Below are 288,358 nucleotides of genomic sequence, written 5' to 3'. Positions count from 1 at the left end.
CGGACGCGAACCTTCTTGCACTATATGACACCATTCTTTCGTACAAACCTGACTCCTCAGAGCCCACGACTTTATCTCAAGCCGCTACATACGCTGAATAATGCCGCCAACTGGCAAGATCATTCACAACCCAAGACCAAGGACGCCAAAAGCACCACTATGACGCATCAAATCACACTACTTCCTACGATCCAGGTTCACTCGTCTGGCTGCATGTCCCTTCTGCTACAACTGGCCTTTCTACCAAGTTGGTCCCCCAGTATCACGGCCCATATCGTGTGCTACAAAAAAATTGCCCGCAGCTTCCCTCGGGGGAACACTGAGGAGGATGCGGAGCATATAATTGATTAACGGGGTGTTAAAGTGCGACTTACTTGGGTCGATGGCTAAATTGGTTAACGTGGTTGTGAAATGGGGTGTTAAATTGCGACTTACTTGGGTCGATGGCTAAATTGGTTAACGTCGTTGTAGGAGGGGGTGTTAAATGAGTGAACACGTACACACGTATGCGAAAGGGCGGCGCTGGTCGAAGGGACGTCGATAATTGTGTTTGTGGATTCGTTGGAATTCATTTCACCGCGACCTTGGACGTCGACGCGCCGTACAAACCAACCGACGAGCGGCAACTGAGCGAGCGAGCGCCGACCTTGAGTATATATACAGCGCGACGGCGCATGCACTGTCAGCTGTTGAATGTTCTCGAAGCGCGACGGCGCATGCGCGTCCACTGGAGAATCAGGAGAATTGTAGAATGTTCTCGAAGGGGAGAAGCGCGCGCGGCACAGATGGTGGGTGACGGTGCATGCGCGCGTCAGCTGTCGAATGTTCGAGAAGGGGGAGAAGCGCAACGGCGCATGCGCGCGCGTCAGCTGCCGATGTTCTCGAAGCGTGATGGCGCATGCGCGCTACATTATACAGCTAGCGAATGTTCGTGAAGAGGAGAAGCACACGCGGTGTGTAGAGGAGGAAGGGTGCACAGATGGTGGAGGAGTGAAGCGCGCGCGGTGTGTAGAGGAGGAAGGGATGCACAGATGGTGGAAGAAGGAGGAGGAAGCTTGCGGACGGCGCCGCACTACAAGCCTCGAGTATTAGATGCTCCGCATCTAAAACGTCACTGGTGAATTACCTCATCGAGCCACTAGAATCATCTTCTTACCAACGTTGTCGTGGCCAGGATATTGTCCACGTCTCGAGACTTAAGCCCTGCTACCACCCTCCCATGTTTACTTGTTCATAAGTCGCCAGGATGGCTCCTTAATTCGCGGGGAGTAATTGTAATGAATCTGAATAACGGACGCTCTGCTGGTTATGAAGAAGACGATGATGATCGGTGGCTGTAGTAGTAGCTCGCGCACGCCGCTCGCCGTTAGCCAGACCTTCCTGATAAAGCACATTTTGCCAAGCTGCGTCTGAACCTTTCTCGACGTACAACACTTGTGTTTCAATATATATATATATATATATATATATATATATATATATATATATATATTGTAGCGAAGCCTCCGAACTCTGAAATGGGTCGTACTCTTGAGTACCTTCTAGTGGGGCTACCCAACAAAAACGCCGCTCGTGCTGAGAGCCCGTGCTTGGCTGTGACTGTCGCCATTGTATATTCTCGCTCGTTGCCGGCTAATAAACGCCTTAACAATTTGGTGGAGGTGCTGCGATCCCTGTCTATGCCTTCGGAACTACGATCACGTACCCTGCCATCTACTATGTACCACGACGCTTCTCAGCAAACGCCTCCTCCAATGCCACCCCCTTGTCCCGGTGTTCCCAGAATTCGCGATCCACCCATCTTCACTGGCACTGATGGCACTGACGTGGAGGACTGGCTCGCCATTTACGAGCGCGTGAGCGTCCCCAACAAATGGGACGAGAACGGCAAGCTGACCAACTTGGTATTCTACCTTACGGGTGTTGCCAGTTTGTGGTACAACAACCACGCGTCCGATTTTGCCCCCTGATCCGATTTTAAGACCGCAATCATCAACGTCTTCGGCCACCCTGCTGTTCGCTAGCTGCAAGCCAAGCTGCGCTTACGTGAACGTGCTCAGGAGGCTGGTGAGTCATTCACCAGCTATATTGAAGACGTCCTGGACCTATCCAACAAATCTAATCCCACCATGTCCGAGTCTGACAAGATCCGGAACATCATGAAAGGCATTGACGATGATGCCTTCACGATGCTGCTCGCCAAAAACCCCGGCACAGTGGCTGAGGTCATCACACTGTGCCAGAGCTACGAGGAGCTCCGCCGGCAGCGTTCGATGACCCGACGCTCTCCACCACGAGCTGCAACGCTTGCTGGCTTGGAGGCCAGTTGTGACTAAGTGGCGTTGTTGGCAGACCTGAAGTCCTTCATCCGTGAGGAAATCGCGCGTCAGTTCTTGCTCCTGCCCTTTGCCCACCAAACGACTGTTCAACAATTGCCTACTACCCTTCTCCCTCCCATCCGTCGAGCTATTGAACAGAAAATAGCGGACGTAATGCCTGCGTACCGCCCCCCACAGCCTCCGGCTCCTGCGCCCCTGAGTTACGCGCAAGTGGTCGCCAGGCCGCCCCAAGTCGTTCCAGCAACCGCCCCTCTGACTTACGCCGAAGCTGCCGCTCGACCTCCGTCCTTTGCAGCGGGTGTGCCCGCTACGTATGTTGACGTAACCCCTCAGCCTCAGCTTCAGTCCACCATGCAGCCACCGTTCCGTCCATCAGCCCTTGCAACATGGGTGAGACCTACTCGGTGAACAGATGACGCACACCCGACAACCGGCCTATCAAAGTTTGCCTGCGGTTACGCAGGTCACGTGGCCCGTTATTGCCATCGCGCACAGCCGGCTCCAATTTCTTCACCTGTTGCTGGCCAACTCAGCCGTCCTTATCGCGAAGAACCGCCGTCTATGCCACCTCGATCTCGCCCAGGTCCATCTCGAAGATCGCCGTCTCCACGACGTCGTTCCTTGTCCCCCATGCGGCCAAGTGCGGCAGCTCATGAGCGGGAAAACTAGTCGTCGCAGCCCCCGAGGCAAGGACTGCGACGCTATCGCAATGTGAAAGCCCTCAGAGCAGCCCCTCGAATGACATTGACGTGCTTGTGGACGGTGTTTGTGCATCGGCTCTTATTGACACTGGAGGTGCCGTATCAGTGATGGACGAAAAACTCTGCCGCTTACTTCGAAAAGTGACGACGCCACTTTCTGGGTTATCCCTCCGTACTGCAAGTTTGCACGGCATTCATCCTACAGCAGGGTACACAGCTCGCGTTGTCATCCAGGACGTTCTGTATGTCGCCCAGTTCATCGTCATTCAGGCATACTCTCATGACGTCATCCTGAGATGGGACTTTCTCTCCCGCCATGACGCCGTCATCCATTGTGCCGCCGCCGAAATTGAGCTCTCACCCTTCTCGCATTTGACGCCAGAAGACAGTCCCCCGACACTGAGCAAGATTCTAACGAAAGACGATACAACAGTGCCTCCAAACTCGACGACGGCTGGTCTGTCTACTGCGCTGGTCTCTCCGACACCATTGGACTTGTTTCGCCATCTGACCGCGCTTGCAGCAGGAAAGGGTTGCTAGTACCTTTCGCGACCGTGCAGGTCAACCAGGGCAACACTGCTATTTTTGTAACCAACCCGTCCCCGTACGCTGTTACCTTGCCTCGAGGGGAATGTCTCGGCAGAGTGGAACCAGTCGACGACGCACAAGTCCTGGACGTACCCGATGACACGCGCGGTCCCAGGTCGTGTACCATCAATGCTGTTTCCACTTCTGATTCGTCATCTGCTGATGTATTTGGCCCCTCCATCGCTGACAACCTTACGGCCGCACAGCGTTCTCAACTTCTGGACCTGTTGCAAGAATATCGTTCTTCTTTTAATGTCGGGCGAAGTTCTCTCGGTCGCACGTCCATTGTTACGCATCGCATCGACACTGGGGCCCATCCACCTTTACGACAACGTCCATATCGCGTGTCGCCTGCTGAACGTCGAGTAATTAATGATCAGGTTGACGATATGCTCCGACGTGACGTTATTCGGCCCTCGGACAGTCCATGGGCGTCTCCTGTTGTTCTTGTTGCGAAGAAAGACGGTTCTGTGCGGTTCTGTATGGACTACAGACGGCTCAATAAGATCACTCGCAAGGATGTTTATCCACTGCCACGCATCTTTGACGCGATTGACAGCCTTCATGGAGCCGATTTTTTTCTTCTCTCGATCTGCGCTCGGGGTATTGGCAAGTACCCATGGCTGACGACGCTCGACCAAATACCGCCTTCGTCACGCCAGACGGCTTGTACGAGTTCAACGTCATGCCGTTTGGTCTATGTAATGCACCTGCGACCTTTGAGCGCATGATGGACACCGTTCTGCGCAACTTGAAATGGTACACGTGCTTGTGTTACCTCGACGATGTCATTGTCTTTGCTCCGGATTTCTCCACGCATCTCCAACGTCTGAAAGAAGTTTTCGCACGTGTGAGGAATGCCGGCTTGCAACTAAATCTGAAAAAATGCCGCTTTGCAGCACGGCAACTCACCATACTGGGGTACGTCGTGTCCAAAGACGGCATTCTTCCTGATCCTGCCAAGCTTCAGGCCGTGGCCGAATTCCCCAAACCTGCATCTGTTAAAAAACTGCGTAGTTTCGTGGGCCTGTGCTCATACTTCTGACGCTTCATACGAAATTTTGCCACGATCATAAGACCGCTGACGAAGCTCCTTGAAAGTAACGGGCCTTCAATTCGTGGTCATCCGAGTGCGACGACGCGTTCGCGAAGCTCCGCCATTTGTTGACGTCGCCTCCCATTCTACGCCCCTACGACCCTACAGCCCCAACGGACGTGCACACGGACGCCAGCGGTGTAGGCCTCGGCGCTGTCCTGGCGCAGCGAAAACCCGGATTCCCTGAATATGTCGTAGCTTATGCAAGCCGTACGCTCACGAGAGCCGAGAAAAACTACACCGTCACGGAGAAAAAGTGCCTGGCGATCGTCTGGGCTCTTACAAAGTTTCGACTTTATTTGTATGGTCGCCCATTCGATGTCGTAACCGACCATCATGCACTATGCTGGCTTTCATCATTGAAGGATCCATCAGGCCGTCTCGCCCGTTGGGCTCTTCGCTTACAAGACTACGACATCCGCGTGCTGTACCGCAACGGACGCCAGCATGCTGACGCCGACGCCCTCTCGCGCTCCCCTCTGTCTGAAGGTGATCTGCTCTGCTCAGTATCCTCGGCTGCTGTTTCTGCCATTGATGTTGACATCATCGCTACTGAACAGCGAAAGGATAATTGGATCGGCCAGCTCATCGACATGCTCTCTGATCCATCCGCAACGCCATCCACGCGTGCCTTGCGTCGTCAAGCTCGCCATTTCGTCATCCGTGACGGCCTTCTACACCGACGCAATTACGACACCGACGGCCGGCAGTGGTTACTCATGATACCCCGCAGTCTGCGGTCAGAGATATGTGAATCCTTCCATTCTGATCCGCAATGTGCGCACTCTGGGGTATTCAAAACCTACCATCGCATTCGACAACGCTACTTCTGGCGCGGGATGTACCGCTATGTGCAGCAGTTCGTTCGCTCTTGCCTCACTTGCCAACGCCGTAAACCGTCAGCCCACATGTCGCACGCCGGTCTGCAACCGTTACCTTGCACTGACCGTCCCTTTAGGCGCGTAGGTATCGATTTGTATGGACCACTTCCTCTGACGTCGGCTGGTAATCGCTGGGCCATCGTTGCCGTTGACCATTTAACGCGATACGCCGAAACCGCCGCTCTCCCTGCGGCTACTGCGCGCGATGTTGCGTCCTTCCTGCTGCATCGATTTATACTGCGCCACGGACCACCCCAAGAGCTTCTCAGTGATCGAGGCCGTGTCTTCTTGTCGGAAGTCGTCGAAGCCATTCCGACGGAGTGCCATTCTGTCCAGCGCAAAACTACTGCTTACCACCCACAGACGAATGGCCTCACCGAACGCTTTAACCGCACCTTCGGCGACATGTTTTCTATGTACGTCGCTGCCAACCATACGAATTGGGATAATATACTGCCCTTCGTCACCTACGCCTACAACACCGCCCCTCAGAGCACGACTGGTTTTTCACCTTTCTACTTGCTGTACGGAAGGCACCCGTCACACACCATGGACACAATGCTCCCGTACACGCCGGATCCATCTGAGTGTACACCTATTTCCGAGACAGCCAGGCTTGCTGAAGAGTGTCGGGAGCTTGCCAAGACTTTTACGACGCAAGAGCAAGAGCGGCAGAAGAGTATTCGTGATGGCTCCACCACTTCTGAGCCCACGTTCCTTCCTGGTGCGCTTGTATGGCTCTCGATCCCGACCTCTGCAGCTGGCCTCTCTTCCAAACTACGTCCCAAATACAAAGGCCCCTACCGTGTCATCGAGCGCACCTCACCCGTCAACTATCTGATCGAACCCGTTGAACAATCTTCGGACATGCGCCGCCGTGGGCGAGACATCGTCAACGTGGAGCGCCAGAAGGCTTATTATGACCCGCTCATAGTAACGAGCTGTTAGGTCGCCAGGCGGCTCCCTCTTCGACCCCGGGGTAATTGTAGCGAAGCCTCCGAACTCTGAAATGGGTCGAACTCTTGAGTACCTTCTAGTGGGGCTACCCAACAAGGACGCCGCTCGCGCTGAGAGCCCGTGCTTGGCTGTGACTGTCGCCATTGTATATTCTCTCTCGTTGTCGTTGCCGGCTAATAAACGCCTTAACAATATATATATATATAATATTACTGCAGCCCATCTGCAGTTATAAATGGTGCCAGTCCTTTCAGATAATTATTATCCAAGTTAGGTGTTAGCGTTCTGTGTAGCTGCATCATCATAACTGTTGTTACGAATATCATGCTAAAAGCAAAAAAATATGAAAGTTTTCGAAACTAGAAAAACTGCTAGTTAGTTAACGCCTAATATTGTATCGGTTGTTGCTTTGTTTTGTCTTTTTGCTTTTTGTTTTTCCTGAATGCCCGGTCATCGACAAAAATTGACCATGTAGATAGGTGTGTCTTATTGATTGTTTGTGAAATAACCATGGATGTATTATCGGGAAAACCATATACCTTGAGGATTGCGGCGTTAGGAAGCCCGAACTAATTTCGGGTCCCTATTATTTCACTAACGTTCCTCTATATACAAGTGCTGCGGGGTGCTTTGCCCTTCCCAGCGAAAAAAGGAGTAAAGAGTGGGTTGGGAATAAGGTTCGGAATAAAACATAGCAGCAACTGCGAAAAGAACCCGCACGGTAATGCAGTCGTTGCTCGAGCACAATTTCTCTCTTACCAGCAAGGCCTTTTAGCGCACATCAATTTTTTTTTTGCAGCGTGTGTTTAGGCAGAGAAGAGGCAAATGTTGCCCACGATGGGGAAGTTTCTAGGAAAAAGCATGAGCAAGAGGAGACGTGTAGGAGCTGCTATCGTCTCTACGCTCTTCTTCCTGCAATTAGCACCAGTCATATGCACACACAATTTGCGACGTTGTTTGCCAATTAGGCTGGTACAACCAAGCTGTTTTTCTTTCGTCACATTCAGCACCACGAACAATGTTTGCTCTATCGCTGCCAGTGTGTTCGACGCGTATTCTTGCCTCATTCTGCTTGTTCGTTGCAAATAAGGCAGTCTACCATGTACACGGACAGACTGAACACTTTCGTATATCCACGCTGTTTCTTATACTCCTCGTACACGTAAGCTTTTATTATATTTGTTCCACGAAACGCGCCACTGGTTTCCGTGCCTAATAGGCAACGTGTATTTTACGCGTCCTGCAACTTTCACCCAAACACATCAACAAGAGCCACCATTCACATAGCGTCATTGTTAGTGGAGTAAAACGACACGATACTCACGCTTGCACGCATGTAACCCGAATAGATGAACTACGCATCACATCAAGGCTATCCATTTATAGTTGTTGACATTTTAGGAATGCGTGAAGCTCTAGGAACTATTTAAGAAGTGAGGTCATTCGTATGGATAAGTGAAATAACAATAGAGCATAGAGTGACTCTACTGTCCTACCTGCTGCAGTAAACGACAGCTGTTTACTGAGTTTTCGAGCTCGAGATGAGCCTTGCCGAAACAACGCCAACGCGAGTTGTCGCTGCCACAACATCGTCGCACAATATTTTCAGTGGTGCAATAGCTGCTTGCTGTTTTCATTATTATCATGAGCGAAACAGCTGCCAAATGAGAAATAATTACTTGATTATGAGGGTGCTCTGCAGCCCATTTATCACTCAACTTTGACACGAAAGTTTAACTAAGGCAGCACTTGGAGGTTTTCATCTCATTACACTAAGTAACTGAAATTTGAACACCTAAACACTTTATGCAGTTGAGTATGTTTGCTATTTGTATCAATCGTTAGGAGTTCTCTTCCCACTACAACCGTCTACGCCTGGTATACATGAACGCCATACGATTCACACCCCTCAGCTCTTTATAGGTGATTGATTTTTTAGGGGCGAAGCTCCTTAGGGCGTGGGCTGTGCGTCCCCTGTAGCCTGTATGTAGCCACTTCTAGTTTAGTTCTTGCAGTGTTCACTAGATGGCGGTACCGTCCCCTGTATGTAACCACCTCTAGTTTAGTTCTTGCAGTGTTCACTAGATGGCGGTACCGTCTCTTGTATGTAGCCACCTCTCGTTTAGTTCTTGTAGTGTTTACTAGATGGTGGTACTTGTAGCTGATGATGAAAAGATGCAAGATGTTATAAACTAGAAAGCGGTACTTGTAGTTGATGAAAGACGCAAAATCTTATAAAATAGGAATGATGTCACATATGGCGCGTGTCATTGGTTGAAGGCAATCGTTCGATTTAGTGCGGCGACGTACGCTAGGGGGAGCGATGTAATAAAATCGAGTGGGCAAAATGTACAGAGGATTCATGGTTTACCAGGTTTACCTCCGGAGCTTCGCCCACTCATCATCATTCACTTCGTGGATATGGCGGAATTTTTTCCTACAGCATGACATCTAATAAATAAAATTCTGGAAGAATGTGCATACATCTTTCGTATGTCACGCGCTCCTTAGCACTGCAGTGTTGCTATTTTCAACGTTATCGCACATTTCACTGCTCCGGTGGAGTGAACGCTATATTAAATTTCCGGCAAAGTGCTCTCGTTGCAGAGCAATGTTCTGTGCTTTTAGGCTGCAGATCGCTTCGTAACTCAATCTTGGTGTCCACTACAGCACTATCTGCTTTCTTTTGTTCAGCTATATATGTTTTTGTCTCACTGACGTGAGCGTGCATCTGTTTTTTAGGGGCGAAGCTCCTTAAAGCGGTACCCGTACGTCCCTCGTCGTAGTGCGTAAACAGTCTTACGTTTTGACCTGAGGGTGATGCCGGTGGGAGATTTCTCCTGTGCGTTGTTGAACAATAAAAAATTTGCTGCATGCGCATTTATTAAAAGCCAAATTCTCCTGCCTCTCATTCCCCATTAGCAGCCATTGGCATGAAGCACTATCTGACAAGAAAGGGTTGCTACGTTATACTCGCTGGGCGTTATCTCCTTGGTTTTAGAATGGTTTAGCGAGCGTTGGACCGCAGTGCCATAAATACAGTGAGCTAGTATATACCTCAAACACGAGGAGGTTAAAGGTGGAAAGTAGACACGAAGCAAAAGCCGAATTCTCCTGTCTCTCATTCTCCATTAGCAGCCATTGTCATGTATATTGAGCACTATCTGACGAGAAAGTGTTACCACGTTGTACTCACTGGGCGCAACCTCCTTGGTTCTAGAAATGTTTAGCGAGCATTGGGCTGCAGTGCCATGAATTCAGTGAACTAGTCTATACCTTGAACTCGAGGTGGCTATAGGTGGAAAGTAGACAGGAAGCGCAAGCCGTAAGAAAGTGCACGTGTGCCACCTCTCGTTTAGTCCTTGGAATGTCCGCTGCATGACGGTGCTTCTATATGGAGAATATATGATGAAAAGATGCGAGATGGTGGTACTGGGAGTGTTGACTAGGTGGACGAACGGACACACAGACAGATGCATGAACGTATGCACGGATGGCTGCACGGACGGGTGGACGCATGAACGGACGCAGGGGCGGATGCATGGACGAATGCACGCATGGCCTGACGGATGGACGCATGGACGATCACACAGACGCACGCATGGACGAACGGAAGCAAGAACGAATAGACAGATGGATGCTTCACCCCACTCTCCATCATTCACCCCGTGGATCAGCTGCCATTTTTTTTTTGTACCTCATAGCTCAGAAAGCGACTAGCCATGCCTGGCATTTAGGCTAACGCTTCGTATCGTATAGACAAAAAAAAAATGGGCAGATCCGACTAGAGTGTGAATCGATGATATGCGAAGCATGAATAAGAAATGTTGATAAGTCACTTTAAAATCAGCACAACAGTACGAGGTGGAGTTAAATGATGCCATGCAAGACTTCCATGTCATGATTATCATGTTTGGATGTGTCGTTTATCTTCGTCATCTATTCACGGCACGTGATACCAAATTTAGTATATGTGCGGCTAGCAAAACGGCCGCGAGCATGCTATGAGCGTGGTGTGTTGTCATGTTCTTACATGAATGCGTGTCAGGATTATCATGTTTGTACCAGTCATATTTCGTCATTCATTGATTGATATGTGGGGTTTAACGTCCCAAAACCACTATATGATTATGAGAGACGCCGTAGTGGAGGGCTCCGGAAATTTAGACCACCTGGGGTTCTTTAACGTGCACCCAAATCTGAGCACACGGGCCTACAACATTTCCGCCTCCATCGGAAATGCAGCCGCCGCAGCCGGGATTCGAACCCGCGCCCTGCGGGTCAGCAGCCGAGTACCTTAGCCACTAGACCACCGCGGCGGGGCTTTCGTCATTCATTGACGTTCCGTAACACCAAATGTGGTAAATGTGGAGCTAGCAAAACGGTCACAAGCGCATCATGAAGAGCCCAATATACTACAATGTAGCGTTGACGCGCGGACACGCTGGCACTCTATAGACTGACGCCAGGCGCGACCGGCGCGACCAGCGTCCGTCGGCGCGGCCAGACGGCAACCGGCGCGAAAAGCGACACGCTGCATTTCGTGCCCATGCGTTACCCAGACAACACTGCGTTTACCTCTTTTCGCGACGGAGGGACGCCGGACGCGCTGAAATGCGCATGCGTCCAAGCAACGCAGCGCGGCGCGCGCCTGCGAGTATATGGCAGCACCAGTGCATGGAGTGGCAACGCCGGCGTAACGCAACGAAATGAACGCCGGTGAGCACGCGCACCGCCTCACGTTGAAATATATTGGCGCTTTGACTGTGGCATGTAGTCATGTTCTCACATGACGCGCATCTCATGATTATCATGCTTGCACCAGTCACGTACCTTTGTCATCCATTGGCGTGACGTAATGCCAAATTTGGTATAAGTGATGCCAGAGAAACGCCCGCCAGCGCATCATGAGCGTGACATGTAGTCATGTTTTTACATGACACGCATTTAATGATTTCCATGTTGGGGTCTGTCGCTTGTGTTCGCCATGCAATCATGTCATACCATGCCAGTTTTGCGACATGTCATGTGAACGAAACCACCGCAAGAGTTGCAGGACCATGAAATGTAAATGATGACATTTATGACATACATGTCATGATTTTCATGTTAAGACTAGGTAAATATATTCTTTATATAGTAATGTTATGCCATACCAAGTTTGGTATCGATAGCATTATCGAAACGACCAGGAGGGCTACAAGTCGTAGTCGGCTAGATAGATATATAGATTGATAGATACGCTCAATGTCGCCGAAGCTCGCTAAGAAATGCTTCACATTTAAAACCCTGGAATAATGGGAAAGGACACAGTTTCTGATGCATTCAACTGTATATTTCTCACAGGAGCGTCTGTGCAAGCAGGCGTTTGGTGTGTGGCAACACCACGGACCCGAGACAACTAGGGGGTTTCCACTCCCTCCCACTTCGCGCCATGCATGGCTGAGCCGTGTCCGGGGAAGAGGGGATTCTGGGGGTTGAGCTGATGCTGGGAGATCGGACCTTTTGAAGCCACCCGGCAGAGGCAACACACCTCTTTGGCCCCGGCCCCACGCAGCCGGCACCCCTGGTACGCCTTCAATGTGATACTTTGTATAATGCAGTCATTCTCAGTTTTAGGTGTCGTTTCACTTATTTTTATGCGGATTTATAGTTACAGATAAGGGTATCTGATCTGGATTTTGTCTTGATTGTAATTACCTTTCAGACGGGGCTTCATATTGTAGCCTTTGTGTGTCTTGGATTCACCATTTATTATCCTGCTTGTGTGCCTTTACCCCTGCCAATGACATTGATGACTAATGATTTCACATGCAGTACTTTGGCTTTGCCATCGTTTCTTAGCTTCGCAGGTAATCAATACATTTATTGGCATGTTAGACATGGTCCACACGCGTTCAAGAAGAAGAGGAGAAATTAGAAAAATTACCTGGCACAATGTACCACTATATAGTGAATGGATGGTGTATCAAACTATACTAACCGGACTGGCACTGAAATACTGGTGTGGGTGATATTATACGATTTCTTTGTGATTGACGCACAATATGCATGATACAAGGTCTTGTTATTGTGCGGAACAGCAAGCTACGCAAAAATATTTCTAATCTTCAAGTCTGAGAAACATGAGCAACGAACACAGGGATTCACCTCTTCACTCTAAAAACTAAGGGAGTGCTTGGAACTCTTTTTGGGGGAGTGCTTTTTTGTCCCATGTTTCGCTCTCTTTTCCAAACTAAATCACCTATTTTTGAGGCAGAGTATAGTGATTCTCACAGTGGCTCAAAGAACTTCCCCTCAACATGATAACATAACGCTTTCCGAAGCAGAGTAGCATGACCCAATCAAAGAGATTGGTACACCTCACAAAAAAAGCAGCGACAATTGTGCCGAAATATGAATTTTCAATTGTTTTTGACAGATTTCCTCACGTAAAGAATGTAAGAATAACTTAATGCGAGTACTAGCAAAAAACAAAAGCTGATAAAAAAGAAGACTGGACTTGCACTCGAACTTTGCAGCTCAAGACGCACACCAAACTGTGAGCCAGGCGCGCTACCACAACAACATACCGAAAGACAATACGCGAGCATTTATTTCTTCATCATAAGTAACGTTTGTGATGTATCGGCAATTTCTTTTTTTGAAGCGCAGATATGAGGGCCCCCGCGTTTGTGACAACCAGCCAGATTGTCATGTCTTTGATGTGTTTGATTTGTTCTTCATTAGACGAGAACGTCCATCCGACACGTTTACAGTAGAAATAAGGAATAACGCAACCGATAAAATAAACGTCACTTTCTCGGACCCGCTAAGCGGTTAGTCATTTCTGTGTACAAAACATGAAACTTCTGAGGTGTGCACTGAGCAATTCAGATTTTGTCTCATCTTTGACCGTCTTTTTGGTAATTATTGTTAACGTTCACAGCAGAAGCCAGAATACTTCACTGTAGCCGTACCGTACGATAGGCTTACGGTAGCATCACCCTTGTGTGACCTCCGTAGCTAAAAACATTAATGTTTGTATAAGGAGAATGCAACAAACGTTCGAATTCAGTTTCGAACGTGACCGATTCAATAAGGTAATATTCGTTTACTTAACTCCACAGATCGGAAGCTCAAAACGTGCATATTAAGAGTTCCAAGTGCCTTCCAATCACTCACTGGCACGCGTAGGCAATGCTGTTCTTTTTGTTAATCGTCTGTAGCACCACAATCTACATATGCAGTACTTTTCACTGCATATACGTGTGGTTATTAGGTAGTGCTAATCACTATTGATGTTCCAGCGCATCGATATGCATATAACAGAAGCAGCGGTATAACCATGTTTTACTCTCTCATGCCTGAAAAGTAGATGGACATTTCACTTTTTCATGGAGAGGTAGAGTAGAAAGCAGTTTAACACTCTCCTTTCCCACGGAGTGAAAGTAAAATTAACTGAAAGTAAAATTAGCGAAATCAGTCTGCCGAGTTGAGGGATGGGCAACTAATGCCATGAAAGTGCATAGATAGCGGCGATAATTAACAGAAAATATTTTCAAAATGGCATCGTTATGCACATATTTAGTTCCTGAAATGTGCACATAGATGCTTGCTGAAAAGTCTTGCGCTGGTGCTTGAAGCAGTCAATTTACCAGCATGTGCGAAACGCTGAATGTGATGTTAGATTGTTTTAGGAAGTAAGCTTACAGCTTACTCAAATATTACGACACCTGGTGTAGCTCAAAGGAAGCACTGGCGTAAGAAACTGCAGATGCTGCAAAATGTGAAGTGTCTTGACTGCTACGGGCGTCTTCAAAGCAATATTTGCGATGAGAACTTAACGCGTAGAAAGGTACGAGACGTTGGCTCACTCCGAGCAAAAATACGGTGACCAGTCCTGATTGGTCAAACAGGAATTTGCCGCCGGAACCACGCCACATCATCTCTGGCACCCGACCACGCACATTTCATACGACAGAACGACGGAGATGATGGGCTTATTTCATCTCTGCTTATAAGGACGAAAGATGAAACGATTACTCAGTTTCTATTGATAAGCTGTACTCTGCAAACTCTCATGCCACAAGTTTAACTGTCAATGGTTCATTATTTGCGTAGAAAATCAGGGTTGAAGTTTCGTTTTTAAGTTTCGTGCCTCGCCCTGATATCTCCAGGCGTGACGTCACAAATTTCAAAATGAATTTTTTGTGTTTCTCCGCATAGGATGGATGCCGTTTTTTGAAGATTCGTATGTTAACTCTGTGGCACCCCAGGATGTCAATTTACCTGATTTTTATTCATTAGAAACTACGCAGATCCTTGTACACGCCTTTAAAATCTATGAAGTCAAGGTGTAAAGTGTGGGAATATGAAAAGGGCGCCTCCAACCGCATTTTTTTATTTGATTGATTGATATGTGGGGTTTAACGTCCCAAAACCACTATATGATTATGAGAGACGCCGTAGTGGAGGGCTCCGGAAATTTAGACCACCTGGGGTTCTTTAACGTGCGGTTCTTTAACATTTTTTTTATTTCTCCCAATGTCTCGCTTGCCAAGTGATTCATGGCTGTGAGAGCAGTGATTTTGGCACTGTGAAATTGCACATTACTGACACGCGGGAAATCGATTATCTCTACACTTATCCTTTAAGTCGCGTCAGTCGGCTGTTCCTACAGGCATTAATTTGCACATCGAACATGGCAGCCTTGGCAATGTTATCGATTTATACTTTATGGGGAACATGATGGCTGGAGCATTCCGGTGATAATTATCACTATATATATAAAAACTAGGCATCCACCAGTGTAGGAAGATAAAAAACAACTAAGTTGGTTAGGCCTAAAAAAGTGGTGTGGCACACGTGTTCATCCACGTCTTTCCAGGCACCCCGCCATTATTTACATGCACCTATATTGGAAAGCCTACCTGGGCTCTAGTATCGGAATGACGCAGCATCTCTTGAATATTTAGATCATATCGGGTTATGCGATGACAAAAGGTCTATTTGTAAATGTGATACACTTAACCATCGATACGTGGAGAGGGGATTCTTCTATAAGATGCTTCTAATGATGTACTCTATGTTTAATCCCTGGGATTTGCTATGTGTACTTCAAAATACACCAAAGAAAGAAACGCTTTGACGAAAAGCAAGGAAAGTACCAAATGACCGAGGAGGCCACGGTTGCGCTCGAGTGCTGTAGCCCCCATTGATGGCGGACACCAGTGAAAGAAGCCATCGCCATTTGTGCGCCCTGTGTCAATATGTATAGATACCCATCCTAAGTATCGACTGAATGGGGGTTGCAAAGCGGCCCAGTGAGGATCGATACGTGGCGTCAGAGATGGAGCGGAAATGGCAACTGAGCATGGACAGCAAAGAGGACCGTAAGACACGGAAGCTCAAAGACGAAGCACTGGGCTGGGACTTTTTGGCTGAGGGCACTTGTGCTGTAGGCAGAGATCGATTAGACAAGAGTGAGTTGCGGGAAGCCATACGGCGATTCGGGTCAGTCCACTCGGAGAATTGCTGTTGACAGCTGTGGCTGCAACTGCGTCTCCATGTCAGTCCTAACAAAATAATATTGAACAATATGTTGCAGCATAAATCTGAAATAGATGTAGAGCATTTGCGAGAACGACACGAGATGTACGGCCAGGATAGAATTAGTGTATTGATAGAAAGGGGTGATATTTATGTACACGTGTTCTCGAAATCTTGTTTACTTGGTCTCATTAGTAAACACGTAGAATTTGTCTCTTATCTTTTTTCGACTTTCGTCCCACTGCAAATTTTGCGCGAAATTAAACCTTGAAAACTTGCCCAAACTTCTACGCTGCTCATCCATCGTTGAATGATGCACCTAAATGATATATTTTTGTGTAGTCACTTGTAAATGTGATCACATCCTAGAAAAATATCACCACGAAACTGCTTTTCTTGACAGCTAACGAAAGTAAACAAGTTGAAGTGCGTTTCTATTTGACTGGCTCTAGCTAAGTAATTTTATCTTATTTATTTGAACTAAATTTCTTTAAGGCTCAATGAAATGATAATTAACAAGTGTATAGATTTGTGTTCTATTAATCATGTTTTGATGAAACAGAATAAATAATTAATGAGATTCGTGAAACAGGGGGTCTTCAAGTTTTGAAAAAATCAACACGAAGGTAAAGTCACTGAAGCTAACGTTCCAGCAACGTGAATCCTGCAGTTACCTTCTAAAGACAAATCAGCACGGTCTTTTTCGGTGATTGTACTTCTACTTGATGAAGTGTTGACTGCAGCAACAATGGCCAGGAATTTCCTTCTTCTGGGAAGTTTCATTAATTCTCTCTGCACATCGTGAAGTTTTGTCCGCGCAAAAGTTAGAATTTCTCATCCACATGTTAGAAACTCGGTGGGCGTACAAATCCATCGTCATGTGCTTAGTTTGTAGGGAACATGAACTATTCCACATACAGAAGTTTGTACCTTTCCGGCCACAACAGAACCAAAGGTAACAACGATGCATGAAAACACGGATCGCGACATGTAAACGTAGTGACTCAACAAGAACCAATCTGATGGATTGAGGAGGTGTGAGGAAGTGTTTTCTGACGAATGGGAGAATGGAAAGACATGGGATATGGGATGCATGACCGTTTCTCTTCATTCATTCGTGCGTGCCTGTCTTGCGGTTTTGATGGCAGTTGGAACAGAAGCTTTTTTGGGGCTGTGCTGCCTTCCAGCGGATGCTCTGAGCAACTTTCGGCACGAACATAAAACAGCAGCCAAGATAACAAATTTTAGGTGGCATATTTTAGGAAAACTCAAATTTTAGCTTTAATAGTGGGTACTTTACTTGGCAAGCAATGTGACTGCTTTAAAAAAAAAAAAAAACATGTACTCAGAATTTGCAAGAATACACTGCTGCTGCGTCTGTGGCTTTTGATATTATATGACACTTTGTTACGCTCATTTCACTCAACAAATATCTGCCTAATTCATCTTCACACTTGGGCGACCGACATAACACGAACGGACGACATATGCAAAAGACACATCCAAACAGGCTAATCATGACATACGTGTCATGTGAAACATGACTACATGCTACGCTAAGTATGCGGTTGCCGCCTTTTAACTAGCTGCACATATACCAAACTTAGTATCACGTGACGTGAATCAACAACGAGGGTTAATGACACCTCCAAACGTAATAATCATGACATGGAAGTCATGTACGGCATAATATATCTCCACATCGTAACGTTGTGCTGATTTTAAAGTGATATATCAACTTTCCTCATTTGTGCTTCACATATCATCGATTCCCACTGTACGTGGGATCTGCCAATTTTTTTGTGGTTCTAACGCAACAAATTTATTGATGTCATGGTGTTACTTTTATGGTATCAGATTGCACATTTTACTTTATGAAATCGTGAATCTGAAGACATTGCTTATGCTTGTAGCTGGTAAGAACAGAGAATTAAAATATGCAAAATATTTCGTACTATGAATTATATTTTGCATATGCTAGTATAAAAATGCCTCTTCATTGGAAGATAATGATGATTAATAAACTTTATTTACTGATCTGGCATAACAGTAAAATTAATATCAGGAAATCTGTCAAGCGACATTGAAAAATAATATGCCAGTGTTTCATAAGGCTCTATGAGTACACATGTCTTCTTCAGAGCAGATTACGTTCAGTATTAACACTGATAACACAGAATTTCGCCATGAGTCGACATATTGTAAGAGTACGTTATGTTGTGCCAGTTGGTGCATAGGTAAAGGAAAAACTTTGCACAAGCTCAAGAATCGAGAAGAACGAAGAAGCACTTTTTCTGTGTCTTCGTGTTCTTCTCGGTTTTAAAGCTTGCGTTACGCCTTCCAAATAACGGCATTTTGTGCTGTGTGATGCGTTCAACATGTGGTCGACGGCGCACAATTTGAACGTAACAGTTAATCTCTGCACGCAGTGAGAGATTGCGTTTCCTTTTATTTCTCGAATAAATGCCCCGATTTCCCTTAAGGATGAATGTCGGTTCATTAAAAACGTGTTCCGAAGCAAAGAGGGACAGGCTTTTGCATAATTGATACGTGGCGGAACGAGTACAAAGCAGAAAACGTCATCATGGCTAGAAACACGCGCGTTGTGCTGAACAAACAATTTGCCCTAACGACGCGCCGAGGCCTTGCCGAGTCTTAACCAGGAGAATCGCGATAATTAGAACGAACCGCAAAGGTAAATGAGGTAAGATTAGAGAGACGTGACCCACGTCGTGGGGGTACAATTCCTGCGACTGTTGATTCGCTGAGGTGCCGCGAGGGATTCACGAGATTCACCTCATTGTGTTGTTGCGCTAAATCAGCGGACTTAGCGGGGCGACACTTCCTGAACACTTTTGTTCACAACAACGGCTTGTTAGACTAGACCTCTACTGAGCTCTCCCCCGTTTATTCCGGTATTGTTGTCACTGGTGTTTTATGATAACTTGGTCGGGCATACGGACGCGAATAATACGGACGATACGTTTTCAGGCAGATAATACTAAAAGCTTACTACGCTTAAATTTACTGCCTTTGCTTCTTTCATTGCCAGCTGAACATTTTGTGACTCTCTCGACAGATAACTCTGTTTTGAGGTCATCGCACCTACGTAGATAATTGATATGATTGATATGTAGTGTTTAACGTCCCAAAACCACTATATGATTATGAGAGACGCCGTAGTCGAGGGCTTCAGAAATTTTGACCACCTGGACTGCCACTGGACTGCCATGGCGGAAAATAAAGCAAATTGTGAGAATGAATGAATAGAAATTATTTAAAGTCCGGCAGTTTTAGCGGGCGAGGTGGGAGAAGAGACGATAAACTCCTGTTCCTTCCCACTCTCCGTAGATTATGATGGCGGTACCTCAGGTGAGATTAAACAAAAAGCCCAGTGGAATCTTAGTCGACACGCGCCATGGTACTTTCTAAAAGTAGTTCCACCACGTAAAGTGATAACCTTTTTCGTATACCTCATCGCAGGATAACGTTTCGCTTATAAGCCAGTGTAAAGAGTTCTACAGAAAATATTTTATAAGACGTCGACGTGCTGTAGTCCTAAGGTGACAATCAAAAAAGGAAGGATTCGCTTGTGAAGTCTTTATTGAGAAATAATCTTTCGCAAAAGCATTAGAAGAATAATATCTGGGGTTTTACTTCTAGAACCATGGTAAGATTATGAGAGATGCCATAGTGAAAGGCTCCATAAATTTTGAACCATTCGTTGTGTTTTATCAAGTACTGACATCGCTTAGTGCACGGGAATCTCCGAAACTAAGTATAAAATACTAATAATTGTACATTTTTTCTCCAAACGCGCCCATTACTGCGCTTTGGCTCGCTCGCAAGTACGAAGTCTGTGTAAACATTCCGACATTCGCCACCATTTTTTCAAATTTATCCGACAAAGACTCTCCGCTGGTAACACAAACGCTTGTTACAGTGTGAAGGCGAGTTCGCTCGATAATTATTTAGCTCCTGTGCCCCAGAAAAATTTTTAGCGCTTCGCATTTGACAAACCCTGGCCTTGCCACTACGCAGCGAACTGTCACTGACGACGCCAGTTCACTCTTCAGCAGACTCTGAGAAAAGCCACCACGCTGCTAATACAAACTACTATTGGCATAGATAGGCTAGCATCAGAATTACACCCATAACTTCTTGAAACTATTAAAAACACCCGAGAAACGCGATGTGGATAATGCAGAATTTCGGGCCTCATTGTTTTCGGCTACTTATTTGCCTTTTCTTTTGACTTGCCTTTCATTAGCTTTCGGAGTAGCGTCACTGTAAAACCAGTTGATACCAGTAGAGCGAACTGATGTTCAAAATTACGCTTGCATGACGTGAATGTAGCTCATCAAAAATGGGCAGATCCCACGTACAGTGGGAATCGAGGATATGCGAAGCCCGGATAAGGAAGGTTGATATGTCACTTTAAAATCACCGCAATGTTACGAGGTGGAGGTAAATTATGCCGTACACGACTTCCGTGTCATTATCATGTTTGGATGTATCGTTTACCTTTGTCATCTACTCACGTCACTTGATGCCAAATTTAGTATATGTGAAGCTAGCGAAATGGCCCGGAGCACGCTATGAACGTGATATGTTGTGATGTTCTTACGTGACACATGTGTGATTATTATCATGTCTGCATCGGTCATATACTTTCGTCATCCATTCACGCCACGTACCACCAAATTTGCTATATGTAAAGCTATAGTGGAACGACCGCAAGCGCATCAGGACTGTGGCATGTAGTTATGTTGTTACATGTCACGCATGCCATTATTATCATGTTTGGATGTGTCATTTACTGATGCCGTCCGCTCGCGTCACGTAATACCGAATCACGTAATAAGGGCAGCTAGCGAAACTGCCGTGAGCGCATCATGAGCGTAGCATGTAGCCATGTTAGTCCATGACACTCATCTCATATTTGTCATGTTTGCACCAGTCTCACATTTTCGTCATTCATTCACGTCTTGTAATACCAAATTTGGTATAAGTGAAGCTAGCGAAATGGCCGCCAGTGCATCATGAGCGTGGCATGTAGTCACGTTGTTACATGACACGCGTCTCATAATTATCATGTTTGCACCAATCACATACCTTCGCCTTCCATTCATGTACCGTAACACCAAAGTTTGTATATGTGACGCTAGCGAAATGGCCGCGCTAGGATCATGAGCGTGGCATGTAGTCATGTTGTTACATGACACGCATGTCATGATTTTTATGTTAGGGTCTATCGCTTGTGTTCACCATGCAATCATATCATACCAAACCTATTTTGCAACATGTCATGTGAACGAAAACCACAAGAGCATCAAGATGATGAAATGTAAATCATGACATTCATAACATACATGCGATGATTTTCATGTTATGACTAGTCAGATATGCTCGTATAACAGTCATGTTATGCCATACCAAGCTTGGTATTGATATCATTATCGAAACGGCCAGGAGAGCTAAACGTCGTAGGCGGCTAGATAGATAGACAGATACGCTCAAAGTCACCGAAGTTTGCTAAGAAATGCTTCGCATTCAAAACTTACTCGAGCATCCTTACTAGGACACACAATGCTGTCAATTAAGGTCATGATCTTATAACGTGAATATTTTCTATATTGGATGTACATCAGGTATTTTGGCGCAATAAGTTTTTAGCAGTAGTTCATTATAACAGTCTATTTTGGCTTTGGTCAATGAAAGACGTACAATCTGACGACAAATAAATCTTGACAACTGTCCACAACGAAGTGTTTGATGTGCATTGAAGCTCATCTGAAGATATATACCTCTTATCTACGAGGGTTAGTGTTGTTAGTCTCTCTTCGGTATTGAATTATAAATTTCAAACTGATTTCTCTGACTGGCGCTGCGTTTATTTCAAATAAACGGAAGAAATGTATTAAAGTATTAGGCCAACAAAAAAGGGAGGGTTGCTACCAAACTTATCGAATTCTCTAATTACGAACCGATCGAAATATTTCTTCCTCATGAGTAACTAGCATTTATATTTTTTCATTTCTTAGGCTGAAATGAAACTGGAATGACTGGTAGGTATTTTTGTGATATTCTAGCGTTGCTTTTACATCTGTATAATAAACATTCGGTAGAGCGGATGCTCTGTAATACTTTTGCATCTTTCATTAGTGCAGATTGATGGTGCAACTCAACATCGCGCGTTGTCATGTGACTGGCGCCCTCTTGAACTCATCGCCAATAAACAAAGAGTGGTAAGCACTGTACATAGAAAGTTATTGTAATGTTAAAATGTTGGGTGGTCAATGTGTGCAACTGGCTGGGGCGGCTGTATATTAAATGGAGGCGAAAATGTTGTAGGCCCCCTTGCTCAGATTTGGGAGCACGTTAAAGAACCCCAGGTGGTCGAAATTTCCGATGCCATCCACTACAGCGCCTCTCAAAATCACATGGTGGTATTGGGACGGTAAATACCACATATCAACTAATCATCAAGCAATGTGTGCAATTACAATGAAAAATTGTTCCATGAGAAGACACAAAAACATAGGGAAGCAAGTGTTTTCAGATAGCAATGAGCAGTTTGCTCCCTCGCTTGGATTAGTTACTCAACAAGGCTTGAAACTGAGCTTGTATATTTCCACATAGTCTTTGTTATGGAAACTAACAGAATAAGTCTTGTAGCATACGCTTTCAAGTGAATCTCACAAGAAAATTGTCCACAAGTTACAAAACTCGCAAGGTTTGACACGTATTTGTTCAAGACGACACACCAGCCAAAGCAGTCATCTTTATTTCTTCCTTGTAAACAACGATGTATTACTTCTTTCCAGCTCTCTCCGATAGCTTCCTGCACTTCACTTAGATGACCTCCGGGATTGGCACACTTTAAACTATAGCGATGGTTTTGTGTTATGACGTCATTATGTGACGCTACGTTATGTGAAGTCACAATTATGACTCAATTTTGTACAGTTTTGGACGTCATACACTGTAAAAAATATCTGTCTATCAAACGTCAAAACCGACTGTTAAAATCACAGACTGTGAACTGTTTATTGAAAAATGGCGGAAGCAGACGTACAACGACGTTCTTGCGCTGCGTTTTTAGTAAAACGGCGTGGAAGACAGTGAATGAGCTCTCCAAGTTTCCGTTCTTTTGCTCATTCTGTAAAAGAGGGGAAAAGAACGGCAGTCTGATGTATTTTGTCACGAGGTGCGCTAGCATCCGGGAAGCCGGAAGAACGTCATTGACGCTTTTTGACTCGTCTCCTGCACTCGTGGGGCATCGTGCGATATTTTGTAGTTCTTGTTAGCGCGTAGCGATTCATTACCTTATACATGTGATTGCTTTTAGGCATGGTGTGAGCCAGGCATCATCACGGAGAATGTGGCTGTGTGCTCCCGAAAGTGGATACATCGAGTCTCCGCCATGCCGTGGCGGTACATTGTGCGCCATTGGTGGCGGTCAGTGATCCTGTCATCCCGAATGCTCCAGGCAAGTGCTCGATTTTTTTTTCTCTTTCATGAATGTTTGTTTCTCTTGTGTCAGGTGTTATCACTGTATCGTTACGAAGAGAGAGGTCCCAATGGTCTCTTGGGTAGCGTGTCGCGAGGGCCAATGCCGGGCAGGGAGCATCCAGGCGGCAGCCAGACGGAAGCAAAACGCTTAATATATTTACAACGTATGTACTGAACGTAGAATTTGACGAAGCCCCTGACGTTCAGATGCACTTGTTTTTTACAGGCACTGAGACACTCGAGGAGAAGGGCGTAGCTATCACGGTTGCGTGTTTCGCATGAATTCAGCGAGATTCCTCTCCTCGTCTTCGCGTTGGTCGCGTATTATACGACTACCGGTCTGGTGCCGCTTTCACCCGCCGCGTCGGTGTTACGGCGCTCAACTACTGACCTGAACTTCGCGGGATCCCGGCCATGGCGGTCGCATTTTGAATGGAGGTGCAAATGCTCGAGTCCCATGTATTTAGATTTTGAGTGCACGTTAATGAACCCTTAGGGTCCGTATTTAAACGCAAGCAGTTATTATTACGGCTGTCAAATATGGAACAGCACTTGCGCAAAGGATATGCCGGGGTCACTTCGAGACCCGAGACACTATAGGTGAAACGAAGCTTTTAAATTTTTATTTTAATCAGCCGTAGGAAAGACAATGTCGAAAGCGCTGAAACACATAGTTACGAGCGTAAGTGAGAGTGTTTCTCAAGTGTTCTGCTCACAAATAACGCAGATGGTTTCAACAGTAGCAGTACCGATAGCAAGTCGGCACCTGGCGCAGCGGAAAAGATGTATTTTAGCTCCATAGCGGCAACCCCGAAGAGAGGAAACCCCAATTTTATCTGAACCTTCTACCTCAACCCACGCAGAGTATCAGAATCAAATGGACGCATGCCAAGGTTTCAGGGGTCAGAAGTGCACTGAATCTTCAGTTAATATTCGTTGCCAAGTTCAAAAAATAAAGAGCCACTTTAATGTCAGTTCACTTACCAAAAAGAGTATTTTAAACGCCGGCGGCTGAAGTGATTTGTTCGTCAACATAGATACCTTGCAAGTAATACAGTGAAATTGTCGGTCTTTCATTTCTGCTTCAACTGAATTAGTTTGCTTAATTAATCAATTATATCCCCGTATATTATTTATGCAAAAACTGACCTAAACCCTGCTAAAATTATCATGCCAACAGTTTCAGAGCCTTTTGGCTATACTGTTCATACTGTCCATCAATAATACTGTCCATCAATAATAGGTGGTTTAGTTATAGTAGTATAAAATTAATTTTGCCACACAGCGAGCATAGCTTTCCAGCTTATGTCCTCAGACCGTGAAATTTGAGCAATAGAACTCAGTATGCCAAGGAACCACCCCTTTTCTATTATAAACACACGTTTTCCTACGGGTGTACATTATACTCAATAATTATCTGCTGCTTTAGCCAGTTGCAAGAATGAATTTTTTCTGACAGGCAAGTTCAACTCAAACCATGTTTTGTGGAGATCTCGAACACATTCTTCCGGTACTCTTTTATGAGACTGGATGACTGGGATAAACCTTACCTGCTCTAATGGAAGGCAGGCCACGTTTATTCTCGGTTGGACATGATCAGTGTCGGATCTCACGTTTTGCAGCTCAAGTGTTTGAGTAAAATCTTGGAAAACAATTGATTTTTCTTCAAATAGTGACCATCTTTCTGTGCACTTTGAAATCACATGTCCTCTAAAATCTCTTGAAAGGGTAAAAAAAAACATTGGTCAAAATAAAACATTTAATGTCTGCTTACGTTATAATATTAGGGCAGTGCCTAGTGGTGAAAATGAAGACCTCAGCAGAAATATCTGTTCCTCTTGAAAACCACCAAGAACACTTCAGAATTCATAATTGCTTCAGCGTCAAACGATAGTGCTCAGTATTCCACCATCTGCTAGGTAGCAGATGGTGAAATACTGAGTGCACACGAGACTATAGAAGAAGAAAAGCTGTATGGAAAAGTCTTATATGTAATCAGAGTTCACAAAATTGGAAGGATTATCAGATCACTGCAGCAACCTTCAAACGCACTGTATCGCGAGCGAAAGAGAAATATGATTAAGAATATTTTGAGTAGCTGTCTAAATCGAATCACTAACGTGCCTTATTTTATTTTCTTCGTGGCAGGAAAAGAATCCCTATACCAGGAAACATTGACTCAGTAGTTCACACCTCACAAGAACTACAGGAATTATTAAATCAATTAGCTGAAGGATTCGAAAACAGGTTCTCAACGTATCATCCCAATTCTGTTTACGCACCAGCCATATCTGACTATACAGCAATATCGACTTCCGAATGAAATCATACTAGATGCAGCGCGAGGCCCCGATGGAATAACAAATACAATGCTAAAAGTACTACACCAGGAATACCCAAATGATTTTTAGGTCTCGTAAATTATTTCCTTAGAAGAGCATGGATACCTTCTTAATGGAAGGTTGCGAAAAGTATACCATTGCTTAAGAAACAAGGGGCAGGCTATAATCTAGACAACATACGACCACTATCCTTCCCATCTAGCGTAGCTAAACGTAATGAAAGGGTAGTTCATTGCCACATAATTAGGTTTCTTAATGAAAAACTACTGTTGAGTTCTTCCCAAATTGGTTTTAAATCTGGATATTCCATATGGCATGCACATGTAGATCTGGAAAGTCGTATTCACATTGCCCGTCACAAAAAGCAGTATGCAGGTTCAGTAACGTTAGACATATGTAAAGCTTGCGATAGTGTAGAGTATCCTATCTTGACTAATCAATTATAGAGTGATGGGTTCCCACTTTCTATTGTAACATGGGTGACAGAATTTTTAAGTGGAAGATACTTTTATTGTTTCCAAGCCATTTTTAAAGGTGATGGTCTTTCTTGGGACCTTCGACGCAAAAATTTCGCCCTGTCCTCCTGCCTGCCTGCCTGCCTGCCTGCCTGCCTGCCTGCCTGCCTGCCTGCCTGCCTGCCTGCCTGCCTGCCTGCCTGCCTGTCTGCCTGCCTGTCTGTCTGTCTGTCTGTCTGTCTGTCTGTCTGTCTGTCTGTCTGTCTGTCTGTCTGTCTGTCTGTCTGTCTGTCTGTCTGTCTGTCTGTCTGTCTGTCTGTCTGTCTGTCTGTCTGTCTGTCTGTACAATTGTCGGTTTGTCCACTCTTAACGGCGCCGAGTACTTGAAGCGGCCGGCCCCATCCGCAGCGCCCACCAATTTTGCTCAAGATTTAGCGTTCATACTTGTGTGATTGTCAATTAAAAAGAAATTATTGCGCATGCCTGGGGCATCATAACAACACGTATATATTCTGCGTGTGCGTCTTTTACTAGAAAAGGCATACAAAAGTCATTATAAGGACCGTAGCGCTTATCACGCTGTGCTCACCACGCAACGCTTGCACGAGAAGGCGAGTGTTTCCAACGCTTTGATAAGACGAGACAGTGGTGGCCCCTACCCAATGCCTTGCGTTTTACATCTTATCCCCTCTGAGACGGGTGCGCACACCCGTCTCAAAGTCATGCGCTTTGTTTTCTAAAAAGCTGCCAGATGGTGCTTATGTCCCAAGTGTGACGTGACTTGATGCGCTCGTTCGCCTCCGCTGCACGCTCGATGCACTCTAACGCCTCCAGAATACCATTCGCCGATTTTCTTGCACAGAACATCAAATAAATGTTTTGTTCACTATCTCCACACGCAAGACTATCGTCTTTCGACGACATTTGCAGATTAACATGCAGATACGGGGCCAATTTTTTTCTTCCTGTAAGCACAAGTCTGCCAGACGTGTACTTCATGGTCAGTACTTTTTACCGTATTATTCAACATATTGGTTAGTACCATCCCCGTTCAGTCGTATGAAAAAAAACCTATGTTTATGCCGACGACGTTGCTTTCTTTACCATGCCCGTTCAGTCATGTGTGATAATTTATCTTTATACTGACGACATTGCTTTCTTCGCAAGAGCAACAGACATCCAGTGTCTTTACAATATCTTGTAAACATGCCTAATTGAGCTGGAACATTGGCTGGATGGCTTGATGTTGAACCTGAATACCAATAAATGCTCTATTCTTGTTTTTCCTATTCAAGAGCCTGTGTATATATCTATTATTTATAAGGTGCAAGATATCCCGCAAGTATAATCACTGAAATACCTTGGAGTTATGGATAATGAAAATCTCAACTGGCACCCTCAGATTGCGGAGGTTGAGCAGCTGTCGATCTGCGGTGAGAAGGCAGGCACTTTTGATGATATATAAAGTGTATGTCCGACCTGTGTTAGAGTTTGGCTGCGTTTTTTTTTGTGTGTGTGTGTGCTCCAGCCTACAATTTTCGGCCGTTCGTTCCATTGCAAACAGAGACTTTACGGGTCTGCCAGACACTTCCAAGGTATACTTCTAATGCAGTGTTATACTTTGAAGCAAAAATGCCACCTCTTTTGTGTCGCGTTAACATTCTTAATGTGCAGACGTTTTTTACTTTTATACGAAGCAACATTTTCCCCCGAAGAAATTATTTTTGTTTCCAATTCTGACTTACTTTTTTCGGTGCATTGGCCCAGATACACAAACAACAAATAGTATTTGTTCAATTGTTCATTGAGCCTTAAAATATACAGTTTCGTGATCTGCTTCTCTTAACTGCGCAACGAAATTCTCCAGATATTGTTTAGCATGATGTCTTCCTAACTCACGCTAAGGCAATACCTACCAGCATCTTAAATGGTTCACTGCAGGAACAATTAAGTACTCTGTCAACGAATATCATTATTTTGACGGACGCATCGCAATCACATGAAAAATCAGGCGTCGCAATTTATTACCCTGAACTTGATTGGTCGTTTTCACTGCGTTTACTAGATATTCTTCCTGTATTTGTGGCTGAATTTATGACAGTTGTGTCAGGTTTGCGCAAGGTAAATACTTCGTTTACAGTTGTAGCAATCATAACTGACTTATTATATATGTGCTCTTCTCTGTTCACATTCGGTTGCCCACTCATACAGAAACTTTTCAAATCATTGGTTACCTGTCATCTTAGAAGCATTCAGTTATTCTGGCCACCAGGGCAGAAAGGTTTATTGCTAAACAAAATGGCTGATTCTCTTGCTAAATCATCGCTGTCGCCACCGATTATTCTTTTTTACTCCCAGCAGTACACAGTACAGTGGTGCAGTTTCGCACGCTTAAAACCAGGCAAAATTTATCAGACCCTGCACTGACGGCTTCTTCGGAGTACGACCACCCATTTCCCTGGCGCAGCAAACTGTCTACTTCAAGGATGATGGAAGTTGTCATCACAAAATTTTGTTGCCGCGTTACCTCTCAGTTTTTTAATTGCATATATCAGGTTTATTGAATTCCGCTATTTGCATTTACTGTAATCATGAGAAAAGGATTAGTCTTTTTTTTATCTTGTCGCCGTTTCCGTTTGTTCAAGGAAAGCATACTAACACCACCTTTTCAAAAACTGGGCTCGCAATTATCAGAACTTGCTTTTCTTTCTTCTCGAGTCTACACTGTGGTACAGCCGCAGGGATGTTTTATTCACCGTTCACCGTTATACACCATTGCGACTAAACGATTCTCTTGCTGAATTGTGGGCTCACTACACATTTTCAAATTCGCAATTGGCACTTCAAATCATAACTAACTAACTAGCGTTCCTAGGAACGAAGCGATGCGGAAAGTATCGGGAGAATTTACCTTATAATTGGCCAATCTCTTCTATTAAGTACTAGCCATGTGTAAAGGAAAACGAGAACGGCAACCTGGATAAGGTGCGGCGTGCAAGCTCGTCGGGTGCGAATACCCGGGCGTCAAGGCATTCACCTAGCCGGCGACTGTTTTCGTGGGGTCCTGGTGACCATTTAACAGCCGAGGCTATTGGTGAGTCTCGAGCACGGCCTGGTTCTGGTGTTCGAGCAAAAGACAGCGCCGCAGATGACGTCATCTACCGGGAGTGGGAGTGAGCCGTCAGACTACGCGTCAGAGCTTGTGCACTCCCACCACGACGGCTTCCTCGCTGAACTGTTGAAGGGCATGAACCGCTGGTGAGCTGTATCTCTGTCTTTACGTGTCCGGACTCCAACACAAAAACTTTGCGGCACTTCAAAGAACGTTCAGACTCGGAAAATCTTTGCCCTCGTTAACGAGAACAGCGTACATATTCCGTTTGGCCGGTGGTTGTCAATTTACCTTTTGTTGATTCTATAATTTTCTTGTCATATTTTTTGTGTTTGTGCAAATGCATACTTTCGCCATGCAAATCGAACGCTCCCCTCCTCCTCTTGCCCAAGAATAACGTTTCACCCCAATAGCCCGACTGGCGTTATTTACCGAATCTGTTACATATGGTGTTGTGACCGGCGCCGGAGCTGAAGAGGGAGCGGCGCTCCTTTAATCTTCAAACCAAACCGAACGACCGGCTGCCTACTGTTAGGACCGGCGCCAGGTCTGACAGTGGATCGGCGTTCCTTTTGATGTTCCTTTTTAGTCGCCAAACGGGTTGGCGGCCTGTGTCCGCCATGTATTGTTCCCCCCTGGCCGGAGGGTGCGGCGTCTTGCCGCCACGACACCGTGAGCAGTTCGGGAGACCACAAGTGCAGCTTCTTCTTTGGAAGATGACGGCGGCGGCGGCGGCCGGAAATCGTCCCGCTAATTGAACGAGTCGTTCGGCGACCATTTGAAGCTTGTTTACGGCGGCCCTTTCGATGGATGCAGTCATCAACTTCAGACCCCTCGCCCAGCGACACCCCTTGACGAGGAGGAGCCACGTTCGTGCCACATGGCCGTGCAGTGACCACGCTTCAATTTTTGAACGTTCACGTGGACCGTGCGTGCTCGTCACCCTCGCGGGTAATGTGTGATCCGTGGTTGGACGGTGCCCTCTGTACGCGGTCCCCGATCTAGGGATCTGGGGAGGACAGACCCTTTATAATGAGCCCCCACGGCTCATTCGGTGTGCTTTTTTTCGAGAAGAGAACCAGGCAGAACAGAGCAGAACCGAGCAGAACCATGTAGAACCAAGCACCATGGAGCGCTATGTTAGGAGTCATGTAGAGGCCTGCCACGTTTGAGGGCTCACCGTGTAGGGAGTTCGCAATGTATATATTGTAAATAAACCCTCTTCAAGTCTCTCTTCCTCCTGCCTCGACAACTTCATCCCGGACCCCCGGTGTCTGGAAACCCCGGTCGCAACAACTGGTTGGCAGCGGTGGGATACGAGTCTGCGACGGAGAGCGACATGTACCGGAGGCCAGCCGAAAGCCCTGGAACTCGGCGGGATCGAAGCAGCGTACCACCACCGCACGTAATGGGGTGAGTGCCTGGCTTTGTGCTTGAGATATATCGAGTCTTTTAGCCTAGATTCGTTAAAAGATAGATATAACCAACAACTGCCTGGCCACTGTGGTTGTTATCTCAGCACAAGGCAGCACTGGATGATTACCTGAGCAAGTACGCTAAAGCAGGAAAGCTTAGATGATTCAATAGGAACAAGTGGTAATGTTTCAAAATTTCTAAGGGTACGTTGCGGATTAAATTTTAGGATGTTGTAAAAAGCAGGAGTGAAAAATTAACAAGAAAAAGTAGAGAGGGATGTTGGCCACGTAGTGCTACTTGGGTGCTTAAGCTTGTGGTCTCCGCTGTGAGATTTGCCAGGCTTCAATTTCTCTAGACCCAGAATTGAGACGCTGGTGGGTTTGTGTTTTGTCACAGCTGAGCCAAAGCAAAGTAGTCGCCATGGATCTTACGAGATTGACGAGAGAGGACCTGCTGAACCTGTGTTGGGATCTGGAGCTAGATTTTAATGATGATATGCCTGCTTCTAAACTCCGCGAAGTGATTCTCGAAAGCAATAGTGACAATGAGGAAATCGAGCACTTCGGGAATATGTACTTATTGGACCAGGAGGAGGAAGTACAAAGGGCGCAAAGAAAGGAAAGATGGCGCCAGGAGGAATTGGAAGCTGAGCGCAGGCATGAAGAACATATAAAAAGGATGCAGGAATTAGATGAAGAGATAGAAAGGCTTAATTGTGAATTGGTGGCATTGCAGCAGAGTGGTCAATCCATAGATGTAGCGCACGAACGGTGCGAGGTAGCGGCGGTGCCATTTAAGACCGAAGCGAAGGCTACAGGTCAGACATCTGTAGATGAAGTGCACGAACGGTGCGACGTAGCGGCGGTGCCGATTAAGGCCGAAGAGAGGGCTACAGGTCAGAAATTTGCAGATGTACCGCACGAACGGTGCGTTTCAGCAGCGGTGCCGTTTAGGGCCGAAGAGAGTGCTGCGGGTCTGATATCTGTAGATATAGCGGCGGTGCCGTTTGAGGCCAAAGAGAAGGCTAGTGCCTGTAAGGGAATGGAACAGGTTTTAACCCATTCTGAGGGAAAAGAGCTCGCGGTCACAGCAGGGTGTGAGGGTTCCGTGGTGGTGGAAACGAAGTTAAGATTAACAGAGTGTTCCATCGAACCTTGCAGCCCTGTAGACCATGTTGATGAGCGTCAGAGGCGGACGAAAGGCTCCAGGTTTGGCACCAAGGAATGTGCCAAACGGAGAAAGCGTCCGAAAAACAGAAGCGCGGCAAGGCTCGCGATCAGCGCGGCGCGTTTGACGAGGACCTTCAAACGGCGTGGCGGATTTGCGAGAAAAGGCCCGTTGTCTTCTCTGACTGGCTTAAATCGCATGCGTCTGAGCGGCCGGAGAGTAAGGAACAGAAGTGCGCAATCTACGCGGCCGCGGTCTAACGATGAACTGATAGGCAATCATCAGGACTGGGCGCGCGAGATGGCGGAGGAGCATATCGGTGATGAAGAACGTCAGAGTAGGACGAAAGGCTCCCGGGTCCGCACAAAGAAGCGTGCACAGGGGAGAAAGCGTCCGAAGGGCAACAAAAAGGCAAAGCTCGAGATGAGCACAACGCGTTTGAGTAAGGGTTTCAAACGGCGTGGTAAAATCGCGAGAAAAGTGCCGTTGTCATCTCTGACGGGTCTGTATCGTATGCGTCCGAACCGCCGGAAAAGAAAAGCGCATCGTACGCGGCAGTGTTTGAAGGATAGATTGCTAGGCAATTATCCAGACAGTCCGCGCGAAAAATCAGATGAGCATGTGGGTGCTGGTGAGCATCAGAGATGGGCGAAAGGCTCCGTAGACGGCACCAAGAGACGTGCAAAACGGAGAAAGCGCCGTAAAAACAGGCAGGCAAAAATCGCGACGCGTTTGAGGAATGTATTCAAATGGCGGAGCGAAATTTCAAGAAAGTTGCCGTATCGCAAGCGTCCAAGCGGCCAGAGAACAAAGAAAAGAGAAGCGCATCGTGTGCGTAAGTGGTCGAGGGGCAAGAGACCCTTCCGTTGTTCTCGCGGTGCATTGGACGGGGTGCGGGGCAAAAGAGTCGGTGGTTTTCGAGGGGCAGGAAGCGACAGCAAGTCGGCTTCGAGGAACGTCGCGGGGTTCGGTAGCAGGGCGATTGACGCGTGTTGTAGACCCCGCTTCTCGAGAAAATCGTTCCGGGCGCGACCACCGCGAGTTCGACTCAGAGTTGTTGCGAACAGCGGTTAGCCTCTCGGAAAACGTCGACTCGGGACTGTTGAAAGGAACATTTTGTTTGTTTTTGTGATTTTGTAAATAACTCGTTTGTACTTTGTTTTCGTTAGCGCTCTATCATTTTGGTAGCCTATATGCGTTGTATAGATCTATTGGAAGGATAGTGACACGCATTAGAGCGTACAGAATTAGGCGTTTGTCATCGGCACCGGAGTTGGTTTGTATGCGTCCGAGCCGCCGGACAAAACGAAAAAAAAAAAAAGCACGTTGGGTAGAAAGGCAGACCCTTTCGTCGCTCTATCGACGGCATGTTTGATGGACTGCGGGAGTGCGAGGTACTCAGCGAGAGTAAGAACGCAGGTTGTCCGCGCAGAGCTTTGCGGGGGTCGGAGGCGAAGCGAATGGGTTTTGCCATTGTTCCATTTCCCGTTCGCCTAGAAAGACCCACAGGACGCGACACCGCGCGTTAGTCCCAAAAAGGAGTAGACATCCGTGAGCTTTTGACGATGGTCATTAGTGGATTTATTTTGTTTTGAAATTTGCTTTTGACTGTTTAAGTTGTTTTGGATTTTAATGTGTTTTTTAAGAATCTCGTCTACCAAATAGTGTTTAGGTAACACATTTTTTGGTTTTGTTCATTTCTTGGGCGTTGTACGTTTAGCTAAGGTAAGCGTTGTGCGATTGCATAAACGACACGCATAGGAGCCTGCGTCATGGTAGATACGTGTAAATGAGCAGGAGCAACGTTATGAACTAATTATGACTGAGCGTAGAGACGCAAAGTTATTGCTTGCGAGATTTTTCAGGATTCATGCGAAACTTTTTTTGTTGTTCATTTAATGTTTTGTTCGCATGTGTCCGGGGTGTAAGAAAAGCTAGCTCGTGAGTTTATATGTATGCTTTGTGAAAGTGGCAACAGCAAGGGAACGGTTAGGTGGTATCTCCTCCAGGCAGGCGCACTGTGATGTGCGTTTGCGGATGTATAATAAAGAGGTTCCTAATGCAGGTGCAGCACGGCAGTTATGCTTTCGTCTTCTCAAGAGGAATTGACGACTGGCTTTGGCGGCACTAAATTTCGGGAACTAAAAGATAGCGTGAAGTAAAATGCTTCATTTTATGAGTATGATACCTGGTGGGTTACGGCGGATTACTCACGCAGGCACTCGGGTATGCCACGGTGAGCGCATCACTTGACAATTAGTTTTCTTGAAAGCAGTTTGATGGGAAGATTATTATCGGATCGGGATTAGGAGTTTTGGTGAAACCTCAGAGAAACGTCCCGATTGCTGCTTTGTGTTTGGTAATACTGCTTACGTAGGGTTGCTTTTGGATAATTTGTCGGACTCGACGTGTCTCAGTGCGGGCAGGGTGCTCTCCCGTGCCTGTGGTGGTGTGTATGAATGCTTTTCCCAGAGGGGAGCCACAAGGAACGAGAGGGAAAGAGTCCTTGGCTGAGCGTCATCAGCAGTGGCCTGGAAGACAGCACTACACAGCGACACTTCGAGCAACCTGTGCAGCTGGTCACCCTCAGGTCGCTTCTCCCGCCGGCGGACGAGCTGTTGTGACCGGCGCCGGAGCTGAAGAGGGAGCGGCGCTCCTTTAATCTTCAAACCAAACCGAACGACCGGCTGCCTACTGTTAGGACCGGCGCCAGGTCTGACAGTGGATCGGCGTTCCTTTTGATGTTCCTTTTTAGTCGCCAAACGGGTTGGCGGCCTGTGTCCGCCATGTATTGTTCCCCCCTGGCCGGAGGGTGCGGCGTCTTGCCGCCACGACACCGTGAGCAGTTCGGGAGACCACAAGTGCAGCTTCTTCTTTGGAAGATGACGGCGGCGGCGGCGGCCGGAAATCGTCCCGCTAATTGAACGAGTCGTTCGGCGACCATTTGAAGCTTGTTTACGGCGGCCCTTTCGATGGATGCAGTCATCAACTTCAGACCCCTCGCCCAGCGACACCCCTTGACGAGGAGGAGCCACGTTCGTGCCACATGGCCGTGCAGTGACCACGCTTCAATTTTTGAACGTTCACGTGGACCGTGCGTGCTCGTCACCCTCGCGGGTAATGTGTGATCCGTGGTTGGACGGTGCCCTCTGTACGCGGTCCCCGATCTAGGGATCTGGGGAGGACAGACCCTTTATAATGAGCCCCCACGGCTCATTCGGTGTGCTTTTTTTCGAGAAGAGAACCAGGCAGAACAGAGCAGAACCGAGCAGAACCATGTAGAACCAAGCACCATGGAGCGCTATGTTAGGAGTCATGTAGAGGCCTGCCACGTTTGAGGGCTCACCGTGTAGGGAGTTCGCAATGTATATATTGTAAATAAACCCTCTTCAAGTCTCTCTTCCTCCTGCCTCGACAACTTCATCCCGGACCCCCGGTGTCTGGAAACCCCGGTCGCAACAATGGCTATAGTGCCTGAAATACCTCGCAGCTGCTGGGATGTTCTGTTTTTGATAACTTAGCTCGAGGATTCACCGCCGGGTTTGAGATACGCGCATTTGATTGGAATGCACCCTTGCTGCTTGTGGCGGAGGCATGCACCGATGCTTGAAAGCGCGGCAGATGGATGCCGACCTCTCGAGGAAAGAGAATTCAATCTCCTCCAAAAGTTTGGGAAAGTCGACCCTCCAAGGAGCAGCACAATGCAGGCTCCCCTTCCCTTCTGGCGGCTTCTTTCATTTTCAAGACTGCCGCGGGCCTGTGCAGCTGACATTTTCCGAACAGCGCTGCTTCTGAAAAGATGAGATCAGCCCTTTCTGTCACGACTCCATCTTCTCACATTCATTCATGCAGCTGCTTCTTCTGCATCTTCAACGTTTAGAAAAGCATCCAATATGGCGTTTACATACACAGCCAGCTTATTTGGTTGCCCTGTCTTTTCCAAAAAAGAATAAACAAGTCAATATGAACGGGCTCTTAGTAGAAGCACCACATGATAAAGTGTGAGCGCGCTTCTAAGATAAGCCAAATAATTCTTTCCCCTTGAAAGCCTAAATTGATTTTTTTATTATATTGAAGTTCACGCGAGCACATTCCAAGAGTCGCTGAGCGCGAAAGCCAGCGGGCATTTTGATTGAAATGTGCGTAATGCTGACGGAAGCATCTCTTCAATCACATTCTTTCACTTCGCCTTCGTGAGTACTGCCGGCGTGATTATTAACTTAAGTGTATTGGCGTTCAAGTTACGGCTAACTTTCTAAATGTAGTAAAATTAAGCCGATTGTGTATGTCTCGGGTATTGAGCTTTAAAACCTACTTTGTTTAAGTAAACGACTACTCCATAGGTTTTGTGGCGGAAAAGCAAGTCACATATCTGGAAGCGTTACTTACCTGACAGAAATAGGACTGGCAAAATTAATCTTAGGAGCTGCTTTGCCCTAGTAAACCACTATTTTCTAATTTTCACATAAAAAAACAAACAAATTTCTGCTATATTAGTTTCGATGTCGAAAAAAGCATGAGCAAAATGTTCTGTGATAGCTTAAAAACTGAAGATGGCGGTGCTTTTCTGCTGGTCAATCCTGCCTCAAAACGCACTCGTGCGTAAAAGCATGAGCGAATGAGCGTAGTAACTAATTCTAGGAGTTAACTAAGGAACATTGTTTATTCATCATTGCAACTTTAGCATCGTTTATCGACGATGGCACCTGTTTTCTAAAGGAGTTACCGCGAGTTCTAGAAGAGCAAATTCTTTGTAAAAGCATATATGTGCGCTTTCGTGCGTTTCGCACGTCATTCACCAGCAGCTTTTGGTAAAATAATTCTACGTGCTGCTTGAATGATTTTACCCAGGCAACTTTATATTCCGCCACTGGGCTTAGCGCTTTACTTTTCAAGAGATTCGCCCACATACATGCCAATCTCTGGTGTCTGCTTTATTTTGATGTCCGTAGTTGCCAAGATGTTACAGATACGTGAACTTTCTAGGCGAAGACGGTACGACTCGCGTGTGAGACGTTTTACGACCGCCGTGGCTCTAAAATCCAGAGAAGATAAGGCTGTCACGCGTCTCCTCAAAATAAAGAAGCCTACCGGTGGTTGTATACGCAGACTTCTTTTTCTTTTTCATCTCCCGGCTGTCTCATAAAACCAGCTTAAAGGATTCAGCTTGAAGTCCTGTCGAATCGTAAGCCTCCATCCATGTTGGCGGGAAATGGTGACACCTTGCAATCCAAGCGCTCTGAATTCAGCGAGAGATCCGTTTCAGTGCTGTTTGCATTTCGAAAAGTAAAGTTTTGTGATGCCTACCAAAGTTGGAAAACGCACAACGGGATTTGCCAGGTTTGAGTAGATTCTAGTAAAGTAGACACGGTTGAATACAGTTGCTTCGTCCGACAGTCTTACATTGGCTGCAAAAGCTTGACGTTGCCTTTTCGAGAACGCCTGTTTGCGCAGGTTATTCGTCAGAGTGATTCTCTTTCTGAATAAACACAGAAACATAAATTTTGTTGTTTGCAAGAACATAAAAGAAGGCACACGCGTGTCTGTTTACTGCGATGCAGTGTGCGTTTACAGAAGTCAGAACGAGCCAGAATCACTTGCGGGATAGGTGCAACAAAATGACTTCGCGAAAAAAAAAACCGCACGAATAAAGATGTTTTTCTGTTTCCTGAAGGCTATGAAGTAATGTTGACGATATGCCATGTAACTTGGAGAACGCATGAATTGTGTTTTTTTCTTCAAGTTATTTGGCATCGAGATAGTGTTTAGTCAATGCAGTTTTTTATCTTGTTTTGCTTTCATCAGCGTTATACCTAAATAATTGGCTGAGTTCGTGAACGACGTTAATAAAATTAATCATTTCCAGAATGGGACCGCGGGACAGTCGTAATTTATTTTTGGTATCACAGCACTGTGGTCTCAGACGTGGGCACAAATCCGTCTTGGAGGGATAATTCAAGTTACCATTATTGATATATATATTCGCATTGTAGCTAGTTATTTATATATTGCGACGTTGACAAAACTTGTTACAGCTGGTTATGGTTTCAGAATATACTTTCAGTGCACGTATATCAGTCGGAAAAACTTAGATAACATACACAATTATTAAATAGTTGTACATCTCATAATACTAGACCTTCAACAAGGCCTCACAGTATGATAAATAAATGAATAAAATATGAGTCATACCAAATACCAGACATTGGTACGCCTTACATCTATTGAAACTTTCTCTTACACAAAAGGAAGGCATTCAATGCGTCGTGATATTCAATGGGGACTATTCATACAGGAAGCTGACATCGCTTGTTGGATGTACATGATCCATACACAATTGAAACAAAGAGAGAGATAAAGATAAAACAAAAGACGGAGAGTTTCACGACAAGAGCATTCTGGTTAGGAAGTTCACGCAGAGTAATTTATGTAGCAAGCACTTCAATTAACAAGGTTTTAATGCATCGTAGGCTGTGCCACAGGTAGGCTTTACTAAAGCTTTAGCTTCCACAGAAGCAATGTTTCTGACGTCTACTCTCGCATGTGGGCGTACTTGTGATAAAGTAGCTCAATTGAATCAATATCAGTGGTTGTTTGTAGCCATTTGCCAAAGGATATCAAATTCGGCTTTGTTTTCTAGAGGAAAATTTTCAAATTTCTTATTATCAGACTGACTGATAACGGGTTAATAATTATCACAGTGAAACTTTCTGGAATAAAGCAAGAAGTTCCCTTTATAATGCAATTTGGATGATGACGATGTTGATGGCGGTGATGGTTATTAAAATTTTCTTTTGATTCAAAGAAGATGTAGGAGAAACCTCGTGCCATCCGGTTAATTCCACGTAGAGACCACTCAGCTGAGCTTGGCGGCCAGTTCACGGGCACTCTGGACGACCAGGATTTGATCGTTAAATTCGGGGCTTCGCAAACGGTGATGATCCACAATTTACTTTTTTGAAAACATTTTTTTTCTTTTGGCTGGTAATCTTGGTTGAGTCGGAGCGCGAGTGATTCTTTTTTCGGAGCGGGCGAGACCGCGTGTCTGTGCTGTTCCTATGAAAGCTTAAAAAAGGCTACCGTAATTATGAGTGTGTTCTTCCAGGTGCATTAGGCAGAACCAAAACGTTTCTGGGTCAGCGTACGCTTGGCTTTGCCTTAAGATAAGCGGACAATTAGCTCATTGTGCCAGCTTAAAGCCGAGCACCTAATAAATAAGCATCTTAGTACATAAGAAAGGAGATGACAAGGCTTGAAGAATTATAGGCTGAACAGCTTGCTCTCCAGAGGATACAAGCTATTTAGAAACGTCATTTCTAACAGAATTAGGTTAACATTGAAATTCAATCAACCGAAGGAACAAGGAGCACTTCGAAAGGGCCAACTCAAGAATCGACAACGTTCATACTATCAATCAGGTAATAGAAAAATGCTCAGGACAAAATCAATCACTATTTACAGCCTATAAAGTAGGAGAAGGCAATTAATTCAGTATAAATATCAACAGCCATGCAGACACTGTGAAATCAGGGCACTGGCAAAGCATATTAAAACATCCTGGAAGAAATCTACGCAGAATCAACTGCCACCATAGTGCTCCATAAAGACAGCGACTGAATAAGGGTGCAAGACGAGAGGATATAATCTCCCCAATGATATTCACCGCGTGCTTAGAGGAGGTTTGCAGAGCTCTATAGGGAAGAGTTAGGAATAGGGTTAATGAAGAGTACCTTAGTAACCTGCGCTTCGCATTGCATTGCTGAGTAACTAATATCTTAAAATTAATCTGCAGAAAACAAAAGTAATGTACAACAACGTCGAAAGAAAACAGCGCTTCAAGATAGGTGATTGTTCACTTGAAGTTGTAAAAGAGTGCGTCTACTTAGAACAGGGAATAACCGCGGAGCCAAACAAATACAATGAAGTAACGAGAAGAATTGTAAGAAAGGGGTGGAACACATTCGGCAAGCGCTAAAAAATCATGACTGGTGGATTGCCCCTATCCCTCAAGAGGAAGGTATATAACAGCTACATATTGTCGGTACTTGCCTATGAAGCAGAAACCTGGAGGCTTACAAAGAGGGTTCTCTTATTGAGGGCGACGCAGTGAGCGATGGAAAAGAAAATGATGGGTGTAATGTTAAGAAACCAGAAGAGAGCAGAGTGGATCAGGGAACAATCCGGGGTTAAGGATATAATAACTGAAATCAAGAAGAAATGAACTTGGGCCGGACATGTAGCGCGTAGGCAGGATGACAGCTGGTCATCAGGGATAACTGACTGCATTCCCAGAAAAGGCAAGCGGGTTAGGGGAAGCGTCAATTCAGCTTATGAAACAGAAAAGCTGCTTTGAAAAATTACAGCATATCCATGGAATGAATGATGATAAGTGGGGCGAAGCGTCTCTCAATCCGTTCGTACTGCGTCCAGGCGTCAGTCCATCTGTACGTGCGTCCGTGCGTCAGTGCGTCCGTACGTGCGCCTGTTTGTGCGTCCATCTGTGCATCCGTCCGTCCATGGGTCCGTCCGCCCATCTAGTGAGCACTTCAAGTACCACCATCTCGCTTCTTTTTATCATGTATTCATTATATACAAGTACCACCAACCAGCGGACAATCTAAGGGCTAAACGTGAGTATGTACCACATTTCTGCTGTCAGCGCTTTCACACCGAAAGCATGATAACGACGCCGTGCTACGTTTTTCGTAACATGTGGACATGCAGATATGTGCCCGAGAGTGGGTATGTGCCATTGTTATGCGGGTATGGGCCACAGGTTACGTACTACGACATCGGGACGCACAAGCCACGCCATAAAGAGCTTCTCCCCTAAACTTCGGCAAATTCGGCGTACCTTGTGAGTCAACTTTATGCGAAGCATGAGGAGAAAAAGTGACCGTGTTGAAATTTTTGTTATTGAGCGACACGTTGTGAAATTACGCTCTATATGTGTAAAAATGTTGTACGCCCAAACATGTTGAACAATCACACGTGTTTTATATAAGCGGTTGCTTACACTTGCGCTACGGTGTCAACATCAACATGAATATTAGCAACACGAGAAGTGGTAAGCTGATGTCTAACGCTTGCAGATCGTAGCCCTGGACAATGATGCTACACAAATTAGCTTAAGTGGATGGTCCTTAACTACAACTAAATTTAACCCAATGAGACGGCTGTGTCATAGGAGTACATATGTAATGTTGATTAAATTGAGTAGCCAGCCTTGCAACCTCAATTGACGTTTCACCAACAATGTGCCTGAATAGCGTACTCTTCCAAAGCAGGGCCGAAACTTGGCGTGGTCCGTGGTAAACTATTTGATTGTCCTGCACAATCTTTGAGTTCGATTCCTGCTGGCATCATCATGTTCGTCGGATGAACTCTGAAAATGTCAGTTTTTCTTAACACTCTTGTTGAATCTCGTCCAGGTCAGTGTTCGACTTGTCCTCGCAGTAGTCCACAGACAAAACGATCCCGCAGCGCTTCGTCCAAATTTGCTCCAAACTGACAACTCTGGGACAACTTCCGAAGTTCAGCAACATATTCGGGCAGAGACTCGCCTTCGTGCTGTGCTCTGCGGTAAAACTTTGCTCGTTCCCCGATTATGGACGGCTTTGGGGCAAGATGTGCATCCAAGAGGCTCTTCAGTTGCTCGAAACTTTTTCCCGATGGTAGGTCCGGTGCAGCCAACGACTTCAGCAACCCATACGTACGCGGTCCGATGATGCTGAGGAATGCGTGTACCTTGTCGCTGTCGGGAACCTTGTTGACAATCAGAAAAGAGGTCAACCTCTCCTTGTATGCCGTCCAGTCGCTTGCAGTAACGTCGAATGACTCCATCTGGCCCAGCTGCCCACCAGACCGCATTGTCGCTTCTTCACCACACTGCTCGCTACTCTTCATTTTTCATCCCATCCTCGTCGCCAGTGTTGAATCTCGTCCAGGGACTGACAAGGCCAAGGGTCCAACGGGCAAACAACAGCGTTTATTGCCGAAGCGTACGACTGGGGTTACATCACGGGAATGGAGGACAGTGCTTTGAGCGTTACCATTTAAGCACTAGTGGGCGCATGCGCACTAACGACAGTTCGGTTATCAGGTGTGCTATCGCGAACACCACACTTCCTCTGCTTTTATTCGGAAGCTAATAGTTCACGTTCCCTCTCAGAACCAATCAGGCGGTCGGCGATTTCGTAGCGGGTAGCGCCGATCCAGGTCGCCTCGAGAAGTGTCTGTCAGCAACGTCGGTGGTGAAGGCGAAACCCTAGCTGCAGGCAATGAAGGTGCTGGCTCCGGTTCGGTGTCACTCTGTGGCCACACGGAGAAACCGTCGTCTTGCGCGACGTCTTCGGCAAGCCCTGCCGTGCCTTGAAGTAGCTGGTTCTTGTGGCGCCGCCACTCGAAGCATCCTGAAGATGTCGACGCTCGTACCCTGAAAGACACTGGTCCACTTTGAGCCATCACCACAGCTGGTACCCATTTGGGCTGTCCCCTGTAATTTCGTGCAAGTACATGATCACCAACACTCACGTCACGCACACGACACTGTCGGTTCACCGTCTGTCTGAACTGATTGTAAGCCACCCTTTCCCCCACGGCGGGTTTGAGTACATCGAGGCGGGTGCGCAAACGTCGCCCCAACAACAAGTTGGCTGGTGCCTCGTGTGTCGTAGCGTGGGGCGTGTTGCGATAAGCGAGCAGAAACTTGTTGAGCTTTACCTTCATAGGTTGATGCACGTCATCCTTTTTTAGCGCGTTCTTCAGGGTCTGTACGAAACGCTCCGCAAGTCCATTGGTGCTGGGATTGTAGGGGGCTGTTTGCACGTGTCGGCAACCCATCTCCCTTACAAACTGCTTGAACTCCTCTGACGTGAACTGTGGGCCGTTATCCGACACGATTGTCTCAGGGAACCCAAAACGAGCGAAAACATCTCGTAAGCACTCAATTGTTGCATCTGCAGTAGTTGAACGCATCATAAAAACTTCGGGCCACTTCGAGTGAGCATCGACCACTATAAGAAACATTGACTGTTGAAATGGTCCTGCAAAATCTATATGTATGCGCTGCCACGGCGCTGAGGGCCAGGCCCAAGGGTGCAACGGAGCTTTGCAAGGGGCACTGCGCTGTTCTTGGCAATCTGTACATGACTGCACCATACGCTCAAGGTCCCCCTCGATGGACGGCCACCAGACGTAACTACGCGCAAGCGCCTTGCTGCGAACTATACCTGGGTGACCCTCGTGTAATTCGGCCAGAACTGCTCTCTGCAGCTTTGCGGGAATGACTACCCGCGTTCCCAGCAAAATGCATCCTCCATGCAATGTCAGTTGATTGCGTCTGGCGAAGTATTGTTTCAGTCTATGGTCATTGACAAATATTGGCCAGCCTGTGCTTATGCACTCTTTTACTTTCGCCAGATCGTTATCCTGCTCTGTGGCATGGGCAATTCCTTTGCTCGACACTGGTAGGGAGGCCAGCCGCAATGAATAGAAAGTCTCTTCCGACTCCTGCGTTTCGTCTTTCACACATGGTAGCGGCAAACGGGAGCAAAAATCGGCTTCTGCGTTATCGGCTGATTTTCTAAAAAGAAGGTCGTATCTGTATGCCGACAACGTCACAGCCCACCGCTGTAGGCGCGCAGCCGCGATAGGCGGAATACCTGTTGTTGGCCCCAAAATTTGCTGTAAGGGTTTATGATCAGTGATTAAAGTGAATGCGCGGCCATAAATATAGCAGTGAAACTTTTTTATGCCAAAGATTATGGCCAGCGCCTCTTTTTCAAGCTGGCTATATTTCTTCTCTGCCTCGGAAAGCGTGCGCGAAGCAAAAGCAACTGGCCTAGACTTCCCGTCCTCAAAAACATGGGAGAGCACTGCACCTACCCCATACTGCGATGCGTCACAGGCCAGCTTTAATGGCCTATCCGGGTCGTAGTGGGCCAGCACCTGCGGCGATGACAGCATTCTTTTAACTTCGTTGAACGCGTCTCGGCAGCAGTCGTCCCAACACCAAGGAGCGTCTTTCCGTAAAAGCTGGTAAAAAGGCACAGCCATTGTTGAAAGATTAGGCACAAACTTTCCATAATAATTAACGACACCCAGGAAAGACTGCAGTTGCTGCTTGTTTGTCGGTGCGGCAGCGTTTATGACTGCTTCAATTTTCTCTGGTGACGCCGATATTCCTGCTGCAGTAATTTTGTGCCCCAGGTAACAGAGCTCATTTTGAAAGAACGCGCATTTTTCTTTCTTTATTTTGACGCCTCGCTCCAGCAACCGTTTCAAGAGTGCGTCTAGGTTTACCAGGTGTTCTTCAGCGTTTCTTCCTGTGACTAAGATGTCATCGAGATAACAACAAACTCCGTTTAGGCCCTTCAGCATTGTGTCCATTATTTTCTGAAAAATACCTGGTGCTGACGCTATTCCGAAAGGTAGCCTGTTGACTGCAAACAGCCCTTTCCGCGTGTTCAAAGTCAAGTACTTCTTCGACTCTTCCGACATGAGTACTTGTTGGTATGCCCTGTTAAGGTCGATCTTACTAAAGTGCATTCCCCCGGCCAACGCAGCTAATAGGTCATCAATTTTAGGTAGCGGGTAGTGTGTGATGTCCAGAGAGGGGTTTATCGTTGTCTTATAATCCCCACAGAGACGTATGCTTCCATCTTTTTTTATCACTGGCACGGCGGGCGTGGCATATTCTGATGTATTCACGGGTGTGAGTATTCCCAGCTGCACCAATTTTTCTATCTCTGCTTCTACTGCTGACTGCAGTGCGAATGGCACATTGCGTGCCTTCAGGAACCTCGGCCGGTGATCGGCTTTGAAGAACAGCTCGGCCCTTTCGTCTGTGATAGCGCCTAGCTCATCCTTAAACAGCATTTTGTATTTTTCGAGCAACGATTCTAGCCTTTCCTTCGTTCGCGAGGACAAGTCGAACACTGACCTTGAGACGTGGTTGAGGCCCCAAATCTGGTTCCAGTTTAGCCGTACTGTGCGCAGCCATTCACGCCCTAGCAGTGGTGGTCCTGCTTGATCGACGAGGTAGAGTGGTAGTTTCGCCGTCTGTTCCCCGTGCTGCACCTTGACGACCGCCACGCCGCAAGGTTGGACGAGTGCTCCGGTATAGGTGCGCAGGACGATGTCTGTTAGTCCGCATCTGGCTGAAGGGAACTGCTGCTTGAACTGCTTGTAAGGCATGATAGACACCGCGGCTCCCGTGTCAAGTTCCATTTCCACCAGTGCTCCATCTATTTTCAGTCCAACAAAAATAGGAGTGCGGCCGGACGCCACTTGTTCCGAAACGCCTATGGGTGGCACCTGCGTGACCACTTTCAGCGTTTTCACTCTCCGTTTCTGCTGATACCCGCCACAATATTGCCCGTTGCTGCGACAGGCCCTTTGAATATGCCCTTTCTTTCCACACTTATAGCACGTATTATTAACGTGAGGGCATACTGAATGAGTGTGGCTCGGAGAACCGCAGCGATAACAAGCCAGTCGCTGCTTACCGGAAATCGCTTGCGCCTCGTACAAATCAGCAGGGTCATAATTGCATTCTCCCTCCATTTTGTGCAGCTGTGTGGCCACTGACTCTACGACTCTAGTCTCGGCAACATTCTTCCGGGCCGCTTCCATGGCCAGGGCGCGCTCGACTGCTTTCGGGAACGTCAGTTTGTCGTCCTCGGTAAAGAGTACTCGCTGCACGTCCTCTCGCAGTAGTCCACAGACAAAACGATCCCGCAGCGCTTCGTCCAAATTTGCTCCAAACTGACAACTCTGGGACAACTTCCGAAGTTCAGCAACATATTCGGGCAGAGACTCGCCTTCGTGCTGTGCTCTGCGGTAAAACTTTGCTCGTTCCCCGATTATGGACGGCTTTGGGGCAAGATGTGCATCCAAGAGGCTCTTCAGTTGCTCGAAACTTTTTCCCGATGGTAGGTCCGGTGCAGCCAACGACTTCAGCAACCCATACGTACGCGGTCCGATGATGCTGAGGAATGCGTGTACCTTGTCGCTGTCGGGAACCTTGTTGACAATCAGAAAAGAGGTCAACCTCTCCTTGTATGCCGTCCAGTCGCTTGCAGTAACGTCGAATGACTCCATCTGGCCCAGCTGCCCACCAGACCGCATTGTCGCTTCTTCACCACACTGCTCGCTACTCTTCATTTTTCATCCCATCCTCGTCGCCAGTGTTGAATCTCGTCCAGGGACTGACAAGGCCAAGGGTCCAACGGGCAAACAACAGCGTTTATTGCCGAAGCGTACGACTGGGGTTACATCACGGGAATGGAGGACAGTGCTTTGAGCGTTACCATTTAAGCACTAGTGGGCGCATGCGCACTAACGACAGTTCGGTTATCAGGTGTGCTATCGCGAACACCACAACTCTCGCATCTGAAACACCAATTTGTGCGGTCACTGTTCTTGACTACATATAACCTGTCAATCACCTGTGGAGAACCCGCTTACCAGTAGCACATGCCCGCCCGCAAGTATGTGCCGCTGTTAGGTAGAAAGTGTTTGACGGCATACACGACGCCATTGTCACTATATACATGTTATGACCAGCGGGCCATATTCATAAAAGCATCTTACAATTTCATACTAATTTTGGTTCACCCCAAGCTAAGGGGGAGAGCACGAGCACCCCCTGATGTAGCCGACTAGATAGATAGATAGATAGATAGATAGATAGATAGATAGATAGATAGATAGATAGATAGATAGATGGATGGATGGATGGATGGATGGATGGATGGATGGATGGATGGATGGATGGATGGATGGATGGATGGATGGATGGATGGATGGATGGATGGATGGATGGATGGATGGATGGATGGATGGATGGATGGATGGATGGATGGATGGATGGATGGATGGATGGATGGATGGATGGATGGATGGATGGATGGATGGATGGATGGATGGATGGATGGATGGATGGATGGATGGATGGATGGATGGATGGATGGATGGATGGATGGATGGATGGATGGATGGATGGATGGATGGATGGATGGATGGATGGATGGATGGATGGATGGATGGATGGATGGATGGATGGATGGATGGATGGATGGATGGATGGATGGATGGATGGATGGATGGATGGATGGATGGATGGATGGATGGATGGATGGATGGATGGATGGATGGATGGATGGATGGATGGATGGATGGATGGATGGATGGATGGATGGATGGATGGATGGATGGATGGATGGATGGATGGATGGATGGATGGATGGATGGATGGATGGATGGATGGATGGATGGATGGATGGATGGATGGATGGATGGATGGATGGATGGATGGATGGATGGATGGATGGATGGATGGATGGATGGATGGATGGATGGATGGATGGATGGATGGATGGATGGATGGATGGATGGATGGATGGATGGATGGATGGATGGATGGATGGATGGATGGATGGATGGATGGATGGATGGATGGATGGATGGATGGATGGATGGATGGATGGATGGATGGATGGATGGATGGACGGATGGACGGACGGACGGACGGACGGACGGACGGACGGACGGACGGACGGACGGACGGACGGACGGACGGACGGACGGACGGACGGACGGACGGACGGACGGACGGATGGAGGGATGCCAAACGTTCCTGCAGTACACAAACAAATGATTCACATTGAAAAACATAGGAACAGCAGAACTAAGTTGTCATCCCCTGCCTTATTGCCACACAGCCTATGCCATAGTTGTACGTAACGTTCAAAGTAAATACGGTACAGATAAGAGCTGAGTGTACCTGCAGATTTTTTTTGTAATCCAACATGCAGGTACAGCTCACACAAAAACTCACCTTGTAGAATGCATGTGCTCGAAAGTTCAATCGTCGTTCGAATCAGGAAAAAGACGAAATAAACTCGCCTGCGCAGGAATGTACTACATGTGCAAAGTAGATTAAAAACTTTGATCAAGTTTTTAAAGCACCGTCAAGTGGGCCCCTATGAACGGCACCAGTGAGAGGTTCCAGCATGAGCAGCGCGAGTTGTTTGCTCTGAAAGCACTGACCCGCACTTGTCATCGCGGAAATGAGTGGCACCGTCGCTGCGTGCGTCATTACTTACCCTCTCCCCGGCCGCGCCTAAGCGAAGCCGGGATTGATGGAGGCGAGCCTCTCGGGTGTTTTGTCGGGCACGCGCGCTACTTTCGGGCAGCAGTGCAGGTCCAAGTAGGCACTGCTATCACACCGTGTTGGTCCCGCTGATGTGTCGAGAATTAACTGCAGTCTCGACACGGAATGAAGACGAGAAGAGGGCTGCTGGCGTGTTTTGAATAAGGCACGTTCAGGCGTGTTGGAGCGGTTCGTATTTGCCGCGATCAACTCTTCGCGAATATTGTGGTGGCCAGATTGGTACTACCGAGGTTTCTCGAAGCTCTGGTGTTTGAACATTACAGTTGGCCTTTTGAGCCTCAAGAATTTTCGACGTGTTCTTGGGATATTCTGTCTACCTCATACACAATGTTCTCTGGTACTTCTGGCGAAATAGCAAATAACTAATCGAAGCTGTATGCGTTGAAACTTTCTAACTTGAGCCCCGCCACGGTGGTCTAGTGGCTAAGGTACTCGGCTGCTGACCCACAGGTCACGGGCTCGAATCCCGGCTGCGGCGGCTGCATTTCCGTTGGAGGCGGAAATGTTGTAGGCCCGGAGGCGGAAATGTTGGAGGCGGAAATGTTGTGTGCTCAGATTCGGGTGCACGTTAAAGAACCCTAGGTGGTCAAAATTTCCGGAGCCCTCCACTACGGCGTCTCTCATAATCATATGGTGGTTTTGGGACGTTAAACCCCACATATCAATCATTAGCTTTAAGTTGAAGGTCCTAACGACTCAAATTCATGTGTGATAACTTTGGAGTGTGAATATAACTGCCCGACCACATTGTTTTCTTTATACCTGACCACCGTGGTGCTGTAGAGCTTATGGTGCTTGACTGCTGACGTTAAGGTCGAGTGATCGAATAGCGGCCTTCAGAGACCGCATTTTGATGGGGACCATTGGCAAATGTCCGCATGCTTAGATGCATTCGAACGTCCACAAATTCCAGGTCGCCGAAATTTCCGGAGCCCTCCACCAAGGCATCTTTCAAGATGATAAGAAGTTTTAAAACGTAAAATCAAAATTGTTTTCACGTAATAAAAGTTGTTTTTTTTTCGTGCTCAATGAATGAGTTCTAGAAGCGTACGCTGGGGAGCTAGTCGGTAAAACATATAAAACATGAAACCGCTGAAACATTGCATGCTTTCCTTTCAAAGCTTCGAAAAGAAGACTGGGAAGACGTCAGACGTAGTGAAACTGCAGATGCAGCTTACGAGGCATTTATTTCCATTTTTAAACGTATCTACCATGAGCATTTTATCCTAATAACGAAGACTATAAAACTGGGTAAAGGTCGTAAACCATGGGTAAACCGTGAATGCATAAAAAGAATTAAACAAAAAACGAGATTGTTCAAAAAGTTTCTTAAGAGTAGACTGGATACTGACTTTGATATCTTTAGGCAATATAAAAATAAGCTAACCTCTTTCCTTAGAAGTGAAAACAACAAATATCTGCATGACCAGTTCCGCAGGGAATACTGTAATCAAACAGGAGATGTATGCAAAAAACTAAATAAACTGTTAAACCGTACGCAACCGCCATCGACTGTCGATGATCTCGTTATAAACGGTAAGCGCATATGCGGAAAAGAACTTGCTGAAGCGTTCAATAAGTTCTTTCGGGATGCGGTTAGTATCGGACAGTGCATCCCTCCTGCAACCTATGGTATTAAAGAAAATAAGCACAGTATTTATTTAGAGCCAACGGATGAACACGAGGTGCGAGATATTTATGCGTCTTTCAAAAACAGCAGAGCTTGGGATATTGACGATATACAGATCGAGCCGGTAAAATTTGTGCTTGACGTCATTGCTCCTTTGCTTGCCCACATATACAACCTTGCAATAGCAACAGGCTGTTTTCCGAAAATGATGCAGATCTCTAAAGTTAGTGTCCTGCACAAAAAGGGCGATAGGAATGAGTTGTCGAATTACAGGCCGATTTCTATATTGCCTATATTTTCAAAGGGCCTTGAGAAGATTATTCATAAACGAATAACAAAATTTATTCACGCTTTCAATTTAATTATTGAGTCTCAGCATGGCTTTCTCCACGGCAAATCAACTGAATCTGCACTACTAACCCAGAAAGAAATCATTCTTAAGGCTTTTGAATTAAAACAGATATGTGTAGGCATTTACATAGATTTTTCTAAGGCCTTTGACCGGATTCAGCATGCAACCTTGTTAGAAAAACTGCAACTATATGGTATTCGCGGCGCGCCACTGCTTTTGATAATATCCTACTTGAAGCATAGGTTTCAATGTGTCAGCATAGGAACGGCCGTTTCATCGTTACAGCAGGTAGTCACTGGCGTTGCGCAAGGAAGCATATTGGGTCCTTTATTGTTCATCCTTTACATAAACGACATAAACACTATCAACAAAACACCAACCTATGTAATTTATGCTGATGACACCAGCCTATTTTTCACTGGAAAAAATTTGCAAATTTTAGCACCTGAAATAAATAACGCCCTTGAAGACATACAAAAGTGGAGTAAAGAAAACTCGCTGTTGATCAATGATAAAAAAACAAAGGCCGTTCTTATTCATCCGCGTCAGCTTTCAGTCACCATTGATAGTTCCTTATTTTTAGGCACGGCGCCTATAGAATTTGTGAACTCAATAAAAATTTTAGGTGTGCTGTTTCAAAAAAATATGTCCTGGGACGATCATTTTGACCACGTTCAATCTCACGTGGCTAAAAGTGTGGGTGCTATTGCAAAATTTCGACACATTCTTCCTGTATCGGTAAAACTCATGCTGTACAACACGCTTTTTTTATCTCACATAAATTATTGTTTTTTGGTGTGGGGAAATTCCACACAGAGAAATAACCATAGAATATTAATGTTACAAAAAAGGGCTCTTCGGTCCATAGCTAACGTTGAATATCATGCGCACACAAAGGATTTGTTTCATCGTTTTAACGTTGTACCCATAGAAAAATTTTATAATTTTATGATTGGAAACTAGCTATCAGATATAAAAAGGCTGTTTATAAAAATCAGCATGACCTTCTAAATCTTGCTAATCTAAGAGGAAATGCTCCTTTCTATTCTCTCCACAAACAAGACTTCTGGAACATCCCCTTCTGCCGAACTGAATACGGACGACAAATGTTACAGTATTGTTTGCCTCACTTGCTAAATACTCTCCTCAGAAGCGAAATAGAAGTAGAGAAACGCAGTATAAGTCATATTAAAAAACACTTCCTGTAACCAATCACCGTAAAAAAATATTTGCTGTACTGTATGAAGAGAGATATATTTACATTGCTTTTGTTTGTTTGATGTTTGCCTGTTGTTTTGAATAAATTGTTGGGTCAAATCACTATCTCTATCGATTGACTATCGGCATGAACATTTACACATACCCTGTATCATTGTTGTCATAAATATTGTAGAAACAAAGGTTTAAAGTGTCACATTAAACATTTTACTCCTTTCTCTCTTTTTTATTTTTTTCTCATGTAACGCGCTGGTATGATTCCGTGAAAGTATCTGTGTTAGTATTTTTTTCATGTATGTAACGCGCTAGTTTGTTTTCTGATAGCGTTTTCACATCCTTGTGTGTCTCTACTGTATGCCTTGTATATGGGGGCTTGGGCTTTCCTCAAGCGAATTGTTTCGCTTTTCGCCCAAGCTTGCCCACATCTTCAGGATGTAAATAAACTTTGATTTGATTTGATTTGATTTGATACGCCTACATGCGGGACACAGAAGAAGGATGTGGATGGGACCAGGGCAGACTAACATTTGACTCATTTGACTGACGCCTCTTTCCACAACCGCAAAGCTCATGTGCACCGTCAAACATTTTGTATGACAACTTAACCCGCCACAGTGTTCTAGTTGGCTAAGGCACTCAGCTGCCGACCCGCAGGTCACGGGACCTAATCACGGCCCCGGAAATCCCATTTTCGGTGGAGGGGAAAATGCTTGAGGCCTGTGTGTTTATGTTGAGGTGAACATTCATAAATCCCAGCTGGTCGAAATGTCCCGTGCTTCCCACTACGGCCCCTCACATAAACATATTCTGGTGTTTGGGACGTTGAAACCCAACATTTATTTATATTAGTTCATGACAATTAGAAAAAATTCATATTCTCGCTTGTATAGGTGCAACGAAGCATCACTGATACCCCTATGAGGTCTGTATCGTATAACATAGAAGGCTTCGATTATTTCCCGTGCCTCGATCTCTTTTGCATGGCCGATGATCTTGGCCTGTCTGAAAAGTAGCTCATGGAATACGCGGTTTTCCAGTGTTCGAGGAGGGATTGCCGCACTTATGGCGCGTGACACTTTGAAAACCGCACGCGTTTTGCAATCACACTCACACGGGCGTTCACCGTCCGTTTGAAGTGGCTACAAATACGGTACCGTACAACAGCCTTGATGCGACTAGAACTACTGTCATAACTCGACTATTAAAATTCGATTGGCTGTTGACGACACGCATTTCTATTTTGATCGGCTAGATGGCACAACGCGTGTGGAGCTCGTTACCTACGCACGTACTAAATGGAGCGCAGGATGAGTACGTAGCAGCGTTGCGCAGAACTAAAACATTCTACTTATTGTAAAGAAGACTAGTGAGCATAAAGGTAAGGTTTTATCTAGAGACAATGAGTATAGACGTACATAGCTGTTAATATCATTAGTTATTCAAGTCAAAGGCTCCTTGATTACGAGTGATAGTGGGAAGCACAGCAACTTGCCTCCTAAATATTGTTGCACAGAAAACAATACCCAGATAACTTCAGTTCTCCATCTTTGTAGCTTGCGTCAAGCAAATTTTGAAGGAGGGCGATTTCCGTTCCTCCATGACAAACTTGGGAACTTCACATATACCCCAAGATCTAGTTCGTGCTTGTAGTGGTGCAAGGCATCCTTTGTATGAGGCCCTTGTGACGTCCACAACAATTTTCACCTTGCACCGCATACCGTGTACGTGCTTTCTCTGTAGGCGCGTGTGATTGATGAGCCGAAATGAAGTTGAGCCACCTTGTTTGCCCGCAGAGAACAGGGTTTGAGCATAGCGGCACTTCACTTTGTTTTTAGTCATAGCTCAGAAATGGAAGCCTCTCGCTTAACGCCCTTCTCATTCCGTTTCCCTGTTTTCCGGCTGCTCGCATTGTTCTTTTATTTTCGCTTGCTTCACCAGATGTAGTCGTGCTAATGCTTAGCAGTAACCGCGCTGCTTCTACGTGATAGCTAGAAGTGCCTTGTTCGTCTTTGTTTTGGTGTTCATCGGCTTGGTATATACGTTCGAGAGGTCACGATCACGTCGCCGTCGAGCTTCGTTTATGTGTTACGCACACACATTTGTCGGCCAATGGAAACCTTTGATCTCTGCTTCGTCTGTATTGGGACGTGAGAGTTCCCGCCACTTTCGATGCGCTCTCCTTCAGCTTTGACGTCGGAGTGCTCCATATTGTCTAGATTTAACCGTTGCGCAGGTTGGGGGGCATGGAGTTTCTTACGCTTACCTTCAGGTAAAAGTGGTTCAATACGAGCTGTTGGACGCAAGAGAATGCCAGGATATGTCAGGTTTGAACTTGACTCACATTTGTATTGTTCGCATAGAGTCCGGACACATCGAAGACTTGTCTAGCTTCAAGGAGTACTTTGCGTCAAAATAGCTGATATCGTACTGAAAGAGCACGTAATGAGCTTTTTATGTTTTAACATTGCTCAAAAACGAGTTTTATTGAAATGAGCTTTTTTGTTTTAATATTGCTAAAAAACAAGTTTTGTTGACCATAAATAATTTGTGCATCGATGCACAATTTCAGAAGCGTAAAAGGTAACTAATAGCTGCTAAACTTACCCGACAGACAACAAAGCCAGCGTTAACTCTATCACTGCTAGTCGTCTGTTTCTTTCACTGTTTGTATATGCCGTAGAGGTGAGTGTACTTTTATTTTGGAATATAATACGTGTAAAGAGGATCTGCTTATCAATGTTTTGTTTTAGAGAAGCTTTATTCGCGCAGTTGTAACCGCAGTAAAACTTGCGTTGGGTCTAGTTGGGCTCAAACCGCGTTTCGCCGGTTCAAACCGAGGCTTCGGCTCAAACCGCGTTTGAGCCGAAGCCTCGGTCCAACCCAGCCAACACAAGCCTCGCAGACACGTATACCGTCATTCCTAGCGCTTCCATTGGGCCCCTTAAGAAATTCGCATAGGCGGTAGTGCCATATGTTTTTTAGGTATTTTTGTGAGAACCTCTATGGTACGGGTGTGTCACAACAGATAGAGCAGAAGTTCTCAGGTGATAGCTCATAATGTTTTCTGACTACAATTGTTCTGTGTTGTGAAAACACTATTTTAAAATTACATGTTGAATTACATGAAGCAAACCAATTAGATCATACAAATATTGGGCAAGTTTCCTGCTTATGTGCACTGTACCACGCATAACTATACTGTGCATAGGATGTGATGAACTCCAAGACATTCAAACCTCTGAAGTACTTTGAGTGTAGTTAAATTGTCTACATTGAACCAACACTGAGCTTATAGGGGGAGTTTTGCGTCTCATTATTATGCAGTCCCTATCAAGCGTTATACAAACCAACCTAAAAAAATGTACTATTGGATATTGTTGTGAACTCCACACTGTGTAAGTGATCAAATTTAAGCAAAGCAAAATAGGTCCCTAATATTTCTCTCCAAAGCAAGTTTAAACTTCTTCCAAAATCAATACAGCGTGGCTTAGGCGCACTCTGCTACAAGATTCAAGTTTCCTTTCTTCTTTAGGCTACTAAAAATATTAGCAACAAATCTTAGCGTTAGCGCACGGACTTGTGGTTTTCAATATATTTAGGTTGCTGTCATTATTTGTAGTCTAAACTATACAGCCGTTCTGTTTGCATAGTCATCAGCTACCCAACATAGTGTTACGTGGAAATAAAATAGGCTGGAAGCTGTTTGCATGGCACTTGTTTCGTGCTGGCAAACATTATAAGAAACAACCTTCATAAAATAGGGTGCGTCGCTCTCTTCGTTTTTGACGGACACGGCTATGATTCAGTCCACAACATCAAATTCTGCATTATTGAATGTTACGTAATGGCACGAGCAGCTGCAGAATCGCTGCAAAAGCGGGTCAATGAGGCCACACTTTTTTAATCATTGCTGCTGTGTTCATTGGCAAGTACGCATCTTGCCACTGATTATAATTAATGTGAAACAGGATAAACGCGAAAAATATTATGTTCAGAGGTTTAATTTGCGAAGCTGCACAGTGAACTGGAATATGGTGGGATAAGCAATCGACACATTGCTGCAGATTCTCTTGTATGCTACCATGGAAAGAACGTACTTGCCAGGGCCGTACACAGTAGGAAGTATCTTCGTAGAATCTTTAAAGCGGGATAGCCAGAAGCATATGAGACGACTGCAAAAGTCCGGCTGAATAATTGAGTGCGAAGGTGTGTGACCGCCCACTCGAAAGCTATCCATTAATTGTATATGATAGTGTATTTTTGCTCTGATTCAGACAGCCACCTACTTACATAAGTTATCACATTGTTTACCCCAAATTAACCTGTGGCCAATATAAAGCCTATAGCATACTCATTGACATCAGTCCGAACTTACTTAGGGGCTAAGAGGTCGATGAGGACGAAAATCGAACACATTGGGAATAAGTAGCAAAGTAAGAGAAAACGAAATCTTGTGGAGAACTCCACGAAAAAAACAAAAACAAACTTGGTTGATAAACTCTGTGAGTGGCATCGCATTAGCCATAATATTGCTACGTAGCTGACATATCAGGGGTCAGGAGACGGCAACGCGGAAGTGGTCTGTCGGTTGTGCGTGCTGTCCTCCATCTTAGTCGACGCTATACGCATCAGTTTCAATATATATTCTAAATAGACACGCCTCGCGTCATTTTTACGTAACAATATTCTTATCAAAGCAAGCAGTCTACACGAATCCCGGAAACGCATAAAAAACAAAGACTTTTGAGTAATAAAAATAAATCTTGCATGTTTATTCGTGTTCGGGCGTCTCACGTAGTCTAACTTCGTAAGCTTTTTATCGTGAAAAAGTCATGGGCTGCGTTCACCGCACTCTCTGCTTGCCACTTTTATTATGCATTGTCCAGACAGCTTTGCGCATGATACATCAAGTATACAATGGCTTTATGCAGAATTATTGTGTAATACGCATGTATGAATAGTCTCTTTTAAGACTTAAAATATGCTTTATCTTCCTATAATACTTACGACACGCTGTATGAAATGCTTTGCCTTACTAAATTTTGGGCACATTGTAAATTATGCCATATCATATATTTTTACCCATAATAAAATATGCTTCATCGTATCAAATTTCTCGACGCATGATAGAATATGCTCCGCCACACTGAATTTTTAAATGCGAAGCATTTCTTAGCGACCTTCAGTGACTTTGAGCGTACCTATCTGTCTATCTAGCCGCTTACGTTTGGGCACTCTCGTGGTCACCCCTTTAACTTGGCATGAACCAAAATTAGCGTGGAAGTGTAAGATGGTTTGATGAACATGACGCGCTGGTGAAGACATGAATAATGTCACAATCCCGTCGCGTACGTCGTCAAACACTTCCCGCCAGACAGTTGCAATACTTTTCAAATGATCTGCCACAATTACCAAAGAACAATCCAACAAAGTTTTTGAAAACATTGAGTCCAAATCAAGGAAGTTCACAAATCGTCTTGCACAATGGCAACGCAGTTGCCATTTATGAGAGTGAGTGTTCTGCGTCTTTCAATTCCTTTTCACGTCCGTATTCACAAGTGAGGATAGCTCAGCCGTACCGCTTGCACATGATTTCGATTATAATTACATGGCACCAATAGACATTACGATCGAGGGCATTGCTTCACAAATAAAAAATCTTAAATTATCTTCATCGTGTGGGATTGATGGAATGAATTCTAAGATACTAAAAAAACACCATATCTATATCAAGCATCATCCTCTTTCACATCATCAGGCAGTCTTTATGGTCCGGTGTCCTTCCTTCTGACTGGAAAATAGCAAAGGTAGTGCCTATCTACAAAAATGGAAGTAAAATACATGTGAAAATTACAGGCCCATCTCACTTACCTGCATTTGCTGCAAATTCCTGGAACACGTCATTGCTTCACATGTTTACAAACATCTCGAGTCGAACAACTTCTTTTTCTCGAATCAACACGGCTTCAGAAAGGCACTTTCTTGCGAGACACAATTACTCGAATTTACAACAAATATTCACCTTAACATGAATCACTTCTTACAAACAGACTGCTTATTTCTTGATTTCTCGAAAGCATTTGATCGCGTTGCACAATGCCGCCTCATATCAAAACTTTCAGCTCTATAATTGGACTCCTCTATATTGTCATGGCTACCTAACTTTCTATCTAAGTGAGAGCAATTTACTTCTGTTAATGAAGTCGATTCGTCTAAATCTATCGTTGCTTCTGGTGTGCCGCAGGGTAGTGTCCTTGGGCCTCTGTTGTTTTTAATCTATATAAATGATATGCCGAACAACATTACCTCTCGCATACGGATATTTGCCGAAGACTGCACAATTTGCCGCCCAATAACCAACATTGATGATCATATCACGCTTCAACGAGACCTAGAAATAGTAAACCAGTGGTGTGACACATGGCTCATGACACTGAACGTGTTGAAGTGTAAAGTTATGTCTTTCACCCGCAAACCTGTTAATTCACAGTTTTCTTATCACATCAACAGTAATGTCATATCGCCGACCACGACCTATAAGTATCTAGGCGTGCACCTTACACCTAATCTGTCATGGTCAGAGCACATAACTTGCGTATGTGCCAGTGCATCCACATCATTAGGATTCTTGCGTCGAAACATGCGCAGTGCACCCTCCCTCTTGCGAAAACTTGCGTACCTAACTTTTGTGCGACCGCAGCTTGTGGATGCGTATCCGATTTGGTCACCACATCAGAAATACCTTATCGAAGCATTAGAAATCATTCAGAATAGGGCAAGCCATTTCATTGCTCGCAACTATAGTAACCTGTCTAGTATCACGCAAACAAAAAGTAAACTATTATTACCGTCGCTAAGTACCTGCCGTAATATTGCATTGCTGTCATTGTTTCATAAGGTCATTCACCCTGACGACTTATCACTACCCTGTTTGAATCATCAAGTCTATACATCGTGAAGATTGCACAACACTCTCAGTTACGCCCGCCTATATGGTGCGACGCAATCATTCAATTTTCCCCCACTACCTCGCGCTATTCGTCTCTGGAACAGCTTAACAGACAACATTGCTTCACTTAGAGACCATAACGCTTTTTGTCTTCAATTGAACAAACAATTTTCCACACACTTGGCTTAGTATCCTTGATTTTTTAATAGTAAGACATCTTTTTGATAAGCTATTGTAAGGGCGCTTTTCAAACTGATGGCGTCTGTCTCTTCGTACCAGTTTAATACATTTCTTAGTTTTTTTTCCAATGACGTAATTCTATGGTGGCTGTTATAACGTTTATTGTGCCTGTACTTTGTATTATATTACTCCTACGCAATACTTATTATGTCGTGCGTAAATAATTTTTTGCACATATAGTTATCTGTTAATCTCTTTGCTACTTGTTATTTTATTCTACTGCCCTGTAATTGTACACTGTGGAAATCTTCCTTTACATTGTATGGAATTGTACTGTATACCCCTTTCACCCTATGCCTCTTACGAGGCCTGTGAGGTATTCTCAAATAAATAAATACCCACGGGCGGGTATGTGCCGCTGGTATGCGGGTATGTGCCACAAATGATTGGCACTTAGTATCTACCCAGAAACGACAAGAACACACACGGGCAATTTTGACGCGCGAGCGTTAAGGAATACCCAACATCTGTAGCGTCGTCCCAACGAAGGCGTGAAATAAATGTCGGTGTTAATTAAAATCTGACATAGGCAGCATTAACCCTCCAACGAATGCAAATAATAAATTTCAGAGTTCCAGCAGCAATCGAACCCAAGAATTCTGCGTGGCAGTCGAACATTCTACCACAGAGCTACGCCAAGTCTCGGAAGTACTTCTGAAATAAACGCCAATCTTCGAGAAACGTCTATAGGTTGCAGTGCTGCATGCCTACCCAATTTTATGAACATTACATATGTACTCATTTGATACAGCCGTCATGATAGGTTAACGTCAATTGTGGATAAGGGCCACGCGCTGAAGTTGATTTATTTAGCGGTGTCCAGGGCCAGTATCTTCGCGAGCACCAGCGCTTGATATCAGCTGCTGGTGTTGCCGATACGCATGTTCCACTTGACCTCAATGTGAAAGTGCGAACAACTAGCTATAGAAACATCTTCAACATATATCTGTGTGCGCAGATATATAGATAGATATGTGGGATTTAACGCCCTAAAACCACCATATAAATATGAGAAACGCTGTAGTGAAGGGCTCCGGAAATTTTGACCACCTGAGATTCTTTAACGTTCACTCAAATCTGAGCACACGGGCCTACAGCATTTTCGCCTCCATCGAAAATGCAGCTAGTGTGTGTACTTAGATTAATGTGCACCTTACGAAACGACATATGGTTGAAATCGGCGGAGGCCTTCACTAAAATGTTGTTCATAAAAATATCTTAGTTCAGGGGCAATAATGCCCAAAAATGATCGATCTATTACAAAACTTCGCAGTGATCTATCACATAAAGCGTGTTCTGTTCATCACTGTGACGTATAGCGCTGTCTTTTTCTCCATAATATTATATATTCGTTTCAATAGCTGTGCACTTAAACTTATTCTAAGGATGGTTCTTATGTTTCACGTGCGAATGATATCATAGAAAACTGAGCGTGATTATTTACCAGAGTGCGGCAGAGCTCGTCCGCAGTAAGTCTCTTTACCCGCCTCTGTAAGATATTTTCAACGCTTATAATACCGCTGTCCTTTCGGTCGTTGCAAAAGCTACTGTCTGGTACTCTCAATGCAGCCACCAGCAAGTACAGTGTTTATGTTTCTTTGGTTTGACATTTTACTTCAGATTTAGCTTGACCGCTTAGTTTCCTTTCAACTTAACGAAATACCAAAACAGCAGTGCCAGCCACGTTCGTTCCGTGCGATCCGAGCAGAGACTCTCCTTCTGGAGCGAAGTGCCGGATACTCGCAGCGTTTCAGGACACACCATTATGGTCATTACCAGCCAACCGGAAACTAATGTGACAAATCTGGCCAAGTGCGAAGAAGCGCTGCCCCCAAGAGGCGTCTGGCGCATCCGTGTCTCCAACTGTAATCTTTCTCGGCCAGCTGGATGCGGCGTCTGCTCACAGCATTCATTGGCACGCACACAAAACCCAAGGGTGTACCAGGACAGCTTGTTAACTGAGCTTTTCACGCACGAGAAGCTAACATCAAGGTAAAGGGCGCGACTGCTCTGAACCGATTCGGAGTTCCTTCGCTTTACTTGAAAATGAAGAGCCTACAACTTGCGTTGAATTCGAGCGCTATAGGGCGCAATACCTAGTCACGTATGGTGATGTCAAATGTCTAGTTAACGTTTCTGACGGAAATAAACATAAAGACAGGCGAGATTACTAATTATGAACTACACAAAAGAGTAGGGAGAAAAGTCCATGCTACAGCGACAGGTTGTACACGACGGACATTCAGCAAATGTCTTCAGTGTTACAATGCTTCTCATTTTCACTGAGGATGCGTTCATCCGTTTCCACATTCTATGAACAAAGAAAGAAAAATTGCCCCACCTCCCCGAAGGGAATCGATAAGAATTGCGAATGCATGTCATGCTTCGAGAGAACACGGCGTAGAAATTTGAATGGTGTGAATAATGATGAGACGCGGATTTGTACCGTAACGATTTATTTACACATTCATCAGCCAGCAAACGGTCGAGATTGAGGCATGCGATTGACTCGATTTATATATACGTACGAGCGAGCGGATGGGAGAGTGGGCACAGGAGGAGAGAGGGAAAATGACCAGAGAAGGAGCGGTGAAGCACTACTGCCTACCCTCTCCCACATTCTCTGCATACACGCGGGAGCTCCACTGAGATCTCGTGATGTGAGCACCCTCCCACGCCAGAGCACGCTCCTCCTCTCCACTCACTCTCCACAACTCCGCTCGCACCACCTGCTCTAGGGGCGACGATAAGCGCGCGCGCACGCAGCTCTTACTATAGGGGAGGGAGTGAGTGGAGAGAATACCTGTTAGCGCGAAGACACCGCCTGACGCCTGACGTGGCCCGAATAAGAAATTCAATCGCATTTAAAAAACAATTATTTGCCTAGATGTTCTTAATGGTCTCTTGAGGGCAATAAGATGGTCGGAAGTATTGTTCCAGGGCTCACTGGCTTCTGCTTATTTGGTGGTTCTATAGCTGACAGCTTCACCACACCTTTCGAGCCTTAAATCATTCGACCGGTAAAAGTACGGCATTCTTTTCCTTGTCACCGCCACCCACTCTCGATAATTTCGCCACACGAAAATGGCCCTGTTTGCTCGCATCGCTAGTTTCTTGGGGCGCTTTATTAAACGGCTGTATACCAAAATTGCCGTGACGAGATATGTGAAGGACAATCGTAAACGACAGGTGGTGCCACAAAAACGATCACCTACATGTCATGCATAGCATTGCGACGCTTACTTACTGCGCTGAATATGTACGTGAATGTGTAATGTGAATGTGTAGAACAAGGCACGAGTATACTCGTGGCCGGTTCTTTAATTAGACTATTTTGAAGCACCCCAGCGTTATGCACGGGAAAAGTGTGTGCGCCGCAGCCAGCGCCAGGACAGGCACATGGGCCTCGCGCTGCACCTTTCACTTGTGCCGTTCCAGGACTTCTTAGACACCGAGAATTTGGCAAGGCGAAACTGTGTAATTCAATCGTGAACTTAGGTGCTCAGCTGCCACGGGTGCTTTTCTATGATTTCCATAGCTTTTATGGTAGGATCAGTTTTGAAGCTCTGAAGCTTCAGCCTCTTCTTTTTTTCGTCTTTACGATCGATTAAGAGCCCCGAATTGTCTTGTAACAACTTCGAAGGTTGACTTCCACCAAGTGTGGCGGTAATTGTGACTTGATATGCCTGCGCAATCCCTCCCGTTGTCTGAATGAGTTCATGGTGGAAAGTTACTGTGCTTTCGAAGACTGTATTACGTTTATATGCCTGACTTAGAGAAGCGAGATGAGAGGACTCCGTTCAACAAATTTCTATGCTATAGCTGGAGGGCCTGTTAATACATTGATCTGTCTGGCCGACGTACTCGCGGACAAAAAAAAAAACGAAAAACGAAATTCACCTTTAAATCGTGTGCACATCAATTGACAACACAGTGTTCTTTGTCCACTGCATATTTTTGCGAACTTTCGCGAGCTACGGAACAAATGTGACTAATCTTACTTGTGGCGAGAAACACAATCTTCCTCCACGTCACTTCTCTATATTCGTCAGGTCATGCGACTTCTTATACATATGTGAAATATTTGCAATACTTCTAGCTTCTTCATTATTATAAACGGGTGAAGGACGTCCGTATTTATGTTGCTTTGCCATACGAACCATTTTTTGCAAACATATGCAACGATAGGCAGGATACGCCCCCTCTTTGAAGCGACGAATTTGCGGCTGGAAGCTGCTGCTCGCCTTACGCGCACAAGCTTTTTTCGTTGCTGTGCGTAGCATCGCGTAACCTTTCCTGTTTTAACAGTATTCGAGTGCGCCGACGCTAATTTCCACTCCGGTTTCTTTAAAACCGCAGTGAAACTTGAAAGCATGTACCAAGAAACTGCAAATTATCAGAGCAAGAACCTTTGCTTATGAATTTCGCTCCATTTTTGTTAAAACACGGTTAGCTTGTGCTGACTTGTTTTACAGCTCATGATTTGTCAACTAATCTCTATACCTTAACACTGCAACACCTCTCCGCCGTTTGGTTACATCCCATCACGGACAAATAAGTATTCAGCCTTTGTACAAGTGACCGTTGAATGATTATGAATTTGGTGTTCCAGCTCACATATTGCTCGCAATAGCACGTTTTGACTGCATCTACTGGAACCTGGTGATTTGTATGCCGTTTAACTGCTACATACGGTATACATCCGCTCGATAGTGCTTGAAAATGCCTGTATCATTCCTTTTGGATTTCAAGCGAAAAGAGACATGCAGGTGCATTTAGGCATGTATCGTATTTAGGTGTTAATAATAGTCAAGAAGCGGTGATGCGTTTTTTTTTTTTCGTTTGCTGCTCCGACGGCGCCAACGAGTTGCGGAGACAGAAAACAGCCGGTGAGTTCCATCGCTTCTTTTTAAGCGCTTTTCTAATAGTGCGTTGTGCGCCCATGGGGATTTGGGGATTGCTTGAAAATTGTTTGTCATAGACAGCCAAATCTGTATTCAGAGACGTAATGATATGAAGAACACAAAAGCGGTTGAGGTGGTATGTGAGGGATTATTCGTGTGCTGCCATCTCGTAATAAGATCACGTGCTACGTGACGCCAAACAAGCAAGGACTATACGCTAATCCTTATGGCAACAGGAGGCTCTGACTGATGCTCTGATGTTCAAGAGAGAGAGAGAGTAAGAAAGGATGTTCAAACGCACATATATACCCTATAGAGTGGAAGGAAGAGATGGCAGCCACCGTAGCTCCGTGGTAAAGCATCGGACTTGTCAATCGAAGGTCGCAGGTTTGGAGATTGCTGGTGGCAAATTCTTTTCGTCGATTTTTTTTCTTCACATTTGCAGTGTTGTTCTAATAACATCCCCTACACTTCCCTTGGTGGTATTTTTTTTGTTCTCAATAATATTGGATCTAACAATAAAAATAACTCTCAGATTCACACGTTTTCACAAGACAAGTGGTAACATAAAAATAGCAAAATCATGACATGAGCATCATGCAAGGTGGGGTTCACATGGCACACTAATGGTTCGCATGTGACCACCTCACTAGGTTGATATACACAAAGTTATTACGTGACGGGACTATGACCAACACGACTGCATTGGCATCATGAAAATCATAAAATGCGTGTCTATATATCACGATTTACGTACCATGCTCACCATTCTTCGATGACCGTTTAAGTAGTTTAATATACACCAAGGTCGGTATTGCATGACGCGACTGCATGACGAACATAAAAGACAGATGGTAACATGGTTATCATAACATGTAAGTCTTCTGCGTTATGATTTACACGGCACACACATGGTTCAATCATGACTGATTTGCTGGCTTGATATGTGTCAAGATTGGCGCTTACAACGGTCTCACCAACCTCAATGAGCTGGTACCCTCCAATGCGCAATATAAGACGTCCCGTGCCCAGGGTGGTTATTCCCGTCCCAAGATATTCGAGAATAGATATCACCCCACGACATGTAATGAGATTACCCAGTAGTTTTACCTAAGCAGGAGGGTCTTCCCTCCTTCTCACAGAAAACTACACAGAGCCCTGCCAATGACACTTACACTGCTACGAACGAATTGATATCCAAAGTGGCTTCCGTTCATGAAGTTTACCCCAATACTTACCCTTCCAGCTTATGTCACCGTTCTGGGCAAGTAGCTAACTTGTAGCTCTGGCCATGTCACTCGTTACATCATCAAGCCAACGTGGCCTTGTGGCGCTCCGCCATTAGACGTACGAATAGGAAGGATAAGCTTTCAGCCGTCCAGAGAGCCCATGATACGAGACAGAATATCGATTTTGGTGTATAATCAGTGATAGACGCAAGCGCACCATGAGAACAGAATTAAAATCATGTCTTACAGACATGAATTGTATGATATTCATGTTACCAGCTGCTATTTATATTACTCATGCAGTCACGTCACGCGATACCAGTTTTTCTGAATATGAATCTAGCGAGCCACCCACGAGCACCACATACGCGGGGAAATTAGACAGTGATGCCGTACATAAAATGTAAGTGCAGATCTTAGGGTTACCACCGGTCATATACGTTCCTCATGGAGATATGTCTCATCATAACTTACGATATGCGTCTGTTTAATTAATCGGCCGTGAGCCGAGCCAGTCACTTATGTTCATCATGCTTTTGCACGCAATACCAATATATGTGTAGTTAATGAAGCAGTCGCAGTGGTATGAAAACAATGGCGAGTAAATCACACGGTTATTTTATGATTTTATTGCTATGACCTGTCCTTTGTATTGGTCCTTCTATCCAACATGGGGGATCAGCGGCTATGGTGCGCAGCTGCTGACCCGAAGGTCGTGGGATGGACCCTGGCCGCGTCCGTAGAATTTTGGTGGAGGTGGAATTGTAGAAGCCCGTCTACTATGCGATATCTCTGCCCGTTAAAGAGTGCCAGGTGGTCGAAATTTCCTGAGCCCTCCACTATGGCGTCTCTCATAATCATATGGTAGTATTGGGGCAGAAAACTCCTGAGACATTATTGTTTTACTTTTGCGGTAGCAATTATAAGGGCAGTTGTGGCTGCTTTTTTTTTCGCCGCCGCCGCCACCGCCTTTCACATATATATGTATACGTATGTGTGTATATATGGGGAAGGGTGCGCTAGCCTTCTTATAATGTAATAGCAATTATATGGACACTCTCGGCTGGATTTTGCCGGCGGCGTCGGCGTGGGCGTTGACGTGGGCGTCGGCGTTATGCACCGTATATGTATTTGTATCTATATAAATGAAAACACAATAAAGAAAGAAATCCAGAATAGAGACTCTGGCGCGCAGAACCGACCGTAAGACCTCCGCATCGTTAATGCGAGGCGTAAACCACTAAGCCACCGAGCCTCCTTGAACGTTCAAACGGCAGGCTATTTATATCTACTACTTACCGCTGTTGCCATGCATTTCGGGAGGAAAATATCGTGTTTTCAACATTATCAGCAAGATGGGGCAATGAGCGCATGGCGGCTCTCATCTCTCACGCGTATTTTGGCCCGCGGAGAGGAGTGGGCGATCTCTCCCGTGCCCTTATCTTTGGTGGTGACGATCATACGTCTTTGCTGGCGTTGTGCTTGACCTGCAACGATTTTGTTGTAGTTACGGGACGCACAAAGGTGACTGCAATCGTTACACAGCTTCCGTTTGTGAAAAGGGCGTGCTTTTCAGACACAGTGCAGTAACAACTGAGACCCTTATTCGCGTTCATCTGTACCTTTGAGTACATTTCGTACGTTGCGTGAAAGGACGCCTAAGTGGCGCTCCTGCATAGACTAGTCGCGGCGGGCTGATGAGGCCAGTGGAGCCGAGCCCACCTGTTTCTAACCCTTATTTAATTTATTTTCTCTGTAATAAACGTTCTTCCATTCATCCATTTGTGCGTGAGAAACATGGGGCACGCTTCGATCTGCTTGCCATTCTGCGAGTTACCTTCCAATTCGCTGTGATCATGTTCATTATTTCGGCTTTGCGGCAAAGTTGTGACTTTTTTAGTGGAATGAACATTGCCTTTCTGGCCCGCGACGCTTATGGCTGCCGCCATGGCAACGATCTACGCGCGCCTTGTGCCCCCACAGCAGGGGGAAGCTTCTACGGGCTCCGCTCTAAACACGCAAAAACAGTGCGAAAAGTGCACCTGGAGCAGCCGTGTTCTCTGAAGGCATGGTTACACTAGAAAGACACAACGCCAATTTTAGTCTGGTAACTGTCGTTGGAAGTGTCTTTTCTTTTGATGTCGTCTTTTTTACACTACAACAACAGAAACAGTTTGCCGGCGGTCTCTGGAACACTCCTTCCATGCGTTGTCGTGTTCAGCCATTCGTTAACCGATACTGTAGTCACACTGGAGGCACTCGCAGTGATAACCACTAAACTTGCGCACTTCATTTTCAGCCATGCTCCTTGCTGTGCCATTGTCCCTCTCCGGCTATGTGGTGCAGCCCCCGTCATAGTCCACGGCGTCGAGTGTCGGGGGTGGGGATACACTAAAGAGAAGTAAAGGAAGAACTTCCGTGGGGTGCACAAGATGCCTACTCAAACCCCATGGAAACCTAGGAGGTGGCATTGCTATCTCTCTCGAGATTTCCCCCTTGGTGGTCATTTTAAGCAAAAAAAATGGCAGATCCCATGTACAGTCCTGGGTGCGAGATAGGCGCGCTCTCGTCTATAGAGTGCCCACGTTTTTGCTGTCGTGGCGTCGCTCTGCCCAACCTCCCAACCTGCGCGTGTGTCATCGTGGCGTCGGAGTATATTGCGCCCTTTATGACGCACTCGCCGCCGTTGCGCTTGCTTCACATGCACCAAATGTGGTATCACGGGAAGTGAATAGACGACAAATGTAAATGACACGTCCAAACATGATAATGATAATATGCGTTTGATGTAAAACATGACTACATGCTACGCTCAAGCATGCTCGCGGCCGTTTCGATAATTTCATATATACCAAAGTTGGTATCAGGTGACGTTAATAGATGAAAAAGGTAAATGAGACGTCCAAACAGGATGATCAAGACATGGAAGCCATGTACGGCATAATTTCTCTCCGCCACTTAACGTTGTGCTAATTTTAATGTGACCTATCACCCTCCCTCATTCGTGTTTCGCATATCATCGACTCCCACTCTACGTGGGATCTGCCTTTTTTTTTGTATGGACTAATGCTATGAGTGGTACCAACGCTTGGGGTAAGATCGTCACTTGGAGGTGCATTTGGTGTTGACAAAAACGAAAATACTGCTATTAGAAACGCGTCGAATGAGACGGACGCTTAGAAATGACGCGTTGAAAGAACTGATCACGGATGTGAAGGGTGTGATACATTACTGCACTTTGCCAAGAACACTGAGAAGACTGTGCTAGATATAAAAGGCGTACTTTTTTAGGGGTTCAATGAATCTTACCTTGGCGCAGTGGATACGTTACCCGGCACCTGTTGCCGCGGAATAAGCGGTCACGGGTACGTCTCCCCATGACAAATCTTGTTTCTTTGTCTTCTGATCATGCGTATCTTTTCGACGTTACTTGTGTGGCGGAAAAACGTCATTGAAGCCTTGGTCATTGACGTCTTTCGATGCCTTGTTGGGTCCATATAATGCTGCTACATCAAAAAATGAAGCAACAGTTGCAGTTAAGCGATACGTCTTATGTATACTTACGTCGTCCCCGTCTACACGAGCGCTCCAGCCTTTCATGACGCATTACCAACCATCCCACCAAGCCTTCCTCGTGTTTCTTCGTGTTTGCATACAGGTTCGGCGCTAAAACCCCTGTCACACGGGCACCCGCGAACACCGTTAAACTGTGCCGTTCTTACGATGACGATGCGGACCATGTCACACGGCCACCTTTACGCTAACTAAGGTAAACGGAGCATTTCGCAAAGTATGTTCGGCGATCTCCCTTGGCAGCGGAATGGGTACTCTCGTCCTCAGTAGTCCACATGGAAGAAGAAATTTCGAGCAGAATATTGCTGCAGTGAAAACAATAATACATGTTGGCAATGTTAAACGTTCTTTTGTTGCAGTGCTAATTGATGACGATTGTTTGTACATGCCAGAGCGCAGCTATACTCTCCACATTGGTGCCCTCTACACCGTGCCTCGTGAGTAGAGCCGGGAATATGGTTCACTATTGCAGGGATATTTTATTCGTGCGCATGGTAGTTGTCGTCGCCGTGTTTGCGTTTGCCCTTGAGAGGAATGACTGACAGCGCTGCACCATTGTCCCGTGCTGATGACACAGCACAGTACACAGAAGAAAAATGTGTGCTCACGAGGCAACGAAAGACAAAAACAATTTGTACAAGGGTCACTAAACAACTGCTTGTCGAGCACGGTGCAATCGTAAACAAACATAGCGTTAGGCACAATGTGACCAGTGTCACTGCCAGCATCGCTACATTTAGCGAATGCGTTTTCTCTTGAAATCATTTTTAATGCTTTGTTCACTTCATACTTACTTGATAGTGTGGTTGAGAAACAGATTGCAACCTGATAAAAAAAACATCAAGTGTGCCACACCTGTGTTCAGAGAAGGCTATTTTCGTGAACAGTGCATCACGATAGAGCCTTCACAATTACGCCATCACGATTTCAGGCACTATACCTAGTGGCCCATTCAGTGCGTGTGGGAAACTTTCCGCCGCCCCTACTGTGTCGGTGATTGACGGCGTGCCATTCCTTGGCTTAGTAAAGCAGTCTGCCCTTGATCCTGGAAACATGTCAGCTCCCCCCCCCCCCCCACACACACACACAAAGCAACGACCAAACTGCATCCCCCAATCTATTGAGCTATAATTGACATACCGTAAAGGAATTTCCCTACTGAGATGCAAATACACTGCGCAACTCTATCTGAATGCAGAGACACATACACTCGAATGCATCCCTGAGAGACTCTCGCTATACCGTATTGTAAAAATACTGTCCAGCCCTGCTAGCTAGATAGTCGCATGGCTTTCGGTACCCTTGTGAACGCCTCCATAACATGATGCAGAACAAAATTGATACGAAATGGTAATTTTGAAAACTATGAATGCCTTGTCAACACATGATTAACGTGAGAATCATGTCCCCAAGGCCATCGAACCCTTTCTTCCAATTACGTGTGGCTCATACTCACATACCATGTGCAGCGGTATACGGGTATCCGTAGAAGAAATTGACAGTTTAACCATGAATTGCGTAATGAGACTTTGACAGTTGAAATGATTGATTGCTTGATTTGTGGGGTTTAACGTCCCAAAACCACCATATGATTATAAGAGACGCCGTAGTGGAGGGCTCCAGAAATTTTCACCACCTGGGGTTCTTTAACGTGCGCCCAAATCTGAGCACACGGGCCTACAACATTTTTGCCTCCATCGGAAATGCAGCCACCGCAGCCGGGATTCGATTTCGCGACCTGTGGGTCAGCAGCCGAGTACCTTAGCCACTAGACCACCGCGGCGAGGCTCGGTGGTTGAAATTAGTGAGCAAGAAAAATCGGCATTGGCAGTGTTGAACCGAAGAATGTAAGTATTTATGTCGATACCGAAGGGCTCGATCATTCTCCGTAGTAGTCCAGTATTGTATGACAGAGCCATGCCAGGCCATGAAACTGCTGTTCAAAAAGACCCTATGCGAGATAAGGTCCGTTCATTGCGATGTTAGGCTGCCTTACTGGCTAATACTTTATTACAAAGTAGTAAATATTTCACATCCACTCATATGCCGTACAGGCGTGATATCCCGTTAATTTGAGCAGTGAGTGCGGTGTTTACTCCACTTTTATAGCAGTTCCATAAACATAATGTTTCTGTTGCTATGTATCAGCCAGCTATAATAAAACTTAGATAGATCCTGGTGGAACACGCTGGCAATGTTACTACTATATTCACGTCATCGCACAGTGAATTGCACGCTGGCTTTGCACTAAAACTGCGCCTACCGGCTATTCGAAGTAATTCATTCTGTAGTTTGCTTTTGACTAGGGATGAGTTGTTAAGAGCATATGATAGCTCCTGTTTCGGAATGTGCAGGAATTGCATAATGTATTCTAATGCAGATCATCATAGTCATCATTATCATTATCATCATCATTATTATCATCAGCCTGACTACACGCACCGCAGGACAAAGACCTCTCCCCTGTTTCGCCAGTTAACTCAGTCCTGTGCTTGCTGCTGCCAATTTATACTCACAAACTTCCTAATCTCATCTGCCCACCTAACCTTCTGTCTCCCCCTAACCCGCTTGCCTTCTCTGGGAATTCAGTTAGTTACCTTCAGTGACCAACGGTTATCCTGTCTACGCGCTACATGCCCTGTCCATGTCCATTTGCTTTTCTTAATTTCAACTATGATATCCTTAACCCCCGTTTGTTCCCTAATCCACTCTGCCCTCTTCTTGTCTCTTAAGGTCACACCTACCATTTTTCCTTCCATTGCGCGCTGCGTCGCCTTCAATTTAAGCTGAACCCTCTTTGTAAGTCTCCAGGTTTCTGCTCCATAGCTAAGTAGCAGCAAGATACAGCTGTTATATACCTTCGTCTTGAGGGATAGTGGCAATCTACCTGTCATAATTTGAGAGTGCTTGCCAAATGTGCTCCACCCCATTCTTATTCTACTGGTTACTTCAATCTCGTGGTTCGGCTCCGCGGTTATTACCTGCCCTAAGTAGACATAGTATTTTACAACTTTAAGTGCACTATTGACTATCTCGAAGCGCTGCTTTTTTCCGAGATTGTTGTACATTACTTTCGTTTTCTGCAGAATAATTTTAAGACCCACCTTTGTGCTCTCCTTGTCTAACTCCATAATAATAAGTGTCAATTCGTCCCCTCAGTTACTTAGGAATGTAATGTCATCGGCGAAGTGCAGGTTACTAAGGTACTCTCAATAACCTTTTATCCCTACGTGTTCCTATTCCAGGCCTCCGAAAACCTCCTGTAAGCACGCGGTAAATAGCACTGGGGATTGTATCCCCCTGCCTTACGCCCTTCTTGATTGGTATTATGCTGCTTCCTTTATGAAGCACTATAGTAGCAGTTGATAACCTGTAGATTTCTTCCAGGATGCAGATAAAATATAGGTAAAAACAGAGGAGATAGCAAAACGTTCAAATTATAAAAAAAGACAGACGTTGATATCAAGGTTACTGTTAGCTTGCCACAATTTTTTTATTTACAAGCAAATCCTGCAGAGAGTTGTTGAAATAAAAGTTGTCCGGACCAAAGTGTTGTTAGGAATCAACAAACAATGCTCTATTTTTATCACTCTTATATTACAGTAGTGTCCTGGAATGCACTCATTGTATGACACAAGCCAACACTTCTCGCGTTTTATTTTTCTTTTATGACACATAAACAATACCAATGGCAACAACACTGTATGGGCACAGTGACATAATGCACACAGCTATAGAGTATGGCGTCGGGATGAACATTGGGGCGTCACTGCAGGTTGCAAAATCCTCGCAAATTTGAATCAAGAAATATATTCAGATGTAATAATTCTACCAACGAAAAAAGAGAAGGTGATCGTTCGAAGCCAACACCTGATTTGCCCTGCACATCATTTCAAACACTTGCATCACTGTAGTTGCTCATGCTGTCGAAAACCATTGATACCAGTCAAGAGTTTCCACCGATAGCGAAACCACGTTATTTTTTGTACACAAAGCTTGACGAAACTTTTTTATGATGCTTTTTTTATGATGAACATGAATTCAATCAAAGCTTTTTTTATGATGAACATGAATTCATTGGAAGCAGCAAACTGAAAGAAGTTGACCGGCAACCGTTTCTAGGTATAAAATTTCTTAAGGTAAACTAAACAGTTACCTGCTCTTGATTATGAGGGTAAATCTCACTAAAGCTTTCTATCTGCTTTTATTGGATAAGCATGAAATGTTGAAGCATGAAAAAATATTTCATAAGGTTTGTAATGTACAAAACATTTGCATAATTGAATTCCAGCTGTGATTTATACGAAATATTCGGAAATTTTAGGCAGAAAAAAGGGTGAGGTTTTCTTTTTTTTCTTTCGCTTAAATAACATTGAAGTTGAGGCCTGGGGAATAAATGTTCATTGTAACATGTTTATAATGTGAATTGGGCGTTTGACATCAAGTTTCGTAACATTTTCAACTTCCATGAAGGCGTACCATTTCAGAAATACAGTGTTGCATTATCGTCCACTTCACGGAATTCACAAAGCATATATGTTCCCTAACAACACGAATAACTGATAACATTGACTTGTAGCAAAGAAGAAAAGATAAACATATCGCACGCGCGTCCTGAAAACTTGCGAAGGTGAAATAAGTGTGACTTCAGTGATGAGCTTCTGTTTCTCATAGGAGCTTAATTAAGAAAGAAATCAATTGGCCTATTAAAAATAGCTGATTTTATGAATGCATTGAGCGATTATACTATCTTACTGGGACAGAAATTAGGACAGAAGTTGACGCCTTCTATCTAAGACATCAAGGTACAGCTTACAATAAACCATGCTAAAGTTATTTATGTACAGTTGAGCGTGCGCGCAGGGGATATAATGCCCCGAAGAGGCATTTTACACTTGTTGAGATAAGGTACTATAACTGATTAGTCATTTACTGACTTCATAAAGCATAGTTAAATCGGCCTTTATATGAAGGAACAAAGGAACACTGCAGTATACTCACGGATTCAAGTGCAACATCATTTTTTTTTACTTAGTACTGGTAGCAGCACATAGTGACGACTATACTATGAGCAACAGCTCGGAATAACCACATTATTTTGCTATGCATACATTATATGTAATGCTCAATTTTGTGTAAGTGTCCAATCAAAACTACCCAGATCTGACACAAAATGTACACACGGGAACATAATTTACTAGACGTGAAAGCGCACGCAATACCTAGTTTTGAATATTGAATTTTCTCCGAGCAAGTGCTGTGCAGGCATCACGAACGCCAATGGTGTATCTACTCTTCCTTGGTACTATCGTTATAAGTGCCGATTTAACCATGTTTTTCAAACTGCAAACATAACTGCATTATCTAAAGGAACGCTTTAAGTGAAAAGATACATCACTCACATTTATTTAGTTTGTCGATAACATCATTTTTCTGGTTTCACCACAATATCCTAAGTATAAAATAATCAAAGTTTCATTTTCGAACGTTTAGTTTTGCGGCGAAATTTACACACCTAGATTTCAATGTGCATGAGTACACGAATTTTAGAACGTTTTCTTATAACTTGTGTCGAACGGCTGAATAGGGTTTACTTAAAGGGCCTCCGAACTCCTCCTAAAATGCGAAAAACGAGCATGTTATTCTGTCACGACGTTCCCACTTTTTGTAGCACAATTCATGACGCCAGCTGTTCATTCTCAGGACGTCAGGATGAAACAAGCTCTCCATCGGTCGATATAGGAAAGATACGTCTTCTGAACTGTCGCTTACCCTGCTTGTCTATGCAGTCGAGTGCGCTGTCTGCCCTGTCAGCATGATTTTCATGCCCGGTAAACCTATTTTACTTCGTTTTCCGCGTTGGCGACTACGCAGGCAGAGATATGAGCATGTAGTAAAGAAACGCGACATCCTGAGTGGCTCATCGCCTATTTTAGACACTCTACGTTTTTTTTTCTGGAGAAATCAGAGAGGAGGATAAGATAGTGCTTGTAGGGACGGTAGCGAGGGCAATACTGTCTCGCCTTTAAACTTCGTGTGGTTTACGAGCCCTTTAAACTTTCCACCTAAAGCGTTTGAGGCAAGCGAAACAAAACGCTATATAATCTGCCAATATGAAAATAACCGCGCTTCAGCAAACGTAGTCAAATGTATGAAATCACGATGACGGCGGAAAAACCAGCACGTTTTCTCACTCGTGAATCATATTCACTTAACTATTGTGTTGTTTTTTTGTTTTTTCCCCAGAGTAGTGCAGTAACGCGAGAAAATAGTTTATCTCTAAGCTGTGTGATTATTTGCACCTATAGAAAGCAACAGGCGTCAGCGCTCAAGGCTCTCTAAGGAAAAAAAATGAATGGTGTGTTGAGCTAGCTCATAAACTGCAGTTTGGCTGAAAGTTCTCAATACTCTTTCTCATCAGCTGATCACGGAGAATACAACGTATGTTTCGTGCAGGGTGACAAGAGTAAGCACAATGACAAATGTTGCATAAAATTCAAAAGAGGTTTTCTTAGAAATTGGCATCGAAAATATGATGTAAAGCACAACAACCAAAAAATGTGTTCACTTGTCAATAGTGCCCACTAGTAACAAGTCGCCTCCTAGCTTGGGGCTTCGGAATCTAAAATTTTCTTTCAAAAATATTGCTCTATCTCTCCCGCAAGAAAACAATAGCGATAACTAGCTAAGAGGTTTTGGTACAATAGGCAATATGCACTGGATGACTACACGGGCAGGTGACGGCAAAATTTTACTGAACCAGTTTATCGATAATAGAGATGATTCTCGATAGCATTTTGGGCATAAAAAAAACGAAGAAGAAAGAGAGCGCAGTCTATGCCTACCTGCGCTCTCTTTCTTCCTTTCCGTTTTTTTTTTGCGCGATATACCACCCGCAATAGAATACCTACACGCCCAACGTTCAGTTCTTCTAATAGAGATGCGGTGTTTTTTTAACTGTAGGATACCTCTTAGCGTAAGAAGTGCAGAATAGTTTTGAAAACTGATAAGGACGCTTTTTTTCATTTCAGTATTAACATACATCTGTATTTCACTTCCTGGTTAGCGCTTGTTAGCTTTTTCTGAAGGGAAGTGATGTCTTTGGTTGCGCAAACATTGAACAACGTCCTCTATTGAATTAGTGCTTGAATCCCCAATAAAAAAATCTATGCGTCCCCTGCACTCTGTTTCCGTTATTTGCAATACAATATTTCAGCTTTTGGGGAGGAAATGTTCGCCGATTCTATGCCTGTAAGTGAAGGCTGCCTATGAAGGTTATGGAGCTGAAGGTATTAATAAGGCGGAATCTAAAGAAAGAGAGGCATGAAATACAGGAGTTCGGTCACAAGTAGTAATGCCTTTCGTAGTGATCCGGAACGAGAAGCTAAACTATTTCAAGCCGTCTTTTTGTATCGCATCCATCTGCAGCCAGCGTTATGAAACACCTTCAAACACCGATGATTCAGCTGGACTGCACACTGTATCGTTAGCACCCATCTGTTACCGCGGCCCTCAAAGGAGCAGCAGAAGTGGCCAAGCTTCTTTTCGCCAAAGCAACATAAAGAAACGTGCGGCGTTCAAGATCCACACGTCCACACTGACACGCGAAAACGTATCCCTTTCGCGGCATTCTCTGGTTACGTCAAACATTACCAGACGTTCATCTCACAGTATGGTCTCATTCGTCACTGTACGGGGTCCGTTGACCAGCGAGTAACGCGACGAACCCTGGGTCTTGTTGACGAACGTGCCCATAATGAAGAGATCCTTGAACGTCTTCCGAAACTGCTTGCTCATACCACAGTAGATGGCAAAGTTCACCGGGTAACTCAGCATGAGGAAGAAGTTGGTGAAGAGCAGCGTGATGTTGAGAACATAGTACGAAACAAGCTGTACCTTGAACGCGTTTATCAGCACGTGCAGCACGATGGTCACGGCGAGCGGTATCTCCACCGCCAGAAACACTGTCACCACGACAATGAGCATCATGGTGGTGCAATTGCTGTCACGCAGCTTCTTGCACTCGCTCTTGCGGTTCTCCTTGAGCAGCTTGGCACGCTTCTCTTGAGCGCGCTTGAGGGCGCGGAACAGCAGAATGTTGAGCACCACGAGCACGGTGCAGGGCCCGATGTTGACGAAGATTACCTTGAAGGCGTAATACGCAATGAAGTAAGCCTTCGCAGTGAAGATCTGGGTGACCCATTCGGCGACCAGCATCTGGCAGCCATAGTGCACTTCGCCTTGCCACTTGAAGCGCACGTCTATGAACACCGTGTCGAGAAAGCGTGGCAGCTGGTGCGCGAACGCGATAAAGCCAACCCAGCACACTGTCCGCAGTACGCGCGGCACGGTGCACCAAGTGACGGCTGTGGTGGGATGACAGACGTAGAAGTAGCGCTGTCCAGCCAGAACTAGTGTCAGCCAGACAGAGGCCGTGTGAAACGCATTCGGAATCACCTCGTTCATGCTGTTGTAGGCGTAGCACGTAGAAGAAGGACCGAGAACGTTGGCGTAGTTCCCTAGTGTGTAAATGTAGAAGAACCACGGTGATGGAATGAGGAGGGTCATCATGTCACAGACGGCCATTCCCAGCAGGACAATGTTGGTGGGTGTACGCATGTGACGCTGTGCCAGGACGACCACGACGAACGTGTTGGCGATGATGGTCACCACTAAGAGTGCGGGCATGGCGTATCCGAGCAGCGGCAAGGCAAACTCGATCGGTGGGCCTCGGTTCGTAAGATTCACCAACATTGGGATCTGTTCGGCCAGTGGAATGAGGCTGGTGTAGTTGTAATCCTCCGTCAGGTTGGTGTCCATGATATCTGCGCAAGTTAAAAAAGAACAAAAGCAGACAATGATGTACACATCTGCATGAAAACAGTTTTCGCAGCGGCGAATGGGCACAGCCACGTTTGAACATGTGATCTAATGACCTTCTCTTTTGCACCGTTGCCGACAGCCGGCTGATTCGCCGCCGCCACTCCCTACTTGAAGGCCAGCAAAGCGGGCGCAGCGGTTAAAGGGTTAGATGTTGGCATGGCAGACAGTGCGGTGCACGCCGGTGTTTCATATACTCTCACATCGTCACCTGGCAGCGCACGGGGCTTGCCAAACCGCTAAAGACTGTAGCGCTTAGCCGTGTCCACAATATGAGAGACAGAAAGAAGCGTCTTCTCTTGCCTGAGTCGCTTATATAACGAGACCTATTTTCTTGCTACACTCATCCGCACCGCATAGTCTGCACCGCTCGTTTCTCTCCCTAGGCGGCAGAGCAACGTCCGCCACACGCCACATCGCTGCCGCGCCACCGAGGAGCAGGCCATGATGCTTCGGTGCGGTGGCGCCATCTCGTTTTGCTTAGAAATCTAGCTGCGGAAAACCACCTATAAACTTATTGACTTAACAAGCCGGTCGAAATAAAAATGTTGAGAAAATTTTCTTGAATTCAACAAAGACGGACACTCGGTGTCGAAGCCGTCAAGATTTTACTGATTTGCACCGTAACATTACTGAATCGCATGCTGCTACATGAAAAGATTCGTGGACTTAGAGCACAGCGATGTGTAAATAGTACTTATGGAGATTTTGAACTATGATTTACGATTTAATTGCAGATACTGATTGAACGCACAGGGAAGCTATACTTTGCATGCCATAATACCAGAGATCAGTTGGCTTTAAAAGACGGCTCTGGAGCCTGACTGGCGTTACTCATACACAAAGCACTTCTGAATTGTGCAAGGGTCAGAGTTATATGGAGAAGACATATGTTACTACCATGCAAAAAAAAAAGGATAGCGCAAGTTGACCTGCACTTTCTTCAATAGATGGTAAAGAGAGAAAACGTTCATTAAAAAAAGCCGCAAGGTCTCTTGATGGGCCTTTGCCTTGGTCATGTCCACAGTTCACCCATGAGCCACGGCCGCCATACGCACTTTCAAGATAAAAGCGAGGCAAGACGAGGTTCAAATGGTATCGCGCATTAGTTGGTTTAACTCAGTGGCAAAGCTGTTCCTATCGGCTAGCAAAGGCGACTACCTTTAGTGTGTGACATGCGTGCCTAGGGAATATATGAACTCTTTGGGAAGACAAGAAAAAAAATGCGCGCGATGTAGCATGTTTGGTCGACCTTCATTAGTGCCGGAAATAACACGGTGTATTAAGTTTAGTTAGGAAAAAGCTATCTTTTGTAATTAAGTATGTATATATGTGCTTCATTATCTTTCATTCCCTCCATAAGTTTTTCTTAATGAGAATGACCGGTTCGCAAGCTCTATAAAAAAAGCCTATATAAGGTGTTTTAGTGCGCATCAGCCACATTTAGCGTATATGCATTTCATGCATAGAGCAGACGGTAGTAGTTTCACGAAATTGTGTTCTTGTAGACAAAATACAGCTTGTGAAATCAAAAGTGTAAGCTTTTCTGCAGTTCTATAAAATGCAAAAAATAAATTTATTGTCTCTGTAGTTTTAAATGCGAAGCATTTCTCCACCGTTTCTCAGCGAAGTGTTGGTATTTTGAGTGGTTTCCTATCTATCTATCTATCTATCTATCTATCTATCTATCTATCTATCTATCTATCTATCTATCTATCTATCTATCTATCTATCTATCTATCTATCTATCTATCTATCTATCTATCTATCTATCTATCTATCTATCTATCTATCTATCTATCTATTTATCTATTTATCTATTTATCTATTTATCTATCTATCTATCTATCTATCTATCTATCTATCTATCTATCTATCTATCTATCTATCTATCTATCTATCTATCTATCTATCTATCTATCTATCTATCTATCTATCTATCTATCTATCTATCTATCTATCTATCTATCTATCTATCTATCTATCTATCTATCTATCTATCTATCTATCTATCTATCTATCTGTCTGTCTGTCTGTCTGTCTGTCTGTCTGTCTGTCTGTCTGTCTGTCTGTCTGTCTGTCTGTCTGTCTGTCTGTCTGTCTGTCTGTCTGTCTGTCTGTCTGTCTGTCTGTCTGTCTGTCTGTCTGTCTGTCTGTCTGTCTGTCTGTCGTTCTGTCGTTCTGTCGTTCTGTCGTTCTGTCGTTCTGTCGTTCTGTCGTTCTGTCTGTCTGTCTGTCTGTCTGTCTGTGCATGCAGCTGCCTACGCCTGTGCGCTCTCGTGATCACCTCCTTAACATTGAATGGACCTGATTAGTATGGGAGGTTAAGAGAGTTTGACAAATATTATCCAGCTTATCATGAGATCGATGACGCCCACATCCTGTCGCATATGTCGTAAAACCCCGTCCTCCACACACATGTGGCGATAAATACGAATAAATGACAGATAAATAAGCGCTTATGTACTTATTTCCTAACGAAAAAAAAATGCTTCCCTCTTTCTAAACTAAATACACCATACTAGTCCGGTTTTTATGCAGGTCGAAATAGTGCCCCTTTTTCCCCTTGTCCTCCTTGTTTTCCCGCATATTCCCGGCCCCGATACGAAAGTATTCGTCGTAGTTGACTGACAGTTAAGGAAGTTTTCGAAGGCGTAAGTACGCAAAGCTTTGCGTTGGCGTTCTGTATGCGTTGCACGCTCACCTATTGTGAGCTCCTTTTGAGTGAATAACGCTTACATAGTGAATAACGCCTGCATGTTTTGTGTGCGCTATTCGAAAACTCCCTTTTATGTCGGCCCGGGAACGTGAGAACAGACATTGGCAATTTGAATGTGAGAGTGTTAAGAGTAAACAACTATATGCAACGTTAAACTGATGAATACAATGAATAAATATAAGAGTCCCGGCGTGAATTCAACCCAAGCACTCCGCGTGGCAAGAAAGTATTATACCTCAGTGCCATGCCAGGTTTCAAAACTCCTTTGTAAAAAACGGTATGCATGGTTTATTGATGGTGACACGTGAACTCAGGCAGCTGTGGTAGCTATCTGATTTTATAAGCATTACACACACACACAACCATGATGCAGGCATCTGGCCGGGTAAACGTGAATTACTGATAAGTACTATTTACCATCTTCGCAAGCACAAGCACCAAATATCGCCTTACCGATTTTTGTGTTGGCAATACTAACTTTGCTAATGTTACCACTTCGAAACTGTAAGCAACTACATATATCTGTGCGTAAAACTTTTGTACACATCTTTAGCGTCATTTAGTAACGTTTCACTCAAGAAAATTACACCGAAATTTCCTTAGCTCCGCAAGATTCACGTAACATAACTTCCAATTGTACCTGGGATCTGTCGAACTCTTTTTTGTGATTGTGATATTATCGGTAAACCTAGTCATTTATAGCTAATGAACGCCCACCGCGGTACTCGAATACTGACACGCAGGTCGCGGGATCGAATCTCGGCTGCGGCAGCTGCATTTTCGATGGAAGTGAAAACGCTGTAGGCCCGTGTGCTCAGATTTGGGTGCACGTTAAAGAAGCCCAGGTGGTAAAAATTTCCGGAGCCTGCCACTACGGCGTCTCTCATAGTCATATGGTGATTTAGAGACTTAATCCCCACATATCAATCATTTAGTATCTAATGAACAAAAGTGGGCTGCCGTGAGTACAACACGGCGACTGATGTTTACACCGTGACCTGCAGTAGAACCGTTGTTGCAAACTCGACGTAATTCTTGTCATCATTGCTTGGGAACAATTGTGTTAGTTATCTTCTCCTAGATAAACAAACATGTCTCCATCGCTTAGTAATAAAGTGAAAGATTATTAGCATGACTTATCACATTGACTTAGAACTGTGTATATTTCTGAAATGGCCTCGTGTCCGTGGTACATTTTTTTTACAGCAGAGCGGCTAGGGTTCAGGTTGGCCATGTGTCGTAGACCGAAGATTGCTATCAATATCAACTGACATGCACCAAATCAACACCAAATAATTCAGTACAGACCATTAACAAGAGAAGCTGAAGCGTGTGGTCTCGGGGTTCCCGATGGCTCACTCAAGTATCTCTCTATTATCTCTTACGTCTGTAGATAAATTTTAATTCTTCTTTGCCATCCATGTATACCCCTGTGAAAGTTTAGTGCACCAATGTGGCGTGTACTGAAATTAGCCTAGTTTTTGTGGCACATCCGCTCAATAGGAAATGATACAGCACAGCTCCTAAGTTGGAAGGTGGCCGTCAGTCGAAGGTAGAAAATTATTATCATAAACTAACACGTGCTGCAATTACCGCCCAACAATTCTATACAAATGGTGACAGCAGTAGCTTAAACGTGCCCAGCAGCTCTTCTGTTACCCAGTTTTCTGTGGACTAGTGTAAACTGCCTCTTTTTTTTCTGGATATGATTGTTTACTGTCGATAGCAGTCGCATAAGTGATTTCTTTATCCTTTACTTCTCTTCTACCTTCAAGTTCTATTTCTAGTTATTTTCATCATTTCAATCGACAGGCGCCATGCTCCTGTTCATGGCAGTTGTCAGGCTCGCTTCCTCTTGCTATTTTGTTGTAATTTATATGTGTATATGTATGCCTTCTCATATTACCTGGTAATAACAAAAATATTTTATGTAGCAGATGAGATATTCAAATTCACATTCAGTTCAAGCATAGCAGTCAGCTTCTGTAATATATAAATTCTTCCTGTGACGTTCCAGCGCTGCGTGGTAGCGAGCCTTCAGGCTAAGAAGTCAAGCGGATGCTTTTGAGGGAATAGGGTAACTATTTTCTAGTTTTGCGGATAAATAATTTACTTCGGAGAAGGTTGAATAAACCATTAAATACAAAAATGTGAAATTAAGGAAAGCGAACTCGCATAGAATGAGCGCAAAGCACGACATTCATGGAGTAAAGAAAATATTTTTATTGTCACAGCCTTAGTGAATCGCGGTACAGAAAGATACAATGTTTTTTCTTCCAATAAAAAAACAAACAAAACAGAGTGATCATTCGTGAACTGCAGAATAAGTAGAGACCTTTCTAATTGACACACTGTTTTCTCAATGATCTGGCGTTCAGATCACAAGATAAAATGCGGGCGTATAGGCTCACAGTCTAGTTCTTTCATTTTCGTCAGAAATTATTCAATGCGCAGTAAGCTGCCGAGCGTACAGGAAATGCTATATTTCGCAGGAGAAATGTGGACTTATCAGTGAGCGCTCAAACAAATTAAGCACCAGAAGCAAGGCTTTCGCATTGTACTTATTAGTGAGATGTTTACTACATCCGATCAGTGCTCTCGGTTTAACCCGTCACGTTGGCCATTGTTCATGATGCCTAACTGCTCACCCGTAGGTCGCAGCAGTGAGTCCTGGTCATGGCGGCCGCATTTTCGATTGGAGTTAGAACTGAGTGCACAATGAGCAACCCTTGGTGGTTGAATTTTCCAGTAGCCCTCCACTTCGACGTCCCTCATATTCATATTGTGGTTATGGGACGATAATCCCTCCAAAATAATATTAACACTCCCAATTTTTTAAGGAACTATAAAATGTACACTAAGTACATCTGCTTAGGCGCTATTTTCTTGCTTGAAGGTTAAGTAGGTTTGATGCAGCGGTAATGAGTATATATATGAAAAAGAATTTTTTTTTTCTTTTATAACCGCTACCAGAGTTCGCAGAGTACTTTACATGTACAAAGCATAGAGTGCAATGACTACAGGAGTGAATGAATGTACTTTATTAGTAAAGTTCCTTCGAGCGAACTGTATTTTTTTTTCTTTTAGAGGAGTTTCTCTTTTACAAACATATTAAAAAGAATACGAATTTAAGAGCAACTCGAGCTACCGACCACACAATTAAAATTCTGTGAGTGAAACGCTAAATTAAGCAGACATACATGGCATTCTGGAAAAGTCAGCAAAGAAAAAGGTAATTTATGTGAGATGGTGTACGTGTGTAACAAAAATAACATATACGACAAATGACAACCCTGCAGACGCGACCAACACAAAACGTCACGTGGCAATATGCTTATACAGATGTAGCTAATCGAACTGTAGCTTGAGTGGTACGTTTCTAACCATGCAAAGTTTATGTGGATATTCTTTTTTCTTTTCACATGGCTAGAAGTTCCTGTTAAGTAAAGTCGTCGCTTGAATTGAAATTTTGTTTTAAATTTTTGCTCTTCAAGTGTACTTGAATACAAGAGTAGGAGCTGGCCACAATGTAAGCATGCTTGCTGCCAAGCATCTCTTCATATAGCCATAAAGCTGCTTCGCTTTACTTTGTTAAGCCAAATTATAGCCACTTACCATATACACTGAATATGTTAGTGAACGCGGCCCAAATAGAAAAAAGACATTTTATGAATAGAATAATAGTGGCTGAATTTTGAGCAGGACCAGAATAGCAGCCAAGTTACATTTCTGGAAAGCAGTGTAGCTTTCCCAGGAAATTCAGCACAATCTCTTGACAAGCGCTTCGCTTTTTCGCTTAAATGCAATACATCTCGGGAAAAATTTCTTCGGGCGCTTTTTTTTTATACAAGCTTTTACTTGTTCCGGCAGTCGACAAAAACGGGAGAAAAGTAGCAGGAAAAAGTACAAAATGAAATTACCGCTGCACGTGAATTCGGCCTCATTGTTTTTGTAATGGTGGTTTGCCAAGCTAAACATCGCGTAATTGAGCAAGGTGTGGAACGTTAAGAGATTAATATAGATGCAGATGTAGCTGATTTCGTGTGACAACACACGCATTTCACTCTCAATTATCTTTCAACCAACAACCTTAGTACAGCCTTTATCGTATCTTCTTCCGTATATGCTGCACAAAGCACAATATACTGAGCTAATCTCGGAACGACAAAAATATGCATGAATTTCGGCGTGGAAGTTAGCTTCGCGGCAATAATTGCCGCTAATGCGAAAACCTGTACTTTAAAAGAATACATCGGTCATTTTTTTTTAAGTTATCGGCACCCGCTGTTGCATTAAAATGTTTATGGTGCGAGTAAGTCATCTCGAAGGTCGTGGGTTTGAATGCCAGACGCGGTGGCGGCATTTAGGAGCTAAACGCTCATGTACCTATAGATTGCTAGATGTCCATGCACTACAGGCCTCTAAAAGGCCCACGCACTTTTTTGTGGTCACACGTTAAGGAGCACCGGGTAGTAGAAATTTCCAGATTCCCCTAATCTGTGGTAATTCCTTTGTTGTTTTGAGATAGAAAGCCTCAACAAGTTCACTTATTGTAAATTTTTCGGCGGTTTCACATTGGCGGTGTGGGTTATATATGCATGTGAGTTCTACACTAGCACATGCGGTATTTGAGTGAATGTGTCATTTAGAGAAGTGCACTTGCGAATTAGGCAGACGGGTGTTTTAGCGGCAACTTTGCCTATGGGGCTAATTTAAGCTCTCTCGTTGGGTTAGTGCTGTTATAAATAGTGATTCGGACTCGAAGCATAAACTGCATAATTTCAGGTATGTTGTTGCGTGCCTCCACTGTTTTTCACTGCTCCTGTGTACGTTGCTTCTTTTTGCATTACGCCAGGCATGTGAATCGCAAGAAACACGGGTGCAGTAAATGTACATGTAATCTACGAGCACTAAAGCCGCTAATAAACGCACATGCATTGCTGAGCGATGTGGGCACACGGTAGTTTCTGTAGAAACAAGCATAGGAACGATGTTTTGTATGTTTAATTTTGGATTGTTTAGTTGAATGTAAAACTAAGACTAAAAGAAAGTTCTATGATCCCGAGTCGTATCCAACTATAAATAAACAAAAGTGTTTTCCTAGAAACATGGACCACACTCAGTTTCTGAAGGTTGAGCACGTTTAAAAGTGAATGTTGACAAAGGGTGATAGATATTGCTATTACTGTCGTATCACAAATACAACTTAGGATCTTTTCAACTCAAGAACAATATATTGGCGTCAGGGTTCTGAAAACGAAATCTAACGAAACCTATGAACGGCTCAAACGTGATGGTTTCACGTATTTCTGATACATACGTTTGAATTTATTATGACATAAAATTTAGTTGCATGCTGGCGTTGCATGGTAGAAATTTGCGTGCCTGTAGGAGCACAATTTTGTTTACAATAGAAGACATTGCGGTGTCACCTTTACTTTTGGAAACGTTCCCTCAACCCTTTAAAAATATATATAGTGTAGACGCTAAACTTGCACATCAAAGTTGTGCCTCACAGATTTTCTGACAGATGCTTCTACTGGAATACCACATTTGATTCGTGTGCAGAATTACAAATCTTTGAGTTTGTCATTATTCGTTCAGAAGCCGCTATTGATTTTAAATTTAGCTGCCTTTTCTTGTCACCGTTGGAGTTGGGTTTTCATTTCAGGAACAATGACGATTTCTAGAGCGTTGCCATATGCTCCTTCGTTTAAGGTGTATTTCAGCAGGTGGCATTGATGATGGACCTAAACCATCAATTCCTCTCAACTAAACACAACTATATCAAATGGATAGCACGATACAATTTCGAGAAACCATTCATAATGATGAAAACTTGCAGGACACACTGAATTTGCTTGAATCTTACAATGATGGTGATTGTTACACGAAAAAAAGCAACCGCGTATGGCACTCGAAGGATGAAATCTTGTTTCGAAGTATGACTATTCGGTGTACCACTGTGGTGAAAATTTGAACATCAGAGGACATAATCACATCATGACACAACCAAGATTATGATATCACCCGATATTTTCGGTTGATAAGTATGTGTACATTCACCTATTATATCTTCTGCAATGATAATATTACCAAGCGATTGAAACAGCGCACGTTGCGTTGCTTCTAAAATCATTAGTCAATACTTCTTTCTGAAACGCTAAGTATTACTACATGTAACATGTCGGTTGCTCGATCGACAACAACGCTTGATCTACATGTATACATATATGCAAGGGCGAAATACCTTACCATTGTTTTCAAGTACGCAGAACAGAATAGTGATTTCTCACTTTTTAAATATATTTTCTTTCATAAGAATAGGCCTTGTCTGACCAAGAAATATTCAAATGATGATTGTTCTTTACTACATTCCACGCGTAGTAGCATAAACTCTGCTTCTCTCAACCAGCCATACGAATACCTGTATGGTGCTCCTTAAATTGAATTGAACGGACAGTTCCCGCAAGAGCTCAAGAGCAATAGTCCAATGGCTACTTCACTTCAGCGTTGATGAGCACTTCGTATATTGAACCGTGTGCAGATAACTTGTTTTGGAAATACTTAGCCTAGGACCTCAATTTTTATCCGAGAACTATTCTTCAATCTGCAACAACTATCTATCAAAACATCTATCAAAACATAACTATCAAAACATAACTTTATCACTATCAAAACAAATCTATCAAAACATATCTTTATGAAAGATTGTAACAGCACAGATCATACGGGGGAGACTTTAAGTATTGACATACGCTGATTGATCGAGAAATACGTCACAAAAAGATAAATGCAGAAAATAAGGCATCCTTTTTCTTTTTCTAACGTCAGCTATTCTTCTTTAATTGCAACAGACCTTTCACTTTTCTCAGTCTAAGTATTTTGTGCAATATACTGCGCAACGCCCTCCCTGGCCGTTATATAACAAATCTTTTCCTCATTTTAGGTCTGCTTACGACACAATAACACATTTGATAGGAACTGAAGGGCTTAAAGCAAATAAACGGAGTACAGTTTATGGTGCTTGCGTGCTGATGGCAATGTTAGAGAACATAACCTGTGCAAAAATCGTATGTACAGCTATTCATAGGGCAAGCTTGTGCAGCCGTTCCGCTGTACAAGAGAGTGCAGTAGGATTTCAGTCATTCTCTGCCAAACGTATAATATATTCACTAGCAACAAGCTTGCCTATCGGCACAAGCACAAGCACAAGCACAAGCACACACACACACACACACACACACACACACACACACACACACACACACACACACACACACACACACACGCACACACACACACGCACACACACAAATACGCATGGCCTGTGTGCAAGCGTGATAAAGCAGATATCGAAAACAAGCAAGTTCTGACCCCGCAGTTAAATGGTGGTTATGCCTGAGACAGCTTTTCTGTTGTTTTTCAAAAAATCACCAAGAGCCCAAGCTCGATATTACTGCAGGTGCGTCGTTGAGTCGCAGGAGTAAATAACTACAACAGCACATCATTTAAAAAAAAAAACAAGCATCGCAAACATCTAAAGGTGTATTTACATATGTTCTCTGCAGTGTGTAAAATTGGCAGAGCCGTAGAATTATTCATACGTTACATCACAACCACAGTGTACAGTTTATCGTTACCCTCATTTAAGTTCATGACCGTTTACAGATGTAACAAGAATAACAGGAAGTATTATAACTGCTAAGAAATACTACATATCAATTCTACACTACGAGCAGTAGCAGCTACTTAGTTCCTTTGTTAGAGAACGGACGTATTGTGTTAACAGAGTAGGGTTAGCCGAAAGCATCACTAGAATACCAAAGCGCAGCCAATTACCAATTTTTGTGGCAATTTTTTCCTCTTTCCGATGTTTAGTGCAATACCCTTAAATATGCACAGTGAGCGACCAATGAATATAACCGGTAATCATTTTAGAAGCTTGGCCGCCAAGCATTTTATGCGTGTACGCTATAGTCCGCGAGGTGAGTGCGAATGCTTTTGGCATGCTTCCTTTCTCACCGAACATCTTGTAAGCGAAGGCAGCGACACGGAGAGCTAGGCCCAACCACAAGGTCTGGCGGTGAGAGCTGGCGAGACAGAGGAAAGACGGCCGCGTCAACACCTATGGCAAGCCAGCACCAGCATCGACCTGAAGGTGGTGGCAGCAGCTCGAGCAGCCGAAGCAAAGCGGTTTCTCGACAGGTAAATCCCCAATGAGAGCCAGCGAAGCAGAAGCGGCATGCAAGCGGCAGCAAGAGAACCTCAAATCGGAGCGGGTGCAGGAAGCATGCGCCGAAAGAGGCTTCTACCTGAGATTGTTCGCGTCGACGCACGCTTCAAGCGCGACTTCCTCGATCACTCATTTGGTCACGGCTCTAAGGACCACTTGTGGTTTGACAACAACCTCACCACCATCACATCCATCCGCAACGACCAGTGCCGCGCCAACACCATCGCCGTGCGTCAACGAGAGTTTTCTCTTGTGCAGTGCCTCCAGCGGGACGTGGCCGAAGCAGCCGCCTATGACTTACACCTCAAGCGCTGGATTGTTAACAAGCCATCTTACAAAATGCACGTCGTCAAGAGGATTTACGGATTGTCCCGATCAGTTCCGAGGAAGTTCCATCATGATCATCATTCACTTTTTCAATGGCAGATGTGCAGACGTGCAATTGTCCTAAAATACACGGGAATCCATCAGGAAGCACATTCAGTGGAATTTAAACACTACGAACTTCGCACAACACTTCATGTTTACTTATTCGCACTGTAATCATTCAGGCTGAGAAATAGTTGCTAAAGCCTGACATTCGTCTCCGCGTAACCGAAAGACAGTCAGAGGGCAACACTGTTAGCAGTGGGAGGCACTTTACAGAGGTGTGACGACGCTCTAAACTACGAGCACAAGAGACGATGATTCGTGAGCGATGTTCGCTCGGTAACACAACACACACTGTACATTTTGCAGGTACCTTGTTGCCGCTCGATTGCTCTTTCCACCATAAGAGGCAGAAAGTTTTACACCGTTTAGGATGATTGGAATGGCGATGCACAAAGGCGATTCAGGCTACAACGTTAAGGACACTTGTAATGAGAATGGCTGACTGATGTAGTGTTGTATTATTTTGTATTTTTTCTTGCTTCATAATAGTTTTGGTACAGTAAGCGTGTTGACTTTCTGCCATGGTCAATAGTGCCCTAGTTTTTCACGGTATTTTTCTCTCGGGTGCTTTGAATCACTAAAATGTTGATTAGAATGTCTTCGTCTCATCACTCAGGTTCGAGCTCCACACAATGAGAATTTTTATGGGAAAAGCCACGAAGAGACTGAGCAAGTGTTGCCACCTGAGAACTCACAAGTCACTTTTACTCTGTTTCTTTCTTTCCTTTTGTTTCTAGATTAAAATATGTAAGCTCTTTGAAATGTTTCACATTGCTTAGCACCTTTCGGACGTATCGATATGCATTTTAGGCGACGGAAGCAGAAAGAAAATAATTTGTATAGAGGGAAATAATAATACCAAGCCGATCTAATAAAAAGACTACATTTTTTTTATAAAAAGAACAAAAAAGAACGAAGCGTGCAAAATGTGGGCTTAGGCTAGCTGATACAGTGCGCGAAACTGTGTTCGCGAATGAGACATTGTTCACGTACGATATATTGTTGCGCATATGAATGAAAACCACTTTGGATATACTTGACCCTCCAGCTTAGAAAAAAAAAGTAGAGGACGAGATGAATTTTAACTAGTCGGCTGCTTCGAAGCTCACCCTCACTACGTAATAAACGGCGCCTTTAAATTTTGATGGTCACCTTCAAGCGAAGAAATATGAAAAACAGTGCAGTAACTTTTGTGTAGCTCCAATACTGGTGCTCAAAGATAAAAAAAGAAGTCTATGCCAATCCTTGGGAAGCTGACCTGTATGTAGAAAATAACTACGGTCATTGAATCTCCGGAAAGTGTCACTAGAAAAAAAACATGAAAGGCATAATTTTATGATGATTAGTGGAGAAAGAGAATTGCATTACAGTATTATCTGTACCAATTAAATCCCTATTTGAACATACCAAGTCTGGTTCATTTGTATTACGCGCTAAAGTGAAAGACAGTAGGGCGTGTTCAAGAAATTCGAAAACCACGTTGTAAGCCCTGTTTGAATTTTTGTACTTCCGCGACCCTCTCAGACCCACCGAGGTAGCAAGAGAGCAAGACCTCGAGCAGCACAATGCACGAGGCTGACGTAAAGGCCATGTCGCAATGACAGCCCGTACTTTCTGCGTGGAGGCAGTATAATCGACTTTGCAGACATTTTTATTAAAGTTATCCTCACTCCCTCTTTTACGAAGAGTGCTACAATAGGCATTCAGAATGCACCAATGGCTTGTGAACAGCAATAAATTTTGTACATATCTACACACAAGCTCGGTTAGTGGTCACTTAGTGAAAAAAAAAAAATCTGGCTGGCGTGTACTCCTTCTTTCTTAGTTACTACTTCATAAATATATGCAACCGATAACTACGCATTTAAATAATGGTGTAAAATATTTATAAGTTATCAAGCTCTATAGTAGTTACTTGATATGTTAGCTGTGGAGGCACGTAAAAACCAGTCATAGGGGATTCGACGTCCTCCTCCCCTCAAGCTTATTTTCGCAATGAGAATTTTTTAATAAAGCAGAACCTTGTGGAAGTTTGTAATTCATAATTTACGGAGAGCCTAATCGCTTTAGTAACCCGACGGCCCTTGGTCGTGACTAAGATTGCATCTTCTGCACCATTCGAACCAACAGCAATATAAAGCTGTAGTCAATAAAGCACGGTCCTTTGTGGAGCAAAGTCCTGAGAATAAAGCAGAGTGACTCCACGCCAAACGTCCAAGCCATTCTGGCGACCATCTCAAATGTATTTGCAAACAATTGTGCCTATTTATTGTATAAGAACAGTGAGACAGTAAAATTTTTCTCAAAGAAAAATTGTTTGGTCACGTGGCTGCCTACTGAATTCACTTCCCGAATTGTCGTTTGGGTGTTGTTTGTGGAAAAAGTTATTTTTATAAGTACCACTTCTTTCTATATCAAATTTGGTCTACATGTTGAGTAAAGGTTTTTGTGTGGGTTGTTTGAAGCTGAGAAAATTACTGCAATCTTACTGACACCTATGTCTCCAAGAATTTAGCCAAGTCGCGTTATCTTTGCATTTTTTCTATTGCACTTTTGCACTTTGTATGAATATCTGAGCAGAAAATACTGACTTCAAAAAAGATATGTTTTGAGGGGAAAATATTTTCAAACCTCTCAACCTGCTAAACTTTCCGAGAAAAAAATCACAAGTTTCACAAAGTCGTCGTTTTTGTCCATATTGATACGAAATTCGCACCATGCGTTGGCGCAATTAATAATCACCTGTATAGAAAAATAGAAAGCAGATAGACAGTTTTTTTTCATATGACAGATTTTAACATTGCATTTTTTGTGCTAAAGTATCAAATAATTTTTTCTAATTTTACCACTGACGGCAATGAAAAGTTTCAAGGTGGCAGCTGTCGTACGACCAAATGAAAAGATAGGTGCCAATGGGACATTTTTTCTTTCTTAGAACAAAAAAAATGTAATGATATGATTTGCCATTTGAGAAGAACTGTTCATTTGCTTTCGATTATAAAGTTATTTTCAATCGGGCAACCACAAGGTGCAAATCCCGTCTCAAAATAGACAAAAATGACAACTTTGCAAAATTTAAATTTTTTTGTAAATTTTGGCAACTTGAGAGGTCTAAAAATAATTTTTCTGCAAAATATATTTTTTGCGAAGTAAGTAATTACTGATCAAATATTCATACAAAAAGCAGTATTGCAATAGAAAAAATGCAAACATAACACATTTTGGCTAAATTCTTGAATGCGTATGTGCCAGTACAATTGCACTAATATTACTGAGCTTCAAACAGCTCAAGCAAAAACTATTGCTTGACATGTAGACCAAATTCGGTATGAAAAAAAGAAGCAGCAGTACCTTTAAAATAAACTTTTTCACAAACAAAACCCAAACGCCATTCCGGAAGTTCAGAAGGCAGCCACATGAGCAATAATATTTTTTTTTTCGGAAATATTCGCCAGTTTTCTAGCTTTCAATGTAGTAAATCAGCACAATCTTTTTCAAATATATTTGAGAGGGTCTCCAAAATGGCTTGGAAGTTTTGAATGGAATAACCCAGCAAGTTTTGCCTTTCCTTGTACACCGAAAGTTCATCTAACTACACGAATAATACGCTGTTTGCTGCAACCTCATCATCACGTTTTAATACCATTCAGGCAATGGCGTTATAAGGTAAAGCTAGTCTTATTAACATATTGCCTTTATTAGTTATTACTGTAATTTTATTTTCTCTCACATTTGCTTGAACATTGTCAAGCTGCATACTATAGCCTATAAAACTGCCCGTATGGCACCTGGAACAGCCGCCTTGAAGAGAATTTCATCCAGCTTCTATTGTGTTTTCACACTTCTTTTCAGAAATCGAGTGACTTGGGTCAGTTGTTGTTGGCCGGAATTTACGAAATATGAAAGAAACTAAAGAATTTGTACCTAATCGAGCTTAAAGTCAATCATTGTGTCATTGTAGTGAAAAGCTTCCGTGAAAATACCTCTGTAGAACGTGAAGTTAACACAGTGGGCTAGGGAAAGTCTTACAGGCCCATATAGTAACTCTGCGTCTCTATGCAACAAAGTCTGCAGGAGATTATGCAGAATGAAACATATTTTAATATGCTTCAAACCTTCTCTAGTAAAATAATTTACAGTAAAAACATCGTACTCGATGTGTCGGGATTAGACGACACTCATATGAGTGTGGTTGGCACCGCTGTGGATGAAATCCTCCTTCTCGTTCGCAGCAGCTTGAGCCTCCATTGCGAGCCATGACGAAAAACATCTCACAAGAGTGCACAATCACTTTGGAAAAGACGCGAAGAACTTCGGTTTTATGAAGGTCGTTGGTTCTTGTCCCAATACATAATAAACGGACTCTGTGCAAAGCACAAATTCCTTAGTCAAACGAATTATTCGGTCCGTAAGCAGCCTTTTAAAACTTACCGTCAGTCACTAGCAGGGGTATCAACCTACCTAATGTGACCGACAGCAAGGTAGGATAAGTCAGGACGGATAGCCTTTGCACTTAAATCACGCGCCCGGTGATGAGGATACTTCTCTGTGCCACAATGGTACTGCATACACGCGCTATCACCCGCTTAACAGTACCATCGATCATTCGCGTCTTCGAATTCGGAAAAGGGCAAGTGTTTTCATAACTTATTCGGTCACCCACTCATTGAACCCCCCCCCCCCCCGTTCTGCTCCATGCACTTTGCAAAAACGCGTGTATTCTGGGAAAAGTGTATAATCGTGATGATGCAAAAAATGGGTTTTGTTTATAGCCATGGCTTCAAAAGTTACACTGCCTTATGATTGTGTGCCAAATATGAATGTGCGCCGTCTGGCATTGGTACCCGTAATACAGGGTGTTTAAAAAAAATGTGTACAATGTTTTTAAAAAATCAGAAAAAGGTGCTATTCGCTGGCTGTTTCACAGTTGCTTTTTACATAGTGGCAAGCATCTTAAGAGGGTTGAAGATGTTATTAAATACATTAATTAGGAAAGGTAAAATATATACCTTTTTAATTAGTGGAGTTAGGAAGATAATCCATATTGGAGAATTGTAGTCCTTCATGTGAAAAACTGGTTGCCGCTTTGATATTTTGGAAAAGCGGTCTATAGAAGTAACTGCGAATTAGTAAAATTCTGTCTAGATTTGCGGCGAAACCGAAACCGAAACAAGAAACTGCGCAACTGTAATGAGGAAGCGTTGTTATATCAACCATCAACCAATTTGGTTGGGTGGGTGTGAGCTGCGCTTGGAATTTGACTGCTGTTTCGAACAGTGAACTCAGTGTAGTTGTCCTGTTTGTTGTGTTCTTTGGCCCATTGGTTTCGGGTTCACCGCAGAATTCAGGAGAATTTCATTATTTCGTAGTTATTACTAGGGGGCGCTTTTCTGAAATCGCATAGCGGCAATGGGTTTTTCGCATCAAGAACTTGAATTCTTCCTTTTGACTTCACTGCCAAACTCCAATAAATAAAAACTTAACTATTTAATTCTCTAAGTATTGTTCCAAATGATGTTTCCAACCTTCTTAAGATGCTTGCTGCTACAGAAAGAGTAACGATGAAGGCATCGAGCGAATAGCGTCCTTTGGGGATTTTCAAACAATATTGTACATATTTCTTGAAACGCCCTTTATAGTGGTACTTCGATATTGTGTCATGCACAATAACCTACTGCTCTCGTTTTCTGTTGTGTTTTGTCTCAAAGGTTAACTGCAGAATAGTGTTTACATCACTGAAAGCGACATTGGTAAATATATACACTATCACCACACTAATGCTTTTAGTTCTGACAAGATACTGTGTACACTGTCATGACAACTTGGTCGTTCACCTATAAAGTGTTACTACAGCAACGTTTCATTAGCCGATGGACGAGGGCCATTTATCATCGAGTATCGGGAAGAATTCTCGCGTCTGTTTACCACAGATCCTACGAGGAAAAGGTCTTTGAACGTTTCTCTGAACTGCCTGCTCATGCCGCAGTAGATAGCAAAGTTTACCGGGTAGCTAAGCATAATAAAAAAGTTGCTAAACAAGATCACTATGTTTAGTGATTCGTAGGATACAGTACGAACACGAATGGTGTTTATAAGAACGTGTAAAAGAACTGTCACAACGAGCGGTATCTCGACAACAAGAAACACCGTGACAACAATGATCAACATCATCGTGGTGCAGTTTCTATCCCCGTGTCTCTTGAACTCGCTCTTGCGTCGAAGCTCTTGCAAAAGCCTCAATCGCTTGTTCCGGGCGCGCTTGAGGGCCTTGAACAGAAGCAGATTGAGCACAACTAGCGCAGTGCACGGACCGGTGTTGACAAAGACGACCTTGAAAGCATAGTAGGCGATAAAGTAGGCGTGCTCAGCGAACACTGTCCTGACCCAGGACGCCGTTCGCATGCTGCAGCCCCACAGGACCTGATCGTTCCACCGGAACTGGACATCCTCGAAAGTTCTGTCGAAGAAGCGGGGCAGCTGATGGGCAAAAGCCAAGGCCATGATCCAGCACATGGCTCGTGTAACGTTCGGCACCGTGCACCAGTCCCTCGCACGTGCTGGCCGACAGACGTAGATGTAACGCTGACCGGCCAGAAGCAACGTCAGCCAGATGGACGACGTGTGAAAGAAGTTGGGAATCACTTCGTGCATGCTGTTGTACGCGTAGCAGGCCGAAGCTGGCGTGAGCATTCTCTCGTAGTTGCCCAACGAGTAGATGTAGAAGTACCACGGGGAAGGGACCAGCAAGGTCAACATGTCGCAGATTGCCATTCCGAGAAGCACTATGTTGGTTGGCGTCCGCATGTGCCGCTGTGAGAGTACAACCACAATGAGCGTGTTCGCGATAATAGTGACGACGAGGAGCAGCGGCATGGCGTAGCCTAGAAGCGGCAGCGTGAACTGTATGGGCGCTTCTCGGCTCGTCAGGTTCAGGAGACCCGTCACGTTGGCGGCATGTGGAACCACGTCAGCGGCAAATTCTTGATCAGCGCCTGGCGCCGAACTGCGGCCCCCATCTTGTGAGATGCCGTTCACGTTCGGGCCTGAAAGGAAGACGAAATAACTGTGGTACTTGCACAATTTACGAACACTTACAAAAAAAAAAAGCTGCCTTGAAACATGCGCCTATCTACTCTCGTTTTCAAGGCATTTTGAAGACGACACATCTAGAAGCACGTATCGAGGCTAGGTGATTCAAGTGACTGAGTCCATTCATAATTTAATTCACCTAAATTAACAAGAAATGTTTACGAAGGTTAACAAAACAAAGCTTGAGTCATGTCCGGTTAAACACGGTGTCTGTTTCTGTTATTCGTGAGGCGCTTTCACTTCAGCGGATTCCTAAATTAAGTATCTAGGAATGACACTTACTTGCAAAATGTTCGCACGCAATTATGCCCGTACGTTTTTCCTGTTATTTATAGACGTTGATTTTTGCTAGTTATTGATTTACAGTTACTGACCCTGCCAGACAGACAAAACGTGCTTTGTCAAACAAGGCGCAAGTGACATGACTCACCAATAAAAATATTTCTATTACATGTAACTGCTTTCCCTCAAGAAAAAAAAGGCTCTATGTAAGTTATACGAATCACATTTTCCTGGAAACACCACGTCGGTCACTTCACCTATGAATATTATCGACAAATTCGAGGGAAAAACGAGGTTTTTCAGATTCCGCGTTTCATCAATATTAGCAGTTGAACGTTTTTCTTTGTGTGTGTGTGTGAGGGGGGGGGGGGGGGAATATCGACCTTCAAATGCAACGTATACCCCTGTCACACGAGAAATATCATTTTAGTCTAATGACATTCGACACATCGAATGATGTTAGGAGACGTGTGCTTCTACAGGGGAAGATATGTCATTTGTAAACGATGGCGATTGCGATGTCGCTAAGGCGGAACTGAACAAAAAACAGTCGCAGCGTGTGCAATAAATTTATTATGTATACTAAAGGCTATGAAAAAATGTTTCCACATGGATGAAATTAAGGATGAAAGGTTATTTTGCAGTTTTTTTAAGTATCCAAAGAAAAGGTCATAGCTCATACGAAGTCGAGGCGAGACTGGAGCCACTATCACTCTTGGGGTCACGCGACGAACGTTCAATAAGGCTGACATGGTAGAGTGCGAGGAAGCCGCTGCAACATTTCGCGCCGATCGCATAAGAAGCGTAAGCCTTCGCGTTGCATTTGGCACGTCTCAGCTCTCCTAAGTAGTCCTCCCATTATCTTATCTTAGTGAAAGTTTCAGTTTCTGTCCAACAACCCCCCCCCCCCCCTTCTTTTTTTGACGCAGGCTGCGTGCCTTTTATCCACCTACGTTGACGACATGGGAGACATGGTTTCTACGAGTCAGCTGAGGACAGCTCCGAGGCGAGCGTAAACACCCCGAGCACATGGCTGACATGACCAACATGGCCAGCGACGTTTTTGAGAATGTCGCTGTGAACGAGAATATTCAAAGTTTTTTCTAACGGTTCAGTTCAATTGTATGCAAATCAGTTAAACAATACTTGAAAATAAAACCATAATAATACTTGTTATGATTTATTATCCCTTTCGTATGTAATCTGTTCATGGCTCTCTTCCAACGAGAGTACATCTTCGCGACGAAAACTCATTCGAATGAGTTCGGCTAGCTCATTCGTTTTCCGAAGTCATTTTCTTTGAATGAAATTATACGTCCCCGTGTGACAGCCACCTAATTTCATTAAATGTAAATGTCATTGGGTGCAAATGACATTAAACGTTCTCGTGTGACAGGGGTATTAGTGTGCAGAACAGAAGACCAAACTTGACACATCAATCTTTTTCAGTGACATTGTGAATTTCAGCTTCATGTTTTTTTTTCAATACATTTACTACCATTTTGAATCGGTTTGTTTATGGATATTAATAAGTACTAGGTATTTATGTATTGAATTCCTATGATATGCCTCTTTTCTTTTTTCGCTAGAGCAAAACAAGCTGGTTTGAAATCGGTTAACGCTTTCCAACATACTCGCAAGAATGTTTCAACAGTACATTTCAAATTTTCTTTTACTTACTGGCCAACTCAATAGATATACGGATCATGAACTAAGAGAATGTGGGAACACAATGACATTGCATTTGCTCAGTCAGTCTAGCAGCAGAAGCTTTCTTGTGATTTTCACTATAGCAAGCGTCTACCAAACTACTCTTCCATAAGTCTGCTTCAAATTGTTCTACTATACAAAGCAAGAGTTAATAAGAATTCAATTTAGCTTACCTGATGATTATCTTCGAGGCTCTGTCTTGCAAAGTCTTGAATTCAAACAGGTAGTTTTAGAAAGCGGCGTCCCCTTTGATTGCCCACCTTATTGAAGACGCCGTGAGGTGACAACCACTGCTGCTGCCTAACCGAAACAAATGCAGTGCCACGCTTTCGAGGCACCCTGAAATCGGTGTCGCGCATTAAATTGAACATTTTTAAGCACTTTCTTGACACCATCAAGCACATAGCTGCACTAAGAACATTCGAATAGGCGCGTGTGATGAAAACCTAATGACAACTTCAGTATATGCAGCTTCCCCTATATTTCGATATACATACTATGTACACGGTAAAGTGTTTACGGACGAAGCTCACGCACTCAATCCACTCGCACTCCTCGGCACTCTTCAAGGCCATGTGCACATGATGCGCAAGTACGCTTGTGATGGTGGTGTAATCTGTAATGTAATAATGCCGGAACGCTGCGTTGAGACGCCAGATATGCCAGCCGTCGCTACGTAATGGCGCTACTTTCTTGTCACGCCACACACACAAAAAAAGTAAAATCTTGGGCGCTATACCGGTGGAGGCAAGTTTGTAAACGTCTTTGATCGAAGCAAACGCTGGGTACACCAAGAGAAAGGCTGACCTCGCCGCGGTTATTCTGAATTGGCCGCTCTAACAACCCTATCATGTGTGTGTGTGCGGTTACTGACGTGTTCTCGACATCTCAGTTTACAGAGAAAACGTTTTACGCAATGAATATCTATAGAAAGTGTAGGGTTTGATTTCCTAAAGAAACACAATGAATTCTAAGCGATGCTGCAATGAGCGCTGCGGGCTCGGCTGGACTACTTTGGATTCTTTAATGCCACCAATAAATTGCGTTCGAACACCACTGCAATTCGACTCGTGAAAATGGAGCAGTCATGGCAGGGATTGCAACCGTGATCCCGTACTCAGCAGAACAATAAATTCCATAACCACTGCAATAGAGCGGTTGGGATTAACGCAACGTGCCCACATGTCTCAGCCTCCGTTATCCAGACGTTTTTATACCATCATCTTCAGTGGCAGCCCCAACTTATTTCCAGCCATACAGAAGCACTCGCATCGGTTGTAGATGTACCAGCTATATTGCTAGACAGGTTCAAGCAGATCAATGCTGCGTTCTCCTGTTTTCCGGTTGTATGCGATACATTCAAGAATGGGGGAACCCATTTTGCAAGCATCACTGCGATTGTGCGCCTTCCGGCGGAAACAACACTGAGCGGCAGTGCACGTTTCTGGGCTCAGCCGCGTGCCCTTTCTAGCGCGACATTCTTCGAGGCAGGCGCCTCCCCGAGAAGCAGCTACGGCCGCTGTACGCACCTCTCGTGGCCTCTCTACGTGGAAGCTGACGTGCGCACATCAAGAAAAGGTAGCAAGGCCTGCTCGTATGTTGGAGTGTATGCGCGTACATTAGATACTACATCACTCACGCACGCCTTCTCTTCGCCGCATACCTGAAAGGGACATCGGGTATGTGGCCGTCTCCTTCTACACCGCTGTGACAGCTCGGGACAAATACCGTGCTCCGAAACGCAGCCACCTCGCGCCTTTGTCTACGAAGAGACGGGGAGAAATGAAAGCTTCCGAGGCTTTGGGGAAGATGCACTGGTGAACATAGGAGGCCGGTCGCCGCGAGCTCTTCTCACTTTCGGCTCCGCAGAAATAATAAAGAAAAGAAAATGACGGCTGAGCCCGTGGCTAAGGGAATGTGGAAACGCCACCCATCTCGCTGGGAGATCGCAAACGTCCGGAGCAGCGAGACGCCCGAATTCACGCATGCTCTCTAGCCACGCCCTCTCGGCGATGGAAATGTTTCTCGAGTCCAGAATTCTGAGAGATAGCTTGTCTTCTCTAATATTTCTTGTTTTCGGGCATCACCTATGCTTTGTTTTGGCAACCTCGTTTCGCCTGATAGTGCCTACAATAACAAGCACCATGTCTGCAATACATCCTAATGTTCGTGACAGCTGTGTTGTTTAATGCAAAGTCGGGCAGTTTGTGAAACTAAGTCAATAGGTGTTCAAACCCCACCACCTTAAGCGTGCGCATTGATTATACTGGTATATCTTGAGTTTCTTTGTTCAGGCTCATAGGTCGTATGTAATCAGCTGTCTTTTTTCTATTTTCTCCCTATAACCTGCTGTAGAGTAAGAGCAGTACTAGCTATGTTAAGAACATATTTAGGGCTTTTTTCCTGTTGGACACAGCAGTGATGAAATTCAACAGGAAATGAAGCAAGGCAAGGCACTTGAGACATTATTTTTTTGTCTTTTAAATGTATACTACAAATAACTTTCCCTTTGCCTTTCTTTGCTTCATTATGTATTGGTAGTCACTGCTATCGATGTTAGTGTCTCATTAATACAGAAGCTGCTAAGAAACTAGGCCGTTTCATTTTGCTATTTCAATAATTTGTCTAACAACTGCGATAATAATAGCAGTGCGATGGAGAAGAAAAATGAGGTGAAAGAGAAAACATATATGCGTAGACTGTGGTAAATGAATTGACCGTGAAAAAATTAGGGCACACTCACAGGATGCGTTCAAACAAGCAAAAATTTCGTTAGTATCGAAATGCTCTCAACGCCTCAATGCACGCGGTTGTCAAAATCCAAAGAAACAATGGCATATGCAGAAAACTGGGCTGTGTAAGTACGTATATAACGTTACTTTACTTCATGTGGTGGTGAAGTGGAAAGGGGGGGGGGTCACAGAGATGATGAGTACTTGTGTTGATGGAAGGGATGATAAGTATGCGTAGGTACGTGACCACTTAAATACAAGAAAATGCCAGGCATGCGAGGAGCGCGCAGCACAGTCACAGCAATACCTGGAAGAGCGGCCTTTCAGAGCCTTTTATAATCGCTGTTTGGGTAACTGCTACAAGTACACTTGCTGGGTACCCACTACGCCATATATAAGGAAGGAATGAAGGCAGGAAGAAGGGAAAGAAAGAAAGAAAGAAAGAAAGAAAGAGACGCCCCGGACCATTTTTCGCGATTTCCAATGAATAAATGAAAATACAAATCTCCTTCTCACGCGAAAAAAAAAGGGTTGGTTTGAGTCACTAGAAGGGACAATATTTCGATCCGTGCAGTCATCTCATTTCATGTTCTGCGTCGTTGTCGGTCTCCTTAAGCAGGAATATATACACGCTATTAATTTACACAATTCATGAACTGTAGGCAAGAAGGAAGACAGAAAGCTTTATAATGAAAAAAATTTAGCCAGCTCCTCTTGACGGAAATTGATGAGACAGCGAAGCTAGTGGCGTACAGTGGAGTTGAATGATGTGGGTGGCTCAAGTGGGAGGAGAAGTGGTGGGATTAGGGAATAGAAGGAGTGGTACATATCCGTAAATGGTATCTACCCACTGCTATCGCTAAACCTCGCTGCATTATACGATCTGCGGCGGTCCCCGGACATGAATGCCTCGACAAAGAAGAGCTTAACTGTTGCAGTAGAGAAGTCTGTTCGTGTGTGTAGGAGTGCGTACATGCCACTGCCTGGAGAGAAATGTGAGTGAGGGCATAAAAGCCCTAGGTGAAGGAGGGCAGGGAAAAGCAAGCAAAACAAAATGAAGTATTGTGGTCATGCGCATAGACCAGGTAAACATCTGCTTTCCTTACAAGTGAGCACATATCGGCGCCCATTGACCTGAGTGTGCAACGAGCTGCATTTTGGGCATTCCTCGCAAGCCGCCTTTGAGACATGGTCAGACCCCTTTCTTTCGCTTACAATCCTGTTACAATCCTTCACTGAAACCGATAACACGCCCTACTGTTGAAACAACCAACTCATTCAGAGCAAGAAAATAATGAATGACCTGATTAAAGAACCCTTTATGCAGTTCAGTTTGCGTTCATACCGAATCAGCAGAACAATGAAAAGCCTAAAGACTTGTATGAAGTTCAGCCTAAATAGGATAACAGAGTACTGTGCAAACGAAACTTGAGAAGTTTTGTTTCTTGTTCCACGAAAGATTATTGGGTGCAATTAGGACCTACGTTTCAAATATATGTTTAACATTGACATCTAGGAGCCCCAATCATAAGTAATGAAGCGAAAAAAAAACTGCATAAAACGAACTTTCACATTTTATCCACCGCACTTCACCCGACGCGTGCTTTGCTACTGCTTCTAGAGTCGGCCTAATTTATTTCTTCATGTAAGCGTGTGATGGACACCGATATATGTGCCATCTAGTATGTTAGCACTTTTTTTCCTTCAATGATTCATTATTCATCTCCACAGAGCAGGGTAGCAAAGCGGACGTGCGTCTAAAGGGTTTCTTCTTTCTTTTTTCTGCCTCTTCAAACGTGGTCTTACAGATGTATACTTTGATGTTCAAATAAGTTCGCAAACTCAGATTATCCTTGTTAGGACACCTTTACGTCTGAGTCTGAAAAATATTTTTTTACGCCAGTGTAACAACAACAACAGATCTGTGTGAATTTGAAAATATGACCTGCTATATAGTGAACTATATCACTCTTCATTATCTCATTCTTTATTCAACTATGATCCGAGGATATCTTTCAAGTGGGCATAGAGCGGAAAGGTCAAAATCATTAGAAAAGGATTTCACATCCACGGTATAGTGCCTGGCAACTACAAGCGAGTGCCTTTTTCATGCGTATGTGATAAATGGCAACCCTACAGAGCTTATATTTCTTTACTTGCTATGCATGATTGCTCCTAAATCTAGTTATTTGCGTGTCTTCCTACTAACGTAAACCATAAGTCCTGATTTACGTGTACCAGTTCGAAGTGTCTGCTCCCCTGCGTTGAATGCTCATAGATGCTCATGGCTTTTTGGTGGAGGTTTGAGCGTTTAATTACGAGTCTGGACAAGCCCACGTTATGTGGTATGCATCTGCCTACGTCCATGCAAGGGAGCAGTATGTACATGTGGTACCTAACGGTAAGTGCGACCACACCTATTCCGGACGTTTGTTTACAGTGTGGCGCACCGTGGCGTTTTCCGTCGGTACTGCCATGCGCAGGTCTTCATAGTTATTTGCTGCGTTTACAATATTTCGCCTTCATGTCTTCTATTTTAGTGTTTTACTCTATCCATTCTGAAGAGTACCACTTTATTTATCTGTTAGTTACTTCTATATATGTATTGAAATAAATAAAATAGGTTTAAAACAAAAAGATACATTTGCTGTGCTTTACAACACATACCAACCTAAGAGAAAGTACACAATTCTCACAGTTAGCTTCTTAGAGAACCACAGAAAAATCAACACATCAAATGCATGAGCGAAAAGCCTCAACCACGTTTAATGAAAAAGAAAGACGTGTATTATCGAAAGCGCCAAATGCAAAAGGCTTTTTTTTTTTGTCACTGAATGGCTCAACTCGGCCTCGTCTTTGCTCAGGCATGGTGGTGCTGTTTATGAACTCGCTTTAATCATCAACCATTAAGTCTTACAGAGCGCATTACACATGCATGCAGAGATGCTCTTTTGTTCTCTTTATGCATCGTCCCAAGGACACAGTAACAACTGTTGTGCCATCAGGCACGCATCATCCAAACTTCCGGGTGCGTGGATGCAGGCGAATTTGCGGAGGCGGGCCGATGTAGGGTAAGTAGAAGCTCCAACGCTTGGCGCCTGCTTACACGCGCGGTTCTTCACGACGCCTCGGTTTTGTCTTTTTTAAGATAGTGAAGGCGAGATCAATTTATTTGTTCGTTCTCGCTTTAGGTCATGCGCAAGAGCACCAACGGACGAGCGCATTCTCTCTGGCGCAGCCTGCGTACTCTCTCCACTGCTGAATATTTATCAGCCGACATTGGCTGATATGCAGCTCCTCAGAATCTTTCGCTGCGCTTCCGCAAAGTCATGCGACGTGGCGCATAGATTCCTGCCCTCCGAAGAGGAACAACATCTGCAACCTTTTTGGATTCGTACTCTCATTAAACTTCAATGTAGTCTTGAATACCTATGGTAACGGCAAGTTCGAAGTCTTCACGAAGATGTTCACTAAGTCATGTTCAAACTTGCGATGTCACGATACTTGTCCCACATGCCTTCTACGTGGATGCTTTCTATCGTAGTATCACAGTTACGTAAATATATGTAAAGAAAAGCTTTCACTCATCTTCAGCTGTTGTGGCAGTTGTATAAAAATGCCAATAACGGGAACTTGAGGGACGTGTCAGCACGTGTTTTTCTTTTTACAGCGAACGCTATTATGAGATCACAACACGGGTCACGCGAAGCACCGTAGTTGTCCGCCGCCGCCGGTGTTCGTAACCACTACGGCACACAATAAGAAAAAAAAAACTCAAATAAGAAACAATAAAGACATGTGCGACGTAGTGAGATTCAAACCCTGGTCCACTATACTTGCCAGCCCAGTATTTCTCCGTTGAACCACACCGGTGTTTGGGATTCGTTCGCGAACTTGCCCTAGGAAGGCGTTATGTCGCGAAAGGAATCACGTTAATATGAGCAATAAAGCGTTTTACACACAGCAAAGAAACAACCAGGCGTCTCACAATGCGATTCGTGTAACGCGTGAGTCGTCCAATGCTTCAACACATTAGAAAGGCTTGTTCTTCATCACTTATGAACTGGGGCACATACCCACTTCAGGACAATTCTTCATCATCGTCATCAACTGAATCCAACACAAAATTTGTTAAAAGTGTTTAGCAGATACCACGCTTCTCCAAAAAAATGACGAAGGATAGCAAAGTTAATAGCGTCCTACTTTGTAGAAATCATGAATATAATGGCGTAGTGGGTACCCAGCAAGTGCGCTTCTAGCATTTATCCAAAGAGCGTTTCGAAAACCCTTAGAAAGGCAGCTCTTATGCTTTCGCTGTGACTGTGCTGCGCCTTCCGCGCAGATTTTTTTTTCTTGAGTCATCGATAACGCTATATACAGAGACTGCTTAGAGCGAAAGAGAAGTACTTCGTTGAAGAGCTAAAGATGTTTGAATGGTTTTTCGCCTTACATGCTACTCCAGGTAATGGGTGACGACTATAATATCTACACTGACAAATGCATAACACATGCCGCCACGCACGTGAACTACAAGATTTAGAATGTTTAAATCTAGCTTGTGGCCCGCAAAAATGTTAGCAGCACTCTTGTTGCTTGTAAAGCACTGTAGCTGCTTTGCCATGGGCGTAGAATTTGTGTCAACTGCTACAGATCCTGTCCCGTTGTAGATTTAAGGCCGTCTTAAGAAATTGCCGCTCTGGTGCGTACATCACGGACTCACAGAGGACGTGATTGATGTCTTCTAGGACATTACATTACACCAAGAACGGTGGGTCGAACAGTCTGATTTCGTTCCTCAAGTAATTGATATATGCGACTTTTTTTTTCTTTTGATGTGGTGTAAGCACGTTTCGTCTTGCCTGTTGAGGTCTCGGGCATACAGAAGTGACAGGACTGATCGATCTTGTACAGAGGCCCATACTGGTGACTAGCGTCTTTCCAGATGGATCGCTAGATGCAGTGAGCGTTAGCCAATAGGAATGTCACAGCGCCTTGCCTCAAGAAAGGTAGCTAGATAATTTTTGTCGAAGCATCATGTCCAGCTTGGGCAGCTTCATCTACCCGAACACTGCCTTGTATTCCTCAGTGGGCAGGTATCCACTGCAGAACAATGCGGTAATGGAAGCTGCAGGCTTTTTCGCATAAGTGTTTGATGCCCATGACGAGTTCACCCTGCATTTGTGGAGGCTTCAGCGACTGCAGCACCACTCTTGAGGCAGTAAAGATGACCCAGGACTCAGCTGTGTAAACCACAATATAGTAGAATCAGCCTGTAGTGCAGCCTATTCAGTGCCCAGATGATGTGCAGTGACAGAGTATCAGAGATGCTGACATTGGTAGATGGAATCCAGACTCCAACAACAGATGATGCACGCGTAACAGAGCCGTTGTTGTAAATATGAAGGTGAGATCTGTAGCTGCCTTACGCGTATTTTAGAGTGAAGTACGTGAGGGCTGGTCCGGGTGCATTTCTTGCTGTTGAACCCAGGCACGAAACTGACTATGGCCCACGAAGGAGTTTTTTACGATATCTCCATATGCATTGATGCGCTTTAAAAGGGCCATGAAACACTTTTTTTTTTCAAGTAACCATGGAATCAGTTCACTGGAAGCGCTTATTGCCTCACGAATTCAGTGCCACAACATTTTTAAGAGTCCGATCAGTGCGAGTGGAGTTAGGATGGTTTGTCGCATGCTGCAATTGCATTCTCTCTTCTCTCATTACGACGAAAGCGCTGGAAGCTAAGCAAGGAGGAATGGCAGGGCGACAGAAAAAACGTCACGCGTGTTTCGCGACCTTGAGCACTTTCTTTTTCTTCTTCGAATGCGCGGCTTCTCAGTCTGATCGCGCGTGCGCACGTGGACAAGTAGTCGCCTCCCGCGGTGATCTCTGTAACGAGCGAGCGCGCCATGTCCCAATCAGCTAATGACTGATAGATGGGTCAGTCTGACCATGCTCAAAAAGTTTTTCAGGGCCCTTTAATGGTGTAGCGAGAGCAAGCTCCGCACTACAACACCATTGTCTGAAGTAAGCGGGTGATCCGGAACACTGGTGGCACAACACAAATTGACTCCATGTAAGAAAATTATGCTGCAGAAACACGGGAGCTCATTGGCACCCACACTCATTAGGAGTTTCGGTGCTTGATGTAATTTTTGGCGGGCCATGGCACACCTTCAGTGCCTTTGCTTGAGCATCATGTCTCGTAAGAAGTAGTAAGTGCTTGTTTAATGGTTGCCGTGTAATGCAAAAAGACTGGAACGTAGACGACCTTCGCAGAGAGCCGTATACATTCGCAGCAGGGCAATAAAGGAGCAGCCACAGGTCCTGCTTGATAACAAGCGGAAGATGCTCACGTATGACGCAAGCTTTTGCTTTAATATCTGAACGTGGAGAGTCCACGTGATTGCCGGTCAAGTGTCACTCGCACAAACTCAAGGCTTGTCACGTACTGAATGGCAGAATGCGCTATTGTTAACGTACAGCAAGACATCATGCATCGTAAAAGCAACGGCGGCACATTTTTCTGGTGACATCGTTAGAGCTTGTGCGAGTGAGAATATTTTTATTAAATTGAGAGCTTTCTGCAATTTTCATTGGAACACGTCTGTTGCGAGCACTCCTCCATATACAAATGTCATCTGCGTATATTGAGATATCAGCCGATGCAGGGATGCACTTCTTTAGTCCAATGAGAGAGATGTTGAATAAGGTTGTACTTACTACTGCACCTTGAAGAACACATCAAAATACTGTGTGTGGGGTTGTGTCACGTTCTTTTCTTGACATGTAGACTGATCTCTCTGTGAGGAAGTTTCAGATCAAATGGTATATATGACCTCCTACTCCAACAAACTTCATGGCGTGTCGAACAGACTCGTGAGCACGTTATCGAACGCTCCCTTGATGTCTAGTAACAGGTCAATAGTTATGTTGCCAGCCACATTGTTATATTATGGTGAGTTATAGAGACTAATCACATCGTCGATACTGCTGCAGCTCTCTCTAAACCCTGACAGTTGTCGAGGGTAGGCATTCTTGTTCTTAAGCAATGTCCCTCACCCAGCTGGCATTGAATATGGCAAGTAGCATCTTGGCCTTTTCGCCTAAATTAGTTAACTCGTCGTAGCTCAAACAGTCAGGTCCAGGAGCGGTGCTTTGTTCACCAGTGACACAGAATCACGAAGTTGCATGATCGAAAAACGTTCATGCACCTCAGCGGTGCTTGGCGGCGTTAAGACAAATTGTGCTGCAGAAGGCAAAGTTGCTGGTGCCGCTACTGCAGTGATCTTAGAGCAGAAAGCCGCTACCTTGTTCAACTCACTGCTCTTAAAGGACAAAACAACTGCGCTCAAGGAATTCAGTTGGGTCTACGGGGTTTTTAGGGTAAGTACAATACTACATTATCTTGACAGGGGCTTTCTAGGGTCAAGTTTATAACAGAAGGCCCACCATTGCCTCCTGTATAGCTTGTCCGAATGGCAGCGAATTAGCCTTTGCATTCGCCTGGCTTCACGAATGTGATCTGCAGAAAAGTTTTCAAGAGCACGTTTTTCAGATCGGCGACGGATTGCTTGGAGCCGCCCATACTCCACATCAACAGCTGAGTGAGTTTGAGGTGGTCTTAGATCTATAGTGTTCCCTTGTTTGGCTCGATTTGTCGCAGCCACAAATTCATCATACATCATTTCAAATGGGTCTAAGGCAGTGGTTTCAGCGTTATATACCTCCCACTTAGCGCAACGGTTCACCCTTTTTGCAAGTTTTTTCAGCGCTCGAACAGAGGAAAAAAGGACAGGGTAGACAAAAAGTTTACCCTTGTTTCTGTCTACCCTGTCATTTTTTTCTATGTTTAGGCACTGAAAAAATCTTGCGAGTATGGCTACGCTCCATCTAGCCCAAGCTTCCACTCGTGTGGGTCCACCCTTCACTGTGTGTTTCCCGTATGACAGCCCAATGAGATCTAGGTGGGCACGTGGTCACTGCCATCAGTTTTAATGTCAGCAAACCAAATTACTTTAGACATGAGGCGCGTGGAGATCATGCCGACACCTAAGGCTCAGCATCAGTCATTCTTCAAGAAGGTTGGCTGCTTATCATTAAGAATCATCAGGTCATTTTCGTGTGCGATGCTAAAGACTGTTGAGACAAGTTGTCAGAACATGGAGATGCTCTTGTTGAGGACTATGCTGTGTGACGTCTTGTAAAATTTCTAATGTAAGAGTTTTTCGCTTCTCAGAGCGACAGAATCTGATATTCTTGACCTAGCACTTTCATCGAGAATAAGCACCTGACACTCAACTTTATTTTTACACAACGTTTAACCATGTCAGCAAACCAACAATGACCGTAATGGAAATTACAGACAAAAGAGGTCTTGCCAAAAGTTATACCCCTGTAAGATTTATGCATATGCAATAAGTTTTCTCCGCACAGTAAACTTGACAAGGGAACTATTGCGTGCATCAAAATAAGGCCTACGCCCGATACCATCGCAAAATAATTAGGGTATTACCTACATTTAAAGGTGCGGTTGTAAGAGCAACATGTTTAGCGAAACAATATAGTATTCAGCCAATGCATTAACACGGATCAAAAAAATCTGCACGGCAGACACACGTTTTAGACAGGTGTATACGTTTCTGAAATGCAGACGCGAAAGCTTCTTTATGTGCCTGAAATTCCTACATATTCAAAGAACTCTTATTTTCTGTTTTCACAACTCTTACAATTTTTTTTTCTCCCACCTAATTTTTGTCTTCACTCTTCCGAATGTGTTTTTTTCGCACTTCTCTTCCTGAAGAGTAGCAAACTAGAAGAATGTCTTTCAATTGCCCCCCCCCCCCCCCCCTTTCTCCATCAGCTCTCTCCTTCATTCTCCGGAGCACATTTAAACTGCACACTAACGAAAATTTCTGCACGCAATGTTTTTGTGGTAAAGTTTATTTTTCTTTTTAAAGCATTTCTGTACGCTACACTGAATTATGCAACTAGTAAATAACGAATTTAGAGAAATAAGTTGAGCGCAATCGTAGCAGAGGCCCATTTATGGTGTTCTCTGAGGAATGAAAAACTTGCCTGATTCGTCTGCCTTAGAAATAGGCATAACACGAAAATGAAAGGTGTATTAAATATGTGTATTCAATATGTGAAACGTGTATTCAAAAGGTGTATTGCTTACGGTGTAGTTACATATGAGACGTTATTAGTGTTTCGCAGCTACAGCACTGCTTGACTTGGATGCCCTCGCGCTGTTGCCTGTAGCGGCTCATCTTCCTCGCGACGAATAATATCCATGATCACGACTGAACCGTTGTGCAAGCTGAAGTTTTTAGCAAATACTTGTACACAGCGTTTTGTGAATCTCGAGCAAACATGACCTAAAAAAGCTGGCATGGAGCATATATATCAAGCATAACAAGTATCGAAAATTCAGCCGATACCACGTACCTTCGAAACAGACGTTATGCGAAGTATGCGGAGCGAAGGTGACCGTTTTTGTAATTTTTATCAATCTACACGTCATGTAATGATGCTAAATATATGTATCGTTGTTGCACACGCACAAGATGTTGAAGAGTTGCAGATGTTTGTGGAACTAGTTCTTTAACGTTGCGCAACGGTGCCAACAAGAACATCAGTTTTAGTAACACCAGATACGATAAGATGACACGAAGCGCTGGTGTTCTCGAGAATGGTAGCCTTGGAAACTGCTACATAAATCAACCTCAGCGCATAGAGCCTAACTGCAATTGACGTTAGCCAGACGTAATGGCTGTATTATACGAGTAAATATGTAAAGTTTATAATATTTTATAGCCAGCACCCCAACCGCCGTTGACGTTTCACGAACATTAAAGTCTATTTGAAAAGTAGTTTCAAGTCCTAGCGTGCCTCCGTGGTGGAGTGCTTGATTGCCACACATAACACTTGGGTTACATTCCTACTGGGATACTGACATTCATTCGGTGCGTTCATCCAGTCAACGTTGCCGATTTTAGGTTTTTCCTAATGCTCATGCATCAAAGTTGCCGATATGTGTTCTCGTCATTTCTGGGTAGATAAAATGTGAAGTGTCAATCACCTGTGGCATATTCCCACATACTAGAGGCACATACCCACCCGTGGGTGTGTGCCACTACCTGGCGGGAAGTTTTTTAGGACGTAGACGACGGAAATGTGACATTAGTCATGTCTTGACAAGCGCGTCACGTCCGGCACACCATCTTACCCTCCCGTGCTAATTTCGGTTCACGCCTAGTTTAGGGGGTGACCACGAGAGCATGCACCCAAACGTAAGTGGCTAGATAGATAGATAGATAGATAGATAGATAGATAGATAGATAGATAGATAGATAGATAGATAGATAGATAGATAGATAGATAGATAGATAGATAGATAGATAGATAGATAGATAGATAGATAGATAGATACCAAAAGTGCTTGCCGTACGTAAAGAAATGTTTCGCATTTAGTAGGCTGACACCTTGGCGCTTTAACCACGGTCTCCGAGAGTACGCTACGGTGCGCTATCTCGAAAGCCATGCTTTACCTGCATATTCAGCAAATTGTTTTCTATATGTGCTACTAAAGGCATCTTCGGCTGAGCTGCAGTGTCACCGTGGTGATGGAAAGGGTGGTGACGTCAAACACCACTCGAGTTTTACGGCCCGCTACGAGCACGGCGAACGTGTGAACCTCAAAACTTCCACCAGTGACAGCAGCGGTGTTTGCGAGAGACGCCATTCAGTTGACGATAATTTTCAGCGCCCTTTGACAGTGCTGCTTGCGGTCATTGCGGCAGCGATGAAACTATAGAGCACGTTCTCTGTCACTGCCCTCGTTACAGCGTGCAAAGACGGCAACTAGCTGCTGCGTTAGCTCACCTTGACGACAGACCTTTGTCTGAACAATCAGTGCTGGAAAGATGACATGATTTGTGTGCTCACAGAAAATCAGTGAAGGCCCTACTGAACTTTTTGCGTGGCAGCGGCCTATTGTATAGACTGTAGCACCCCAGCTCCCCCCCCCCTTTTTTTTTTCGCGCGCGTCTATTTCCCTCTTCGCTTTCTTTCCAATCTTTCTTCCCCATTCCCCCTTCCCCTCGTGCAGGGTAGCAAACCGGATGCTCCATTTTCTGGTTAACCTCCCTGCCTTTCCCTCATTTTATTCTCTCTCTCTCTTCAGCGCCCTCTTCGTACTGAGAATAATAGTGTGAACAACAGAAAAACAAACGATGAGAGGAATTTGTGAGACGCTACGTGTTCAGTTGGTGCATGTCTGTTCTCACGGTGGTTTTGCTGCATCAGTTATATATACTAACTCGGCGAGGTATACTGGAGTTTTCGCATCGCCTCCGGTGTTCAGTGAAATCCCTGCAGCAAGAGCAGCCTTGTGCGAGCACAGTCGGATGATTTAAGCCCACGCACGTTTCTCCTGCTAACTAGTTGTGCCCTGCGGCACTGCCAGCTGCAAATTACGCCTGCACAAAACTTGAGTAAGTTTTGAGACACACTTGCAGAGTGTCGCGCATCTACGTTGGTAGCTCAGTTGGTACAGAGCCCTGGCTGCACGTCGTGGCGGGCCAAAAGGTCGAAGGTTCATTTCTAGTTGTGGGAACGTATTCATAGAATTTTTTTATCTGTTAGCGTGCATTTTTATAAACGTCACATTCTTGGTGGAGTAAGGTCACTAAAGTTTCAATAGACCTCATCATGAAGATCTTTCTTGTTAAAATTATCCGATTTTATGTTGAACATTATTCATTGACTAAAGCACGGTGTATCGGAACTCAGCGAACAAAAGCACGACCTTCGATACCGATATTAGCTATACGAAAAAGACATGTATGACTTATTTACGTGCTTACCAAAAGCAAGCCCGTTGAAATGTATTTGTTGACAAGAGCCAATACGCTGGCTTGGACTCATGATTAAAAGCGTATATATATGTTTCCCTCAGGGTATATTTGCACTTTCTTAGCGTTTACTGTGTTTGTCAGCCGTCGTGTATTGTGCCCAGCTTGTTCAGGTATTTAAAGCATTTAACTGTTGGCGATAATGGAATCACACGAACCTATCATTGTTCCATGCGTCACGCCGTTTTAATATTAATGGTTTCTTATTTGTCGACAAAAGATCACCGAGTCTACCAGCGTGAGGAACAATGGTGGCTGAGTCGGTACTGTAGTCAGCAACATTCACGGTGATCTCCGAATGTTTTATTGTGGTAAAAAAGTCCGTAATAATGATCCACCTGCGTATTCTACGTCTTACCCGGTGAACATGGGCGAGGAACGCGGCTGAAGCACAGGTCAAACGAGCCAGCTCGTCTAAGTCACTCGGAGGGAGCATCTGATAGCTTTTCCACGCTGGTTGCACCCGCTGTCGAATGCTCGAGTGCAAAGGAATCACCTCACTCGGCTATAACGAGCATGAAAAGACGCGAGCGAGGAGGCTGTTGCTAGAGCAGTAACTGTGAAGTTTGATTTTACGGGCGATAGCTATCTCGACAACCATCAGTGGGCGGCTGTGTGCAGCGATCTCAACGCGAAGATACTATGCGAAAAGTGTCCCTGGAGCGGCCGCATTCTTTTACACCAGTGTTTTGCTGAGTTGCATGAGATCGGATCTAAAAGGGTTAGCTGCCACTTCGCATGACATTAAGGTTTCTTGCTATCGCACTCCTTGATTCACCCTCGTGGTGAAACTGTGTCTTTGTATTACAAGTCGTTAAGCTGTCTTCTTCATGTTCTATTTTTACGGTGCGTCACTCATATCAAATTTACTGATGTAACAGGAGCTGCTTGAAGAACGGCGTGCACGGTAGTAGGACTTCATTGACTCAATCTATCCTTGCTAAAAGTGGTCAGGATTATAATTCAAGTTCGTTCAATCCCGATTATTTACGTCACAAACATTTGGGGGGGGGGGGGGGATCACAGGCCTTTAGCTAAATCAATACGCCAGGTTTTATTGCTCTGCTCTCTGAAGCTACCATTTAACTCGAATGCAACCGTTGTTAGAATGGATTTGTACGACGGTTGGTATGTGGACTTATTGGTATTTTATAGTTTTCAGAGAGCTGAGCAAGAATAAGCAAAAAGTAAAAAGAAATGCCCTTGTGTGAGTGTTTTTACTGCATCCTTGCGCTTCTAGCTTTCACCCCTAAATGTATATAACACTGTTTTACTTCACGTTCAGATTCCTGCAAAAGTAGGCTCTACACATAATTTTTTAGAATGGGCGTTTGCCTCTTCATATATGTCATTTATGATTCAGTGAGCCGTCATCTTTCTTGTCGTTCTTGTCTTTTTTATATAAATATGTATTTAGCCTGCATGTTAGGACAAGACATAAAATAAGGCCCGACATTGTTTATTCAGCATTGCAACCTGTTTTGCATACTCATGATATCTCACGCTTAATTGTACAAGCACAGCAGCTAAGATTAAAGTAAACTAAGTGCCCTGAATCACAATTGCAAAAAGTTGTGCTCCATTGCAATGGCTGCGCCTTGATACGCACCACTGTCGTAATCCATTATGATGTCTTCATCCGCCTTTGTCATGAGAAAAAGTACCTGCAATAAAAAAAAAACCATTGCAAGATGCAAGCAGTCAAAGTTGTTAGCAAAAAGAACATCGTCCGATTACACCAGAAGAGCCAAACTAAATAGCAAAACCATACTGCTGTGTTATTGCAAAAATTTTGCTGCTGAAGTTCATTTTTGTTGTTATCCTAACAATATCATGTTAGGCATCAGGCAAACACAATTATTCATACCCGGCAGAAAAATTGCCGAATCAGCACGCGCATTTACTTAAACGAATGCAGACGAGGCTCAACTTTAGTTTGAAATTAGCAGCATAGAAAAACAATGCCATTTTTCGGAAATCTATGTATTTTATTGCTAACTAATGTTGATTTTACTCTTACTAAGAGCAAAAAAAAACATATTTTCATCAACCTGATAGTAGCGGCATGGAGCTTCGATGCTGTATAGCTAATATGATGTCATTTTACTGTACTTTCAGTAGTGTGTTGTTCTAGTAATCGCGATAGCGTTAAAGAGCTCGTTCAGCGAAAATGCTGGCGTCAGCGTCATTGGTTGTGAGAGAAAAATTTTAAAACAATTATGCTTCACCTTGAAGAATTTAGCGTGATGGTGATATCCTGTTCTTTGTGCGTACTTCAACCAGTGTGCGAAATTTATTCTACCGTTCTATGCACCCACTAGATGGCCTTAAAGGTGCAGTAACTTGTGTGCTTTTTGTATTGGGTGACGTGTTTTAAATTATGAAGTCATCGTGATAACACCATGTTCTAATACCCGATGACAATGTACGCTTGTACCACGCATCACTGCGAAAATAGATCCTGTTGTATTGTGAAGCATGTACACAGAACGCACGTGTTACTTGACTACATTTCCAAGCAGAATATGCTAATTTCACTGTGCTCACAAGCAGAGGCTTGTGTGAGGTTCGCTTGCCACGCAAACGACCCGGGTTAGATCGCCCCTCAGACGCAAGTTATTTATTGTGTTTGCATCTTTTTCGATTTTTCTGTCACGCCAAGATGGTGGATTTTTTTCACGCAAAGATGGTGATTTTTCGATCGACACTGACTCTGAATTTCTGTGGAACGATCTATTCAACGCTATCACGTTGAAATCATCTTGACCGTGATCTCTAGAAAGATGCAAATAAAAAGGAGGGGGAGCAATAAGAAAGACCGGGAGGTGGTAATGGTGGGGGTGGTGGTGTTGGTGGTGGTAGTAGTAGTAGTAGTGGTAGTAGTAGTAGTAGTAGTAGTAGTAGTAGTAGTAGTAGTAGTAGTAGTAGTAGTAGTAGTTATTTCATTTTTTGGAGCACAAGACAGAAGGAAAAGTCACTTTGTACGCAAGCCCAAGGCTTCTGCACCTCAAGTTGAGCACCGATACACATTTCTTGCATGCACGTAAAAACAACGAATCTTTTTCTCATATCATGCACCATGTGCGCGCTAACAAGAGAGTATTGCAGTCAAGAACAAGCAACACATAATACACTTTTAACATACTGCAGATACACAAGCGTTACACATTGATGCTGTTAAATTACTCAATACTACATCACGGTCGGGTGAATGTTCAGCAGAGTTTATTATAACAAGACATAGTGTGATTATGCCGTGCATGTCTGGGGTGTCGTTGCTGGATACTTCGTTCCAAATTGGCGACTTTGCTACCCTGTCTGGCGATTAAAACTTCCGGTTAGCGCTATGGCTTCTTTGTGGCTGCTTAAGAACTTGTTTTTGCGCATCAAGTAGCTATTTCTTTAATATTTGCAGATGAAACCCACTGTTCCTAAGCTTTGTTGTCATGTCAGCCCACACGCATGGCGTACTTCCCTGCACTAGCAGCATGATGCGAAAATAGGCAGCCCAAAGCAATACATGGCGCGTCTACAAATATTCAGTGGCGAAGTTACGTCCGTATCGGCTAGAACGTTGCTGACACGTTCCTCCCGCTGCCCGTCATTTATGCTCATGTTATGCGCAAGTTTCTAGTCGTTATGCACAGTGCATGTTCTAGTAAATATAAACTAAAATAAAGGTCTCAAACAGAATGAAACTACGCTCTTCATCTTGAAGCACTTGTTACAATCTGACGCTGGACTAGCATTATGCCTACTCCACATGTCAAATTATGTATACCACTTCGAAAAATTTAATTAAATGTGCTTTGTTGCTACTTCTTGGCTTGATTGTTAAAATATCATCCTGTATCGAGCAAGAACACCTATTTTACATTAGTTACATACACCCACCCTCAATTTTCTGTAATTTATTGATTTATCTGCAGTTTCTCTGCGTGTTGAAGACCAAACGAAAAAGAAAGAAAAATATGCCTGATAATACTTCTATGGGCTTGGGTACTGAGAATGGCAACGCTTCTTGTACAATAATAAAAACTACCCTGAGTGCGACGCAGTCTCGGACGCTAGGAACGGATCCGTACCCATCGACAGGTTTTCTAAAATAGAAGGCTGCACACATGAATAGAACCTCATTGTTCGGATTGCAGGAAAGAATCCCGTATTTTGACCAACATGACTGGCAGTGCCCTGTATTACAAGGCTTCAACCACAGTGAATACTTGGAGATCACCAACTCTAAACTGAAAGAGCAGTCCAAGCCAGTTCCGAGGATACGCATGAAAGTAGATGACCTCGCAGCTCCTACACAGGAGTAGCCGAGCAAGTCAGGGGTACTCTCTATGACTGCACTTGTTTGCTCCTCAAGACCTAAGGAATCATTCCTCGCTGTATATCTGCCTTCAAGATATGGGGTTTACTCTGTCGGGATACATAAAATAAATAGTGTAGCTCCTTCGGTTACTTATAGCTTCAGCTTTGGCTCCTTTTTAAATAAGCACAACGGCAACTGTGGTCCGTGTTCTTGTTCGCATGATTGTCCAATTCACTCGATAACGCAGTAGATGCCCCAACACGTGCCGTATCCATCTGGAATTTTCTACTTCTGGACATAGTTCTGTAAACAGACGCTAGTTTGGGAATAAATTACGGCCCCTCGCGAAACAATTTACAGGAGGAATGTAGCCACAAATGTTTGCGAGGTATGTTTAACCACCCTTCATGTGTCTTCAATTGTGAGCTTGTATATGTGTGTGCATATATACACGTGCAAAACAGAAAATTTCGAGAGGGGGCAAAACACGATGTAAACCCTCCCTTCCCCCGACTGCTCCCGCGGTGTACAATCTCGCCTTACTTGCCTGTACTTGGCCTGTTAAAAGTCGCCGAGAAAGTAAAATCGGCAGCCGCGAAGAGCAGCTATCGTCTCCGGTCATCGAAGTTTCTTTTAGATGCGGAAGCATCTTATACTCGCGCCTTGTAGTGCGCCGTCCGCGCCGTCCGCGCCGTCCGCACCGCTTCTCGAACATTCGACAGCTGACGCGCGCGCATGCGCCGTCGCGCCGTCGCCCACCATCTGTGCCGCGCGCGCTTCTCCTTCAAGAACATTCGACAGCTGACAGCGCATGCGCCGTCGCGCCGTCGCCATCTGTGCCGCGCGCGCGCTTCTCCTTCGAGAACATTCAACAGCTGACAGTGCATGCGCGGTCGCGCTGTATATATACTCAAGGTCGGCGCTCGCTCGCTCAGTTGCCGCTCGTCGGTTGGTTTTTACGGCGCGTCGACGTCCAAGGTCGCGGTGAAATGAATTCCAACGAATCCACAAACACAATGATCGACGTCCCTTCGACCAGCGCCGTCCTTTCGCATACGTGTGTACGTGTTCACTCATTTAACACCCCCTCCTACAACCACGTTAACCAATTTAGCCATCGACCCAAGTAAGTCGCAATTTAACACCCCATTTCACAACCACGTTAACCAATTTAGCCATCGACCCAAGGAAGTCGCACTTTAACACCCCGTTAACCAATTATATGCTCCGCATCCTCCTCAGTGTTCCCCCGAGGGAAGCTGCGGGCAATTTTTTTTTTTTGCCACGCGCATTCGTTCGCCCGACTCGCGGTAGCGCCTGGTTATGCATCCTTTCTTTGTGTCGGTAAGGATCCACTTGCAAAAAGAAACGTGACTTTTGAATAGAGGCACCCGTTTGGCGAAAACAAACACGATTAACAATTGCTTTTCGCTCTGGGTTCCCCGTACATATTTGTTTTCACCGTGAGTCTTCTGCACGCTCCGTGAATTTGAGCGCGAAATGTGGTGCAGCCTTATTCAGCGCGTTCTTTTCGCGTCGCCTTTATAGTAATTTTTTTGCGTTTTCTTCGAGCCAGCTTCGTACAGGTCACGTTTCGCGTCATTTGAGCTTCAGCTTTTCTGAAAGGTTTCAGTCTTTCCGCGCTTTTGCGGGTCCTCATGTGCAGAAGCGTGAGACGCTTGCGGCATCACGGACGGTTTGCTCAGCGTAACACGCTGCGCTGGCTTAAAAAAGAAGAAACACGGAGATGGAACTGAGGCTGCAGAGACGTCAAGCAGCTCTGGGCTTTATTGCTCACGTTTTTTTTTACGAGAAAGTATAACTTGAAAAACAAACGCAATTCGAACGCAGTACATCACCTACCGAAGCACCGTTACTCTTCCCTCCTTCCCATACTCGATTTTTCTGAGGTGTCGTGTCGCAACATACGACAAGTACGCTGTCACTTCAATGTGCCCTGGCATGTGCACCCGTAGCGGCAACGCGGACGTGATAACGCTTGTCTGCGAAGTTTGTGCGAAACTTCAGGGACAAACCACAGATACAATGGTCGAGCAATGAAAAACAAAACAGCACACACAAGGCACCATTAAGCGCTCACTGGTCGGAAATAAACGATTCCTTCTATTCCACCCAATTTCTAACAAGTCTTCTTAAATTGTGGCTTAAAGGGAAAAGAAACACCGTGAAAAAAGTTCAATAGCCTTGACGTGTCCAAATGGAAAACAAGCTTGCAACTTTGGCGTCCTTTTAGCGTCTAGCGTAACAATAAAAACAAATGTTGCAGTGCCTCGAGTACGCGTCTGCGCGCAATGGTGATGCCAAGGCCTGTTCTTTTTTTTTGTTATCAGGCATGCTTTACGCCAAAAATATATTAATCAGGGCGAGGTGATTGTGATGTTGCACTCAAGACAAAGCAAAAAAGTAACAAGGAGCGTTAAAATGCTAGGAGTGTTCATTAAAAAATCGTATCGTTTGAATGAACGAACTACTCTTCTTATTGAATGGCTAGTCACGATGAATTTTAGTAAGTCTTATGCTGAATTATTCAAGTCTTCGTATGCTCGCACTACGTTATCTTACGTGGAAGCACCAAAATATCAGTGGACTTGTCACTTAGAAAGCGCTGTATTTTACTACAAGCTAAATTTTTTGCGCACTCAAAAGACTCTTAGATGTTTGCCCTTAGCCTGGCCCAACCATCGCTGCTTGGCCACGCAAATGTGTAACTAGAGCACGAAATAAAACGACAGAGCTGGGAACAACTTTGCAGACAAAATGAAACACGAAACTACAATCATGGATTTCTTGTTTAAGAGTCATTTAAAGGACTGCTATCCCGAAGAACTCACCCTTTCTGTGCGTCACTTTAGGACAATGGGGAACTGCAACGAGAAAGCTGCCTTATGACCAGATGGGAATATAGCCAAAAACAGAAAAAAATCCACTATTTCCTTTTCTAAGATGAAAACCCTAATCATTAATCTTTAAGATCGCTTTGTGCGCTTCCAGTTCAGGTAAAAGATGATTTTCACTTGCAGCACCAAATGGTGTAATTTGAATGTGAATGGGAAGCAAAACGACATTTAAGGGAACTTGATTTTTTCTAGTACGGCTTAGAAACCTAATAAGTCTTAAAATAGTTTAACGTAAGATATACCTTTTTTACACTAAGCATACATTTCGCAAAAATTCATGCATGGCACATCATTGCAGTAAAAACGGAAACATAAAACAATAAGCGAGAGCGGTAAAACAGCAGCAATATTATAGAGCTTGAAGCACATCACAGAAACACCTTTTGTTAATTCAGAAACTAAATTTAGTGTTCAAACGAGAAACGACACCTTCAGCATAAATTTTCTCTCACAAAACACCCAGACAACTCTCTGCGAAATTCAGGGGCCGCCATTTGACCAAAAAATGTTTCTCTCCGAAATATTCAAGCAATTAACTGTTTTCATTGCAATAACTAGGCATGATTCCTTTCGAATATATCATAAAGTGTCGCCCAATATAAGTTAGGCATTTGGAGTGGCATGGTTCATATTGAACTTTTTGCGGGAAAGTCGATTCTGGATCGGTTACAGTCATCGAGCAAAAAAAAAAAAAAACGAGGGGGAATTGTCACATTACAATATTCAAGCCCAGCCACCTTGATGATGACGACTGACATCCCCGATCATGATTGAACTATTGTGAGAGCTGATGTTCTTAACAAATACGTGGTCACAGCATATCATGAATTGTCGCGCAAAGGGGGCGTCAACTAGTACATAGTAAACTATTTCGCAGATCCCAGGTCGTGTTGCAACCAGTTCTTTGAGAAATATCCGCGTCTATGCGTCATTTTATGGCTTTGAGCAAGCGTCGCCAGGTGGAACGATGTGTTTTTGCTAGAGGAGCAGCTGTGTGCAAATCGTTGTTTCAACAGAAACATCGACTATGCGGGCGTTCAAAAAGTTACCTGTGGTCGGAAGTAACGTCAGTACACATATTAGAGCACTGACGTCAGAACTATTAAAACAAAAGGACATTACGCTGCGTTGATGTTAATACTATATGCCACTTTCATTAGCATATTTCGCCAGGGTCGAATAACGATTGAATATAGCTTGCTGCATCAAAGAAAAAAATTGCCCGCAGCTTCCCTCGGGGGAACACTGAGGAGGATGCGGAGCATATAATTGGTTAACGGGGTGTTAAAGTGCGACTTACTTGGGTCGATGGCTACATTGGTTAACGTGGTTGTGAAATGGGGTGTTAAATTGCGACTTACTTGGGTCGATGGCTAAATTGGTTAACGTGGTTGTAGAAGGGGGTGGTAAATGAGTGAACACGTACACACGTATGCGAAAGGGCGGCGCTGGTCGAAGGGACGTCGATCATTGTGTTTGTGGATTCGTTGGAATTCATTTCACCGCGACCTTGGACGTCGACGCGCCGTACAAACCAACCGACGAGCGGCAACTGAGCGAGCGAGCGCCGACCTTGAGTATATATACAGCGCGACGGCGCATGCGCTGTCAGCTGTCGAATGTTCTCGAAGGAGAAGCGCGCGCGCGGCATAGATGGCGACGGCGCGACGGCGCATGCGCGCGCGTCAGCTGTCGAATGTTCGAGAAGCGGTGCGGACGGCGCGGACGGCGCACTACAAGGCGCGAGTATAAGATGCTTCCGCATCTAATACAAATATAATGTACATTAGGCAATTGCAATGGCCGAGCCAAACCTAGAACAACAACTGACGTTAAACCGACACGGCGTCTCTCTTCTAGGAGTACGCGTGTCGTTTTTATTGCTTTGTTCTTAAATTATATATCCAGCACTGTATTCACAGTTCAAGTTGCACCGGTAGTACACCTACGTAGGGTCTTTTTTTAAAGGTATGAGGACAAGTGGAGAAAAATGACAGCATATCCACGAGGTGAGTGATGGAGAGTGGGGCGAAGCTGGGTCCACACGCCGCTGGCGCGCCGCTTCGGCCTCCCGTTCTCGTACACCGGGATCTTGCGGGCGCCGCCGCACAGCTTCACGGCACGCTTCTGCCTCGCGCGCTCCCACATCGAGGTTCCGTCTTCCAGCGCGCGCCGGCGCCGCCTTGCGCGCACGCCGCTTAGCAGCCCTGTCCATCCGCCGACATCCTGAACGCGCACGTGCGACAATACGGCTTTTATTTTACTACACCGCACCCCCTAACGTACGGTGCCGCCGACGAACACGCGATCACTTACGTCTTCGTGTGACTTCATTCCTATTTTCTCGTGCGCTGGCACATCGGGGTTCCATCCTCGAGCGCAAGCCACTGCCGCCTTGGGCGTTTCATACTTTTTATCGGCAAACCGTGAATATTCCGCTGGCCGCATCCGTCTGTAGTTTGTCTGTCTGTTTGACGCACAGACGGACGAACGCACAAACAGACGGACAGACGGACAGACGCATGGATGGATGGAAGCAAGAACGAAAGGACGGAGGGAAGCGCGAATGGACTGACAGATTCTTCGCCCCACTCATCATTCACTGCAAGGATATGCTGTGATTTTAATATTTATCATACTACAAGTAACGTCCTCTAGTATCGTACCATTTGCATTTTTCAGCGTATATGCATTTCGTTATATGTACAAGTACCACCCTCTACAGCCAGTTCAAGAACTAACAAGGGGTAACTACATGCGATTACGACGGGACGCTCAGCCCAATTAAGCCTTAAGAACTACGCTCCTGAAAGCGACTTTTTTCTCCAAATGTCATTTTTTCGTTTTTGGTTTTCTTGAATGCGGATTGTTTCGCCTGTCAATTTGCTGCATAAACCTTCCATCTATGTAGATTATTTCGAAAGATATAAATGCAAATTTTACACCACCAATTACCTGCGAAACCGAAAGTGAAGGTGCCAGTTTCGTTTGCATAAAAACTTAGCTTGAAATCTTGTATTTTGTTGATTATTTATGGATCATATCAAGTGCAAACATGTCATAATGCCTAAAAGCATTGTCAACACATTGTTTTCAATCATAAAAGGCACAAAATTCTCACTTGGCGAACGCGTAAAGCTGTACATGTGTTGTTCACGCTCAAGCACGCGTTTGCCAGCCTATAAACCAACAGATTTCGTTTGTTTGACGATGCTTCCCATTTCAATAACAAAGTAGAGGCTTGTCGGTTGTCGCGTCGCAGCCAGTGGCTATTACCCTAACGCCCACTAGATGGCTCTGCGGCGCTCGCTCCAGACCCACTCGCCACTCCTGCGTGCGACCGAACGCGCTATCTCCCTCTCTCTCTCTCTCTCTCGACAATCGTCTGTGTGTGCGCTTCGATAATATTAATTAGAACAAAGAAGACAAGGTGGTAGCACAGAGGTCTCACAAGGTGGTTACAGCGTTAGCTCACCGTCAAGATTCGGAGGTGAGAGATCAAGAAGCCGAAGCGGCTCGGGCAAGCGGAGCTGGGAGCCCGCGGCGGCGGCACGGAAACGCCAGCAAGCGGATGCTGAAGGTGCGGACAAGGGTTGCTACAGCCGAGCACCTGAAGCGATCGCTATCAGAGGTTGGTAGCGCCGATGCGCGCTTTATATAGGTGCGACTTTCTAGATCGCAGTTTCAGCCACAGCTAGAAGGTTTGTGACCGTTTGTGGTTGGATAATAATTTTATCGTCATCTCCAGCACCAGAAACGAGCAATCCCGCGCCAACGTCATGGCCGTCCTACAGCGGTAGTTTGCCCCCTCCAGTGGAGATCACAGTGATCACACAGTGCGCTCAACTTTCAAATACTCTTTGGTGGCACGCGAAGTCACGCAATGAGCGTGGCTTCACCCACTCATCATCAACCTTCGAAGGTTCGCCCACTCATCATCATTCACTTCGGGGATATGGCGATATTATTTTTACCATTCTTCATTTTCAAAATACCATGTTTGGCACCTGAGCTGCCAGTGCTTCGGACACGTCCGGAGCGCGCCATTTGATTTCGCCTGTCCCCCTCGCCAAATATCTGGCTTTCATCAGCTAGCTCACGTGTTTATCGGCATTTTATAGCGCGAACGTTCATAATACACTTTCTTTTAGGCAGCTTAAGGCGCGTATATGTAGTTTTTACTCTAGATATAATAAATTGTCTTTTCGTCCTATAGCTCATCACTCCCAATACATATCTGTCAAACAATGCTCCTGCAAAAACCAATGTGATATTTTTTATAAACATTGTCTCGAATTAAAATAACTGAATAATAGACTGCTCTCTAAAAAAGACAAATGCTTACTTATTTTCTGCGCAGTGTTGGGCCAAGTGGTTTCGCATTCAATGCAATGTGCATTGCAGAGACGCACACCCTATGTAAATTCTGAAGTACTGCTCTGTTGCGTTCAGAGCACTCATTTTACATAGCGCCCTGTCTAACGCGTTTCGGAAGTGTCCTTCGGAACAGATGAATAGCCGGGCTTACTTCATTTGGTGGAATCCAGCTGTGTTATTCTCAACCTAGCGCATAACATTTTATTTTTTTAATTTTCTTTCTTCAGTGAATAAAATTCATGAGCCATGGCTACAAAATGCCTCATCGCACAGAAAACGTTGCATCTACAACAGCATTATTTTGGTGATTCATTTAATTTTGTTTCCACAACTTGGCTTCGATCGACCTCTAGACTAAACACTGGCTCTTTAGTACCATGCAGTACAGCGAAACCTAAGGATTGCACCAGGCATCATAAAGCCAGAACTTTGACGGCACTTCGTTGATCTGTCGTTGTGAATTCGCCTGTGGGTGGCGTCTCGTAAGTACAAGGACTCCAGAAATATTCACTGTAGAGTGACTTTAGGCTTTACGTACTTCCTTAAGACGCTTGGTTGCGGGCGATTGATTGAGGCGTCCCGTGGCTCCACCACGCTGCGTGCAGTTAGCAAGACCACTATGAGAAAAAGCGCTCCTGTGAACCACATCGGAAGCAGTCGCGACGGTGGAGGAAGAGCTGCGGACAAACACCAAAATGAGTAATCATTCAGCTAGCCACGGCTGAGTGCGGCTTTAGTTTGGCTATCAGCTTCCCTTCTTTCGGGAAGCTGCAGCCGCATCATTTGCATTAAAGCGTTGTTTCCGACTTATCCTAAGTACCACGGAGAGCAGGGTTCATTACAACGGTTGTAACGCGAGCAGCACGGAAAGGCAAATTGCTAGAATGGTAGGGGCTTCGCGGAGAGCAGATCACCTCGTTAGCATATATACGATGGGAGCTGGGATGTGCTTTTTCAGCTTTCTTTCTTTTTTCTAGAAGACGTTAGCTTTAGTCTATAGTGCATACGTTTCTTTATATTGTTTCATTTTATTTTAATATTTAACTGCTTCTTTTTGGCGCATCCCTATCCCTTAGCTACTGAACTGCAAATACGAATGAGGTACCCTCGCGGAAAGGTTGGAGCTTTTTTTTTTCCTAAAGAAGAAAGTTTTCCTAAAAATCAAGTGCAAAGCTGGTGGAAATCGGAGCCTTCTGCGGCGTTGAAAACTGTGTAGTTAGAAAAGCAGTAACGCCATCGTCATTGGGAGAAATCAGGGTCAGTGTTAGTATAAAGAAGGGTCCGTGTTAGTATAAAAAAAAATGTCGATGGGAAGCTTTGCCACGGGGATGGCAGCGCGTCCTTTTCTCAACATTTTGTAGCCGTGAAACCCAAAATAAAGGGCTTTCGTAGGTGAAATGCAGTTGACTGCACAAATTTCCACTGCATACGTAGCCACTATAGGTTTTTTTTTTTTGTGTGAAGCAACCGTAAGTACAGCTGAAGTGCTAAACATAACCACACCAGTTACTCAAATCGTGGAACATGACATCTAGACCATGGTCGGATATTCGGTATGCGAATCTTCTGAAACGGATTCCATGTTGACTCCGACTTCGTCTCGTGACGTGGCTGACCAGTGATTTCTCACGTTCGTGACACAGGATTGATCCAAGGCGGTCATATTCCGAAAGTGGAGTAAAGTACGTAAGGTCATCACGCAAGTCATCGCAAACATCGAACGTCTTGAGCCCACCATTAAGAAAGTTGAAGAATTTTTTTCCAAAATACGATGGAAAATATGAGATTCGCAGAGAAATTGGCAATATGGTAGAAGAAGCAGTTGACGCTGATAATTTGAAAGCGGAGACGAAAGAAACCGATGGTTTTGAGCCCCAGATTCCTCTAGCAAAGGTGAGAGCGGAATCTAAGAGTGAGGATACATTATAAGTTCGGCACGCTCTCCTACAATCAATAAAAGAACGGATAAGAACTGAAACAGAACCTGTCTGTTTAGCAACCTGTGTGTGCCCCCTCCCGCGCTTATGTAATGCCTTCGGACCTTTAGGGTGTAATAAAGGAAATGAAGTGAAAGAAGAATACTCCCTTGTTCTACAGCACCATCATCCATCCTATGCTTCCTCAATGGTTACATTGATGAACAAGAGCTTGATAACACGACATCACGACAAAAAGTTCAACACACTGGAACTACAAAAACAAGTGTTCCAACTAGAGTGATTACGATCCGAAAGATCAACACTGATAGATGAGCGCAACTTAACTAGGTATCTTCGATGCCTCCAGAGCTCTCATTAACGTGGGATACCCGTCAAGATAATGACAGGAAAGCAGCAAGAACTCGGGCGTTTGCGGGGGAAGATTGCTCCGATGGAACAGTGGAAAGCCTTCGGAAATACAGAAGATTATCTCCCAGATAGCATGGATGAGTACTCACCGAAAATAGCAATGTCAATTGTTCGGCAGTCTCCCAATCGCTGCTTACATGTTACTGAAGGAATCAAATCACAATCAATACAACAAGTGAAAGAAAAAAAAGAAAGGAACAACCACGACTATCCGTAACCCCCCCCCCCCCCCCATGGTACAGCTGATTGCTTCTGGTCTTCGAGAAAGCTGCAGAAGCAAAGCTTGAAGACAATGTGTACAGCGCAGCTTACTTACGCAAGATTGCCAAATGCCAGAGAGCGTCATAACAGCGAATGAGAACTACCAGATGATGTCATAGGAAGAAGGCTTACGCTTACAAGGTAAATGCAGTCAGGACGAGAAAGCCTCGCAAAAGCTTCCTGAGAAATAGTGGCACAGGATGCTTGGAGAAACGACTTCTGTTTGAGTTTTCATGTTCAAGAAACTGGCTCACCAACAGTGCAAGTACATCACGGTCAACGCGTTAAGTAGCACAAGCGCAGCGCAAGCGTGGGAAACATCGCTGGAAGGTCAAGTGCAGAAGGAGATCCAGATGACACTTCTAGGACTTACTTGTAACTCAAATCTAGGCGAACATTGCGTACTAAAAACCCAAACGTGTTTCAGGGTTCTTTATTGCCATGCGTCATATGCCACTGTGAGGGCGCGGAGGGTTTTGAAAACTGTGAAGACGAGGATTAATGCCATCATCATGGGGGGGGGGGATATCAGGGTCTATGTTGGTATATACATGTCGACGGGGGGCTTCGCCATGGGGAGTGCGTTTCCTCAACATGCAGAACTAAGCCAGTTTCACCTTTATTTCTATTGCGATTAATTCTTGGCTTTTAGTAAGAAAGTGAGAAAGATATACACTAAGACGCATATACAGTTACGTAAATGGTAGCTCTTAATAAAAGAAAACGAAGGACGGAAAATAATTTTTGTCCTGCGAAATGCGACTGGGCCGCGTACTCATCCCAGTCCCACGTAGGGACCAGCAAGTCCAGCCTGCCTGCCTCCTCGCTTGCCTGCTGGACAGCCGCAAAATAATCAATGAGAGCGGAGCACACTATTTTTAGAACTTTTCAGCAATACTTTTATGTTAGTCGGCGCAACACCCTCAATACTGAATACTTTTTTTAACACGGATGTGTTTTATGCAAGGGTCCACCGCGACTCTACTGACGTATTTACGTCACAGATATGACGTTGTAAATTATATGCTAACAGACTGCAAAGAAAAAAAGGCACTCTTGAGCTTCAATCTTAATAATTGAACGTGATAGTGATATTCTATTTTTAGTGCGTACTTCAAACACTTAGTGTACGAAATCTTTTCGAGCTTGCTATGGCACCCACTACGTGGCCTTAAGGGTGAAGTATCGTGTGTGCCTTTTGTAGTAGGTGACTGGCTTGAGGGGAGAGATGAACAACAAGACAAAAAGCAGGGAGGTTAATTAGGCACATGCCCGGTTCGCTACCCTACACTGGGGGAATGGGAAGAGGGGCATAAAGATGAGAGAGAGAGGAAAGAGAATAGAAAGAGAGAGAAAAAAAAGGATTGTCAGTCAATGGGCTGAAGTGTATGCAGTGATGGTACTACTCAAAAGCTAGAGGTGGTCACGTAGGCCTGTAGTCCTCAAAAAGCACAAGACAGCTGTGACTGCTTTTTCAGCCAGCGAAATGCGAGGACGGTGTTCCAGTAGCATCTGCATAGAGAGTGGCCGATCGTCCAATTGTCGCAATGCGCCCGAAAGCTTCTGTCTTTCTGAGGCAAATTGAGGGCAATGGCATATCAGATGGTCGATGTCTTCTTTGGTGTAGGAGACGTCGCATTCCGCATTGTCGGTCTGTTCGATGAGGGTTGTATATGCTTTTGTGAAGACAATCCCCAACCAAAGGCGACAAAGAAGCGAAGCTTCACGTCGACGAAGTCCGGATGGAGGTCGAAGTTCCAGTCGAGGGTTTATTTGGTAGAGTCTTGTATGTCTTATGCTTGGGGTGTTCCACTCCAGCAGACACAGACTACGTGCCAGGTGACGAAGTTGCTTTGCAGCGTCAGTCCTTGACAAAGGAGTCGGAAGAATGTGCTCTTCTTGGTACGATGTGCGAGCCGCGTTGTCTGCGGAATCATTGTCACTGATTCCAATGGCGAGGTAGCCACTGAAACTTGACCTCGTTGCCTGTGTCCGTGACGTGGTGAAGAAGCTTGATAACCTCTTAAGTTAACTTTTCATGGCAACCTCGTCGAAGGACTGACTGCATGCTCTGTAGGGCCGGTTTTGAGTCGGAAAACAGCCCATTTACTCGGTCTCTGAGATTTGATGTACTCTAGGGCGCCACGCAAAGCCGCAAGTTCTGCCGCCCTAGATGTAGTGACGTGTGACAGCTTGATTCGCAGAGTTAATCCTGTAGCTGGAATCACCACCGCATCGCCAGAACCAGACGCTGTGGTTGAACCCTCGCTGTATATGTGCACGTGGTTGTTGCACATTTCGTGCAGGAGGTGCAAGCTCAATTGTTTTAGGGCTAACGAAGGCAAATTTGATTTTTTTCTTTATTCCTGGAATCGAAAGACTGGCTTGAAATATGAAGTAGTCTCATTTCCTGACACCCGTTGGCAATATACGCTTGTATCACGCATTATTAAGGCAATATTTCATGTTTAATTGTAATAAATATATACAGGACTGCATTTCCAAGCAGAGGAACTTATTTCCACTGTAGTCACAAGCAGAGGCGTGCCTAAACGAATTTAAAAAGTGCAGGTAGCTCCAAATGCAACAACGTTCTTTTTTTTTTAATTTCACACCAGAACACTTTTTGTAAGAATCTTTCTAGAGGAGTGTGGTTTTTATATGCCATGAGGATCTGATTTACCAACTTGTAAATAACCGGAAACAATTGACCACGTTTTCGTACACTAATGGGCAAAGGGTACACCTTTGGTATGCCTTTGATATCTTTTACTCAAGACAACTGATAAAGAATTTCCGGTATGCCCTCATGGAATCAGGTGTTTAGCAATCGAGTGGTGATTGATTACTTTTTGATTTTAATCAAGGTGACTGCCTTGCACAGTATATGGTGCTCTCGAATGGATAGATTTCACTGTGACTCTGGCAGGAGACCAGAAAGGCAGTAATTTAAAGAAAGTATATGGATATTTCTCGAGGTTGTAAGAATAAATGGCTATGTTCCTTCATGGTTGTAATGGGTGGAAGCCCTACTTACCATGAAGGAATTTTAAGTCATGATGTGCATTGGCAGTCTTTGACGGCCATAGTAATTGTTCTGTCATGTTAGTTGCGTATCGTAATATATTGATCATGTTCCCCCGAGTGAGAAGTTTGACCAAAAATAAAAGAAGGCGTGGCTGAGTGGTCGAACATATTGTTGCCACGCAAACAACCCGGGTTTCATCCCCACTCAGACGCAGAATTTTCGATTATTTATTTATTTGCATCTTTCTCAATTTTTGGTTACGCAAAGATCACACTTTTTTGCTCACAGTCAATGAAGCCGACGCTGACAACGACGCCACCGCCGGAATTTCTGCAAAACGAGCTCCCTAACGCTGTCGCGTTAAAAACGATAAGGAGAAGCTCTAATGTGGGGCGTAGAGCTCGCGATTTCGCGAACTCAAGTGAGCGACGCCAATCACTTGACCACAAAGCATACGTTGTCAAGAGAGCTAACGGCAAGCCACATATCGTTTCGAAGTCTTCAGAACTTCATAACTTCAGCGTCTTTTCGTTATCAGTAGCGAGATGGCCCGAAGAGCGCGCGTTGGGCCCACTCTAACGGTCGTCGCCTCGCGTTTTGGAGAGCGCCGTCTCCACGGAGCGTGATCTCTCCTATACGCGCGCGCTAATCAGTCTTTTCATTTGAGAGAGGCGCGGAGGGCACTTCGCTCGCTGCCGCGGCTGCACTTGCGAAATGAGCATGATTGTGACGCTTGCTCGCACTCGTTCTGCGTATCCTTGTGCCTCCGTTTCACGCGCCTTTCTGTCGAACTGTGACAGCTGTTAGTCCACGCTCGTCCTGTGTATACTCATTTTGTGCGTTCTTTCTGCTTAACGTGTGCGCTTTAAGTTTCGAACTGCTTGCGTTTCGTCGCGTGACTTTGTAATTTGTTGCTATAACATTAATTCCTTCGCCCATGTAGCGAAACAAAGCACGATGGGCGCTTTGTTTATTGTGTTTATTTTTTAAAAAAGGCTGATTTACTTCTGTGAATACATGTTTAACTTTTGAGTTATACCGATTATTAAACAAAAATTAGCCACAAGTTTCGCATCTATGAGCTGTCCATTCGGAAAGGTGTTGCGCCTCACCGGCAGGTAATTCATATAAGGTCTTTTTTTTCTTTCTTCAGTAATTGTTTTAGGCATACTAGTCATGATTATTACCTGCATACTGGTTACGATTATTACCTGCAGCCTTCATTAAATTAACCTTTTTTTCTTTTCGAACTTGACTTCTGTCTCTTTCGAAGAACTAGGGTCGAGTATAGCAGTGTTTCCTTCCGTTTGGCATAATTTTTGCTCTCAATCACTTATTCACTGGAAGCTGCGGTCATGTCCCTTTAGTGAATAGTAATTTCGGGAAATGTGTGACAAAAAATAAGTAGAGAAGAAATATCATATTTTTTCAGAAACTCACCAATCAGGGGGCGCCTCTCCTTCTTGAACGTTGTCATGCGTCAGCTCCTACATGAGAAAATAAGAAACAATAATATCGAAATTAAGATGTATGAAAGTTACAGAGAAGCAAGAAGTTGTTCTCATTAAAACGGTAACTTGGGAGAGTTCGTATCGGTTCTTATTTCAGTGCAACAGCCCATAACAAAATGAGCAGACTGATAGCAAAAAGAAAAACGTACGTGGCGAGTGCTGCCTAGCAACTGAACTGCTTATTGCAAATTACAGATGCGTGTACGCAACATGCCGGAACACATGACTCTGTTGGTTGGTCGGTTGGTCGGTCGGTCGGTCGGTCGGGGCCGCGCCGACGTAGGGGCCGGAAGATCTTGGCCCTTCACCCGTTCGCGGGCCCTTTGAACAGCGCTCATTTGTTTATGGCGATCGCCGCTTCTTTTGGCTTTCTCCCAGCCCTCTTGTTTACTAAAACAGGTATTTTGTAACGCCAAACGTTGTCATAGCACACTTCACTGAGTGCATGCATGGCTCGTTAGCTCACACGTGACATAGATTGCCACCGCCGTCTTCTTAATGCAAGAGGAATCCATGCAAACACCTCGCAGAGAAAATCAAGTTCCCTGTCAGACAGATCATGTGAAGCTTGGCTTACAGAGTTACCTATGTTAGGTTTCTACAATTGTCATCATCAGCCTAACTATGCCTCTTGAAGGGAAGATGTCTCTCCCCTGTTTCGCCAATAAACCCAACATTGTGCTTTATACCAGCGAACTTGTTAATTCTCTGTACCCACCTCATTTTCTGTCTACCTCTCCCGCGTTTGCCTTCCCTTGGAATTCAGTCAGTTGCCCTTAACGAGCAGTGGTTATCGGGCCTTCAGAATAGATTGGCGGCTCTAACCGAGAAAACCGGTGTTAGCGTTGATGCAATGAACGAGAATTTGGGAATATCATCATTATCAGTGTTCAATCAAAGCTCCAGTAAAGTCAATGAACAGGACACTGCCAGCTTTCCCAGGAGAGAAGAAACTGCTTTAAGACAAATCATAACATGAAAACCACACGTGCAGCACACAAAACAAAGGGGGCGTAGCTTTTGAAGTTAATCTTTAGGGGTAAGGTAGCCACCATAAAAAGGTATGTCATTAAGATAATTGAGCATCTTGTAGGAAGTGGAAGAATGCTCAAAAGCTGTGAAGACAAAACTTATCACAATCGAAAATGAGATGTAAGAATTGAGAGACAAGAGAGGCAAGGTCATATCCAGTATAGATAGGATAGTTGAGGTGGCGTAAGAGTTCTACGTAGTACTGTACAGAGCCGAGACACGCAGGACGATATTGTAAGATTCAGTAATAGCCAAGAGAACCTGACATTCTACCAGTAACGACAGGGAAGTAAACAAAGCCCTAGGTGGAATGCAAAGAAGCGCCTACCACCTCCCGGTTATTGGGATGCCGATGTACGCAAATGATCTTAGTGCTTGCGAAAATAGGGCAGCACCTACACGATCAACATGCATAGCTAGAATAAAATTATCCGCATTCTTCAAAGAGGCATTGTGTTCTTGATCTCATTACATCTATTTCATACCAAGGTGCCTAAATGACGTGATTCTACATAACTTGGCTATAGTAGCGTAATGTAAGTGTAAGTAATCAAGACTATCACGCCATAAATACATGGCCTATATATATAAGCAAATATGCTAGCGCGAGAACTGCAGATGAATTTCGAGCGACTCATGTTTCTGCTGCTGCAGCAGTTTTCCCGAAGTCAAGCAGCTATATGTAATGCTCTGAAATATGCACAAGTAAGTAATTTTCATGAAATTGCTCAAAGTATATCTGCCCAATCCAATCAGAGAGCACACTTTGAAGCTCGAGCACCACATGAGTAAGATGGTGATTCTGCATGGCGCAATATGAAGTAAAGTATATCGCCCTGCTCTTTAAAAGTTTTCTTCCACATCCAAGCCTTTCGGCATCGATATCTTGCAGAGTGTTCACATCTCATGTCACACATTCTCGGACATTTGCTACCATTGCTAGTTATTTAAAAGAGCCACGTAAGTGGGATCGAGTGGTATTGTAATTTATGATGAAAATTAGTGGCAATGAGAGGTGGGAAAGTACGGTTTTGTCTCTGATAATGAGCGTTCGTGTTCCCGATGTGAACGTTGATGCATCTGCCACTTTGGCCAATGTAAGTTTTACTACATGATAATGAAATTTAGTATACAATGGCCTTCTAGCATTCCGTATATTGGAAGGTGTAGTTATAAACGCAGTTGTATTGAGCTCTTTCATTGCTTTTACTCTGCTTCGCAATTCTTTTTTGCACTTTTGCGGACAGGGACATGACCTCATCAGAGGTCAAAAAAAAAAAAAAACGTCAATGCTAAGTCACTTAGCCCCGTTTTTCAAACCGTGTGCCACTCGGTGAGTACACGGTATGACCATGTACTTTTTTTGCTCTGACGGTCCATTCACCATCCACAACCCGTGTTCCATTTGTTTTAAGACGTGGGCGAGGAAATTGATTGAAGCCTTGTCCTTTCAAAATAAGAAATATAATTAGGATATTGAATATATCGAAATATGAGCACAACTGTTTAGATGTCTTGATTTTCCAACAAGCTTAGAAAGAAAATTGAGTGAGACATGTATGTCAGTGCAGTTGCGTACCACTAATTATTTTCCACAATCTCTCTTTTGATAACACACGTCTGGCAGTCGTGTATTCTATTAGAGGAAGCTTGTGGTCAGAGTAGTTAATGCAGACATGGTGAGATTGCGGCACCAATTTCTGAAAAAATGCCCCGCCACGGTGGTCTAGTGGCTAAGGTACTCGGCTGCTGACCCGCAGGTCGCGGGTTCATATCCCGGCTGCGGCGGCTGCATTTCCGATGGAGGCGGAAATGTCGAGGCCCGTGTGCTCAGACTTGGGTGCACGTTAAAGAACCCCAGGTGGTCAAAATTTCCGGAGCCCTCCACTACGGCGTCTCTCATAATCATATAGTGGTTTTGGGACGTTAAACCCCACAAATCAATCAATCAATTTCTGAAAAAATGGCCTTTTTGTTTTAAAGTCACCCACAACTAACATCGGTGTGGATTGTTGTGTGGTCAATGAGAGGAGGACGAAGTCCACGACGTCCTTGGTAAGCGTGGTAGGCAAAAATTAAACAGCCACAACCGGCAAGCCGTTGTTGAACTTTGTGGCATACAGTGCACCAGTGTTTTTCTTTTGTTCTACGATATATTTCAATAGATACTGCAGGTATACCCGTACGCAAGCAGATGCCCAGTACCAGTGCTCTATTCTACTCTGCGAGCGCCACAGCAGTAGTGGTAGTATATGACTTGTAGGGTTTGGTTACGAACCATTAAGATGTCAGCAAGGAATAGTTCAGAAAGAACTAACTGGAACTAATTTCTATACAAACTTCGTTTCACACATCATGTGCTGATGCTGATGCTGATGCTGATAACCTCAGATGGATGGCGCTTACCCACAGAGGGGGATGGGCCAAAAACCGGGTGGCAGAATACTTAAATAAAACGAAAATGAAAAAAAGCCAATCTGAAAATTTACTTTAGAGATAATACTGTTAATAAACAAAAATGGTTGCTGAGCAAGCTGTCAAACAATCTATTGTTCCTGACAGACATCACTACGAATTATAAACCAAAGATCTGGAAAGGTTAGGGTTCACTAGCACGGTAATCATTTAGTTGCATTGATGTCAAACACAGTGGAGCATATATCCCTGTGGCAGTAACCAAATGAAGTGTCGCCAAGTGATAAAAGTACTGTTACATTTACTTGTATTCTTAGCTTTTGTAATAGGGCTACTAAAAGTCTTTTTCTGTGCCACGCTGTGGAACTTCTAACAGCGAACTTCTTCTCTTTTGCTTGCATGATTCTTGTGGCACATACTTCGCTTTCATTTGACGCCCGTAGCTGCTGTACACGGTATATTGGGGCTTACTCAGTCTTTTCCTTTGCTTGCCCAATTCTTTGGCATATACATTTTTTTACCGCGACAGCGTTAAAGAGCTCCTTTCGCAGAAATTTCAGCGTCAGCGTCGTTCGTGGTGAGCAAAAACTCGTCATCTTTCAGCGACAAAGATGCAAATAAAATAAATAAGCGATTGCGGGTCCGAGTGGGAATTGAACTGGGGTCTGTTGCGTGGCGAGCGGGTGTTATAAAACACACCCCTGCATCTGCATGTGAATACAGCTAAAATAACTTCCTCTCCTTGGAAGTGCAGTCAAAGTAACTTTCATGCTTTACGAAAACACGCGTACTGTTCACATGCTTCACAATACATTAAATATTGCGAAAATTCGGCAGATTCCACGTACCTTGGGAATCGATGTTATGCGCAGCATGCGGATGCAAGGTGAACGTGTTTTAATGTTTTTATTGAGCGAAACGTCATGAAGGGGCGCTCAATGTATTGAAAATTCACGCACACGCACACTCTAAATTCCCGCATATATTTTATATTAGCAGTTGTTTGCGGTTGCCTAACAATGCCAACAGCAAAATAGATATTACCAACTCCAGAAACGGTAAGCTGATATAAAGCGATGGTGCTTGCGCTGGGGCTCACGAGGATCCCTCAACTGTGCTACACAAACCAACTTCAGTGGATGGCGCCTATAACTACAATTGACGTAAACCCGACATTACGACTGTATCATATATAGGAGAAGATATGTAGTATCTATGAAATTTTAGAGCCTATACTGAAACAAGAAATGACGTTTCACAAAAACTAGGGTCTATTTGCAAAGTATTTCCGAGACCTGGCGTGGCTTTGTGGTAGGACGCTTGATTGCCATGCATGCGGAAAGGTAGGATTTGATTCCTGCTGGGATACTGACATTTGCTCTTTGCATTCGTCCGGTCAGCGCTGCATATGTTAGCTTTTTCTCGGAGGCCATGAAAGTAAGAACTTGTTTGCTTAATGAATATATAGGTGGCACTGCAAAAAAACTGTGCAGTTGGTGCTTGGCAACACAGAATCTCGGGCCTCAAAGGCATGGAGGCCTTTGTTGTATCTTCCTCACATAATCAGTTATAATTTTGCTCACATGTATCGCGTGTCTCGTCCTCAGATGTTTCTCACAGAATCAATTACATAATCAGGGGGTCTCAACAGGGGTCCGTGTTATATCTTCCTTTCAAATTCAGTTATATAGGTGCCCACGTCTAGTCCTTTAAACTTGCCCTGATTTTCATTACGTAACCACTGCGCCATTGGACGACACCCGACTTTGCTTTAAATTTATTTTAAAGTGCACTCTTATACTTTAGAGGAGATGCGTCTTTTCTTTTTTTGATAAACGGTAGCCCTACGCCGTAGCAACAGCCATACCAACTATTTCAGAAAATTTACCGTTGTTATTTTTCCAGTGTTACTCATTTCTGTTTGTTTAAAAACTAGGTGGCTTATTTGGCAAATACAATACAAATAGAGAAGTAAACTTTATTGATTACCGGCAGATTGCCGAGCTGGGCTCCCGCCTAGACCCAGCAGGCCAAGGAAGCTGTATCCCGGCAGTTTCCTTGGCCTGCTGGATCGCCCAGAGTTGCTTGTCCAGGCCCAGTCCGCCAACGCGTCTAAAGGTCTTAGCTGGAGACTGCGACCCCAAAATTTCTGATTAACGCCGGACCTTCGCATAGGATATAGTGAAGAGTGGCTCTGGTGGTACAGTACTGGCAGAGATTCGAGCTATAGACGTCGGGATATATATGGTGCATGATGACGGGGTTCATGTATGTGCATGTTTGTAGCTGCCGCCATTTAACGGACTGGGGCTCATTTAGCTTGGGGAGAGGCGGGGGGGACTCCCGCCTTCGCAGTCGCTAGTGTTGAGTTATGTCACAAAACTTAGTGAGCCGATCTTTCATTCCCACACCGGCACAGAAAAGTCTGTTTGAGAGGCCGCTTCGTCTAACATGACACGGAACGTAAGACCTGAAGCCACGTCGTGCGCCACTTAATTCGGGCTGTCCTCCTGGTTACCCAGTGCTGTGTGGGCAAGGAACCGAAGGATGTCCACGAATTTGTCCGCCTCGTCAGTATTGCCTGTATTAAAGATCCGCAATGCCTCTGGGTAGATTCTGCCACTGGCGTAGTTTCGAACGGCCTCTGCGTGTCCCTGATTACATATGAGGCGTTAGTGTGAGCTATGGCTATCGCGATAGCCACTTCCTCTGCCGTTTCTACGTTCCGTGTGATGATTGACGCGCTGCTTTTGCATTGTTGTGTTTGGTTTACCATAGCAGCCACGAAGCGTTGACGTTTCTGGTATAGCGTGCTGCGTGGACAAAGACCGCCTCATAGTTGTGCCTCGTCCAATAATATTTTTTCCATGTTGCCGGCTTTCCGCAGTGTGTAGCAGCAAGCCAAATGCAACTTGGTTCACTTTATTACCTTTTTTGCTTTCTTTTATGATGGCCCTTTTAAATTTGGCCCTTCTAAACGCCTTTGGTGTTCGCAGAGCATAAACCAAAGGCATTTTGCGCCGCCTGGTGAAGTTTTTAGGCTATATTTGTTCAATGTACGCGTGTATATTTTATCTTATCAGTCATATAATAAAGCATTAAAACGTCATCTAGTTCGAAAATACAGCGTATGTTGTATAGAAGGCTGATTCACATCTTGTGTTAAACTTTAGCATATATGTGTGAACACGACCTCTTTTTTTTACACGGCTGCTCCTTCATATTGATGATACGCATCCTTCTATCTTGCACATAATCTCTACGCTGAAGTCAAATCTGTAAACAGAGCAGGGGCATTTGTTGTGTCCTTTGTGCGTTTAACTGTTGCCGCTTCTGTAGTGCTGAAGAAGCCATTACCTCTCTCTCTTTTCCTTTCTTTCAACAAGCAGTTTGACGTGAGAAATAATTTACTTCAGCCAAGTTCGTTATATTTCATATCATTCTATCACATTTAATATTGCCCCGCCGTGGTGGTCTAGTGGCTAAGGCACTCGGTTGCTGACCCGCAGGTCGCGGGTTAAAATCCCCGCTGCGGTGGCTGCATTTCCGATGGAGGCGGAAACGTTGCAGGCCCGTGTGCTCAGATTTGGGTGCACGTTAAAGAACCCCAGGTGGTCGAAATTTCCGGAGTCATCCACTACGGTGTCTCTCATAACCATATGGTGGTTTTGGGACGTTAAACCCCACATATAAATCAATCAAATCACATTTAATACATTTAGCATATAAACAAGCATCATATTCAGTTCGATATCGAGGAGCAAGCGCAAATTAATACGCAGTATAGAAGCAGATAAAACGAACAGGGGTGAACATTTATCGGGGAGAATGGTTCCGTTATGGTTGCACCTTGAGCTCCTTGCGGTCTCATGAAGGGCATTCTCCCCGAGGAATTCATCTTTACCGGTGACAACGCCATCTATCCCGAAGAAAAGCCTTGATTTCCTTTTTTCTTTAGACAACTGTGCCAGGAGAAATGTGCAAACCGAAAAATACGTCCCCGAGGCAGCGTGTTCGGAAAGCCGAGTGTGACTGAGAACCGCAAGATAAGGTGAGGGAATTCAGCTTTGAAATATAGGCGGCAACGGTGTCGTTAATTTGACAGGAGGCGATGACGACAAGGAGTCTTTAAGGCGAGTGTTGGAGAGCATCCGGAGCACGTTCGGGTATTACGCATGCTGTCGTGTGCTGATGAACGCCTGCGAATATATCTCTCTTTCGCATGGGTGGTTCTCTTCCTGCACAGTGGTACTTGCGGTGCTACTCTCTTAATGTCTTAGTTTTATTTTTTTAGGCCTCCGTGAGCCTGTATTACTGTAGTTGTAATAAATATGGTGCTGTTGGCTCGTGTAGTTTGCAGAGCCATAGAGTTAAAAGCTACTTGATTTTAACTGTTTGCGCTGTACTTCATTACCGTCGCGTTGTTTTCATGTCAATTTGATGCTGTTGCTTCAATTTAAATTCTTGTACACGCGTGTACCAACACTCCATATGTTCTACTGAAGCCAAGCGAGGAGATTTCTTACTCAACTTTTTAAAGTAAATAATGATAGTTTTTCTTTTCAACCTTGCTGTACTTTCAATTCTATCTTGAAATAATGAAAATTTTCTTTTGGTAACACAAAAGAAAAGCTATACCAAGGTAAAGAGGGAGAGCCGGAATAATGGCGGATTGGCAGCACTATCAACGAGACTGGTTAGATATTTCGCATTGAGGCATTAGGCGTGATTTAAAATGGCCGCAGAAGTTGTCTATAGTGTAAGTTGCACGTACGCATAGTTAAATAACATATTGACTATAAAGTCTGTCTTGTGGAAATATCTCGTAGCACATTTTCAAAGCGATATTGTTTGGGGGCGTACTGCAGGCCGAGAAAACGAGCTATCTTGATATTTGTTATTTTGATTTCGTAATTTCTTCCCCATTTGTCTATTTTAGACTGTCATTGAAGTGTACATTTAGTACCGAAGTTGATTTATACGCCCATAAACTACGTAAATGAGAAAAAGCGTTCAACGTTAATGAAACTTCTTGTTGGGCTAGTTGGTGTTCTATGAGAGACGTCTTACGTTTTAGCTCAAGCAGAAAAAAAAGAAAGAGCTACCTGATGAGAGAACGAAAGTGGGAAAATGCAAGCGCTAAACGTGAACTGACTTTATTTGGGAAAAACCCCTGAAAAGGCAAATCATCTGAAGCGCATGCGCGTTGCCGTAGCATAGGTAATCAAACATTGATCTGAAAAATCTTAACTCCTCACCGAACAAACGACTGATGTGTCATTTGTTCCGTAACACGCATTTACCGGTCCTTTGATCAGCCTGCATGTGTGCACCGCGGCTAAGCGAGATCAAGATCCTAGGCAGAGGAGGAGATGCCTTGGGACGGAAGTTGCTGGGAGTTTTTCATATGAAGAGCGAGAGCAAAGAGTGTATTAGTGACATATTCATTTGTTTTTTCGGTGATTAATTCAGATTTTTCAGATATATGCTTGATTATCTATGCTACGGCTGCACGCATGAGCTTTAAGTGATCTGTCTTTTCAGTGTTTTTCGCAAATAAAGACCACTGATGTTGCTCTGAGCACTGTGTTCTTCTCTTATCAGCTAGTTTTTCCTTTTCCTCTATGTCTTGAAAAAATATGACCTCAGGTGTTCAACGTTAGACTGAACATAGCTTGCACGGGGTTTTGTGCGAGGAAGCGGAAATAAACTGCATCCTGTTAAATTACCATACAATTTATAATCACTTATATACACTAATCACGCGCTTTCGGTGGGAACTTAAAACATTGTTTAAAACGAAAAACGTTGCCATGTGGCTCCTGTTTAGGCTAATCAGGACTGAATCCCTGTAGCTTTGCAAATTACGCTAACATGCTGAGCGCTTTAATTTAAAGCTGGCTTATGGACACTCTCAGAAAAAAGAACTCATGCTCCTTTTCACGAATTCTAACTTGGCACGCAGGAGATCACCAAACTCTCGTTCAAAAGTCCGCAGCACGCAATATGGAACAAATCTGTTTGAAAACAGTTTACGTTTTAAAAGGGTAACACGTACTCTATATTTTTCTTAAAGGGAAGTGACAACTTGGTGGTAAACGCCTTGTTCTGAGCTTTGGTAAGCTATTCCCTTGGTGTTCCCTTCAAAATTTCTCGATGTGTATAATAATAGATAAGTTAACCCAGCAGTAAACTCAATAAAACAAAAGTTGACTGAAAGATACTCACTAACTCGTGAAGAATCGTCTCCTCCGAAGCCGCTGCATGGCGGCCAAAGGCGAAGCTAGGGCGAATAGATGAGGCGACCTGCGCAGTACGGGATGATCAGTTGACGCTTCGAGCCACGCAATCCTTGTAAATATTGTCAAATACGGTAGGCCAATTGTCCAAGTGGCAGATTATTAGGCGAGTCCGACAGAAGCCCTCCCAAACGATATAGTTAAAAAAAAGCTACAAAAAATTCGGCTGATCTCACGTACCTGGGAATCAACGTTATGAGAAGCATGCGGTCGGAAGGTGACCGTGTTGCAATTTTTTATTGAGCAACACGTCATTAAATGACGCTGAATATATGTAGAAACGTTGCACGCGCAGACATATGTTGAAGAGTTGCAGATATTTATATAACTAGTTTTTTGCACTTGCAGAATGGTGTTAACTGGAGCATGCGTATTAGCAACACCAGAAGCTGATATAAAGCACTGACGCTCGCGAGATTGCTGAGTTTGGACACTGCTACATAAATCAGCTTCAGTGCATGGCACCAAAACAATTGACGTTAACGCGACGTGACGGCTGTACCAAAGGAGTGCATACGTGCTCCCTTGGGTAGGCAGCACTGCAAACACTATTAACACTACACGAAGATTAGCGTCTATTTGAAAATTAGTTCCGAGACCTGGCGTAGCTCTGTGGTAGAATGCTTGACTGCCACGCAGAATGCTTTGATTTGATTGCCGCTGGGACCCTGAAATATATAACTTGCAATCCTCGGAGGTCCACGCTATCTATGTCAGGTTTTTCTTAACTCTGATATTTATTCGGTGCCTTCTTTGGGTCGACGCTACCGATGTTGGGTATTGCTTAACGCTCACGAGTTAAAATTGCCAATATGTGTTCTCGTCGTTCCTGGGTAGATACTTTGTGTCAATCACCTGTGGCCCATACCCGCATACCAGTGGCACATACCCGCCCGTGCGTATATGCCACTGTCTGGCTGGAAGTGTTTGTCTGGCTGGAAGTGTACGTGACAGAATTGTGACGTTATTCGTGTCTTGTCCAGCGTGTCATTTTGTCAAAATCATCTTACCCTCTCATGCTAATTTCTGTTCACGCCAAGCACGAAGAAACCATCAAGCCTATGTTTTTAACCAGGGGCACATATCCCAAAAATCTTCCTTGACGATTTTTGATTTTCAACTGTTGGCCACACGCGGGAGTTAGGTAATGAGTTGCCGTAGTGAAATCTTCTAATGATTGAATACCTCTGCCAAATGAAAGCCTAATTATCAGATACTTTTTGAAGCATAGTCTACTGGTGGCTTTGAACCTTTTTGAAGAGTTCTTTTTATGGTGAACCTTTACCAACACGCCCTACTGGCAGTCATCCTAGAGCTCTTTTTATGTAAGCCTGTGTTACGCTGTGTATTTACCTCCTACAATAATGCCCTGGGGCGCTGCGGGTATTTTCAATAAATAAAATAAATAATGCGGCGAAGTGTAATTAGCTCGACATAGAAGGCATAGACTGCGACTGATTGCGTATGGTCCAATATGAACTACAATAAAATAATTTATTTATTATGCGAGAACGACACAGGATATATATATCATAAGTTCTTGCATAAGTAATTTATTCGAAGTATCTATGTCCAGCAACGACACAAAACACTACAAGAATCTTTTGCTGCTATATCATGAACCTATTGCTATCGGCTACGCGATACCAAGAACGAGGCGACACACGAAACATTTGTGTGCGGCATGAAGGCTTCGGCTGGTTCAAAGCAGTTTTGTAAGATGTTTGGGACACGTGTACATTACGAAACTTATTTTCGCAACGCAAGTTGATCTACCTCTGTAAAACGCTTGACTGCAAGTTCTCGTATCGAAGAGCTATCGTAAATTGATTACTGACGGCTTTGAGACAAGAAAATTATAAAATGTCACTTTGTCATAAAGAAGTAGGAGCACAAGGCGCTTGTCGCTTAACGTTGCAGTTTATACAGCGCATTTTAACGACGTGATTTTATCGCAGGCTGTCAGGCTTTAAGCTGCTTTATTTTGGATAAATGTATACGCCTAAGAGATTGGGCAACTACAAGTTCGTAGGCTCAAGTGTTGCTTTACTGAAATCTACCACGTACAAGCAGTCAAGTAAGCACCCATTCCGTCAACCATAAGTTATGTATATTGTGATTTCCTAAGCAAGGTTGAATTATTCGATAACCCTTCCAGGTCACTGACTTCGTCGTCACACTTTGCTGGTCACAGTAAAGGCTCCGAATCTCCTACTATCCCAGCTTCTACATCACTGCCTCAAAATACTGTGTCACCACGTCGCGAAGTCATCAAAAGTCCATTAACTGACAGTAATGCTTCGCAGAGAAGGCTTCAGGAGAAACTCGCTGTTGTTGTAAGTGTTCGTAGTGTGAGATGTACTTTTACATTTTTTGTTAGGCACAACATAGGATATATACTCAGAACGGGCCGCAGAATGATCCTAACGGTGAAGTTCTACAACCATGAAGATACACATAAAAGGAGTGAACGTAGGTTCAAGTACGACGCTGCCTCAGCCTTCCTCTTTCGTATATTTCTGTACTGCCTAGTCCCAAGAGCCTTTGCATTGTGCAGTGTCAGGGCCTCTCCTTACGCTACGACGAAGTATGAGCAAGGAAGTAGCTCCTAGGTAAAACTTACACCACAACCTTGAATACGAAAGAGGGCTGCCACAAGGCCGACAGGGTGCAACGCTCCACAGGAGGACCAAGATCAAGTAAAAAAAAACATTTTATATAGAAACGCGAAAGGAAGGTCTTTTTCGCTAGACTCATTAGGGAGACAAGCGCAGGGCGCCATATTAAACGACACAAACAACGTTGACTTACCGAAGGTGCTCACATGAGAGCTTGGGGCAGGAGGAGGCAAGGAAGGTGTCAGAAAGTATTCAGAATGTTTTCTTTTCTTCTATTTTTGACCTGCTTCTAAGATCACATGCACCTACCACTATGAGGGTATCTCCATGCAAATGAATCTCATTTACGAAGCTGCTTTGCATCCATTTAACGTTGAGAAGGAGCCAAAGAAAACTTGAGAAAGGAAGAAACCAGTTCTTAAGGACCTTTTTAACAGCAGGCGGGGAATATTTAGGTCGTAGATGCGATATCAGAATCGGATATCTGAAATTGTGCCTGGCCATCATGCGCAGTGCAAGACTCTTTGTTAAATCGTTCTTTGTCGGGCACAATGTATCTTAATGTTATAGATAGATAGATAGATAGATAGATAGATAGATAGATAGATAGATAGATAGATAGATAGATAGATAGATAGATAGATAGATAGATAGATAGATAGATAGATAGATAAAAATTGTTTCGCATTTAAAACAGATTGCTCCCTCTACACAACTATTCACTGGCTGCGTCGTATATATATAGGCACTGTATAGTGACCTCCAAGATAGGGCCGGTGGAAGATTTCTCCTGTGTGTTGTTAAATTATAAAAATTCGCACCGTGTGTGGTAACTAAAACTGGACTGCGAGTCTCTGTGTTTAATCTGCGTCTTCTGTCTCTCTTGGCCCAGTAGTTGCGATTGGCATGTCTAGTAGAGAACACTGGTTCATCAATACGTGCTTTGGGCCTCCCCAGGTTTTCTCCAGCACAATGCCGCCATGGTCGCCAGCGTCAACGTCGCCGCCAGTGTAAGCATTTGCGCCCGCTGCTTGGAATCTACACTTGGTTCGCTTTAGCGGGAAATGATGTAGTACTTTATTATTGGAATTACGATGACAGGCCATCATTGATACCTGAGTTAGTCATCCTCGATTTTGCTGTTAACACATTTTTCGTCTATTCCTGTGCTTTGTTGCCTGATTTTATTTTAATCACTATACTGCACAAATCAGCAAATTTGTATGTCACTGTGCGTAATTTTGCTTTGGACAATGTTGAGAAGTTTCTAAATTAGAACGCACTTGGAAGAGTTTAAACCTGATGAATAAATTCACTTCTTGGCTCAAATAACTATAGCGTGTCCTTTTCCTTTTGTTTTTTTATTTGTTCATAAAGGACGTAAAATTGTTCGCAGAGAAGCAACAGAAATCTAGTCCTCATTGTAGTTAAGCACTTCCGCTTCTTCGCAGCAGGCAAGCAACCGCACGGCTGTTGAACTTCTAACTTATTGTTAATTGTTTATTCCAAGAACTTTTTTTCTGGTCACATGTGCGGAACCACAGGTTTACTTGCTGTTTCGGTTATGTACTCAAGATCACCTGGACCGAAAGTCACTGCGTATATTTTGATGTAACGTTGATTCTGTTGCCTGTCTTTCCCTTACTTCTCTGCTGCCTCTTTTTTTCCTGCTCAAACTGAACTATAGCAATGCGTCGTTTCAAGCGTCTAAGACACAGTACGGCAGAAATAGTGAGTGGCGAGTGTGCTGGACGCGGCTAGAACTTGTCATCACTTACTTGCCAAATGATGCCATTTTCTAGTCAGACATTTTTGCACCGCAAGCGCAAGCTACGTTCGGCTTTAGTCGTAAGAATGCTTCATTGTGTGAACAAAGAGGTTCGAATACACGTTGGCACTATATAAAACGAAGTCTATCGGCAAAGTACCCTTTGGTCACATTCTTACTTCTTGTCTACTTCATACACTTTCGAGAGAACACCGAGGTTGAGAACGCCACGTGTGGTAGCCGACATAGGAAGAAAAAGGACGAGACGCGCGGTGGGCTCGACTTTTCAAACAAGGGCATGATAGGAAAACGATCGAACTAAAGTGAAGTCGATCCCCCTCCACTGATTTACGGTCGGCTTTCCATTAGTCGGACTCCTGCATTGTCCTGTTCAGGAGCTCAAACCCAACTTTAATGTAAGTGACACTGGTGGATGGCTACTGGATTAACTGCTGCGTGGAGCGTGGATCCATTTCGCGTCCCCTATTGATATCTTTGACCTGTACAGTACTATCTTTATCAGATCGGATTTCGTTGACTTGGCTACACCAAGGAACGTTGACCTTCTTCCATTAGGTGAGCCTAAAGATAGCCGGGTCTTTGTTCGAGTTCTAAACACCCTAAGCAGGGCCCGAGTTGGACAAAAGTGTAGCTTAGAAAGGCTCTATGACTGTTACCGTAAAAAGGGAGGCAGTGGAGATAACGATGGCGAAACGTTCCACTCAGCATCAATGAAACTGTCGTGAGAGGTTATGTTCGGCCCCAGGATGGTCCAATGCAGCTACAAATATTACTGTTCGCAAAAGGTGAGACATTCTAGCAAACACGTATGCCGTCTACAATACACAAAGTAAGAAAGAAAAAGAAGAGGGGGGGGGGGATGCCGCTGTCTCACGAGAATTCAGAACGGGAGAAGGAAAACAGACACAGACGCGGGATTTTTCTCTGTAATCAAGCGCAAATTCAGGCGCTCATGGCCTTTTTCTGGTTATTTCAAAAATACTCTACATTTCTGCCAGAGTAGTGAAAGAGAAATATACGAAAAGCTCGCATGAATGTTACTACGAAGGCGGCCCGTGTGCAGTGTCAATATGAAGTCGTTCGCTATATACGTAATTAGCAGGAAAATGCGGTTCCCGTTCGGCTTTCTTCCTTCGATTTGTTTTTATAAATTGCAGGTCTCCCTTCGCTTGATAGTTCGCGCAGAGAGAGTCCTGTCCAAGCTCGCACCACAAGGAGTAGCAGAGCTGAACTCAGCATCACCGGCCGAGATGAACGGTATGCCGGCGAGGAAATATCGATGAAAATTCGATTTACCAGCTCACCGTCTGAATGATTCAGTGCAGACCTTTTTGCATGCGTATGCGTGACTGATATAAAATGCGCTCGATCACGTTGGTGTCATGAAGTCAGTCATTGTGCTCATTTCGGCGAGTTATTTTTTATTTATTTTATTTATTTTTTTGCCCATAACGATTGACAGCCAGACATCACAGCAGGAAAAAAAAAAGCTGAACATTGCTATTTTTTGGTTATTTGATATGTGGGGTTTAACGTCCCAAAACCCTCATATAAATATGAGAGACGCCGTAGTAGAGGGCTGCGGAAATTTTGACCACCAGTGTTTCTTTAACATTCATCCAAATTCAAGCACACGCGGATACAGCATTTTCGCTTCCATGTAAAATGCAGCCGCCACATCCGCGATTGGAGCTACTTTGTCGGTTAGCCTTGCATTGTCTTCTTCTCACCATACATTTGTGATAAGCTAACCACTTTCGCTGCTCTGAACAGTTGGTAGCAAAAGTGATCGCGTCCATACGTGCAGATTGTATTAAAGACCTATTTTCTCGTCAGAAATGACCATGGCCATCTGCATTAGTCCTGCGTGTTTATTCGTTAGATTGGATGATAAATGAAGTACAACAACTAGCATATAATGTTCTAAAGAGCATAAGAACCTCCAAAAGTATACAAACCACACTTGTATAGCTTATAGTGTTATACTTCTTAGCTGGAGGCTGCTAGTTGGACCCAATGCCACAATGACCGCAAATAGAGGGGGATTAAATGCAAAAACAAAAAAAACACCCTGGCACTTCTAATTAATCGCAGATTACAGAATGCCATGTGGTCGGCAATAATACCCAGAAACCAATGCCATGTCATGCCTCAAATCATAGTTAAGGGTAGCAAGAACTCAGCCATTTATTTCCATTCAGCGAAAGTTCAGCCATCATTGTAGAATACTGTTATTTGCCCTAATATGCTGATATAAATAAATTGATGCGTGCCTTTGTTAAACGCCCTGAAGAAAGGTCACAGGCTACCGCTGTAAATTATGGAGGAAGCCAGAAGGTTACAGGAACATTGGCTAATTAATCGCTGCCAAATCTCTCGACATAATGGCCTTGCTTTTGCACCGGACGGTTAGCTATGCGGGCTCACTGTGAGCTCTCGCTGTTTTTTGCAGAGTTTTTTAAGCCTACCGCTAGACCCCGGCGCCACCCATCTGACGTTCTTGTGAAAGCCCTGCGGTAATTAGCATCTATTAGCTCAATCTGGACGGGGCCCTCATTAAAGCGTTCACTCCCGGTTCGTTTAATATTGGGGCGCCGGCGCCGCCGATGCTTCATTATAGCGCCCGTCTGGGATTTTTCGTGAAGTCGGCCCCCGTTTTCGAGAAAACGTGTACGCTCGAGCACAGCGACCGATCGCTTTGGACTCGACAAGCGCACTTCTGTGGCAGCGCCAGCGTACAAGCCCACAAACTACGCAACCCGAAGCCGCTCGCTTCGTTCCCATTCTTTTCCGGTCGAGGATGGGCCTGGCATTCAAGTGGGCAATACCGCGCGCAGCCAGCTCGTTCGCTTCTGTTTTGCGCCCGTGTACTCGCAAGCGCACCGCCAATGCGGCGAAACTAAGCGTGCATCTCCGCAGGAATGCTTTCCTAAACGCCGAGTCTTTTGGGCGGGCTTTGAAATCGGCTAACCTAATTTATTGTGAAGACTCAAGAACAGGGAAGGCTGCCTCGCCACACAAGTGCCTGTAATATAGACAGTGAGCATCTCAGGGCCAGTTTCAGTGATGAAGATGGCAGGGGCTGATCGGACATCACATCTTCATTAGCACGAAGATGGCTTTCACCTTAGAATCGTCATAGTACTATGCATAAAGGACTCTGTAAGTTTTCAGTGCCTATTAAATCACTCTTTCCTTGAAGGCTCGCATAAACAAACTCCACATGTCATTTTCGCTGGTGAATGAGAAGGTGCATGGTATGGTGTGTGTATTTGGTATTATAATACTGTTGTCAGGCTCCCGTATATTTCGCTACTCGCTTTACTATATTTCACGCTCCATTCACTAAAAACTGAGACTCAAGACACTGAGAGACGATTACCCGAAACATTTTCTTGCTGAATGTCATGCGTCACACAATGTCGGGCATCTGAATAAGTGCCGTCAGAATATTTTGGGCATCCTGTACAAAATCACAGTTTGATTACCTTGTTCTTGCTGGCAACCTTTTAGTGAATCTTCTTTTGAGATAAATAAGATATTTATACACTTCATCGTTGAACAAGTCAACTAGTTTCAACATTTGGAACTTTTACTTTTTTATGCCAAGTTTTGCATGTCTCCATTACAAAAGCATAGACAACGCACGCTTCCAAGAAAAGAATCCTGACCGTGCAGTGTTGCGTGCGTGTGACAACATATACATGATCTTAAAAATGTATTCTATATCAACAGTGCGCTACCAAAACATCAAACGTTGTAAAGTCCTGTGCGCCCCGCGCTGAATCAAAATAATAAACAAAAAAACAACAAAAAAAGAAACTTGTGCATGCATTTCCCAGGCCACGGCATAGATTGTATTAGGAGGTGTAAAAGAAAAATAAAACTTCCAGTCAACGCCACCAAGAAGATTAATTTTAAAAAATCACGGCATTCCCACAGAGTTCATGATGATAAATGGGCGAAGCCGTGGCATCGTTTTGTGTTACATTGACCACCAGTGACTTTCACCACTCACGTACATAAATGAGTGACAAAGCTGTGTGCAGTTATACACATTGTTAATTGGTCATGAATGGTATGTTGCATCGGGTTGTGAATTTTCTTTTGCCTTCATTATCACTGCGTTTGTGGTATTGGATCTATAGCCTGAAGTTGGCAAAGATGAGATGTGTGTATGGTCCCCCGGTGGTTGTTGGTCTTTTCAAGTCATACGAAACGCATCAGTATATCGAGACGTCATACACTGCGCAAGCCAACTGAAGGCGAACTTCAAGCGTCCTCCAAGTATTTTTTTTTTCTTTATGTTGAAACAGCTTATTATGCTCAGTGCATATAGCCACATATGTTTGCTCAGCTATTTTAGCAAACGTTGCCTCTTTTGCAACAAACGCATCAACTACAATTTATGTCACCTATAGTTCAAGGCAAATATCAGCAAGCCGTTGTGCGTGCGTTCGAAACAACTACATTCGAAGACACAAGAATGATATTGCCACCACTTCAACTAACAGCTTGCAGAATTCTAAGAACAATTTTAGGGGTGGTGCTTTGAGTGCGTCTCGATATCGGCGTGTGCGTTTGGAATTCCTACCGTGACAACCACCATAAGTGTGTAAGTGTGTGCTTTTATTTCCGTTTTTTTTCAACTCTTATTCTTCCACAAAGGAGCTAGCATACCACATATCAGCAGATCTTTTCAAATTGAATGATTGAACATGAATATAGGCTGCGGAGCAGTATGATATTAAACCAGAACATCTGCAGAACTGAGGGCACATTATGCTTAGAGGAATTTCGCGCCTCGCTTCCTAGTTTTCTTTTCAATACGACGCTCGTTTTTTTGTTTTTGTTTTTCACTCGACTCAAACGTTCTCTAGTACACCTTTTCCTTTATCCATGAAACATTTAGCTTTTTAGTGCTTCTACGTACCCCAACCTTTTTTCTTTGCTTGTGAAAATTCTTGGTGGCAATGCCTGTCTGTGCCAGACATCTAGAATGTCTTACGCAGAGCTACGAGAACATAAGTCACCAGAACATCTGCAGAACTGAGGGACATATCATTGACATATCGCTTGGGGAAATTTATGAAAAAAGAATAAGCATGCCAGAATTACTTTAAATCAGGGCTCCTAATAAAAGCGAAACGCGAGAAAATATCGTTATCTGACAAAACAAAAATCTGAGATGAAGTAGGAGGTAGGCATGCTCAAAAATATCACAGGCCTTGCCGCTTCAGATAAGCTTGCTCGTAAAAAGAAATGGCATATCCCAGGTAATGAATAATTTATATGCGAAGCGCGATGGAGGAAGAGTATGTCACATTAAAAACAGCATGACGTTACGAGGTGAATGTAAATTATTCCGCACATTACTCCCGTGTAATGATTATCATGCTTGGACGTGTCATTTACCTTCGTCGTCTATTCACGTCACGTGATACCAAATTTGGTATGTGTAGAGTCAGCGAAACGGCCGCAAGCATGTTATGGGCGTAGCATGTTGTCATGTTTTACATGAAAAGTATGCCATGATTATCATGTTTGCGATTGATTATCGTGTTGCGATTGAGCACTGCATGACAGAATTGGCTGAATAAAATCAAGGAAATATGAATTTAGAAAAAAAAACAACAACCCGATACCTCTACTTTTTTTATCGCTGAATATATGACTTGAGTAGATGCAAAAAAAAAAGATGCACCATGTGACTATAGGCATTTGAGCGAAGCTGTACAGCCGCCTCCTGAAACGTGAACGGAAGAAATCCTTCGTGCTCTATGATGCCCGGTTCTAATAACTCGTGGCTGGTGATGGTGCTTGCCGCTTTTACCAGGCCTGTTTAAGCTACGCCGCTCTACTTATTGCTAAATAGCAGCAGGCGGCTCTTGAAGCCTCACAATGAAAACACAGCAGGGCAGACGAGACACAGAAAACTCGGGACACAAACAAGCGCAGTCTGAATGTGCGCCTGCGAGAGCGCTGAATGCTGCGCTAAATTTTGCACCAGCCTCATACTTGTACACCCGCTGCGCATGCAAAGTGTGGTGCGGAAGGGCAATTTTTGTGCACTTCTGATCTGCATTCTCCCTAATCTTGTCACAAAATCTATGGGGAGATTACTGAAGCCTTTATTAAAGAGCAGAGCACTGATCGGTGTGTCAATTCACTCTGTCTCGTTTGAATTTTGAAATCTTGCTACGTGAAGACACTTGACTTCGGTTGACGCTTCGCTCCTGAGTTCCCCTCTCTCGCCATATAGTTGTGCGGTACATACGTATTTCTTGAGTGAATAAATCCGCGCTTCAGTCGGTGCTTGTTTGTGCCGCACTACGTCTGTGTCCTATTGGTTTGCGCTGTCAAGCCTTCACAATGAATCTATATTCTGACTATCAGCCCTTCTGTAGTCGGTTCTTGAAGTGTCGTCACAATTCGTGCTGTCGACGCACTGCGTGTAGACGCACCAGATTTTTCAACTAAATAGTCATATCTGCAAATCGACCTGCTGTGGCCATCTCCTCCCAGCCGCCACTGCCACTTGGGGTTTGTCCACACGTCTTGCATTCAAACAAAATAACGCGATCAATACACGCTGAAATTATCGGAGCACACAAACTTCCACACTGGTGCGCCTTCTTTCGTGCCTAAGGAACTTGAAACATCTAAGTTTATAAAAAATAAAGTCAACTGGATATTCGAGGGATGAACAGATTCTCTTCTACTACTAATATAAAGGCTGGTTTGAAGTAAAAAAACACGATATGATTACGAGAGACGCTGTAGCAGAGGGTTTCGAAAATTTTTGCCAGCTGGTGTTGTTTAACATGAACTGAATTCGAAAGTAGACATTCGTCCTTACATCGTTATGTGTCACAAATTTTGCCATAAAAATTGTGGACTTACACTTTTGCAGACAATAGACCTAAATTTATAGATGTAATAATAATAATAAGCTTATTTGCCATATTTATAAGATACAGATAGGGGGATTGTAGAAAAAAAAAAGCCGTCTCAGGACAGCTTGAGTAGTCTACAACCCTATGTATTTGATAATTCGGCAATCTTACATGCAAAAATATTACATATTATTATACTCATATACTCCTGCACTTTTACATAATTATACAAACACAAAGCCACACACACACGCATTTATACATACAGGGGCATGCTAGTGCTTTAACGTATTTCAGCACACACTTTCCTCCTAAAAGGCAACAAAATCAAAAATGTGTCTGCATGTGGTGCATTTGTTTTCTGCAGTTTGAACGCAGTGTTGGTACTTACCACTCCTCTAAGTGTCTGGTACCGTAACTTGGTGCTTTTCTTTGAAGTTGGGCAAGATTACATAAGTTGTTTATGTTTCGAATAGTGATCTTGTCTGTACATGTGACTCAAACGATATCTACTTTTCTGATTAGGTGTTGCTTAGGTGATGTGAGCGCTTTTGGACAGCGCCGGCTATTCCTTTCCGCACATGATAGCAGCGTACCAGGAAGTATAAAACTTTTTCCTGAGTGAGTTGGTGCGTACGTTTGCTGAATGACCGCCTGTTAATGACGACCTGAGGGAGCAAGCCATTAGCATAAGAAAAAGTGACGACACGTGCCGTGTACTCTCACACCAACCGACACACGGCCACTCCAAGTGTTGTGCGTCGCTTACAGGTGCAAGCAACGTGCTAATGTGAACGTGCGATCCTCTTCTCCCCCCCTCTTCCACCTCCTACGTTCGCTTCTAAGAGCTAATAAACAGTTTCCCGCTGGCTGTCGTCTCATGTGATCTCTGCGCCGATGGGGCTCTGATGTTCTGTCATAACACGGGCAACGAGAAGAGGAATTTATGACTGCGCAGTTCCCTAGGTTGCGCCATGTCTACTCGAGGAATTCAAGGTGCCCTAGAGCCTTTTAGCGGCAAGAACACGGTCATCGTGCACTAATAATAATAGTTTTTCTAATCTTTTATTGAAAATTGGCGAGTGGGAAAGAGTAGCCGTCACCAAAAAAGGCACCCACAACTCCTTAATTTTTTTTATTTCAACAAAATAAATTCTCAGAAAGATGAACTTCTAAAGCACCTTCCTATTTTCTTTCTTTGACATAAGCGCTACTTATATACAACATAATACCGTTTAAACATTGCCATCGCTCCCTGTGCCAAAACATTATTGATCGCTAGCAAGACCTTTTGACTCCTCCTCTAAAATCGCCATAAGCCAGAAAACACACTGAGCGCTTTGATAAAAAGGTGTGTAAGAATAGCTGCGAAAAAAAAACTACATAACCGCGCACGCACGCACACACACACACACACGCACACACACACACACACACACACACACACACGCACACACACGCACACACACAATGTACCTTGTTTGTGCAAAAAGCTGGCTCATAGAAGTATCTGTCTTCGTGGTTGCACTGCTGCTAATGTCTTCAGAGTGCAGCGTGCTCCTTGTTGACAAACGACGGCGCTGGATAGCGCAAAAGCACTTCTAATATCTCGCATCACCTCCCATTATTCGCTTCTTTTTCTCCTTCACATTTTTTTTCGTATTTTGCTGTTTCGGTTTATCTGTATAGTTTTCGTGCTGGAAACAGATCTTTTTCCAGCACTTTTCACGGATCTTCCGTACACGTTGGGATTTTGCCGGGGAATTTACGTGCAAGCTCGTCTGTAGCTTTTGTGGCCTAAGTTGAGCTCGTTCAAATACAGTGCCTCCGGAGAGAGAGATTGTGTGTGTGTGTGAGTGTGTGTGTGTGTGTGTGTGTGTGTTTGTGTGCGTGTGTGTGCGTGTGTGCGTGTGTGTGTGTGTGTGTGTGTGTGTGTTGGTCCGGGTTTCTTAACCTTTATTTCCTGCTGTAAAGATCATGTACGACCAAGTAGCATTGCTTGTACCTCCTATGAATGTACAGTGACGATCATTAACCGCCATCAAAAAACGTACAGCGACCATCAGCCTCAGTAAGCATGCGCATTAACAATGTAATAAATTTCGAGGCTAAGATGATGTAACACGAGCAGTGTGTCCTTGGCCACTTCTCTTCTCGTGCCTTACAGCTGTGATTACTCCTTAACCAGAGGAAACACGAGTAGTGTAGTAGTGTAGATATAGTACTACAAAAAATGCATGTATACTCAGTATACCCGTTTATTGTTTAGCAATCTATCTCAGCAATGCTTCTCAGCCATCGATGACCATCACCCACGCAAAGCCCATCACTCATTATTCGGTGAAAATTTTATGAGCCGCCATGGGAAAATAGAAGGTAACAGGACGCGCTGCCATGTTTGACGACATGGTTTCAATTTCCTGTGACGGACATGGCATTTTGGTGAGGTGAGTTGTAAAAGTCAGTGTCCCATATTTGAGTTCATCGCAAAGCCCCTAATAATCGAAATGCATTAGGAGTCTTTCACTCGCTACACTGTCTCATTCTCTATCCTGGGTGTTGGCTTGCAAAGCTTGAAGTTACTTCTTCGGAAACACCACAACGAAGTTCTATACGTACAACGTAATGTTGATTAGTTATAGCGGCTATGGTTTGAACGTGCCGATACCTCAGTGTGCACAGAATAACACCGACTGACGGTAACACAAAAAGGCGCGCTGCTTTCTGTTCTGTTGAGGCGGTCGTGTCTCTTGCTAGCCATTGGTACGTTCAGGCATGAGTGCACGCAAGTAGCTTCGCTACAAGGTCCCCCCACGTACTCCGAAGCCGAGTCATCCTGTATACCTCTGAGACAACGCGACGTACGCTTCCGGGTCCACCTCACAACGGCGCTAAGATTTCGCCTCGCTAGGTGGTCAGAATGGAGGCGAGCAATATTTTCTTTGTTATCTGCCGTTTTTTTCTGAGCCATCGTAGATTTTCTCTAGGTGCGCCGTCGACAATAAGATAAGAAGAGACATCAACATCGTTCCTGTACCTAAGCTTCACCAAATGACTGGGTTCAATCAGGCTTTTTGTTTTCTGCATTGTCCTTCTCTTTCTTCGTAGACTTGCCGGTAAAACCTTTTTGTTTTCGTTTACTGAGATCTAAGCAAAGCTACTCCCCCTTCTTCTGTCTCCTCTTCCTTCACAAAATAAGCCACGGGTTTTCTGTTGAACACGTAAAAAACATCAATGATAAGCTTAAAAAAAGAGGAACAAGAAAAAGAAACGATAACAACAGCATAGGCACGCGCACTAGTTTTTTCTCGGTTCACTTATGAAGCGGACATGTTTGTATTTGTCGTATAATAGATACAGCTGCAATGGAGATAAACGAACCAGCCAAGCACAATACAGATTCTTCGATACTTTTCCGTCTGTTTACCGGTTTGAAGCGACCATATTTACATCTTTAGCGGCCACACGCGAAACTAACACCGCCAAATGAAACTACCCGAACTTAAATGTTAGTTATCCTTCTGTGTGCGCTGGCAAAGCAGACAGAAGGTTTTAGACCATCTCGCAGACGCCACTCTCGGAATAAGAATTGTAGGCCTTGGCATGCTATACTTTTTGACTGATGTCAGTAGTTCATCTACTCTTGACTTTCAGTTCAATAAATCCTTCACTCACAAAACTTGAGGGAGTACTCTAAGATCAGAGGAACTGTAATATATACACTCCCCTGTGTTACTCTTCTTAACTCTGTCCTACGCCGTGGGAGAGTAGGGCAAAGTTGGCCACAGACCTTACTCTTTCCTTCAAGGAACAGTAAAAGAGACTGCGAACGCTCTACTACTCAGGTGGAGTTCCCAATCTATGCAACTGTCGAGCCGATCAGGCCTTAATGGGGTCTGAATCTCCATCCTTTCTTACGGAGTACAACCTAGCAGTTACATGTTTTCCACCGACGCCGCGAAGCAAGATATATATATATACATACATATATATATATATATATATATATATATATATATATATATATATATATATATATATATATATATATATATATATATATATATCGTCCTGGTCTGAGGGCAAGCAAGACGCCGTTTTGTCGCTGTCTGTTATTACGTTTGCGGCACTGGTGGAGGTGCTGGGTAAATGCACCTCGGCTGCAGATTTTCAGCCGACACACCAAGCTACTTGGAGACAGCTACAGCTCCCACGGCAAGAAGCAGTCGCCGCCTGCGAGGACTATCTCCCGAGTACGGTCCCCTCTCTCAAGACGAGATGGCAACTTCAACTAACAACCAGGCGAGTCAAACCAACGACGCCTATTCTTTTCTCCCGCATGTTTTTCATGTGCCGCAAACACCACGCTCATTTCATGGAGACATTTATGAAGATGTTGACGACTGGCTTGACCACTTCAATCGAGTTGCAAACATCAACCAATGGAATGAAGCTCGCAAGCTGCGGAGAGTTTACTTTGCGTTAGAAGACTCTGCCAAAACGTGGTACTAGAATCACGAGGGTTCCTTTGCGACGTGGCATGAGTTCAGCCGACAGTTTCGTGATGCGTACCGCAGCACTGAAAGGAAAGAGAGAGCAGAGCAGGCTATCTCGTCTCGGAACCAACGACCCAACGAGAGAGTTTCGATGTTTGTCGAGGACATGCTTCGACTCTTCAAGCGTGCTGACCCGGCAATGTCCGAGGAAAAGAAGGTGCGGCATTTAATGCGTGGGGTAAAAGAGCAGCTCTTCGCCGGACTCGTGCGCAATCCACCGACGACTGTGGCAGAGTTCATAAATGAGGCAACCACAATGGAGCGTACTCTCCAGTATAGGTCGTCACAGTATGAACGCCAAGACGTGACCCCTGCTGCATGCTTTATCGGGGCTGACAGCGAGAGGCATGCCCTCGCTGAGTTCATAAGAAGCGTCGTGCGGGACGAGCTGCGCCAACTCCAAGCAGCGGGACCCCAACCACCCGTAAGTGCTCTCACAGACTTAAATCCGAAATGAGATCCGACAGGTGGTCACCCCACTCGCGCCAACAAAGCCTGAGGCCCCTGTGCTGACTTATGCGGTGGCTCTGCGATCTCCTGCACCACAAGGCCCTGATCCCACAATGGGGAGAATGGATCAGGCTAGCCATCGATTCCAGGGCACCTCTTCGACTCCGCCACCCGCCTCAACGTTTCCGAGTGCACCAACTTATCGTCCGTCTGGATCGCGGCAGAACGCCACAAAGGCCAGCGCGTGGCGTACGTCCGATAACCGCCCACTCTGCTACCACTGTGGCGAAGCGGGTCACGTCTACCGTAACTGCCAGTACCGCCAACTTGGTCTCCGTGGCTTTCACCCTGATGCTCGGTGCCCGCGTTACGGTGAGCGTCCCCGCGACATCGAAGCGTATTTTACGGGCCAGCAAGCTCCTCGCCTTGGTCAACGCCCCCAATCACGATCACCATCACCTCGCCGCCTCACATCACCTAGCATTCCCTCGTCATCTTATGCTCCTTTCAGAGGTTGGTCACCGAGTCCCCACAGGGGAAACTAGAAACCGCGGCTCCTGGGGGTGAAGCTGCGTCCCAACGAACTGTCAAAGAGCTTCCTTCGACGCAAAGACCCGACGAAGACCATTCTGACTTTCCAGTCGTTTCCGAAAGTCATAAGACTGTTTCCGCCGACATCACCGTACACTTCGATAATCACGTCGTCACTGCCCTCGTCAACACCGGCGCCGATTATTCGGTTATGAGCAGCGCCCTAGCATCCCAACTGAGGAAGGTGACTACCCCTTGGCAAGTACCGCCGTTGCGCACGGCAGGGGGCCACCTCGTCACGCCAATTGGAATGTGCACAGCCCGTTTTCGAGTCCGTGCTTCGACGTTCTTAGGGTCTTTCCTCGTATTACCTGTGTGCTCCCATCCACTCATTCTGGGGCTGGACTTTCTTCGCGAACACGGCGCAATAATTGACCTACGAGACTTGCAGGTGTCGTTCGAGGATCCGTTTCATCCTGAACCGGAAAACGCCCGCTCATCGAAGGCTGCCCTACGTGTATCCTCCGAATCTGTTACTCTTCCTCCCCGCAGCAGCCTTTTTATCAACGTTGAATGTGACCAAGATGTCCCCGATGCTGTGATTGCAGAAGGAAATTTGTCCCTACTTTTTGCACAACAAATCTGCCTTGCCCGAGGTATTGTTCAGCTCAGTAGAAAGCAGGCTTGCCTATTAGTCACGAATTTCAGCGAAGAGTATCGCCATCTTACCAAACACACTGCGATCGCATACCTTGAGGATATTGCCGACGTCCCTGGTCGCTCAACACTATCTGCTCTTTCGTCGTGCGACGATTCCGCCATGACATTTGCAAGCAATCTCGACGTAAACCAGGGTCTACCGTCTGCACAACGGGAACGTCTTTTGAAGCTACTCGGCTTATTTCGGGACTGCTTCACTACGACTTCAAAAGTTAACCAAACACCGCTTGCCAAGCATCGTATCATCACCGAGCCTACCGAGAGACCCATTCGACAACATGCCTACAGAGTCTCGCAAAAAGAACAAGACGTTATACGCCAACAGGTCCAGCAGACGCTCGAGAACGATGTCATCCAGCCATCGACCAGTCCCTGGGCGTCCCCTGTTAAAGAAAAAAGATAGTACTCTGCGATTTCACATCGACTACCGAAAGTTGAATAAGATCACGAAGAAAGACGTGTATCCTTTACCACGAATAGACGACTCGCTGGACCGCATTCGCAATGCTCGTTACTTTTCTTCCATGGATCTACGCAGCGGCTATTGGCAAATATCTGTTGATGAGCGCGACCACGAAAAGACCGCCTTCATTACTCCTGACGGACCCTACGAGTTAGAGGTCCTTCGGCTTATGCTCGGCACCAGCTACTTTTCAAAGAATGATGGACACGGTTCTTTCTGGGCTAAAATGGCAATCGTGTCTTGTCTACCTTGACGATATGGTCGTCTTCTCGGACACGTTTGAGCAGCACGTCCAGCGCTTACAGGCAGTTCTTCAGGCGATTCGAACAGCTGGACTTTCTCTCAAACCTGAGAAATGCCACTTTGCATTCGAGGAACTGAAATTTTTTGGTCACGTCGTCAGCCACGCTGGTATACATCCAGACCCTGAGAAAACGAAAGGTGTTGCCGCATTTCCTATCCCAACGAACAAGCGCGACCTCCGCCGATTTCTCGGACTCTGCGCATATTACAGACGCCTCGTCAAAGGCTTTTCTAAAATCGCTGAACCGCTAAATGAATTTACGAAAGACGGCGTACCGTTTGTTTGGGGTCATGATCAGCATCACGCCTTTGACACGCTACGAAATCATCTCCAAGCCCCACCTGTACTCGGTCACTTTGACGATAACGCTGCCACAGAGCTACACACGGATGCCAGCAACATCGGACTTGGAGCTGTACTGGTTCAATGGCAAAATGGCTTAAAGCGCGTGATTGCCTATGCAAGTCGAACGCTATCATCTGCAGAGAAAAACTACTCTGCAACAGAAAAAGAATGCTTAGACGTTGTTTTGCTATTACAAAGTTTCGCCCTTACTTATACGGTCGACCATTCAGGGTAGTTAGCGACCACCATTCTTTAGGCTGGCTCGCCAACCTCAAAGACCCTTCTGGTCATCTAGCACGCTGGAGCCTTCGGCTGCAAGAATTTGACGTTACAGTCATTCACAAGTCAGGACGCAAACACACTGATGCTGACTGTCTCTCACGTGCACCAATTGGAAGTACGAACGCGGGCGTTGAAGAGGACGATACATTCCTTTCCTCTGTGTCAGCAACCGACTTGGCTCAACAACAACGCGACGACATGGAGCTAAGCCCGCTGATTGACTACCTCGAAAGCCGAAAACGCAGCCTTCCTCGAAACTTCGCACGTTCGCTGGCCTCGTTCTGCATCAGGGATGTGGTCCGCTATAAGAAAAATTTCGACCATACCCAGGCTACTTACGTACTGGTTGCGCCGACCTCGCTACGGGGCGATATTTTACATGCTTGTCACGACAAACCATCATCCGGACACCTTGGCTACACGCGCACATTGGAAAGAATTCGCCGCTCATACTACTGGCCCCGCCTCGCAAAGACAGTCAGGCAGTACGTCCGCACATGCCGCGACTGCCAACGCTGTAAGACTCCAGCTGTCCGACCAGCAGAACTACTACAGCCTATCGCCACGCCGAAGACACCATTCCATCAAACTGGCATTGATTCGCTCGGCTCATTTCCCACCTCTTCGTCTGGAAACCGGTGGATTGTAGTTGCCACCGATTATTTAACGCGTTACAGCGAAACAAAGGCCCTGCCCAAAGCTACCGCAGCCGAAATCGCACAGTTTTTTGTCACCAGCATCGTACTTCGTCACGGAGCGCCAGCTGTAATAATTACTGATCGTGGTACAGCTTTCACCGCAGCGATGCTTCAAGAAGTGCTGAGACTAAGTGGTACAGAACATCGGAAAACCACGGGTTATCACCCCCAAACAAATGGACTCACTGAACGTTTGAACAAAACCATTGCAGATATGCTGTCAATGTATGTGGCCGTTGATCACCAGAACTGGGATGATATACTCTTTTACGTAACTTTTGCTTACAATACAGCAGTCCAAGAGAGTACAGGTTTCACCCCATTTCGCTTAGTTCATGGTCGAGAGGTCACTACAATGTTCGACGCAATGCTCCTTCCCAACAACTTCAGCATGTTCAACACGGACGCTGCATTGTTCGCTCAACGCGCCGAGGAGGCCCGTCAACTCGCCCGATGCCGTATTCAGGCTCGCCAAACTGCCGACGCACACCGCTACAACCTTACACACCGAGAGGTTACCTTCAAACCAGGCGATGAAGTTTGGGTGTGGACTCCCATCCGACAGCATGGTCACTCTGAGAAGTTGCTTCGGCGCTACTTCGGCCCTTACAAAGTTCTGCGCCGACTCAGTGACGTTACGTATGAAGTTCTCCCTGAGGGCACCTCAAAACGTTCCCGTTGGTTTCCACAAAGTGATGTGGTGCACGTGTCAAGACTCAAGCCATATTTCTCGCGTCATACATCGAACGTTGACTAACTTACCATGCAATGACTATTTTTTGTCATTTTGGTTTTTTTATTGTCTTGTGTACTTACTCCTTTCTTTATTGAGTACTTCTATGACGCCAGCCCAATTTTTTCCCTTACGACAGAGTTGTTGGGTTACATGATAGCATCTTTTCTTTCTCATTTTTTTTCTCAACGCTCATTACCAGCATCGAGCCGATGCTTTTCGAGGAGAGGGAGTAATGTCACAGGTAATGGGTATGAGCCATCAACTGTAGGTGGAATTACTTGGAAGTGAAGAAAGAAGAGGGCTTTTGCGTCCTGGTCTGGGGGCAAGCACGACGTCGTTTCGTCGCTGTCTGTTATTACGTTCGCGGCCATATATATATATATATATATATATATATATATATATATATATATATATATATATATATATATATATATGGCCGCGAACGTAATAACAGACAGCGACGAAACGACGTCTTGTATGTATGTATATATATATATTATATGAAAAGAGTCTGGCTTTGGTTGCCGCAGAATTAGGGGAGAATAATATACGCTTCTGAAAAGCTGCCTATTGTTGACGTTTCAATCGGAGACTCATCTTCATCAGACCCAATTTACTAGGCTCCGACATGCTTTTATGTCATAGTCCAGCAGAGAGAAAGAAAAAAAATAAAGTGCACACATAAACGAGTGGTTTAACAACCATTGATATACTGATAATTGGTCAATACTAATAAGTGCTCAAACGACCACGTGTGCGTATGCGTGCTTCCACATACGCGTAGCACGTGTATTTTGTGCAAAAAAGTGCACACATAAACGAGTAGCCAAACAACCCATGATATTCTCCAGGATTTATCGAAAACTACAGCGGAGCGCCTTTAGAGACTACTGGCAACGGGGTTAAGGGTATGCATGGGAGTCCCACAGGCAACATCGAGTTCTCTCGTAATTGCTGAAGCACTTCATCCGCCATTTCCGTAATGCGAACGGTCTAAACTTGTCTCCATATTTTACGTATTACAACTCAGCACGAGTCACATCCATTGTGCCTCGCACTTACAGAAAGAAATAAAGGTAAGCCACATAAAATTGCGCAGCAACATACATCATTACTACCGAGGTATGAGATAAACAGTGTAGATATCATTTTCCTCCTTGGACGCTGCCAGGACTAACAATACAGTTGTCGGACGAGAGAATAATATCTAAAAAGGACACGTTCGTGACAGTTTCACAGGAACAGGCAGTATTTCAGATTTATTCCCTATATCCGCAATATATTCATGTGTATACAAACGGTTCTTGCAATGCAAACTCCTCCTCTTCAGCTTTGTCATTCCATACTTGGCAATAGAGCAGACATTTAAATTATATCGAGTGACATCTTCTACTGCTGCAGAGATGTTTGCGATTCTATGTGCTCTCTATATATGCTTCATAACACAGAAAAGAGGCACAAAAAAGCGTAATTTTAACAATTCGAAGGTCGCTGCAAAGATGATGAAAGATCTTTCAGAACGCTTCTATGTGATAAGAGGCCTTAAAATAACATGCAAAAGCAAGAAAAATTAACCACGTTTTCCAGGTCATTGCAGCATTTGAGGAAACACTGCAGCGGTCACCGTGGCCAATAGGGCCCACAATAACGACGGGAGATTTATTCTGCCAATTTCACACACTGAATTGCGTTTACTTCTCAGACAGCTAACTTGTAGCATCAATAAGGACGAATAGTTCGACGAAAAATTTAAAAAGTCAGACTTATACTTAATAGATCCTTGCATAAAACTAAGCATCCTATCAGAGTTAAGAGAAAATAGAAGATTTGAAACATTCCCGCAGGTCGCGGGATCAAATCCCGGCTGCGGCGGCTGCATTTCCAATGGAGGCGGAAATGTTGTAGGCCCGTGTGCTCAGATTTCGGTGCACGTTGAAGAACCCCAGGTGGTCGAAATCTCCAGAGCCCTCCACTACAGCGTCTCTTATAATCATATGGTGGTTTTGGGACGTTAAACCCCACATATCAATCAAGGTTTGAAACATTGGTCTACCACCTACGACTTGGTACAGCCTTCACGCGACACTTCCTACACAGGATAAAGCGTGCGCCTATATTACAGAGTGCTCCTTCGGCCACCCTAACGAAGATGTACCTCACTTGCCTCTGGAGTGCCAGAAATATGAAACACAAAGACAAGTATTACGAGGAAGTTTGCAACTTTTAAATAGGAGGCCCTTCACAGTGACGAAAGTACTAGGCCCATGGCCAACTGCAGATCTTCAGAAAAAAACGCTTGTTGCCTTCTAGACGTTTCTTGAGGAATTAAATATTTTAAGGAAATATTGACATACCGCATGCGATATCGTCTTCTTGCAAAAGGAAGTATGTAATATTTATATAGTGTGTTTGATATGTGTCATCATCTGCCTCAGTGTGAACTGACCTTGTATGTAGAAAGTGTGTAAATTTGTACCGATTAGGCGAGTATGAACTGTCGTGTGAGGAGAACTGCCCTTCTGTGTGGAAGATATGAACCGATTAACTGTATGTGAACTGACCTGTGAAGTTTCGTTAATATGTAGTTTCACATCCTATGTTGTACAGACTCGCATTTCGTGCCCTCATTGTTGATCTTACGGCACATCTTGCCTACTAAAAGAAAAAGGAGTAGCTGGTGCCACCAGAATGGCACCAACCTCTCTTATTTCATTATTTTAATAACAAAACTTCGCCAAAAAACCACTTGCGCGTGTGCGTACTTCCACATACGCATAGCACGTGTATTTTGTGCAAAAAAAAGTACACACAAATGAGAGGCCGATCAACCCATCAATAACATAGAATCAAGCCAAGCTTTTTTTGTACACAGGCAGCTAAATGGTCCAGGTGGCCTGAAAAGCATTTTTGAGTGATACCCCTAATTTTCGGCTCACCAATAATCAACTTGCCCCCGTAGCTTGAAAATAACACCAAAATTCATTCCTTGCGACCATTGTCGCTGTCGCGTTCCACTGGTTCTCCCTACCCCCTCCTTAGTTGCTCTTGAAGCCTGGGGAGGAGGGCCACGTTGTAACGATGTGGTAAATGCTTAAAAAAGAGAAGAACAAACAAGCAAGCAAATATCACGCGTGTCAAAGCTCTGCATAAACACAGAAATGTGTAGGATGTGTCTATCGTTTTGTGCCGCTTCCCACCTGAACTCGACGTCACTGTTCGTGAAGTGAGTTAGCGGCTCGGCGATCTGTGAAAAACGTTTGGCGAAACGTCTGTAATAGGCGCACAATCCGATGAATCGGCGTACAGCCTTCATGTCAATGGGCTGCGGAAAATCAGTGATGGCGGCTGTTTTCTGCGGGTCGGGACGGACTCCAGATTTGGTAATTACGTGTCCCAGGAAGAACAGCTCCTCGTACGCGAAGCGGCACTTTTCTGGTTTCAGTCTTAGTCCACAGATATTGATAGCTTGAAGTACCACTTCGACGTGCCGGAAATGGTCGTCGAAGCTCGAGGAAAACCTGATGACGTCATCCAAGTACACGAGGCACGTCTTCAACTATAATCCTGTCAGCACGGTGTCCATAACGCGGTGGAACGTCACAGGCGCCGAGCAGAGACCAAATGACATGACCTTGAACTCAAAGAGGCTGTCTGGTATGATAAAGGCCGGGTTTTGTCGATCTGTCTCGTCAACCTATATTGGCCAATAGCCCATTTTGAGGACCATGGAAGAAAAGTACTTCGCGCTGTGGAGTCGGTCCAGAGCGTCGTCTATAGGTGGGAGAGGGTACACGTGCTTCTTTATTATTTTGTTCACGCGGTGGTAGTCGACGCAAAAACGTAGCGTCCCGTCTTTCTTCTTCACTAATACCACGAGTGACGCCCATGGACTCTTGGACGGCTGAATGATGTCACCACGTAGCATTTCGCCGACTTGTTTCTTGAAGGCGTCGCGTTCGCGCATCCATACTGAGTACGCGCTTTGTTGAACTGGTCGGACACTTTTTTCTGTTATGGTGCGATGTTTGGCGACTGGGGTTTGTCGAATTCTCGATAATGACGAGAAGTCCTTCAATTGCAGGAGCATGGATTTGAACTGGTCTTGTTCACACTTCGGAAGGCTCGGGTTGACGTCAAAATCTGGATCGGGACCTCGATTGGTCGTAGCAGCGTCGGCAGCATTGAAGAGGGCTAATGAATTGCTGGCATCTAAGAATTCGTCGATGCAGACAACTGTCGTACCACTGTTGAGGTGCCTGTATTCGTGATTGAAGTTTCTCCACAGCACCTTTGTTTTGCCGTCACGCAGCTCAACTATAGCTCTTGTGACGCAAATCTGAAGGTTTGAAGAAGGTGCTGATCACCCTCGACGACGCCTCTAAAGTTTTCGGCTTTTTTGGTGCCAACGAAAATGACAACGCTAAAGAAAGGCGGCACGGCGGCCTGCTCTTCTAGCACATTCAATGCGTGATTCCTTGGCGTTGCATGGCTCGGCAGGGTGTTTTCTGAGGTTAATGTCACTCAGACCTCAGGTCGATGACAGCGCCGTGTTGAGTTATAAGGTCCATCCCAAGTATCACATCCCTGGTGCAATTTTGTATGATTACAAAGCTCGCAGGATAAGTCTCGATATTAATGGTGACTCTTGCTGTGCAGACTCCAGTCGGCGTAATCAAGTGACCTCCAGCGGTTCGAAATTCAGGACCTTGCTATGCAGTCCTTTCTTTCTTCAACTTTGTCGCAAAAGGTACACTGACGACGGAATAGCCGGCTCCGGTATCGACGAGAGCAGTAACGAGATGGCCGTTGAATATTACGTCGATATCACTGGTTCGCCGTCGTGCGTTGCGGTTGGGTCATGGCGTTGGATCACGGTTGCATCTATGTGCTCCACTGCTTCCACGTTGCGCCGTGACGTCTTCCTTCGGCTGCGAAAGGTTGACGTCAAGACCCTTTTCGTCTTGCGGTGGGTGCTTTAGATTACGTTGCGGAGTCGTCGTCGGCGGCGGCAGAGGATCTTCGGTAGTTCGTCCTACATCAACCACACCTCCATCGCTTGCTGCCCTTCGTTTTGCCGGTAAGGGCTCGGAGATCGGCCCCGAGCAGGGCCGGTGTGCTGCACGCGGTGCGGTGAGGTGTAGCGGCCCGGCGATGGCGAACGATAAGGTCGTCGGAGTGTCGACTGCACTCCCGCGAGGTAGTCGGCGATGTCATGCGGTCGTTCACCCCATTGTGGACACGGTGCACTGGTGTCAAAGCCCACTAGACCCATCTGTCGGTATTAGCAACAGCGATAGGTGTGCCCGGCTTCTCCGCAGTGGCGGCAGAGCAGGTGGTTGTCAGGTGCACGACAAACATCTGTTTCCCTCGGCACACTGCGCTGTCCCGCAGGCGAACGGTAGGACGTCGGTGTTGGTGGGGGCGGCGGTGGCGTCTGGCGACGGAATTGCGACGGGGTGGTGCCTTGGCGTGCGCGTGGAGCAGGGGTGGGACGACGGGCTACATCAGCATATCTCATGACTTGCAGCTGCGGCTCTGGAGGCTGAAGAACGTCCAGCGTTTGCTGGATCTCCTGGCGTACGACGTCCGCGATAGAGTCCACGTGAGGCTGCGCTGAAAAAAGCGATTCGCTCAGCTTTTTTTGCATGGTCGCTCGGATCATCTCGTGCAGGCCGGTGGTTCCTTGCACTTGGATGTCGGCATACGTTGTAGACGTGAAGTTACGGTTGTATTGCCTTGTCCACGTCTCGAGCGTCTTCTCTATCGTAGATGCCTCCGAAATAAATTCAGTGACCGTCTTTGGCGGGTGCCTGATCAACCCCGCGAAGAGTTCCTGCTTGATTGCTCACATGAGGAGGCGAACTTGCTTGTCTTCAGGCATTTCGGTGTCGGTGTGTAGAGTCGTGTCATTTCTTCTGCGAATAGTGAAATTTTCGTTCGGGAGTTGCACCCTCCTTTCCAGTAATGTCGCGGCTCTTTCCTCGCGGGTGATGCTCCTGAACGGGTCCAAGATTGTGCTGCGAAAAGATCCCAGGCCTGAAGGGCATACTCCAGATTCTCGAACCAGATTCTTGCCACGTTTCCCAGATAGAAGTAGACGCCACGGAGCTTCTCTTCCGTATCTTGGTGGTTGAGGGCGGCCACTCGGTCGTAGGACTCTAGCCAGGTCTTCGGGTCTTCACACGAGGATACGCGGAAGGTGGGCAGCTTTTTTTTGGCTGCTGCATCAATAACGCTGCAGGAGATGTTGCGGCTGTCATTTTGCCTCTTGTCGGCGCCGTGGATTTTGTGTTGTCCAGGAGAGGTCCGTATCGGGGGGCTAGTCCTTTCAATCTGCGGCTGGCTCGACTGTCGCTGGTGGTTTCGGTGTCGTCTTTACGACGTGAGCTGGGTTCATGGCTTCACGGGGGCGTCCAGTACATGAAAGCAGCAGAACCTCCACCAGATGTCATGGGGTCGTGACGTGGACGATAGAAGGAGACTGTAATTACGAGATGAAACTATTTATTCAACCGAACTTGTGGCCCGCAACTGAAGGTCAGATTACCGCGATGCCTACTGGCACTGATAGCGGCAAACGGAGCATCGGCCGTTGATCAACTGACAAGCGGCGAAGCGTGTCAGCATTTATAGGCCTGTCATTGAACATTCTATAGCGTTATCGCTATAGCGGCTATGTGTGTTCCAAAATAATCTGAAATGCTCGCGAAGTAGACGCAATCCTAACAAAATGATGTGCTGCGATCCTGAAGATTTTCGAACACTGCAAGCGTGGTTTGCGCTGAAAATTGCGTACAACGGAACAGAGTTATAAGAAAGCTCGAGGAAGGAACATGGCAATATCATTAACTACTGTAGATCTCTTGTTACATATGAAGCTGCATACTGCTATAAATACATTCTTTGCTCACCAAAGATAGTGTAGTTCGCATGTCACATTTGTAATTTAAAAAGCAAAATATATTCAGGCGAAGTGGTACGCTTCTTCACTCAGCAGTATTCGAGCATTGTCGCCATAGTTGTGATAAGGAGTGCTTTTTCTTTTTTTTCTTTTTTTACTCCTTCTTTTAGTTAGCTCAGTGTAGTTGCGAAATGCATGAGTGTCGTGCTTTGTATTTTTATTGGTTAGGAGCTCGTCCAAAAAATGTTTGCGCTGGATTGCATTTGAAAACGGATGTTACGGTTAGAAAGAGAAATATAATGTAAAGACGAAGCATTGCCCAAGCACTTTTGGAGAAGTCACCCGCTTGGCAGGCATTTCTACCAAGTATAGCCGTGTGGCTTCATGCTTATATATACGTATTAGAAACGCTCGCTTTTAAGGGCCAGCGTGCAGAAACTCGAATGGGGGCTGCGTCCAAAAGCGAACAGACGCTTTTGTCATTCCAAGATGTAAAAAGGATTTGCACTTTATGGCTGAATTAAAACTTATATATTGTTCTCCTTTGTAGACTTACGCTTTCCCATTTGTGTTCTTTAGAAGTTGCAATAACGCAAGCATGTTCCCCCATTTTTTAAATATGAACAAGAAAAAAAGAATAATTGTAACGAAAATTACAGTACACGAAGCTACTCTCCAAACTTTGTTCGCACTCACAAAGCCGCCATTGTGTTGGCAGTCAATTTTGAAGTTTTGCGTCCTGTCGGCAGCGCCCTAACGACCAGTCTAGTGAGAGAATGAAACAAGATTGGACAGCACATGATGAGCTCGGCGGCGACAAGTTTCAGAGTGCAGCACAAACCACAAACGAGCCGCTTCACACATGACTGGACGGCCGTGACAACGTCCTAACGAGGGACCGCGCGCCCTTCTTTGCAGGCCCAGGTGTCACGCATCGAACTACAAGAAGAAGTGCAAAACGAACGGGGAAGCGCAGCGATACCGTGCGTTAAAATAATACAAACACTGTTATATGGCTTCCGCGTCTTTGTAGTGGATAGCCTTCATTGAAATATGGCAGCCTTTATGCTGTTACGAAAGCACCTGGCTTGAAATAGACCGAAAGTGCGTGAAACGCGGGCAGAAATGGTGCTTGAGACAGACGGGTGCTGCATCTCGCAAGCCTCTTTTGTGTCATAGTGTTGTGCACTATTAGTTTTCTATGATATTACACGCCCGAACTTTAGTGAACATGGCTTTTGCATATGTCTCTGTCTGCCTGGCTTTATCAGCGCACGTGGATCCCCCCCCCCCCACACACACACTTTTCCTTATGATTCACCCAACTTTTAAAGCCGACCAGGCTAAGTGATCGTAGGCATGCAATGGGCAGGCACGCATGATCCACCACAATAGCGCGTCTTGTTTCAATACATGGAACCATTAGTTTCATTCCCCTATAGTAATGTGGACGTGGGTATGGTTGAGCTCCCTGCTTTCCCTTTCCTTCCCTATCCTTCTCATTTTTTTTTCAGACCAACCAGACACTTTTATTGTGTACATGCCAGATGTCTTGATCTTTCGTTTACTTTCTCCGTCATAACGATAGCTTCGAAGGATACTGCTAAGTTTCTACTATTCAATAGTCACCATGACGGCATCTACTTTGTTCTATTTAGTTTGCGTAATGATAATGGCTATTGTAAAAATAATTACAGGGGCAGCTCTGACGTGGGATGTTAAAAATTTAACAGCGAGCTGTTTATGGACTGTTTCGAAGAAGATGAACATCTGCCAAATGTCGACACAATATTGTGTCATATGTACATCACTTAATGTTATTCTTAGCCGTTACATTCCATTTCTTCTTTCTTTGGTCGGCGCCAACAATCTTAAGATGAACTTTAATTCCAACACGTGATTATGCACTTTTTTCTGGCTGATAGTTGAACGCCATGATCGTGGAAACCTAATGAAAGGCTCTCTGGGCAAACCCATAGAGCTTTTCATTAGACTGTAACTGTAAGTACACTGTAACTACCGCGGCATCAACCGGTGGTTACCACTTGTTCTTCCTTGGAGTGTTTCTGTAAGAAATAATTTCCGGTCGCACAAACTGTAGAGAACTACGAGGCCTTCAAACTGCTGGTTCAGATGAGCTAATGTATGCTCGATCGATTTAGCACCCCTGGGACATTGTATGTAGCATGTAAGACCCTTCAGGCACGTTTTGTCTACGACCTTTGAGGCGTCGTCATAACTTAGATGTGCCGTTACTTTAATGAGCACCTGTGTCAGCATCACATCAGATGAAAAATGTATGTAACTGGTCTCACTTTACGTATTTTACCTGTAGCTTAGAATACAACGTATATATTGGAATCGAAAGTCTTTGCACTTTAGGGTGTCACTGAAGCCAAAACCTGCGACAACCTTTGTTTAAGGCTTTTTTATCTCTTCAAACTTCAAGCTTCCGCTAACTTTTGATACAGCTTATTTTGTTCGGCTAGCTTATGCTTCGCGTTGGGGAATTCCAAGATAGAAGTCTGAGAAAACGTTCGTTCTCATGAATGGATGGATGCGAAACTTTATTAGTGGTCCTGATGCGCTCGAATCAAAGCGCAGTGAGCTGCTCCCACGTCCTGACAGTCAGGCCAAGTGCAACCGCCGCATCATGGGCCCTCTCAACATCCCACTGTTCATATCTGACGTCGCGCGTTTGATAGTGAATAGCCACTTGTCTTCATTGAATTGATCCGTGCCCCGTAACGAGGAGCAACGCCAGGGCGTGTGGTCTATGCTAGGGAATTTTTTGCAATGCCTCAATGTAGAGATAAATTGACTGGGCGGAACCCGTGCTAACAGTAAAAAATAATGGCATTAGAAAACAACTGTTAATTGGTGCAGAATTCACTTTTTTATAAACCTTTAGAAATGGGAGACAGAATAGAATTTGGCCTGTAGTTGCCCAAGTCATTTCGATTGCCACCTTTCAAAATTACTGAGAGCCTTCATATAGCACTAAGAAAATGACTAGATTTTAGAACAAGATTAAACGCAAATGTAAGGTGGATTGCGATGACGGCAGTTACAAATTTTATTGGTTTGATTTGAACATTGATTGATTTGATTGATTTGTGGGGTTTAACGTCCCAAAACCACCATATGATTATGAGAGACGCCGTAGTGGAGGACTCCGGAAATTTTGACCACCTGGGGTTCTTTAACGTGCACCCAAATCTGAGTACACGGGCCTACAACATTTCCGCCTCCATCGGAAATGCAGCCGCCGCAGCCGGGAATCGAACCCGCGACCTGCGGGTCAGCAGCCGAGTGCCTTAGCCACTAGACCACCGCGGCGGGGCGTTTGATTTGAACACCCTCTGCACCAACAGCATTGCTGTTTTTTAGGCTAGTACGAAAAACATCGCTGTCGTTAGTCGGTTTCAAGTGGTAGGATTGCCTCTGTTCTTCAGAGCTGGGGGCCGGCGAGGGAATTTTCCATGGTCGCGGAAAGCGGGACATCGTGCTTTGGAGTGGGTGAGCTTGTTCAAGTTTAGTGGTGCGTCTTCTAGTGGATTCTATGTGAGCGGACAACCACGTGAGAATGCAGGTGGTGATATTTTTGCCCTCTAGTATGCGATGAGCTTCCTTACACACGGTGCAAACGCTGAGGGCGAGTATGGCTGCCCTGGAGTCACTGAATATATTTATCAACCAGGACTGCCAAGGCAATGGCCACTAGCTCGGTCGCACACGACGACGAGCATCGTGCGAGAACGGTGGTAATAGTCAAACCCCTGTGGTTGATCTACACCAGAACGAAACTATTCCTATTGCCATATTGGGCCCCGTCGGCGAAGTAGCTTCCGCCAGGAAGTTCTGTCACCTGACGTAGAATCGCTGCCATTCTGACCTTCTTTTTTTCCCAATTCCACTGGGCATGCATATTGTGCGGGTCAGGGGATATGATTATCTTTTTTTTCGCTCTTTTGGAAGGCCCTGATAGGTGTCTTCAACAATAGTGGGTGGGACGCTCATCTCAGCAAGGAGACGTCTGCCCATCCTGTTATCTGAGAGTCTGACAATCTGCGTCTTTTCGTCCACTTCTGTCATTTCTTTCAGGGTATTGTGAATATTCAACTGCAGCATTTGGTCAGTGCGCGTGTAATGAGGCAGCCCGAGTGCGCTCTTGATTCTCCTCTTTATCCTGACATTCAGCTTGTCTCGCTCGACCCTTTTCTAGGCGTGCGTAGCCGCTACATACTTAAAATAGCATAAGGAGAAAGCTTGCACGAAGCTTATCAAGTCCTCTTCGCTAAGGCTTCGCATTCTTTTAGCTGGCTGTTTTATTAAACTGATGATGCTATCTATATTCTTTGAGACTTTGTGAATGGTGAAACAATTTGTGCCCGCTGCTTCAAGTCTTGTTCCCAAGATTCAAATGAATGTGCCTGCGGTGTTCAGATCTCCACACTTTATGTCTGAAGTAATGTCAATTTTGGTGGGCTGTTCCCGATTTCGTGGCCTTGGTCTCTTCTTACTTGGGCTGTAGAGCAGGAGCTCTAAGTTTTTGAGGGAGGACCATAGTCCCGTGTCTTTTGAAAAACACTCTGTCGTATCGACAGCTTCCTGAAGAGTGGTTGCGAGTTGTCCGCCATTGCCCCCCCCCCCCGCCCCCCGTGCACAAGACAGTGATGTCTGCGTAGATCGTGTGACCGATGTCCTGGATCTTTTCTAGGTGTCTCGAGAGGTCAACCATTACAATGTTGATGAGCGGTGAGATGACTAAGCCCTGTGGGGAGCCCCTTCCACCCTGCTTCATTTTCTTTCCAAATCTCTAACTTACAGAACGGCGCATAGTCTGCTCAAGGACGACCGGGCAAAAGCATAGAAGTATGAGCCTAGGTTGACTTTAGAGATGCTGTCGAGAAGGTACTCGTGACGGATGTTATCGAAAGCTTTCAGCAGGTCTAAGCCGAGAATGGCTTTTGTGTTCCGAGTTGAGCGATCCTGTATTTGGATCTTAATGAGCTTCAAAGCATCCTGGGTGGAGAGGCCTCGCCCGAAAGCTATCATGTAAGGAAAGATATCGTTGGTTTCAATGTGCTAGCTGATTATGTTAGGAACGGCGTTCTCAGCCACCTTCCCTACAGTTGCGACCAGTCTTTGCAGGTACTGGAGATCCGGGCTGAAGATGTCGAAGCAGAAGGAAGTTCACTTATTAGAGAGGGTTTACTTACGCTAGGTACATGGCGAGCTCACTCGTACATGGCGAGCTCTTCTACACGGCGCTCTTGTATATGGCGCTAAGCTCTACATCGAAAACGCTCTATCAAATGTCGTCGTCGTCCGAATGAGCTGGGTGGCTCATTATGAAGGGTACATTCTCCCCATTTCCCTAGACCGGGGAACGCGTGCAGACGGCACTGTCCATTCACGATTTACTCTGTTACACACAGCCTGCGAGGGTGGCGAGCATAGCGAGCCCACGTAAACTTCCAGTATTGAGGCGTATTGAGGTGTGGTCACTCCAATCCAATGTGGCTCCAACGAGGATCTTCATCGTCGTGTGGGTGACGCTGGGCGAGGGGTACCAAGCTCACGACAGCATACATCAAAGGAGCCACCGAAGCTGCAGGAAAGGGTCCGCCGAACTGCTCGCTCAATTGCCGGGGCGATTTGCAGCTGCCGCCACTATCCCTTCCAAGGGAGATGCTGCACTTGTCTCGCGACCGGCGGCTTACGGTGTCATGGTGGCACGACTCCTCACAATACCTGGAGGACACAGGACGCCAGTCATTTAGCGACTTGTTTGACGATCAAAAGAACACCGCTCCCTCGTGAGCTCAGGCACCAGTCGTAACACTACACAAAACGTGAAGGAGGTTGGTTGGAGGTTGTCCAAGCAATGTGGTTCACTGGATTTGGAGATGAGTGTGACCTTCGCCACCTTTCATTAATCCAGCACTATTCTCTGCTTCTAAAAGCGATTTATTTCATCTGTGTGAAAGTTGATAAACTTGTCTTCTAGGTTTCTGAGTGTCTTTCACTTTCACCTTATTTCCTTAAAGGCCTCATGTAGGGGCATTACATAAGGGGTTGTTAATGTGATCAGGGTCAGGTGCCGACCGAACATTTAGGTCATGTAGGGCACAGCGAATTTCACTCACCGTAAAGGGCTCGCATAGCGCAGAGTTCGGCATTCCTTTGTATACTGAGTAAGCCGCATCACTTGCCTTCTGAGGGACAGGTATGTTCTAGCTAGCATCTTCAGTGCTTCCTCTTCCGAATATGACTTCTTGGCTTCATGTAGCGCTTTAGCGAGGACACCTATTTGGTTTAACTTGTTGAGGGAATCGTCGAGCAAGTCTTTGAGAAGGTTCTATTTCCTGTCTGTGCCCGTCAACTGAAAAACATAATTGATCACATTGCTGCCTAGACAAGTTTGGCAGTGCTCGTTGATGAGCCTGTTGAGCTCAGTTATTTTTTTTTTCCTGAGCTTGCTATTGAAGCGTTGGCTTCTGTGCCTCTCCAAGAGTCATTGGTTGGCCTCGAGAAGGTGTCTATTGGCCATTAGTCATAGTCCCTCTTGCGCCTGCAAAAACGCTGCTATCACTAGAGGAGGATAGGTGCAAAGCTTTGCCAGTAGCAGAGGTGTCCTGAGTAGACTTCCGCAGAGAGAGCACGCCTGCGAAATCGGTGCCTCCAAGGGACGCAGATGCCGGAGTGGGTTGTTTGTTTATCTTGCACGGGCTTGCTTTTGCCGCATTCCCTGATTATCGTCTCTGCTGCCAAGGTCTTGAGAATCAATACTTCTGAGCAGAGGCACGCGTGCTGCGTTTGTTGTTTGGCGCGTCGCGCTCATAAGTAGCATCGCCTGTTATTCAATGAATTGCTATCGGGCATATGATCCGCGTTTTGTGAAGGCACTTTGCTCGAGTGCTGGGAAAACAACATAAGCGCCTTAGAAGAGCTTTGTTATGCTGTTCATTTTTGATAGCGAAGCTCTGTAAGTCGGTCTAGTTTCTGCGGCTTCTGGAAGAGTCATCAAGGGTAGGCGCGACAGTAATTTGGGCAAGCTCACCTCCAGTGAACAACATGTGGGAGTGTCGGACGGCAACGAACACGTAAAAAAGTGATATAGAAAGTAGAGAGAAACAAGACAAGAAATAGAAAGAAAAGGGCAGTAGCATAAGAAAGAGCAAACGGAAAGTAACGATAAATAGATGAAACAAACAAAAAGCAATGATGCAACAGAAACATAGAGATAGGTAGAAAACAAGCGCCAAAAATAGACAGGAAATAGTAGTGGGTAAGACAGACAAAAAGAGGACGAGAGATAACGAGAGAGAAGAAGGAGGAACAAAAGAACAGTATAGCAAAAATAAAAATAGAAGTACAGAGAAAGACACACAAAAATAGTGAATGATATGCGAAGAAACAGACACGAAGCCATAGCAAAAAGGAAGACACACAGAGATAGACCGAGCAAAATATAAAGAATCTAACAGTGAAAGGAAACTTAGAGAGAGAGAGAGAGATACAGAATAGCATCAAAATGAAATAAAGACTGAAAAAGTGAGAAAGAGATAGACATAGAGACGAAAAGAAAACATACGAAAAACAGGTACGAAGAAGAGGTATAAGAAACAGGGAAAACAAAGGAGAGAAACAAGAAATAAAAGATAAGGAGAAACGAAAGCTGCGCTCTCCCTTCGGGCTTGCTACCACTAGTGCGAGCTGTTCAATTTTTTTTCCCTTTTTTTTCTTTTTGCTTGAACACGCACCACACTCCACCGTGGAAACTACGTATTTTCGGCGCCCTCAACCCCGACGTCTCTTACAATCATATCATGGTTTTAAGATGAGAATTACAACAATTAATAATGTTGCTGAAGAACGGCAGATGAAGCAGATATTAATAACCAGACCTAATGACAACCTTCGTCGTCATCTAATTACTTTCGTATTTATCAGTCTGATCGTATTGACTCGAGGGCATACCATCGATTCAAATCGCAGTGACGTAAAAATGAACATTGAACGCTCCATTTTTCGGATCGAAGTGGTCTCACGCAGCCTTCCGCTCGCATGCCATGTTCTGTAACTGCATCAGTGGGTATCGCAGTGCATTGAGAAAAAAAAAAGGAAGCCGGGTGGAAGTTTATGCCAACCAAGTCAGTCCAACTGCCAGTGCCGGAGTGCTGTGCGGCATGCCTGAGACACGCGCCTCATGACTGCCAACTATGTGAGCTATACAAAAAATATATGAACAAAACCTCTTTCTGACTGTTGTTCGCTTGGGCCCTTCAGGCTGCCTTGTGTGTAACCAGGCACGTCAACTGACTGCGTGCTCATATTTTTGCAGACCGTGCGGAACTTCAGTTCTCTTTTCTCTGGCTAGAAAAGTGTATTTGTTATGTGTACCTTGGTTTTCCTTAGTGGCAGTCGCCAGCACATTCTGGCGGCGGCCCAGTTCGTTCCTCTGTTGTTCAAGCTGTGCACTCGGTCCGATCGTACACGACGCGTTCCGATATTTTTTTTTTCTGTTTGTATTCTTGGACTACAGAAGAATATTGTCTGGAATGGTTCCCCTTTTTTCTTTTATACCTCTGTTGCCAGAATAATCATGACGTTTTCAATCGGCTCCACACCACGCATTTTCAGGAGGGCAAAAGAGAAAAAAGGTTCTGGTATTTTTTGCATTGGGTACACGGTAAAGCATCTCTCAGTTACTTACAATTCTAAGTTTTCGGTGGGGCGTTTTTCGTTATGTAGCACCTTGGTTAAGGCCTAAGAATTGACGTAACTAACTTGGATAAACCTGTTAGCACAGCGAATGTATCTTTCTTTTAAGCCACGCAGCACTTCCATTTATTTAGTTGTGAACCAGGGAAGATGTACATTTTTATGTGTAGTAAGAAATGAAGAACGCGCTACATCAGTCCATCCTTTTGCATCAATGAGGAGACATACGTGCCCACCGCGTAGAGCGAGGCGATTGCTGTTGCGCAACTGAGGATGATGCCGCATTCCACAATCAGTGACGACAAGCTCTTGAATCGTGCCACCTTTGACATCTACAAAGGCGCTGCCTGTTTTGTGAATTTTTTACGACAGTTTTACACTTGTCATAGCGCCGATCGTGCCATCCCGCGGAAGGCGACTGTCCTGCGTGGAAATCGGATCTCCGGAACTGCGAGCCAACATAGTGGCGATCGACGCGAAAACGCGCGTTTTTGTCGTTCACATAAGCATGAATCTGGCACGTGTCTCTGGGGAAGTGGGACCATTTTGGTTGCGAAAGTGGCCCAAAAAAGAATGAAAGAAAAATCATGCTCCATCGAAAACAAAAAAACAAAAAGCAGACTGTAGCGTGCCGACTAGGAGCAAGGAAGATGATTAAAGCGTAGGTGACGAGCTATTTCCTGTGTGACGTAAGCAAAACGTGGGGGCAAGCGCGATGTGGTAAAAGGGGGCTGACAGCGCGATCAATCGATGGGCTTGGGAAATGCGAAGACGAAAGAGTTTCCTGCCGTTACGCCACTTTGTAAGCGCAATAAGAGAAAGGAAAAAGGAACTTTCGGGGACCGGATCTTCGCACGCGATGGGCGTTCGGACAGCACTAGTAGGCGTCCAAAGCTCAGATTGCCTTTCCGACTGGACTATCTGTAACAATCCGTTTCCTGCGGTCTTCGCCAGTATCTCGGACTTTGAGGGGAGTGGAGGAATTTATGTCGTGGATTCCTTTCTTGTTCTCCCATCTTCTGAACGATGTGTGCGCGTCTGTCTCAACTGATGTCCCTACTGTGACTTTGACAAATGGCTTCGAAACTAACACAAGCCCCCCCCCCCCCCCCCATTGTTATACTGCAATGCCTAGCTAAGTTTGAGCTAAGAAAAAGAAAGGGTACAGCCAAAGCTAAAGAAAAAAAAATGGTGACACCTTCGTATACATTTCTCGAGAAACTTGCCTAAAGATATTGAATGTAATGACCCAGTCCTTTTTTTTTGTGAATGTATATCTTTCATTCGCACACAGTCGTTCTTATACGCATATATGTGTACAAACGCTGCTTGCAAATGCGAACCAGGATGCACGACCCAAATGGTGCCCTCGAGGCAATCGTACTTTTCTGTGGCTGCCTCGAAAACATTAATCGGATTAATGAACGATTTGCCTTGTTCCAAGCAGGCGGGGCAGACACTTATACAACCGCCACTCAGAGCACGCAACTTTGCCCGAGACATTCTACGGCACGTGTTAAACAAGTACGGCTTATGCGCTAATGGTCACCAACTTTCAAAATGACGTGACTAATCTCGAATGACAGTTCACATTTTCTAGTTTGGTCGTTGTTTTATTGTTACTGTTGTACGAGACGTGCATGAATATTTTGAAGTTTTTCGTTTTCTCAGAGAAGCTCAGTTGCATTGTCACTTGTGGTCATTTTTTATTGAATTTCGCCGGGTTATTCTACAGTATTTTTTTTACGTGAGTAACCCCAAAACAGCAGTAAGGCAGACAAATATGTGATCACATTCCTCCCTTCGTTCAGCTCTCGTCACTTTTTGTCATTATGGCGCTGCTATGGCAGGCTCACCCTGCTACCGTAGTGCCTCAACGAATAACCTGGCCAGTAAAAGGAGTGGAATTGGGCCCATGTAGTATTGGGATAGCAATTATATGGACATTCTCGGTGGGATTTTGGCGCCGGCGACGGTGTCAACGTCGGCATTGGCGTAAGCGTCGCCATCAATCACTGTATATGTATACGTATCTATATGCATGAAAATGCAAAAAGAAAAAAAGAAAAAAAAGATGCTGGTGTGCGAAGTGAACTTGGATCCTCTTAATCGTGAGTAGTGAGTACGAGGCGTTAGGCACTCAGCCACCGAGGAGCATGCCCTTCACCGTTCAAACGGCAAGCTATTTATACCTACCACTTACCGCTGCTCACGGGCATCGCGGGGGGAATTTTCGCGTTTTCAGCATTACCATAAAGATGACGCAATGAGCACGCGTCGCGACACCACGTGGTGGCGTGTGCTCTTATCTCTCACGCGTACTTTGCCCCGCTTAGAGGACAGGAGCGACGCTCCTTCACACGCCCTTATCTCGCGGTGGGGAGGAGGGGAAGATCGTACGTCTTGGCGTGCCTCGGGCTTTACCTGGAACGATTCTGTAGTTACCGGGTGCACAAAGGTCACTGCTGCAATTATTGCACAGTCTCCGTTTGAGAAAAGGGCGCGCTTATCAGACACAGCTAAGTAACAACTGCGATGCTTAGTGGCATGCATCTGTACCTGTAAATACTTTTTGTGTGCCATTTGTGCATGAGAAACGCGGGGCACGTTTTAATCTGATTTCTATTCTGCGTGTGACCTTTCAATTTGTTGCTATCGCGTTCATTGCTTCGCCTTTTCGACAAAGCTGTGACGTTTAAATATTATACGCGACGTTGACCTTCTTATCTCGACGTAATAATGTCAGCAGTTTGAAAGCGCATATAACACCTGCATTACACGTTATGTTAGTTGAAGGATGTCTTCGTGTTATTTTCTTGTTTGTTTCACCTGGTCTAACTTTCTTTGCAACTAGGTGTGTTTTAGATGCGGAGCATCTAATACTCGAGGCTTGTAGTGCGGCGCCGTCCGCAAGCTTCCTCCTCCTTCTTCCACCATCTGTGCATCCCTTCCTACTCTACACACCGCGCGCGCTTCACTCCCCCACCATCTGTGCACCCTTCCTCCTCTACACACCGCGTGCGCTTCTCCTCTTCACGAACATTCGCTAGCTGTATAATGTAGCGCGCATGCGCCGTCACGCTTCGAGAACATCGGCAGCTGACGCGCGCGCATGCGCCGTCGCGCTTCGAGAACATCGGCAGCTGACGCGCGCGCATGCGCCGTTGCGCTTCTCCCCCTTCTCGAACATTCGACAGCTGACGCGCGCATGCACCGTCACCCACCATCTGTGCCGCGCGCGCTTCTCCCCTTCGAGAACATTCTACAATTCTCCTGATTCTCCAGTGGACGCGCATGCGCCGTCGCGCTTCGAGAACATTCAACAGCTGACAGTTCATGCGCCGTCGCGCTGTATATATACTCAAGGTCGGCGCTCGCTCGCTCAGTTGCCGCTCGTCGGTTGGTTTGTACGGCGCGTCGACGTCCAAGGTCGCGGTGAAATGAATTCCAACGAATCCACAAACACAATGATCGACGTCCCTTCGACCAGCGCCGCCTTTTCGCATACGTGTGTACGTGTTCACTCATTTAACACCCCCTCCTACAACCACGTTAACCAATTTAGCCATCGACCCAAGTAAGTCGCAATTTAACACCCCATTTCACAACCACGTTAACCAATTTAGCCATCGACCCAAGTAAGTCGCACTTTAACACCCCGTTAACCAATTATATGCTCCGCATCCTCCTCAGTGTTCCCCCGAGGGAAGCTGCGGGCAATTTTTTCACATACATATTCTAGCATCCAAATGATAAATAATGCCCATGATGCGGTTTGAGAGTCATGCGCAAAAAAGTGAGAGAGAGAAAGAGAGGCAGATGCACAATCAGCTTGACTTTGACTTGTGGGCAAATTAACAAATCTCTATAGTTCTGGTACGCGGGGGGCTTAGCCAGAGCAAAACTGGGACAAAAAAAAAAGCTTTGAAATTGGGGGTCTATGTGAACGTTTTTGTTTTCGAAGTTTGAATTCGGCTTCAGAAATACCAAACTTGAGCTTATCACGCGTCACACGAGGCAAATAGAACAGCAAATGTGCTGCGACTCGGCAACATTCATTGTGTAGGTGCTTTAGAGAGCTACATCTTTCTCTTCGTGACTGCATCCCCCAAATAGGTGGATCTACGCGGAATCATAGCCTAATATTATTCGTATATTGCGCCAGCTGAGTAAGGACTTAAGTTTACTGTCTATTTGTAGAGGAACGAAAACTGAAAAAGATCTATCGCACTTTGTGTGAATGTTTGCACTTGGAGTGTTTACAGAGCCGTACTCTTCGTGCACGCACTAGGATATGCGTTATACAGCTTCGTCTAGTGATCGAGTGTTTATATTGACAACACTCGTGCATTAAGTACACGTATATGTGAGATGGACGAGTGCGTGGGAGTGGCCTTTCCGCAATCGGGCTCAATCCGCGGATCACAGCCTGCGGCAAGACAACAGGATTCGTAGCCGTGCTTGATCAATACAGTTGTGCCTTCGGACATCAAATCAAAGCGGGGAGAACGCACTCTCTTGTGAAAACAGCAGCGATGCAGGAATAGACGAAGAAAGAGTGATACGCATGAACGAAATAGGACCACAAAAAAGAGAGAGAAAGGAATGCGAGAAAAGTACAGGATGCTGAAAGCACCGGGATAATGTTGAGGGTGAAAGCAGACGAGCTGCGGTGCACTTGAGCCAGTCGCAGAGATCGATTAGATTGGAGAGGGTTACAGATAACCTGACTTCAGTCTGAAGCAGTTCAGGCTAGCCATAGCCCAAGTCAATCCACCCGATGCATATGCCTCGTCGGCTGTTGCGGGTTTCTCTGCACGCTGACGCTTGGTGGCAGGAAAGGGAAAGCTGTGGGAAAGTTTGGGACGAATGGAATGGACCCATTGTAGTTCGTGTGACGCAACATGGAGACGAGAGGAATGCAGTTGGGCAATGCGGGAACCCATTGGGAATGCACGCAAGCATTCACGCAAGGCATGCCAAATATACGCGTGTCTTCTGTGAAGAAGCTTTTCCGTGTCGGTAAACAGTGTTCAGTGGACCGAAAGTATCAGGAGTACAGACAAAAAAATACCACGTGGCTCTTTCAGTGCGTCTTCAAAAAGACAGAACTTTTTAATGCATGCACATGTTTACACCAACCGAATTGGTAATTTACAGTGCCTATCAAAAAGCATTTAAAGGGCCCTGAAACACTTATCCAAGTTACGGTAGAATAACTTTTTTTCTGAGTTTGGCAAAATAGTTTTTCAACCAGGACATGACGCTTCAAGAATCATAATAGATCAAATCATATACCTTTATTAAGTTCCCTGCGAATTGTTGGGATGGGCCTACAGACCCCGCAGCAAAAGCACCGTCAAATACGAGCACTCTTACAGGTATTCCTCGCACGCAATTCCATAACTTACTCTCTGCTCTCATGCTATCCGGGGAGGAAAGAGACAACACGGGGGCAACCAGATGCGCCCCTTTCTCCCTATGACCTTGACCACATTGGTGTTTTCTTTGTTAGTTTTTATTCTTCGAGCACGAGGCGTCCTTTCGTGTGGTCGAGGGAGCGTGCGCGGCCATCATGCGGCGGCTTGGGCAACTATTGGAGCTCACGGTGCTCAATTGACCCAACCGCAGTGGACGTGGATATATGGCGCAGAAATTTCGATATATGTCGTCATTTGTACAAAGAAACGAGAGCCGTCTCTAGCTGACTTCAAAAATTATTTGTAAATAATAGGCCACGTGCCACGACATAATGCTCACCTCGACTGTTCCTTGGAGCCTCGACTATCGATAAACGACATTTTCTGACCATGCTAAAGAACGCCAAGCCTGCGCAGAAGGCACTGCACAGTCACAGCGAAAGCTAGATCAGCAGTTTTTCAGAGCCCTTTCAAAACACTCATTGGGTAACTACTGATACATAGTGGGTATCAAGCACGCTTGCTTGATACCCACTATGGCATTAATAATTAACTTTCTGGGGTAGTAGGCCGGCTTTCGCTATGCTATTTTCGTCATTCTTCTGAGAAGCATGGTATCCGCTGAACACTTGCAGGAAATTTTGTGCAAAATGTTCATGCAGTGGCTGACGACGATGAGGAATTACGGCTAAAGTGGGCATGTGCCACAGTTAATTAGGAAACACGAACAAGCTTTTGTGATGGTTTGGAGAATTGGATGGCCCACTCATTACGCTATTGGCATTGTGCGACTGCTGGTTGATCTTTCGCTGTTGTAAAACGCTTTATAGTTCGTATTAACGCGATTGCTTTCCCGACATCAAGTTTGCCTCAGGCATGTTTGACATGAAGTCGCAAGCACTGGTGTTGCTCACTTGTAGAATACTGGGTTGGCACCCAGTGGAGCCAGGTTGAAGCCCCACTGTGTCATTGGGGCTAGGTCATACCTGCCTAAGGCAAGTTCGACAAAAAGTTATAAGCATCGGCGTAACTCAGCGGTAGAATATTCGTCTGGCACGTAGCGGACCCGTGTTCAAGGCCCACTCTGTTATTAATGCAAGGTTTTTTTTTTCTAATTTCACGCGATGTGGTTACGGACACCGGCGGCGGCAGCGGCGGTAAACAAGAACTGCGCGTGGCCCGATAAGTGATCTCATAACAGCTTTCGCTGTGAAATTTTTGAAGGGCACCTTAAAAAAATGAAACGTGTTAGATTTGTTTTGATACACTATTTGCGCTCTTCGAGCAAGCGTGAATGAGAAGATGATACTTTAAACCTGAATTTCAATACATAATCAGATCTTATAATTATAACTCCCCATTGAAATTTAGTTCAGGCTCGTAGCCACGTTAAGACAGCACCTCACGTCCCTTCTCTTCATTATATCGTTTTTTCGTCCTCTAAAAGTTCGGAAACTGGACGCACGTGTGGTCTATCCCATGGCTTCTCCGCTATTTCACCCTTTTCCTCCTGTATACACATGCGCAAACAACATGATCGTGTCGATCCTATACGGGCGCACCGCGACTGCTATATACTCCACATTGAAATGTTTCCTTAAAAAAACAAGTCTATAATTGAACAGTTGCAACAATAAACAAAGTGGAGTCAAACTCCAGTTAGGTGCCAGTGCAATGAACTTCGCTGTGCTTAACAATTTTTGCAGTAGCAGTGTCCAAGGACACCATCACACAACATTTCCTTCAGCAACTCGGAAACGTAACGAAAACTGCCAATTGTTGCACGAGCCTTCTTTCAGTGACTTGCACAGTGATCAGCGCCGCCATTTAGCGAATTTTTGTGGAGCTGGGAGCCAAAACGAAGCGCCGAAGTGACTGGTGAAGTCAACGTGAGAAAGCTGTGCGCCATTTTCAGTATGAAGTCCCGATTTTTTTTTAATAGACTTTCTCACTGCCGAATAAAACGTTTGTTCAGATGTTGTGTGCTCTAGTGTGTAGCTGGAATAAGCCAATCACTTTTCTCGTTTTACGACTAATGAGCCCTGATGACCTAATTCGACATTATGTAGGTGAATTTGCAATTAAGTTCCCTACCGGCTCAAGTTTTCGTTCGTGCTCTTCTGAAATCCTAATTATTAGGAAAACCTGCATACAAATATCATCCGGGCAAAATAGGAATCCCAGGGCTGAAATGGTCAAAAGGTATTGGACAAAAGAGCATCCCTTGCTTATTGTATTCTACCTCTGAACACGTAGCGAAATTGAATAAATGACCTATATAACTCCACAACGAAAGGTGGAAATTTCAAGCGCTGTGTTTCTTCCTTTTATCATTTCCACTGTTATTTTGGCGTTAACCGCAGTGAACGACGTTGCCCATAATACCTAGTGATTTCATGAGTCAACCACATGAACGCAGTGATACGTGCTAAAGGTGAGCAATGACCAACACAACCTCCAGCTGTTGCCTTCGTGATCTGAACAAAAATAAGACGACGATTTCACAGGGAAATCACATAACGTGAACCATCTACATTTTCAGGGACATTATAAAATAATTGTGTAGTCGTCATTGATTGATATGTGGGGTTTAACGTCCCAAAACCACCATATGATTATGAGAGACGCCGTAGTGGAGAGCTCCGGAAATTTCGACCACCTGGGGTTCTTTAACGTGCATCCAAATCTGAGCACACGGGCGTACAACATTTGCGCTTCCATCGGAAATGCAGCCGCCGCAGCCTTGATTTGAACCCGCGACCTGCGGGTCAGCAGCCGAGGACCTTAGCCACTAGACCAGTGCGGTGGGGCGGTGTAGTCATTATTACAAAGAGGGCAATGTGAAGCAAATATGGAGCATAAATGTACTTTCTGCGCTTATATTGGCCAACGTGGTTCTTTTCACACCTAAAGAACAGTTACAAGAGTAGCAGCAGATATAATCTACCAGCTACAAACATATGCTAAGAGCATGATGAATGTACAGGGCCTTCAGAATCCTTGAGCAGAAACTGCCACATACATTTAAGCGAAATCGGTTGCTCTGTAGAAGAAAGGGTTGTAGAATTCGAATAGCAGAGCTAAACGCGTCCATAGCAAGAAACGCTATAGCTTGTTGCTCAATTAGGTATTTATCTGCGAAACATATTCTTCTTAACTGAACTTCGTTTTTAGGAATAATTTTTCTCAGCGCATAAAAATTATTTCTGCTTTGTTCCTTTTCTTCTCTTTCATTCTTCCTTCCCGTCTCACTGCAGATAAAGGAAGGTCTGTTCATAAGGAGCCACCTTTCACAAAGCCCTTCGGCGAAACACTCTTATCTTTAAAATCTACATATCAGTTTTCTTTAGTACTTTCTCCCTCAGTACACGTTTTAGGGCACAATTCTCTCCTCTGAGCTTGCTATATTCGAAGATATCTCAGCACTAGATACGTACACATTCATACTGTCGGCGCTTCCTTTATTTCTTTCAATGCCTGTGCAAACACGCGCTTCTCAACGGGAGCCGTGAGTACATCTTTGTTCAGGGAGTTGTCATGCGGCACGCCATGAAAGGTAGCTCTATACTCACGTCACACGTGCCTCTGAGTGCTAGCTCCCGACGATGTGGTAGATGTATTTACCACTTCAATATCAAACGCCTGTCAGATTTCTTTCTTTGGGCTCCTTCTATGTGGCTCGAAGCAATGCCGCCACTGCATCACAGCGCTCTTAAAGTCAGTGCATGCAAATCGTTGCAGTGATGCTTCCCCATTGGTTGCCCACATAGCGTGACCGCCACCTCAAAACACGGTGTTTTTAAGAGAGCCAGCATGACAGCCAACATTATGAACACGAAGAATGCAAGAAGCCACCCGACGGATCTGTACACAAACGAACCAAAAAAAAAATACTTCATATGATTGCCACCGTAAGGCACTACATGATGGGCTCACTCCCCCATGACCGCAAAGCACTCGCGAAGGCTAGGCAATGGGAGAGGGCAGGAACGGGCAAGAAGATGGGGGTAAATGGTAGGATGGGGCGCATCGGGCTGGCATTGATAAAATAGAGGAGGCGCTGGGACTGTTTACTGCTCTTTACGTTGACATTCTCTGTGCTTTTTTTTAATCGATAATTTACGCTGATCAAGGCTTCGTGCCTTCCACCTCCATAATGTTGCTATAGGGTGAGTAGAGAATGACATGCTACAAGATGTGCAACCACCGTATTTTTTTCGATTAAGCCAGGTGGGACAACAAAAGAAGATATGCGTGCATGGCGAGGGATTACATGAAAGTGCATGGCATAGCAAATCGATCAGAGCTGTTATGTTTCGTTATAAGCTTCTTACTAAGGAGAGTCTTTATGTCAGCCTAGCTACTCTATTTCTTCATATTCTGAAGCACGCAAATACCCAAAACAATATTTATTGAACAAGAGCAGACACCTTTCGCATAAGTACCACTGGGAACCTTGTGTGCTGATTACGGCACGTGCATTGTCCTGTTAGCATGAGGTTAAAACTTAAGCGCGAAATGCACACAGTGCCAAAAGGGAATGACGAGGGAAAGCGCTAGTTGGCTCCCACACTTGCCACCAAATAGCCCACTTCAGCATCTTGCCTTACTGCATTGGGGCATTACATAAAAAAAGCAGGAAGTGACTACTGAGAAGAACGCGATAAGTCGCTCATGTGAACAATTTGTCCTGGTGTTTTCCGAGAGCAGATTTTGACCCGTCGGTGAGACATACAATAAAAGGAGCTTTGGATTTATTTCTACCCCTTGAGATCCGCTGATATAAATCTAAATTTGTGTACATCTTTCTTCTAGAGATTTGAAACCACCATTCCGTAATACAAGCACTTAAGCCATCAATAGAGTCTATGCTCTCGAGCATAGCTACTATATGCAGTGTCAATTATCAGCTTTGAGCCCTGTACTCCACCTTATAGAAAAAAAATAAAATGATTGATTGCTTGATTGATACCTCAAATTATTCTGAACATCTCTCTAATGTCATTCGCTTGCTGCCATTTTCGGATTCCTTGGGATGTTTTTGAAATATTTCCTTAATGTCTGCTTTGTGGTTTTGTACCTGCATTTTTTTTGCATTATAAACATCAATTTCCTATAAATAAAAATCTCTATCCACGTAACTGCTGTTATCACGAACTCAAAGCTCAATCTGCCTTCAACACGAAAATCGATTTGTTATCGCCAAGAACGCACGTCTCCGAAGCACTCTGCAGTAAAGGACCCCCCCCCCCCCCCATCGACAAAGCACTTTCCTTGCAAGATGTAGTGCGTCCGGTACGACCGGCATCATAAATTCTTTGGGTGTGCCCCTGACATGTCCACACCTCGGGAGGGGATGATGTTTGCTTCGTAAAATGCCGAGCTTTCTCCATTTTTCTCCAGTCTAGTCCATCCAACATTTTATAGGACGTTAAACCAAGCGTTTTTCTGAGGTGTATCTCCAAATCCTCCTATATATTTCAGGCTTTACAGTTGACTAATGTTGTTGCTGCTGTGTCTGTCCTTAAAAATGTATCCCTAAATTTCCGTTTTGGTTGTGGACAGGTCTAAAATTCGTTTACTTCCGCTGTCTCATTGCTGACGTGAAGATGGCAATGTTCATTGACACAGAATGTTATATTCTTGACAGTAGAAGTATATCACAGTGGTTTCAGGCCACATCAGTAAGCTCTCATTTCCGACCTGTAAGCTCCCTGCTCTGTATGCTCTGCAAGAAGTGCCACTTAGATGGATAGTGACTAAATAGCATTTATAGCACCTTCAATGTTATATAGATAGATAGATAGATAGATAGATAGATAGATAGATAGATAGATAGATAGATAGATAGATAGATAGATAGATAGATGATAGTTAGATAGACAGATAGATAGATAGATAGATAGATAGATAGATAGATAGATAGATAGATAGATAGATAGATAGATAGATAGATAGATAGATAGATAGATAGATAGATAGATAGATATGTAGATAGATAGATAGATAGATAGATAGATAGATAGATAGATAGATAGATAGATAGATAGATAGATAGATAGATAGATAGATAGATAGATAGATAGATAGATAGATAGGATAGATAGATAGATAGATAGATAGATAGATAGATAGATAGATAGATAGATAGATAGATCTACTACACTAGGAACATGAGAAAGGACCAAACAAGGTGCATTGTTTTTTATGTTTCTTATTTTTGCTCACAAATGACAGGTTGTAAAGAGCATGTGGCTTTGTAAACATCAAAGATTATTAGTATGACTTATTGCCTCCCTACAAAGCTGACAAAAGCAGAAATCAATTTTACTCTAAAGTTGTTGCCTTCCCTGAGCAAAATGTAGATGTGTGAATCTAAAAGAAGCGATAAGGTTGCATTTGAAGTGAGGAATGCTTTATGCTTCATTGCGAAACTCGCAGAAGGAGAGACTCCCATTAGTAAAAAATAGCCTCTCGCCACGAGTGTGAAATATGCGCAATTTGATGAATGAGTACCATAAGCCGGGCTTTTTTTTTTACTTCTAGTATTGCAGGATTTCTCTGTTCTGTCCACTCATTTTTTTTATCCGGACTAAAATAACGTTTCACAATGGAGACGGCACTTGCATAATGTTCCTTTTTTCTCTCTGTCCTTTCTTAGCTGACTTCACCGGTTTTGCAATCACAACCATAAGAATGAATGAGCTCGCGTTATTCAACGAGTGAAAAGAACAGGCCATTCATATCATTCTGCTGTGTCTCGGTCTATAACTAAAAGGAGAAAGTAAAAAAAAAAGAACTCGAGGCACCAGACAATAAGCGGGCATAAGCACACTTACATTCCTTCCCATTTTTCACGTTTTAGTTGCGTAATGAGCCGTATTTCACTCTCTTTTTCCCGAATCAGTCACATTTTATCGTCGAAGCATTCTCCTGCGTTTCGTGCGGCTTCTTTTTCTTCATTATTCGACCATCCCTCTGCCATCGCGTAGACTACATCTACACGTGCGTCTCTTGATGATGCAGGAGGCACCAACCCGATGCTCACGTACTGGAAGACGCACCACACCGACGCTACAGCCCGGAGGCAATCTTCCATGAGTGAGAAGTCCTCGTTATGAGCAGTCATACACTGATGCCTAGGACACCTTCTGTGCCCCCTTTCTCCCCACAGTTCGTAAGGCACAACGAGGCCTGCGTGGACTGTCTCAACCCATCACCCTAATGAGCGCCAAAATGACATATTGCCTCAAGGCCGATAAGAGCACCCCCCCCCCCACACACACACACACACAGGATTGGCTTGCGGATTCACCGCAGCATGCATCACGTCCCAGACAAGTGACCATCAGGCATATTGCCCCGCTTCCATTAGCCGAGCACACCGTGGCCGAGCACCTCACTAGCCCTCCGTCACCTTCAATTATAAGAAAACTTTCTAATCACTCATTGTTCACACGCTCTTGTTCTGTTAGCCAGGTAATTTTCGTTTCCTGAATGCTCTGCTTTTTTCCGGCACGTCTTGGTGCTTCAGAAGGGTCCTTGTGCTTGCCTCTTTGCGCTGTCTTTTTCATATTTTCAGCCATCTCCTTGCCACCTCCTGACGCCATTCATATTAGAAATACCCCGGTCATCTAAAGGGCGTTGCCCTAAGTAGCCACCTCTCATGCTGTCTTTATTTACTGTTGTATATCTTTCTGTTTTTCTTGACAAGCCATCCACACAGGCGCTTTATTTCATGCTATTGATACAAGCTTACGTGGCGCCAGAACACGTATAGCTTGGATATTGCATTTTTGGGAGTAGTGTCACTGCTGTGGCGTCCTGCACAGACTTCTTAAACGCTATGGGTTGCATGAAAGTCGTGGAATGGATAACCGAAGTCGTAAACATTCGCTTGTGTAGCGGGGGTATGATCACGTGTGTCTGTACTCTAAAAGTTTACATTGGCGTATGACGCGGCACGCAGGTCATTGAATTGAGGGTCTTCACGGAAACACGCCTTTCACGTCATTAACTAACAATCGTAAACTAAGCTCTTTCATTGTAGTGAATAGGAAGTGAAAAGGCAGGGAAACCGACTAATAAGCTCGCGGAGAGCGCAAGCTGAAAGACGTCAGACGCGCACTCGCAAATACTATGGCATTCCTAGCGCACCCACACAAAATGAACATGCACGTGTGCGCCAGTGTGTGTGAGTGTATGTGTGTGTGTGTGTGTGTGTGTGTGTGTGTGTGTGTGTGTGTGTGTGTGTGTGTGTGTGTGTGTGTGTGTGTGTGTGTGTGTGTGCGCGCGTGTGTGTGTTGATCCGAAGGCTTGTTACATGACTTAACGAGAAAACTGGCTGAAGCTGTCATGCATATAGACTTTCCTGCGTACATGATTTGTCACATATTTCACATGTGCATCCAAAGTGAGAGCACCGATGTGCCCATTTGTACTTCCGTAAACATGACCGCACAGTTTCTTTTGTGCTCGTATTTATGTTCTCCATTCATTCGAAGAGAAACGCAGCAACAAAGTCTCGAATCAAGGCACTCTCTTCTCAAAAACTCCCCACGTTTAGTACTCTATGCTCCACGACACGAAATTTTTAGCTAGCAAAGCGGGCATGCTGCGTGGGCACGCCAGCAAAAATAAGAAAATTTATCACGTGCACTTGATTGCGAACTTACTCTACAGCTTCTAAATGGAGCATTTTTTTATATTTTAAAAGTGATGACGCAACTGACACCAAATGCCGCAATCGCGTGACTCAAGGTGAGCCACGTGGCATGAACGTACAGACTTTCGACCTTTATCGATGCCTAGACTACTTTAAACAATATGTAATTTAAAAAATCCAAGCACCAAACAAAACGAAATTTCGAATAGATGAGCATCTGTGAACGTGTTCTATGACACGCAGGAATGTTTCACACGTGTTGAGAGAAAACTTCAGATTCGCTTTTCTCTGTCTCAATGTGCTACATAAAAAAATGCTGTTCGATTGTAACAGAGCAAGCAAACTGCGTTGGTTTCTTGCATGCATTTCTGTAAGCTTGAGCACGCCCCTTACCGCTAAAACGGCAACTAGTGATATTCTCGGGTGAAAATGTAATTCACTCAGGGCACAGGCATGATGAAAAATGATTTTCTGCCACCCACTATCTAGCCAATACAGTGCAACAATTTCTCTTAAGTGGGGTATTGGTGAAAGGGAAGTTCTTACAGTAGACCTGTTGCACACGCATGCGTGAGTTTGTGTGTTACGTGTTTCAGGTAGCTGTAGAATAGTTCACCTTTCAGTGTGCTGCATAATTGAAGCGCAACTTTTCGTACGAAGCAGTTTGCCTAAGGCTGGAGCAGTGTGATAATTACTCGGAAGTCCTCTGGTCTCAACTCCCAAACAGCAACGAATAAACAGCAACGAAAGATAGCGTGCATTTAAATAAGTGCTCTTCGGGACATCATTGACTTCAACCTCTCAGTCTTTTTTTTTATTTATCTCGCTCGCTTTTCTCCCTCATCCGTCTACAAATGCACTGTAGGAGTCTTTGTACTTCAGTTACTTTGATCCTATGCAGTACCCTGACATTTCTTTGACGCTTCTTCCTATAGATGTACCATATAACTTTTCCGTAACAGCAAATAGAATAGGAGCCTCTATGTGGTGGCCATGAACTGACTTGGAACACCTGCGGCTCCTTGGAGTGCAGCCACAATATCTGTGCAGTCGCGTTTCTCGCCAGCGTTGTAGTATTAAAATTCAAAACTTCTGGCAGAAAATTGAACCACGGGAGAACACCGAACTGAGCCCGTGTTTTCCGCCCACTGTGTGTATATCGAGGCCTGAGTTGGTAGCGTAAGGCGAAACTTCTTGATTGATTTCCTCAGTGGAGACAGGACCATAAATCTCGCTGGTGTACGGCAAGTAAGCACAAGGAACTTCACTTTTTTAAGCTACGTGAATTGTCTGAGTATTCTTCTGTTTCTCCGAACCCTCTGTATCGACGCTAGACAGCTTCAAAGAGTAGGGGGAGTTTGTCTGAGTGAATGTAAAGAGTACAATCATTGCTAAAGCCCCTCCAACAGACTTTATTCGAAGAGAATAACCTGAAAATTTAGCATGCGCTGCGTTTGCTTGTTCAATTCGACATGAGCTGTTCTGATCGTTGACACTCTCAGCATCAGAATGGCTTGATGTCTGGAGAACGGGTGATGTTTGATAACAGAAACCGTCAGAGTACCAAGTTCTGTGTGGTTCCAGGAAAGCCGCGTGACTGAAATTAGAAGTTAATAGCTTATAAATTACTTTTGTTAGATTGTTCTGTCTGGCTAGTTTGAACTTTAAATGTGATTGTGCTCTAGCTCTTCTCAAATGCTGTCAGAAAAAAAGTGCTGCTGAAACAGAGGTGGGGCGCTGGGAGAAAAGCAAAGATGGTGATTGATATTTTTATAAGCACCATATAAATCTAGAAATAAAACCAGATCCACAGAGTGTCACAATGAGTGGTTAAGTTGTGGCTGCTCGAAATAACAGCGCAACCAGGTTGATCGGAAGAATGTATTTCAAGAAGTTTCAACAACTGCATACAAGAAACTGCGGTGCCTTCAGCCTCAAGAAAAGCGGTAATCAATAACTTCTTCGCGGATACGAGAAAGAAAGGCTTCTCGGCGTGGCCCCTAGAGTCGAAGGTGCGAGCAATGTAACTCGGTTCTACGTTTCCCACAGCTAAAATATTTTACTTTATGAATGCAGATCTTATGGTTGTCGATTAAGGTACATAATTACATCTTGGTTTCATCGCTTTTACAAAAACAATTAGGTATATTTAATTTTTTTACTAACATGGGCACGTATCTCTCGCTAACTTCCTGGCTATTCAATATTTATTCTGTTTGCGGCATCAATGTGGCAGGTGTTAAAAAAAAGCAGCATTGTCTTTCATATATGAATTGTGGCAGACGTTTTAAAAATCAGCATTGTTTTTCATATATGAATTGTTTAATTAAATAAAGTTGCTATCGGCCATATTCTTGCTTCTAATGCAAGACACACATTATGCTGCCAAAAAATTAGTGTCATGGTGAGCTCCTCATAGTGTTTATAAAAAGGTAATAAAAAAACATTTATCTCGTTCTAGCAACTTAGCTTTTGCAGCTAGCCGTAGTTTCTGCGGTATGGTGTGGTAGGTAAAAACCACCAGGCCTGCGCGGAACGCAAGCGGCCTTTCACAACTTTTTATAAACATTCTTTGGGAAACTGTTACAGGACCACTTGCTCAGCACCCGCTAGGCCACAAATAATCATAATTGTTGTCTAGTAGGCCGGCATATGCTGAAGATGATGCCTCCACTGTGGCTCTTGCCCGCTCAGTGGGGATTGGCCAAGAATTGAGGATAGAAAATTTAAGGCCTTTAAAGTAATACATAATCATGTCATTTCATTTCATTTTATTTATTCAACCTTAAGGGCCCGAAGGCATTACATAGGGTGGGGTCGTACATCCAGGTTGTAAGTTCCTAAGCAATTTAACAATATGAGGGTACACACTGATTACAATGAATGAACAAACGAAGAACACAAGCGGAAATAACACGCATAACAAAACATAAAAAATATAATATGCGATAAATAAATTATGGGAGTACAGTAAAACAACTATAAGCACAAGAGTTATTGTGCTGTTAGGACATCGTATTTGGATTTTGGAAAAGAGTTAGTTTTTCGCGAAATGTTGAGCGGTCCCTGCAAGAAACAATGTTATATGGCAGTGCATTCCAGAGTGTTATGGCATGGGGGGAAAATCAGCTGCTCATCGCCGTCGTCCGGCACTTTATGTTCATCAGAGGGTGCGTATGGGACAGGCGAGAGGACGTTCTTAATGGGCGTTTTAGGAGAGGGTGTCCCGACCTGCTAAAGTAAAAGAATGTGTGAAAGAGGCATTAACGAGAGGTTATGTGACGTGAAGCGAGCGATGCGAGTGACAACGTTTGTTTTAGTGCGGTTACGCTGGTATGGCTTGAATATTGAGACGTAATGAAACGAGCTGCGCGATTTTGTACGGCTTCCAAATCATCGGTGAGATAAGCTTGTGAAGGATGCCAGATGGATGACGCATACTCAAGTTTTGGTCGCAAGTATGTCAGATATGCGAGTTTATTTATGTCAGGAGATGCAGATCGCAGGTTACGTCGTAAGTACCCTAATGTGCGGGAAGCTTCAGAACGAATGGTTTCAATGTGTTTCACCCATGATAGTGATGATGTCAGATGAACTCCTCGATACTTGTAAGTGCGCGTGTGATCAATGGGAACCGAATTAATGCAGTAGGTTTCATGTGAGGTGTTGTGTTTACGTGTGAAGGACATGACCTTGCATTTAGCGAGGTTTAGGGGCATATGCCATTTTTCGCACCATGAAGTGATGGTGTCAAGGTGCTGTTGTAGGGTGAATGCGTCGTTAAAGGAGTGAAGGGGGTTATAAAGAACGCAGTCGTCTGCAAATAGGCGCAGCTGTGATTTAATGTTACTAGGAACGTCATTCACGTATATAAGAAATAATAGAGGCGATAAGCCGGCGCCCTGGGGAACACCGGAAGTGACGCTGGTAAGAGCTGATTGAAAATTGTTAGCAACGGTAAACTGAACGCGTCCTGTTAAGAAATGCTCGAGCCATTTTATAAGGTTTGGGGGGATAATAAGAGCGGATAATTAGATGAGCAGGTGTTTGTGGGGTACGCGATCGAAGGCCTTGGAGAAATCCAAGAAAATTGCATCTATTTGTACGTGATCATCCATTCACAGTAGTATGTCATTAGTAAATTCAGCCAGTTGTGTTTCGCAAGAAAGATACTTTCGGAAACCATGTTGAAAAGGGTAGAAAAAACTGACTGATTCTAGGTAGGTCATAAAAGTTGCTGCTATATTATGCTCAAGGATTTTAGATGGGACACTAGTTAAGCTAATCGGGCGGTAGTTAGCCGGGCTTTCGCGCCGGCCTGCTTTAAAAATGGGGACTATTTTAGCTTTCTTCTAATCTTCTGGCAAGGCTCCTGTGTTTGATTGATTGATTGATTCGTGGGTTTTAACGTCCCAAAACCACCATTTGATTATGACAGACGCCGTAGTGGAGGGCTCCGGAAATTTTGACCACCTGGGGTTCTTTAACGTGCACCCAAATCTGAGTACACAGGCCTACAACATTTCCGCCTCCATCGGAAATGCAGCCGTCGCAGCCGGGAATCGAACCCGCGACCTGCGGGTCATCAGCCGAGTACCTTAGCCACTAGACCACTGCGGCGGGGCAGGCTCCTGTGTTGAGAGATTGGTTAAATATGAGGTACAAAAATTTGATACAGTGTGCTATAGTGTTTTTTAATTATTTATAATTGATGTCGTCGCAGCCAGCCGAGGATGATATTTTAAGAGAGTGAATTAGGTTGCATGCACCATCCAGGTTTTTTTTTTGTATTTCAGGCATGGTCTGGGAAGAGAAGCCTGGTATAGGTTCGACAGGACAGGTATTGGGTATGTGAAACACAAACGCGAAAAAGGTATTTAGAGCAGCAGTGGTTTCCTCGGAGCTTATCGGTTCATCATAAATCCTAACAAAAGGAGGCTAAGCAAAGGTAAAAACACAAAAAGTGCAATAATTACTTTTTTCCACTCCGACTAGACAGAATAGTATTAATCTTGAATGAAAATTGCAGTAATTTCAAACACGTTTATAAAATATCTTTTGAATTGTTTTGTTATTACTATATTAACAAATGTACAAATAGGAATTTAGAGGCACATTATTTTTGTTTCATGACCATAACTGCAAACGGCATCAAAGCCATTATTGCGGCTGTAGCCCAGAACCGAAGCACCAAAGGAGAGTATATACTCAATAGTGAAGGGAAGCCCAAGGTTAGCGAATGGGATGACAAGGACGCGTTTTATTAACAGTCTCTAACGGCGATACGACAAAATGTAATGCTCTATTCATTTCATATCTGAACAAAAGCTGCATAGGGGACATGTCTCCAGACCAGCCCTGTATTATTATAGATTTAAACAAGGCACATGACATCGTAATCTAGTTAGCATGACTTCCAGCTGTCTAGTATGACACCAGTCAGTTTTCCATTGATGTTTTAAATGTCTAAATTTAGTTCATGATGTTACTGATTCTATGGCATCAGTCCTGAGTTTGCCGTTATACTGGCCAGTACTGGAAGGACAGAAAGTATCGGCCCATTTAATGCCGCTCGAGTGAACGAGTCCGCCATTATATTTAACTCTATTTCGCAATGTTCCGGTACCCATAATAATTTCAAGAGCTTCAGCTGTAGAGGAACTAGCGTAAGGAATGCCTTAAAGGCATCTGATTTGATGAAGCTGTAAGTGACGTACATACGGACAGGGAGTCTAATTAATATAGCAATATGGGTGTTCAAAGTTAGCTTACGTAATGCTTGAACAATGGTCAAACGTCCAGCTTCAAAAATAGGTGTGAAGACTGGTAGTCTTACTGAAAACGACCAGTCAAGTGAAGAAGAGTAACTACCTACTCCTGCCTTTTTGTCTATTACTTAAGCATCAGTGGCTATTGCATTACTCGTTTCCACGTGCGCAAGATAATCTAGCAAGCGGCTTATTAGGACCCTGTGTGATTGTATTATAGGCTTATAGGGTAACATTTCATCATATTCTATGATAATATTTTCATTTGGCACGTTTGCTGCTGGTACATCTCGAATTTTCACGTTTATTTTGTCTAGTTACTTATGAGAAAAAAAATTTTGTGGTGTATGAAACCGTGGCCGATTAGTAAAAAAAAAGTTTGTGGGTCGTTGATGAATACATGTTCTGATCACCATGCTGTCCTTCGTCACTCTTCGAAGTAGCTGGTGTCCGCTACACACTTGTAAAAAATTTTGCGCAATTTGGTACGCAGTGGCTGACGACGATAAATAATTAGGCCTGAAGTGGGCATGTGACACAGTTAATGAGTGTTTAAGAACAAGCTTTTGTAATGCGTTGGAAAATTGGACAAACCATTCGTTACGCGATTCGCATTCCGTGACGCCTAGTTGTTCCTTTTGCAATTATAAAATGCTTTATTACTAATATTATTGCAACTCCTTTCCCGACATCAAGCCTGCCTAAAGAGAAATTGAAAATACTTTTTAAGCACCAGAGTGATTCACTGGTAGCATACTGGGTTAGGACGCAAGGGACCCGGTTTGAAACTCCTCTGCGTTCCTAGAGTATTTATCTGCGGAGTATTTTTTGTTATTTTATGTGATATTGCATGTGGACTCCGGTGGTGGCAGCGGTGGAGATATATGGCGTTGAACGTGACCCGTGTTGTGATCTCATAACAGCTTTCGCTAGGTACCTCCTCCATCGAGGAGTTAGACCTTAGATCTGGACTGCGTAGCGCAGCACCACACTTGGGCGATGTAACGTCTTCAACCCGTAACTCAGGGCACCGCCAGAGCATGTGATCTAAGCTGGCAAAGTTTGATCAATGCAACCATGTGTTCGACGTCTGAATTTCTCGATGAATTTTGTGCAAGGGTGCAGAACTGGCACATGCTGCGACATTGAAGAGTCTGAGCGTCAGTGCCTAAGCCCTTTTCAGTTTACTGTGCGGGGGCGGATACTTTCACCTCCCTATAGATGAAAGTTCTTGGTGAGTTCATTTTACGTGGTTGGGGGATCTTTGTTGTCGAGAACCTCATCACCGTCACCCGTCACCCGTCACTCTGTAAATATGTGGTCGACGACTCCTCGCGCAGCTCTGCGGGCCAACTGATGAATGTTGGATGGAGTGGCCTCGATCTGTCCTATGTAAGCGGGGAACCTGACGACTGGGTGTTGCTGTACTTCCTCATTGCACAGGACCCGCAAAGCTGATTCTGAGATTGGGCCTTAGTGAATGCTGGGACTGCTGATCTCGGGTCACTGTATATTATTGTCCTCCCGTCGTCTAGCAGGGAGGCTATTGCGACCTGTTCGGCAACGTTGGGCGTTCTTGTCCGGACCATCGAGGTGTTTGTAACAATGCCATCTTGATCAATGGTGACTGCAACGAATGCTTTTCCGTTCGGGTAGCGTGCAGCGTCAACGAAACAGCAACTTTGGGCATGTGCGTGGGCATCCTCCAGAAGGGCTTTAGTCCTAGCCCTTTGTCTCCCTACATTGTACTCAGGGTGGACATTCCGAGGTATGGGTGCAACGGTAATACACGCTCTCTGTTCTACAAGAATGCTGCAGTATCTAGTATTGATTTCTGTCGGGTTAACTTCAAGCTCTCTCAGGATGTTTCTCCCAGCACTCGTGGTAGAAATTCTGGTAAACTGCGCATTTTCTTGTGACTCAGCTACCCATTCCAGCGTGTTGTGCACGCCGAAGGGCAGCAGCCTCTCTGACCTCGTGTCCATGGGAATCCCGAGGGCGCCGTTGACCGCTTTTTTTATCAACGTGTTCAGTTTGTCCCACTCTGGCCTCTGCCAATTGGGTATCGCCTTGACGTAGATGACGTGACACATCACGAAACATGCAACAACCTCATGAGGTTGTCCTCGCATAGTCCTTGCTGCCGATTGCGAATCCTTCTTTTGGATGTCAGTGCATTGTTTGTTTTCTTAGTAAGCTTCTGTACAGTCTGCTTATTTGAAACATTTGAGTCAATCGTCATATTTAGAAGCCGGTGGATGTCCTCCCTGGGAATGATACCGCCCTCACGTGTCCTTAGAGTGATGTGGATATCCTCTACAGTCCCTAACTTTTCGTTTAGGAATCCTGCTGTGGGGCTGTACAGTATCAGCTTTGATTTCCGCGGCGATGATCAGAGTCCGATTGGTCTGAGATTGACTTCTGTAACCTCAGTGGCCTCTTGAAGCAAAGCTTTCAAATGCCCATTGCAGCCGCCGGTGCATCATATGGTGACGCCATCTGCACATATTGTATGATTGATGCCGTCGACCTCCTAGGGTTTTCTGTATAGACCAATCACAACCACTTCTAAGAGGGTCGGGGATATGACCGACCCCTGGGTCGTACTTATAAAACCAAGTTCAACCGAGTATGACGCCACCTGAAAACTCCAAAATTCGTTATGTGCGACAGGAATCCGTCAATCACTTGAAAAAAAAGAGCAATAATGAAAGAGATGAAAAAGAGACGGGCAGATAGAAATGAAAAAAAGAGCAGAAAAAACTCAAATAAAATGAAGGAAGTTCTAGAACATGGAAAGGAAGAAATAGAAATGACGAAAACAAAAGAGAAATCACTGAGAGTGAAACGAAAGGAGCAGTTGAGAGAAAGCAATTGAAATACAGATAAATTTGAACAGAAACGAAAGAGAAAAAAATAAAGCAAGGTAGAGAGAGGCAAGAAAAGAGAAAGAACGAAGTAGAGCGAACTGAAAGACAAAGACAAAAAGAGCGGCTATTAGAAAAAATAAAAAGAGAGACGAAAACCTTAAGAAATAATATGCTGCAATGGAGACAAAAAAAAACAAGGAGAAGAAAAAATAAAACAATAAACTGAAACAAAGATGGCTGTCTGGCTGTGCTCTTCCTTCAGTCTTGGCATTACCAATGATAAGCTGCCTTTTTCTGTTCTTTTTTTTCAGATAACCGCCTAGATTTATTTTCATTTCAGAGTACATTGAAAAAAAATTCGACAGATCCCACGTACTTGGGGATCGATGTTATGCGAAGGTCGAGGAGGGAAGGGGACCGTGTTGTAATTTTTTTATTGAGCGACACGTGATAAAATAACGCGAAATGTATGTACAAACGTTGCACGCGCTGATGTATGTGGATGAGTTGCAGACGTTTATATAACCAGTTGTTTGCACCTGCCCAACGATGCCAACTGTAACATTCGTATTAGCAATACCAGAAGCTGACATGAAGCGCTGATGCTCGCGAAGATGCTGGCCCTGCACACTGCTACATAAATAAACTTCAGCGCATAGTAACTATAACCACAACTGACGTTAACCCGACGTGACGGCTGCGTCAAAGGAGTACATATGTAATGTTTATAAAATTAAGTGCGTAGCACTGTAACCACTAGTGACGTTTCACAAAGGTTAGCGTCTATTTGAAAAGTACTTCCGAGACTTGGCGTAGCTCTGTGGTTAAATCCTTCATTGCCACGCATATTGCTTGGGTTTAATTCCAGCTGGGACCCTGACATTTATTCTGTGCATTCGTCGGGCCGACGCTACCGATGTCGGGTATTTCTTAACTCTCGGGCGTCGAAATTTTCCATGTGTGTTCTCGTCGTTCCTGGGTAGATAACAAGTGTCAATCACCTGTGAAACATACCCGTATACCAGCGGCACATACCCGCTCGTGGATATGTGCCACTGTCAGGCAGGAATTGTTTGATCATTTACGCGAGAGTATTGTGACATTATTCATGTCTTGACCAGCGTGTCATATTTGTCACACCATCTTACCCTTCCTTGCTAATTGTGGTTCACGCTAAGTTAAGAAGGTGACCATGAGAGCACCCAAATGTAAGCAGTTAGATTAATGGATGCGTTCGAAATTCCCGAAGTTCACTAAGAATTGCATCGCATTTAGTATACTGCAACGGATAATCGAGAAGGGCCACACAACGTTACAACGCATGGAGACGTAAATGCTGTAGGCCTGTGTGCTCAGATTTTGGTGCACGTTAAAGAACCCCGGGTGGCCAAAATTTTCGGAGTCCTTCATTGCGGCATCTAGCATAATCATATGGTGGTTTTGGGACGTCACACCACACGTAGAATCAATCAATTTTACAACGCGAGCAGCAAAAAAAGAACACTCAGAGTTACTACTTGACAGGCTAAATACTTCCATTTGGATCTCTTGTAGGCCAGGCTTTCGAGCGTTGTTCCGCTAAGCAGACATAAAAAACTCCCTCCCTCCAACGCCGCCAACTTCAGGTTACTTCATAATTTTTGTAAGATGTATTTCTGCTGTATTTGTATTGTGCCTTTCTATGAGGTGGTCTGACCGTTTTGGTTGGCTTAATTGATCCGTTCTGTCTACCCGTGACTCAGATGCCAGTGTATGCCAGCCCCAAAGGAGAGGTACGATTGCCAAGCTTGCTGTATGTTATTGCTTTACTGTGTGGGCTTACTGTTGTATATGAGTTGTTTTTTGCATCTCCCTGCTTTAGCGCCAGCCATGTTTTCCTGCACCATTTCGCGCGAAAACTTCCGCTGCCTTTTAGCTTTATTTTTGATAGTGCTGCAATGACCACCTAGACCACTCACACTGAAGTGCAGTCTCGACCTATCCCTGCCTACTCGTTTTGGTCTGACCACCTTATTTCCCTACAATGTACTTCTGCCAACTGTTCTTTGAATATCGTCTAGAATTATGGGGAATGTATTTCATGATGCGTTTATTCCTGATTTTAGCAGTTCTTTTTGTAGACACTACAGGCTTACGCTGCCCACGTTGCACACCACTTGTGGTATGAGAGGAAATAGGAAGCATTTTCGTTTACAGAATACTGCCCTATCACATTTCTTTCTCTAGTTTCAAATATTAGCAAAAAGTGTATGCGCGTTGGTTTGTTTCGACATTCCCTCCTCTTTACGCGACGCATTCCGTGGCATTTAAAGTTTGAATACATCTCGAAAACGCTGCATTTATCATTATTACTCACTGAACAACTCGTCAATAAAAACTATCGAAGCAAGTCTCCGGCGTTCTTTCTGTTTTTTTTTTCTTTTGCGAACTCGACGGCCTTTCGCAGCTGGGAAACAGCTCAATGCAACCGCAGAGACAAGCATCACGGAGAGGCGCTACTCGCCTGGTAGCAGCGTGCTCGGAGTTCCGCGGCATCGAGTGCCTCCGAGAGCAGCATCGGATGCGGAAAATCGAAGATCTCCGCAAAGCTCTCCGCTTTGCTTGCGAAGGCCGGGCCGTACGTTTTTACTTTGCGGTGACCTTTCAGCGTTCGTTTCTTTTAGACTCTTGATTACGGGCATCAGTGCGTCGAGCCGCCAATTTTCGCGGCCATAACTTTGAAGTGCTCTCCTCCAAACGGACACAAAGCCCATATTAAGGAACATCAACTCGATGCCATATCGACCAAAGGATGAGCTCAAAGGAGCTGAAATACAGTGGAACCGCGTAGCATCCTTTCTATACTCTCAGTACGCCTTCGGGCCATCGGCATTTTTGCTGGGACTTGGAGGGTATACTGTAAACACAATAGTGTTTTTCAGCTTTTCTTGTAACCATATGACAGTGACATTTTAATTAATAAGCTTCCAGCATTTTCCTAACAGTCCTTTTTTATCCCATTTTAATATGAAACCCAACGACAGCTTTATCGTGGCCTCGTGGAGAGAAAACGTCCGGGCGCTAGATGACGGTATGCTCGCAGTGTTACAGTGCTGAATGTATTGTTTTAGTGGCAGCTGCATCGTTCGCAGAGAGAAGACGAGCACACACTTGCTCTTGCACGAGGCAAGAGACGCTGACGGGCCTGCACGCGCCGGTCCTGACAATAAAATACTTCTGACGACAGCGGTTGTGTCGGGCTCGCTCTCTCTCTGGAAAGACCGCCATTTCACCGGTCTTTTAAGGTGGCACATTTGCCACAGTATCAACACAAGAGATCTTTTGCATTTGTACCATATAGTTGTAAGCATGGTATAACGTGAAAAAATAAAATTTTAAGGCAGGACAGCTTGCAGGCAGCGGGGACTCACCCTACAACCTACGGATAACGTACGTGTCATGCCCTGCCAACTTATCTGCACTGTAAAGAAAAATATACCCATCTGGAAAGAATCGGGGAATAATGCACCCACTGTGCTCCGGTGGCCTCTTTCAAACCGGCTTGTACCGGAGCAAATACATAAGTTTTCCGCGGTTTTTTCCTCCGGTGGGTGCCGAACAAAAAAAAAAAAACTGGAGGAAAACGGGCCCATCCCTTGATTATGCTCCCGTGGTTCCTCCGGAATGATCCGGCACGTCGCTTTTGCCCCGGTGGATGCTCCCCGGCTCGTCGCTCTGCGGAATTCATTGGCTGTTCGAGGAGTGACGTAGGCAGCCTCACCGCCGGTAGGCCGTTCCCAACAAACCAACATGGCGCAGACAAAGCCGGTGCAGTGAGGAATGTGCTAAGCTTTCAGCCACGTTCGAGGAAAAAAATCGTTCTGTGCACCTTCTGGATATCACTAGTGACTACAAGCAGCAACGAAGGTTATCGTCGACAGAAGGGAGTTGTGCGAACGGTGATCGTGTGATGGTTCCTGGCAGCGAACGACACATTGGGATCTCCCGAGTAGTGAGAGTCTCGGCGTTCGCTGGTGCGACGCAAAACTGGCGAGTGAGCTCTCCTTGAATTATGTGTTATTTGAGTTATATGTCGTGTAGGGCTAAGATAGGTAATGTTGGGTTGACGAGGAAACAGGTTATTAATATTAGGCTACTTTTACAGGATGTCAGTAAATGTCAGCGGAAATTCTGATAATGCGTTGTTTGGCCCACGAGTCTTTTCTTAACATAGCTTCGGTAATTTTTCTCACACCACTCTAATACTTGGAGCGCTGATTAAATATGCAAGAATGGGAAATTTCATGGCTGTGGGTTCATTCTATAAATAGGTTAAAAATTTTCTAAGTATACCTAACAGGTTGAAATATCTTTTTTGGTATTGTCATCATACAAAAGCGGTAATATTTGTCCTCTTTTCATATTAACGAACGCTGGGTCGAGGTCTACCACTGCGTATAAGTTCTTTTGATCTATCATGTAAGCGTAAGCTGTACTAATAAAACATGAATACCTGAAGTCAGTGTTAATTGTTTTAAATGTTTTCAAATTGAGCTAGGGCGATTGGTTTGGTGCAGAATTTTAGCACCTATACACGCAATCATTTTTGGTGAAATTCCTATATTGTATAAGTTTTTTTCTAAAATATTAACCTTCGGGGGTCGTCTTACATTTAGAACAAGAAAGAGAGGGAGGAAATCAGCTGACGAGACCAGTGATGACTAATGTGTAAATAAGGGATGGTCTGGTCGCAAGGCAAAACAGGCTGTAGAGCTTAAAGGAAACAAGCGTTGGGTGAGTCTCTTTTTCATTGTAGATGAAGTTTTGAGCAAAAAAAAAAAGGACAAGAAGGAAGAGAGCATAGGCAGGCACAACCTGTGCTCCTTTTTTTTTTGTGTCCTCATTTTCTGCAAAAGGCTGTCCACAAGGGTTGTGGGACGCCCGACGTTCCAGTGGAAGAGGCGGGGGGGGGGGGAGGTAAAGACTATTTCTGCAGCCTGTTTGACTGCACAGCTCAACGTAAGACGGAGGGGCATGGTTATGACAGTAAGAGAGAAAAGAGAGGGTACCGTATCGAAAAACTCGCCGTATTTTCTGTTTGTTACGGGAGAGTGTAGTAGCACACTGCAGCATTTTTTTTTCCTTAGAGCCCCGCTGGGATGGCCGTAAACGCGGTAATTTTTGGGGGAAGCGTTGTGGGGAAGATCCTTTTTTTTCTCGACCAAACAGGTAAAAATCAAAATGTTCGTGGTTCTGTCCACCTTCTTTCTGAAAAATAGAACACTTGTTTCTGTCTCTCCCTTCCCACAGGGCTCGTATACCAGAACCAATAACGCCAACGTGTGAAAAGGACAGGGAAAAGATAACTTCTCGAATCCTGGTGAACTCGTCGTGACGCCTCTATGAATCACTTTTTTCCATGACCTCCGACGCTTGTAGCGACCTGGAAGTTGGGTAAACTGGTCGGCCTTCCCTCATTTCTGCCAATATATAATGAAAATGCAGTTGGCATAGGTGACGTCATGTTAGTACGTTTTATTGCTGAGTTATTTCGTTACGTAGTGTTGATGTTTTCTTTATTTTGCCATTGAGGCTGTTCGTTTTGAAGCAATACAAGCTCATGCAATACCTATACATGAAAAATGTTCACTACGACAAGTAGCAAAAAAGAGTGGCCAGTATAATTATAAAGAAGAAAACAAAAACAGTGCCAACTTTTCTCGAAGATTACTATGCAAAACAGACTGAAGGTACACTTTTTTTTAAAGACAGGCAGCAAACACACAAACTGTAAGGTTCTAATTTGCTTGAAATATGACGATGAGCGCCAACTAACATGCACGTTTATTATGAGCAATATTATCTGATAAAACTAGGAAATAATTTGGAGAGGCATTCCCACTATTGTCTTCGAGAGTACTGAAATTCGCTCGTTTTAGTAAAAAAAAAAAGATGCTTTCGAATGTTTAGCAAGAGTAGGGCTATCGATTCAGAAATATATGGGAAACTTTCGTTCGTTTTGAACTTTGTTCGCGTCACGGAGGTGTGTTTTTCTGGTGTACCGACTGTCTGACACCGGAGTACAAAAAGTGGACTTCCTGATATTGAACGCTGGTCTTGTGTTTTTATGTTTGTGTGGTCGGTTTATGAGACTAGTTATTCTCGTGTACTTGCAGACTGTACAAAATTTATCGAGTACCCGTTTCTCCAGTGCCCTCAGATTTCGTGCCGCTTGCATTATTCGCAGTTTCCATGAGTAAAAATTTTTTGCTTAATTATGCAGGAAGCAACGAGCCTCGGGTTGTCAATGAAGCAGATGAATGGTCCTTCGGGAATGGCGAACAGTTGTTCTCGGTGGCCACGCTTTCTTCGTTTGTCGTGCATCGTTTTAGAGCATTCTGGGCTTCATTTCGAAGCGCTGCGCTTCAAACTTGAGTGCTCTTTATTTCATGTGATCTGTCTTTTGTTTTATTTTTGGTGGCTTTTTGCAAGTTTGTTTCTTCTTGCTTTTTTTCCCAAATTATGGGCAGTAAACCTGAAAAGGCAGGTTATTTTGAATAAATCAAAAAAATAATAACTCAAGTTTTTTTATGAATTTTGTCTGCTAGAACTCTGTGGAAAAAATATACAGTAACTCTACAGTGCTTGAATTAGAATTGAGAATTCATTTATATAACCGACGCGTCACACAATCCGCACAGAATAAATAAACAGAGGATCAAACACCTTTAAAAATACCTATACATCGCACTAAAATTTCGTCCGGACGAAATAAAAACGTTCGTAAAATACTCCGGAAGTGCCGCGCAAAAGCTCCGGATAGCGGGAGTGAAAAACCTGCAGAAAAAGCTCTGGAGGTTCCACGTAATCACCCCGCCAGCCGGAGCGAAAGGCCGGTAAAAAATGCTCCGTTGGTGCCACGCAATTACTCCGGCTGGCTAGAGCGAAATATCAGTGAGAAGTGTTTCGCATGTTCCACGCAATTGCTCCGGTCAGACGGGGAAAACAATTTGCTCCGGAGGTTCGGAGCAAAAATTACTCCGAATAGAAGGGTCCCTAGTGGACAAGCGTTATACTCCGACCTCGGAGTAATATTTTTTAACGGTGTACCGTGTCGGCCGTCGTCCCTTCTACGTTATTGAATTTTTTCCTCATATAAACGTGTTTGTGGTATACAGTCGTCGTTGGTAGTTTTAATATTTGTAGGAGGTCTAACGAAAGGATACTGAAAGTTGCACCATCTCCTGCTAAAAAGAACTACGTATGTATGCGAAGCAGCGGGCGCTAACGCTTACACTGGCGGTGGTGTTGGCGCTGGCGCTCATCGCGGCGTTGCGCAGGGTAGGCATAAAACACGCGGCGATAGACCGATATTTCCTACTGGGACATAAGAATCGATGCTGATGGGTAATGAGAGACAGACGACTCCGATTGGACACAGATACCCGCACTCCGCTTTTAGTTAATGTGCACGCTGCGATTATTTATTGTTTATTTATTGCACGCACAGGAGAGATTTTCTGTGTGCACTAGCTTGAGGGGAAATATCCAGTGCCTATATATGTGGGGTTGGCTCAATAAGTGGTTGTGCAGTGTTTTTCTCAATTAAGAAACTCGCAAGCAGACGCTTCCGTGTCGGCATTGCGAGGCGGCAGAGAGGACAACGTACGAGATGAGAGAGGAGGAGGGATCGCACATGCGCAATGTAGGTGTAAACACTGCTGGGAGTGATGCCTATAGAGAGATGGGGGGTAAGCGTAGGCAACATCGTCTAGAAAATATGAAGGCCTTAGCTTTCTCCTCGTGACGTCACACGTTGGGGTGGATGTGAAAAGGAAACAAAATATGGAGCGCTCTTCAACAGAGATTGTCTCACAGGTGCACAGCGTGCAAACATACTTTCTTTTTCTGCAAGTGCAATCATGCATGTATTCAAAAGTTATTCGAACGCAAGAAAAGTGGAGCTGCGAAACGTTTATTTACACAGCCCAGTTTCGTTTTGTACTCGCTGCTCATATTAGAAGCAATACATGCACTTATTTGTAGGTTGTGTTTTACTTTTGTTTATATATCGACAGTACTAACGGTTAACACATAACAGAGCTAACGGTTAAAATAATCCAAAAAGTAAAATACACCTCTTTGAGTTTACACGTCAGGATGCGCGCTATAAAAACGAATGCACAGTTAGCAGAATCATTTTTGTCGTGAGTAATCGACGATCTTCTGCACTCTTCCTTGACGCAGCACAAGTTGACCTCTTCCTACCATTGCCAAAGAAACGGCCTCACCGAGCGCCTGAATCACAACCTCACGGACATGCTCGTGATGTATTTGTCCCCTTACCACTATGACTGGGACCTGGCGCTACTTCACGTGAATTTAACGCACAATTTTTGGCGTCATGACACCACAGGTTATTCACCCTTTTTTTTGCTTTATGACCGTGGTCTGACATTACCATTCGACCCCCTACTTCTGGCCATTTCAAGCCCATCAACCAATTATGCACGCGACGCTATTGTTGCTTGCGCTGACCACGCACGTCAGATCACATGCTCGGACGAACGGATGGACGGACAGACGGACAGACAGAAAGACAGACAGACGATTCACGGTTTACCAATAAAACCCTCAGAAGCTTCGCCCCACTGATCATCATTTGCTCTGTGGATACGCAGTGGTTTTTTGGGGAAGCTTCCGTAGCAGGATTTACCCAATTTTTGCCCTTGTGCCAGGATTTCGCATCTTTTCATCATATATTCATCATATACAAGTACAGCATCTAGCGGACATTCCAAGCACTAAACAAGAGCGGGCCACCTACTTCTACATACATCGAGGACGCACGACCCGCGACTTAAGAAGCTTCGCCCCGAAAAGGCAGCATTCATACTAACAATGGGCTACCAAGCAACGGCGGTGAAACGAATACCCCTAGTACGTACAATAACCAGCCTGAGAATGCTATAGAAAATGATGAAGGCAACGGCGATTGAGCTAAAACCTCGGACCAATGGAAGGCCCACACCAACTACGACGTCAAAATGTCGTATCTGTGACTGTAATATACCATGAACTTTTCCTCGCCATAAATCAACCTAGAAACAGCCTGCGTCTCCTAGCCAAGGCCTAAAAAGAACCTATCCAAGCAACCACATTATATTTTTCAGAGTCGTCGAGTCTCGCTGATTCAAGGCATGCGGGGCTTATTGCAAGATAAAATTATTCTGCTTTGGCGCAGCTCAGTTTGAGCGTGAAGGAAAGATACTATACAATCAGGAAGGGAAAAAACAGACGACAGTGTGAGTGGTAACTTCCAACTTTTGTTTATTGCGTACCCTTACAACATATTATATAGCTCATTCCACGTGACGCCACGCACATGACAAAACCACAAAAGAAAGGCCACAGACGGCGTGCTCACACACAGCTTCGCACATTTTTCGATAGCGTTCGCCTCAATAATTTCCCTCGTCAACTGGTTACGATTGCGGCCCAAGATGACACACTGATCAAAGAAGGGAGTGAAGTTCAGAAAAAAAAAACAGGTTCAGCCGGTTCAATGGTCGCGAGACCCAGCTTCAGCGAAGTATTGGTGGGGCTGGGAGGAGACAAAGCAGCCGGTGTCACAGGGGCAAGTAACCTCCAGGTGCAGGATGCTCCAGCTGAAAAGTCCCAGCACGTGATAGTCACCGGGCACTTGAATTTAAATCGATGCGCAGAGGCAATCAAATAAAGGGTAATAGGTGATACGAGGTTTGCAGTAGGGACTTTCCCAGGACGCAGCCTGGAAACAGTCGTGAGGCAAGCGAGCGCAAAACTCAAAACTACAGCTGATGGACGAAACCTCGTGATAATTGTAAGTGGTTTAAATGATATCCTAAATGAAGATACGGCAGGACTAGTGACCACACTGGTGAAAGGGGTTGATGACATGCGCGCCAATTCTCCTCAGGTACAGGTAGTGATATGCACAATACCAGAGGTACTGGTGCGTGACGGCAACCCGCAAAGAGCGGTCGTCAACGCAAACCAAGAGATATGGCGGATGAGTCGAGAGAAACCTTTTGAGGTGGTGTAAATAAACAGAGAGCTGCATAGGTGGGGTGGTTTTCAACGAGACAGAATTCCCTTCGATGGGAGGCTAGGTCATGAGGTGGGTTGGTGACTTGCAGGACGCACTGTAGCTTTTTTGGGGGCATGGGGGCCCTTCAAGGTGCAGGATAGCTAGTAACGAGGGAAACAACTAGGGAGCTCTTCGACAGGTGGTATAGACAGATACGATTACAATGTGGCACCAATATCTGAGACACGTACAGTCCGGGGCGAAAATTGACATAGCCGTGAGGGCCGAGCCAATTCAGACGTAGGGTATATTAACATGCAGGGTGGCAGGAATACGCTGAAGTAGGATGAGATAGAAGAACAGCTAAGGGAGGAGAGGCCGATGGTATATGGTTTTGTATAAGCACATCTAAGGGACATGGAGCAACCTCCTAAATATCTGGACTACGCGTGTGATTATTGTAACAGAACAGAATGCAGCAGAAAGGGGGGGGGTGGTATTGGGGCATTCACTCATAAAAGTACAGACTGGCAAAGGGTCGAGCACGAGTGCAAGGAACATTTATGGCTAAAAGGCAAAGTGGCAGGGCAAATGACGCTCCTGAGATTTGGATACTTGCGGACAGGGGCAAAAACCAGAGAGAATGATCAATAAAGGGTGCAGTGCATAGGAAAGGACATTGACGAACTAAGAGAAGAGTGTGAAGTAATTATATTAGAATATGTGAATACGCACATAGAAGATATGGATGGATATACAGACTCAACAGGCAGAATGCTAATGGATATATGTAAAAGACATGAGTTAACCATTTCCAACAGCACTGAGAAATGCGAAGGCCAGATAACATGGGAAGTGGGAAGGCAGCAGTCGACGATAGATAACGCAATAATGTCACATAGGACGTATGATCGGCTAAGGGTGATGAAGATAAATGAAGGTGGCTCCAAAAGTCTGGGTAGTGATCACAAACATATCAAGCTAAGTTTTAGAAGAGCAGCAAAAGTGGAAAGGAGACAAGATGAGCAACTACAGGAAAATTTTCATTCAGAAAGGCAAATAGAAATTGCTACTAAACAAATTGAGAAAGTGATCACTGAGGATAATAAAACTGTGGGGACATACACAAATCTAATTAGACTGTTTGTGCTAGAGCTTGCTAAGGCATGTGACAAGTCACCCCGGAAAAGAAGACACAAGCCGAAGAGTTGGTGGGATGAGGAAGTTAAGAGAGCCATAGCAAAACGTCAGGAAGCCTCTAGAGAACACAGACATGCTAAGCAGCGGGGTGAACCGACAGATGAGGTTGAAAGAAAATTGGACATCTTTCTAAGCTCTAGAAAGGAAGCATCCCTCCTGATCAATGAAAAGATTAGAAGAAAGGGTGCTCAGTGGCTGGCAGAAGTACATAAAAAGGACAGAAAGGCAGCTGCGAAATTTCGGAACCATCTAAACTCCCTAAGAAATGAAACAAACCTAGAGCAGAGGTTTACAACTACAGCTCAAGGTGCTAGACTAGAAGGGGACGAAGCTATTGATTATATAAGAACAAGGGTGACAGAAAAATTTCAACAAAGTGCCTTATTCACCACAATAGACAAGGATGGATCAAGTGGCGCAATGGCTCCATTTTTCACAACGAGAGTGGAAAAGGGCTGAGAAGAGGATTCCAAGTAGTAGTACATCAACAAGCTCAGATGGAATTCCAATTATGCTGATAAAGAGATTAGGTCCAAAGTCTAAGCAAGCTTTGAGAGAGGCAGTGAGCAAAATAACCACGAGGAGGGTAACTTAAGGGTGGCTATAATCAAGGCGCGAGGGAAATTCAATCCTTAAACACCTAGTGGTAGGACTTAATTTTATAGCAAGGTGGTGTGAGCCACCGCCCGATCTATTGGCCACAGCCGGATACATCCACCCAGCCCTTCGTTAGCCGAGGCCACGTGTCGGAGCGTTCGAGTTAGAGGTGCTGATGGCTGTACTTCTTATGTCTACATATTGGCTAGCGCACCTTTAGGGCAAACCAGGAAAAACGTGGACACAGAAAAAGCGCTATACTCTCGACAAAGACTAAGTTTTGCAATCTAATTCTTTCTTTATTTTTTTTCTCTATTTCTCTTGCACTTTTTTTTTATGGAGCTTCTTTCCCTAGCCGCTGGCAGTGTGGCAAGAGTGCACTTGGGTAAGGCGTTAGTCCTAGACAGGACAAATTTGTATCCAATTTCCGACAGCATTCTCATATCCAGCAAGGTATAAATGAGCTTTCTCCCGCTTTTTTTATCTCACCAAAGTTATCCTTCTTTATATATAGGGCACCGTCCAATACTAATACACTTCACCAAGGGAGCCGTGGGTAATTTCAGAGTGCTTCGACGCCTTGTCTTTGTTCCGTCAGTATAGAGGGTGCTGATCTGATGGGAACGCTACTAACCAGGTTGCTTGAACCACATCGAGTGTCATTGTTAACAAAGCAGCAAAGAGTGTACAAATAAAGAGTAATAAGTTGGAAGTACAGTGAAAACGATAAGGAAAAGACAAACATTGATCACACCAGCGCCCGTTATCGATAGGCTAATTTTTCTCATTCTTCAAGAGCCATTTTATTATCGCTTATGTCAAGCGGTTCGTTCTGCCTTTATTTTCTTCGCTTCTCGTGAGACAGCGATTGGAGAGCAGCGTAAAATTGAATACAGCTTCGTCGTTTCACCTTTTCTTCTCGCTGGTATTATTATTTCCGTTCAACATGGCGTCTTTAATTTTCAGCACCAGGCGTCTCTTCTTGCCTGACTAGCCACGCAACACGTGCTACGATCGAAGGGCAATTCTCGACAGTCGCTGCTTCGCAGATATGTCATGTCCCCGCTCTCCCGATTTCACCCACATTGCGTGAAGACACAAAGGTTCGGCGCTTTTTCATTATACACATTTAATTGGGCGTACGGAGAAGCTGCGTTCGCTGTGAAAATTACGTTGCGTACGCGGCAGGTGAAGCGTGCAACAACACTTTCAGTTTAACGGACCTTGATGCGCTTAACTCAAATAGAAAGATGGCATGCGAGAAGCAAGGGTTTGTAATGCTTATCAGAGCCGCCGACGTTAGAAGTATGCTAGGTCCCACTTCCGTGGCCCAAGTAACAACGTGGCCTGTGTAATCTGCACCGAACACACCCGGAATGCCAGGGTGAGGGCCACAGGCGTAGAAGTCAGGCCCGGTTATTCGCTGTGTTGATTTTTAGAATCGTTCCTGGGTGCACTGAATGCACACGTTCACCTTTGCTATTTTGAACTTGGGTTCGCAATGTAAGAACAGCGTCTGATTGGGCATAGCCGTACTGAATCGACCCCAGCGTTATCCAACGCTGCTGCAGATGAGGCTCAGCGTACCCCGCAGCCAGTGGTCGCGTTGCAGGTATTCATGACCTTATGATGTACTACCGGCATATTTAAGCAGTGAAAGCTTGCACAACTTCCAAGGCGTGCTATGTTGCACCATGAATAAAAGTACGTCCCAAGGTGCCGTTTTATTTACGGACTCATTCGCTGAGAGGCCTGGCAGAAAGAGACGCGTTCCCACACACATTCTATCCAAGGCGGTTCTAGAAGATTTTCGTGAGACGCCAGGCAATTTCTTCTGAGTCATCAGGATGCCGGAACTCAGCGCTTGAATTTACCTTCTCTGGCAGGAAAACAGCGCCTTTCATTGTGAAATACACATGCCTTGCATCAGGTCCACTGTTGCTGTCTGCGTCGAACGCCACTGCTGCCACCATATACTCTCATTCTGGTTTCTTCGAGGTGTCGCGAGAACGTAACGTAGTAAGCATTGCGTTACGTACGCAGCTTCTTGTTTCGGGCGTACGCGCGCATCTCTGGAAGGTTTACGTTACGTACTGCCTATGCGCAGTTCTCTCTCGTGCAGTGCTGCGTACGTGAGCTTGTTACGTACGCCCAACTAACCGCTATTGAAAACCGCTAGCCGGCACTTCACTCCCGGCCACTCTTTCACACGCGTCAATGCACGACGCTGTCACCTGACCCTTCCACTTCCCATCTCACTGCTACGCTTTCGACGTGCTCATAGCTCTGACGCCCTCTCTCTCCTCTCTGTATTTCATTATCTTTTCCGAGTCTATTCTCTTGTCTACTTTCAAGTTTACGCCAACGATGTTTTACACCATTATCTCCTTTTACATTGCTTGGCACTCCTACTATAACGACATGTCAAACGCTCCGAACGCTTTTATGTGCGCCTAGGCTGTCGTGCCGCCCTTGCTGCAATCACTGAGCACGAATTTAGTTTTAAGAGTGCCCGTCATCTCTCTAGTTTACTTACTTAGAGTTTTTCCATGTGACACTGTGGGTGATAAACTTGTGAGAACAATTACTTGATATGAGAACTGAGGTGAGAACTATAACTTGATATCCCGTAGACCGAGGTAATGATAAATGGCCGACAGTTGGAGTCTGTACGAGAAGTGTATGTTGTCTTTGATCGATTACTAAAAAAATAGCCCATACAACTAACGTACAGTCCCCGAATAATAAGGATTGGCTTTTGTGCCTTCAACATGTACTATCAAATCATGACATTCAGAATGTCACTGTCCTTAAAGCAAAAACTATGCAATCGTATACTTCCTGTTATAACATACGGGGCTGAAGCTTGGAGGATACCGAAAAAAAAAGAGGTACCCCGCAGCACACTACTGAAACAGAATGATAGAGGTAAGATTATTACATTGGAAGTCAGTATGAAGGGTAACACAACGAACAGGTGGGGGTGATATCCAAGCGTTTATCTTGTGAAAATAATGAACCACCCAGATAATGAGCACAGCAAAACAAACCGGTGGTCAGTGATAGCAAAATTAGTTCACACCAAGGGCAGAGGACGGCAGCGAGATAGAGTGATAAAATTGAGTGGTCTGTAGAGGCGTATAGTGGAATCAGCTTGCGCCAGCATTGGGTTAAACTGGGGATCACTGGCAAAGATTTTTTTTCCTTCTGAAATAGAGCTATCATAGGTTGTTGATGATGGTAATGATTACAGCGGTGATGAAGAAGCACTTAAAATTTGACGCTGTAGGGATATTCATGGTGAATTCAGCCAGTTACACTGCTTGTCCTTTTGCACCTAGTTACTGGCATAACTACTAGAATTAATGAGATTTGCGTGCAACAAGAGAAAGAATTCACAAAAATGCTGAGAGGTCAACTACAGCTATAGTTAGATCTAGGCTGCTACTCCACATCAGGGAAGGGATCAAAAGAGGAATGAATTACGATGGTACGCCGAGATGAAATTGAAAGCCCGCTACGTGGAGGCAAATCTTATGATACAGAAAAAAACTAAATAAGAGCGTCCGGTCAAGTGGCTTGTAGAAAGGTTACGACTGCCCCTGTAGCCACGCTTACGCTGCTGACGCCAAAGCAGTCGCCTAACACAACCTCGTCGGTTAATAGTCTACTATAAAACCGCGATCAGGTTCTGATGTTCCTGTGCGTACGCTATAGAGACGCATAACATGTGTTCGAGTGATTCAGGTAATTGACAGAAACCACAATCAGTGCCTACTGACGTCGATGGAGTGACCATAACGTCTTTGAAGGTCACACTAAACGAGTCCATTGAATCGTACTTGCGATGTTTTGCTTTAGTTTGTGCGACAAGTGGAACTTGATTTCTGTGTTCCAATTATACCATCGCCTGTGTCATTGTTCTGGTTCGTTCCAGTGTTCTAGTGTAGAGTTTTGCATTACATGGACAAAGTGAACAGTTTTAGAAGACATGGCTTACAAACAAGGACCCAAGGAAGAAGTCAAGGCACCACTTACGTCGTGGTACCTGTGGTATTCTGACTTCCTTGTGTTCTTTCTTGCGCCCCCTGTCATTTATGAGGACCTAAGGTTAATAAGAATACCTGAATTTTGTACGTATCCAAACCACGATGTGATTACGAGAGACGCCGTAGTGGAAGGCTCCAGAAATTGTGACCATCTGGTGCTTTTTAAGTGGACTCAAATCACACAATACACCAGCCTCTACTGTTTCGACTGCATCAAAATGCGACGAATGGGTGAACAGCCAAACGTCGTGTTATTCGGTTCACATTGTACTTCAAGTAACTGAATTATGTAACCATAACGGCAGCAAATAAGCACACTCGGTGGTTTTATGAACGATGTGTTAAACATCAACCATGACTTGAAGAGGGTTTCAGTGTGATACGCATCTGTTGCAATGCACAAGCCCTTGTCCGGACGTCATAGAAATATTTCGTCATTTTCGTGGTGTTTTTTTTCGTCTCTTTAAGAAACAGAAAATTAGAGCATATCTAAAGCTGAAGTACAGCACTATGTTCTTAAATAAACAATTTTTACGGGTGTGTAGGATGGTGTCTACACCTTCAAGTTAAGTTTAGGCTGCTCAGCTTTTAAATTTGTACACAACGACCTTAATGCAGCGTATACTGTAGCTTACAAAAGGAAACGTGGAATACATTGAGAAGAAAAATAACATGAAAAAAATACGCCCACTTCAATAAAGTTTATTCTAAAAAACGTTCACACCAAGAAAACTAGTATATGTACTACATATACTGTAGCTGCCGCACCTATCGAGTGCCTGACTGTCATTCTATCATTCCCCGAACAAGCATTTTAAAGCCATGGAGCCACTTTGGCATTTACACATGACTGTCGTTTGCCAACGCGTACCGGAAAAGTACGCAGACGAGAAAAACGTTCGCTTCTTCTCTGTTGCTGAAGCTCAAGTTTTTCTTCAATCGCACTTTTTTTTTCTGCCTCGAAAGAACTGGACGTCAAATTTGGCCTGTTATTTTCATGGCAGATAAATACTAAAGACCAGCATGACACACTTTTTATGATAGCTTAATTACATTCAAGGTGGTTCGGGGCTATCCTTACAACAGTGCATTGAACTGCTCTTCGACGTAACTGTAAACAAGAAATTTGTAAAAACGCAGTGGCAGGAATCAGAAAGGGTTTATCTTTTTTCAATTGAATGCGCTTCCGCAGTAGTGTTCAGAGAATACACAGAACGGCACCACACGCTCTTTGTTGCGACAGAAAGATAGAGCGTGTTCGCTGGAGGTCAGTTTATTCTCAACTGCAACGCGGGCAAAATGCAAGCGCACGCATTGTCCAAGATCACAAACCTCCTTCCTGAACCCTTAATTTAGTTCAGCGTGCAGCTTTTGTACACTATAACTCAACATCTTGCTCTTACATACATTGCCCCAACAAGGTTAGTCTGTGACCTTAGCTATAGCAAAAATTTTGTTTCATTTTTTTTTCATCCTGTGAGTCGTTTTTTGTAGTGCCAGAATTATGTAGATTCTGTTTCGTTTTCTTTTGTTACTAATTATTGCCGCACCATCAACTCCTCTGTTAGTGCGTCTGTGTCTTTTGTCGAGCACTTCTTTGGGGCTAAGTCCTGTTTTTTCGGGATTAGTGGGGCGCATTGACCTGCTGTCACGCAGTGTTCTTGGCGTGCACGCCACAGGGACACTGCATTCTTCTCGGTGTCGTGAAAGGGACCATTCACTCACCGTCTTCCAGGATCATTTCTTTCTGAAGCTGTGCTGGTTGTACTGAAGTTGTACTGGTATTTTCACAAAACCCCTACGGCACCAGAGTCTGAACATTTGTAAATAAAACAGTTTCTACCTAACCATCATTACATCTTAGTAATGTACGTTCAGCACGTCTATCATTCGAGTCGTTATGTTAGGAAAAACGTCCTTTTCACACTTTCGTAGTTTCTTTGCTTTGTTTCTTTTTTGAATAGTTTGAGTGTTTTTAACAATGTTTTGCAATTCAAAATCAGCGTGTTTTTATATAATAATGGATACGACGTCCTAGTCATCATTGTTTATTTCGATGTAGTTTACTTTAGGCTCAGCTTATAAATTCGAAAGAATCATTTCAGAGTCGATTTTGCGAAAAATGATGTTTTGTAAAAAAAATGCATCTCTCATTGTGAAAAAAACAAAACACACTTTACCGCCTATTGAGAGATTTCTGAACTTTGAGGACGCATAGCGAAAAAACTGTCTACGTACTATGTGGTTACAATATTTATTCGCGTCGCTGAACTTTCTGATCATCTTTGAACGCCTATACATCGACGCATACTTTTAGTTCGGCTTGTTAAATCTCAAGGTTCCATTGTCTAAATTCGCTGTCTCCTATGTAAAAAGAAATAGGCTCATCGTTTCTTGCACAAAACCTTACGAAAAAAAAACCGAAGAACAGTAACGAAGAATGTACGTAACACAAAGGTTGATTTACGTATTAAACAGTAGTCAGTTTGCGCTGATAAGGTTTGTACGTCTTTCGTCACTAATCTTCAGTTCTTTTTTGCAACGTTTGCTCAAGAAACGTTGATCATGTCTAACGGACTATCCTTTAGCCAATTTTTGTTTCAAGCCCCGCCATGGTAGTTTAATGGCTAAGGTACTCGGCTGCTGACCTGCAGGTCACGGGTCTAATCCCGGCTCCAGTGGCTGCATTTTCGACAGAGGCTAAAATGCTGTGGGCCCATGTGCTCAGAATTGGGGGCTCGTTAAAGAACCCCTGGTGGTCTAAATTTTGGAGTCCTCCACTACGGAGTCTCTCATAATCACTTATATTGGTTCTGGAATGTTAAACGCAACATATCAATCAATCAATCAATTAATCAATCAAGTTTATTAGGCTCATGAAATCTCGCACATAGAAAAAGGCGTCATTGAAATGAAGTTATCTGCCATTATGAAAAGGACCATGTGAGCAGTTGGACCAGAGAGTTTCGCAAAAAAGTTTATTAAGTTGTAAGTACCTGAATCATGCAAACTTTTGAAGGATTGAGTCCTGCTGTAATCCTACGTAAAAGAATATAATAGCGCAAATTTCGAAAGGAATGATGGTTATGTGGCGCGCCGGGTTTCCCCGAAATATACCATTTATTCTGACTGAACAGAGTATACCGAATCCTCGTTAACTCTAACGGCTCTTAATGCACAGCGTATCTGAATAGATCAATAACTATCTAAGAAAGTAGAGTGCTTATAAGGGAAGTTTATCACTGAGAGAATTTGGGGCAAGAAGCGAAGCAGTCTATACTTCAACACTACAGGTGCGCATATCAGCCTCCTACAGCGCTGTCTTTAGAAATGTTTCAGAGATTTACTTTTTAGTGACAAATGTACGTACTCTGGACGCGGTGCACAAAATGTTTAAATCAGTAATCCTAACCATTTCCAGCTAAACCAATCTATTTGATCATCCTCTAGACGAAGTGAACGAGCTTATTCAGGTTTCGCTTTATCCCATATATTGCATATGGGTGAATCATTTCCTACTCTGGAAGAGATACGTGGTGCTAGCCATGATCTAACATTTTGGTTCTACTGGAGATAATAGAGTTCACTGATTTTAATCCTTGAAGCGTCCTCTTTCAATCACACCGAAATGAGTGCGAATGTCATTATAAAATGGTTTGGCGATCGGCGGGGGCGAATGCGCAGAGACGCCAAAAATTAGGATACGTTATGTTTTTTTACTCATTATTACCCAGTGCAATAACGAGCAATGAATGATGCGCAGACGGCTAGTAGGAAATTAGTTTACCATTACTCGAAATATGACAAAAATTTCCATAACTCCTCCTTCACTGCATAACATAGAGCGATAAGCGTTGAAGCAGATGTGTACAGTGAATTAAAATGAGTTTCCCGATTTGAATAAACACCATGTTTTCTTGTTGTTGTTTTCTTCCTTTTTTTCCTTTCTTTTGAATTCTCATGCAGGCAAAGCGTCCTGATTCGACACGGTATACGCCGCCCGCACGCAGTGCCCATGAAAAATGCAGGTCTGTTTATAGTATTTTGCTTTCAAACCCTGTTGCCATCTTTAATTTCCGTTTCTGTGATGTCTTTCCTGAACAATATGTATACGTGCATTACGGCAGGTTATGCCAGCCATCCTTCTCTGGCCACCGCATATTGTACACTGAAACAAAATGCCAATGCGATTTTCTTTGCCACTACTGCTACCACTACTACTACTACTACTACTTATGATAGTGAAAATGCTATATGGCAATGAATGAAAAGAAAAAAAAGAAAGAAAGAAAGAAAGAAAGAATGAAAGAAAGAGAGAAAGAAAGATGGAACACATAAGCACGAGCGACAAGTGATAAATTCCAGTCCCTATTTGCGAGCGTTACGCACTCGACCATTCAGTGCGCAATTAACGGATGTACGAAGTGTCCAAGAGAAATGTGGATTTATAACGCTGCTAGCAGGTTTTATTTGATCACTTAAGGGAACAGTAAGCGGAACCCGAACGAATTGCGAAACCGTGATTCTATTCTGGCATGTTAATGCGTGAGGAGCGTTACTGCTCGCTCGTGTGTATACTAAGAAATGAACTTGTTCCACTTGGAAGTTTCAAAGATTTGCGCAAGCATCTTGTCGAGCGAAAAGTGCTCTGTAAAGCTTGAAAGTAGCACTTGGTAGAAGCAGCGCGAGATAAAATGATGTTGTGTTTTCTTTTTAGGGTTTCTGAAAACCAGTTTACTCGTTGGACATTACTATAAACCTTATTGGTTATATTGAGTGCTGCCATTGGATGCTGACTGCATTCTACTGTTTTATTGAAGCACTCGTTTAAGACAAAGTGCGTGTTCGGGTATCTCAATTAGTGAGGAATTAAAGTTCATGAGAGCTTTGTATAGAGTTTACGCAGTTAGTTAGCTGCATGCATTCGTGCCAAGGGAGGAAAAAAATAAAAATAAAACTGCTGCAAGAGTTCCTTTGAGTTCTTTTTTTCTTATAGCAACGCACATAGAGAGGACTTCCCTATAAATTAATTACTCTGAGAAAGGTACAGAAAGAGAAAGAAAGACACAAAAGATTAGGCAAAGAAAGGAAGTTTGACAAGGTTGTGTTTATTTGATAACCTAAACCAGGTGAGAACTGGCGCTTCTTGATGGCTAGCCTTTAATAACGCATTGCACTAAGCGGTTCAATGGTGCAGGTGTGTGCACCTCGCATATGCTGCTCTCTCTCCCTCTCTAGATCCCTGTACCTCATTTCTCCATTTCTCGTTCCCTCTAACCTTGGCTTCTTCAGATAACGTCTCTACCGTGTGCCTGTTTTCTTTCCTATCTCACCTAAGAGGGAAAAATGCTAGAAAATATTTATAACAATTCACTGTGTTGTACCACGAAAATTACTGGCTGGGCACCAAGTAAAGGGCTGTTAAATTGACAAGCAAGCAAGCTAGTGAATGAACTAACCACGGAAGATAGACAACAGAATGAACGACACACACAAAGAATCACAAAAGCGAGCGTGAAACTCTAGTAGGAGACTCGGAGAAACAGGCTGCGTCAATTTGATGCTAGAGATTGGGGAATTGGAACTGAGATGCTGTCTCGGACACTTGAAGGTGGACAGACAGCGTGCGTGGAGCTTTGCGGATGCCGTGTGGAGAACGAGACACTCGGCTCGACCGTGATGAAAGCCGTTAACACTGAAGGTGGAAGGTGACAATAGTGTCGCAATCCACAGAATTCAGCCGTCGTCTCACATTGAGAGCCCCCAGTGTGATACTCTCGAGAACATACAAAGGCGGTTTCAAAAAGAAAGGTGCTGAACAGCCGCAAACTTGGCGGAGAATCTCTTTTCATTCCAATTCACGCTCGGTGCCGCTTCCTTAAGGTTCCATTCTGAAAAGCGAAACTCGAATTGTAAAGCAGTGCGCGTAATTTGAGAGTTGTGGACCGTGAACATCGTGTCTAGAGAGTGGTTATTTAGTTTCTCCGGAACACGCGCCGTGCGGTAGCTGAGACTGCGCGAGGGGTACATTCTGCCACAAATCGAACGTTCTGCCTTGGATCAACGAAAAGAGGACATAGTCAACTGACGAAAGCTATTGTGGCTTCTGAATACCTTATTTACTGTAGTTTATATGGGATCTTTTCAGGTGGTGTTCGAAGGTCACGGGTTCATTTACGGCAGCTACCGTCGCATTTCCGTGGAGGCGAAATGGTTGAGACCCGTAAACGCTGTACGAAAAAAATCCAGATGATCGAATTATCCGGAACGCTTCAAAGTGTGTCTCTCACATTCATCCGTTCATTTCAGGAGGTGACATCTCAGATACTACTACTACTACTATTACTACTACTACTACTACTACTACTACTACTACTACTACTACTACTACTAATAATAATAATAATAATAATTATGGGACGGGGTAATCTAGAGCGGTGTCCTTAAAAGTAAAAACATCCAAGATTTATTACTCAAAAAAGTGTTACTATTGAATATTTTTCAATGCGTAGACTGCGTAATTCACAGTCAGGACTGGAAAAATTAAGCGTTCACTTTTTCTTTGTTGGACACAATATTAATGAGAATGGGAACACAGTTGTAAAAGAAAACAGCGTAGTTATTTTTAGTGTTTGAGGTATGAACGTACATTGTGTAAAGTGGATGAAAACCTTGCCTCCAGCAAGCACCGAACCTGAGGAGGAGATGAGGAGGAGGAAAACGAAGAAGAAGAAACTTTATTCATGAAAAAAAAGAGAGAATGTGAATTCAGGCAGTTGTGGTCAAGCCCTCAGTCCGGGGCTCCGCTGGCACGAGCGGCTCGCTGGACCTAGTCAAGCAAAGCTATTTGGCCCTGCTTGGCTTCGTCCGCAAGCCATGCCTTCCACTGCTTGTGTAACATGTTTGCGTGGGTAGTAACGTGTGGACTATCAATGTGTGTAGGCCTTTTGGTGCACTCCAGCGTTATGTAGCTGAGTGTCGGCGTGTTTAAACGCCATGAACATGTTTCTCTAAATTGTGTTGGATATTTTCTACTTGGGTGGTACAAATTTGGAAAGCTATTGGTTTGTATGCGTCTCCAATCCCTGCTTTCTTGGCTATCCAGGTCTCTATGTGGAAGGCCCTACTCTCTTCGTTGCTCCCTTTGTTGGAGAAGGATGTCACGTCAACTAGAAAGGGGTTCAACGTCAGTGCCTTCCGTCGCTCGGTTGGTGAAGCCTCGAGGTATACGGTCTGCCATGGCGTTCCCCTTCAGACCATCGTGAGCAGGACCCCATACAATGTGATGATCTAGTGTTATAGGCTTATTTAAAGTGTTGCACAGTAATGTAGCTAGTGTACTTCGGAGAAACATTCGACATGCCACCTGTGAATCAGAGAGCACCACCACTGATTCTCCCCTGCTTTCTGCGTTACATATGCTATGAATATTGTTGCTGCTTCTGCCGCTCGCTTGAAAAGTGTTTTTACCGACGCTGTTGTGGTGTGATTTGGTGCTACGATTGATACTACACGTGTCCCTCCACTCGCTTTAGTGACGTCTGAAAAGACGGCTTCAGGGCTACGTTTAAATGCATACTTTGCGTAAAGAGTCTGCTCTTGCTTTCCTCCTTCCTGCGTGATACGTCGGATGCATGGTTCTGGGGACCGGCGCTACAGTTAAATGTGAGCGTTGCTCCTCATCTATTAGCACAGTTTCCTTGTCACAAAATAGTGGGCGCAATGCGCATCCTATCTTTTCAAGAATTATTCTCCCGTGAGCGCTTGAAGTCAGCCTTTGCTTTTGAGATAAGAGCACCGCGTTCGTATACTCCTCATAGGTACTGTACATGCCCAACTTTTTCTACCCTTTCGGTTATTGGCAATTTCCGAAATCCGCAATGCTGCTTTGAAGGCTTTTTTTTATCATAGTGTTGATTAGTTTTGTCTCCTTTTTTGTCATTGCCTGGAAGGGCAGTGCGTACGCAACTCTACTGATAACAAATGCACGAACGATTGCGATGGTTTCTTCCTCTTATATCTCTCCCCGCTTTGGTATTTGCTATCCGTCTGATCATCCCGGCCACACTCTCTGTGTGGTCCTCCCTGATTGGCCCCCATCTAGCAGTACTTCTATCGGTATTAAGTCCTTTTTTCTTGCGTATTCCACCTTAATTCTAACCATGTCAGTCTTTTTCCGGTAAGCATTGCATCGCTGCTGCGGAGACAGAAGCTTGTATTACATTTACGGCCTCCTGGGTGGCGTTTTCTTTATCCGCATCAGACCGACCTTTTGTCAATAAGGTGACGTTGTCTGCCTAAAGAGCTGCTCCTATACCTTTTTTTTTTACTTTCCAGTTAACACGCTAGCTTTCTCAGGCCGTTATAAAAAATAATGTGGGAAAGCATGGCTCCCTGGCGGTGCCTGTATTTGGGTAGTCGAAGGTTTCAGATGTAACTGAGCCCAGAGACATGGTAGCTTTCCCGTTTGCTAGAAATGACCGGACATAAGCATATATTCATTGACCGCAGTTGATTGATTCGAGACCTTGCATTATCACTTTGTGAGACATAGTATCGAATGCTTTCCTGATATCCAGTGCTAGAAATAATTCGTCGCTCGATCCTCTGTTTGAGTTTATTACGTCGTTTTGCAACATGAGGAAAACATTCTGGGCTGCCACATGCAGCCAAAAACCGAACATATTCACTGGTAGTAGACCCTCCTTCTCTCTACATAGTCTGTTATTTTAGTTAGTACTGTCTTTGAAGTAAAGGCAATTGATCAGAGGTTTTCAATATCTGATGGCTTCACTGGTGTTGGTATTAGAATTATCTGTGAGTCCTTCCAGTCTACTGGAAGGCCGCCTCCGTGTAGCCATACCTTTTCAATAAAGAAATCCGTGATTTGTCGCAGGACCACCTTACTAAGATTTCCAAGCATTGCGTTTAATAGTTCGTCTCGTCCTGGAGCGGTATTCTTTTTTAGAAACTGGGCTGCAGCATAAACCTCTTCACGTGTTATGGGCGCGTCATACTCTGGTTGTTATTTCTCTGCATATTTGTCATGCATTACATCGCATGCGTCTTGCCCAACATATATATTCTTGACTTCATTGATGAGTTCGTCATCGGACTTGACCTGAAGTCTTCGAATTACGCATCCGATGCTCTACCAAGTGAGCAACGGCAGCGGTCATCTTACCTTGAACCTCATTCGTAACAGCTGCGGATGTAAACATCGCAATATTAGTCGGCACTTTCTTTAGCATTATCTCTATGATTTCTCGTTAATTGATAGTCAGAATTACAGACATTCGTAGCTCTGATTTGCCGACAGCTTTCCCAATTCATAGTTATAGTTCTCGCTTTTTATTTAAAATGCGAAGGATTTTTCAGCAAACTTCGGCCACATTGAGCGTTATCTATCTATCTATCTATCTATCTATCTATCTATCTATCTATCTATCTATCTATCTATCTATCTATCTATCTATCTATCTATCTATCTATCTATCTATCTATCTATCTATCTATCTATCTATCTATCTATCTATCTATCTATCTATCTATCTATCTATCTATGTCCTAAATGTCATGATTTACACGTCATGGTCTTGCTGCTCTTGTGGTGGTTTCGTTGATATGACATATTCAAAAACTGGTATGGCATGACATTACTGCATGGAGAACATAAGCAACAGGCCATAAGGTGGAAATCTTGACATACATGCCATGTAAGCCATGACTACGCATCATACGCTCATGATGCGCTCACGGTCATCTCGCTAGCTTCACATATACAATTTAAGTATTACGTATAACGTTAATGGATGACGAAGGCATATGACTAGTGCAAACACGATAATCATGATAGGCGTGTCTTGTCAGAACATGACTACATGCCATACTTATTATGCACTCGCCACCGTTAGCTTCACATATACTAAATTTGGCATTACGTGACACAAATATATGACGAAGGTAAATGACACGTTCCAAAATGATAACGATGACATGAGTGTCATGTGAAACATGACCACATGCTACGCTCACAGAACGCTCGCGGCCGTTTCGCTAGCTTCATGTATACCAAAGTCGTGATTACGCGACCTGAATGGAAGACGAACACAAATGCCTGGTGCAAACATGATAAGCATGACATGGAAGTAATGCATGGTATAATTTACATGCCTACTACCTCTGAGGCTGATATTGCAAATGATAGTGGTGCTGTCGTTACGAGGCTATAAACAACATATTGCATCATATATAGATACTTGAGCACGCATAACATTTCTGCTTGTGTTTGCTGTGTACTACATTCATGAGCCTCGTACCGTTGTGTTGATTTTAATGATGATTGATATGTGAAGTTTAACGTCTCAAAACCACCATAAGATTATGAGATACGCTGCAGTTATAGGCTCCGGAAATTTCGACCGCCTGGGATTCTTTAACGTTCACCCAAACATGAGCACACGGGACAACAGCATTATCACCTCCATCGAAAATGCAGTCGCTGCAGCGAGGATTTGAGACAATGACCTTCGAATGCGCCGCCGAGTACCTTAGTCACTACACCACCGCGGAGGGGATGACGTTAAAGTGACATATCAACGTTTTTCACTCGTGCTTCGCATATAGTCTATTTTCACATAACATGGGATCTGTCGATTTCAACGCGAGAGCGTTCAAGAGCTTGTTTCGCAGAAATTCCGGCGTTGGAATCGGCCTCATTGGTTGTGAGCCAAAAAATCATTCTCCTATGCGTGACCAAAAAGAATTCAGAAAGATGCAAATAAAAACGCCAGGCCTGCGCGGAAGGCACAGTATAGTCACAGCGAAAGCTGGAAGAGAGACTTTTTAGAACCTTTTCGAAACACTCATTGGCTCATTAATGCAAGCACACTTGCATGATACCCACAGGTCATTTATTAATAACTTTATTTGGGTTGTAGGCCGGCATTCACTTTGCCATGTTTCGTCATTCTTCTGAGAAGCGTGGTATCCGCTAAACACTTGCAAGCAATTTTGTGTTCATGCAGTGGCTGACGACGATGAGGAGTTATGGCTGTAGTGGGTATGTGCCACAGTTATTGGGGACCAAGAACAAGCTTTAGTAATGGGTTGGAGCATTCGACGGCCCCCTCTTTATGCTAATCACATTGTGCGGCGACTGGCTGTTCGTTTGCTGTTTTAAATCGCTTTATAAGTCGTAATACCGCGATTGCTTTCCCGACATCAAGCCTGCCTAAGACAACTTTCACAACATTTCACCAGCACCGATGTAGCTCAGTGGTAGAATACTGGGCTCTCACCCTGCGGACCCGGGTTCAAGCCCCACTGTGTCATTGAGGCTACGTAAACCCTGCCTAAAGCAAGTTTGACAACAAGTTACAAGCACTGGCGTATCTCATAAAAACCTGGGTCATCGGTGCAGGTTTTTTTTTCTTCGCACGATATGGTTACGGACACCAGTGGCGGTGGCGGACAGCTGAGCGTGACCAGAATTGTGATTTCATTACAGCTTTCGCTGTAAAATAAAACAATATATAATCCTAGAGCAGAATGGGAACCAAAGCAGGGTTGTTCGGGTCTAAGTGAGGATCAAATGCAGGTCGTTTTCGTGGCAAGCGGATGTTCTACCACACGTCCACGCCTCTTTTTTTATTTTTGGATAAACTTTACACATGGGGTGCTAAGATAAAGATATTAGAATACACAACAAACATAACAAAAATAACTACGGTCGTCAAGCATTACTATAACATATCACGTCCTATAATTCCGTCATGGTCTGTAGAACGTCTACCATTTGTAACCGTAAAGGTACACATTCGTTTGCTCTTACTACCTCGAGAAACCTTGAGATACTGTCTTTAAGATAGCCTCTTCCTGGTCTCCTGTCAGGGTCACAAAGACATTTAGCCATTCTAGAGCGCCATGTACTGTGCAAGGCAGCCGTCATAATAAAATCAAATGGGAAAATATCATCATTTTGTATTGCCAAATACCCGATTCCATGATGGTCTAACAGAAACTATTTTGCTTGTGAATTCAGTGAAAATAAATTGCTCTGCTTGAAGATGTTGTGAAAAAAGCTTTCTTGCTTCACAAACCCATGCGTCCTGTATACATGCTTCACAATGCAACATAAAATATGGCAACGATATTGCGTGGTACAAGAGTCCATTGCCAACGGGCGTCAAAATATGTGATTATTTGAATGGTTTCGTGATTGAAAGCCGGTACGCCTCTACAAAAGGCACCCACCCTACTATCCCTTAAGGCAACATAGTGGGTGCACAACGCACTAGAAACAGGATGTCACTATCGCGTTCCCTCCTAAAAGCGACGCTTTAGGGTGATTTCATTCTTTCCTTATTATTGTATCATCAAGGCTCTCGTGAATAAGCAGGGTAAAGTGATCAAACTATCATAATATATATGCTTACCACTTGAAGCACGGGTCCAGCGTTTACGTCGCATCGATACAGCTTAAATATGCATACCCATAGCATCAAAGCGGCCATGGCCGTCAAGAATACTTGTAGAAGCTAAAAAATGAAGGCACACTTTAAACCGTTTTGCCGCTGTAAATATTCAGGCTGATGTTACTCGCGTTGAAACACGGCGCGAGGATGGAGGACGCCGGAATGGATGCCTGGACGAAAAAAAGAAAGCACTCGAAAAGGCCTCTTTTTCGTACGCAAGAGAACTTGCGAAGGAAAGGGGACGAAAAGTCGTAGGCGCTTGTAATCTGAAACGTGACCGCTGCTCCTTACATACGCACTTGCCTTTCCGCAATAATTCACATGCGAGAGCGTCTTCCTCGGGGATTACAGTCGCCAGCAATGACGAGGGTCTTCACTTTCTGTAATCCGCTTTCGAAGAGCGAAGAATAATTGATAGCGACACGCAGGAAAGAGGATCGGATGAGATTTAAGTCCGCGATCCTACGCCGTTGACCACAGGCCGGATGAACGATGAGAATGTGCATAATTTCTTCGCCACTACGCCCCTCAGTTCTTGCTCTGACTGTTTTGATAGAGGGATCTTTGCTTCCGCTGCGGGCCTTTTCGTACAATTCTTCTGCTGGTCGCATCAGCCGGTTCACCTAACGGGAGATTACGACAGTGACCTCGAAGGGCTGTGGGGTTGTTGATGTCTTCGTGACCGTAGTACTTGTTGCTTTTGTTGAATGACATGAAGGGCTAATTCGTGCCCTCGAATGACGGATTCTAAAGGTGTCAGACGGGACTAGTTAGTGATTCCTTTACATAAAACGGCACGCAAAATACGAATCTGTCCTTTTCCCCTTCACTAAGTGTTGTGCGCTGTCGCACTCCTTCGTGAAGATCATCAAATCTGCACGGAAACACTAAGGAATTATTTTAAATGTAAGTAAAAATATTCCGCGTGTCGCTGCACCACATTAGTTCCTTTGTATGATTGGAAGTGTCGACGTGTTGTGAGGCCATTAAAGGTTACAATGTCCAGGCAAGCACGGTACAGGGCTCTATATGCTTCTGTGCAGCAGTTCGTGTTCATATTCAAGCGCTGCGCGTTTTCTTTTACTTTTGATACTTCACAAGGAAAAGTCGGAGGCAGACTCAATCAACTGCACCGAATTCAGAGATGCAGTCAAAAAGAACGTGTCCTTCAAGACTCGAAGAAATCACTGCTCGCGCGTGCATGGTCACCGAAGACAGCTCCATGTCGTCAGCCGTAAAAACATGCACAACAATCACGTAGCGTGCACACGAATAGCTGTTGGAATAGAACTCCGCATTGTGCACGAATGACTCCTGCGTGACGTCGAATTGAATAGCGAGGTTGAGGTGGAGTGATCTGCAGCATCGATTCGAGGACAAAGGACACGCAATTTGTGAAATAGAGCAGAAACTGCGAACTGATAGAGGAGTGTCATTTCGCAAGTTGACTTCTGTCCATACTTTACTGGCTCTGCACGACATAGACAAGTCCACGCTCCCGTTTCCCACACTTCTAGCTAAAAACAATTGCGCTAAGAATTCCGCTAACAAATATCTGGACGAGCAAATATTCTGGTAAATATTTCTACTAAAAGGAAGACTAAAAAAAAAGGCTTTTTTTCGGTAAAAATGAAGTGCGATGTAAATAAACAGATTCTAGATTTATGGTGGAAATTCCGCTTTCTCTCAACGGCTCCTATACAGGTCGTATCTGCGTTTAACAAAGTAAATCGAAGTAAAACTGATTCCTTAGTGAGAACTCATTGATACATTTTAGTGAAAACTCATTGATACACGAACGCTGAATTTTGTATACTGCGTAGCATTAACGAAAATATAAAATAAGAAGATGTAATTATTATGTTCAAGGTTGGTAATATTAGCAAGCTGGACCAGTGCAAGTTTTTCATTCTTTGCTGTTTCTAGTTTTCTGTTGTCACTTCTAGTTATTGGTGCCTCGGTAAACAACGAAGGCGTCACTCGGTTGCAGCAAGTTCACATCGAAGCTTGTGAGCGAGCATGAGTGCGTGTTCAACAAGGGATCTGTATTCAACGAGCGACGAGAACTGGAGACAGTGGTGTGTCATGAAATATTTTGTTCTGCGCACATGCAGTCACCGAGAGGTTGTGTGCGAGTGATACCGACAACGACAGTGTTACTGGTGACCTGTCAGTCTTCAGCAACACCTGCAGCTGCTTGAAAGGAAAAGTTCGATTGGATACTGTACATAATAGCAATAACCCTAATTACGTTGCATACGTGGTCGGTCTTCTGGCTGCCTTAATATTGTTGGTACGATAACGCTGAAGATCGCGTACTGTAACACCACTCCCGTCGGTGTCTACGGAGGGAGTGGTCCTTTGCGCTTTGCGGTGACAGTGATTTACGAGGATAAAATTGCCAGTACAGTGCTTCGCCTGAGCAACAGACACGTTAATGTATATTACCCTATTGGCTGTGGAAAAGCAGCGTCCTTGGCTGAGTAGGGATCGCTTTTCATACATTTGGATTTACGAACATCATACGCCTGCTCATGACTGATCGGGGCCGATATTTTGTGCTTCTCATCATTGTCTTTGCGTTCCCTATCAAAATAACATGGGTGTCTCCTGAAAATCCTTTCGTCTCCAAAAAAAAAAAAACGAAAACAATAATACCGGCCCAGTAAGCACTGAAATTTAGAAACATTTTACGTGTCCTTGCGTTGTTGTTTCAATCAACCAGTTACTGCTTTTTTTGCTGTGCCTTTTTTTGTTCAAATAAATGTGGACGCATCAATGAAGCTTCGTGTTTTTTTTTTTTATGGAAGGGCCACTGAATTCAAATAACAATTTACTTCAGACGGAAATCTCAGCATATAAAACATCTAAAGCGACCAGATTATCAACAGCAGTGCCCTACGTTCCAAGAAATTAAGGTACAGCCGTCATCAGCTTTAACTCCAACGCTTCGATGCGTGGCCTCGGCTCGCTTCAACTGAATTCAGCGCCAGCAAGCGTTGAACATGATATGCTTGCTGCAATTAACATTACATGTAGCGCACGTTGGTTTCACTGGTAAATTTCTGTTTGCAGTCTGCCTGACTGGCGGGTCGAATGCACTCACTTCGATTCCCGCTTTCGCCACATTTCGCTCGTGGCTACGTCATCGTGGACGCCCATGGCGTTCATTGTTATATGCTTATCTAGACAATGAAACGTTGTTTATGTTCTCATTCAATAATTTCCAGACAGCGTAATTGAATTGTTTTCGAGATTTAGAGTGTGTTTTCTGTTCAATTCACGCTGCACGAAAGATGCGGTATGAAGCGCAATGTTTGTGCGTCTTCTCGGAAAGAAAGACGCACGAATGCAACGCAAATGAAGCAACTTTCATGCATAGTTATCGCATAAACGCTTGAACTGCCATCTTATAATCAAATCGTGGCTCTTGAACGCTAAACCACAGGTTTTATTACCCGCACAAATGCTGTGCTCCAAGGCCACATCTTCCATGCAGCGCGAACTGAGCAGGAAGGCACAACCTCAATTACGAGAACAGTTAAAATCACGCTGTCTGAAAATTATTGAATCAGAACATAAACAACGCCACTGCGCTTCATATTTATTAGGTAACTTTAACAAACGCCTTGAACGTGCGTTTGTTCTCTTTTTATACATGTGAAAAAATATTCACTTTATTGATTTACCCTCAAATAAACGTAACAATTATTGTATGGCACGCTTCCAACAAGAAAAAAAAATCACAGCATATCCACCGACTGAATAATGATGAGTGGGGCGAAGCGTCCGCCAGTTCGTACGTGCTTCCGTCCGTCCATTCGTTCTTGTTTCCGTCCGTCCACGCGTCCGTCCATCTGTGCGTCCATCCATCCATGTATCCGTTCATCTGTGCGTCTGTCCGTGCATCCGTCCACCCGTCCGTCCGTGAGTACTTCCGTGTGTCCATCTGTGCATCCGTCCGCCCGTGCGTCCATTCGTTGTCCGTATACGTGTGTACGTCCATGAATCCGTCCGCGCGTTCGTGCTCCCATCCGTCTGTGCATTTGTCTGTCTGTCCATCCGTCCATCCGTCCACCTGCTTGCCTGACTGCCCATGCGGGCGTGCCTTCCATCCGTCGGTTAATCTAGTGAACACTCCAAGTATTGCCATCTCGCATCTTTTCATCATATATTCATCATATAGAAGTACCACAATTCAGTGGACATTCCAAAGGCTAAACGAGAGGTGGCTACCTACTACTACTACTACTACTACTACTACTACTACTACTACTACTACTACTACTACTACTACTACTACTACTACTACTACTACTACTACTACTACATACATGATGGACGCACGACCCACTACACAAGGAGCTTCCCTCCTAAAATGAAAGCACCCCCTAGCTTAAGTATAACATTTTCTTTTGCTTGTTCATCATAAAACTACACCGACGCCATCTGTTTTAGAACATCTGCATTGGTTTATTCCAACAACAACTATCACCTTGCGGTGAATCCTGGAACGAGGTGGCTACGTACTACACACATCGGGGACGACCAACCCACGCCTTGAGAAGCTTCGCCCTTAAAAGATTAGGAAAAGGACGAAGAAAGGCAAGAAAGTGCATTTATTCAACGATAACAACCAATGCAAACAAAGAAAGAAAAAAATAGATGACAAGTACGGGTGCCAGTGCAACTAACGCTAGAGACAAGAAAAAGGAAATAACGACCACAAGCGAAAGTGGCGGTCAACGGAATAAAAGGGGGATAGCACGAGATGCGCACGACATCAGAAAGGCTGACACAAACGAGGAGATATGGCGCGCAGCCAGCGGAACATAGCGGAACCCGGTAGGGCCTGCGGGACGGTTCCGCACTAAGACTTTCACTGAGCCTTCCCTCCATCTGCTGAGGCTTGCATGGTTGCCTACAGAGAGCTCGTGTTATGGAGCTGCTGGTCGTATACTCTCGTGCATCGTTTCCTCTTTTCTTCTTCCGACGAAGGATAAAGGAGAAGAATTAAAACGGTTGATGCTCCTACACCGGGTGGACCGTGGCTAAAGCACACAAACTTGTACAGGCAACCCTTGAAGCTAGCCACCCTCGGGATTTCCTCGGAGACCCGCATCCGCCGCTAACCGGCCTTCAGAAGCGAGGCAGGAATAATGAAGTAATGGACACGCGCCCTCAGTTGCCTAGTTTACTTCAATTAATTACGGCCCTGTGGGCAGACCCAGAAAACAGCCCGAAGCGTTATTTTTTCCAGCGGAAAGCCGATCTATCGCATTTAAGCACGGGGGAGAGAGGGGGAAAGACTCACTTTAAGGAGTCTTCAGAAATAAAACGCGAGATCACTTCTATCTGCACAGTGGGCTTACCCTATCTTGTATTCTTCAAGCTACGCTGAAAAAAATATTATGTTCGTTTTGTTCCTTTCGGTATTTTGTGCTGTATTTATCAAATTTAGGTCCACTAGAACGGCGTCTAAGTTGGTTTATTGATATAATATCACAGCAACGAATAATGAAAGTTAATGATCTCTCCGTTTGTCCGCTTCGTTAAGAAAGAACGTGTTACTTAAACGGTAATTTTGCGGAGAGATTCAGTGTAAAAGTAGGATGTGCACATTTTCCTCTTTTTTATTCAAGCTGCAGTGCTTATTATTCATTTGTTTAATTTTTTGGTACCGGGAAGCTCACAAAAACAAGCTGAGATGTAGAAGAGAGAGGCACGTGATATGCGAAAGGCGGAGAGGTTAACAGGAAAATAAAGGAAAAGGAAATTATATCTCCCGACGTCTCCCTAGAATCGGGAAACGTCGGGAGATATAAGAGAGCAAGAAAGAAAAAAAAACGAGACGCAGTGGTTGCTAAAGAAAACGAATTGAAAATCTAAAGACAAAACTTGGTGTGAACGAAAGAACGCCATCATGTACCACCGTTTTAATTTCTGACGTTACAAAAAGAAACAAGGCTTTAAAAACCTGGAATAATAGCACAATCTCGTAATTTATCCTTATGACGTTCATCGATCACCTGAAGCTATTACATAAACACAGAATGACGATGCTAACACAACCACCTTCAGAATATAAGTTGTGATAGCGACAACAGAGAACGGTTGCACGAAAAGAAAATGAATAAAGTAATGGCCGTTCCGAAACGCGAGGGAAGCGGGGCGATTTAACGTGCCGCCTGTCTACTTTCAATGACGCGTGAAAAAGGCAGTGAGGAGGGTTGGCGGTGGAGAGGACCGAGGGAGGAGTTCGTCACTGCTCAAAGGAGACGTACGACGAGGAAGGAAAGATAAAACCAAATTGCAACTTCGAAAAACAACTCGTGACCATTGAGCCCCTCTTCCCTTGCCGCCCCTGCTTGGTAATGGAATGCTGATAAAAGGACCCCGCCGCCCGCAAGCACGCCCTGCACGAAGACGAGGCTTCGTAATGAATGTGCCGTTAGAAGGAAGAGGGACAGATGGGTTCGCTCCCTTTGTGTCGTGGGTGGCGTTCAAAGTAAAAGTCGATAAATGCTAGAGTCGAAGCCCGTCGAATTGAACTAATTAGGTTTGCTCGTCCTCTTGTGCGCGTTCTCAGAAGCGCGAGCAACCGCATCGTCGGAATTCCACCGCGCCGTTCGTCACGATTACTTCGTTCGGTGTTGGCGCCACTTTGCAGCTACTTCTGCAATCTGGGCCTCTGGGCGCTATAAAGGAATGCCTGAAAGCAAAAGAAGACATAAAAAGACAGTCTACCACCTAATCATAGCTATCAGATTCAATAAAGATAACATTGATGGTATAGCAGCCTAAGTCCAATAGTAGTCAACATATTTAATAACATTAGTGCTACACGCCAAAACAGTGATATGATGTCGAGTGATATACGAGTGCAAGGCTCTGGACTTTTGGACAGTCTTGTCTTTGACATGCGCTAACATCGCACAATACGAGGGTCTTTGGCAGTTTCCCTTCGTCGAAATGCGACCGCCATAGTCGGAATCGAACCCGATGCTCAGGGGTCAACAACTGAGCTCCGTAACCGCATTACACAACCGAAGAGGATAACAGTAATCGTCCTTATCCATCACTTAGCAAATGCAAGCCAAGATAAACCATCAGTTTAGCCCACACGAGGGTGTGTTGGTAGTGCTTAGGTAACTACAGCCACACTGCACTTCACCGCCAATCGCGTCAGCTGACTTCTGTAACATTTACTTCTGGTGCATAATATACTGCGAAGCCCGTTATGAGTGGATTTGTTAGCAGCAATCAAGCATCGTGGAAGTTTTGTTTTCCAACCAAGCAAGAATGCCATTGGAATCGAATGAGCTGCCCTTTGGTGTGGCAAGGGTATACCGGCGTCGAGAACAAAGCAACTGGCAATCGACACAGCTCATTGATTCGTCAAACGGCATAAAGCAGAATAAAAGAAAAGTAGGTCCTTCAAAGGCGCCCCGCCGTGGTGGTCTAGTGACTAGGTACTCGGCTGCTGACCCGCAGGCCGCGGGATAGAATCCCGCCTACGGCAGCTGCATTTTCGATGGAGGCGAAAGTGCTGTATGCCTGTGTGCTCAGATTCGGGTGCACGTTAAAAAACCGCAGGTGGTCGAAATTTCCGGAGCCCTCCACTACGGCATCTCTAATAATCATATATTGGTTTTATGACATTAAAATCTACATATCAATGAAGTCCTTCGAAGGCAACGGTTGACAATATTAGGTAATGCAGCACTGGTTTAGCCGTTAACTGGTAATATTTAATTACCGAGTGGTTGCTCTGGCCGTGACCAAACTGTTTTCTAAATTTCTGTGCAAATTTCGCATTGCATAACATAAGAGAACTGTATCGTTATAATCATAGGGGTACTTTTACAGCGCAAACACAACACACCACAAAGAAAGAGACGACACACACAAGCGCTGACTATCAACTGAATTTATTTCGGGAAAAGTCAATGCATATATACCTCCAAGGCAACCATACCGCACATGCGCCACGCAATCGACAAAAAAGGTACACAGGAAAGTGTAATCTGAGTTGAAAAAAGATGCAGCGTATTACATACGCGATGAAATGAAATCAAACTCGGATGGGTGCAGGGTCAGAGACGTGTCACTTATGCAAAGATGAGCACATTTTCTGATATGATAGGCTTCCAAAGCCAGCAGCGCATGCTCATTGCTGCTCCTGCCAAGAATCGACGTCCCTTCAAATCGTGCCTCACAATTGCAGCAAGCGTTAATATGAGCCACAAGATGGGCTCCTTTATCCGCATTCTTGTTAATCTTTTGTGAGTGTTCCCTGAGCCGCTCGTTGATGCATCTTCCAGTTTTTCCGACGTAGAACTTACCACACGAGAGCGGGATGGCATAAACCACGCCGACGGCACACGGGACGTAGGTCACACCGTGTCGTATTTTGCACCCTCCTCTGCTCATACCGCAGGTGCGGGAGCATAGCTTGGAAAGCTTGTTCGGGGCACCTGCGGTATGAGCAGAGGAGGGTGCAAAATACGACACGGTGTGACCTACGTCCCGTGTGCCGTCGGCGTGGTTTATGCCATCCCGCTCTCGTGTGGTAAGTTCTACGTCGGAAAAACTGGAAGATGCATCAACGAGCGGCTCAGGGAACACTCACAAAAGATTAACAAGAATGCGGATAAAGGAGCCCATCTTGTGGCTCATATTAACGCTTGCTGCAATTGTGAGGCACGATTTGAAGGGACGTCGATTCTTGGCAGGAGCAGCAATGAGCATGCGCTGCTGGCTTTGGAAGCCTATCATATCAGAAAATGTGCTCATCTTTGCATAAGTGACACGTCTCTGACCCTGCACCCATCCGAGTTTGATTTCATTTCATCGCGTATGTAATACGCTGCATCTTTTTTCAACTCAGATTACACTTTCCTGTGTACCTTTTTTGTCGATTGCGTGGCGCATGTGCGGTATGGTTGCCTTGGAGGTATATATGCATTGACTTTTCCCGAAATAAATTCAGTTGATAGTCAGCGCTTGTGTGTGTCGTCTCTTTCTTTGTGGTGTGTTGTGTTTGCGCTGTAAAAGTACCCCTATGATTATGAACCAACTAGGCCCAAAAGAAGTTTTACTGATGTATCGTTATAGCAGAGGTCAATAATAAACAACCAATTCGTTCAGTAAACACTAGCTGTTATATTGCCATTCGGAAGTCTGTGAAGTGCCGAGAGAAAAGCACAAACGAATACGAAGGAATACAAAGAACAGCGACATCAATTGTATAGGTGGTGGTGGTAGAAACATTTATTGCCACTGTATAGCGTGGGGGCCGAGCCCCCTCATGGCACGTGGGTGCTCCCTCGCGGTGAGGAGGCACCCTTACAAAGCAAAGGAAAGCCCTTGAAGTGCGATCCTCTTCATGGCGCACGAGATGATCCGGCGCTGATCGAACGCAGAAGTGCTGGTCATGATGGTCTCCCAGTATGACACTGCCACAGCCGGAGGTGGGGGATGTGGGAAGGTGGGACATGTGAGGAGGATGTGGAGGAAGTCTCCTGGTTTGTCGCAAAGTTTGCATGAAGAGGGGAAATGGTCTGGGTAACGGGCGTTTAGTAATACGGGGTATGGAGCAGTTCGAGTTTGTAGGCGTCGCCAATGTGTGGCCTGCGCTATGTTTAGGGATGGGGCTGGGGGTGCGTATATTCTTCGTTGTTCCCGGTAATACGATAGAATATCACGAAAAGAGAGCAAGCGCTCCTCGACCTGTGGAGGGGGCTCCATTTCTCCTGCCCGGAATGTGAGACCTCGGGCTAGAGAATGAGCCTCCTCGTTGCCAAGGAGGCCGGCATGTGCTGGCGTCCAGATCAGGGTTGTGGAGCACTGAGGCTGCCAGAAGCGTAGCAAGCGAGCAGCGCTACATGATATCAAGCCATTGGCGTAGTTAAGAATAGCTGATTTCGAGTCGCTAATGATAGTGGTGGCAGGTGTGGAGATGAGAGCAAGCGCGATGGCTGCCTCTTCTGCCTCTGTGGAGGAATTTGTGACAATTGAGCAAGAAGTTAGGAGATTTGCCTGATTGTCAGCCACCGCAAGGGCCATGCGGGATCTTGACGCATATTCCGCTGCGTCAACGTAGACTACATTCTGGTCCTCGCCATATTGTCTCTGGAGGGCCCGGGCCCTTGCCTTTCTGCGTTTCTCGTCTCGCACAGGATGCATGTTCTTGGGAATGGGCGGTACGTTTAGGTGAGAACGGAGGTTAGAAGAAAGAGGGACCCTTCCAGGCGATTCTGTTATTGGGGATAAGTCTAATTGGGTCAAAAGAGCGCGGCCACTCACCGAATTAGACAGACGACATATTTGTGCCGTAAAGGTGGCTTCAGCGAGTTCCTCAAATGTATTATGTACACCAAGTTTGAAGAGTCTGTCATTGGATGTGCTTGGGGGAAGGCGTAGAGCTGTTTTTGTGCAACTTCGTAGAAGCGCGTTAATGCGGTCTCTCTCTTTTTGTCGGAGAGGTAGGTATGGGAGGGCATACGTGGTGCGGCTTACGATGTAAGCCTGGGTGAGGCGAAGCGTGTTTCGCTCGCGTAGGCCAGCCCGACGGTTCGCTATGCGACGAATCAGCCGAATGGTCTGCTGAGCATGTGTTTGGAGAGTCCTGATGACTTCTCCATGTGCGCCATGTGAGTAGAGTACTAGCCCTAGCACCCGAATTTTTGAGACAAGTGGGATGGGGTGGGCACCTAGCGTGAGAGAGATAGGGGGAATGGCTGAAGCATGCTGCTTCGGTCGGTAAAGAAAGAGCTCTGATTTGGAAGGGGAGCAGGTAAGGCCACGTTCTCGAACATATGTGTCGATGGTGGTTAGTGCCAACTGTAAGTGTTCTTCTATTTCGGCGTCACTACCACGGTTTGCCCAGACGGTGATGTCGTCGGCATAGAAGCTGAAGTGGATGTCGGGGATCTGACCCAGTTTTTGGGGCAGATGTAGAAGTGCTATGTTAAAAAGAATAGGTGAGAGGACTGCTCCCTGGGGCGTACCACGGGCTCCAAGCGTGATGTCTGGCAGGCTGTGATCGCCAAAGGTAAGTGTTGCTGTGCGGTGGCTGAGGAAGTCGCGGACGTAGTTGTACATCTTTACGCCGACTCCCAGGGTTATAAGGTTCTCTAGAATAGCTGAGTGCGCAACGTTGTCAAATGCCTTTGTTAGATCTACTCCTAAGATAGCTCTGGTATCGCAGGTTTGAGAGTCAAGAATGTGATGTTTTAGTTGTAGGAAAACGTCCTGTGTGGAAAGTCCAGGGCGAAATCCAAACATGCAAGCAGGCAAGAGATTCTTGCCTTCTAGGTACTGGCAGAGCCTGGTTTGGAGTACGTGCTCCATGAGTTTGCCGACACAAGAAGTGAGGGATATGGGCCTGAGGTTAGACGTAAGGAGAGGTTTCCCAGGTTTGGGTATAAAGACAACCTTGGCCTCTTTCCATTGTGGTGGGAGGATGCCCCTTAGCCAGCACTCATTAAAGTATTCAGTAAGCTCGGCAATTGATTGGTCGTCGAGATTACGGAGTGCTTTGTTGTGAATATTGTCCGGACCGGGGGCTGAGGAAGTGTTTAGTTTCTGTAGTTCGGCTTGAACTTCGGCTACTGTAATGGGTTGGTCGAGGAGCTCATTAGGAGGACCTGTATAATCGGGATACAATACGGCAGGGTATGTTGGGAAGTACTGATTTCGAAGTTCCTGTAGTAGTTCTGGTGGAGGTTTATCGCAAGTATGTAGGAGTTTGGTGAGGTTGTGTCTTTGGGTAGTCTTTGACTGAGTTGGGTCAATTAAGTGTCGGAACAAATTCCAAGTCTGAGGCAAACTCATATTGCCATCTAATTTGTTGCAAAGCGATTCCCAGTTCTGTCGCGAAAGAGTGGCTGCATGGGTCTCTATCTCTTTGCTCAGGCGGGCCAGGCGACGTCTAAGAGTTCGGTTCCAACGCTGGCTTTGCCAGCGTCGTTCTAGGCTTGTTTTAGCATCCCATAAATGTAGGAGACGAGAGTCAACTGTGTCGCTTGGGCAGTCCTCTCGTACTAGACGAGTTGCGGATCGGACATCACTCTGGAGTTGTTCTGACCATTCAGTGATGTCCGTGATAGAGGCGTGGGTGCGTGTTGCCCTATAAGTGCGGAAAAAATCCCAGTTGGTAAAAGTGGAACCTCTAAGAACCCTGCGGGGTAGTTGCATATTTAAGAGAATTTCGATAATGTAATGGTCACTACCCAAATTCTCTTGTGTGTTGCACCATGTGGCATGAGGGAGGCGATGTGCGAACGAGAGATCTGGTGTAGTGTCTTTGCAGACACTATTCCCTATGCGTGTCGGAAAGGCAGAATCGGTGAGCAGTGAGAGGCCGGCTTGCTGCGCTGCTAACCACACCCGACGTCCTTTTGGTGTGTCGCGCGGATAACCCCAGGCTGTATGTGGGGCATTGAAATCTCCCACGACGAGTAGGGGGCACTTATTGGCTATGCGTTTCGCGAGCGTAAAGAGGCGCTGGAAGTTACCCTGTAAGCACTTAGGGCTGCTGTATACATTCAGGATGAAGAGGCTTTTAGCTCTGGCATGTTGCGGCACAAGCTCAATTAAGAGGTGATCAATGTCTTGGACTGCTAAACAGTGGGAGATGGTGGTGATTGAGCGATTAATTAGAAACGCCACCCGAGAGGGTGTAGGGGATGTGGGTGTAATAGAAGTATAGCCGGGTAAGGTTAGGGGGTTGGAGGGTTCTTGTAGGGCAAGGATATCGGGTCCCGCAGCGCAAGATAGCAGTTGGTGGACAACATGACGCTTCTGGCCAAAACCTCGGCAGTTCCACTGCCAGAGTGTCAGATTACGGTTTAGAGCTGCCATCATGAGAATTGAGAAGGGGCGTAGCCGCCGCGCAAGGTTGGGAGTCGTTAGTGACGTCAGGGAGTGGATTGTCTTGCCCTTCAGTTGCTTTGGGCTTCTTGCGTTTACTTGGGGTGAGATCCCGTTGTGCAAGGCGTGTTGCGAACAAATTGAGCTGTGATTCAAGATTGTTGTAGCGGTCAGTTAATGCTTGAGCTAAAGCATCAAGACGATGATTAAGTGCTGCATTGTCTGTTGTTACACGGATTACCGCATCTTTGAGCGTTGTGCATTCCTGATTGATGCTGGTGATACCTTCCTGCAATTTTGCCTCAAAACGAGCAGTAAAAGACTCAAGCATGGTTGGAATATCGGCTAGTGAGCTGTGTGTTGAGGGACGCGCGGTAATGTCCTGATTTGTGTGCCGAGGAAATGCCGTGTCGATATCTAACTCAAGCGAATCAGAGCAGGGTGTCGCGTTGACATGGCTGGGTGGGAAAGACATGCTAGAGGTGTTGGGTGGGTTGTGCGCAGGAGTTTGGGATGTAGTAGGAGTTGGGGTAGGTGGAATGGCATGGCTTGTGGCGAGAGTACTTATCTGGGTCTCCAGCTTCGCGATGTGTTCTCGAAGGGCAGCGGCTTCAGCTCGGGCTGCTTGAGCTTCTGCTTTGGCTGCCGCTGCCTCCTCCCGAGACTTGGCCAGAGCGTCTTGCAGACTGGAAGTCACTGTTGATGATAGTGCGTTCTTGCAGGGCGAACGGGGAGGGCCCCAATCTTGTTTAAGCGGCTCGGTCCAGGCTTGCTTGGGTTGGCTGGGTTGGCTGGGCTGAGTGGGTCCCGCTGACAACTGGGGGAAGTTGTCCCCGTGTGGAACCGGTTCTTGTCGCTGCGTTTGAGGTTGCTTTGTCGTTTTGCGTGGCTGGTGAAGGTTGCGTCCTTTGCATGAACCAGTGCCGGTAAGATGAGGGCCCTCGCACAGAATGCACTTAGGCGTGCAAGGAGGTTCCTGGGGTGGGTGTTGGCTGCCACAGCGTGGGCAAAGATTAGTCTTGGGGCTTGGGCATACGTCGTGACGATGGCCCGGTAGTCTGCAGTTCGTACAAGCATCCGGACTTCCGCGGTATGGAGTACAGCGGTGAATGGCTCCCATGTATTTAATGGAAAGTGGCACCTCATTGGCGTCGAAGGTGATGAGAATGGAGTGCGTCTTCCCCATTCGGCGGGCTGCGAGTATAGAGTATTCAGGATTCCGTTTGACCAGGTCTTCGTACAGCTGGGTTGGCGTCTCGTCGTCAAAGGCGTTTGAGATGACCCCTCTTGTAGCTCCTGGTGGGGGTGCCACGTAAGCCATGCAGGGGTAAGCATGGCCACCGATGGTGAGTGAAGTCAGCGTCTTTAGGAGCTCGGCTGCGGCGGAGTGTGTTGTAGCTGCCGTGAATGTATTATTAGTGGGGTGTATGCGCAGGCAGAAATCATCGGGCAGAGTGGTTTGAAGTGCGGCCTGCACTGCCTTCATGAGTCGAGGCGTTGGGACATCTAGGAGTCGCAGTTGACCTCGCGGACGAACAACGACGCGAATAGCGTTCGGTGGGAGTGGCGGCAGTTGCTTGCCGCGTTTTACAATGATGCGCGTCTCCTTGGTAGCAGGTGGTAGGTGGGTTGGCGTCTTGCCTCTTCCAGTTGCAGCTGCTTCGACGCGCATGGCGTTCGGGTTGGTCTCCTTGACGGTAGCGTTGGGTTGCGAAAGTGGTTTCTGTGAACAGGCTGGTCGAGACGCATAGGCTTTGTAGAGAACTGGTGTCCAATTGCCTGCCTGGAGCTCTTCAGCGGAGATGGTGTGGCCCTCAACCGTTACTTCCATAATAACGGGAGGCGTTGCTGCCAGTGTCGACGAAGGAGCGGAGTCTCAGAGAGGCTTAGCTCGGATGCTCAGCGTCTCGGTTCACTAATTGTTGCACACAGAACGTCGGAGCTTGCCCGGAATGGGCGTCGTCTCTGTCTTCCTCAGGCCCTTACGTCGCTGTTCGAACAGGCTAGTGACCGCAGGAAAGGTTGGTAAAGAGTAGCACGTACCGTTTGCCGGAGCCGACGTTGCAGGCATCCGCTCACGTTGGCCCCCTAGCGGCGAATCCCAATTGTATAGGAATGGATGATAAAGCCAGCGCTGAAGCGAATATTGATGTAATGTAAAGTAGCAAATTGGGCCGGTTGGAACCTACTCTTCAGAATTAGCGCAAAAAAAAAGCACGTCCTTGTGTTTTTGTGTTGTTGTTTTTTGCGCTGATCGTGATTAGAACGATGTAGACGCGAGCTACATCTTTAGCGTCTCAAATGTATATATACTGCTCTAGTGCTTACCTCGCTGGAGGGGACAGAGATATCCCATCGTGATAATTCCACGTGACTGATTCATAAGCACAGTAAAGTCACTCTAAAGCTATTGTCTCTGTTGTCTTCACTAGGCAGCTTCACTCCATCTGATTTTTTACAAGTTTGCGTTCCCAAGTCATAACGCTAAACGCTAAAGAAAGTAAAATATTGTGTAAATAGGAAGTATGCCTTATCAATTTTGTGTTGGTATAAACACGGACACAAAACGATAAGAACACGGTGGCCGGCGCAGCTCCGGCGCCCGTTCTTGTGTTCCCATCGTTTTGTGTCCCATGTTTTTTGGCGCCACTCTTAACTCTGAGGTGTTTGTCGCCTAAATTCAAGAATGAATAGTTATTGTAGCAATAACATGACTGTTGCGTTCAATTCGGCGTTATTACTGGTCACATAGAGGAGAGAAGCATGCCTTAGCCTACGTCGTGGCCACTATCCTTGTTGAACAGCAACAACAAAGTACGTCTGTACACTGCGTATTTAATTATGCACATGACCAATTCCAGTACCTCAAACATCAGCTTGCCGTGTGATTAATACCGTGAAACTAATAAACTGCGGTAACCATATTTTACACGTGCATTATTAAAAGGAATAACGGCAGTTTATTCATACAAAGAAAAAGCGAGACGCCTATTAAAGCCCAATTTATTAATGACACGCTGTAGTTTACCAACGGTTCAATGCTATTTTTGTGGTAGTTTAGTCAGGCACAAAAAATATCGTAGTAAAACTTCTTCACACTAGTACACGCAGTTACTTGTTCGCCTATTTCCCATTTATATATAGCGAGACACCGTTGCTGCCGCCGAGAGATGGCGCTACCTACAGATGTATCCAAATATTGGGAATGCTTACCATCGTGGCACCACATGGGCCAAGCTACCACAGTGAAGGCCCAAAATATTGTCTACTACTAACAGAAAAAATACAGTGCATCAGCCAAGAGCAAAGGCCGCAAACGGGGTTTACTTAAAAGGGTACTCAACGAAAATGTGAGAAACTGGTGAAACTTCGAACTGCGACTCGAAAGGTGCCACCGTCCCAATAAACGGAGATGATTGCACGTATTATTTGAAGACCTGGTTGTATTTTCGATTGAGAGCCGGCGCGCCCCGGCTGGTAACGAGCGCGAGACGTGACGTCACACTAAACGAGGAGCGTCCAGGATGCACGAGTCCTCCTCTTTATTTTGCCCGCCCTTCCTTCCTCTCCCAATCTTTCCCTTTCACAAAAGCGATGGTGCTTTGCCCCAGTCGGAAGAATCGTTGGCTCATGTTGCTGTTCATACCGGTTTTGGGAACAAAAGTGGGAGCTAAGCGAGTCGAGGGACATGGCTAGCGTTGTTGACTTGCTGGTTCGGCGTATGTGTGACATATGCAAACGTCATCTTCCTTAGTTCACGGTGCGTCCGCTAGACGTGGAAAGTTGTGCAAAACGCACTACTTTATTATTTTCTCGTTGTTTCTGCCTGAAATGGAGGTTGCCCCTATCGATTTTAGGGTGCAGTCCTTCAACTTAGTTGAAAATCTTGGCTGCGAAAATTTTGTTCAGTTTTACTTTAAAGGGCCCAGCATGCTGGTCCGCCACTTTTTCGATAAGCTACAAACAGAGTGACACCAGAAGTTTGTAAGTTGAGCCTCTTTTCGGCGTAGTCATGTAAAACATGACTACATGCAACGCTCATAGCACGCTCGCGGCCATTTCGGTAGCTTCACATACACCAAATTTGGTATTACGAGACGTGAATGGACGACGAACACAAATGCCTGGCGAAAACAGGATAATTATGTTATGTAAGTCGTGTACGGCACAATCTATCTATCTATCTATCTATCTATCTATCTATCTATCTATCTATCTATCTATCTATCTATCTATCTATCTATCTATCTATCTATCTATCTATCTATCTATCTATCTATCTATCTGCTTTCGGATTTTAGCTTTCCTGGCCATTTCGAAAGTAGGATCTGTACCAGAATTTGTATGACATAACGTCACTGTATGATTAGCATAAATGACTAGCCAAATCATGAAAATCATGATATGTAAGTCATGAATGTCGTGATTCACATGTCACGAACTGGCTGCTGTGGCGGTGGTTTCGTTCACATGACATATTCTAAATCTGGTATGGTCGGACATGCCTGCATGGTGAACATAAGGGACAGGTCCTAACGTCGAAATCGTAGATGCTTTTCATGTAAGTCATGACTACACGCCACGCTCATGATGCGCCTGCGGTCGTTTCACTAGCTTCACATATGCGAACTTTGCTATTAGGTGACCTGGTGACGAAGGTATATGACTGGTGCAAACCTGATAATCATGACATGCGCGTCATGCAAGCACATGACTACAAGCCACGCTCATGATGCGCCTGCGGTCGTTTCACTAGCTTCACATATACGAACTTTGCTATTACGTGACCTGAATGATGACGAAGGTATATGACTGGTGCAAACATGATAATCATGACATGCGTGTCATGCAAGTACATGACTACATGCCACACTTACGATGTGCTCACGGCCGTTTCGCTAGCTTCACATATACCAAGTTTGGTATTACGTGGCGTGAACTGACGACAAAGGTAAGTGAGACGCCGAAACATGATAATCACAACATACGTGTCGTGGAAAACATGACTACGTACTACGCGCATAGTGCTGTCACAGCCGTTTTGCTAGCTTCACATATACCAAATTTGGCGTTACGTGACGCGAATGGATGATGAGAGTATATGACTGGTGCAAACATGATAATCATGAAATTTGTGTCATTTAAGTACATGACTACATACCACGGTTACGATGCGCTCACGGCCGTTTGGCTACCTTCACATACACCATATTTGGTATTACGTGACGCAACGTCTCTTATAACGTGACGTGAATTGACGCTGAAGGTAAATGACTCGTCCAAACATGATAATAATGATATGCGTGTCATGTAAAACATGACTACATGCTACGCTCATGGCACGTTTGCGGCCATTTCGGTAGCTTCACATATACCAAATTTGGTATTACGAGACGTGACTGAACGACGAACACAAATGGCTGGCGAAAACATGATAATTATGTTATGTAAGTCGTGTACGGCACAATTTACGTCCATCTCTTTGTTCTGATATTAGAGTGACCTATCAACCTTCATCAGTCGTGCTTCACATATCATCCATTCCCACTGTACATCGTGGGATCGGCCCCCCCCTTTTTTTTTGCTTGATTGAAAGGCCAGGTTGTGTCCAATCCTTTTTTTTGTTCTTTTTTATGAGGGGCGTTTTTTCGCACTGCGTCGTTCAATCTGGGAAGTACGAATGAAACTGGCCCTATGTTTCTGTAAAGTATCATCTTTTTTATATGCTGAACTATGTTATTTACCGAACTTTGAAAGACTTCACAGACGTAGCCTATATCTCTGGTTGCACATAGAGAACGGGATGTTCATTTCCAGAGTGCCCGTAGAAATGTCTCTAACTTTCTTCATTTTTGTTTAGTTTTAGGTGGTTAGGGCGTCTGTATTGTTCATTACACTATAGGTGTACGCTGAACTGGTCATTAGACATAGATTGCTCTCCCCTTTTCAATGCACTCGCAAAAGACCAATTTGCGGAAATTACCGGTGCGCTTCCGCTTTGAATAATGGTGCCGATAAGTCTGCTTCCTATAGGAGGAGGAGTAAAGGGGGGAGGGGGAGTCGTTTTCACTCTAATGTATCATTACCCACCGGTGTGTATGGTTCTTGGTATAAGAGACCTTGGCGATGGTTTTGCTGGTCCGTTATGAAATGAAATCAATAGGAAAAGGTTCATAGCATAACAAAAAAGACGGCCTTGGAGGATATTTTTCTTGCTTTTTGTATAGTACAATAAAAAAAGGATAGATGCAGGATTCTTAGAAGTAAAATGGCAGTGCTGGCGCTTTATTTTTTTCGCGGGATAACGCATTTCCCCGCGCAGCTTCCACCCTGGTCTGGTTCCTTCAACGACTTTTTTCTGCCCCTTAGGGCTTATGCTCACTTTATCTAGCGTTCACTAGAAGTAGATAGAAATCACCTAGTGAAGGATCTACCCATTAATTTGGTCGCAGCCGAGTCACCACGTAAGGAGCGCTCTTTCCGAAGATAAGGGTGACATGAAAATGACACAAGCGACACGCGTATTGCGGTGCTTTCTTTGGTACTGTTCTTTGTTATATGGATGTTCTTTGTTGCGTGCCAGGTGATGTGTCCAGTCAAACACCTCGTTTATCTTCTTTACGGTACCACGACGCAAATAGTGAGCCAGTTAAAACGACGCGAGAACTTTATTATTTTTGAATTTCGTTCGGCAGCGCTCGCCGAACTTGCACGCCGTCAATACAGAACGCAGCGAAGTTCATAAATTAAGTGCGACAAGCGTTATAGAATAAACCGAAAGATATTGATGCCGTGTCACCGCGCCCGAGGGACCTATTTGTTTATTCTTTCTTGCATTCTTGTAACTATATTGTTTTAACAGCGAATATAATGCATGCGATCTGACTCTCCGAGAAATGCTGTAGACTTATTTTTACAATGTTTTTCATAGTTGCAGTTCTTAGTTAAAATTTTAGTGCTCTTTGAGTTGGAGAAGCAGGTAACTTAGAGGAGAGATCGAGCAGTCCTGGTTGACAAACCCTGCGCTGCTGAATGGGAAATGAGAATAAGAAGAGAAGTGATAGAGGATATTTGTGAACCTGTCCTTGTGCGCATACCGCACCGTACTGGACGCGAGGACTCACGTGGCGCCACCATACGGAGGCATCCTCAAGACGGGCGTGGTTGGATCGCTCCACCGCCCTCACACGCCCAACCCGCAACCGTCTCCTTTTTTATTATTCTTGTTGTACGTCACTGAACGAAATCAGTAAAATACTGATGCAGCTTCTTCACTGGCTGTGCGAAGTGCTAAATGACTGCTTCGAAAATGTTTTACGTTTTTGATAATGCCTGACGGCCAGCGTCGTCTGCTATGGCTCCCTATATGAAAACCACGGGGTCTGAGGGCGCTGCTTTTGTAAAAGGTAACGACTCATTTTATGTAGAATGGAAGCATCAAATGGATATTAACGCCTGCTTGCGGGAAAGAAACGTATTCTGGCTGTAAGAAATGCGCGCCACGCTGCTTTATTCATTGGTAGGTTTGCAACTAATGACGGGCGGCAATTAGAATTGTGGGCTGGGCAGGCACATGTGGTCGACCGTTATTTTGTCCGCTATATGCTGTGCGATACAATTTCAGGAAAAGGGTGGGCGTGGGCTTGGTGTGCCACTTTTTGGGTACAAGGGCGGAAATTTGTAGGATCGGGTTCACACATGGGGACGGACACCCCGTGAGACGGCTGGGGGGTGGCCCAGACTGCGGTAAAAGTTAGCTTGGAGAGAGAAGAGCTTCAGCAAAAACTGGAGTGACACATGTACAATGCAAGAGAGAAGGTTTCGTCTAACGCGCTGGCCGAACAAGAAGAACCAACTGGCTATGCAATGGACCGAAATAGGGTGAAAATAGCGAAGATAAAGAGAAAAGAACTGGACTTCGTAACATTGTCTCTCTGAGAATTCAGACAGCGTCGCACATTCTTAAATGTAATCATAATAACTTCCACCATATGTATACACGTACGTCGCCTTTTAAACTACGCCTAATCGAATTGTTCGCACATTCATCTTTTGTTCTGAATCAGGCTCTCGTGCTAAAGTTGGGACGTTCCGCTTTTAGGTGAACATTCGTGGTCTTTGCTCATTTTAACCTCATAATCTCGAAATAACAACTACAACAACCAGTGGCCATGACAGTGGCATCATGTACAAATTAGCGCTCTGTGGCACACCGCCAATATATTTTACCGCAACTTTCCGGATTCTGTAGTCTGCAGAAGTCCGCAAACATGAAGTGAGAGCAAAACAGTTAACGCTGTTTTCAAGCGAAAACACCGCGAAATCACCGTTAAAGACAGCGCATCCAACCTCCGGCTTTCCTTCTTCAGAGCGAGGCGAGATCACGTGATTCAACCCTACACGTCACATTGATTGCAACTCCCGCGGCTCCAGTGGTGGACCTCGCGCCCAATAGTTAAAGGCTCTTACAGTGGCCCATCATTTTAAAGAAGAGAACAGAGCGATTCTTTCACTGCTTTATGGGCAATTGATTTTTCTTATTTCTAGCTGACATTCTACCACTCTCACAAGATATGATCATCAAGTGACGGTGTATTCACCTGAGTGTTTTCGAGATTCCTCATTGACAGTGACATCATGGGCGGTTAGCGTTTGTCTCAGAGTGATGTACTTCACTTGAAAAAGTGCCAGCTATTCCACCAAGTGCAGGATGAGCTTTTGCGAAAGTGACTGCCAAACAAAACAGACCCACGAGAAGTGGTTCACTGTAGTGTAGCACAGACGGAAGTGTGTTATTCCAGCGAATAGTTGAGCCGTGCCGTCTCACGTATACCCGGTATGTGTATTATTCACCTCGCATTGTTTCCATGGGAACAGCGCAGTTTCTTTACTCGATTCCCAACTGTGGTTTTAGGGATAAATGTCGATCTCTCTTTATGCATGTGTTATATGTGTCTAAGTAACCACCCTGCCATTCTCCTAACTGGAATATGTACATCCACTTTCGTTCGTGTACGTCGGTATAACGTGGTGATATAGAGTGTACAGTGTCAATTTTTATCAAATGGAACACGCGAATGCGTGGCCCGCACGCTCTGGTGGTTGCTTGTAGCGCGTTCAAGCGGAAACGATTGCAACCAGAGCCTCTATTCCCGTCATCTAGGGGCGAGCAAAACAACCAGTCATTGGTGATAGGGAACCGGTGGCAAGATAGTAACCGCCACTCTTTACCGCGATTACGTAAGAAGCAGGGCGTAATCATTCCGCCTGTTCCATATCACCATGACTGGTTCTTTTGCTAGTCACTACATGACGGGAATAGAGGCTCTGATTGCTATCGTCTCTGCTTGAACGCGCTACAAGAAGCCGCCAGATAAGGTCCCTAGATGAAGTGAGTTTTCAAGGTAGCGTCACTCATTGTTCTCGAGCCGTCTTCCTCACTCTCTCCATTACCCCTCTTGTTCTCTGCCATCCGCGTCTGTAATTGGTGCGCTCGTTGCAAGTGATGTCGTAAATCGCTGGTGGCGTTATTTATTAATATGCAAAAGGTTCGAAACAAGTATGCATGCGCATATGGTACCAGCCGGATTCTCGCCGTGACCAAAGATGAAATCGTAACCAGGGCATGAATTGAAGAGGAAGAGTGGTTCAGTGTGCACCAAGCCGACCAAGATTGTTTCGCGGTGCTTGTTCAATGCAACATCAGCGTTTTTCAACAATGCTGCGTTGTCGTGAAACAACAGAAAACTTTTTCGCTCTCTTCAACTTACTTCGTGCTTTCCGAGATGAAGCACACCGTGATGAAGTGTGGCAGTGAAACATTTCACAGCGAATGCTTTCGTGCAATTTCGTCGACGTACGTCAACGCGGATCCACAAATCGAGTTTATTTGGCTATTTTTATTGAAACGCCAGGTGCGCGTCTAATGCACGCCTAGTGCATGCCAGTTGGCACAAATACTTGTGCGTATGCGCGTATACAGAGCAGCTGGAGGGTGTAATCAACGCACCTTTAGAAACTTTTCACGCTTGACCAGTTCACGCTTGAGCCGAAACGCGCTGCTTCGAGACACCTCACCAGTAGAACTCTCACTTTTCAGGAAGTTCCGAGCACCGCATCAGAATCACTTGGCATCACGATTGTCCAAATGGGCACATTAAAAAAAAACATCATCGCAGTGCTGCTTGTCAAGCGTTCGTACTAGTCTGGCCGTAGTTTTTTTTTCCTTGCGTGTGCACAAGCCGGTTGTAACCAATCGTTACAACATCACGCTCTGTGGTCAGTGACAGGATCCAGCAAGAAGCGCGTTCACTGTGTCACAGCACTCGCAAAACACATTCGGAGAAGTGTTTGAGAACATTCAGAGAACTTGATGAACTACAATGTACGACGCGAGACGCCATGGCTAGTAGTGTAAAACATGGAACTGCACAACGTTGCCAGCTGAGTAACGCACATTCCGCTTGCTCTTGTGTTTTACTGTTTTTGTTCATAAAGGTTACCGTTTATTCTACGACTCATTTCGTTCCATTTTGTTTCATTTACATGTATTCAATATAGCAACTGAACCCAAACATTCGCTTCTTCATGAAAGTTTTGAACCTTCTAGGGAGCGCTTTAGGAACATAGGCGAGGAGAAAAGGGAAAGATGTCGCTACCTTGATTGATTGATTTGTGGGGTTTAACGTCCCAAAACCACTTCTGATTATGAGAGACGCCGTAGTGGAGGGCTCCGGAAATTTTGACCACCTGGGGTTCTTTAACGTGCACTCAAATCTGAGTACACGGGCCTACAACATTTCCGCCTCCATCAGAAATGCAGCCGCCGCAGCCGGGAATCGAACCCGCGACCTGCGGGCAAGATGTCGCTACCTTGGAAACTTGTTTCATCTAGGGACCTTACCGCCAGAGCACGCGGGCCACGCGTTCACGTATCCCTTTTCATAAAATTTGGCACTGTACGTATGTGCATATTCGTTTAACATTGAAATAGTATGCTGCCGAACAAGCATAAGAGATTATTAATTTTGGATTCTTAATTCAACAACTCGAAACTGGACGCTTTCTTTTATAACATCAGCGCCATCTATTGCGAAGGAGTGAATTCATATAAAAAAGATAGTATACTACCTATCTAATGACCTTTGGTTCATCGATCCTCTAATAATACGGCACAGGATTTTGCCAAGCTCGTATCGATGTTCCCATTTGCCATTCAGATCGTCATTGCTTCCTAGACATGTACACAGAAGGCAGTCACTAGTAACTCTTCTTTATTCGAGTGATATGAGATGCTCCGCCTAATGCGAAATTCAATTTTTCTTGGATCGTTCGCTACTATATCTGTCCTGGCACTATACCGTGAGCTGAGAAATGCCTTAGTGCAAAGTTCTTATGCTGTAATCCAGACCGAACATTTTTCATTGCGTTTTTCTGTTCAATAAATGCACCGAAAAAAATGAAAATTCGGACGCTCGGTACACCGGTGCTAGTTGAGAAAAGTTGCAAGCCTTAACCGATTGGCATGGACTGCTGCTGACACAGCTGCAGTTGACAAAAAAATAAAAATAAAGAGAGAGAAAAGAAAAAGACACTCACATGTTATTTTTTTCCCTACGCCTGCCATGTAGAAAATGATGACGTTCATCTTGCTTCCGATTCCCTTTCCGGTTTAATCCGTAGAGCATAAAATAATGAGATGTCTTCTGAGGAGCGCACGTCAGGGACAAGATATTTCGCTTTCGCGTTCCGCCGTCGCCGTCATCGATCACGCTATTAATATTTCTGCGGAAACAAAGCGTCGAGACGAGAGTTCTGTCGCTCTTACTTTCTTTTTTTGCCAAACCAGGTGCTGCGAAAACGCATTGCATGGCAAAGAAGAACGCTGTCGAAATGTCGTAGCGTAGGCGGCGTCACGCTTCTAAGGCCATGCGGCAGCTGCGTAGATTGCAGCAGTCAAACGGCAGTGCGACACATCTTCCGACAGCTATGTCTCCATCTCTGCTTCACAAGCTGCCGATCGAGACTGCGGCGTGGCGGATAGAATCTCGGCGGCCTTTTTTTTATGTTTAGTGTTAATGCAAGAAATATGAAAGCATACAAAAATACGCCTCTGCGATGGAATGTCGGCATTTTAGGAGAGATTCGTCTCATGTACTGCTACGTATAAGTATATAAATTCATTTCTAAGTGCTAGAAAGCCATAGTGTTTTTTACTACATTCGTGATATGCCGCGACACATTCAGATATAGATTTTGTAGGGCTCAACAGGAACTGCGAAAAAGTGAGAGAAAATATTTAATGAGAAATATAACTGCCAAATGATGTTCCCTTTAAACTCTTCGATATGTGTCGTCTTGCTCTCTTCAGCTTCCTTCTGACACTAGAATGGCCGGAAATTTACAGACGAAGATATCACATGAAATAGTTCAACCACTAAACATAAGACATTGAATACAGTTTAAGAGTCGCTACATACAAAGTTCACGTTCGCATCACGTGCACAAAAGTAAAAACTGAAAGAAAAAAGGCAGCCCCAGCGTGGAACGTTTGTAAAGGCTGCGAAATTGGCTGCGCGTATACCTTCTCAAATGATCCACTTTGCCTCAGTTTGACTTTTGACAATGTGGCTCGCGTAAGTGAATATAGTATTTCACTGCCGCCCATAAGGGTACGGTTTAGGTATCCACCAGATAGGGAAATACTTAAGCCAGTAAACGCCCGTAGGCGCTCGGGGACCCTCGATTGCCATAAACATTTCTAAATGCGAAGCATTTCTTAGCAAACTTCGGCGACTTTGAGCGTATCTATCTATCTATCTATCTATCTATCTATCTATCTATCTATCTATCTATCTATCTATCTATCTATCTATCTATCTATCTATCTATCTATCTATCTATCTATCTATCTATCTATCTATCTATCTATCTATCTATCTATCTATCTATCTATCTATCTATCTATCTATTTGTGTATCAACCTACGTCTTTTAGCTCTCCTGGCCGTTTCGATAATGGTATCGATACCAAACTTGATATGGCATGACATGACCGTATGACAAGCATAAGAGACTACTCATAGCATGAAAATCATGATATGTATGGATAAGTATTATTGTCATAATTTACATTACATGGTCTTGCTGCTCTTTCGGTGGTTTCATTCACATGGCATGTTGCAAAACTGGTATGGTATGGCATGATTGCATGCCGAATGCAAGCGACAGACCCTAACATGAAAATCATGACATGCGTGTCATGCAGCAACATGACTACATGCCACGCTCGTGATGCGCTGGTGGTGGTTTCGCTAGCTTCCCCTAAACCAAATTCGGTATTACGGGACGTGAATGAATGGCGAAGGTATGATACGGGTGCACACATAATAAACATGAGATGCGTGTCATGTAACAACAAGACTACATGCTACTCTCATGATGCGCTCGCGGCCGTTTCGCTAGCTTCCCATGTACCAAACTCGGTATTACGTGACGCGAACAGACGAGATAGCTAAATGACACATCCAAGCATGATAATCACGACATGCGTGTCATGTATCAACATGACTACATGCCACACTGACGATGCGCTTGCGGCCGTTTCGCTAGCTTCACATACACCAAATTTTATATGGCCTGACGCCAATGGATGACGAAGGTATGTGACTGGTGCAAACATGATAATCATCATATGCATGTCATGTGAGAGCATCACTACATGCCCCTATCAACGCGCCAATACATTTCGATGTGACGCGGTGCGCGTGCTCACCAGCGCTCATTTCGTCGCATCACGCCGGCGTTGCCCCGCCAGGCGCCGGTCCTGCCATATACTCGGGGGAAGGCGCAAGTGATTATAAATAAAAAGAAGAGAAAAGTGAGCCCCGTAACTGTCTCTCAGGGGGAGGACACCTCAAAAGTAGCTCACGATGGGTTTGGGCAAAGGAGGGATTCAAAGGATAGGATAAAAGGTAAAGAGGTATAGATAGAGGAAGGAGAGAGCAAGGCGCAGGAAAAGCGAACGACGGAAGTGAGGAGAAGATAGGAAAGATGGAGACGGTCGCAGTAGTCCGAGGACGGGGCACCACTGGCGAGAGCTCTTGTCGGCGACCGGAGATGGCATAGGGCTACGGGTTAGCTCTACGGCATCTCCTGTAGTCGTCGTCATCGGAGACGACGAAGAACCCGTAGGAAGTGGCGTATGAGCAACCCAGTCGGCCAGAGTTGCACTGTCGTCGGAGATCGCGAGGCCACAACCGGTCGGCACGGGAGGAGGAAGTAGCAACAAAAGGGAGAAGGCAGGGAGGTTAACCAGAAAGGCATCCGGTTGGCTACCCTACACTGGGGGATTAGGGAAGGGGACAAGAAAGATGAGAAAGATGGAAGAGAGGGAAAAGAAAACAAAAAGGGGGGGGGGGGGGAGACTGACAGTAATTTCACTGCAGCGTGTAGAAGTCTACCGCATGTCAGAGGCGTTCACACAAGCCTGTCTTTCTCAGGAAACACAGCAGGGCTTTCACTGCCTTGTGGGCTGTCGAGGCATGTGGACATTGCTGTAATAGCACCTGCACAGAAAGAGGTCGATCATCCAGTCCCCGCATTGCGTTGGCAAGTACTTGTCTATCTGAGGCAAATCGAGGACAATGGCACAGCAGGTGTTCGATATTTTCGTTGGTGCCGCGAACATCGCACGCCGCACTGTCAGTAATTCTGATTAACGTGGTATAAGCTTTCGTAAAAGCAACTCCCAGCCAAGTGTGATAGAGAAGCGAAGCTGCACATTGATGTAGGCCGGGTGGAGGCCGGAGTTGTAGTGAAGGGTCGAGCTCGTGCAGTCTTGTACGTCGTATGCTTGGTGTGTTCCACTCAGTCAGTGTGAGACTGCGGGCCAGTTGACGTATCTGCCTCACCGCATCCGCTCTTGAAAGCGGAATTGGAACGCTGTTTGCTTTTTTATGTAACGTGCGAGCAGCATGATCTGCAGAATCATTGCTGCCTATACCACAATGCCCAGGTAACCGCTGAAAGACGATGTCGTGGCCTTTTTGTATTAAAAGGTGGTGAAATTTCACGGTTTGGTAGGTCAACTGGTCGTGGCATCCGCGTCGAAGAACTGATATCAGACATTGTAACGCTGGTTTCGAGTCAGAAAACGCAGCCCATTTACCTGGTCTTTCTTCCGAGTTGATGAGTTCCAGTGCATTGCGCAAAGCCCCGAGTTCTGCCGTCGCTGACATTGTCACATGTGAAGTCTTAAAGCAGTGAGTTACCCCTTGTGCTGGTATAACCACTGCTCCACTTGAACTAGGCGGCGTAGTAGAGCCATCCGTGTAAATGTACACGTGGTTACTGTAGTTTTGTTCTAGTAGGAATAGACTCAGTTGTTTCAGGGCATCTGTCGGTAAGTCCGATTTTCTCCTCATACCTGGAATCATTAAATGAACTCGTGGCCGGCTCAAGCTCCAAGGAGAAAGCAATGGCTTTGATACAGGTGCGTACATATCAGTAAACGATGAACGATGCTTGTAGACAGTAGCGCCGTATGTGGTGCGGGGCCTTTCAGCAGCTAGGCTCACCAGGTGGTGAGAAAGGGTCCTGGCATAATGCCTGAGGTGCATGCGCATTGTCTCGGTAATATTATGCGTCTTTATCGAGTGATTTTGAGCGATGGCAATGGTTTCAGCCGTTGAAGCACTGCGGGGTAATCCAAGGCATATATTAAGTGCTTGGGCTTGAATGTTTTCAATTGCGCGCAGGTTGGTCTTGCCGGTAGCACGGAATCCAGCGAGCGAGTGCCATGTACTCGCAGGCGCGTGCGTTGGTTTGAAGCATGCGCGTTTCAACGCATCTGGCGTCCCTCTGTCACGAAAAAAGGGAGACGCAGTGTTGTCTGGGTAACGCATCGGTGCGAAATGCAGCATGTCGCATTTCGCGCTGGTTGCCGTCAAGCCGCGCCGACAGACGCTGGTCGCGCCTGGTGTCAGACTATAAAGTGCTCGCGTTTTGTTAACGTAGTGTCAGTGTGCCCAAAGTGCGGGCACGTCAACGCTACTTAGCAGTATATTGGGCCCTTAATTATGCGCTCGCGGCTGTTTTGCTAGCTGCATATATACCGAATTTAGTGTACTTGATGTCAATGGATGACGGAATATATGACTGGTGCAAACATGATAATCCCGACACGTGTGTCATTGAAGAGCATGACAACATAATACGTTCATAGCGTACTCGCTGCCGTTTCGCTTGCTCTACATATACTAAATTTGGTATCACGTGAAGTGAATGGATGACCAAGGTAAACGACACATCCAAGCATGATAATCATGACACCGAAGCCATGTACGGCATAATTTACCTCCACCTCATGACGTTGTGCTGATTTTAAAGTGACATATCAACATTTCTCATTCGTGCTTCGCATATCATCGATTCCCAACAGTACGTGGGATATGTCAATTTCCATTGCGATAGCAATTAGATAGATACTCACGGCTGGATTTTGCCGCTGGCGTCGCCGTCACCGTCACTCACCATATATGCATACGTATCAATGCGTATGAAAATGCAAGAAAGAAAATAAAAACCCAGAAAAACATTCCGGCGCGTGGAATCAAAATTGAGCGCTCTGAATCGTAAGTGCGAGGAGTTAACCACTGAGCCACCGAAGAGCACATCCTTCACCGTTCAAACGGCAAGCTATTTATATCTACCACTTACCGCTGCTGACGGGCATTTCGGGGGGGGGGGGGGTATCATATTTTCAGCGTTAACAACAAGATGGCGCATTGAGGGTGCGCCTCCACATTGCGTGGCGGCGCAGCTGTAATGTCCCACGCTTATTCGGCGTCACTTAGAGTAGGGGAGCGACGCTCCCTCGCGCGCCTTTATCTCGTGGTGGGAAGGAGGGGAACGTCGTACGTCTTGGTTGGCCTCGGGCTTTACTTGGAACGATTCGCTTTTAGCCAGCGGGCGCACAAAGGTCACTGCAATGACATTTTTCATTTGCTAAATGAGCGCGCTTTTCAGGCACAGCGTACTAATGACTGTGACGCTTATTCGCGTTCATCGGTACCTGTGAGTATGTCTTGTGCGTCATTTGTGCGTAAGAAACGCGGGGCACGTTTCGGTATGCTTTCCAATCTGCGCGTGACCTTCCGATTTGTTGCCATCGCATTCATTGCTTCGCCTTTGCGGCAAAACTGTGACTTTTTTTAATGTTATATGAAACATTTTATGCATCCCCACGAAGAACTTCTAACGCCATATGCTTCTCGAGTTTTTGGTATCCTATGCCTCGTGACCAGGTGCTAATATTTCACCCTGTTTAAATGACTTTTGATAATGACGAGTGCGTGGCTAATCAAGTTGCTTCGTTCATAATTTATACACACTAGACATACTTCGTCCGATCGTCAAGTACAGCGACGAAATACGGCTTTTGCTTCAACTACGTCATGTAAGAACCTCGTAGAAAACGTAGTTTTCACAGGCAGAGAGCGTATATAGTTAAATATGTGCATGCCTAATTTTGACAACCTTTAACAAAGAACATAATATTTTTTTGGCTTTCTGCTAGGGCCGTGCTCGACTGTTGACCCGAGTGTTGCACGTTGGATCTCGGGCGGTGACATTCGCGTTTCGATGAAGACTTCATGTAGAGGTCCGCGTCCTTCACAATGACACAGTTTATAATATTAGATGGTTAAAAATTATGGAGGCAACCACTACGGCGATTTTCATTGTCATATTGTGGTTGAGGCAAGTAAAGCCCCTCAAGCTATTACTGTAATTTTAATAAGTACCCTGCTATTTCATGTACTCATGCTTTCGCATCATATGAGTTGCACGTAGTTACACGGCACTATAGCAAGGAGCTTCAATATTTAGTACATGCACACGACATGACTCATGACGTAGTGTGATCAAGTGTGCTTGAGAAACGTATTTCTTGAAAACGTTGAACTGTTCGACATGCATGAAAAAATTGCGGCTTTCGCACTGTATTGATGAATTTTGACACTGTTATTTCTGGGCTGCTAAATATTCACCTATTTACCGCCGCATTTGCTATCCCGATGGAGGCAGGCTACTTTTGTCTGCTTTGATTTGTACTATGCTGAAGCGAAGAGTACATTTAATTGGGGTTTGCGTGGATTAGTTCAGGGATGCGCAAGGAACAACCGTCCTGCTGAATTATTCTTGCATTAAGCAAACATAAATCACCTCACTGCACAATGTCATATCAAGGTCTATTGAAACAGGTCACGAAATTTCTGGTGAAAAGCAGTTCCGAAGCTATTGCCAGTGACACCAGCTTGGGAAGTTATGGGGGCCGCGATTGATGCGCGAATATGAGTGGAGAAAACAAACACTGGTATTGAAAAACCGAGTCCGATAGAAAGTCAAAGCAATCACTATGTTTTATAAATGACATTTTCCTCCCAGCAATATTATGCAAGTGTAATGAGAAAATAATTCATGAGTTTTTTGTTACTACCAAAAATGTGTTTTTATAGCGCAGTCTGCCCATTATAATATTATCCAGTGCAGCTCTTGCACTACATGAAAAGGCACGGTCGTGAAATTCGTCCGTGATGACGCACCCCCTCACGTATTTCAGTGTTCCTCACTTGCTTGCCTTCTCTGCTGTGCGCCCTGAAGTCCTTTAGACAAGGGGACATCTTTCGGAAAGGCGTTCGGGCGCAGTGACACACGACAAAGGAGTAACTCCTTTCCGTCAAAGATCCTTTTCGCAAAAGCAGATCCCGCATCTACTTTTCTGGCAGGAAGGGAGTGCTCTCGCATACAGTGTGCATAATTTATCAATAGAAGAAAACGTGTCGCAACACTGCGGTGCCCTGTCAGTATTTTTTTGCGCTGAGAAAATGTTTTCATTTTCAGCAGCAGTGCGATTTGTTGAAAAGTGAAGGCCTTTAGTCTGTCCATACTCTCAAACGCCTGCATTACGTCACTAGCGCGATCATGTTAGGGTTGGCAGCGGCAGTTGCTGTGTCGGCGACGTAGTATCATGTAACAATGGAGTCGGCTCAGTCGGTGAAGAAAAAACCGCGCGTCCAGTGGACTGAAAAGGAGACCTGGGCGCTGATAAAGCTATGGGAGGACCATTTGGACGCCTTGCGAGGGCAAAAGCACAACGGTGGAGTGTACAAGGCGATTGCCGAGAGCCTCACCGACTCCGGTATTCCCCGTACACGGGCGCAAGTGTGTTAAGATCGGATCAACTGTTGCTTTATCTCTGTCTCTGCGCTGAGACATCGCAGGACCACGATGAAACGCGGCACGCCGTCACTGACCCAGCTGGACGCAGCCATGTAAAAAGCACGGCAAAAAACAAAAACAGCAAAACACCGACTGTTCATAGTTGCCAGACAAACTTAAGTTGCTGCTAAAAACGCAGAAAAGCGAAAGAAAATTACAGGTATGCGCATTATAGGCCACCAGACAATAAAAAAAAAACGGTTTTATGCTCCGGCGTCGCTGAATGTGATGTACATGCGCAGATTCTTTTCAATATTTTTAATCTTGCTGCTTCCACAAACAGCGCCATTTTTTCTGCAGCGTTCTTCTGAGGCACCGCCTAAAGCAGTAGTCCGGTGCCGTGTGTCATCAGCGCCACTCCTTTCTGCAAATGGTCCCCTTAGGCGACAAAAGGGGTTTACTTCAAAGTACTTTACTTTTGCCCGTGTGTCACGGGTATAAAAGTTTAAAGAATAATTTTCCTTGTAAAACAGATGCAAAGGGATCGGTAGTACATTCAATTATCACTATCTGGTCGTAAGTTCGTATTAGATTAGCTGGCGTCGGTTTGAAGCGCACTCGTGGAGGGCTCGCCGGTGATTGAATTAGCGCGAACCCTTAGCGATAAGTGCCTATGAGAAGTAATTTGATACCAAATTTCACGCTGGCGCACACAAAAAGACGACACTTGTTCACCAGCTATTGCGTCACATTTGCTTTGCTCTTTGCTATCCCAGAAGCGTTTCCTCCTCACAGAAATGGCGCTAAGCCTCATGGGCAGCTGATAAGGTGCGATTTTCTGAACGTATGGACTTCTATGTAGCCTTCGCTACCAATTGTATCTACTTTGGTAATCTTCTACAATTTAGAAGGACTTGAGCAAGCGCATCACCAGTGCGAAAGTAAACTTGACGCTTTGTCACTTGTTTGAAACCATTCCAAAGGGGTTGCGGATCGATGCATTCAACAAATTATACGAATCAGCCATAATGTTATTTCTATCTGTGTGCTCAAAATGAATCTGCGAGTGTGTAGGTGAGTGTTTACAATTCTCTTTCACCTGTTTTGTTGGTGTCATGCACCTAAGAAAAAAATATGAATTGAGAAAAACAAATAGACGATACCTATGAAACATTGAGCAACGTGCCAATCAAGCCACACCTCCACGAATAACTTTATACAGCTGTGTAGAAAGCATAATTTATTTCAGAAGCATCCTGCTACACCTCTAGAATACCCATGTTTGCAGAAATACCACAGTTTCTAAACGATGAGCCATGCCGAGGTGGGGAGCACGAACTATGCTCCAGTCGCCAGACGGCTTCCTGCTCATTTTAATGCTACGTGAACAGTCTAAGAATATGCAAAATTACGTTACTTTGTTCAACGCCAAGGTAATTTTTTGTGCATTTTTTTGTCAACTTCCGGCATGAGAATCAATACTGTAGAAACGCACGCCATACGTAACAGTCGACCAATCTACATATAGAACTTTTGCGTCAAATATTATAAGTTCTAATCATCGTCTGTCTAGCGTGCCTTTCCTTGCGTTACGAGAGTCATGTGCGGTATCAGCGCCACAGAGGATTCATGACAGGGTATTCACGTACGTTGAGTTTTCAATAAAGGAAACACAAGCAAGCCAAATCATGAACATTTGTATGGTTTGAAAGAGAGTCTGCATTCAATATCCTTTTTAAGAGCGTAATATATGCTCCAATAATATAATTGCTTGCGTATTTATTGACTGATTTGTTTTGCCAATTTATTTGTGTTGTAAAGCAAAATTTTAAAAAGTACTTTGTAGGTGCGAATTCCTGTGACATTCAGGTCTGAACTACACGGTCAATACAAATTTGATTGGGGAGCATAATGCGTAAATCTGAGAAAATGTCAAATCCCGTCCATTGATTTAGTACATGTGTTGACTGTGTGAGTCGAAAAAAAAAAGTATTGAACAGCGATCTTGAACTATGAACGCTGATAGCACAGGCGTAAAAAAGGAAGGAGGAGTGGAAGGGTTATATTTATTAACAGAGAGCTGAAGTAAAAAAAAAAACCCGAAGGATAATGCTCCACGGAGCTGTGGAGATATCGTATCTATAGAGGTGCAAAGTTGAGCTAGTTAAGTATTCACTTTGAAAAACTGGGCGGGCAAGCACGTTCACGGGAGGAAAATGAAGTAAGCCAAACGGCAATAAATGGAAAGGCGCCTAGCAGTGGCAACCCTCCTCCCAAAACATTTAGCACGGCTCTGTGCATACAAATATGCATTCATGCGTATATAAAAACACGCGGACCGGCGTACGTGCAATTGTTCCGGACTCTCTCTCTCCATCACCCGAAATAAAATCCTAGCTACGCCCCGCGTCTACAGGCTGCGTAGCAGCCCGAAATGTCGTCCCATTATGCCGGGACGCATATCTGTACCGAGCGGAACTTTGAACGGAGACGAGCATGTTTGTAGTACTGCGATACCGTAACACTGACAGCACCAAGCAGTGGTGAAAAAAAAAAAAGAAGTAGCTGTTCTTTACCTGGTGGAGTAAGATCCAAGCGGTGTCGTAACTGGAGGAATTCTCACCCGCGCGGACAGCTAAAGCTTGTCCCACCTTAAAGCAAAAGCACACACACGCGCACGAGCCCGGACGCAATTAAAAGCCACTCTGTCCTACCCGTGGCCGTATGAAGACATCCAGGGCGAAACACTACAGGAACCATAATCTTCGAGCACTTCCGGCTGCACGACGCATTCTTCTTGTCGGAGCGGAGTCGTGGCTTTGCGTGCTTAGTGAGCCAGCACGAACACGCTAAACGGTTTGTGACGGGCAGCGCGGTTCTTTTGTCGCTGCAGCAGCCGATCCCTAACGCAAAAGTGCGCGCTCGCTGCTTCAGAAATGAGTCGCGTCGACTCGAAGACGACGTCTGTCCTTAGTGCCGCGTGAAAGAACAAGTGCACTGGCGAAGACGCGCAGCTGAGTTTCAGCCGCCCGTCGAATAAGCGAAGGGAGAGAAAAAGACGGCGACAGCCAACCACGGAGATTTCGCAAACACTGCGCGGGGCTTTGCGCTTCCCCGCCTCCTCTCCCTTTTTTCATCTCTCGACGTTGTCATTTGCAGCTGCGTCGGTAAATCTTTCAGAAATTTCGACCCTTCTTCTCGTCCAATGCCATCCCCCTCTCGAATTCGTATCTTCGCTTTTCAATCTTTACACTCTTTAGCTCATCGCGGCAGTGCTTGTGTTCTCCGAGCGCCATTTTCTTTGCTCTGTTTTAGTCGTTCCCGTCGGGATCAGCAAAGCACACACTGAGACGCCGTAAATGACGTGCATTGCACTACGACCATTTCTCTCTCTCTCCCTGTCTCGTAAGGCAGGTATCCTCTCCACGCGTTTATTTTAAAGCTGGAGTCGCCATGCTTGCTTGTTCTGTTCGTCAGACGAAGACTTGCTGACGTGTTTTCTGTTATTCGGGAGTGAACTTTCAATGGCAGGATAATTACGTGTGTCTGTCAAAGGAATGACAGTATTTCTTCAATTATCAAATTATTATCGTTTGTGCTGCTGTTTTTCACTGAAATCTTAGCTTGAAAAATGCAGATCCTTAGGATAAGTATAGTTGTGTTCATAACTCGAAGTTTACGTCACCTTTAAATGCCACGAGCTTGAGAATTGTTGGTTAACACACATGCTGGAGAGACCGATTGCAGACAGATGGTGTCATTAGCCGGAAGAAAGAGCTTTTATAAAGCGAATGAAAGTATTGACTGGTCAGCGGTTCTGACGAGCAACACACCATTAGATGATTGGTGCAAAAATGAAATGATTGGTTGGTCCTAACCTTATGCAGTATTACATTAGTAGAGTCCTGTGTAAAGAAGGAAAAAATATACTCACATAAATATATAACCAATCAGACGTATAGCAGGAAACAGGCGACCGTAAAAAGTTGTGAATAACTGCTAGTTGTCATGACAATATTTTGAAGGGAGTTCAATGAACAGCAACTACCCCCTTATTATAACATATAGGCTTTTACTTGCTGAAACCATGACGTGATTTAGAGGCACTCCATAGGAGAGGGCTCCGGAAATTTTGACCTGGTGTTCTTTTAAGTTGCAGTGACACCGCGAAGTGCGCTGGCCTCTAGCGCTTTGCCTTAAAATAAATGCAATTAGCGTGACTGGCTTCCCACCCAGTATACTTTCGGGTCGGCAGCTGATCCTTTACATGACGCTGCACACCGATGCGGACTGTAACGACCACCATCCCCATTGCAAACGAACAGGAACAGTTGGTCTACTTGGCGCATATTCATCTCTTGTGGTTTTCTCGCGCATCGATGCACAGCCGGATGTACTGTACGTACATCTATACACCGAGCATAATGTGCATGTATATGCCTGTAACGCTGTTTACTGTGGCTGTGGCAACATCAGGGGGTAGATATTCGATGGCAATAGGCATACGCGGGTGTACATGGGCCACTGAATTCACTATGTCAAAAGACATTAATCACTGGTTAGGCTTTTCGTATATGGTTCTTCTGCGCTGACTTTGCAACGTGCTCTCCTGCAGCTGACAAATATCGTAAGTTCAATTTCGATATAGCGGCAGCTGTACACCATTGTAGGTGTAGTGCACCAATGATCGCACACCACGTACTCACTTATTATGAGAAAACTTCTCGGCATTCGAAATCTAAGCATGTTCCCCTAGCTATATACTGGTCTTGTGTCCGCCTCGGTTATTTTTCTTGTGTTCAATAGTGCTGCGTTGCAGCGTGCTTGCATAGGCGCGAGCATGCCCACTAGGGGGAAGGCGGTCAAGTTTATTCGCAGCGTCCTTCTCTCCTCAATGATCGAACGCGAAAGATTGCGATGTTTGGCATGTGTGCTTGTGTTGTTTCACAAAGTATGCGTGTTTGCGTGTTTACATTTCAAGTACTACTGCTTGTTCGTTTATTTCTTGTGTTATATGATCGGTCCATAGAAGCGCTAAGTAGCCGGCTCTGTATTTATTGCTCACACCTCTTTCTGCACCATATCAGACAAAAACGAAAATTCCTTCCTGACATATGGGTCTAGTCAGGAGTTCGATGTATATGCATCTCATATTCTTCCTTCCGGACCACATAAAAGTCTTTTCTCTCTCTCTTCGCAAGAGGTGTGAAAATGTAAATCAAGGGAGTGGTGAAAGAAAATTTGTGAAACACTGTTTTTTGCCCTAATCAACAGCTACTGACTCGTTAGTTGAGGCAAGGAAACTCATTTGCCCCAGAACGAGACTAGTGCGCATGTATATGCTCGTAATTATTATAGTTATAAAATTATATGCTACCATTGTATAATTAAATGCTCGTAATACTGATATGCTCCTAGTCGAAACTGCCTTTGTTGCGACAGAAGATAGTTTCGATTTCGGATACCACTCGGGGATCGCATGACGTAGTCTGTCCGCTTGTCAACAAATACTAATCAGGTGATCACGACAGCCCGTGGCCAGCTCCTGCCATGTTGTCAGCGCTTCTGTTTGGTCTGCTGTGTTGAGTGTTGCGAGTGCTCGTTTCTTTGATGTTCAAACTACGTTTCTTAGCCAGTGCTTTGATGGACGAAGTAGCTACGAGCAGTGCAAAAATCAATCAGGCAAGTTTTCCGGATCTCGGCCGTGACAAAGATTTTGTTCTTGTCGTCATCATTCAAATGAAGTGACACTCTTCATGAGGCTGAGACATTCTCTCTCCGATCATTTGTAAAGTAGTGGGTTGAGAAGTGACGCAGGAAGCAGTAAAATCAAAACATTGCCGTTCTGTAGTAATGTTTATGTGTAACATGCTAGTGACGTGATGCATGCTTCAATGAGTCTGACTCGTACTTACACTGGGCGACGCATCTCAAGACATACGAATTCCACTGACACACCTCGGAGTACCGAAACAGGTATCTGTCAACAACGCAATGAAATCGGGGCAGTAGATAGCTTTAGGACTTCCCAACGTTTGCTTACACCCGGTAACCATAGCTTTGACAGTTTCATCAGCAGCAGGACCCGCGGATAGTTCAGTAGGGTCGAGAGCTGGGCTAGTTGGTGAGACATAATTTAACCATATGGTGTAATAGCGCAATTTTCACGGGGACGAAGAGGACAAGAACACACGACACTCGCTACACTCGCAACTAATTTTATTTCAGAAGCAGCACTTCATATATAACCCATAACCCTAGCGACACAGAAAAGAACTACGAACATTGAATCATTGCCAACAGAAGCTTTTGCGCAGACTCAAGTGATAGTACACGGCAGTTACGCTTACACTCTAAGATGACATAACGAAAACAGCCCTGGGTAACATCAAATCAAAAAAACCAAAAAATTTTGCGGGAATTCACACGTCTTTGAAACAAAATTTTGAAACGACAAAAAGGAGAGTATGACACATGCAAACACTGATCTCAATTAAGTCCTTCGAGGTAGCTGGTTTCTCGGTCACTTAACGAAACCGATGACTGACTAATGCATCCTTCTTTTCTTTTTTTAATGTGGAAGGCTTCGACAATTTCTCTGGTTAGTTGGTTTCCATGACGGAAGACTACGGTTGTGTCACTGAACAGTGGTGAGCAGCCACACTGGGAACAGTGTCTCTTTATGTGAGAATGAATGTCAGTTCTTAATGATCGCTTGTGTTCTAAAAGTCGGGTGTTCAAACATCGACCCGTCTGGCCGATGTATACCTTTCCACACGTTAGCGGCAAGCAATACACGACTGATAGGCTACACTTAACAAACTTTGTTGTGTGATTTACCGTACAACTACCAGCATTAGTGTTTACTGCTATGGAAACTTTACGGTCTAGTTTGGAACATATTTTACTAAGCTTGTTGTGTGCCGAAAAAACTAGTTCTAGGCCATAGCGATTACCTACGTTTTTTAAGTTATGGGCAATCTTGTGCGCATATGGAACTGACACTATGTTCTTCCTGTTTTCGCTTGAGTCTGCGCAAAAGCTTCTGTTGGCAATGATTCAATGTTCGTAGTTCTTTTCTGTGTCGCTAGGGTTATGGGTTATATATGAAGTGCTGCTTCTGAAATAAAATTAGTTGCGAGTGTAGCGAGTGTCGTGTGTTCTTGTCCTCTTCGTCCCCGTGAAAATTGCGCTACTACACCATATGGTTAAATGAGGACCCGCGGAGCCGGCACTGGCATCTTGTGGTGTTTTGTCCGGTTACAATATTTTTCTGTTTCATAGTCAGCTCGCCGTTTTTGTAAAAAAAAAGGATGCGTGTACTGTGAGGGGCTAATTATTTACTGTTGATGCATTGCACAGAGCAATAAACGGGTAAATCGCTAATATGTTACGTTTTTCAGGTCTCTGGTTAAGCTCTGCGTCCTCAGGTGTTGCTACCAGCATCGTCCATCTAAAGTCCCTTGCTTTAAGTCCATCTAGTGGGCCTTCATGTGTGCGCCACCATCATGTTTTAGGGTGGTGACAACTTCGATCATGGTTGCTTACAACTGGCTAAAACTGTTAAATTGTTGGCGTATAAGACTATTGTTAGACCAACGCTGGAGTACGCAGCTATCATCTGGGATCCCCATACTAAAACTGAAATTAACAAACTTGAACGAGTACAAAGATTGGCCGCGAGGTTTATTTATTCAAATTACATGAGAACACATTGATTTGATGATTGATATGTGGGGTTTAACGTCCCAAAACCACTATATGATTATGAGAGACGCCGTAGTGGAGGGCTCCGGAAATTTAGACCACCTGGGGTTCTTTAACGTGCACCCAAATCTGAGCACACGGGCCTACAACATTTCCGCCTCCATCGGAAATGCAGCCGCCGCAGCCGGGATTCGAACCCGCGCCCTGCGGGTCAGCAGCCGAGTACCTTAGCCACTAGACCACCGCGGCGGGGCTACATGAGAACACAGTCTGTATCACTTTTGCTTGCTAGGGCTGACCTTCAATCGTTAGCTACACGTAGAAAAATAGCTCGCTTAAAATTTATTTATGACCTGTATCATAAGAACTACAAGCTGGATCCCAGTGTATACCTGCGCCCCCCAGGACGAGTGTCGGCTCGTACCAATCACTCATTTTCTGTCCAAGCTTATGTACCGCGGGTGGATGTACTTAAGTTTTCGTTTCTGGTGCGATCTATTGTTGACTGGAATGCGCTCCCTCCCGAGGTACTTACAGGATGTAGATCCTCACAGGATTTTCAACGACGGCTGGACTTGTTTTTTGCCTAACATTGTTTGTGTATTGTTCACCTGTTCACCTCCCACCCCTGCTACAGCCCGCAAGGGCTAGCAGTATTGTAAATAAATAAATAAAGAAATAAAAGACAGGGAGGTCAACCAGACGCATGTCCGGTTTGCTACACTGCACTGTGGGAAGGGGTGAAAGCATGATAACGACGCCGTGTTACGTTTTTCGTAACATGTGGACATGCAGATATGTGCCCGAGGGTGGCCATTGGTATGCGGGGATGTGCCACAGGTTACGTTCTACGACATCGGGTCACACAAGCCATGCCAAACGTTAGAATAGAACGTTAGATAGAACGACTCAAAGAGATAAGAAGAAAGAAAAAGGCGAGAGAAGAAAAGGGAAGACGTAGGGAAAACACACAGTGTAAGTGGTAGTGTTAAATCGACACAAAAAGGAGAGTGATAAGAGAGCCATAGAGCACGAGCGAAATAGAATGAAAGGAAGTCAGATAAAGAAACCAAGAAAGGGGGAGATATAAAGAAAGAAAGAAAGAAAGAAAGAAAGAAAGAAAGAAAGAAAGAATAGAAAGAGAGAGGGGGACAGGGATGAAGGTAGAAAAAGTGAGAGGAGATACAAAAGTTATTCAAAGAACAGGAAGAGAGAAAATAAAGAGAGAAAGCTATCGGAATGAACAGAGACAAAAAATAACATGGTTGTTCCATCCGTCATAAGAATGAGTAATACCTGAAGGTAATAAGTCTTCTTATCGAAGTAACTGAATGTTTACTGAGAGCTTGCGTATGGTCAATTGGTGTTTGACAGGTATATGCATCCACGTTGCGACTTAGTCATACATCTCCATCCCGTCGGCTAACGTTCATCATTAATAAACCCCTGTTGTCGCAGATGTCTGGGATTAATGTAGCACCACAAGCATTACCGTTAACTAGCTATAATGGTTAGTCAACAGTGAAAGCGGAACCAGAAAAAAAAAGATTTGACAACTATAACAGCGTTACTCATTGAATGCCGAACTTCGGCTAAGGTCGGCTGCTCACGGCATGGTGAAGTCATTGAACACCACGGCCCTCAGGGAGAAGCGCAACGCCCGTCATGTTCTCCTTTTGGCAGGATGCGATGTTTAGTGGGGCGAGCATAAGTGGAGAACGTGGATTCACAGCCAGGTGACGCAGAGTTGCTCTTTTTTTAGCATGAAAGTGTTTTATGCCGGTGGCCACCACGGCTCCAGTGACGTATTTCTGTCACGGATAAGATGTTGAAATACATACAGAAATGATTGCAAAGAAAAAAGCGAAATGTCAAAGCAGCGTGCTATCGAACAGCAGAACGTGGCGCTAACCACTACGCCACAGCACGCACGTAACCACTTCAAGCCATTCATATACATCACACACCATTTTGCAGTCCTCAAAGCTTCGCAGATGCAGCGCGTTTTCGTCATTAGCAGCGAGATGGCGCGACGAGCGCGCGTTGGGCCTGCTCGTCGTCGCCTTTCGCGTTTCGAAGAGCACCGCATCCACGAAGCGTGGTCTCTGCTGCGCGTGCGCTTATAGACTCGTGTTTCGAGAAGAGCACAAAGGTCACTTCTCTCGCGGCCATGGCCGCATTTACGAAAGGAGCAAGAACGAATTGCGACAGTTATTCGCGCTTGTCCTGTGTATACTCGTGCGCTAGTTTAGTGTGGCTTTTTGCTTTTGTGTGTTGATAGACCGCACTTCAAGTTTCGAGCTGTACAATTATTTGTTCGCGGTCGCCCTGTGCATGCTCATGTCTTGTGTGCTTTCTCCTTGAGCGGCGGGTTTCAAGTTATGAGCCGCTGCCGCTTGCCGTTGTTCGCGTGACTTCGCGATTTCTCGGTTTACATTCACTCATTCAACATTGTGACGAATTAATGCGCAATAAACACTAAACTACTTCTCAAATGACTTGTTTTATTTTCGTGTTTTACTGATTCCCATAAAGAAGAATCAACATTTTTTTTATATAAATGGATGCTATGAGTGACGCTGACGCTTGGAGTAAGGTCGCCACCTGGTGGTGGTGGTGGTGGGGGGGTTGTTACCGCATTTACAAAACTGCACTCCTCTTGGAAACGTGCCGAATAAAATGGGCACTTAGAAATGACGCCTTGAAGGAACTAATCGTCGATGCCATGGTCTCGTTACATTACTCCGCTTTACCCAAGAACGCTGCGATAGGACAGTGGCGCGTATAAATGGCGTATTTTTAAAGGCGTATCAACAAAGCATGCAACCAAGGCGCAGCGGATAACGCGCCCAGCATCTGTTGGCGCGGTACCAGCGGCCATGGGTTTGAATCTTTTTACCTCAACGTTTTTTTTCCTGGTGTTTTGTGTTTTTTGACCTCATTTTCCTGACAAAAACGGGTCACTGAAGTCTTGGTGCACGCCGACATAAAACATTTTCATGTTATAAAAATGATCGCAGACAGGAAAAAGAAAGAGAAAAGTACCAAGGGAATTAAGGCCGCATAGTTCCGCTGTTTTTCCAGGCTTGGCGCCACCAGTGCGATGCTGCCTTGTTGTTTTCCATGCTCTGCTTAGAATCCTGTTTTAGTAGCGAACTGCTTTATATTTCAACATATTAACTTTTCTTTTTTTGAGGAAAACTTACACATAAAATAAAAAAAATACCCGAACTGACAAAGTCTGCTTCAGAAAGTACGAGTTCTTTTCGTTCTCAATTCAGCAATGCCATATTCGACAAGAGAGTGCCAGGCCAAAGTAAATGCTTATATCTGCTTCTCTGGGCAAATTAAATGTAGACAGGTAAATGTCTGAACAGGCGACATATACTGTGATCGGAAACGGAAGTGATCTTTCTTGAACAACCTTCATATTGGATCCTGCGAAATAAATATCAAAAGCGCGTTATCTGACAATAAAGGCACCGGAAAAGGCCCCCGGAAGTAAGAATAAAAAATGTCGCGTGACTTTCAGGTGATTGTGCCTTCTCTGCTTACGCCACCCTAATGGTACTGCGACATAGTTGTTTAACTTGACGTGTCGGTCGCTTAATGCGTCATGATCTAAAGAATTTCCTTTTGCATGTGGGAAAATGGCGTTAATGCGCAGGGCCAGTGAAAAATTCACCGGTTTAAAAATAGATCTACGTCTGAAGTAACATTTGGGTCACCGGTTCCACGTAAATATGGCGTCAACTTTGGATAAGAAAAACGCGGGGAGATACAAAAATCAGGGTCCCCTAGAGCTGAGAATGGTGTCATCGTCTCGTCAGACCTGTCTAGCATACATACTGTCAAGCATGAAGCGTTGGAGTGCTGATTAAAATACAAAATTTTAGACTGCCGCAGAGAAAGCGATAAGTGCGAGCGTGAAGATAAAATTGCACTGATAGAACGTCACTAACATTCTGATTTCGCAAGAGTGCAGGAAAATCTCTGACTGACGTCACTGGTTGTTGTTTTTTTTTCTTTTACACCAAAGTGAGAGATAGTACAACCTAGAAGACAGAAAAAAAAAAACAAGAGAAAAGCCATGCTTCAATGTCACTGGCAGTCTCAAAATGGAGTGCCTTCGGTTGAAGAGGTCGACATCTAGGGGCAGCCGGGCACGACAGGGGCAGGCAAGCGCAGAGTAATCTCTCTGTCTTTTTGCCTCCTAGAACAGTACAGTGGAGGGGAGCCTGGACGCGCCACAACTCATTCAAGAGCCTCACTTTCGGAACGCTCATTTTGCTCCCATGTCAGTTTCCTGCCTGCGCGTTGTATACCTCAATTAGCATGCCGATTTATCTCGGTGATGTAAAAAAAAATAGCTGAACATGCGAACATCGCCGCTAAGACGCCTGACGCTGCATCTAGCTTTCTAAACGGTGCGCACATTTAACGATATCAGGCCCGTCGCGGCATCGCCGACGTAATGTGCGCGCCCCGCAGCGCATGCTGTGTATAAAGACAAGTTGTGAACGCATATGCGCTATCTGTGCATGGCTGTGCATGACGCCTGCTGTATCGCTAAATAAGTGTAATGTTGTGGAAGCTGTGGCTAATGTGTTAGCCAACGAAAGAATCAGATACGTAACTGTGACGTAAATCCTGCGCCGTACTGCTATTCGAAGTCGTATTGTTACGTAGTTCCAGTGCACCGGAAAATATCGGCTTATTGTAAACTACTGTTGAATTTTAAGTACAATGAAAGTATGCAGTGGCCAGAGCACTTGATGTGCTCGTTTCTTATGTTAATTTAAACATGAAAAAGGCGAAGGGTTGCTGAACACAAGCATTGAAGAAAGGTCAAAATGACACGAATATTTTTGTTACGAAGGGTTATCGATATAGTTTCTTATCTTAAGAGAATTAGTTGCTGGGCTAGTTGGTTCACAACGCTAAACTTCAGTGCGCGAAGCGGGTACGAAACACAAAACATCACCATATGGTATATTTCCTTTCATTTTGAGTATCAAATTGGCAGTCTGAAATTTAGCGTGGCATATTTAATACGTTCTAAAAGTGTCTATTGAAAAATAAAAACGAGAAAAATACGTGTTTTAGGCGTTGACTGAACACCAATACAATGTGTAAAGCCGGCGTACAATTTTGTTTTCTATATATTTATTCGCTGTGTGTTTTAACGTCCCAGAACCAAGATTTGACTATGAGACACGCTGCAAAAAGATCCTTCTGGAAATATTGGGGCTTTTAGTTTGTGTCTTTCCTTGTTCACATCAGCATGTTGCAGGATACCAGATGCAATCATGGCTTGCAGTGCTCTTTACGGAACGTTAACTACACATCGGATAGGCTTTACGTTTGCGGCCATATCTCTCCAATCCACGTTCGATAGTAGGGACTCCCAATTGCGGAGACTCCAACCGTCGAGTAAAATAAGATGAAATATGGAAGCTAAAAGCGATCAGAATGTTTCAGCCGGAGTAAAAAAGCTAGAATGGCCCACAACACCGAAGCCTTATACGTGTGAGACCCCATCAGGCTGGACAGGGGGTGTCATCTAGGGGTGCCAGAATGTAACAAGAAATGACAAAATTGTCATTGGAGAAACATCATGCATTCTATAGTCTGGTGAAAAAAACTCGCAACGACATTTTTACGGATGAGTTACCTTTTCAATCATTTTTGCCTTAAAAACATTAGGCGTAAGCCAATGTATTAATAACTGTGGTTACAGGTAACACAAGATGTCGACACCATCGTTGCAGCAACCTTGAACTTCTTCCCTTCTTTGCGCATACAAGGATACAGTATACAATAACAAAAAAACCCTCTCGTAATTTTGCCGCTGTACTGATTCAATGTTACCTATGGTAACTACCGTTTATATACAGTTATTATCGGAATTTATGGTTAATGTACACGTAAATGTATGCGTTTGCGTACGTACGCAAACTTTTACGTACGGGGAGATAGAACCTTGAAAAACACGTATTCCGCTAACCCCGTGACAATTACATTATTATTTTTCAATTGAAGTAGATAGTCCTCTTATAAACCTGTTATATATCTATATAGTAGCACTTTATCTATAAATAGAACTATATCAAATTTAATTTCTATTTTTGCCAATAACTCATTTGAAACAAATCTGCATATGTTAACGCTTAAAGGTTCTAGCTGCTCTTGAACATACAAGTCTTGAGGCCTGTGTAGCCTAGACGAAGGCTCATTAATAAAATATTCTCGATTCAAATGAGAATACAAACTGTAATCATCTAACACATGAAGCGTAAACTTTTAAATAGGCTTTGGCAGTGATAATGCACAATCTATGAACTAGGGTGGGGATTCAGGCTCCTTAACGTATCGCACTGTTGGCAATCAACATTTAAACACTTAGACAGCTCCCAAAAGCCTCACGTTCTCAGATAACGAGGGAACTAAACTTGTTTACTGGGCCCCAGGTTATAAAACGCAACCAAGTTCTAGACTCGGGGAGACATACATACTATAAATAATAATTAGACTTTCCCTGTGTCGACCACTGGGATGTCGACCGAGTTTGCGAATTGACTCAATAGCTAGAATAGCCTTAGATTTAATATATTTATGTGGTTTTACCGTGTTGCCTTTTCATCGTTAAGTACCCCTAAATATTTAACACAGTCATTTTGCGGAATGTCCTCTTGGCAATAATGAAGGAAAATGCTAACTAGACATTTCAAAGGAAAAATATTCACGCAGACGTTCGCTTTATTGAGGGTTGTGCTGCTGATGATGATTGAATATGTCTGAGCGCTTTGTAATAGTTATAGGCCTTCAATAGATCCAATCGTTGCTCCATTCACATCATTTGTCGCTTGGTGTGATTCTACGCTTCTACAATGCAACATACATGCGTAACACTTCTGCGTAACACTTCTCAAACGTAAAGCTAAATTGCCAAGTCTCAAAACACGACGTACAGTAGCACGATTTTGCCTCTTCCACAAATTCTACAACTCTTTATCATGCGAAAGCCTCCACATAAAAACTGCTCACCACCCATCGAATCGCCTCAACCACTCAAAAGCAGTATACCCACCTCGTGCACGCACGACCGCCTATTTAAATTCATTTCCTGTTCTGACAGCCATCGAATGGAACAGCCTTCCTGAAAGTGTCGCCACCAAAACAAACCCGACTCAGTTCAAAGCTGCCGTTGAAAAACTTCTGTAGTGATTATCATTGTGTCATGTATGCGACTATCCTTAGCGGTGTTATCTGCTTCGCTGGTTGGCATTGTATGCTTTTTATGCTTCGTTGGTATGCTTCGTTGGTTGGCATTGTATGCTTTTTATTAACAGAGCGTGCTCGATACCCTTTCGTGATACGCTCGTGCAGTGTTTGTTGATCAGTTGTGTAATTTTCGTGCTTCAACACCCCTCATGTAAAACCCCACTCATTGGGGTCTTTGAAGTACCTGTAAATAAATAAAATAAAATATAACGCGTTGAAGACACTCCCTCGTGTACATGGCACTCATTAATTGATACGTAGGGTTTAACGTCCCAAAACCACCATATTATTATGAGAGACGCCGTTGTGGAGGGCTCTGGAAATATCGACTACCAGAATTCTTTAACGTGCACCCAAATTTGAACACATAGGCGTACAGCATTTTCGCCTCCATCGAAAATGCAGCCGCCGCAGCCGGGATTCAATCCCCCGACCTGCGGGTCAGCAGCCGAGTGCTTTAGCCACTAGACCACCACAGTGGGGCGTCCGTGACATTCATAATTTGTGTGCCTGGCAATGCAGTTTCAGCCATATTGTGGGGTTGTGGTAGAACATCTGCTTTCCATGAAGTATGGCTGGGTTTAAACCTCAGTCAGACTCACAAATTTCCGTTATTTAATTTATTTGCATATTTCTCAATTTCTTGGTAAAGGACAAAGTAATGATTTTTCTGTCACAACCAACGACGCCGACGTGTGATATATGGGATATAGGCTCCGTAATGCCATCGCGTTAAAATATGTTGTAGAGTACTCTACCACTGACACGCATCCACAAGCCCACCTAACAAACTTAGATTGCTGCAAAACAGCTAAGGAGCATAGAAAATAACTCAAACACATGAAACGCCCTATTTTCTGCGTTATTTTGATATATTTCTGTACGTTACTGGTTGTTTTCAGGCAGCGTTTATGGGAAAGTGAGTGAACCTTTTTTATAGGTATTCGCACAGCTTGCCCGCTCTCGCACAGGCGCTCAACTATTACGCAACAACAATCATAAATACTCTTTGGGTCTGAAAACCACGCTATTACTACGAGAGACACGGTAGTGGGGCGCTCCAGATATTTCGAGCTCCCGGAGTCTTTTCACGGCCACCCGTATTCAAGCACATTGACTTGTGCCATTTCGCTGCCACCGAAATGCGGCCGCCGCAGTCGTGATTCGAATCCATGACCTTCTAGACAGCATGCACAACAAAAAGGCACGAATCTCCACGGAATGAATGATAACGAGTGGTCGAAGCTTGGTTCTAAGCTCTATGATGTGTATGCTGAAGTCGCCAACTAGCATGAAGGACGGACTGACGCACAGATCACAAGTTATGCATTCATACACTTGAATGATGTAACATAATTTTCGTTTCTTACGCAGATGTTTGTTTTTTTGGGGGGGTGGGGGGGTTCACTTGCAGTTTTGGCTTCGTGTAGTGTGACGGACGGTGACAAGGCTAATTCCTGCAAAAGAAAATGAGAGTATACACACACTTTGGCTAACTCTAACATTTTCATGGCTCTGGCTGTCTTTCTTTGCTGAATAAGGTTTTCTCAAGAGACGACTGGTGCATGCTTGCCTGCGTGGTCATTTTAAAGGTAACACAGCAAAAAAAATTCGCAGATTACAAGCCCAGCGGAAATTGATGATATTCAAAGTACGAATGAGGAACGTTCATATGTCACTTTGAATTCAGCACAACTTTACGAGACGCCGGAAGTAGTACACAGTAAACACAAGAAGAAATGTTATGCGCACTCAGATATATAAATAGGATGCAAGAATGCTGTTTATAGTCACGTACACCAGGCTCAGCAGTGGTAGGAGTGTAGATTATGCCGTAAATAATTTCAATGTCATTATTATCAAGCTAGCGCCTGTCATTTGTGTTCGTTTTCTATTCAAGTCACGTTCTCCCAAAATCGCTGTATGCGAAACTAGCGAAATGGCCATGAGCGCACTATAAGTGCAGCTTGTGGTCATGTTTTACATGACACGCATACTATGATTATCACGTTTGGATGAGTGTCACTTACCTTCGTCCCCCATTAACGTTACGTAATACCGAATTCGGTATATGTAAACATATCGAAACGGCCACAGCTCATTATAAGCGCGGTATATAGTCATGTTTTACATGACATGCGTATCATGAATGTCATGTTGGGACGTGTCATTTACCTTAGTCGTCCATTCATGTGATGTGAAACCAAATTTGGTATATGTGAAGCCACGGGCGCTTTGTGAGCGTGTGTATATAGTCATGTTCTCACATGATACGCATGCCATGATTATCGTGTTCACACCAGTCATATACCTCTGTCATTCATTGACGTCCCATGACACCGAGTTTGGTATATGTAAATTTAGCGTAACGACCACACCACGAACGTAAGGCGTGCAGTCATGACTTACATGACATGCTTAATTTCCACGTTAGGGCCTGTCACTTATGTTCACCATGCAGTCATGTCATACCATACCAGGTTTGCAATATGACATGAGAACGAAGCCACCGCAAGATCAGCAAGACCATAACATGTATATCATGGCATTTATGACATACTTGTCATGATTTCGTGTTACGACTAGACACTTATGCTTGTCATACAGTCATGTTATCCCACACCAATTTTCATATAAAGCCCATAATTGATACGGCCAGTAGAGGCGGATAGATAGATAGATAGATAGATAGATAGATAGATAGATAGATAGATAGATAGATAGATAGATAGATAGATAGATAGATAGATAGATAGATAGATAGATAGATAGACAGACAGACAGACAGGCAGGCAGATAGATAGATAGATAGATAGATAGATAGATAGATAGATAGATAGATAGATAGATAGATAGATAGATAGATAGATAGATAGATAGATAGATAGATAGATAGATAGATAGATAGATAGATAGATATGCTGAAAGTCGCCGAAGTGCGTTAAGCAACGCTTCGTATTTAAATTGTAACGCGGTTGCCCATTCCGCTGTCCAAAAGTGTCATGTCGCAGACAGAGCTACCTTCTCGTAAGACGGTGTCAGGTTTCTCGCGTTATAAGCGTGTACAGGCCTCGCAGAGGAAGGAGAGGTGGGTACAGAGACGTGTTTTGGAGGGGTGGAGGGAGGAACAGGTTTTATGGTCTTTATGGGTGGCAGGTGGAGCGTGGCCTGGCGAAGTCCCCGCGCTGACATTACATCTTGAGGCAGCATCCGATGCACAGGCTCAATGTCACTATCCGAGAGCGAAAAAAACAAGACAGTTACGACTAAGAAGAAGCGCTTTCTTGGCCTTCGGCTCTAACGTGCAGCTGCTTTTCAAGCTCATCGTGATCTTTCAATGGCACCTTTGACGCTGAAACTAATATAATTGCTGGGGATTAACGTCCTTAAACGACATTACGAGAGACGCCGTAGTGCAGGGCTCCGGAAATTTCAACCACCTGGGGTCCTTTAACGTGCACCTAAATCTAAGCAGACGGGCCTCAAGCGCTTTCTCCTCCATCGAAAATGCGGTCGCGTCAGCCGGGATACTATCCCGAGACTGGCGTGTCAGCAGCCCAGTGCTTTAGCCACTTGACCACCGTAGCGGTTGCCTTTGACGCTGCTTCGCGCGAACCGCGACTGACGAGCGATGCCATCAATTGTTTTCTAAAAAAAGGCAGATATGCCGGAAAGGGGACATTAACCACATTAGCATTCCGGGCTGATTGTAAGAATATATATGTTTTTTAATTGAACACGATAAGGCTTAGGAACAAACTATTGCACAGGAAAACAACAAACGCATGCAATAATAGCAAGCATTAGAAAGATGGTTGCCGGGAAAATATTATGAATATTTAGTAGAAGAAAAACCACGTGGCTCACGAATTTTTCAAATAGAAAAAGTGGAGGCAGGGTTAATCCTTTGCACAGCGACTTTTTTCTGTACTTCATGTTATTTCATGTTTGTCGAAAATATGCGTACAAACATGCGGTAACATTTTTCTGCAATTTTCTACATACTCTAAAAGCACGTCACAAAATGTACATGGTACCAATTGATTGAGAAGATCATGCATAACTTCTGAAAAGTCATCCGCTTTTTTTGCTCATTGTACCAGTAAACTTAAGAGCATATAAATGGTCAACTACCGTCGCTTTCTTGGGATTCTTTGATAGTGCAGTTAGTTACAGAAATGTGCAGTCAGTGTCGAAAGATTTCGTATCACGGTACACTACAGAAATGATGCTGCGACTTTCGCAGGCAGCCTTGAATTTACATTTCCGTACTGTTCTATATTGCGGTTATGAGATGCATTGTGAAGGTCGGTCGAATACAGTCCTGAATTGCTCACATCTTTCAAATTTTCCCAAGCATAGTGGTCTCTAAACTTTGGAGGCCGACTGTACACGCTTAAGGTTTCTGTGAATAATATATGGGTTTCTCCGCACAATCAATAAAACTGCACATTTAATATTTATTCTGCAATTCGCTACATAATACGTTACACTTTACCCTGTGCTATATCGCTGCTCGTACATGTAAGTTTCCAAGGTTTCCTTTCACACAAGTTTTAACAGAGGCACTGTTTAAGCCAAGGCGCTCAAATCAAGAGTCAACGTAAAAAAAAAAGAAGAAAGACTTCAGCGCATCGATGGCGTCACCTTGCAATGCCTAGCAATCGGTTGCACAACTGTGCCTCTGCCTCGATAGCGCGTACACTGCTCCACTAGAAAACCTGCCTGCCTGAACATCGCCAACACCTCCTAAATATTTATAGTTCTATGAGGTGTTGCCATTGCGTGCAACCAGTAGGTCGCGTTTGCCGTGACATCATGGCCAACTGCGCATGCGCTCCTTCGTTCTGTATAAAGCAGGTGTGTGACGGCGGCTAGTGGGACCGAATGCGGACAGAAGAGAACGTTTAGCACGGCTGGTGACGAAGGCGCGTACCGGGAATTGTGGTGCAATGCCAGGCGAGGCTGCTCAATGCTACTCGTTATTGCAATGCAGCGAAGCAGCGAGAACCGACTGTGATAGACTTCAACGGAGGTTCGTATAACTTGGCAGTGCTGCCTGCAACGCAGCGTAATTTACCAACTTGGCAACACTTCGTATGACCAGGACAAGCTAGGAACCAATAAGCGTCAGTGTGTCTTCAGCCTTGCGCAACTACGACCATGCTTTTTTTTTTTCACTCGACAACCATTGGTAATCATGCCTAAAGTGCTCTTGAGCCGAGAAAATTTTTCCGATCGATGCCTTCATAAAAAAGACAGCCTTTCATTAACCAATATTTCTTTGTTTCCTTTGCTGCTTACTCCTTCACAGCGAGTAGGAACGAAAAATTGAGACATATTCATCTCAGTGTCTTATTTTTCTGAGCGAGAATGTATATATTTAGCGCAGGAGCATTCTGAAAGTATTGGCGGTTGGGACATAACTTAAGCGTGTGCGTGTGTGTTTTTTTTTAAGTGTCGGTATTCGACATCGCAGAATTCAATATTCCACGCCAGATGTTTTCCCTCTCGTGCTTTCTTTATTACTGGTTACTTTTCTTTTTCGCCAGCAAAGAGAAATACTAGCGAAGACAGTGCTATAAATATCAAGCGATACCCGCATCTATCGCTTCCTTTTTGGAAAATCTGCTCTCCGAAAACTCACCAGCGAATCATGTTAGATAGTACGGTACCTGGTTTTTTTTTTTGTTAATCCAGTGCCGAGCCTTGTCACAGTTGTATATCATCTATAACTTAGGATCAAGTTTCAATGACCAAGTTCATATCAAGAAATTTTAACTTTTTATGATTTGTTTCAGAAAGAAACCGTGAAACTAGAGGTAACTTTCTATTTGTTTGGAAATTAGACAATGGGGACGGTACAGATTTATCAGAACTTCGCAGTCGATGCCAAAACTGGTGAACCGGTCTCTTCTTCATAGAAGAAGTAAAACTTGAAGAAAGTTTTTGAAAACAAGTTTCCCTCCCCCCTCCTTCCCCGTAACTGCCCACTCCAATTGCTTTTTTACGCGATTCGCCAAGATCAAAAACAAATACAGTTTGAACCTTACAACACCTGTCAAAACTTTTTGGAGAATGAAATTATAGGTACAAGCACTCCAGGTTAAGCAACGGTGTTCTGATACTCTTCACCAAAAGAACTGCCAAGAATGAAGTACACTTCAACAAAATATGTGCTTTGATCGGAATTGTGGCGACCTGCTTTCAGTACTGCAGAAATCCGGCTGGCTGGCTTTGAAATGACGATTCTTCTCGCCGCTCTGGTTGCTCTCAGGACTCCCACAACAACGAGATCTATCCGATTCGTGCTGTATTGTTTCCGCTTCCATTCCTCGCCTGCTCCACGTACTTTCTTTTTTTTTATTTGCCTGTAATAACAGAAGAGATCCATTCAACGTTCGGGCTCAGTGGTGCAGAAATAACCGGCAGAATTCCCGTGGGCCTCAGTGAAGCCAGAGCTGCAGATTCTATATAGATTTGCCGATCGAATCATCAAGATAAAAGCAGTTATGAGACACGAAGTTGCTCCGCTATCTATACGCCACCGCCCCATACATTTGTTTCCCGGTAGGGTAAAATGACAATAAAAAGCTAGAAATATATAAAATTATAGAAGACAAATTTTCATCTCTGCACCAGTAGGCTCACGTACAGGCCGTGGTCTGTCTTTTCATTTACAGAATATACTACATTGTTGCAGATAATATTTGGTCTCCATGGTAGCAAATAGATGGGGCGAGCGAGTAAGAATTCAGTGCACGCAAAACAATGCTCGAGGCAATATAAGCCCCCAAAACTTTTCTACAAGAACAGCGTTTCATTGGCCGATGCCTGATAAATGAAACTTCATATTTTCTTTTATATCAGAGCATGTGTTCAGTGCAAAGAAAACTGAGAATATCGACATGCTATATTTGGACCCCCTTATAGTACTGTATGGTTATGTATACAGTTTGTTACGTCTCTGATTTTATAAGATGCAGTTGTTATCACTGAGAAGAGGAAATGTCAGTATTCTTTATCATGAAGCATGCGGGGTCATCAACACGCATCAATATTGCCTACTAGTCATATGTTACATTGTCATAGCTCGTGACTGTTGCGGCTAGCAATCTGTAATCCAGGGACCCTAATTTGCCCATTAGTAGACGTACAAGGAACGAGGAGCAGCTCGCACTTGTGCCACTACGTCTAATGAAAGACGTAGTTAATGAAGCAAGCATTCGCATGCGATCTGCTTGAGAATATGCCCCGGGTCAAAAAAATCATGGCATGGGACAACAGAGTTTACGCGTGATTGAAGCACGAGAAAAATACCCCAGTATCGTTATGAGAAGTACCGCTGAGCGCCCGGAAACAACAGCGCCTGATCACCAGGCACAACACAACCACCAGAAAATTCTTCGAGAAAAGGCAGCGCCTCCGTAAACCTGAGAACACCATCGACATCCACACTGACGCAACGATTACAGACGAACAAACTTGAATAGCCCGAGTCAGCACACCATATCCCGCCAAAATGGTTGTTGTAGTTGACAGCTTCCCGGTGGGCACCCTTACATGTAGAATTGTTGGTCATATAGGGAGCGAACAACACTATTCCGGTTGATGTAGGGAACACTGAAGAATGTTCGAAATAGTTATCGTGTATTGACAGACTCTTATGAAGCGGTGGCACAGCTCACAGTAGCAACAACTGAAGACGCAGTGGCCAACGACATAAGGAAGAAGTTAGAGAGATTACAGAACTGTGGAATCTATGCGGAAAGTTTGTGGATACCAGGTCATACTGGCACAAACGGAGATAACGAAGCCGCTCATGCGGTCACCGTGCAAGTGGGGCTTGGATATTCATTCATTAGCCCACAGCCCACTTCATCGCCAAACGAAGTGGACCTTCTCAATTCCTATCTAAAACTGTAAAATTGTTGCATGAAGGCCTTTATAATAGACCATTTATCAATTATTTTCGCGTAAAAGTGAAAACTGACAGTAAACGAATGCTCTTGCAAGCTACACCAACACCTTTGTTGAGGTGCTGCTGTATTTTCTAAACAAGGTTATGGCCAATGCAGCATATGCACTCCATATACTTAACAAATGGTTTGTAGACAGACAAGCAACTGGAAACCCTTCTTCTCGATGCCCGCATTGCCAAGAATTATGCCGAGGATATTTACGCCACCTTTTTTTTGGGGAGGGGGGGGGGGGAGGGTTGGCTCTGCTTTCTCGCGAGGACGAACACACATCAAACGCCTGCCACGCAAACATATAAGAAGCTTAGGTTTTGTATTAGTGTAATAGTGAAGCTCAAAAACACTAGCCACCTATGCTTGTACAAATGGCCTGTTTCGAGTGGTCTAAAAGAGGTAAATTAACTTGGGAGAAAGCGACGCTTAGAACGTGTACTGCAACGGATGAACGAAAACTGGTCTTCTCTTGATATGCTCACGGTGTGCACTTAATAATCTCTTCCTCTGATATTCCAAAACTGTGACCGAGATTCTTGGAAATAAAGGTGTTATTCATTCATACACTGCCATGCCGCATCAATTATGATTTCTCGCAACTGCACCGTATCAATGACTAGCCATGGTAAGCGATAATTTATGCTCTCAGAAGGGGACCAACGAAGTAATTAACCTAGGCACTGTTTGCAAAACTCGTTAGCTTTGCACAATAGATACTTCCAGGATAACGCTTCCATACGGCAGGTTTTGTTCCAAGCGTTTCCCTAACACGACGGTGCCGATCTCTAAGAGGACCTTGCCGCATTTCTATTGTAAGCGAAATATATTCCAGAGAGTACGGAAAGAAAACCGTTGTTCGAGTGAAATGATACGTGTATGCATGTGATAGGGTGAAATGATATCGGCAGTACCGTGCGAGCTTGTTTCGCAGATGTGAGTCAGCACTTTGCCTCGACCATTCGCACCGCCAGTCTCTGACAATGAGAGCGCACGTCTGCCTTGGGCGCGAAGCTGTTCCCGACTATCGAGTGACTGTGATTCGCCCGATGTCGGAGAAACTGACAGCCCTGGCCTAGAGAGCATCGTAAATTACCGGGAAGCATTAGTTATCCCGTCTCTGGTGGGTCACAGTGGGAATGGAACGATTTTCGTTTGGCTTGCCGACGGCCGCCCATGCTGAGTCAATGCGCTTTTGTCGCTTCCTGAAGTGGCGTGCGTCGTCGCGCCAGTAGGCAGGCTCCTCTTATCGCGTATTCTTCTTATCCGAGAGATTATTTTTGCTTAAGCGGGAGCGCACACACTCGAGAAGGTGTGAAAAATGAGCGGAGAAAATGGGGCGCGCGGAAAGGGATTGCCAAGAGGAAGTACTTGCTGCCGTGGGTATTAAATGGACTAGGGCAGCTTCTGATGAACAGTCAGTGCGAGAAAAACTGCCGTATACGTAAAGAGCATAGTGTAACGCTGGAGCACCACACACCAGCTCTGTGAGAAATATACTTTTAGTCCATGATATAAATCAAATTTGACAGCAGTGAAACGGTAGTATTATAGCTGATTGGTTGAATGATTTAACCGTAGCAGACATTTCAAGTTAACTCAATGATTATCGTTAGCTCCACCAGCATTGCACAGACCACTGACTTTGCCTATACATGCTTCTGTGAGGTTGGCGCATGTGCATGTGAGTTTTACTTATAGAGTCGAATCGTCGGCGCTTTGCTAGAAAGCCACAACTACGACAGTGCTACTAAGCGTGCACAATGGCCCTCTTCAGTGCCGCGCCTTGAAAAAGCCGAGTGCTGCACCTTTGATGTATACTTCAAACTTTATTCCTTCTTGTTCGCAACAGAGCTGTGCGATCGGCATCGCTCAGCTCTCTAACGAGCCCCCGTTAGGCTCGACAAGAAGCTGTTTTTTATACTCAGCTTCCTTAAAATATAGAAGTCTAATAAGGTCTAAATAAAGATATAAAACATGAAACAGAGCGGTGACCATTAGTGTCCAACGTGAAGCCAAGTTTCGGCAGGCTTCCCCTTACACTTTTTTTTCATTTTGCATTTGTGATACGCAGCCATTATCTATCTTTTCGGGCTGAAAAGGACATGCTAAAGTCAGGTAGGTGGCGGGAAGATACCGTTTCCGAGACAGATTGGAGATTCTTTAGCAGGTGCTCGTTATTCGGGAACGCAGCCGATAAGCCACATGGAAATGAGCGCCGCCCGGCTTTCGTACAATTTAATGACTGTGTATCTCACGGAAACTGCGGCCAGTGCCACGGCGCTGCCGGATATATGCAGCGGTAGTGACATGTTCATGCAACGTAAGCCTTCCATATCAAACTATGAACATCACTCTTTTCTATTGTATGTTTATACATTTCAGATGAGAATGTGGCACCATGTAGCCCGTTCGCTTCAGCTTGGTGAAACGCGGCAAGTCAGAACTGCAAATCGTGACAGTTCGCAGGCTGTTTGTTATTTCGTATCACCGCTTCAAAGCGCTCTTTACACAATAGCATAACTCAAGACAACGCAAAATTGAACTTCCCTATTGTACGTTTCGCTCGCTCTCTTTCAGTTAAAAGTAACGGAATGGTATCTCACACCCGTCAGACCACGTAGGTTCACGGGGAACTGCAGGGGACAGTGATATTTCAGTTGCCCGAGGCAGGCTCTAACGGTGCTGTGTGCAGAACATATACGCTCGCTAATCGATAGAGGGCCTGCACTTGGACAGTGTTAACGACGGTCTGATTAACAAATTTTGTTTGAAACCATGGCTGCAATGAAAGGATCGGGTAGCAAACCGGTTACTCTTGCCTAGTTAACCCAACACCTCCTAAAAGTTCTTCAGGCCTGCGCCCTCCGCCGTGACGTCACCACCAGCCGTCCTACGAGTCCAATACTTCCTGTCCGGTTCCGTCGCGCATTCCCGAATTTCCACTCGCTGCAGTGGTGACGGCAGTGCTGCACGTGTTTTTTTCGCGAGTCTGCCGAGCCATTTTCTTTGCGCTGTGTGCAGTGAATTTTACTGCCGGAATTTTATTGCACGAAGCTTCTGACATACCCAATAAGTGCTATGTGCCGGCGTGTTCAAGTAATTACAAGGCCGGGAAGAAAGTTCATGTATTTTCATTCCCCAAGGATGAAGTGCAACGGAAGAAGTGGCTCAGTGCTATTCCAAGAAAGGATTTCTTCCCTACGGAAAACAACAAGGTAAGAGCAAACTGGATGTCACCGTTGCATCACACTGATGGTGAAATTATACTCATTGTAACAGTTCGCGAAGCGCTTGTGCAATGTTTAGACGCATTCTGAGGTTCGCTGACACTCTGCGACTGCTGTTGGTATGCAGGTTTGCGCATTGCATTTCACCGAGTCATGCCTTCAGAACAAGTCGTCCTACACGGATCCTTTGACAGGAAGAGTGCTAGAGGTCTCACTGAAAGTACCACGCCTGCGTTCAGGATCAGTGCCCACACTGTTCCCAGTGAAACGGAGTTTATTGGCGGCACACAATCTTCTTCCTCTCTACACCAGGATGTCCTTCGTACTTGTCGAAAGATGACCCTTCTCCGAGAGAATGCCCGGAAACGAAAAAAATGTGCCGAGAAGCGGCTGACCTCGCTCGTGCCATCGCAGAATCGGAAGCTTCCTATCGTGATGAAGAAACGAAATGCTGTTTTTCCTCGCTCCTTAAGCTTATGGAATGTTTGAAAAGTGCACCTGTGCCAAATGAGTGGATTGTAATTCACCGCACAAACTGTGCCCTGTTTTTAATTATTGTTGATGAGAGCATGCCGATGTTGCGGTCGTCTGTTACTGTTTTCAGCGACCTGAGTATCAGTGTATGTTTTCATGGTACCAAATTAAGCCGTATAGGTGATTATGTCGTGCCAGGAAGCATTGGGAATGTGACTGTCCTGTCTGCCATCCTGAGTAGGCTTCAAAGCATCCTCGATGAAAAATGCTCCTTAGAAGGTCTTTGTGACGTAGACGTTAGCCTTCTTGAGCAATTTGATCGAGATTCCATTGACAGCAAGAAACGTATCAGTCGGTTCTTGCAAGAACAAGTGGTGTTGCTTGAAAAACAACAATTGCAGTGTTCCTCCGAAAGTATGGTGGTCGCTTGCATATTGCATACCATATCTCTACACGACTAAAAATTTCTGAGGGGTTTAGGTTTTTTCGCCATGCCACATCCCAGTACTTGTCGAAATGTCTGCTCCTCGTTTCACTTGTCACCTGACACTGAGTCAGCCTGCGAAAATTTTCTGAGGTACATAAAACAGATTTAAGCAATTGCAGCCAAATGAAAGTGCCGTGGTTCTCATGCTCGACAAAATTCACATCCAGCCTTTCTTCGATTTTAAAGGTGGAAAATTTTCAGGGGCAGCAGGAAATAGTGAAGAGGCCGCTACGTCTGCTCATGCGTTTATGGTGCAAAGCATGCTGAGTTCTTTTCGCGAGGTGGTGCGCATTCTGCCTGCACGAACAATGAATACTCACTCTCTTTATACTGTCCTGAAAAATGTAATCATTGGCCTTGAGGAAATAGGTTTTAAAGTTCTTGCAGTAGTTTCAGACAACAACGCAATCAATCGCAAGGTACTCAGTATGTTTTCAGATCCGCCAAAGCCGAGCATCGTATATCCAAATCCAAAAGACGCAACAAGACCTATGTTTTATGTTGTGGATTCTGTGCACTTGTTGAAATGCATTCGAAACAACTGGATAAATCAAAAGAATCTTGGGACAAACCTATATTCCCCAATGTTTGATCTCCCAAACAACAGTGTTCATCCCGACTGCATACAGTGGGCATCATTCGAGGATATTCGGGAGCTGCACAAGCTAGAGGCTTCTCAGCTTTTGAAATACAGCTATCGCCTTTCCTCAAAGGCGCTAAATCCTAGCAACTTCGAAAGGCAGAATGTTAACCTAGTACTACAAATATTCAATGCTTTTGTAGCTGAGGCACTGGATCACCACTGGAAATTTCATGCTTCATGGTCTGCCAAAGAAACTGCCAATTTTATCAGGAAAGTTCTCCGCTGGTGGCAGATTCTAAACGTTAAAACACCTCACAAAGGCCATCACCACAGAGATGTTTATGAACAGTCAGTTTTGTGCCTGAATGGTGACCCTAAGCTAGAATTTCTCGATGCATTTGTTACTTGGTTGGATGCGTGGGAATCCCACAAACACGACAACGGCATTCTCACGCGAGAAACTCAATCTGCTCTAAGGCATTACGCCTATGCAATACTTGAATTCACCAAGTACTGCCTTGTCGATCTTCGTTATAA

General features: G+C 44.7%; 3 protein-coding genes across 3 annotated transcripts; all 3 read right to left on the bottom strand.

Moving 5' to 3' along the window:
• Positions 1-41,532: 41,532 nt before the first annotated feature.
• LOC142814120 (uncharacterized) lies at positions 41,533-42,006 on the bottom strand. Its single transcript, XM_075892049.1, has one exon. The coding sequence runs from the start codon at positions 42,004-42,006 to the stop codon at positions 41,533-41,535; it is 474 nt and encodes a 157-aa protein (XP_075748164.1).
• A 33,259-nt stretch (positions 42,007-75,265) lies between these two features.
• On the bottom strand, positions 75,266-263,164 carry LOC142814155 (sex peptide receptor-like). The gene is made up of 5 exons (XM_075892127.1): positions 262,663-263,164; positions 140,805-140,882; positions 131,059-131,105; positions 113,981-114,035; positions 75,266-77,197 (listed from the first exon to the last, which is right to left on the bottom strand). Exons 4-5 carry the CDS (start codon positions 114,021-114,023, stop codon positions 76,038-76,040), a joined length of 1,203 nt encoding a protein of 400 aa, XP_075748242.1. The 5' UTR covers positions 114,024-114,035; positions 131,059-131,105; positions 140,805-140,882; positions 262,663-263,164; the 3' UTR covers positions 75,266-76,037.
• LOC142813849 (sex peptide receptor-like) lies at positions 94,487-95,666 on the bottom strand. Its single transcript, XM_075891813.1, has one exon. The coding sequence runs from the start codon at positions 95,510-95,512 to the stop codon at positions 94,487-94,489; it is 1,026 nt and encodes a 341-aa protein (XP_075747928.1). The 5' UTR covers positions 95,513-95,666.
• Positions 263,165-288,358: the final 25,194 nt, after the last annotated feature.

This window comes from Rhipicephalus microplus, chromosome 4 (assembly GCF_043290135.1).
Source record: "Rhipicephalus microplus isolate Deutch F79 chromosome 4, USDA_Rmic, whole genome shotgun sequence".
NCBI classification, from domain to species: Eukaryota; Metazoa; Arthropoda; class Arachnida; order Ixodida; family Ixodidae; genus Rhipicephalus; species Rhipicephalus microplus.
The sequence above is the reverse complement of the archived record's forward strand: the minus strand, read 5'-3'. Positions and strand labels throughout refer to the sequence as shown.

What these genes read in the sequence shown, in the direction of transcription:
- LOC142814120 (XM_075892049.1), bottom strand. Translation starts at nt 42,006, where the DNA reads ATGAAGAGTAGCGAGCAGTGTGGTGAAGAAGCGACAATGCGGTCTGGT.
- LOC142814155 (XM_075892127.1), bottom strand. Translation starts at nt 114,023, where the DNA reads ATGACAAAGGCGGATGAAGACATCATAATGGATTACGACAGTG. An exon ending in CATAATGGATTACGACAGTG is followed by an intron (nt 77,198 to 113,980) that starts GTGCGTATCAAG and finishes TAACTTGCGCAG; the next exon opens with ATATCATGGACACCAACCTG.
- LOC142813849 (XM_075891813.1), bottom strand. Translation starts at nt 95,512, where the DNA reads ATGCCGCTGCTCCTCGTCGTCACTATTATCGCGAACACGCTCATTGTG.